At 42.0% G+C, this 288358-nt stretch overlaps 1 protein-coding gene and 1 long non-coding RNA gene across 2 annotated transcripts; both read left to right on the top strand.

Moving 5' to 3' along the window:
• The first annotated feature begins 83184 nt into the window (after positions 1-83184).
• On the top strand, positions 83185-223722 carry LOC147575688 (uncharacterized). The gene is made up of 9 exons (XM_086683223.1): positions 83185-91522; positions 102406-102584; positions 103633-103689; positions 149035-149061; positions 152730-152760; positions 154281-155438; positions 184041-184237; positions 184776-184911; positions 222771-223722. The coding sequence occupies exons 2-6, from the start codon at positions 102503-102505 to the stop codon at positions 154396-154398; spliced, it is 315 nt and encodes a 104-aa protein (XP_086539349.1). The 5' UTR covers positions 83185-91522; positions 102406-102502; the 3' UTR covers positions 154399-155438; positions 184041-184237; positions 184776-184911; positions 222771-223722.
• On the top strand, positions 104902-116204 carry LOC147575689 (uncharacterized). Its single transcript, XR_015242649.1, has 2 exons — positions 104902-113950; positions 115237-116204. It is a non-coding gene; the product is annotated as an uncharacterized LOC147575689 (long non-coding RNA).
• Positions 223723-288358: the final 64636 nt, after the last annotated feature.

Below are 288358 nucleotides of genomic sequence, written 5' to 3'. Positions count from 1 at the left end.
GGACTCTGTGCTGACAGTGGCCTGTGAGGCCCCTGCAAAGGACAGGGGAGTCCCCACGGCAGTGATTTCTGCCCGCCGCCCATTGGCCTATCCCATATGAGTTCTCCTTGTGGTGAAATAAATGCACATTTTGCCATTTTAACCATTTTTAGGGCAGAACTCAGCGTTAACTACATTCACATGCGGTATAGCCTGCACATCTCCCCAAACCTCTGATTTCACCCCAAACAGAAACTAACCATGAGGCAGCGACCCTCTTCCCCCTCCGTCTGCCCCTGGCCACCTCCAATCATCCTCTGTTCCTATGAATTTCCCAATTCTAGATTTTTGTGGAATCCTACATGATGTGACCTTTTGTGTCTGGCTTTTTGACTTAGCACACTGTTTAAAGTTCATCCATTTTGTATCAGTACCTCGCTTCTTGTGACTGAACACTCTGTTGTATGATAGACTACGTTTGTTTTTTTTTTTTATCCGTTCACACATCTGGGACCCTTGGATTGTTTCCACCGTTTGGCTGCTGAGAACAATTCTGTAACTACCACTGGCCGACAGGTTATTTGTTGGGTACCTGTTGGCAGTTCTCTTGGGTGCATCCCTGGGAAGGGGGTTGCTGGGTCACACGGTAACTCTGTGGTTAGTGCTTCGAGGTGCCTGCTCTAACCTCCACCCGGTCCTGGAACCTACGGAGAAGGGGGTAGGTAGGGAACGTAGTGGTCCCAGCGGTGGGTTGGCAGCTCAGGGTCTCCCTAACAGCATAGTCTGGCCTATGCCTGGTCCATAGTTTCCGAAGGAGGGCTCTACAGGATAGACTGATGAGACCTTTAACCAGTTCAGAGTATTGCAGACAGCTGGAGATTACAGAGGTACCAGAGGGGGTACAGTCACAAAGGGAAATGGAGCATGGATGCCGGGAGAGCTCTGTGTGTCCTGAACTGGATCCCATTTCTTCTGGGACCTCCTCATCTGCCTGTGGAGGATTGCTGGTGGGGCCTAATTTCCCTACGTATTTCTCCAGTATATTCTCTGCCTCTTGTCCCTGCAGACTCAGGGACCCTACTTCAAACATATCCCTGACTCACACATGCGCGTATGCCTGAGCTTGCCCCTTGCCAGGGTGGTCATTAGCAAGCCTGGCCACGGGATTTCTGCCCAACACCTCACCCGTGACTCACATGATCTCTTGGCTACTTCTCTTTGCTCCCATAAATTACTTATATACCAGTTTCATTTTCAGGTTGTAGGCTTACACAAATCCAAACTGAATGAGGAAGCATAAAAATCATGCTATAAATTTAAGGCTGTAGAGAATGCCAAACTGGTTAATAAAAACAAAGCTAACAAAAATCTTTCCAGGGGTTGAATTAGTAAATCTGGACAGTTGCCTTCACTTATTTCTGGACCATATGTCAATAGAATATGAATAATGGATTTTGGCTATTTGTTCAAAATAACTGGTAACCAAATATTTCTTTGTTCCCAAATGCTTTTGAAAACTGTATCTTCCCACTGCCTTTTAAATTTATGGCCAAGGGATTGAGGGCAGGTATTAAATCATGCGGCAAAGACTTGACTGGGAGGGATTTGGTGCCCAGTGCTACATGTCCCGGGCCGCACAGGGTCCTGCCTACGCTATTCTGGAGCCATTCTGAGACTCACAGGCTCAGGTCAGAGGCCTAGGCCTCCTGTGTCCTGAGGGCTATTGTTTTGTTAACTGGATTCATTGAAATCGTGTTCCTCCATCCTGTAAGCCAGAGTGAGAACCACCCTCTAATTCCACCCAGGAGGAGGAGGGTGCCACCCCACCCTGGCCTCTGGGGTAGGTTTTCCATCATTTGCCAGCTGTGCCTCCAGAATCAATACAGAATCATTCTCTCTCAGCCTGTTTGCGGGTAATAATACTCTTTGCATGGAGCCGATGGCCAAGAAAGAATTCTTGAAGACAGCTTTGGTGCATAAAATGTGATTTTATTAAAGCACAGGGACAGGACCCGTGGGCAGAAAGTGCTGCACTGGGGTTCTGAAGAGTGACTGGTTATACACTGTGCAGTTGGGAGAGGTAAAGTCAAGAGGAAGTTTCTTAATGGGATTTCCATATGCCAGAGAAGACTCACAGATTACTGGAGGCCTAGCTATTGTCAAGCTAAGGTTGTTTTACCCTCTAGGAAAGCATGATCGTGCTTATCAGTGGGAAGTTCTTAGAGATTAGGCTATTGATAAAATTTCCTTTTTGTAATTTACTAAGATATTTGTAAACTGATGGAGACTCAATCAGTTCAGTCATTTGGTTTCTGTCCTTTCCTTTGTCCTTGGACAGCCAGGAGCGCCTGAGGACTATCACACATGTCCCACCTGGTGGGGGGGAGGGGGTGTTGTTACCTTGTGCTTTGCCCTCCGCTGGCCTTATGCTCCCTCATCAGGGGCCATTAGTGCTATTTTCATTAAGAGTTTCTGTACCGTACCTAAAATGAGGGCAGAGGGGCTTCATGGGCCCATCAGAAGTGACAGTTTGCCTTTCATGCAGCTTAGCCTGGGTCAGGGCACTCTGCAGGGTGCCCTTGAAAGGCCCAGCCTTCAGCTTTCAACATACTCTTAAAATAATCTCTCAAAGTGTAGGACACATTGCTCTTGTGTTTTTCTTTCAGGAAATGCTATTGCGATCTCTTTGAGAGATTCTCCAGAGTTCTTTCTATTATTAGATCCAGACGCAGCCTCCCACTTGGCCATTAGATTTGGCACTGACAATGTCAGTGAGTCCCATGCTGCCGGACCCCTCTGTTTCAGAGCACTTACTTGCCCAGCCAACCTGGGAAAAGAAAAGGCTTTTGCACTGGGGAGTAGGTGGTACCCAGTTAAAAGGTGGCTCTATTTCAGCTAGCCTTTTAGCTCATTGTTTTGATCAAACTAATTTTATAAATAGCTGGCCCTCCCCAATCAAGATACAAGCCAAATGCCTCTTTCACACAGATTGATTCATGGACATTTTCTTCTATTTTTGACCAGGGTGGGCAGGTAATGAAACTCAGTCCCCATGTGTGCAATAAACAGCATAATAAACTCTCCAGTATGAAGTCTATCTTTTCCTGTGAAAACGCATTTGAATTTACAACAGCTGCTAGTACTCTATCCGGCTGGTCAGCTAACTCAAATTCCACCTCTAACTGGGCAATGAAAGAATTTGAATCACGGGGCGCCTGGGTGGTGCAGTCGGTTAAGCGTCCGACTTCAGCCGGGTCACGATCTCGCGGTCCGTGAGTTCGAGCCCCGCGTCAGGCTCTGGGCTGATGGCTCAGAGCCTGGAGCCTGTTTCCGATTCTGTGTCTCCCTCTCTCTCTGCCCCTCCCCCGTTCATGCTCTGTCTCTCTCTGTCCCCAAAATAAATAAACGTTGAAAAAAAAAAAAAGAATTTGAATCAGGTGCGTAGTTCATTATATTACGTATAAGTATGAAGGCACTTTGGAAGAATATAAGGAGGCCATAAAAATGAATTAAAATTCAAAAGGTTTAGAGGCCTTTTCTGTTTATTCAAATGCAGTAAATGATAGATTGAAGTCATAGTTTATTTGAACCAAACATTTCCTCTCATATGAGTGCCTTCCTTTCATATATTTGCATTTAGTGAGTCACGGGGCATTAATAAAATATTTAAGGAACCAAAGAAACAGTGAATGTAAACCCAGATAAATTGCTTCTCTTTTGGCCTTTTGCACAGTTCCTACAGAATGTGTGTGTGCACGTGTGTGCAGGTGCACACACACATTTCAAATACACTTACTCTTCTGCATGATTGGGCAAAGGATATCTGTGGAAAATTGTTCCTTGAAGGAAAAGGCAAAATATATAGGAAGGCAGTTCTTCAATTTAGGATTTACAACCTTTAATCTTGTTTCTGTCTCTTTTGGTAGACCTAGGAAAGGGAAGATGGTGGGAGGGACATACCCTCTTGTCTGCATAGATGTGGGACCATTCTGTGTTTCTTTGTTGAAATGATGTTTTTTTTTTTTAAGTTTATTTATTTATTTTGAGAGAGAGAGTAGGCCTGCATGAGCAGGGGAGGGTCAGAGAAGAGGGAGAGAGAGAATCCCAAGCAGATTCCATGCTGTCAGCACGGAGCCAAAAATGGGGCTTGCACTCATGAACCCATGAGATCAGGACCTGAGCCAAAATCAAGAGTTGGATGCTTATCCCATCGAGCCACCCAGGTGCCCTGAAGCTACATGCATTTGACAAAACTCAAGCTTTCTAAAGGCAGGAGCTATGCCTTAAAATAGTGTTAGGGGAGTTTAATAGATATTTTCACTTCATGTTGCAGGAAGTTACCTTTCTCCTGTGTTCTCTGGGTTTGGTCCATCGTTGTAATGATCACTGTCTTTCAGTGGAGTTGGTGTCCCAGGCACTCATAAGGTCAAGTGCAATGGGTAAACAGTATTTAAAAAAATAAAACATGGTACATTATTAGACATGGCTTTAGGTTAAAACGGGCCCTTAAGGAGTGTGCCTTGTCCACTCCACGGTGAGCAGCAGGAAGTGACTTCTGCACTCTGAAGGGCTCAAGTCTTCTCTAAACACAAAGTTGTACTGTTAACTGAACTTGCCCATTTAATATGTATGGAGCGCTGAGTCTACAAAGGTCAGAATTAATTCTGTTGTTGACCGATTATTCAGTTAATCCTTATATGGTGGAAAAGAAGTGGAAACTTCCCCCCGTGTTTCAAATTGGATAGACATGAAGCTGGGAAGGAGGTACAAGTCTCAGGGAGGTTTCACAGGAATCCCATGAGGGAGCTTTTAGGTTTCTCAACTTCCCACTTCAGCCACCTATCAGGCAACATCATCTTCAAAGAGGAGAAGAGAATTATATAAAACATGACTCATTTCAGTTATTTAACAGAAATTTAAAATTTTTTGAGGCAGTGGATAAATGAGTTCTCAAATATTGAGTCTAATTAAAAATAAAGGCCAAAAATTACCCAGGAGGATTGTTTGCAAATTTAGAAAGACAGTCATTTTCTGATGCTAAGACATTGCTGCTGTTAAAATGTGAATTTTACTTAGTTTTTATTAGATTCCTTGCAATGGAAAAGAGGTCAGCCCGATCCCTGTTGAAGTTTTAAGATGGTGCCATAAACGATGGCAAATAAATTGTAGAAGTTTTCAAATTAAAAAAAAAAAACAAACCACAAACAACAACCAAACATTCTCTGAAGACAAATTATAGGACCTGCTATTATAGACTGTCCTTGGGAATGATTACTGACAACTTCTTTGTGCATATAAAACTTAAGATCAATTAATGCCTTAGATTATCAAAAACCAATGTGTATCCTGAGAAAAATGTTTTTAGCTCAATTAATATTAAAATTTGTAAATGTTAACACTCATCTGTAATAAAGTATTCCTGTGGTTGGAGCCCAACGGGATGTGGACATATAATGCTGAATCCTAATCATGGTTTATTAAAGGAGAACCAAGTGTATATAGGAGACCAGACGATGTTACCCCCAATAGGCCTTTTGGGTTTAAGGATTATTTTGAACTGATTATTTTGAGAACAGACACTGGAGGAGCTCTGAGCACAGAGTAGAAATTACCCCTTTGTAAGGGAAATTTACATTTATAAAGGAAATCTCTCCATTTGTAAGGGTCTCTCTCCAGTGTGTACCAGGAAGAGAAAGATGTCTCTAATCACAAAAGGCCAGTTAGTGGAGAAGGCAAAGACTTAAATCGGCATGACAAACTTTACCCTTGTTTACCATACTTTTCCTCACCTTCCCACAACTCACCACTCCCACACCCTCCATCCTTTGATTTAGCTAGGGGTGGTACTATAGCCCTAGTTCTGGCCACCTCTTGCAGTTACTTCTCTCATGTTTATGGGAGATACATGATGTGGAGAACAAAGGCAAAAGAAATATAGAAAAAAAAATTAAACTTCCTTACAACTATAGCCCTTTGAAAAGTCCTTGAGGCAGGCAGAGTGACCTTCCTCCAAGAATTCAACCACTCGATGTTAATGCTTTGCTAGAGGCAAAATACAACCTTAGCTTGACATTAGCCTGACCTCCAGGATCCTGTAAGTCTTCTTCTTTTTTTTTAATGTTTTATTGTTTACTTTTGAGAGAGAGAGAGACAGAGACCGAGTGTTAATGGGGGAGGGGCAGAGAGAGAGGGAGACACAGAATCAGAAACAGGCTCCAGGCTCTGAGCTGTCAGCACAGAGCGGGACGCAGGGCTTGAACTCACAGACCATGAGATCATGACCTGAGTTGAAGTCAGACACTTAACTGATTGAGCCACCCAGGCGCCCCTGTAAGTCTTCTTTAACATGTGAAAATCCCTTTGGAAACTTCCCTTATCTCTACCCCCATGCTTAAGATACAGGTTAGCAATCATCCTCCAGGCATATAGCCCACTGATAGACATCTGAAGGTCTCAAGACAAAGGTTTGACTCGACAGTAGTACATGACCTTGTCCTAAAACAGCTAGCCCCTCAAGGTCCCGGCTTAGAGACTTACATTATCCCTAACTCCTCCCAACTCAGAAGTATATAATCAGCCACTCTTCACAACCCCAGTGAAGCTCTTTCTGCCCACTGGTCCTGTTTCTCTGCTTTAATAAAACCATCCTTTTTGCACCGAAGACATCTCAAGAATTCTTTTTTTTTTTTTTTTAACGATTCAAGTTTTATTTAAATTCTAGTTACTTAAAGTATAGTGTAATAATACTGGTTTCAGGAGTAGAATTTAGTGAGTCATCACTTACATACAACACCCAGGACTCATCACAACAAGTGCCCCCCTTAATGCCCATCACCCGTTTAGCCCATCCCCTGTCCAGCTCCCTCCAGCAACCCCCAGTTTGTTCTCTATTGTGAAGAGTCTATTTTATGTTTTGTGCCCTCTCTCTTCTTTTTCTTTCCCCAAGTTCATCTGTTTTGTTTCTTAAATTCCACATATGAGTGAAATCAGATGGCTTGTCTTTCTCTGACCGACTTGCTTCACTTAGCGGAAGACACAATAACTGTCCTCTCTTGATCATGCTCCTGGACCCCAACATTCCACATCAGTACACAGCTTAATAAACTTCAGTTCGAGTTTTTTCTCATTTGTCTCTTGTAACAGGGATCCCCGCTGAGAACCTAGAAGGATAGAAGGAAAAGATTTTCTTTCTCCCCTAAAGGAAATGCCTATCATAGATAGCTGTGAGAAGTGAAGGAGATGATTCATTTTCAGAAATACCAAATAAAAACTGTGCTGTCTAGTTAACAGCAGGTTTACAACCTATTGGAAATATGTACAAACACACCCACCCCCCAAGGGAGTCCCAAACCTTTAGATACTTCACTTCCTGGTTCTTCTTCCCCTCTCTGTTTCACGGGCTTATTTTTGTGGGATTTGCAATGAGCATGTGCCAAATAACAAAGGGCGGAGGGACTGCAAGTCTCTGTGTCACCTCGGGGATCATACATTTGTTCCAGACTACTTTTTGCCTTACATAGGCGATGTCTGGGTAAGTCTGTAACATCTTTAGTACTCAGCCAATGAGGAACCAAGGAAGGGATTTGCAGGCTGGGAAATAAGTTGTCCGCTCTAACTGCCCCGGGTGTGCCTGTCCATCAGACACCTGCTCTTGCAAGAATGTGGATTCAAGCCTCGCTTCACTGTGCTCTGAGTCTCTGGGTCCCTCCTTTGATTGGGTTGGTGGGCTTAGTTCTCACAATAGCCACACGTTCTTATCTGCTGTCCCCTTTCCTTCAGAATCTTGTGAAAATTAGACATCGGAAACCTCCCTGAGATGCAGTTGGGAGGTTTTGGTAGGCAGTGGCAGAACTAACAGGAAGAGCCGGACTTAGGGATTTGAACTCGCACATGGATACTACTCCACTGCTCCTGCAGAAGGAGGGCGCTTTCCTCCTCCTCTCCCTTCCCCCGGCAACACCTCCACTGGTGTTCAGAATTTCCTCCAATGGACCTTTAGTTCGTAGCAACTCTTCCAACTTACCCCTTTCCTACTTACAAAAGCATGCCTCTCCTTTGTCCTCCCCACCCAGCCCCCCGACTGCCTAGGGTTTCGCAGCAACTTGTTTGTCCCGGATTGCAATTCTCTTTTATTCCTGAATAAACCCATCCTTTGCTGGTGAAATTACCTGCAGTGTCTATTTTTAAGGTTAACAATCTTAAGATGCATCTTCTGTACTTTTAAACTGTAATCAGGATTGTTTTTCTTTTAAGCACTTAAGTAATTACATAAGTAATGTTCTTTGCAGAAGATTCAGACAAATCAACAAAATTCAGTCATAATGTCACTCACCTATCAGAGAAAACAGTGATTAAATTTCTGGACATTTTGGACTTTATAGTTCTTTCTCCAACTATCAATTCAGAAACAAAGCAGGATCATATTATAAAGACTTTTCTGTGTCCTCCTCTCAATTAATATATCATAAACATTTCAATATCAACAAATATACATATTTGTTATTATAAATGGAAATTTTGTTATGACTTAGGTTGTCTATAATTTACTCAACTAATTGCCAGGTGTATATAATTTTTTCTTTTTATAAACAGCAAATACACATCTTCTGTTCAAGTTTATTGTTTATTATGCAGTAATTTGCTTAAGATGAATTTCTATATGTGAAATTTTGGGTTCCAAAGGTTGTACATTATGAAAGCCTTTGCCGAACTGCTCTCAAAAATATCTGGCAATTTGTATTCTGTATGTATATTCTGTTTATTTCTTTTGCCATTTGCCAATTTGGTGGATAATTATTGCATTTTGTTGGTTTTGGTTTGTACTGTTTATCCTGTGAAGAACATATTTTCATATACTCACTGGAAATTCTATAATTAGTCTATTCATGTTCTTTACCCATGTTTTCATCAGGTGGTCATCTACAGTGTTATTTATTTCTCAGAGTTTTAAAACATATGTTAAGCATATTGACTATTTGTATAGCATATCTTCTGTAGGCTTTTTCCAATTTGCCTTCTGGTATTCAGCTGTGTGGACTTGGTGCACAGGGGCCATCCTTGTATGTGTTGAGTATGGTTTAGCAATTCAGACTGTCTGTCTTCTTCTCTACAGGTTCTATGTTTTTATCAGAATTTAGAAGTAGTTCCCCGCAAAGGTATGGGAATATTCCTCTACATTCCTTTCTACTAATTATAGGATTTTAATACTTAGGATGAAAAATTTAACTGACCTGAGGAAAAAAAAGAATCAAAGTTGACCCAGAGTTGACCCTATTTATTGAAAGTTCTGTCCATGCTTCCTTTACTGAGTCAGCCATCCAAGCAGCGTGTGGTGTCTGCTCTAATGCAAAAGAAAGCTGTGTCTTCCTTCAAGGACACTGCAGATCCTTTTTTTGATTTGGGAGCAAATGGCTCCAAGTGGGCCCTTTGTCCCCTTGTTTCAGGCCTCAGGATCTCAGCCTCCTGATTTGAAGCTACTTCCTAGTGTAATTGGGGTAACCCCAGTTTGGATGCTCCTACATTCTTTCCTCTTTTCTTCTCTGCCTCATCACTGGGCTGCTCAAGAGTGGGTTTTGGTGCACCTCCCCTTCCTGGCTGCCCTTTTATGTGAGTTAAACTGCTTACCACTATGGGGAAACAGCCAAGAACTTCTACAGACAGTAGACAAAGAGAAGCTATGAGGTCCTCAAAGCAGTGGACCCTGACCCTAGTTTCTAGTTTCCCACTGAGACCCACACTCTTGTTTGTACCTCTACTATCCACCATGCCCTAAACTATTCTGATTCCACTTTTAGGGCACACCAAGACAGAAGTGTCATGTTTCTTTGGCTGGGAAGGCAAGTGGCACCTTGGATTGGGTGACAGTGCACTTGACCTTCCTGACAAGGAGCTCTGCTGGGCATTTTCTCAAATTCTACCCCTTATAGGAACTCAGTCCCATTTATCCATTCAACAAATAATTATTGATCCACTTCAGTGTGTCTGGAACTGATATAAGTGTTGGAAATAGAAAATAAGCCAAAGTTCCTGAATTTGTGGAGCTTGCATACTGTCGAGTATTTCCTTCGCTCTTCTCTGTATTGCAGATAATGACTTTCACACCTGTCCTCCTGCTATTCCACCCACCTCATCACTGGATTATACTTTTCCTGAGGTCAGACATCCAGGTCTTACTGATCTCTGGTTTCCCCATTGCACCTGGCACACATCAGAGATTCAATGGTTCCACTGTATATAAATCGTAGAATAATGCTGACTTTCCTATGGATGCTGTTTCTGTTCTCATCCCAGCTGTAGGGATTAGAAGAATCCCAAGGGGCATCTTGGGAGAGAGGGATGCAGAACAATAACTTGTCACTTTTATTCTACAGAAACACTGTAGAGTGGTGCTTTCAATTTTGGTACTGTGGACACCTTGGGCCAGATTATTCTTACTGTTGCAGAACTGTCCTCTGCGTGGTAGGGTGTTTAATAACATTCTCAGCCTCTGTCCACTAGATGCCAGTAGCACCCACCTCCCAGTTTGTGATAACCAGAATGTCTCCAGACATCACTAACTGGCCTCTAGGGTATACATTTGCTTTCATTGAGAACCACTGCCTTAAAGATTTGTGGCAGATTAAATATGGCCACAAATCTTTGACTCTCTACTTTTTGAGACATTAGAGGGTCTGTGTTCCCTCAAACCTGGGTGGGTTCTGTGATCACTTTAACCAAAATTATACTGCAGACGTGATGCCAGGCCGGCTTCTGAGCCAAGGCCTGAGGGAACAGTTTGATCTTGGAGTTCTTGGTCACCATGTAAGAAATCTGTTTGCCCGGAGGCTGCCATGCTATGAGAGCCCAAGGCATGTGGAGAGGCTCTGGGAGGTGTGTGTGTGTGTGTGTGTGTGTGTGTGTGTGTGTGTGTGTGTATGTATGTGTGAGAGTGAGAAAGAGAGGGAGAGGGAGATGGAGAGAGAGAGACATACACATACTGAGAACGCTCAGGTGCTGTCTCGGAAAAGGATCTTCCAGTCCCAGCTGCCCCAGACCCAGTGGGTCAGAGATGAACTGCTAAATGAGCCCTTCCTGAATTCCCCACCCACAAAATGATGAGCAAAATAAAATGATTGTTTTAAGTCCCTAAGTTAAGTCCCTATCCATCACACAGTGATGGATAACTGGAATGATTTTTTTTTTGAGGAGAAAGCAGTTCAATAATTGATTATTTACCATACATAAATCACTGCTTTAGGTCATCAGCATAGTTCTACAAGCCAAGTGCAGAGGAACATTAAGGGTCTGTGGTGACACCACCATTACTTCTGTTTCTGCCAGGCAATCCTCATGATATTCTGTCCCTTATCTTCCTCCTATCGGGTTGACAGTATGAAATGAAGAATTGTTAATGTGCCTTCTTCTCCCCATTAATATTATTTAGTTTTGAAATTCAAAAGTACTTTATCATTAGCTAATTCATTTAATAGCCTTCTAAAATATGCAAATTGATCTATCTCAATTAGCATTTGATAATAATAGAATAAATTAGAAGAGAACTTTTATGTTATTCTATCCTCATTACATACAGATATTGTTAGCGAAAAAGGACTATTTGCTAAGGGAATTATTTTGCTCTAAGTCACTAAGTGAATTTAATTAGGGAAAAATGAAATGTACCAAATGACGGTAAGCATGAAATTGTTTTTCAAATGCAACTTTTTAAGAAAACATTTTCCTCCTAACTTAAGTAATTATGTTGTGAAACCACATCACACTACACTTTAGGCACCTGTGATGACCTAACAAAATAACTGATATGTTCATCAAGATACAAGTCCCTTTAGGGCTGCCTTGGAAGTGGTATTGAGTAAAGGAAAATTTCCTGGCTGTGGGAGTTCAGACACCTCTGAATCTCAGTTCTTTTTCCTGGAGAGCAGTGTACTCAGTCCCTGATGCATATAACTGTAAACTTTTAGGTTGAGATATTCCCAATTTTCAGTACATATAATCTACATTGAAATTGGCTCTGATTATAGTGACAATAAATAGAGGAGAAAGAGTTTCTTACTAGGAAAAAAACTTCTGGGCACCTGCGTGACTCAGTCCGTTGAGCAACAGAGTCTTGATTTTGGCTCAGGTCATGATCTCATGGTTCTTGCATTCGAGCCCTGCAGAGCCAACAGAACAGATGCAGCCTGCTTGGCATTCTCTCTCTCCCTCTCTCTCTGCCCCTCCCCTATTCATGCTCTCTCTCTCTCAAAATAAATAAATAAACCTAAAATATTCTCTCACGATTGGCTTATTTAATATATGGCAGTAGTCTATCCACATTCTTCCATTTAATCCTTACCATCCGATGCTGTTGTTTTCATCGTTTCTATTTTATAAGTGGAGAAACACACTCTGAGAAGTGAGGTAAAGGGATGTCCCAAGGTCTACAGTCCAAGTGGAAATCCACACTTTGGATACTGGTTCTCTGGGCTCTGGACTCTGGACTTGTCTTGCAAGGGCCCTGCAGGATGATTGTTCTTTGATGAGCAAATGTCACGCAGGATGGAAGTGCTGTGCACGAGGCTCACCGGGTTGGGGCACAGCACAATCAGGAGTAGAGCTGTTGGAATCATGTATAAGCAGGTTGGTTAAGAAGGGCAAAATTCGTTGCTTTGGATATTCCTACTGGTAAAGACATCATAGTTGCTGGACTAAATGCAAACTCCTTAAATACAGACTGGTTAACTTGTTTGGAGTCCTGGCCCTCATGGTGCCCCGAGCTGAGAATCTTGCCCACAGTCGGTGGGTTGAGCTAACAGTAAGTCCAGCGTGTGATTTCCTGGCTACATTAAAATCTCCTGGGAACTTTGAGAAATCTGGGAATCCTGAACCTTTCTGATTCAACTGCTCTGTGTTGGTGGACCAGACATTGGTGATTTAAAAATACTTGTTTTCAAAAGGAAAACCATTGCTTCGGCTGAGGAATTTTCTTTCCTTCTTCTTCCAGTGGATATACTCTGCGTAATAACTGTGTTTATTGCCAGCTGTCTCCTCCCTCCTATGCCAGATTTGTGTAATAAATAGTTCGCAACAATTGTTTGTCCTACAATTACTTGTCATGTGATAACATGATGTTTTGGTGACTTTCCATCCTTCTTTTTAAATTAAAAAAAAAATTTTAATGTTTATTTATTTTTGAGAGAGAGGGAGAGACACAGCATGAGCAGGGGAGGGGCAGAGAGAGAGGGAGACACAGAATCCGAAGCAGGCTCCAGGCTCCGAGCTGTCAGCACAGAGCCCGACACGGGGCTCGAACTCACAGACCGCGAGATCATGACCTGAGCTGAAGTCGGACGCTCAGCCGACTGAGCCACCCAGGCACCCCTAAGTTTTTTTTTTAATGTTCATTTATTTTATTTTTGAGAGAGAAAGAGAGATAAAGAGTGAGCAGGGAAGGGGCAGAGAAAGAGGGAGAATGCGAATCCCAAGCAGACTCTGTGCTGTCAGCACAGAGCTTGACGTGGGTCTTGAACTCATGAACTGCGAGATCATGACCTGAGCCCAAACCAAGAGTTGGACACTTAACCGACTGAGCCATCCGGACGCCCCCATCCTGTTTTCAGTCGTCTTCACGACAATTTCATCTTCAGTGATAAAGTCGCTGTGAGGTTTACCGCTGTCAGGGCCGTAGGAGAACTTGAATCTAACTCTGCTGTTGCCCTGCCAACTGCAGAAGGAAGTCTGTCAGCGAGTGGCCCCAAGCTGTCTCACATGTTTCCTGGTGTGAATGCTGTGATCGTGCATTTCCAGCATTTGCTCTCAGATGACCCTTGAGTGTCTTACTGTTCTTTTTAACTTGGAATGAGTCCTAGAAAAAATGCCATCTAACAAGGCTCCTCCTGTCCCTTCCACATTCTGCACATTTTCTTTAATATGCAGGATGGGGTAGCCCGTAGCTGATGGTGCCCCAGCTCTGGACCTTGAGACCCACAGGGCGCTCTTGGCAATGAGGGTGGAGGGAGCTGTGTGGCCTCTGAGCTCTTTCCTGATGGTTTGCCCTTCCCTCACCTCACAGGGCTCTTCCAGATCTTTAGGGCCCCACTGTCCCTGTGGTCTAGTCACATGCTGGTCTCATGTTTCCATGGGCCGCTTTTGATATAACCTTAGACTCTTAAGAAAACAGTGCATCTGATCAACCTGGCCTGCCTGGTCAGCCTCTCAAAGGCAAACTAAACAGGGGTTGCTCACCTTTTCTGTCCCTGGATCTTTGGCCATCTGGAGAAGTCCACGGACCCATTCTTAGATCAGGGTTTCTAAATGCATAACATGCTAAATTTATAAAGGAAACAAATTGTCTAAAAATGCAGTTATCGACTTTGAAAGCATAAATTTGCGATATGCTAACATAGGTGCTTTATTAATGAATGAAATGACGTCTGAGGTGCATCAATGACTAAGATAATTTAGAAGCGGTGCTGAATGACATCTGCAATAATTGTATGTGAAATGAAACAGTGCTAGAGACCCGAGGCCCAGGCCCTGTTCACCTGGGTGGGCTGCCTCCACTAATAATCGAAGGCAATGCTACAGTTTCTGTAGCGGTGAGTGCAATAAAGACGTGATTTTTTCCCTTCTGAAGGCCCCGATATGTTGTCTCTTCAGCCTCTTTACATACTTACGAAATGGAGTTTGGTAGAGTGTTAACAGGCATTAGGATTTAAAACAGCTCTGTGGTTAGAGACACTTGGAACATGGTCCGTCGAACAAAGTGAAACAAGTTCCTTTATTGCAGAGCTTTTAAGATCCTTCAGATCCATGCAAAATCTCCGGGGGGCTGTTTTCAAACCATTGCACCGAGTAACTCTTCAGAGGAGGACATCCTGAGGCCGGAATGCGCTTGAGGAAGTCCTCTTGTAAGCAAGGGAGCAGATCGGGTTCCCGATGCAGTGCGCCCCAGCCCCCGCCAAGGACACGCAGGAATGGCTTCCTCCTATGGGAGGGGAGGTTGTCCGGAACACCGGCAATCGTGCCTTTCCAAGGATGCGGTGCCCTGCCCGCATCTGGTGACCTCGCAGCCTGGATCTGTCAAGTGTGCCCCTCGGGAGTGACTTTAGATGCTTGAGGAGAGAGGGGCCAAGCTGCCTATGGACACCCTGCCTGTGTCCAGTCTGCATTTCAGGCCCTGTTTCCTCCTCATGGCCTCGAACACTTCCCTCAGAGACTTCAGGGAAATGAAGGACACATCCTTCTCCTAAGGGGCGTGCGTGTTCTTTCTCTCTCTTCTTTCTCAAACACGGATACGTTGTTTTCACTTACGGGACACGCGGTTAAATAAGAAATGCGACTCACTGAGCATGCGTTTCGTGCCAGTCGCTGTGCTAAGAGGTTCGTTCCTGCCCGGTACCCTGGAGATTATGATACAGTTTCTGAATAACAGTCTCCATTGAGGAGAAAGCAGGTGGTGGCTGACTTCTGCAGTCTGGGCCTGATTGGCTGCTACAGGCTACGTGGCTCTGAGATTGGTGGCCGCCGTAGGAATCCAGAGGGTTTAGGTGACAGCTTTCACTGTTTCTTGTCTCCCATAGGTGGGGAGGGATGGGATGGAGCGAGGAGACCGGGTTGGGCGTTTCGAAGAATGTGGAGTGTGGGGACATCAATGTTCAGACTCTCAGCCTGCCTCCTTGAGAGGCCCAGCTGCTATCTTTTTCTAGAACCCGCCATCTTTCTTTTGGATGACCAAAGAAATCATTCAAGAGTGAAATGAAGCAGTCCTTATCTCCCTTCAGGATCTGAGCTCAATATTTTGAAATTGGAGGGTGATAATTGACCAACTACACATCAAATGAATAAATCAGACCTTCATTGATCACCAGCAATTTCATGCCATAATTGATAATAAATCGCTGCTCTTGAAAATACTCCTACAATAACATCAGTGCTGGACATTATATTTTTATTTCAGAAAATGCAATCTCTTTTCAACCACCTCAAGCTCACCCTGCCAACTTAGTGCTTTTACATACTCCCAGAGTTTCAATCTCCACTTACCAGCTTTTGCTTGTTTGAAGTTTGAAAAATTTGAAGCTTGAGGCAACATGTCCACTACTCAAAAAAATGTTTTCTTATCATTGGTATGTGCCATGTACATAAGCTAGGTAAGTTGGCATATGTTTTATATCTAAATGTTTGCTATTATAGATGTAGTTTCTTACATATACATCAGATAAGTGATTTGAAGCTCTTTTATTATATGGTTTTGGTTGAGAGAGACTTTTATTTTCTCCAGAAAAACACAAGTCCTTTAAAATTGTTTATTACAAACATTCGTTTATTGAACGTGTACTCCAAGCCAGGCACTGTTTTAGGGATTTGGATACAGAGAGATGTTTAATGCAGTCTTGCTTTTGAGAACAGAACAATGGAATAATTTCTGTGTTATCTAAGAAATGGTTTGATCCAGATGTCTAGGAAGAAAAGAAGACTAAAAGACAAGATTAAATAATCTAGTTATTCTGAAGAGATTATCTGGGGAAAGAGACATTAAATTCTTAGAAATTATTGCATAATCTTATTCTGACGAAGAGGGCTAAACGTAAAAGTAAAGCAGAGTTTATTGCCCATACTTGAACCTGTGCCCATTATATAACATGTTTAAGAATATTAAGTGTGCACGTAAATACAGTAGAATCAAGGCCAAATATCTTCATTAATACCCTGGCTAAGAATTTGGACATGCCTGTGGACTTCTCTGTGTGTGTTTGTGTGTGTGTGTGTGTGTGTGTGTGTGTGTGTTTATTTATTGGGATAGCTATACATAAGCTTCAATAAGTCTGAATTTAAGGTGTAGGCTTTTATCCAGGAAATATATTACAAAGACTCTGGAGAAAAAGCAAGTTGATAATTTAATGAAAAATTTGGAAGATCCAATGAAACTAAGCCTAAGCTCTATGCTGGCAGAGGTTTTTCTAAACTCTTCAGACCTTTTTTTAGCTTCAGGTATTTAAGAGTCAACGCTGTTTTGATTTAAAGGTTTAAACAGCTTACCGTTTTCTAGCAGAGATTTAAAGAATTTGAGGAAGGGCAGGCCAGTTAATCCTAGATGTGAATTTGTCTGAAATACTGATTCAGGGTTTAAAAAATCATAATAGTTGGCAGAAATTGGGAAGCATTTTAGTCACATGATCTACCTTTGATGTTTAAATTAATCTTCAAATGCTTTTTGGAGATCAAAGACAAAGGTGCAGGACTCATCCACCTTGGCACTCTGCTGACTACAATCAAAATATGCACACAGCCTTTGTGATCCCATCCCCAGCCCCCAATTTACATAGCCGCTGGATTGTTGCTTCCCAGGTGAGTCAGTGTAGGGCGGTGACATCCCAGACAGGCTCTGTTTCCATCTCAGGGAGGGGAGACAAAGCTCTGGTGAATGGAATAACATGCGGCGAGAAATTGTGAATATGGACAGTGAGTAAGAAATGCTCAAAGCCAACACTGAAATAACTCTCGGTTTCTTGTACAGTTAGGATGGAGTCTGAAATAGTCACTCTCGCAGTTTAGAATTTAAACTCCAGATAAGAAAGGGAGAGCATCCTGGAGGCTCCTGAAGTGCAGTGGGAAGCACTTTGGACAGAGACGTCTGGAAAGCTGGCCCATCCTAGTGAAGACCTTCATAGGACAGTTATAAGTGACAGGAGGTCGGAAAGGATAGGGGACTCTTGGAGATCGTGGCTTTAGCTTCCCTCTTGCCCTTCCAACAGCCCCCATGGGGACACTGGCTGTGGCTTCACCACTGCTGATGGGAGTGTTCTTGAAAAGTCACTGCCCTTTTCAGCCTCAGAACCCTCTGCTCTACAATGGAAATAACCCTATGTGCTTCGTGCAATACAATGTTGCTGTAGCATCATGTTAAACCCAGTAGAGTAAGTAGCACACTATTAATGGCCATGAAACACATTTTAGGAGTGTGTGTGTGTGTGTGAAAGATTTTCCAGTCCCCTGTATTTGCTTACTTTTAACCTTGATTCTCTGCTATGTTTACTGTACCTCCTCCTTTTTATTTCATTTTATTTCTTATTTGTTTATTACTTTTATGTGAAATTTATTGTCAAATTGGTTTCCATACAACACCCAGTGCTCATCCCAACAGGTGCCCTCCTCAATGCCCATCACCCACTTTCCCCTTCCCCCCTAATCCCCATCAATCCTCAGTTTATTCTCAGTATTTAAGAGTCTCTTATGGTTTGCCTCCTTCCCTCTCTGTAACTTTTGGGTTCCCCCTCTTCTCCTTCCCCCTGGTCTTCTGTTGAGTTTCTCAGGATCCACATATGAGTGAAAACAGATGGTATCTATCTTTCCCTGCCTGACTTATTTCACTTAGCATAACACTCTCCAGTTCCATCCATGTTGCTACAAATGGCCAAATTTCATTCTTTCTCATTGCCAAGTAGTATTCCATCATATATATAAACCACGTCTTCTTTATCCATTCGTCAGTTGATGGATATTTGGGCTCTTTCCATAATTTGGCTATTGTTGAGAGTGCTGCTATAAACATTGGGGTACAAGTGCCCCTATGCATGAGCACTCCTGTATCCCTTGGGTGAATTCCTAGCAGTGCTATTGCTGGGTCATAGGGTAAAAAAAAATTAAATATAGATCATTTTATTTTTTAAATAAAGATTGCATATATTTTTTTAAATTTTTTTTTAATTTTTTTAACGTTTTTATTTATTTTTGGGACAGAGAGAGACAGAGCATGAACGGGGGAGGGGCAGAGAGAGAGGGAGACACAGAATCGGAAACAGGCTCCAGGCTCTGAGCCATCAGCCCAGAGCCTGACGCGGGGCTCGAACTCACAGACCGCGAGATCGTGACCTGGCTGAAGTTGGACGCTTAACCGACTGCGCCACCCAGGCGCCCCAAGATTGCATATATTTAAGGTGTACAACGGGATGATTTGATATACATATGCATAATGAAAAGGTTACTACTGACAAGCTACTTAACATATCTTTTCACATAGCTACTATTTTGTGTGTGTATGTGTGTAGTGAGAACAGCTGAAATGTACTCTTCTAGCAAATTTCCAGGATTCAATATTAACTATTATTATTATTATTATTATTATTATTATTCGTAACTATATTATTAACATAACTATAATTATCATGCTGTACATTAGCTCTCTAGACTTATTAATCCTACATAACTGTAACTTTTTACACTTGGGCCAATATCTTCCCATTTTCCCAACTTCCCACTCTTCCCACTCTTGGCCATTGCTCTTTTACTCTCTCCATCTGTGTATTTACCTTTTTAAGATTCTGCATATAAGTAAGATCACACAGGGTTTTTTTCTTTCTTTCTGTGCCTGGCTTATTTCACTCAGCAAAAGACCTCCAAGTTCATCCATGTTGTTGCAAATGGCAGAATCTTCTTTTTTAAGACTGAAAAATATTCCATTGTATGTATCTACCACGTTTTCTTCATCTGTTCATTCATTGACAGATACGTAGGTTGTTTACATATCTTGGCTACTGTGAATAGTGCTGAAGTGAACATGACAGCACGGATTATCTCTTCCAGGTACTAATATCATATGGTTATATACCCAAAAGAGAGATTTCTGGGCCATATGGTATTTTTATTTTTAATTTTTTGAGGAACTTTCATACTGTCTTCTACCATGGCTATGCCAATTGATATTCCCCTCAACATAGTACAACAGTTTCCACACCTTTGCCAACATTGATGTTTCATTTATTTGATAGCAGACGACCTAACTGATGTGAGGTGATATTTCATTGTGGTTTGGATTTGCATTTCCCTGTTGAGCACTCTTTCATATACCTGTTGGCCATTTGTATGTCTTCTTTGGAAAAATGTCTGTTAAAGTTCTTTGCCCTCTTATTAATCTTTTTTCTATTGTTATCTGGTTGTATGACTTTATTATATATCTTGGATATTAACCCCTTATCGGATGTATGATCTACAAGTATTTTCTCCCAATCCATAGATTGTCCTTTCAATTTGTTACTTTGACTTTGTGGAAGCTTTTTAGTTTGATGAGTCCCACTTGCTTATTTTGTTTAATGTTTATTTATTTATTTTGAGAGAGAGAGCAAGGGTGAGTGCATGTGCATTGGAGAGAAAGAGAGACAGACAGAGACAGAAACAGAGACAGAAACAGACAGAGAGAATCCCAAGCGGGGCTCAATCTCGTGACTATCAGATCATGACCCGAGCCGAGATCAAGAATTAGAGGCTTAACTGCCTGAGTCACCTAGGCACCCCAACCCTTGCTTATTTTTGCTTTTGTTGGCTGAGTTTTGGGTGCCATATACAAAAAATCATTGCCAAGGCCAAATTCGAAAAGATTTTTCCCTATGTTTTCTTCTAGAAGTTATGGTTTTTAGTCTTTAATCTATTTTGAGTTTATTTTTGTGTATGGTGTAAGATAAAAGTCCAATTTCATTCTTTTCCATATGAATATCCAGTTTTTCCAACACCATCTATGGAAGAGATTATCTTTCCTCCATTGAGTATTTTTGGATCTCTTGTCAAATATCTGTTGACTGTGTATGCAGGGGTTTATTTGGGGGCTCTCCGTTATGTTCCATTGGTCTGTGTGCCTGTTTTTATGCCCCTACCACACTGTTGTGATTGCTATAGCTTTGCAAAGTAATTTTAAATGAGGTCTGTGATGCTTTCAACTCTGTTCTTCTTTTTCCAGGTTGTTGTGACTGTTTGGGGTCTTTTGTAGTTCCATAGGAATTTTGTAATTATTTTTTCTATTTCTGTGAAAAATGCTATTGGCGTTTTTATAAGCATTGCACTGAATCTGTGTGTTGTTTTGGGTAGTATGAACAATTTTAACAACATTAATTCTTTCAATCTGTGAACACAGAATCTTTCCATTTTTTAATATCTTCAATTTCTTTCAGCAGTGTCTTATAGTTTTGAGTGTATAGATAATTCACCTCCTTGGTTAAACTTATTCCTAAGTATTTTATTCTTTTTGATGTGATTTGAAATGGGATGATTTTCTTGATTTCATTTTCAGACATGTTATTTGTATGAAAAATGTGCAGCGAATTCTTATATGTTGATTTTGTATCCTGCAACTTTACTGAATTTGTTTATTCTAATATGTGTGTGTGTGTGCGCGCGCATGTACATCATCCTTCTTATGATGCTAAATGTGTAACTAGGAGGAAAGTAAGGGAGACTATAGACTAATTATAACTAAGTTGGCCAAATAAAATTTCCTTTTTTTCTCAGTTGTTTACTTCAAGCCAAAACATTTTTTGAACCGAAATATTTAAAACAACCGCGCCACGGGGCGCCTGGGTGGCGCAGTCGGTTAAGCGTCCGACTTCAGCCAGGTCACGATCTCGCGGTCCGTGAGTTCGAGCCCCGCGTCAGGCTCTGGGCTGATGGCTCGGAGCCTGGAGCCTGTTTCCGATGCTGTGTCTCCCTCTCTCTCTGCCCCTCCCACGTTCATGCTCTGTTTCTCTCTGTCCCAAAAATAAATAAAAAACGTTGAAAAAAAAATTAAAAAAAAAAAAAAATAAAACAACCACGCCTTCACTTTCCTGTTGCAGACCAAATAAAAAAGGCAGCAGTACTTGATGAGACAGAGCACTCAAGAGTAGTTTCTTCTTGTTTGCCAGGTGCCTTGGGAATGCTACTCACCCTGTGCAATATCCAGGCCTTTCTGCGTTACAATGAGCAAAGTTAACCTATTTCACATGATTTTCGTGAGAAAATGAAAAACAGCTCCATTGCTCAGTTAAAGTGAGGAGCCTTTGTAAATGCCTGGTGATGATGACAATTTTGATAATAATTATATTGGAGACACCTTAGTGGGAAGTGGTTTTGCCGATACCTTCATTCTCATTTCCTCTCTTAACTTGGGCAGGTCCGTAGGGAAGGATGCACGCCAGTCTCTGCTTAACGGCGTGTTGGGTTTGTGTCGTGCAGTAATAAGAGCTGGGATCCTGCTGCCATAGCAATCAGCAATGTTGACCTGTACGAAGGCCACACCCCTAGGAAGCTGACTTGGACTGAAATCAATGTTGGCTGGGTCATCAACTGTACTCTCCCAGGATTTCTGGACAGAGTTGTATACAGGTGCATGGATTTTGGAGGCTGACAGGAGGGAGTTATGTTAAATATTTAACAACTATTAAGGCACGGGCATGGGCACAGCCAGTCAGAAGGTAGAGACGGAGCAGGGGCCAAGTCATCGGCTTTGGGTTGTGGGAAGGTGGGAGGGTCCTGTAGAGGTGCCCAGGTAGCTAGAGCAGTGGGAACATAGGACTGGGGAGAGCTGGGAAGTGGCCATTTACCAACCAGTACAACACTGTTTCAGTATTTCACTAACCGTTGCAGCTCTATCAGTATGGGCTGTCTGCCTCGTGGAAAGACCTGCTTTTGATCTTGGCTGAAGTGTTGGCCTTGGACAAATTGTTTTACCTCTCTAATTTCCAGTTCTTTCATGTGGAAAGTAGGGATGTTAGTGATACATTTTTTATAAAGTTGCCCTGAAGGTTAAATGAGATAATGAGTGAAGAATGCTAGCTTAGTGCCTGGCTAGCAGAGAGTGTTCAATAAATGGCAGCTGTTATATTGTTATGGCTATGTGCTTTCTGCCTGTTGTGACTGGTATTTTAAAGGATTTTAAACGGAAACAGCTTGGTATGTATTGAGCCCTTCTCTGGAAGAGATTAGACATTGCTGTTTAGATTTTATTTGTGCATAGATTTCTGCTTAAATTTTATGATAATCTTAAAAACACTGATAGGAGAAAATGCAAAAATGATGCTTTAATTCGCTGTGTTATTACTACCATAACTAAATAATAACTGGCTCACAGATTAAGAGTTTCTGAGACGTAGAAAAAGTCTTCACTGTGTGCTTAAAAACAGTTTCTTCATTTTTTTTTCAAGTTACTGGGGCTCCTCATGTGAAACACAGCTATGTTTAGAGGCTTTTTTGTTATCCTGATATTGGACAAGGGAAAGGATAAAGGAAATGAACTCAGATGGGAATGACTTTTATTTAAGGTTTCCTTAATCTTAACAAAACGCCTTGGAACATTCAAGACATGCGTATCAGTCACAAAATGTTATGAAATAATATGCAAATAAATTATTTTGAATGTACAAAGGAGCCTACAAACTAAAATAATATTTTGAAGCAAATCAATTTTTCAAATTTTTTTTATTTTATAAAATTTCCCTTTCACGTATATACTTAAATTACCATAGGCATGTGTGTGTGTGAGTGCGTGTGTATGTTGAAGTATGTATTCTTTTTTAATAAACAGATTTTTAGAGCTGTAATTCACATGCCTTACAGTTCATCCATTTAAAGTATACAATTTGGTGGTTTTCAGTATAATCACAGAGTGATGCAATAATTACATAATCAGCATGTAAATAGAGTATTTGATTTCCATGTATTTGTGAATTTCCCCCAAATCTTTTATCCATTCGTAATGACTTTCCATTATGGTCAGAGGATACCATTTATATCTTTTCAACCCTCTAAATTTTGGGAGGATTGTTTTATGGCCTCATATGTGGTCTATCCTGGAAAAAGTTCCAGGTACACTTGAGGAGAAAGTGCATCTGTGGATGCTGCGTGCAGTGCTGTATAGACGTGTTATGTCTTATGGCTTATGGTGTTGTTCAAATCTTTGGTTTCTTTGTCATCTGCTTAGTTATTCTATCCACTGTCCTTTACTCTGTCTAATATTGAGGTGTTAAAGTCTCCAGTGGGTATTGTGAATTGTCTATTTCTTCCCTCAGTTGTGTCTGTTTCATTTCATGTATTTCGGGCTCCCTGTCAGATATCCTGGGTCCCAGACTGGGAGCTGGGGAGAGGGAGCCGTGTGGTCTTGGCAGCTCTCCTCAAGAGAAGGGTTTCCATCTGTGGAGCGGATGTGGAATTTCTCACCCACTTGGTGATAGAGACCCTCTCACCCAGATAATTCTGATAATTGATTATATGTATATTAACTTTTTGGCTGGGGGGTGACATTAGAATAAATATTTCTCCTTTCTGTAGTGACACTGTTTCAAATGCATTTTACTCTGTGTTAACTTCTCATCTACCAAAATGGCATCCTTAGCATTATTATCTAATTACTCAGACGCATTTGTATATAAACTATATTGGTAAGAATATATGGTTCTGGAGAACATTTTATACAAACTTGGTTTTATAATCCTGATCCAATCTTTTAAGTTTTAAGCACGAAGTTCATCTCCCCTGGGCACCGACCCCAACCGTTGCTCGGGTGATCTGTTCATTGCTGTTACCTGTGATGATACTCAGACTTTTTTTGGGTCTTACTTTCTGTCAATTATTTGCTGTTTTGAGAATGCTTCCTAAATAAATCTTGTCTGCCGTCCCTCTCCCCGCCAGTTTTTGTGTCTAAGTCAAGTCTTTTGTGGATGTATAATAATGACTCTATCGCTAGTTAACAACAGAAGGATCTCTGAAAATTATGGTTTCTGTCAATGCACACTGTTACCTCAGTTTACCCTCTGAATAATTAGCCCTTGGCTTTACATAATGCAAGTAATTGTAAGTATCCTTTCCCTGGCCTGTGCATTATTGTCTGTGTTCAGGTAGGAGCTTGCTCTGTTTTTGTTTTGTTTTGCAAACAGATTATAACGGGGCATTAAAATGTAAGTTGCTTTTGCAGGGCCCGGGTGGCTCCGATGGTTGAGTGTCTGACTTTGGCTCGGGTCATGATCTCATGGTTGGTGAGTTCAAGCCCTATATTGGAAGCCCGCTTCAGATCCTGTGTCCCCCGCCCCGTCTCTTCTCTTCTCCCACTCATGCTTTCTATCTCATAAATAGACTTTAAAAAAATAAATAAAATAAAATGTAAGTTGCTATAAACATTTCTTAAATAGGACTACTCTTACACTTTTTAATTTTTTAAGTTTACTTATTTATTTTGGGAGAGACAGAGATAGTGTAAATAGGGGAGGGGCCAAGAGAGAGGGAGAGAGAGTTACATTTTCTGACCTAAAGTATACACACATTCTCAAGGAATCTTTCTTCTTATGATAGATTTTTATTTTACACAAAATGAACGTGTGCAACTTGTAATACTTTAACACCATGCAATATTTGGCCCTTCATATCTTATTTCTTTTTTTTAAAGTTTATTTATTTTGAGAGAGAGAGAGAGAGTGAACAAGAGAGAGAGCATGTGCATGTGAGTGGGAGAGGCACAGAGAGATTGGGAGGGGGAGAATCCCAAGCAGGCTCCATGCTGTCAGTGCAGAGCTTAATGCAGGGCTCAAATCATGAACCATGAGATCTTGACCTGAAGCAAAATCAAGAGCCGGACACTTAACCAACTGAGCCACCCAGGCACCCCCTTCATATCTTATTTCTGTTTGTGGAGAGATATTATTTAGGAATTAAATTTCTCATTTATTGACTCACCTACACCTATTTAAATACGTAATTTCTCCTGTTGATTATAGAGACTTGGTGCTAAGAATGAGAGAGCTATTTTGAAAGTATCTTAAAATTTATAAATTTCTTTATAGTTACTTAAGAATAAAACGCCCTTGATTTCTTTGCTTTGTATCTATACCCTCCCTCCACACTTAGAGGCAAATGAAATAAACTCTTCACCAGCATTAATGAATCAATCAGCCTCACACATCTTCAGCTTGAGTCCAGAGATAAGAGAATGGGCCAAAATACTGAGATGAGCGGGCCTTATTTGTGAAGGAGCCACAGAAGCCGGGGGCATGCATGAGACTTGTTTTTTTTTTTTTTTTTTTGGCTCAAATTGATGTAACCTGGAGTTTGTTTGATCTTGGGAGTTAAGTGGGTCAGTCTATCAAAAAGCCATTGTAACAGAGTGCCTTGAGGAAGTTGGTGCCGGAAAGAAGACATTTTTAAAACATGCACACGGAGTGAAGATATCTGGGAAACAGAAACCTTTTAATATTTTTATTCATAGATACAGTAATTCACTATCCTGCGTCAAACGCCTGGAAGTGCTGGCATGGAGTGAGGACAGGACATCTGCTCCCTGGGGCTGGGCACAGGCCATCAGCCTGAAAGGAGGCCCACCGAGAATGGGTGAGTACTTGGGGGTGAAAGGAAGTCTCCCCATCCCAGCAGACACATCGGGAGCACCCAAGAAACTGAGCACATACTGTCTCCAACCTCAGGCAGAGACTCAGAAAGAGCCAAAGTTGTTGGCTTTGCTGGAATTTATGGCCCATTGAGCATGTTGGAAGAAGGCATGGGTATGTAGGGTGCAGACACTTTCATCCTGTGGGACCCCAGGGAAACAATGGCAAAACTAGAACACAGAAGACATGGTTTAATTAACGTAGCAAGTTGTGGGCAGTGTTCTGCCTGAGCTGAGAAAGGAATTCAAAAGCCTTCTTGCCGCAACTTTCTCAGAGACAGAATTTCTGAAGTTCTTGTAAATAAATAGACAGCTAACACGTAATGAGCACTTACTGTGTGTGCAAGGCACTATTCTAAAGAGTTTTATGTGCAAATAATTAATTTTCATTACAGTAACTCAATATGCTGTAACATAGTATAGAGCATACTGTTCTTTCCCATGGTTTATTGATGAGACAATGGATTCTATAATTGAAGTCAATACGGCACACTGCCTCTGTGGTTTCCAGAGGTGGCTAGGTACTTGGTGAGCATGGTCAATAATATTGATCAGGAGGTAATAAAGCATTACGTGTCAACACTGAAGGTGGAAGAGGAATTGGAGGAACCTGGAAGAGTGTGTTGCTAAAAACTCATCAATTTAGTATATGATGACCTACTTGGAAGTGATCTTTTCCTTAGCACAGAGCTTCTGGGATGTGAAAGGCACCCACCTCCTTGCTCAGAAATGTCTGAGGGCCAACTTTAAAGGTTTGTTGGAAACCCCATTGCACATTTTTGATTGATAAAGCCATTGAAGGGGAAATTTAACTCCTTCTTCCTTTGTAAAAGAACCTCCAAGGAGGCAGCGACCGGACTCCCAAGAGGGTTGATCGTGTGGTCAGTTAACAGATAACAGCAGACTTAGAATTTGAGGCTTCTCTCCAATACTCATCAATTTCACCCTAAATTCATTGAAATACTAGCATGTGTTGGTTTACTTTTTGTAAGTCTGGTGTCTTCTTTCCCTTTTCTTCCCTCCCCCCTTTTCTTTCCTTCCCCCACCTCCCTTTCCTCTTTCTTTTCTGTTTTCCCTTGCTCTTTTATTGAAGGAATATTCACTGAGCACGTACTATATTGCAGGCAATGTTAGGTGCTGGGTATTCACTGATGAACAGCAATAGATATGGTCTCTGAACCCCATGAAGTTTATCATTTAATGGGTGAGGCCACCAAATAGCCACATAGATACATAAGTAAAATCACAACGGTGAGAAGAGCCCCAGAGAGAGCACGTGATTTTGTGAGACCATGGCAGGGCTCTTCGGCCTAGTCAGGGAGAGCAGGGCAGGGTTGTCTGATGAGACAGTGATTAAGCTAAGGAACAGAGGGTGGATTGGAACTGGACAGACAGGTGCATGAAGAAGAAGCCCAGGAGAGCAACTCATGTGGCAGCCTGGCCACCGAATCGTGACAGCATCAGACCGAGAGAGCTCTGTTTGGGGAGGTGCAGAGAGCAAACGGAACTGGTAGGAGGTGAGTCTGAAAGGTAGGGGGCAAAGACAAAGAATGGAGGGCCTAGGGGGCCACATTCAAGGTGTGTCTTTGTCTGACGAGTCATAGGTCAGAGGCATGGGGTGGTACAGCCAGATTTGCATCTTGAAGAGAGCACTCCACCTCCAGGAAAGGCAGACTTAGATGGAGAGCAGGGCTGGATTTGCATGGACCCTTTTCAGGTTATCGTGCACAGCATTTTGGGCCTGATGTTCCTCTGCGATATTCTTTGAAGCATAGGTCAACTATAGGTGCATTGGGGCTTCAAGTTCTCCTGTTATCATACATTGTCTTTTTATGAAAAGTACCAAAAAATAGGGAAGTCAGACAAGTCTAGGTGTTATTGCTTAATAAGACTATTAACAGAAATCTCACAAAGTCTGGTTGTTGGTTTAACAAATATAATCTGAGAAAAAAAGACCTTTGATTCATGCTTGTAGAAACTTTAGTATCAAGGATACAGGCATTGTTTTCAACTTATTGTTCAGGTAGTTTTATCTGATTTTTTGGACTTGTGTTTATGGTAAAGTGAAGGTCTAAGTGAAGCCTATAATGACTACAACTCTCTCCACTTAGGCCACTTAATAAAAATAAAATCACTAGATATGTATTCTCTTCTCTCTCATCTCAATTCTTAGCTCCTCTGGTTGTTCCCATCTGCAGCCTCTGCAGCGGAATTCAGCATCTCCAATGTGTCCTTTGGTTTTCTCTGTTTAATACCTGTGGGTTGACAAATCCCAGAGGGCTTACTAGGCTCTGAAGATGGCTTTGAGGATGAAGAGGCAAATAGCAGATGGTCTAGGGATTTGTGATGTGTGTATCACAGAGTCTCTTAGCAACACTATCTGCACTTAAAAGAGGGCTAAAAGTTTAAATAAATCCCTGGATGAATGAGATACTATCGTACAGTTGATCCTTGAGCAACACAAGTTTGAACTGTGTGGGCCCACTTATATGGGGATTGTTTTCTGTAAATATGGTATAGTGTCATGTTATTTTCTTAACATTTCATTTCTTTAGCTTACTTTATTGTCAGAATACAGCATGTAATACATATAACATACAAAATAGGTGTTAATGGACTGTATATGTTATTGATAAGGCTTCCGGTAAGCTGTTAGTAGTTAAGTGTTTGGGGAGTCAATAGTTACGTGAAAATTTGTGTACATCATGGAGGACCTTGCTGAACCCCATGTAACCTAGTAGTGTATTTGAGGTAACAAATACCCTGCAACTGAGGACAATAATTTATGTCACAATAAATCTGAAATGCAATGTTTTTTTTTTTTAATTAAAAAAACTTTAGGTACACAAAACATCAAAAGTCAATGCTTCCTCAAAGATCCATTAGTTTTCAGAGCTTTCTTGGCTTTGCTTAAGGTACATAATATTTCCAAGACCATTGTGAGAACACTCGGAGGGGCCATGGTGATATGAAGGAACAAATTTGGGACAGGAACTTTTATAGCAATAGCATATGCTATAGGTACAGAAACCATCCAACTACCACAGCACAACTGTTTATAGTAGATAAACAACTGCTTTATCTACTGTAGTCACCCCCCCCACCCCCGCAAAATCCCACTTCAACTCTAACTTGAAGCCAAATTCATTACCATTTTCTGTCTGTGGACTATATACAGGATATGAAAAGTAAGGAAATTGTGATTATTTTAGGAGGGAAGATATTCTAGGTAGACAGAGAGGTTCATTCCTTCAATAAATGTAAATACACATTAGCCAGGTATAATGGAAAGCACTCATAAGAGAGCAGTGAACAAGGTATAAGTCTTATTTTCAAGGAGTTTACAGTCTAGTGGGGAAGGTTGACCATTAAAAGAGCAATGGCATACTATATATAATAAATGCTACACTATATTCAAATGAAGAACACATAAGAGGGGGCACCTGCCAAGATAGACTTTCTGGAGGAAGTGGCTTCTACACTGATAAGAGTCAGTCAGGGACAGTAGGGAGGAGACTGAGGAAGGGGGTTTTTCATACAGAGGCAACAGTATGTACAAACACCTGTAGTATGGTGCTAGCTGGGAAGTGAGGAATGCTTACCACACCATATGGAATAAAGGACTTAGGGAAGAACCCCAGTGGCACCGGACTGTGAATATTGCCAGGCTTAGCCATGGCTGGCTCCTGCTCTTGAGATAGATGAGATGAAGCAGGCAAGGCCTTGGGGTTTTAGCAGATTAGGGTCTGGGGGTGATAACAGTGTCTGACACCTCCCAGGGCAGCCACATGGGTTTCCTAAGGCTCTTGTCCCTCCCACACATTGCATTCCGTTATTTCCTTACACAAAGGCTTGATGTTAAAAAGGGCTATGATGAGTAAAAAGAGAGCACCCTTTGTCCTAGAGACCTTATTTTAATGGAGGAAAAGTACTTCGATATATTTTTTCCTCCTGAATTTTTTGTCTGTTGCTTTCAGCTGTGATTCCTTCAATTTCCTATACTTTCTGTAATTTATCAGAATTTTCTGGGCATTCATTTGGGGGCATTCATTGGGTGATCCCCTTTGTTGTTTAAAGGAAAGAGAGTAGGAACCTCACACAGAGACCCATGGCATGGCCCTAGACAGGGGCAGAATCCTGGCATCAACTCTTGGGCCAGAGATCAGCCCCCCAACTTGCCAACTGAGGGCTCTTTGCGGATGAGGCCTAGGTCCTTCATTGTGGACCAGTACTTGCTCCTGGGAGGCCTCAGAAAGAATTCTCCTGCTTTGCTGGTTGGTGGTCAGGCTAAGGCAGCAGGTTGAAAGGAGGGCTCAGTTGGAGCTGTCCGTGTTACTTACCCCATTGAGTGCCTTGTCACCTTTTTCCGGGGCTTTGTTGCTCAACCTAGCTGCAAGCCATTCTGCCTTCATTCTTGATCAGGACCCTTATCATATTGGTCAAGCCACTGATATTTTTGGTTGGATTTTAATCTTGACCTCATCAGCTCCTTACTCAACTGACCACACTTTCTCCACTCTGCCTGAATCTATTGCCACATTGTTCTGCTCTGGTTTCTGCTGAATGCCCTTGGATTTCTTTTCTAGTCAAAAAATAACTCTGTTTTATTGAGAGCAATGAACATGCTCTCAGGTTTTGTTTTGTTGTTGTTTTTTTTTTTAAATTTAAATGAACATCTGAAAAAAGCTTTCTGGCTATTTAATTTCTATGGGATGAAAGGCAGCTCTCATCAAAATAATGGAAACTGAGACAGGTCACTTTTATAAGCTGTTGTCTTCTAGAGCTGAATATTTGATTAAAAGTCATAAAATATCATTTGCAGCCAGTATATCTAGGGTTGTATTCCATAGATGTGAAGGGAAAATATCAGCTCAAATCTTAAAAAAATGTGAGGAATCCTGAATTGATTAATTTTGCAATTATTCTTGATGACAAATGACTTGTCTTTCAATTCCAGATGAAAATCAAAGGGTGTTCATCAGTTCCAGGTAAATGTTGACTCTTCTGTCTCATAAAAAAGCACTTAGACTTGATGGATGGAATTAAAGGGTGAAATGGGGTCTCTTAGCAAAAACAAACATTCTGACAAGATTGCTGATTTTTCTTTCTTCTTGCAAATTAGTTAACTTAGAAGTATTTTGATAGCAATTATTAGCCAAGTTTTAGCCTATCAGCATATTAAATGACCTGGTGGGTCTAAATTAAAAACCACCTATAATGTAAAAAGCACTGAATAAAACATGCCACAGATTTGAGGCTTGACATATATATGAAATAGCTATGCCATATTTCAGATATTCAAGATGGCTTACTGGAGCCTAAACATATGTGACAATGCAAAGTCTACAGAGTTTTTTTTTTTTTTTTAATTATGTATTTTTAAACACTTCTTCCCCAATTGCTCTGGATAAATCATAAAGATTTTAATATTTTTGCTCTCCTTTTTTGATATATTACCTATAGTTAAGCCATGTATGTACTACCTTTCTGAAACCTTTTGTGCTTTTGCTCTAATTCCCTGCCTCTCAGTACGTACACCATGAGGATTCTGGGGAGATGGAAGTTTGAATGTATCCCAGTGCTCCCCTTTATTAACTGTTCACTATTCCCCACCTTTCCCAAGCCAAATAGCAGTAGGATTTATCAGAAAGAGTGGCCAAAATGTTGGACAAGAGTGAGGCTCAGGCTCTGCCACAGCCTGGACAGTCCCCGTATGGGGTCTGGGGATTCAAAAGCAGAGATCACTGGAGTTGGAATTTGGTGGGATTATGAGGAAGTCTGAGCTCTTAAGGATCTGTGAATTTCTCAGAAGATGGCTAGAACTTACCCATGTGCAAGAATCCCTAAGGAGATCTGCTACACTTCTAGAAAGAAAAATTCCTGAGTATATGGGCCGAGTCTATCCCATTTACCTTTCTCTAGGCTGGAGACTAAGAAGACCAGAGAAGGGAGATGCTTCCTCCTGGTACCATGGACAGGGACTACTGCTTACCTGCTGGAACACCACCCCCTGACTGGGGAGGGCCTGGATTTCTGTGCACACACGCATGCATGTGAATGCACATACATTCACATGCATAAACACACACACATACATACATGCACACACATGCACACGAATGCATACACACATGCATGCACATGCACACACTCACATGCACATGCACACACACACTCTCTGTTATAGGAGGGATTGCTCTCACTTGAAGCCTCTCAACAGCTTTATCTGAGCCCCAGTGAGTGGATAAAAACAGACAAAATGACAAACAAGAAGAGAAAGGAAGGACAGAATGACATGTGAAATTACAAAAATAATTAGAATGTATAAGATTTATTACATATAGCACACAAGACTTTCAGAACTGAAAATGTGACATTTTTTCTTTAACTGGTGAGGATGAAATTAGTGCTGGGAAGACTAAGGAAGGACTGTCTCAAAACATAGGATAAAAATATAAAGAGGGATGAAAGGGACACATCCCAGCAATGTAACACACAGAAAACATCAGCCGTGAAAAAAACTTCTGAAAGTTTCATAATTAAGCAAATAATGGAATAATATTTCTCTGAGTTGAAGTAGGACTTAAGTCTGTAGAGTTAAATGTGTCCCTGAAGTTCGTCGAAGACTGATATAAAGGACACACACGGACATATTCTGGCTAACTTTCTGTTGCTGAGAATAAAGAGAAAAACCTTGACATTCTTAGAAAGAATGAATAGGTTACTTATGAGGGACAGACAGAAGATTAGAAATGGCTCATTTGCAGCTTTGGAAGCTTATCAGATAATATGCATAGATTTCCAAGAAGAACTCTTATTCCAGGATCCCTATGTGCAGCAAAGATATCATCACCTGCCAGGGTGAGTGATATTTACACATATTCAGGATTCAGAGGTGGTATCATCCATAAACCCCAACTGTAGACAATACACAGAAATAGACTCTAAACAATAAATGTACCACCACAGACACTTTATGTGGGAGAGGATTAAAAGCAGGAGGAAGCAGAAGTTAGCAAGAATAATCCTGCAGTAGTTACTAAAAATCTACAAGCAAAGGAAATAAAAAGAGAGAGAGACAAACCAAGAAACAGATTCTCAGCTATAGAGAAAATGCTGAGGGTTGCCAGAGGAGGGGCAGATGGGTTAAATAGTGATGGGGACTGGGGAGTGCAGTTGTGACGAGCACCAGGTGATGTATGGAAGTGCTGAATCACCACATTGTACACCTGAAACTAATATAACACCGCATGTTAGCTGGAATTTAAAATAAAATAGAATTAAAAATAAATAATTACATTCAAGTTTAAAAAAAATCTAATCGTCCAGAAGCAAAAGCATTAAAAGTGTTAAATTACATCATTAGAACCTAGGAGTCAGTGTTGTGAGTGATGGTACAGAAAGGGAAAGAATAAGTGAAATTTCTCATTTAGGGGAAGAGAAAGCAAAAATATCCCAAAGATTTCCCATGATACAGCCACAGGGGAAGGGGCAGAAGAAGAAGAAGGGAGAATATAATGTTAGGAATCCCCGATGGCTGACAAAACAAATAAATATGTGTTTGATAATGAGTCTGAGGAGAGGTCACTACTAGGAAAGTGTCATAGGACAGGAGGACCTTCTATATAAACAATAATCTATAGGGATATGAGTGTTGCGGTGCCTGGTTGGCTCAGTTGGTTGGGCATCTGACTTTGCTCAGGTCATGATCTCACAATTTGTGGGTTCGAGCCCCGTGTCGGGCTCTGTGCTGACAGCTTGGAGACTGGAGTCTGCTTCGGATTCTGTGTCTCCCTCTCTCTCTGCCCCTCACCTGCTCACACTCTGTCTCTCTCTGTCTCTCAAAAATAAAAGATAAACATTAAAAAGAAATTAAAAAAAGATAGGGACATGAGTGTTTACTTGACCAAACCCGTGACAGAAGAAAAAGGGAAAACCAGAAAGTGAAATACAAGATGGAATGGAAAAAGCCAAAATTAGAAATAAAATGGTGGGAAAATAGTTCTTGGAAAACAATGGAAACAGAAGGAGAGCAAGGATGACAACAGTATTAGGCAAGATGAAACCTAAGGATAAAAATTAAAAATACTCAGTGTAACAGAGTGACATCTTACAATCACAAGATACCCACTCATTAAAAAGAAATATCATGAGGGGCACCTGGATGGCTTAGTTGGTTAAGTGTTCCACGCTTGGTTTCAGCTCAGGTCATGAGCTCATGATTTTTTAATTTAAGCCCCACATCTGGCTCTGCACTGACAATGCGGAGCCTGGTTGGGACTCTCTCCCTTTCTATCTGCCCTCCCCTGCTCATTCTCTCTCTGTCTCTCTCAAACTAAGTAAGTAAAACTAAAAACATTTAGAAATGAAATAAGAATCTGATTAAAATAGTAGTAAATTTTGGGGTGCCTGGGTGGCTCAGTTGGTTGAGCATCTGACTTTTGATTTTGGCTCAGGTCATGATCCCAGGGTCATGGGTTTGAGACCCATATTGGGCTCAGGGTGGAGCCTGCTTGGGATTCTCTCTCTCCCTCTGCCCCTCTCCCCCACTCTTGGTCTCTCTCTCTCTCTCTCTAAAAAAAAAAAAAAATAGAAAATTCTAATGTACTTCTTTCGAAATCAGGTTCAGTAGGTCAAAAATCAGTAAAGGCAGAAAGAAATTGAATAATGTAATAAATTTAAATATATAATTTATATCTTTGGATTAAGAATATAGTTATTTTTCTCTTCTTTATGTTTAGGGAAATAATAAAAACTGGTCATGTACTGGCCACAAGGGAAACCTTAGCAAAATAACCAAGATACTTCACAGGACATACTCTCTGGTAATAATAAGTGAAATTATAAATTGACAACAAGAATATGAAACATAGTTTTAAATAATATGAGAACAATGGAGAAATCTAAGAAAGAATGAAAAGGATTACATGACACAAAAATATATGGGATAAATGACAGTTGGTCCTTGCTGCCTTGATTAATAAGAGTATAGGCCAAGAATATAGCAGTTTATACTCATTTGAGAAATTATAATAGAACAAAGTTAAGAAAAGAAAGTAGGAAAACAGAATTAGCAAAAATAGAAGTTGAAATATATGTGAAAATGTGTACTAAAGATAAGTGAAAAATATCTTATTTTTTGAAAAGCCCTATAAATACATAAGCCCTCTAAGGAAAAAGATAAAAATTAAACAAGACTTAGAAACAGGAAGGAGAAACAGAAGAAATGAAAATAATTCTAAGAGATTACTATGTGCACTCGTTGGCGTCAAATTTGGAAACCTAGAGGACATTGATGATTTTACAGTAAACAATAAATTGTCAATTTGGAATGAAATAGGAAATTCAAATAGATGTTAGAAGATACTAGAAATAGGATGAAAACCTATTATTAAAAAAACACTAATAGTTGATAGTTTCATATATAAGTTCTATATAATGCTTAAAGAAAATTCCCAAGTCATTTACATTAACCCAGATTATATATCAAGATGGGAAGATCCCAACTCACTTTCTGAAGCGTGTAAAAATTAAATACCGAACATATACAGATGGTACAAAAAGAATAATGTAGATCAATGTCACTTATGAATAGGGGTATAAACATTTTAGATACAGTTGTTAACAAATAGAATAAAAAGAAATACTACACTGACCAAGTCGCGTTAATTCAAGGAGAGAAAGGAAGGTTCAATATTAAGAAATATATCAACATAATACATCAAAAAGTGGAGGAGAAAACCAATATGGTATTGTCAGGGGTCATCAGAAATATTTGATATTAATAATTAACAGTAAAAATATTTGTTCATTTTTGTTGTATTGATAAAGTAAAAACACTAAGATACAAATAAATGGAAACTACTTAAATATATTGAATTTTTTTCCTTTCTTTTTAAATTTTATTTTAACTCTGGTATAGTTAACATGCAGTGTTATATTAGTTTCAGGTGTGCAATATCACTAGTGATTCAACACTTCCATGCATCACCTGGTGCTCATCACAAGTGCACTCCTAAATCCCCATCATCTATTGAAATTTCTTCTCAAAAATTGTCAATGATTAAAATGTAAAACCACAGACTGATTTCTAAACACAGAAAAAATTATTCACTTTTTAATGAATAGGTGAAATTAATGAATCAGTGAAAACAAAATCACTCAAATTGTTTTGCAGATTCTACTAAATTTCACGGGAGAAAAAAATGAAATAATTGCTGTGCAGTTTGGAAAATAAAGCATCCTCGCAGAAGGATCCTTTCTGGGCTACCTCCTGTCAGGGAGGAGGTCAGGGTGAATTCTACAATGTCACAGGGTACTGGTTAAGGAATAGGTTTTACTGATAAAAGGGAAAACTCAAAGACCAGAGTTTATAAGAGAACAGCGGGATGTGTGGAGACCCAGTTTGTCATCCTGGAAAGCCTAGATGGGCCTGGGCCTCTCTGAACATGGCCCGTGTTCCATCCCCCAAGGATGCTGCTATTCTCGTCAATCTCTCTTCCTGCAGGATGAACGCAAGGAAGGAGCTTCTTCTGTGGAAGGTCACAAAGACTTAAACCAAGCAGTCTGGGTGTGCAATGATAGGTATTTCCAGTAGTTTCTGGGAGAGCCAGTTGCCCTGCACCTGCAGATCTTGGTGAAAGCATGGACCTTGATGGCCATGAGGCATCACAATGACCTTCGGCCAGAGGAAGAAGGTCTCAGCTGAGTTTGAGTACAGCTTGCCTTGCTGGCAAAATGGGACACCCTAGAATGAGTATCAGTGTCACTTCTGCTTCTTGAATAATGGAGAGAAAAAGCAAACTATTTCCTTTGCCTGGCAATATGATTTTATAAAAAGAAACCCAGAAGGCTTGACTTTAAAAGATAAGTATAAAAATAACAGAAAAATCAGTAGCTTCTTAATTGTTATCAATTACCAGCTGAACACAGAAATGTGAAAAATGTAATTCACAATAACCACAAAAGCTATGAACTATTCAGGAATGACTTTAATAGGTGATCTATATTAAGAATTATTATAGAAGTTTTGGGGGGGATAAAAAAAGTTTTTTTTCAACTAGCATGAAGATATACCTGACCATGGATGGAAATGTTTAATTACTGAAAATCATTAATACATTTTTCTAAAATTTATACATTATAGACAATTAAATCCTAATTAGAATGACAATTTAGATAAAAGCTCACTATAGAAGATAAATATCTGAGAATGAGCAAGAAAATAATGTCAGATATCAAAAGGTAATACATAGTCTTACCTTTATAAAAGGTAAATAAATTAATAAAGCTTAATAAAAGCTATTTATAAAATAAAAGAGAATCATAGATCTCAGATATATGGGAATTTAATATGTGACAAACTTAGTATTTCAATTCAATTGTTATACATATTATATATATATATATATATATATATATATATATATATATATATATATATATATATATATATAAATGTTGCTAGCACAAATGGAAATTTATCTAGAAGAAAATAAAATTGGACCCTTACCTCATACACACAAAAAACACAAAATTTCATATGAATTCAAAAAGTAAATAAAAAAAAAAACACTTAAATCTTAAAAAGATGATTGAGATGACTAGGAATTGAGGATACCTTTCTAAGGAAGATAAGAAATCCAGAAGCTATAAAATAAGGATCCCACATAAGCAACATAAACAGACGGTGGCTTAGAAAAACAACGTGCAAAGCATGTTCTATCTTTTCTTCAAGATATAAACGCCTGAATGTGGTGGGAAGGAATAATATAAATACTATCATCATATATGATATAATTGCATTTGTGTGCATGTGTGTGTGTGTGTGTGTGTGTTTATAGAAAGATGTGTGAAATATGTTCACCAAGTATCCATGCTGGTTCTTTTGGGAGAGTGGTAATTTACACTTTTATGTATTTGCTAAAAAAATGTTATCATGATCCTGTTTAATTTATATATCCAGCAAGAAGCTTTTTTCTTAAAACAAACAAACAAACAAACAAACAAACAAACAAACAAACAAACAAAACAGAACAGAAAGAATCCACATCCTTCTGGGCATGGTTGTGGGCATTTAAGCCCTGAGACCTCTGGTATTCTGAGATTTGCACGAGACTGGCGCTGGTTAAAAAAAAATTAACCTGTCGCTTCTGCAAATGCTCTCCTGTTTGAACACTGTCATCAATATTGGATTCATTTTTAGACAGAAACCCTTGGTCAGGCAGCATAATGAATCTGGTATTGCCCTGTTTCTTAGGATTTTGACATTCATATTTGTATCTTTTATTCTCTCCTTGCTGATGGCAGCAGCCTCTACTCCCCAGTCAGGGCCTTGTGGGTTTCCTGGGGCTCCTATCTTGTGAATACATGCATCACAGGACAAAGGGACAAATCGCCGGAATGCCATCAAAGGTACTCTGTCATTTATTTTGTGGGCGTTGAAAGGCACCAGCTGCCCTTCAGAAAACCAATAACCCTCAGGAAGAAAATGGTATATCATACGCTTTCTCTGCTTTAAAAATATGACAGCAATTGTGTAATGTTCCACAATTTTAGATTATTAGTATGGGGAGTGACTTTTGGTCAGATACTTCCTGACCTGGGTATAAGTGGTTGCTCTCCAGGTTTTGAAGGGAGGCTTGCAGAGACCCTGAAGGGGACATAAACATTTGGTGAAGGACCTGGACAAGGAACCCTCCACAGCTGTAAGACTGATGGAGCTTGAAAGGAATTTAGGGGACCCTCAGTTTCTACTTCCTGACTTTAAACAGGGATGTGCCCACAGCCTGAATTTTTCAAATCAAATCTTTTTAACCACATGCTAATTTAGATTTTTCTTGTTTCCCACATGTATGGTGGGACCTTCAGGGACAAAAAAATGTCTTTACATTGAAATTTAAGAGGGTGCTATTTATTAGGACTTTTTTTTTTTTTTTTTTTTTTTTTTTTTACTAATGTTAATCTGTGTTTTTGGAGTTCATAAAAATGGTTAAACAGAGACTGAAGGAGATTCTTTCACTTGGGATATCATAAAGATGATGGAGGTGGACCAAACTGTACTGTAGAGTCAGAGACATCCAGATATTACTTGGTTAACCCAGGCATAAGTAGCTAAGTGCACATGTATGAGTGTGTGTGTATGTACATATCTAAGGACGGGTGGCCTCATCTTTTACAAAAATCACCTCATCTCTTACTGAAAACACCGGTGTGTAATAAGTAGTCTGAAGAGGCTTGAACTGTGATGCTAATTTTCTGTTTCTTCCAGCTCTGAAAGTAGGGAAAACCATCCATTTTCGTTCAATGCTGGTTGACTTTTCTTCATCATCTTGGCTCTTTGTTCTCTATTAATCTTCCCTTTGTTCACAGCAATTATACTCCTGAATAATTACTTACTTGCATCAGGGCGTTGAATACCAGTTGGTCTATGATTGTTTATTCCACAAGAATGACTCTCCATCTGTACAGGAGGGTGTCTGTCCCTGAGCTGAGGGTCCTTCCTCAGCCTTGGGGTGCAGGAGCTCAGGCGTCTACTCTGGCTTTTGCCAAAAGCTGGTGTGACACCGGGAAGGGTTTTCTATTACAGAAACAGAAGTTACCAAAGCTCTTTCTTTTTAAGTTTATTTATATATTTTGAGAGAGAGAGAGCAAGTGGAGAAGGAGCAGAGAGAGGGAGAGACAGAATCCCAAGCAGGCTCCACACTGCCAGCACAGAGCCCAACAGGGGGCTCAAACCCACAAACCATGAGATTATGACCTGAGCTGAGATCACGAGTTGGATGCTTAATGGACTGAGCCACCCCAGGCACCCCTCTTGATACTTTGGGCACCAGTATTAAATACCACTTTTGGCCATTGGCAACTGGGATTTGTGCCTAAGCATTTTAAGTCAATTAGGCTAGAGAGTCATAGCATTAAAAAATGAAATGAATTTCCATTATATAATAGTCATCACATTTTCATTATACCTGATTGTCATCGTCGTCGTTGTCGTCGTCGTCGTCGTCTTCTTCTTCTTCTTCTTCTTCTTCTTCTTCTCCTCCTCCTCCACCTCCTCCTCCTCCCCTCCTCCTCCTCCTCCTCCCCTCCTCCTCCTCCTCCTCCCCCCCCCAACCTTCCCCACCTTCCCCTCCTCCTCCTGCTCTTTTCCTGCTTGAGTGTAAGTAAGACTGTAAAATCCTGTGTTGTTCTGTCTCAGTGCAGTCTTGGTCCATGTTGCAATGCAGTACATTTTAGTTTCTGGGTGTCTCTTGCTGGTGGATTTTGCCATCATTTACTTGAATGAAATAAATCACTTTAGCAAGCTTACTTATATTCCCTTTTCATTAATTAAAACAGCATATTCTGAGTGTTGAGATCAAAGACTGTTTGTCATTAAGAAAATTTGGATTTCTGTATCGGTGACTGAGTCCCAGATTAAAGATAGTTTTGAAAAATGTATGTGGTTTTAAGAACAGAGTGAGTAGATGGAAAACACTTTGAAAACTGAAAACTGCTGCTCTATACATTTGTAATATCATTATTTTGGAAAGAACTTGGAAGATTATGTATAATTTTTTTTATCATCATCAAACCTGTGCAGCAAACATGGCGGCAGGTAAAACGCAAAGGCATAGGAATGTTTTCTTGTTTTCTGATTCCTAACTCAGTTATGAAAATTGGTGATAAACAGGAAGGTCATCACTTATTCTTCTGGATTCTTTATAGCACAATACCACTTATGGAGTCTGAGTACCAGAAAGGAAAGAAAACACCTAGTAGCCTTTACACCACTGTCTTGCTTTATGAAGTAGACCTGTTTTCCTTATATTCATGGGAAAACAACTGGATTGTACCTGTTTTCTTTTCTTTTCTTTTCTTTTCTTTTCTTTTCTTTTCTTTTCTTTTCTTTTCTTTCTTCCTCTTTCTTTCTTTCTTTCTCTTTTTTCTTTCTCCCTTTCTTTCTCTTTCTTTTTTCTCTTTCTTTTTCTTTCTCCCTTTCTTTCTTTCTTTCTTTCTCTTCTTTCTTTTTCTTTTCTTTTCTTTTCTTTTCTTTTCTTTTCTTTTCTTTTCTTTTCTTTTCTTTTCTTCCACCAAATGGTGGAATAAAGAGTAGGGAGATGATTAGATGAGCCTGTCATTTTTTTATTGCCATGACATCCCTTGTACTCAAAGTATATAATTGTTTCTGTGAGCAGTAAATCCACATCTATTGATCCTGTTTCAAGACAGCATTCTGAAAAAAGATGGAGAAAACAACACATTTACTGAAAATAATAATAATAATAATAATAATAATAATAATAATAATAAAAGAATGCTCAGGTTTCTATAAAACTGCCTTATTATAAATGTTTCTTTGGCACATGAGCCCTTTAAACACAGAAATTTACTGTATGTATAGTTGCCTTTCCAGGAAGTGGTTAGTCTTGAACTGAAAGCTTCGGGAACTTGTTCCCACACTGGATGGTAATAACTAGCGATCCTCTTGGGTCAGGACATGGCGACCTCACAAAGTCCTGGCTGCTGTGTGCCCAGATGCGTCCTGGGATGGGATATCCACAGCTGAGCATGCCCCTGGCCCTGCTGCCCACAGGGCCAATTCCTGCTTGGGCTTTGTGACTCTGCCTGCTGTTTCTCCTTCAGACATTTGACTGGATGCCTGCTCGGCTCCTGAGATGCCCAAGGGAGTGTCTGGAGAGGGTTTTGAGGTGAGAGCCTATGTTTCTCTTTATTTCTCACTCTGTCCTGGGATTCAGACTTGATTCACAATGTTGGCTCTTTTGTCCAATATTCATGTCTCCATTTGACCCTGTCTCAGCTTTCTCTTTGTTTTTGTGCCTTAGTTCCTTCTCTCTGAGAGACGTGGTTTTGGAGACACAGAGCAACGTCAGTGTTTTTGTTAGAAAATGTGCTGGGCGATATTAAGTGGCTTAGGTCATCGTCAGTAGGAAGAGTTTATGCAAGCTCACGGGGCTCTTCCAAGTGCCTGTGCAGCAGACAGAACAGCAGAGCATTTATTCTATGCTGAGCCGTGAGAAATGTAGCAGGAAAGTGCTGAAAATGCAGAAAGAAAGTGCTCCCTTCTCCCTTCCCCTGCTAGACAGAAATCAGACGAGAGGCTCATTGAAAGGCCACTGGACTTTTTTTTTTTTTTAATTCTCAACTTGCTTTATTTTTCCAACACTAAATCGCAAGATCTGTGCTCTATCATCTACTAAACATACTTTATCTCTTCTCAGCCCTCAGTGTTCTTACATATTTATGGTGGTATAGTCTTTTTTTCCTTTGCTCATAAATAATTTCCTTTGGGACTTCAGATATTTGAGGAAGTGTAGGGGAAAAAAGGCTTGAGAAATTTCCTGAAGGATATTTATAGTGGGCTTTTACTGAAAAATTGCTCTGAAGATGTTAAATAAAAGAAAGGAATGCATGGAAAAGTTGTGTCCCACCTGCGTGAGCACTGGTGGGATTCAGTCATCACTTCCTGAAATTCTTGGCCCTGGTTCTCCATAGGAAGTAGAGCTGGGTGGGCATATAGGTGACATCCTGTGGGAAGTGGTTCCTGGGAGCAGAAGCAGGGATCTAGAAGTCGAATGGGGCAGGTAGGGAAGCCAACCCAAGTGTCTTTTCCCAGGTTGGACACTGCTATGAACAACTAGAGCTAGACTCATTCCAGGAGCCATGTAGGATGTGTCTCAGAATGAATCTGCCTGAAATCTGGACACAGGTTCGTGTATTTGCCGGCCTCCCTTTGCCATTGGTCAAGAGCGGGTTCCCAGCAAACCTTACACTTTCAGAAAGTGCGATATGTGCAGGGGCAGCTGCAGGGAGGTGCTCGCACTGTACAGAAGCCGTGGCTGCAAGGGTGGGCTGTGTGCCTGTGAGGTGGGACACAGGAGCTGTCCAGTACGATGGACTTGTAGTCATTGGTTCTCAGAATACTGTTGACTTAGGAAAAACACATGGCAGCCAATGAAATTAGTAAAAGTTTAGGAAAAGGAAAATGATTGGGAAAATGAAAAGTTGAAGTTAATTGCTTAAAAAAACTGTCGAGGGTAAATTACTCTTTAGGTATAATGCCAATCATAATTATAAATTCCAACTAATTTTTGGAAGTCGCTCAAATGATTTTATAGGGTATGATTTTTTAAGAATTTTGTTTTATTTTATTTTATTTTATTTTATTTTATTTTATTTTATTTTATTTTATTTTATTTTATTTTATTTTATTTTATTTTATTATTTTATTTTTAAAGTTTATTTATTTTGAGAGACAGAGAGAGAGACAGAGACAGGGAGAGGGAGAGAATCCTAAGCAGGCCGCACTTCTGTCAGTGCAGAGCCTGACTCGGGGCTCAATCTCACACTGTGACATCATGACATGAGCTGAAATCAAGACGCTACACCGACTGAGCCACCCAGGTGCCCCTATTGAATATGATTTTAAAGAATAGGTGTTTATTTTTTTTTTATTTTTTTTTTTAATTTTTTTTTCAACGTTTATTTATTTTTGGGACAGAGAGAGACAGAGCATGAACGGGGGAGGGGCAGAGAGAGAGGGAGACACAGAATCGGAAACAGGCTCCAGGCTCTGAGCCATCAGCCCAGAGCCTGACGCGGGGCTCGAACTCACGGACCGTGAGATCGTGACCTGGCTGAAGTCGGACGCTTAACCGACTGCGCCACCCAGGCGCCCCTTAAAGAATAGGTGTTTAAAGTGACCCTGTAATAAGTTAAATTTTGAGGCTGATAGGGAGTGGGTCCAGGAGCTGGATTTGGAACCATTCATAGACGTCCAGTCACTTACTCTGAGAATGAGTTAGGACCTGTTACATGATGAGCTTTGTGTGGAGCACTCGGTACATTAGGATTCATCTTCTGTTTCCCTCTGAAGTGGTTTATGGGCATAAGAACATGGTAAAGAATTATAGTGTGATGTCACAAGCACTTAGCAGAACAAGTACTGAAGCAGTGGGGGGAGCGGGCGATGTCGGGAAGGGCTTCAGAGAGCAAGAGATAATGATGTCCGGGTGACATCCTGTTGTCCATCTCCATTCTTGAAGCTCTGAGAGGTTTTAAGGACCTTTCTTATGGCAATGACAGCTGTTTTGGTTTACCCTGGCCCTCCCAGATTTATCTGCGGAGTTGAAGAGCGAATGAATGAATCAACCATCCCCTAACTCTGCGTATTTTGCGGGGAGGATCTGGGTCCAGCTGGTTGCTGGCCCAGCTGCTGAGATGGCTTGCTCATAGCTCGAGGTGGTTCTGGTCCCTACTCCCTGAGGAGGCTGTGGTTGATGTGACCTTGACAGAGGACTAAAATAAGAAAGGAACACAAAGTTACCTAAATTCACTGCACCCATTCACCCTGTTCAAAGTCCAGCTTCCTTCTAACAGTGATACTGTTGGGGGTGTTCTGGCTTCACTGTTATAGGGGTGCTATCCAAGTACTATGACTGAGGGCACTGTTTTCCACTTCAAAACCAAAACGACAGTGTGCATTATGGGAAGCCAAAGATACTCTGTCTGGTTGGAGAATCTTCCTCTTGTCTGTGTGTTGAGAAAGGGGAGTCTGCAAATGGGGATGGGATTCTGCTCTTACGCACAGGGATGGCTGCTGTGTGGGTAACTGGTGGTCATCCAGTCCATAAATAATGGAGAAGAGGGGCTTGCTTTTCCCTGTTACCACCCACCAAGGAACTTGCGGTCTCATGTACTCATCAGTGCGTCAGCATTGCATGTGGGGCTTCAGCAAGAGAGTTCTGAGAGGTCAGAGATCAAACTGTTGCTTGCATGTAGCAGGATTTTAGACAGGCCCCAGAAACAGGGAGTCCCTGTTTGGTTTCCAGTGTTTACTAGAACCAGGAAGAGAAGCCTGGGGCTGTTTAGTAAACATGGAAGTGGCTTTAGTCAAAAGTGTGAGGAGATAAATTTGTTGCTATTCTGGACTATTTTCTATTTTCTTCCCTTGTCAAAACTTGCTCCCAGGTATCTTCTAGAATATTCTTTCCTGTTAAAATGGTGAATGGCTGCTAATGGCAACAACAGTGGAAGTACCCCCCCCAAAAGGCAACTAATTAAAGTGTGTGTTCTAAGCACTGTATTAGGTCCCTGTACCCCAGTGTTGATAAAAGTGCTTTCAACAATAGCCAAATTATGGAAAGAGCCTAAATGTCCATCAACTGATGAATGGATAAAGAAGAGGTGGTTTATATACACAATGGAATACTACTTGGCAATGAGAAAGAGTGAAATCCCGCCATTTGCAGCAATGTGGATAGAACTGGAGGGTATTACACTAAGTGAAATAGGTCAGTCAGAGAAAGACAGCATATGTTTTCACTCAAATGTGGAGCTTGAGAAACTTAACAGAAGACCAGGGGGGAGGGGAAGGGGACAAAAATAGTTACAAACAGAGAGGTAGGGAGGCAAACCGTAAGAGACTCAAATACAGAGAACAAACAGGGTTAATGTTGGGGGGGAGAGGGGAAAATGGGTGATGGGCAGTGAGGAGGGCACCTGTTGGGATGAGAACTGGGTGCTGTATGTAGGTGATGAACCACGGGAATCTAACCCCAAAACCGATAGCACACTGTATATGCTGTATGTTAGCCAACTTGACAATAAATTAAATTAAAAATAAATAAATAAATAAATAAATAAATAAATAAATAAATAAATAAATACATACATACATAAATAGGGGTGCTTACTGGGTTCTAAGCATTGTACTAGGTGCCTTTTTATTTCATTTCTTCAAATCCTCATTTCATTCTATTTCATTTCTTAAGATGTGCTGGAGAGTGGATCTTGCTATGCCTGTTTTAGGAACAGGCAGTGGGGGCTCCGAGAGATTGGGTAACCTGTCTGGGGTCACACAGCTCTGCTCACTGGCACATCTGGTTGGAATTTTACCTCAGACCGCCCCGCCCCCACCGCCACACACACCCTCCAGCTAGTTTTGTGAACATAGGGACCTACTACGTTTTAGGCAGGTAGCTTCTAGAACACTGCCTATCACACGGTAGGCATTCACTACATATGTGCTAAACAAAATAATGAAAAAGACGTAAAATGTATGTCTTTCCATGAATTGCTTGCTTTCTCTTACCAGACAATAATTTGCACGCAAACAATGTTTCCCTTTTGGTTCTGACCATCTGCCAATTTCAGAATTAAAGTTTATATTCCACTATACAATGATGTCTCTCAATTTGTGATTTCCAGCATAATTTTCTTTCACCTACTTTTTTAACTTGGCTCATTTTGTTGTTGTTGTTCTGTTTTTGCTCCTACTATTTGAATTTTTTACTGCAAACTGCGTGGAATCATTTTTGAACAGGAGGGTCTGGGGTGGGACCAGGATCTTGGGCTCCCGGGGATGGAGAGAGAGCGGGGCCTGTGTTTCCTCAGAAAGCAAGCCAGTAAGAGTCATAGTCTGTCTCTGAAGACCACAATGTAAACCCCACTTTCGTGACATAGAATTTTTTCCAGCCAAATCCATAGATCACATTTAATTTTCCTAACTTTGCAACTTAGTAGACTGGAAGGGTGTGTGGCTGCAGGTGCGCTTTGATGAGCCGTGAGTAGCAGTGTCCTGGGCTCCCCTTCTGGGTGACTTTGCAGCCAGATTTCTACATTCATCCCTATGAATGTAGAGACCCCCTGTCTTCTTCCTATTTTTGTCTTCCGGACCTGATAAAGACGACAACAGCCAACATTTAACGTGTACTTACTCTGTGACACCATCTTTCATACAAGTATTTCTTTCATGTAATGGATACTCAAAAGGTCTGTTAGAAAAACTACATATTGCAGGCTAAGTCCCTCCTGTCCTAGCATGGCTCTGGGCCATCCAGTCTCCCTCCTCCCCGACTGTCCTGCTCATGCAGGCAGAATGCACACATGAAAACCCACTAACCTAATGTGCTCTGGAGACTGTCTCCCGGATGCCGTCATCGGCCCTCCGTGCTGAGGAGCCGCTCACGGATTCTGCGCTTGGCCGTGTTGTGGTAGGAGGAAGGGAAAGGGCTCGAGGACTTGCAAGATGCGAGAAGTCTGAGTGACTTACCGTCAGGAAGATTAGTTAGAACATCTCTGAAAGGTTGAAAGAGAGACGTGTCTCTTGTGGGAGCACTAATTCCCAGTAGAGAGGAAAACAAAGGACAAAAGAACAGTCATTACCGGAGAGAGTTGTAACCTAATGTCTGGTGGCTTTGGGCAAGTCACAGCGGCCAAGACCCAGTGTGTTCTGTGCCTTGAAAAGAAGGGATTGGCTTAGGGTGGGCAGGGCAGGAGCAGGGGCTGTTTTCGTTCTGTGGATGGTGCCTGCCAAGTCATCTTTGCCCTGGCTTGTTATGAAGCCGGCTCTAAAGAGTGCCCCCTTCATTTGTGAGAGGGCCCTCCACCTATAGATGGTTGATGCCGAAAGCATGGGTAGACCCAGATTGCTGAAAGGCCCCAGCAAAGCTCAGGGGCCGAAGGCTGCGGGACCCCCACCTAAGAATCGTGGAGGAGATAACTTGTCTCAGAGTGTCTGTCAGTTCATTCACTATTTTTTTTTATTTCGTTTTTTTTTATTGTGATAAGAATACAACATGAGACCTACTCTTCATAAAGTTCAAAGTGTATGAGCAAGCATTGTTAAGCATCAGGCATCGCGTCCTACAGCCCACCTCTGGAACGTATTCACCTTTGTCTTGTCTCATGAGGCTTTATGCCTCTCAGTTAGCAACCTCTGGTTTCCGTCCCCCAGTCCCTGATGACCACCAGTGCACTCTGTAATGCTCAGTGTCTGACTGTCTTCTGGCCTCACATGAGTGGACATGTGCAGTACTTGTCCTTCTGTGCTTATGTCCCTGAGCAAAATGTCCTCTAAGGTCACCCATGCCATGGATGTAGCAGGATCCCCTTCTTCGTTAAGGCTGAATGATATTTCTGTATGTATTTACCTTATACTTTAAGGAAGTTGAACAGTATTTTAACAGTATTTAAGAAAAAGTTAAACAGTATTTTTTAAAAATTTTATTTTAGAGACACAGAGAGTGTGTGCACATGAGCAGGGTAGGAGCAGAGAGAGAGGGAAAGAGAGAGAGAGATTGAGAGAGAGAATCCCAAGCGGGTTCACACTGTCAGCACAGAGCCCAATGCAGGGCTTGGACTCATGAACTGTGAGATCATGACCTGAGCCAAAGTCAAGAGTTGGACACTTAACCGAATGAGCCACCCAGGTGCCCCTAAACAGCATTTTAACACTAGGCCCGTCAGTTAGCCAAGTTTCACAAAGTAATGATGCCAGAGGCTGATGGGCCCGGGTTCCAGGCCCCCTGGGCTCTCCCAGTGCCCAACCCTGTGGCTGTGGCTTGTCTCCGTGTCTGCCAGTGCCCACGGGGAGGGAGGCCCCGTAGCTCCTGTTCCAGAAGGCTCTGCTGGTGGTAGGGGGTGGTGATCACAATTTTAGTCCTTTTATCACAATTATACTCATCTCCACCCCCCAAAGGACAAGATTTAAACACAATACTTCTCAGAGAATCTGCTCTGTGAAGTCAAAACGTGGAAGGCCATCCGTGGGAGTGCTGCGTGGTGGGCGGAGAAAGCCCCTTGGGCGTGTCCCTCGTGTCCCTGAACGCCATCATCTTCCTCCCCACAAAATGGTTCTATGGGCCTGAAATGCAACAAATTTGTCTCTTGGACTGATGTCAGATAAGTTAATCAGAATCGACCCCTTTCCCCTGACCTGCGGTTGGACATCATCTACTCCATCACCCATCTTACTGAACCTACACCTACTTGCTATTCATTCCAGAGACCCCACCTCATCCGCTTCTCTTTTTGTTTGTTCTCCTGCGTGTTTGCAAAGCTGGAGATGAACTTCACTGAGATGGTCTGATCAGGTGTCCTTCTGTCCAGTCTCCGGTGTCTTCAGCCATGGAACAAATGGCATTGAGGGACCAAGAATCGGAGGAGTAAGAAATCCTCCCCCTGATTGTGTTCGGTGAGGTATGCTGTGTTCACTGTAGCCTCCTCCTCTAAAAACCCTGTGCGCTGAGGGGCTTTCATGCTGGTGTGACAAATTGAGGCCCATGGAGCTTGAGGGGTGTTATTCTTCAGAAAGTTGTGGAGGGTAGGGGCACCTGGGTGGCTCAGTCGGTTGAGCATCTGACTTCGGCTCAGGTCATGATCTCCTTGTTTGTGAGTTCGAGCCCCGCGTCGGGCTCTGTGCTGACAGCTCGGAGCCTGCAGCCTGCTTCGGATTCTGTGTCTCCCTCTCTCTCTGCCCCTCTCCCGCTTGCACTGTGTCTCACTATCTCTCTCAAAAATAAACATTTGTAAAAAAAAAGTTGTGGAGGGAAATTCTGGTGTGCAGGTGTCGACTGTTGTATCCGCAGTTTCGAAGAAATCACCGTAAATCTTTACCCCTACCTCCTAAATACAGTAGAAACTTGGAATGTCTGCAAGTAAGCATTGAGTTTCTCTTCTTTTATCCTGGTTTAAAATTATAGGATTCTTTTCTATTGTTTCTTTGTTCTAACAGTGCCTATAATGTGTTCTGTCTCTCCACCCCAGCATTAAACATTGACTTTTAGGTGAACAGCAATGTGGGGGGTGGTGGGAGAGGGGCCCCTGGGAGGCTTTCTCTGTCGTCATTCAGCTGCCGCTCTGTTCTTGGGATGTGAATGGGGGCGACTTCATGCAAACCCACCTCCCCTGTTACGAAACCGACCCAGTGTGTGTCTCTTGGGTGTCACCTGGCATATAAGGGACAGCTCATGAACAAGATGCAGGTCTTGGAAGGCAGGTTTTCTAGAGCCCTGGAAGCCAGCCACCTGTCCGATGTAAACCTTCTCCACTGGCCGGTCCTCAGGACAGGGGCTGACCACGACAGACCCTGAGACACAGGGCTGGTCAGAATCACAGTGTGTTCTGGAAAAAATGGACCCCGAGAGTAGGCATTCAAACCCTTCTCCTAGAAAAGACGGAAAGGGCTAAAGGAAAAGCAAAACAGGCAAAGAACACATTGAGGCTTGAACCATGACCCTTGGTGCCCTGTCGCTAAGACGCACCAAGCCTAACACACAGATGCCCTTCAGAGAAGGTGGGGTGGGCCAGGCGACTGTAATGCTGATCCTGGCACATCCCCAGCAACGCAGCCACTCGCAAGGGCAGGCTGGGGCCTGTTCCCGCTCTACAGGAGCTCTTGCTTTATTGTCTGCTTTGTTTTCTCTTTCTTCTTTTTTTTTTTTTGCCACTGTACGGGCCGTGGGGTGGCGGGTGGGAGGAGCGAGACCAGACCTGGTAGAACGTCATGCGGGCAGAGGGTTTTCTCTGATCAATTCCCTACTGATTTGGGCTCACCCCAACATGGAGGCATTCTTTCCTGACGAGGAGAACTGCCTGAATTCACACGGAAGGTTTGCACATGAGGACAGATCAGAGAGGCAGACAGCACTGCATCTGGGGCTCCCTCGGCCTGGGGCGTGGAGCTGTGTGTACAAGCAGGCGTCCCAGATGGGCCCCTGTAAATGGGCATTCTTTATTTGCTCAGTAAGGGACAGCTATCTACTTTCCTGTGAGCACATTTGTGTTTCTCTTTTCATAGTTAAAAGAAGAGATTCCTTTATGTAGCAGAATATAAAGTTTTAATCTCATTAAAATTACCCTTAATTTATATATTTCCTGTCACTTATCACTGCATCATGCTGGTCTTTCACATGTATTAAAACTAGAGGCACCTTAGGTAGATGCAGTGACCAAGCGAAGCAGGCCTTGTGTCTGGAGAAAAACTGACCAATGCAACTGTCGTGGGTTTTTTTCTTCACCTTTTTTTTTTTTTTTTCAACGTTTATTTATTTTTGGGACAGAGAGAGACAGAGCATGAACGGGCGAGGGGCAGAGAGAGAGGGAGACACAGAATCGGAAACAGGCTCCAGGCTCTGAGCCATCAGCCCAGAGCCCGACGCGGGGCTCGAACTCACGGACCGCGAGATCGTGACCTGGCTGAAGTCGGACGCTTAACCGACTGCGCCACCCAGGCGCCCCATATCTTCACCTTTTTTAAGGCAAAGGGATATAGTTGATATACAAAAAAGTGTGCATATTTAGCATATGCTGTTTGATGCGTTTGTACATGTGCACGAACCATGAGACCATTGCCACAATCAAGGTAACAGACATGTCCTTCACCTCCAAAAGTTTCCTTACGTCCCTTTCTTTTTTGTGTGAAGACTCTGTTTTCTTATTAAGTTTTTTATTTTAATTCCAGTATAGTTAACAGAGTGTTACATTAGTTTCAGGTGTATACTATAGGGATTCAACAATTCCGTATGTCACCCGGTGCTCATCACCACAAGTGCCCCCTTAATCCCCTTTACCTACCTCCCCCCTGCCCCCACCCACCTCCCCTCTGGTGACCATCAGTTTGTTCTCTATAGTCAGGAGTCTGTTTCTTGGTTTGTCTCTCTTTTTTTCCTCTTTGCTCATTCGTTTCGTTTCTTAAATTCCAAGTATGAATGATATCATATGGTATTTGTCTTTCTCTGACTCACGTGTTTTGCTTAGCATAGTACACTCTAGCTCCACCCAGGTTGTTGCAAATGGCAAGATTTCATTCTTTTTTATGGCTGAGTGATATTCCATTGTATATATACACCATACCTTCTTTATCCATTCATCTATCCATGGACACCTGAGCTGTTGCCGTAATTTGGTGATTGTAAATAATGCTGCAGTGTGCTAAGAACTCTTGATATGAGATTTACTCTGTTAAATTATTTTTAAATTTTTATTTTTTTAAAGTTTACTTATTTATTTTGAGAGAGACAGAGAGAGTGTAAGCAAGGGAGGGGCAGAGAGAAGGAGAGAGAGAAAATTCCAAGCAAGCTCCGCACTGTCCGCACAGAGCCCGATGTGGGGCTTGAACTCACGAAATCGCAAGATCATGGCCTGAGCTGAAATTGAGTCAGATGCTCAGCCAGCCGAGCCCCCAGGTGCCCCTACTCTATTAAAAGTTTAAGTTCACAGTGCAGTATTGTTAACAGTAGGTGCTGTCTTGTGCACCACATCTCAAGAGGTTATTCATCTTCTGTAACTGAAGCTTTATAGTCTCCCTTCTAGCTTGTGTCTGATCTCAACTCCAGCAAAGTCAACTTTCTGTTTCCCTGCTTTCACCCCACGCTTTGTGTGAGCTGCCCCTGCAGCTGCTTCTCTCTCCCTTCTTCCATGGCAGGAAGTCCTCTCCTCATCTGAAACATCATCTGACCGCAGCAGAGTCAGATTTCATTTATCCCTCCCTGTCATCCTAAATACAGTGGCTGTTCCTCTCATCAGAGCTCTCTTTCCTCCTGCCTGTTCTTTCATCTTTCAGTCTAGAATGGTGTCAAGGGCAAAGCTTATGTCTTGTTCATCATCACACTCCTCAGAGAGCATAACACTGAGCCTTACAACTGGGAGCTGTTCCGTAAATCTGGGCTCTTATTACTGGGAGTACCAATGACATGGCTTACGATGTTTTTGTAGTGACTTACAATGTGAATGAGCAGAGCAAACACTTATGACCTCACTTATGGCTCTTTGCTACCAAAACTCAAAATTTCCATATTTTCTATAGATGGCAACATACTTAACAGAGTGGTTTTAATTAGTTGCAATCAATGCAATAGATGATGGTTCACTTGAATATATTAGCATCTCTCTACTGAAACTCTACACTTTTCTCCGATTGCATTTTTACTATGGAAGCATTTACCCCCATGGACTTTTGTAACCCGCAAGCTACAATCATCATCATATCATCACCCACCATTTCAAGGATCAGACACCATACTACAGTCATTTATAAGCATCTAGTTATTTTGTATTTTACCGTATCTTCCCATACTTCGCAAGGGAATGATGCACAAAAACAGAACAAAACAAAACACCAGACTCTGGATTGAAATGCAAAATTAAGTGCAGTCTTACCTGTGGGTTTGAAAGGAGGAGAGAATGAAGACAACCTTAAGCAATTTATAATCCGTGGCCAATGATGAACATGTAAAGCAATGTGGACACTGTGGTCCTACACATAATTCCATGCAGTGAAAACAGCTGGTTTTATAGAATATGTTCTGAGATATGTTGGCTTCATTTTAAATATGTGGGAGAAGCTTGAAGGAGAATAATGTTATAATTATATATAAAGTTTGACCCCAGAATTTCCTTTCAAAAGAAGTGTGCACATTACAATTTCAGCAAACAATTGGCAAACCTTTAGTTGCTGTTTTTTTCGGGATCAGAGGTAGGGCCGACCTTCAGGGACTGAGGCTGGAATGTTTCCAGGGCTCCAAGTCCCATCTCTCTTGACATTAGTACAGCGGCCTGAGCTGTGAGCGACTTAAAGGCTATGGAGCCTCCGCAGTACATGTTCTTTTCAACCTGGGCAGAGCACGTGGGAGATGTGTCCTAGGGGACGAATGTGCAGGTGGAGACTCAGGGCTGCAGCACGCAGGTTCCTAAATGGCTGTGGCCCCAGATCTTTCACTTAACTAACCACAGTTTGTCTTTCTGTGGAACTCCGTAGACGGGTTTATTCACCTCCTCTGATAGCGGTAGCCAGCAACGGTAAGTGTGTACGAAAGTAGCAGGGACTTCCAAGTGCCCTCAGCGTGGCAGAAGCTGGGAAATGGTGGACCCTCAGGGAATTCTGCCCTGGTCTGAAAAACATTATGCAGAGTAAATAGCTGATGTCTTAATCAGTCAGGACGGGCCCCAGGCAAGGGCAGCACTCCCGATGGCTGCAGCCTTTTCTGGTACTGCTATAGCTCACAATTCCCAACCCCGTGGGTCTCAGCACTTGGCAGAGTTTCCGCTGAGAAGAAGGGCCCCTTGCAATTCGTGGTCTCCATGTCCGGCTTCCAGCAACGTGACCTGGGAGGGAATGTATCCATCACCAACTCCCTACTTGCTAGAGGGCTGTCTGCAAGGCCCTTGAGTGACCTCAACGCTACCCCAGTTTCCAAAGGCTTTGGGGACTGGCGTTCCAAGTTGCACATGACATTGACTGTCCTCCGTACCTGGATTTGCAGGAGGAAAGCGGCAGGACACTCTGATAACAGGAGAAAAGTCCGTGTTCCCCGGTTCTATAGAGTTCCTGGAATTAGAGGGCTACCTTAAGGCTTATTTAAAGAGCGAAGGAAAAACAGCAATTCACATTTGTGGCGTGACTTTGCACATGGTAAGTCACCTTGTCAAGGAGCCATTGCAGTCTTTGGGGTCAGTTTGTGTCAGTTTGTGTATTGTTGTTCCCGCTCGCAGATGGTAAAGTTGTAGCCCCAGGAGATTATGACTTGCCAAAGGCAAGTGTCCCCCCAAGCCTGGTTGGTAACAGGGCAATCAGAAAAGAAAACAGATCTCTGAGCTCTAAGGGTTAACTGTGCCCAACCCGGCTGGGCCCTGACTGGGCAGCAGGCTCCGCTGGAGGGGTGGGATGCCCAGGTCACAAGCAGAGCAAGAGAGGGGCAGGCGAGGCGAGCTGGGGGAGTGGGGTAGCAGCAGACAGAGTCCTGGGGGGAGTTTGCCAGTGGCCTGGAAGCCCAAGGCCCACCAGAGCTGGGGGGGAGTGTCCTCTGCCCCCAGGGATGATGCTGCTACGCTGTGTCCCACCTCTCAACCTGCTGCCTGACTCACACTGCTTCTCGTGACATACTTATAAATCCATGAAATGATCGTGTGTCATCGTCATGAACAATGAGTATTCTTCCCCTTGGGGGTTACTTATTTAGATTTTTAAATTCGAAATGTACAGATCCTATAACTTTGAATGACCTGAAGATAGTTCTGAAGTTCTCTTAAGTGGCTTTTCATACGTAAAAAATGAATTTCAGAACTCAGATGATAATCTTGCTGCTCTAATCAAAAATGGCATTTGAATTTGGCAGGAGAAGAATACTGTTACCGCCTTATTTCTAAGGAAGATCCTCCAGAGATATGCTCACTTAAAAAATTCTCTATCAAAAAAAAATGTTTCTCTATTTTCTTCAGATAGATAATTCTAAAGGAAGTCACACATACATTTGCAAATGTGACAAAACTTTTTTTCCCCAGGCAGGCACTCTAGCGAAGAAAAATCACTAGCCATATTCTTGGTGTGCCTGAGAGCAGGGTTTCCCAGGGGTAAGGGGATGCGCCTTTCAGCAGGTGCTGAATTCAAGGAGGGGGCGGCTCAGAAGAGCAGGGTAGTGGAAGTCAAGTAGACTGCAGTGCTATTCAGTTTAACTGCTTTCTTTCATAGCCAAGAGAGTAAAACTCCATGCACGACTTTCCCCAGGCTACACGGCTGACTTAGTCAGAACTGGGTTGGAATCCGGTGTCTTCCAGCCCAGTGCTTTCCCCCATATGATCCAGTGCCCCCATAGATCCTGCCCTTTGGTCAGTATCTTAGAAGAAGACATTTCTCAAGCTCTGGTCACTACTCACGAATAGACACTGTGTATTTATTTATTTATTTGATGGCTCATAAGGGATGATGGAGTGAAACAGAACAATTGATTACATCACTATGTCCGTGTTTAGGATATTGGTACTAAATTTTTTTTTTAAGTGTAGATGAAACTATATTTTGTTTTCATGCAAAACACTGTGAACTACTAAGACATTGGTCTACCTGTCGATTCAGCAAGTACTTACTGGATGCCTACCATGTGACCACACACGTATGTCTGGGGACACACAGGTGACTCGGGCATCATCTGAGTCCCTGTAGACCTTCTCACCTACCCGGCACAAGTGTGGCCATGCTAATGTTGTCTGTGATGTTTGCCTGGTTGTCTTTACAGGTAGACTTGTAGGGATTTTGGTTCATCCCTCTCTCTCTCTCTCTTTTTAAAGTTTATTCATTTATTTTGAAAGAGAGAAGAATGCACAAGTGGGGGAGGGACAGAGAGAGAGAGAGGGAGAGAGAGAATCCCAAGCAGAGAATCTGACGTGGGGCTTGAACTCAAGGACTGTGAGCTCATGACCTGAGCCAAAGTTGGACGCTTAACTGACGGAGCCACCCAGGCGCCCCGGGATTTTGGTTCACCTCTTAAATTGTGCACTACTTGCTGCCAGGCACAGCTGGGCTATCAGCAAATATTGTGGGCCTCACTACTAATTCATCGTGTTAAAAGGGAGCAGATGCACAGCAACAGCAGTGCTGAAACAGTGGTGCTAATTTCTTGAACATGCTTTGCGGCCATGCTTGTTCATAGTCCTGGATGTTCACTTGGAGTCTGAGCTACAGCAGCTCCTTTTTGCACAAATGGGGGGATGGTTTTCCTTGGACTCTACACCCTCTCCGGTTCACCTGCCCACTGGCTGCTGCCCTCCTGGTGCGACAGGCCCGGGTGGCATTTCCCGCGATGGGAACCCCTGTGGCCCGTTCTCTAGATGTGCATTGCCTCGGCAGTGCCGGGGGTGGAAGCAGTTAGTTCCAGCAGGGCATCCTCGACCTGCCTGCGTGTGATCAGCGCCTGACAGGGTCAGGGTCATAAAGTGGAAGGATCCGATTTCGTGCTGAGTTGGTGCACCAGCGTGTCAAGCATCTTGCTTGAGGGACGGGAGTCTGATGATTTTATTTCAGGGACGAGTGGCATTTGAGCTGGTGAGCACCGCAGAGCCTTCTGGGGTGACACGGACATTTCGGCAGTTCCCCTGGAGGCCCCCTGCCCCACTTTTAATTGTAAGCTATCTTTGTGTTCAGACTCGGTTCAATGTCAGTACACTGTCGGATGACATCTGGGCTCCTGGATGACGGTCCCGGTTCTGGGAACGAGCTATCTGGGCTCTTGGTGATGGGGGGACCCTCACCCCGACCACACCCCGGCCACAGGGAAAACTAGGCCCCTCTGGGCACTTTGGAGGGTGTGAGGGCCTGCCTGGCCACCCCAGATGGCCTCAACCTGTGCGTGGTAATTCTCATTCACTCTCGGTGTGTAATGTCAGCAGGTGCCATGTCTGAGCCGATTTGCACCCAGTGAGGAGCAACCACAAAGCCCACACGTTTATTTCGACTCTGAACCCAGGTCACTCAGCACAAAATGAAGATTTTACTTGTGTGTACTGGGGAGGGAGTAGAGAAGAACATTCTTTTCCCCTCTTTGCAAAGTATTTAATATAAGCTTACGTCCACTCTCTTCTTACGCAAAATAATTAAATTTCTCTACTTCTGCATCTACAGCTACACCAGGAAATGACAATAAAAGCATTATGAAGGTGAGAGCCCAAAATGATCTTTTAAATATGAATAAAAATAGGTGACAGAGGGATAACATTAAGATTCATAATTTCCAGGAAGGTTTTGTAAGAGATGTGAATGGTAACCAGGGATCTGGATTTCTCCAGATCGTCTGAATTTCATATAACATATAGTACAACTGTAGCGATGGATGACTCTGTGTATCTCATTGTTTTAGTCCAGAGACCTTTACGTGAAGGCAAATCACATGGCAGAAATGTGACTCCCCCATGGGGAAGACCATGTTAACACCTCGCCATGACTGTGGCTGGTCCTTCTCTGAGGTCACACACATAGGGGCCAGGAGGAGCCGTGGACTGGGGTTCAGCCTTCCAGAGCCATGCTGGGGAATGGTGATCCCACTGCCACATGGTCAGGTTGCTCCGGAAAAGGGGAGTGGGCTGAATGGGTAGGCATGGTGCTTGTCACAAGAGTGTATTGACAGTTGGCCTCAAGGGCCACCCCGGCTTCTCAGTGGGTCTTTCTGCAAGGCCCCGTCCCCTTCCTCCTGCTGCCACATGGCCCATGTGGGTGTGGAGTCCCCTGACCCTGCTGCCTGTCAGTGTGCCCTTCCTTTAGGCTCTGTTTCCATTTCTTAACCATTCTCTAGACTTTAATACATGTCCAATTGCCAATTCAATTCCTTTATTTCTTCATTAAGCATGGGGGGGTCCAATTGCCCTTTAAACTGACATGATATCTACTACTGACTTTTAAATACTCCTCTAACAAGAGACCTTACTTACATACTATTTAATATTTATATAGGACATTTTAAGAGAAAAGACACCTTGCCCAAGAGGAAACAGTTTTGCACACTGTTCTTGCTCATTTCCTTCAGGAAAAGCGGGTTAGAGCTAGTTCTTTCATTTTTATTTATTTATTTATTTATTAAAAAAAATTTTTTTTCAACGTTTATTTATTTTTGGGACAGAGAGAGACAGAGCATGAACGGGGGAGGGGCAGCGAGAGAGGGAGACACAGAATCGGAAACAGGCTCCAGGCTCTGAGCCATCAGCCCAGAGCCTGACGCGGGGCTCGAACTCACGGACCGCAAGATCGTGACCTGGCTGAAGTCGGCCGCTTAACCAACTGCGCCACCCAGGCGCCCCTTATTTATTTATTTTTAAGTGTTTGTTTATTTTTAAGAGGCAGAGAGAGTGCAAGCAGGAGTGGGGCAGAGAAATAGGGAGAGAGAGAATCCCAAGCAGGATCTTTGCTGTCAATGCACAGCCTGACACGGGGCTTGAACTCATGAACTGTGAGATCATGACCTTAGCTGAAGTTGGATCCTTAATTGACCGAGCCACCCAGACGCCCCTCATTTTTATCAGTAGTAGGGAAATGGAGGCAAGGGGAGTCGGTGACTCTGCTTTCTGTCTTGGCACCTGTTTGTTGAGTCACTGTCGACCCTCAGCTCAGCCTGGGCCTCTGTCTCATGCTCATGCCTCTGTCCCACCTTCAAAGTCTATGTGGCTGGACACCGTGTTCGGGCTACATGTAACTCGTCCTAGGAGCCAAAAGCATCTTTGCCTTTCAGGGTAATGCCTTTATTCAGGAAAAAAAACAAAACAAAACAAAACAAAAAAAACCTTCAGGAGAGTTTTTCTCCCAGTTAAATTCATAACAACAGATGAACTTTCCTGTGTTTGTATTCTTTTTTTTTTTTTTTAAATTTTTTTTTTCAACGTTTATTTATTTTTGGGACAGAGAGAGACAGAGCATGAATGGGGGAGGGGCAGAGAGAGAGGGAGACACAGAATCGGAAACAGGCTCCAGGCTCTGAGCCATCAGCCCAGAGCCTGACGCGGGGCTCGAACTCACGGACCGCAAGATCGTGACCTGGCTGAAGTAGGACGCTTAACCGACTGCGCCACCCAGGCGCCCCCTGTGTTTGTATTCTTTTTTTTTTTTTTTTTTTAATTTTTTTTAACGTTTATTTATTTTTGAGACAGAGAGAGACAGAGCATGAATGGGGGAGGGGCAGAGAGAGAGGGAGACACAGAATCGTAAGCAGGCTCCAGGCTCTGTGCCATCAGCCCAGAGCCCGACGCGGGGCTCGAACTCGCGGACCGCGAGATCATGACCTGAGCTGAAGTCGGACGCTTAACCGACTGAGCCACCCAGGTGCCCCTGTGTTTGTATTCTTAAGATACGTTCTGATCTAACATTTGATGTTGTCTTTTATTTGCTCACACAATCACATGGCCTGGAAAATACCGTGGAAAGCCACAAGAAATGTGAGTCTCTGCAGTGTCCCCATTTCCGCTGGTGGCAGAGCGGGAGAGAGTTGGAACTACATGGGGGCCTCCTCAGATGTTCTGAGAACTGGGGCAGAAGTTTGAGAGAGGAAACTGGAAACAGTTCATGGCAGCAACCCTCCACTGTCCAGCTATTTGATTTGGGTCTGGGGTATGGAGGGTCTGCTCAGTGCATTCATTTGGTGGAACTACTCCAGTAACTCTACCCCTGGAAGGGTCTATGAGTCAGCATATGGTGGGAGCTTGGGGCAGTTCCATCCCTGTAGGGCTCAGTCCCTCTCAGCGGGTGACCCTGTCAACGGTGGACGTCCACCAGCCACCATCAGGCCTCAGTCAGCTTGGCCGGAGGCCTTTCACCAGTTCCTGGCTGCTGGCTGGCCATCACAGATTTCTCCCCATTGATGATGACCTTAAAGAATCCTTGAGCCCTGCTAATGGCAGGCTTTTGAGCAGCTAGCGTGACACCTTTCTTTTGTTTTCTGGTGACAGGTGTGTTTTCCCTTGTATACCTCCCATGAACTTATATAGGTCAAAACTGTTTGCCAGGAAACAGGATAATTACCAGAAAGAGAGGCCCCGGAGAGGAAGCGGCATGTGTGATACACACACTTGTAATATATCACGGTGCTTTCACTTTCTGTTAATTGATTAATCAATCAGTCGATAGATCACATAGTACTGGAAAGGACTGCTTATGTACATTGTAAAATAAATTTAGAATATTATTTCAGAAACAGGTAGCATTAGAGATAATCATCACCACTGCAAAGTCCTATTAAAAACGGTGTATTTTGCCTAGGGAAGAACGGTCCTCAGAGTTTAAATGCTGTTAATTTCGTGTACTCCATTTAACACTGGTCTCAGATGATCTGAGACAAAAGGTTTCTGTGGTAAATTATATCTGGGAAGCATGCCAACTAGATTAGCTCCCAAAGACTCTGGTATATCTTAGTAATTAATAGGCTCTGAGAAAACTTACAGAGAGAAACCCATTTAACGCTATATAAGTATATTCTAGTATTTTTCCTATTTTTGATCACAAGTACTTTTATTTATTAATACAACAGACACCTATTTGAGGGCCTGTCAATCCTTCTGGACCTAGGGGTACAGCTGTGATAAGGTCTTTGCTTTCATACGCTTATGCTGTGGAACCTTTATTTTTAACCAAAATTTTCCTCCAAGTGATAGCAGTTCATAGGACGCATGCTCTATGCCACATATTTTGGGAAATTTTTTGGGAAACACAACTTTATGTTGATGAGCTCCCAAGAAAAGTGTGCATTTTCCAATTAGAATGCTTCCAGCCATAGTCTGAGATGCACAAAATTAGAATAGGAATCTTCTAGATAGTGAATGATGTGAGAATGGCTGGAAAAGTATAAAACATGATACCTGCCTCTCACTTTGTCAGCTCCTTTTTTTTTAATTTAATATAATTTAATGTCAAGTTGGCTAACATACAGTGTATACAGTATGCTCTTGGTTTCAGGAGTAGATTCCTGTGATTCATCGCTTACATACAACACCCAGGGCTCCTCCCAACAAGTGCCCTCCTCAGTGCCCATCACTCATTTTCCCCACCACTGCCCCCACATCAACCCTGTTTGTTCTCTGTATTTAAGAGTCTCTTATGGGTTTGCCTCCCTCTCCATTTGAAACTATTTTTTCTCCTTCCCTTTCCCCATGGTCTTCTGTTAAGTTTCCCAAGTTCTACATATGAGTGAAAACATATGCTGTCTTTCTCTGACTGACTTATTTCACTTCGCATAATACCCTCCAGTTCCAACCACGTTGTTGCAAATGGCAGAATTTCATTCTTTCTCATTGCCAAGTAGTATTCCATTTTATATATAAACCACATCTTCTGATGAATGGATAAATAAGATGTGGTTTATCAGCTCCTTTTCTTTAAAATATAAAATTTATTGTCAAATTGGTTTCCATACAACACCCAGGGCTCATCCCAACAGGTGCCCTTCTCAATGCCCATCACCCAATTTCCCCTCCCTCCAACCCCCCATCAACTCTCAGTTTATTCTCAATTTTTAAGAGTCTTTTATTGTTTGGCTCCCTCCCTCTCTAACTGTTTTTTCTTTCCTTCCCCTCCCCCACTTTCTCAGGATCCACTTAAGAGTGAAAACATATGGTATCTGTCTTTCTCTGCCTGACTTATTTCACTTAGCATAACACTCTCCAGTTCCATCCACATTGCTACAAAAGGCCATATTTCATTCTTTCTCATTGCCACATAGTATTCCATGGTGTATTTAAACCACAATTTCTTTATCCATTCATCAGTTGCTGGACATTTAGGCCCTTTCCATAATTTGGCTATTGTTGAAAGTGCTGCTATAAACATTGGGGTATAAGTGCCCCTATGCATGAGCACTCCTGTATCCCTTGGGTCAATTCCTAGCAGTGCTATTGCTGGGTCATAGGGTAGATCTATTTTTAATTTTTTGAGGAACCACCACACTGTTTTCCAGAGCAGCTGCACCAATTTGCATTCCCACCAACAGTGCAAGAGGGTTCCTGTTTCTCCACATTCTCTCCAACATCTATAGTCTCCTGATTTGTTCATGTTAGCCACTCTGACTGGTGTGAGGTGATATTTCAGTGTGGTTTTGATTTGTATCTCCCTGATGAGGAGCAACGTTGAGCATCTTTTCATGTGCCTGTTGGCCATCTGGATGTCTTCTTTAGAGAAGTGTCTATTCATGTTTTCTGCCCATTTCTTCACTGGCTTATTTGTTTTTCAGGTGTGGAGTTTGGTGAGTTCTTTATAGATTTTGGATACTAGCCCTTTGTCCGATATGTCATTTGCAAATATCTTTTCCCATTCCGTCAGCTGCCTTTTAGTTTTGTTGATTGTTTCCTTTACAGTGCAGATATCAGCTCCTTTTTGTGCCACAGGGACATCAGCTTGTGAGGGCCTCACACTTGGCCCCAGGGCAACTTCAGGTCATGGTCCCGGTTGGTCTTCTAGGATCCTTAGGCAGATTTCCATTAGTCCAACTCCCACATTGGACCTCCACCGACAGCTAGGTGGTGAGTAGGCCTCAGTGTTCTGAAATGGTCCCTTTTGTCCCCTTACTTCTGTGGGTCTGGTTTGGCTTCACTGAACTTCACTGTCCGCTGAGCTCCTGGTAATTAGAGAATTTCCTTTCTGTTCATAGGATGCAAGCTCTGTATTTATTTCCTGTTACCACTTCACTAGACACAAATCCACATCTTCATTCGAGTACGTGACCACATCCAAACCAGGTTTTAGAAATAAGTTTCCTGTCACCGTTCAGTGGAATATCTTGGTTTATTATTTTTCTGTTTTCAAATTAGTTTTGCTTCTAGCTCATTCCTTTATCCCAATCATGTTAGTTTGCACAAAAAGCCACATTATGGCTGGGAGTTGTTAAGACAGGCTTGGACCACCCCACAGCACCACCCCCCCCGCCTTCTGAGAAAGGCAAATGAGTGCTCATTGCTGTAGACAAACTTCAAATGTCCTAGCTCCTGCAAACCCCTCAAGTTAACCCAATACAAATATCACTTCCACAGAAATTAGTATGCTAGAGCTCCAGATGACCAGCGTTATGAAAAGCATTTATGCATTCTATGGACTGTGACTACATGTTTAATATCCAATTAAAGAATAGGGACTTTTGCTGGTGATGATAAGAGACAAAGAAAGTAGTAATTACACAGAGAGATATGGGTGATGCGTGATTACAAAGTACAAAATTAGACACTGACTGGAATTTTCATACCTCCACTAAATTGTTCCCAGAGTCAGACTTTGATTTTGGGATTCTATAATTACATAATCACAATTTACACTTGTCCATAAAAAGTGTACCTATAATATATGCAATGTTTCCAAGGCATATATATTTTTTTCAGGAACCACTTGGACATTCTGGTGGAAGAGTTGATTTAGTGTGTAATTAGGAATGAAGTTTCCAAATTAGACTGAGACCAGATTCTGCATCTGGGAAATAGAAATTAGGAATGGTGCCAGATCTTCCCCAGTGTCTTTGATTACCCTTCAAAATCCTGAAAGTTTCAGAATTAGCATCAGTAGACCTAAGAACAATGTCTGTTAAAGCGACAGATTGAATAATTGGCTGCCTTTTCCTCCAGGACACAGATTGTTCACACAACAGTGATCAATTTCCAGTTTCCCCCAGCACCCTTCAGGGCCCTGACTACCCCATATGGTGGGGTACCCTGGGGTAGGTGGAGATCAGGATGCATTTCATAGTCTTGGGGATGATTTCTAACCTCGTGATGCACTATAGCATGGAAGGAAGAGCTACTATGTCTGTGTTCCGCTCAGCAGGTCGAATGTTTTTGACATTTATAGAGATGGGTATACTTTTCCATATCACAACTTTATTTATTTATTTATTTATTTATTTATTTATTTATTTATTTATTTATTTTTAATGTTTATTTGAGAAAGAGAGAGAGAGAGAGAGAGAGAGAGAGAGAGAGAGAGAGAGAGAGACAGTGCATGAGTTGGGGAGGGGCAGAGAGAGAGAGGGAAACACAGAATCTGAAGCAGGCTCCAGGCTCTGAGCTGTCGGCACAAAGCCTAACATGGGGCTCAAACTCATGGACCGTTACATCATGACCTGAGCTGAAGTCCAACACTTAACTGACTGAGCCACCCAGGCCCCCATATCTTTTAAAGACTCCTTTTAATTGTATCCACCCCTGCCCTGCACTATGCCAGCATACATTCCATAAAGGGGGTCCTTTTCGTGGTTTCCTTCAAGGTCCCCTCTGAAGCTTTCACTCTCTTCCTTTGTGCTCTTGGCATTTTGTGAAACACACATTCAGTGAACTCTGTAGAGGTGTCTAGATTGTCATGGGCATCCCTGATACCTTAGCATCAAGCGTAGCACTCAAACATGCATATGTGTTCTCAGAATCTAGTATTCACAGGGCAGGTGAGGTGAATAAGAAAGTTCTGCCTATACAGCAGACAGCAGAAGGATAAAGGATTCTAACTCCCATGTGGTGAAGCTGTCTGAAGCCCAGTGGAGAGGCAGAACACAGAAGTTCTTAAATTTTTTTTTTTTTCAACGTTTATTTATTTTTGGGACAGAGAGAGACAGAGTATGAACGGGGGAGGGGCAGAGAGAGAGGGAGACACAGAATCGGAAACAGGCTCCAGGCTCCGAGCCATCAGCCCAGAGCCCGACGCGGGGCTCGAACTCACGGACCGCGAGATCGTGACCTGGCTGAAGTCGGACGCTTAACCGACTGCGCCACCCAGGCGCCCCCAGAACACAGAAGTTCTTATCTCCGAGTTTAAAAAGAACCAAAGTTAGAGAAGATGATAACTATCCTAAAGTTTCCATCCTATAGCTGTAGGGGTGGAGTCCTGAAGGAGCAGGTTAGGGGTTTGCTAATTTTGATGCCTTCTATATGTGTCCGGGTAGAGATCAGTTAGGTTCCTTAACACTTAAAAAAAAAGTGCTTTGCATTTATTTCGGAGGTGTCAAGGAAGCAGGTGTGGGGGGTGGGGAGCTGAGGAGCATCTTGAAATGAAAGTGGTCCCTACTCTGTAGACTGAAAAGCTAAATTTTGACAATCAGAAAGTCAGGGAGCAAAACCCCTGGGCCTGTAAGAGAAATAGAAAAAATATAAGAGAGAACTTACTTTATGCTAGACGTTATGGTAGATGCTTTGCAAACATTTTGCTATTTAATCCTTAAAACTGTATCATTGGCCCAATTTATAGATGAGGAAATGGAAGATGTTTGGGATGAAGCACCTTTGCTCCATGCCACACAGGTCATGCAGAGAAGAGCTGGGGATTTGCTCCGGCTCCTCCGGCTGCACCAGGGTAATTTTCTGTACCAAAGCAGCTAAGCATAAGGATTCAATATTTGAATATACTGTGAAATGATCGTCACAATAATTCTAGTTGCTGTCTGTCACCACACAGGGTTACCAAAATTTTTTTCTTACAGTGAGAACTTTCAAGAACCACTCTTCCAGCAACTTTCAAATATGCAATAGAACACTGTTGGCTGTAGTCACATACGCTATGTTATATCCCAGCACTTACTTATTTTATAACGGAAGGTTTGTTCTTTTTGACCATCTTCACCCATTTCACCTCCCCACTTCTATCTATCCTTGCCTCTGAGACCACCCATCTGTTTTCTGCTTATGAACTTTTTGAGGATAGAGATGGAATCTTTTGCTTCTTCGGGTCACCTCTCATTTGCTCCGTAGTGCTTTGCACATAGAAAGTACAATCAGTAGTTCCTGCTTTTATTTGGAAACCACACCCATAAGTCCAAAGATTGTACTTCCGCTTGGTCTTATAATAGCAAGACTGACTTTTTAGTGAAGAACGCTTTCTTTGATTCCAGCCCTTAGCACATGGAGATTAATTCGCTGAGCCTTTCTCCTTGATCTAGGACATGCCGACTGAGTCTCATGTTCCCATGGTTCTCATCAAGGAACCCTGAATAGTTTTCAGGTCGGACACAAAAACAAAACCAGCACGCCCACATTTGACTGTTGATGTTCACTTAATGTAACCAGTTTTGGTCTCTTGAAACAACACACAATTGCTTGTCACTTATTTGAGGCACACTGTCTGTGACCTCGTCCTTTATGGAAACACCATGACATGGGTTTACAGTCAGAGTTGGGCATATGGTGGATGTATTTCAGGAACCCTAAGAAGGGCACAATATTTCCCTACTCATTGTAGTCAATGAGTACCTATCTTTGACATGTTGCAAGTTTATTTATGGAGTCCAAATTATGAGAGTTAATCCTGTTTTGTCAAAGCCTTGTATGACATCCCTCTGATTAGGACTGTGCATGGTGATTTATTTTCAGCAACGGAACATGGCATGATGTGCCATCATTATTCAACATCTCATTTGAGCCCTGGCAGATCACTTGGAGCTATTCTGCATAGGCGAGTACTTAGCATAGTTAATGTGCTTCGCCAACAGTTGACATTCTGATCAAAGATTTTGAACACAAAAACATTTCTAACTTTTTCTTTCCCTTTTCCTTTGGTATTTGTTTGGTCTCCTGGGGTCAGTTTTATTCAGTGACAGAAAGAATATATATTTTCCTTTAGTGTTAGAAGTTTTACTTAATATATATTTTCCTTTAGTGTTAGAAGTTTTACTCAAGTGTGTCTTTAAAAATGGGGAAGATATAGGGAAAGCATTTTATCTCCCTGGTGTTGTTTTCCTTTTGTTTCAGGCTGGTTTCCATGCACTGTTGGCAGGCGACACGATGCACTATCAGCTCCAGGGAATGAGGGCTCACCACGTGAAACTGCCGTGTGCACACCTGTGACCTTGGGTCAGTCACTCAGCCTCTGTGGGTGTCCCAATTTGTGAAGTCAGGACAATGATACAATACCATTATTCTAATATTATCCAATAGATGGTTATATATGTAATGTTACCCACCAGAGATAGCTCACCATTAAAAAACATTTTTTTTGAAGTTTTTAAATTTATTTTGAGAGACAGAGAGAGCAAGCGGGAGTGGGGCAGAGAGAGGGAGAGAGAGAATCTCAAGTAAGCTCCACACTGATGGCTTTAACTCACGAACAGTGAGATCATGATGGGAGCCAAAACCAGAGTCAGATGCTTCACCGACTGAGCCATCCAGGTGTCCTGAATTGGGCATCATTTTGAAATCGGAAAAGAACAATGCAAACATAAAAGTATTTGTTCCCATTTGCTTTACTTTCCATGTTCTGTGCCTTTTGAATGCTTTTGGGACTGAGTTTTAGCTTACTTCCTTTGGTCTTTGGGAAATCCCTGTGCTGGCCTCTTAAGACCATCTTGATGTGTCCGTAGCTTTGATCTACTGCAAATTCCTGCCTCTAAACCTTTGCTCTTGGGATCTCTGAATTCACATTTGCCCCTTTTCCTTCTCTAGCATCTCTTCGTCTTCCTGTTGCTTTTTCCCCACCACAGACCATTGTCTGTTTCTTCTGTATCCCAACATTTTCTTCTTTCATCCACCTGTTTTTCCTTCTCTCAGCCTCTGTTTTGCAAGTACCAAAAATAGCTAAAATTCTAAGAGTAATTCATCCTCCTCCGTGGATGCATTTCATGCGTTTCCTGCTGCAGCTTTAGTGGCCCCAGTGGCCAAGCTCATCTGCTCACACAGCTTGACTTGTCCCTACTGGACTTCTAGCTACTGCCCAGGGTTATTTCCGAAGCTCCCGACCGGACTACCCACCAACTTCCTGCACATCTCTGGGGACCACTTGCACCCAAGCTGAGCTGTGTTTCTTCTTTTCCAAACCCTGCTCCCAAAGACCAAAACCTGAGGGGACCCCTCTCCTTCCCCATCTCCTAGAGGTATTTCATCAGCCACTCCTGGAGTATTTGTTCTTAGGTCTGTTGGTGGCCCTCCAGACACCCTGCCAGGACTCTGTTCAGACCTTCCCCATCTGATTCAGCATGAACGTGTTTGTTGTGCATGCACTAGATGGCAAACACCTTGAGATGGAATATGTTACAAGTCTGCATTCTCAGTGACTTGCCTGTAGTGCCCAGCATGTGTTTTCAGAGCAAGAGGTTGGATATCCTGAGGCTGAGCCTTCCTCATTATTGAAATATACCTTTGGGAGAGGGTCTCTAGAGGTCTGCCCCATGGTGTTCACCTCAGAAGAACCAGTCAGGGTGTGAGCTCCTGGATCACATGGGTGTGGTGGCTGTCAAGGGACCCCTTTGACTAATTTTGTGTCTTATGAAATTTGGTTTGAGTATTCCTTGTGAGGAGACCACCTAGTTGTTGTTGTTGTTTTCAATGTGTATTTATTTTTGAAAGACAGAGACACAGACAGAGTGCGAGCAGGGGAGGGCAGAGAGAGAGAGAGAGGGAGACACAGAATCTGAAGCAGGTTCCAGGCTCCGAGCTGTCAGCACAAAGCCTGATGAGGGGCTCGAACCCACAAACCGTGAGATCATGACCTGAGCTGAAGTTGGACGCTTAACTGACTGAGCCCCCCCAGGAGCCCCAGGAGACTACCTAGTTGTTACCTAGCAGGGAGTACCTTACAGAGGTCTTGTAGACTACAGAATGGTGCTTAATTCACCTAATTAGCTAAATGTGACACCACACACACACACACACACACACACACACACACACACACACACTTTGCAGAAAGGAAAGGTTTAAGTTCCGGAACAGGTGGAGGGGTCATCGTCATGAGTGTCAACGAGTGTTCTCCACACTTCTCCTGGGCTTCGTAGAGTAAGAGTAGCTGCCGAGGGTTGGATTTGTCCTGCGGGTGGCACACCCTGGGGATGGGGAAGCCCTCTGGTGGCCAGGATGTGTGGTTGCATCCTGCCTCTCAGCCACCAGATGCTACTTTCCTTATCTGTTGAAGCTATGCTCTTATGGCTATCTCTGCAGGGTAAGTGTGCCTGTGTGTGTGTGTGTGTGTGTGTGTGTGTGTGTGTGTGTGTATAGCAAGCTGAACAGTATGCTTATGAACAGTTTCATAGCCCTTTGTGACCTGCAGGGCATTTATAGTTAGAATGTTACACGTTGGCCCTATGGGCTGGGAGAATTACCACCCCTTTATACAAAAGAGTGTGGAGTGAGTGAGATTATGATTTGCCCAAGGCCACATAGCTTCTAAGTGGGAAAGCTGGGGCTAGAAGTCATGTCTCCTGTTCTTAACTCTATTATTTTATTTTATTTTTGAGAGAGAGGGAGAGAGAGAGAGAGAGAGAGAGAGAGAGAGAGAGAGAGCGAGAGCAAGCTGGGGAAAAGGGCAGAGGGAGAAAGAGAGAGAGAAAGAATGTTAAGTAGATTCCATGCTTAGCATGGAGCCCAACTCAGGACTTGATCCCACGACCCTGGGATCATGACCTGAATCAAAATCAAGAGTCAGAGGCTCAACCAACTGAGCCACCTAGGTGCCCCTGGCTCTAAATCTAGTGTTGCCTGTCATGAAAGACCTATCAGTTGCACCCAATGAGTTTCTCAAGAATTACCTACCATTCCATGTCACGTAACCAGTGAGAGTCTGGGCTTCAAATGCTTTCCTCTAGTAGAAAAATGATCGTGTTCCAAAGTGGTCACACTGGGTGTTAAGTGGTTAGCTCTCCATTCAGCTACCCAAATGTGCCTCAGTGTTGGATGAGAGGGGTCTGTTAAAAAAAAAAATTAGAAAAGTGAGCAAGTCAAGGACAGTGTGGGACAGTTCATTCTACCTCTGCCAGTGGTGCCACAGTGACATTTCCAGGGAGTCGGGGGTGGAAGTCTGACGTCTCATCCCTTCACGCCCCACCCCGTGCATTCTCCTCTTCCCTACCCTCTTTTTTCACCACTAACCCTTGTCATTTGCCAACCAGTGAATGAGTCAGGGGCATTGTCAAGTGAGCCTGCAGACAGAGGACTGTCCTTTATCCAGTGGAGAGTTACAAAGGGAGTAGAAGCCATGTTCCCTGGGGTGAGCAAGGTTTATGGTCCAGCTTTTCCTAATGTAAAGGGCAGCTTTTAGACTCAGGAGTGGATTTTGACATCAAATAGCACCAAGACTGCCTTTTTTCCTGGGATAATGTGTTTAGCTTCTGTCAGTAAATAGCAGGGATGTTCAAACAATATACTGGCAGCTGCTGAGCTGACCTACTGCATGTAAAGAATCAACTGAATAGAATTCACCAACATCAACCACGTACATAACACGATGGCATTGATGGATCTGATTTAGATGTACTCTCAACTCTATTTCCAACAAAATTGCAGTCCAGTTATGACATGATCTTTCTGTGTCCTTTTCCAGGCAATTAATGAATCCCCAAAAACTTCCTTAAAATATGTGATTGCTATCTGTCTGCTTTCAGTATAACCACAGTTTAGCCACTATCGTGCATTCTGGTTTATCTTTGGTGTTATTAGCAGTTACAGCATGCCCTCTAAGTAAGGCTGCCTTATTCTAATGCTTGGGTGGGTAGCTTCTCTGCATTGCTATCTTTGATAGGAGACCATAGGAAGTTTCATCTATTTATGGGCATTTGCATAGCTGACATGAAGAAGATAGGCTGCAGTGAAAGATCAGATCTGACGGAGGTAGCGATTCTTAAAGGAAATAAGAGGAACATTCTTCCAAGGCTATCTGTAATCACCACTGCACCTGAAAAACCAGACTACATTTTCTGAACAGCATTAAATTCTGACAGCTGTAAAAGTCACACACATTTATTCTTGCTTCACATCAAGATTTAGTGGACAGGTTTACTTCAAGCATCATGTTGAGCTGATAAAGTAAGAGAGGGGGGAAAAGAAAAACATGCTCACTACTTTTACAGCTCTAAAGTTAATGGCTTAAAAAATGTGTGCACTTACTTTTTTTTTTTTTTTTGCATGGTTCGTGGAAAAAACAGTGCCTCAAGTTATACTAATGTTGTCATGGTGATTCTATGAAGGCTCTTTTCATCTTGTGGCTGTAGATTTACCCACAGGCACTGCTGAGGCGTCCTGAGACGATTGTTCCAGCAGCTACGGGCCTTGGGGGACATGCACTTAAGGTATTTGTACACTGGCAGGATCGTCAGTCACCCCACAGTGGGCTCTCCCACCAGGGAATTTAACTCCAGAGTGGATACACTCAGGGCCTTAGCAAAAGGGAGTAGGAACGGAATAGAATACAAGGGTAGGCAGATGTAGATAGAGAAGAAAGAGAAAAGGATCAAATCCAAACAGAAATTCTGAAGAAGCTGAAGGAGAACCTAAAAATTCTACTAAAGGTGTTATTTCCTTGAAGAGTTAGGGTCTCCACCCATTCTACAATGAGTGATTTTGAGTGAAGGACACATGACAACACATTTCCCTGGCCAGAACACTGGTTCTCTGTGACTTTGTGGCCTCCTTTGGTGTCATTGTCTATTAGAAAAAGCATGTGGCTACTGTATGGTCAGGAAAGCCAAGTGCTGCATCCCTGTCTGGTGGGCCACTGAAGGGTTGAAGTGGATCCCTGCGTGTGGCATATGGAAGTACCATAGGAGGCTCCGGGGTCTTCTAGTGCCGGGGCTGTGCAAGGAGCTAAGGACGTCTACTCGTTTTCTGGAATGTTCCTCATGGAAGTTCTTCTACCATCACTAGCATCAAGAGAAGTCAAGGACATTTGATTTTCTTCTTCCAGCAACTGTGACTTTCCACTTAATATTGGGTTAGAACTCACATTAGGAATATTTTGGAATTATAGGAAATTTTAATGGTCATTAAGTATAAATTCCAACAGAAAAATGACAAACTACTTACTTCCAAATAAAGTGAGGACAGTATTTATTTTCTACCAGCATAACCCGAAGGAGTACAAACCCCGTATGATATTCTGAGAAACCTCGTCCCCTCACGCACCCCTGTACCCGTTCATCGTAGCGTTCAAAGCCGCTGTTCACGTTGACAGCAATGGAACTTGAACAGTTCCCAAATCTCACAGTCTTGCAAGCTGAATCCAAATGCTTAAATGCAGATGACCCTCGGCCACAGGACCCAGGTGACGGGGGCAGGAAGGGCTTTTATTTCATAGACTCCTATAAACAAGCTGCTTATAAAAAGGTGGAAAAGAGTTGTGGTCCTGTCAGTGCTTTCGACAAAAGACCTGCGGCAGTTGGGAGAATCTAGTGAAGCCGAATTTAATGTTCCCATTAAAGTGTTTGAAATTTTTATTCATGTAAGAAAAATGCCTTTGCTTAAAGATAGTTCGAGGCAATAAACAACAATATGGAGAAAACTTTGAATGTAAAGCAGGTTTTAAAGAGACTACTTTCCACAGGCAAGTTTTCCAGCATCTTGGAAGAACCCCCAAGAGCTCAATTTAAAATTTACAAAAGTGTACTGGGTTTCAAGTTCCTGAATTCAGCCAGTGGGGAAAGATGATCTTGAGGGAGGAGATGTAAGCATGGAATAATAGCCATCCTGTGGCGTGACTGAAATCTCTCCAGTGACACGGGCACTCAGTCTTGTCTAAAGACCCTAGACGCAATGCAGACATCTGGGAGAGTATGAGGGGCAGCCTGGAAAGTGTGGGTGGGAAGAGGCAATGAAGAACCTAGGGGAAAGCAGAAACCAGACAGTCACAGAGGCGCAGCGGTACCTGGGACTCTAAGACACAGCCCCTGAAATGTAGACTGTGCAGAGAAGCCCAGGAGTAGAACTAGAATGATGGAGTCAAGGCAGGAGAGAAGGCAACAAAAGGAAAAAAAAAATACTTTGTACTGATGTAATAGTGAAGGCTCTCGACTAAAGGATGACCCTTTCCAATATCCTGGGGCACACGAGGAGCTGTCCAGCAAGACCATATGCACTAGGGACTCTCAACAAGTCAATGGTATAAATGTAAGACAGATTTTTGGCAATTCAACTTTACAAAAGTAAGACATTTGTGCTATGCTTTAGCTTACTTCTCAAGAACTAGTTGGAGAAGAGATCAGCCCCGCCAGGAGAACCCAATGGTGATTCCACCTAGTTGGAACAACAACAACAACAACAACAACAACAACAACAAACCTAAGCATTATTCATTACCTTCGAATGCAAGCGGTGACCCTAGGAGATACTGTGCCCTGATTGCAGAAAGGAAAGAAACAACAGTCTTCAAAAGTAATTGAAAAGTTGGGAGTTTTGGAACCAAAATGCCAATTTAAATCATGACACGGGAAGATGTGGTTAGCAACTGTCAGTAGCATTTTATTTAGAGGACAAGATTGCAACTAATATAGGCAATAGTGAGAAAAAAAAGCTCAAGAAGTCATCTGAATGTGATTGATAACCAAGAAGTATTTCAGTGATGGAGAGTAAATGGCATTGTCTGCAATAAAAAGCGAATCAGATATAATCTTGGTGATTAGGAACACTATCTTTGAGTAAATTATCCCAAATCATGACTTACAGAACCCAAGTAGATAATTCTCTATTTCTGATGAGTTTACGAGAAATTGCATGGCTGTTTGGGGACATCTTTGGTAGTAGGTTGCAATAGTGTTAGGAAATAGTGAACAGCTCAGAGACACAAAGGACATTCATAATGATATATTTAAAGGAAGAGAAGTAAAATGTTAAAAACCACTAGCTCCACTACTGTTGAAATTCATTTCTGAGAGGCTGCTCACAAACTTTTAGCTGCTGATTCCAAAGCCCCTTTTCGGTCCACATTCTGCCCAGCTTGAGAAGTGTTGGGAATTACTGCCTATCAAGTGCAGGCATCCGCCAATGTTCTACCACTGATGTCTCCTCATTCTCCTTGGTGATTGATGCCCTGTGAAAACCTTTTCTTTCAACTTTATGTCTCCTTAACTCTCCAGAGAGCTGCACTTGTAGTTCTGACCGCCATGCTAAGATTTGATCACATCTTCAGTCGCTCATTAACATGTACTTGTGGAGGGCCTAAGACTCCAGAGAAAGTACTCAGCACAGAGATGTTGTATCTGGAGTATAGCAAGGAGTTGGTAAAGCAAGGAGGTGTGGGAGGGACAGACATCTGAAGACCTGGAGGCCCCAGACTGGCACGCTGCACATGGAGACGTATGCCTAGAGCACGGGGTGGGGGTGGGAGGGTGCACAGGTCGAGGTAGGTAGGCATGAACTCAGGAAGGGACCTGGTTGCCATTGTAAGGAACTGGGGTTTTGTTATGAAGCTTACCAGGGGTTATTGAGGGATTCTAATGACAGCTATGATGTGTTCAGTTTTGCCTTTTAGAAGCATCGCTTTGGTGGCAGAGAGGAGAATGGCTTGAAAAGGGTCATATTGGAAGCCAGAGGACCAGTTAGACAGCCACGGCAGGCCCCTGGTGAGAGGTGTGGGAAGCCTAAGATAAGGTGCTAGCAGTGTGAGTCCAAGGGCATATTCAGGAGAGTGAACTGGAAGAGACCTATAATCAGTCAGATGTGGGAGGTGGAGCGTCTGGAGTGACCATCAGGATTCTGACTGGGGAATTTGAGAAGATGGTTGACACTTCTCATCAAAAGAAGGAAAATGTAAAGGAGGTGGACTCTGAGGAAAAGATGAGAACCAGAGACCGCTCTCCATCTCTCCCGTTCTCTCTCTGGTGTGACATCTCAGAAGGGATTGTATAACAAATAGTAGAAATTCAGTATATGAAAGATCACCGTTGGAACATAATTCTTACCTTTGAGCCAAAAGAATAGTTATATAAACATAAGTTTCCTCTGTCTTCTCTCTCATGTATGCACAGGTGTGTGAGAATACACACACATGCACACACGCTCTTGCTTAGGAAGAAGAATCAGATTCAGTTATACTTTCAATGACATGCCCTTGAGAAAAGTCGTTTTTTTCATGGATTTTCCATACACCATCTGGGATGCCCACACACTTCCTCGAGTGTGGAGATGCTCTATGTGGCATTGGCACTTTTTTAGGGTGAATAATTTTGTAGGCCTGCTGTTTACATCAGTGGTTTTGCTGTCCTAGTCTCAAAGAACTTTGGGTACAGAATGTCTTTTCAAGTTCCTGTTCTTAAAAGGCTTGACATCAGTCCTTCCTGGAAGGGGAGCCTTCAAAACAGGGAGTTCAGCTGAAATTATTTTAGCTGGCTAAGTTTTTTTTTTTTTTTTTGTATTTTGGTAAACTTCCATGAACACATTTGGATTCCCACAAACTCATACATTTATGTCTTCACAGTTCTATATTTTAACAAGGTCTACAATGACTTACTATCCTCTTCATTGAGTTATTTTTATTGTCAGTCACTTCTTAGACATGTCATGGTTCCAGACATGTCACACTCCTGATGGCTAGCCCTGCCCCAGTTTGTAGGTACCTCTTACTTGCCTCATGTGCTGTGGCTTCCACAACCGGGTGGTGCGCAGGGTGCGGCTGGCCAACTGAGGCCAGACTGGACCCCCTTACATCCTGGCCATGGAGCTCTGATGTAAGTTTGTGTGTTGACTCATCTTGAGCACAAAGATGACTAGAACTGCAGAGTCTTTGCATAGATGTGGCTTTTTAGTCAAATCTTCTGCATCCAGATGAATTTTGATTCCAGGAACTCAACTTTACACTTGTCTGTAGACTTGGTGTATGGATCTAGCCTGTGGTTTATAAAGACAGGGTGAGGTAAAATATGAGGCACAATAATAAATACAACTAAGCTTATAACTTACTAGATTAAATTATACCCAATATTTAGCATATTATGTATTAAACATTATGCATTAAATTGAATATATTAAATACTTATAATAAATATAAAATAATAATAATAGTAAGAGTCAAGACTAAAGTAAGACACATTCCACTACACATATGCATGTGTGTGTATGTGTGTGTGTGTGTGTGTGTGTGTGTGTGTGATATGCATTTGTGTGCATGTGCATATATTTGGCAGTAGGCCAGGGTTTGGTGAGAAGGGGGACTGGGACATTTTGCTCTGGGTAAGGAGAGTGGAAAAGCTACTGAGCTACTGATCTGAGCTACTGACCTTGCTGGGCCATGTGGTGCTGCTTAGAGCTCAACCTTGTGGCCCTGGGTAACTGTGAGCAGTGAGGGAGGTGGAGAATGGAAGGGGCAGGGGGGAAGGAGGAACTTGGAAAGGGTCAGTGAGGTGTAGGGGAGCCCAAAGCAAAGACAAAGGTTTTGCAGAAGGTGCAGCGTCTGGTTCAGACTCAACCCCAGATTCATCCTGGGACGTCCCACAAGTCACTTAACCGCTGACTGCCATGTCCCTCCCTGGTAGAATTGGGACACTAGAGCGTGGCTGCAAGACTGAGAGATGCCCTGTGCAGACTGCCAAACACTCAGCAGGTTCCCACTGCAATATGGCGGCCAAGAGCCGAGAGAGCCAGTACTCTGGAGCTCTGGAGCTCTGGAGTTCAGGGAGTGGTGGGTGTGAGGACCACTTACCAGCTGCATGACTTTGGGAAGCAGTTAACCTCCGTACACCTCATTTGCTCATCTGTAGAATGGAATGACCAGAGTGCTTCCATTGCTGTGTTTTGAGGAGGCTAAAACAGTGAGACAGGGCCTGAAGAGTGCCTTGTCAAATGCCACGTACAACCTCAATGTGGGAAAAATGTTAGCTATTGCTAATAAGTGATGGCCATCCGAGATTTTCTCATGTCCAATAATACTGTTTCTGACCTTTCCCAGGGCCACAGGATGTTTTTAACATGTAGAAAGTTCTTCAACTGTTTGTTTTCAGTTTTCTTTTTTGGTCCACTTGAACACAGACATGCCTGTAGAAGATGTTTAACTTGCAACTTGCACCCAACACATCAGTCCAAAAAGGCAACTTACAGCACAAAGACTCAATCATTCCACTGGCTACATCCCTAAAAATCTTTTCGCAGAAAACCCTGCAAATAAATCCAAGTGTATCGCGAGTCAGAAAATTGAGTTATGTCGGTAGCCTGTGCCACCTTCAGTTGTATTCTGAAGGGGAAGGGGCTTTGTGAGGTGGACCCGGAGTTCTCCCGGAGACACTCATTCACTGGAACCATCTGCGCAGAGGCCCCTTGTGGCTCCCATGGAGATGAAATGCTGTCGAAAGCCATAATTCCCGCCAGCATGAAATAGCGGCCAGTGCCCACTGCAGACCTGAGGGAACCCTCATTGCTCACTCTAGTTATGTGGCTCTACACCAGGGCCACATTGGGGAGGTATTTTCACATGGCATACGATCCTGCTGCTGCGGTCTCAGAGGCTTGAGACTGCTGTGTGTTCAGCTTTTGTGATTTCCTCTTGTTGCAATAGGTTAATTCTGAAGCTCAGCCATGGGTGTTTGGGAACAGGCTTCACATTTTGTGGTCAGTATCTTTGCCAGGTTACCAAAGTGCTCTCAAGCTACGCAATGTCAGAAGCCTGATTGTATTGGAGGTAGCAGGCTGGGGGACTGGGATGGGTTGTTGAATCACAGTGGGAGAGGGATCTGGTTCAAGGCCTGAGACTTCATTGTTCACTCATCCAATACTTGTGCCTTGTCTGTTACACACTGGGTGACAAACTCTATGAGGGATACAGTAATAAATACGAGCTTCTTCCTTCCCTCAAGGTGCTTCCATTCTGGTGAGCCAGAGGGACAGATAATTCAAAAGCGATGGTGGAGTTAAGTTCAGGTGCTGTGGGTCCTTTGCCAGCCTAACGGGGACTGCGTCCTCAGAGGAGATTTGGGGCTGAGGTTACTTGGGTGTGAGAGCCGCTGGGGAGAGGAGAGTGGGGAGGGAGCCCTGACAGAGCAAATGGTGTGTTTGCCAGCCTGGGGCGGGCGGGGGTGGGGAGTGGGGAGGAAGAGAGCATCCTGAATCAGGCTGAATTGTTAGCATTCGGTGTGTTTGTCTGAGCATAGATTTCACATGGTGGGGGTTGGTGAGGTACAGGCCTGGAGAGAGAGGAAGGATCTTATCGCGGCTTTTGAAAGTGAGACAAGAGTGTTATTTTGTAGGGTGATGCGGATACGTTGAAGGGTTTTAATCAGGGATAAAATAATCAGACATTTGCAAGGCCCCCTTCCAGAATTCACTCAAGAGACCAAATTACAGATCTGAAGATTGCTTGATGAGTAGAAAATTAGAGCAAAGGAGAAGATGATGTGAAGAAACGTCCCCAACCAAGGAGGCTGGCTGGAGGGTTTGTGTCTCTGTTGTCAGTCGTGGGATGTTCTGTCCAAAGAACTGATGCAGTCAGGCAAAACCCTCCCAGCTGTTGACAGCAGCCTCCTTTCTGGATAATTCCTGCCTCCAGGGCCTGTGCCATTATTGCATCACTGTGCTCTGTTCCCAAGATTAGTGCTTATCTCACACCTATCTCTTGTTAGATTGGCATTTTCCCAATGAGCTGTCAGGCTCCAGTCATTAGCCATATACCCAGATTTTGTTTTTTTTCCAGCGGGTTATCATAAGAATGATGGCAAGCTCACGTTGTCTCACTTTGGGGACAGATGCTGTTTGTGGCCAGCAGCTCCTAGTGCACCAGAGATTAGTCCCTGTAGATTAGCAATACGAACAAAAACATAATAAACGCATGCACACATGCATGAATGAATGAACGAATGAATGAGACCTGATTGGATGAGAAGCGGCATGGTGGGGGTGAAACACTGGAAAAGTAAAGTAGAGGCATTTAGGTTTGATTTCTCTTCCATTTGCTGTGTGACTTTGGGTGGATGATGAGATTTACTGGGGCTTTAGTTTTCTTGTGTAAAATATAGTTAATGGGGCAGTCCTCATACAGCTGCTGATAAGACTGGATAAGTTAATGTCTTGGAAAATACTTTGTAAAGTGTTACTTTATCATATAAAAATAAAGCCTGTATTAAAGTGCTCACATTTTTACAAAAAAAAAAAAAAAAAATTACCAGCCCTTTTTTATTTTAATCCTCAAAAGAATCCTTTTTTATTCATAAGAAAACTAAGAGGAAGGTGAGCTGCCCTGCTCATGGCCCAGGAGCTGTGCAAATAGACACAGAAGGTCTCCTAGGTCTGTGCTCTCACTGCTACACCCTTCAGCTTCTTAATGCAAACCAAAGGCTCATTTAAGTGGCTTCCACCACTAAATCAAGAACTCTGTGTACTTTTCTCCCTTGGAATTGGAAGTGCAGACACTTAATTATAACTTTTGATTGCTTGAAATTATAGGGCTATAGAGTTACTGGCACATGTTTCTGAGGAAAATCATACTCCAAACCCCGCGATAATCATCTCTGGTTTTTTGTATTCAAGATGGACGCAGGGAATTTGGCACCATTAGTCATAAACTCGCAGTGTCTCCTGGGATGACTTGAAGCCAACTCTTACAGACATAGGCAGGAGTTGTATGTACGTATGTCCACGATTGACTGAAAGCTCCATGAAGGTACACCTGTGATGTCCTGTTCATCGCTGTCTTCCACAACCTAGCACAAAAAATCAATCCTTGATGGATGAATGAATGAATGAATGAATGAGCTACATTACCCTTTGCTATATCCCTTCTATTGAGAATGTGCTTGCCTAGAGATTACCCTTTTATTTTATGACAGACACGCTACACTGTATTAATTTGCTAGTGTTACCATGACGAAGTTCCACAAACCAGTGGCTCAGACAACTGAAATTTATTGTCTCAGTTCTGGAGGTGACAAGTCCAAGATTAAGGCGTCAGTAGGGATGATTCCTTCTAAAGCTGTGAAGAAGAACACGTTCCATGCCTCTCTCCTAACTTCTTTCTGGTGGTTTACTGGCATTCCTTTCTGTTAGAAGCATCACTCGTATCTTCTCTGTCTTCATCTTCATGGGAGATTTCTCCCTCTATGTGTGTCTATGTCCAGATTCCCATTCTTTTTTCCTCTTTTTTTCAGATTCCCCTACTTATGAGGACATCAGTTGTATTGGAGTAGAACCTACCCTGATGATTTCCGTTTAACTTGATTACATCTGCAAAGATCCTGTAGCCAAATAAGGTCACATGATGAGGTACTGGGGGTTAAGATCCAATATACCTTTTTCCAGTGGAGGAGCAATTCAACCTATAACAAGCATCATGTTTTCTTGTTATTTTTATTTTGTTTTCTATAATTTTGTGAGTCCTGGCAATGGATATTAAGTATGTCATTGGTAAATCCCCCCCCCCCAAAAAAAATTGACAAGATAGGGAAAGACTAAAGAAGATTGATAAAAGGTTCAATAACATTATCCTCATCTCTATTCATAGGGTAAACAAAACAGACCTAACTTGGGATATGGGGTGGGGTCTTACCACAGTCTGTGACAGCCTTCTGCTGATGTGGCCTGTTCCTTGGGCTTCTGTTATTCAAATCAGCCTGTAATACTGATCCCAGTCCAGATGACCACCTGGGCTTCACCCCAGTTAGTTACCAGTAGGCATATCTAGAAGATCCATCCCTCTTCCCCACCCCCACCCCGCCCCTTTGGTAGAGATGGTTCTAGAAAGAATGCAGAGCCCCATGCTATTTTTATTTTGAAATAGAAAATAAGATCTTTCGCTATACCTGCTAGGTTTTTCTCTCTCATTAGAGTGAAACAGATCACTGCCTTGTGGAACAAGTGTTCTCTCATAAATGGCAGACAGAAGTTCAATGGTATCAGATCAATACCAATTTCATATTTAGGCCTGGGGATTATTCCCTGACAAGGCAGATGGGGCAGGGCATTCTGTCTGCTGCTAGAATTGTTAGCACATGTCTTACATGGGAGGCCAGAGGGCCGAATGCTTCCCTAGACAGCATCTTTAGGGTGCCGGGCTGATGTCTCTGTCAAAATAGAAAATACTAAGATTGCACCCATGAGAAGGGATTCTTTATGCACGGATTTTTTTCACTTGTAGATTTTCAGTCTGAAACCCTAACCCATGAAGAGGGAGAAGCTAAAATAACTAGAGGCAGCAAGCCAACTTGGGAGAGGTGATTAGACTCTGGGTGTCTTGTCCAATGAGCGTTAGTGGGGCTGTCCCCAAGGCTGCTTTGAGGAAAAGGCTCTGGGTGCAGTGCAAGATGAACTGGGGATTGAGGGAAGAGGAATGTGCAGGAATTAAGGGCTACATTTTTACCAAATCACATTTCCACCTGACATTTCTGCAAAGTTCTGTATAAATGGCTTTGGATTTTTTCAACAGAGGTTTGAGATAACAATACTCAAAATGAATAATTTTTTTGTTTTTAGGCATGTGGATAGAAATTAGCTCTTTCTTTCAGTCTGGCATTGGTGAGCTCTGCTCCTGGCTATGAAATAGTTACCAGGCAGGACTGGGTTTTTGAGAGAGAGTCATACGGGGCCTGGGGTGTGTTGAGAAATAGCAGACTCCTGGGGGATTGTTGGCTGATGGAGGGTCGCCTGCGAAGCCTGTGTCCAGCTCTCAGGGGAGGCTTCCACTGATTTATTACAAGGAATGGCTCGTGTGATTATGGAGGTTGAGAAGTTCCACAATATGTCATCTGCAAGCCAGAGACCCGGGGAAGCTGGTGCTACAAGTCCTAGACTAAGGACAGGAGAAGAACAATGTCCAGCTCAAGGAGTCAGGCAGAGAGAGCAAATTCTTCCTTCCTCTGTTCTTGTTCTATTCAGGCCCTCTGCATATCGGAGGATACCCACCTTCACTGTGGAGGGCAATCTTCTTTACTTGGATTATGAATTCAAATGTCAATCTCATCTGGAAACACCCTCACAGACACATCCAGAAGTCATGTTTAACCAAATATCTGGCACACTATGATCCAGTCAGTTGACCCCAAATTAACATCACACCGTAGTAGAGGGGTGCTCTGCTGATGACAAGTCAACTTTGCTGACCTGTTGTCCACAACTGCCCCTTCCCCTCTGACCCCAATAGCAGTCTTAAGACTATTTAGTTATACAAAGACTCAAAAAATGCACCACACATGCTTGTCACATTTGCTTCCAGTCAGAATTCCCAGTTCCCCCCAAATTCCCATTTATAATTTAGTTGATCTAAAAATAAACCATTACAGCAAGAATTAGTCATACATACTAGGGTGTGAATGGTTATCTTAATTTTCTTGATAATATTTGCTATATATTATGGTCAAGAGAATGGACTCAAGAGGGGTCAGGCTGCCCAGATTTGAATCTTGGGTTTTGCACTTACTACTTGTGAGACATTCGACAAGTTACTTATCTTCTCTCTGTCTCAATTTCCTCATCTGTGGACTTCTCCGATGATATTTGCTTGGGAGATACTTTCGAGAAAGGGTCTTTGTCAATGACATCTCACCCATTCCTATGCCTCATGCCCAAAGCTGCCTTCCTAGAAGAATGTGGGTATTCTATTAACCTTAAGCACACTGAGTGTGTCTACCTTGTGCCAGATTATGTGTCTTCTTCATATCTTACACCTATCGTTTGACATCCCTCCTCTCTAAATGGGAAAATCTCAGCTCACAGAAGGCTAGTCCTTTGCGGAATGTTAGAGCTGGTTTGCAGCAGCCCTGGGGTCCAAATCCTGGCGCTAGAATTCCAGATCCAATATCCTACCCCTTGCTCCACCACCAGTCGTCCACATGTAAGAGATGGCTTAGTGCCGAGACACTGACAAGTGTTGTGATGGCCCAGGACAGAGGGAGGAAGCTGCACGCCGATGGATGCCACCTGGTTCCATGTTTTGGGGTAGCTAGCTCTTCAGTCTTTATGAGCCTCAGTTTCCTCAGATTTGTCAGACATGCTACTAATCTCCTCTAAAAGTATACATTTTAAGAAAGCAGTACCAGCGGAAAGTTTGTACTAAAACTTTGTACTAGCATCAGTGACTTGCCATATAAGTACCTGGGTTGTTACAGACATTCCCCCGCGAGCCTCTTGGAGATTTTTCCCTTTCTTCTTCAGCATCTTTTGGCATCTTCCCTACGCCCACCATGCACTGACATTGTGATGAGCTTTGAGACATTTCGGATGAGGCCTTTGTATATGAAATTAAATGTCAACCTGCTTGAGTTGCCTCCAAATTTCCCCGGGAGACCTCTGCTGGCATTTAATTTCTGATTAATATTATCCTCTCTGAAACTTTTAAAGCCCAATATGCTTTTCTTAAAAGTGGCTTTTTTTTTTTTTTCATTTTAAAAGATACCTGGGAAGTTCATGCTCAAGAACTTACTATACGACCTGGATCCATGCACTCTTGAAGAGCCCCAGGTGCTGCGTGCGAGCATGCTGTGTCCATTTCTGCACTTGGTCTGGTGCACTGATGTCAGCCAATCGAATGTCTGGTAGTGCTCATGACCCTCCCCTTTATGTGCTATTAGAGAACCAGTGTCATTTGCTTGCTTGGAGCTCTGGAAAGCTGGAAGCATTTCCTAAGGTTGAGGCGTGTGACCTCTAATCAACATGCGGGAGAAAGCGGCGTGTTCTAACACACGGTTTCTGGCTGACCATCTGTTCAGAGAGGAGGATGCCTGTGATCTGCAGACTTCGCCTTTCAAAACTTAGTTTCAGAGGGAAGATCTAAGGAGAATTAATGGTAAAAAAAAAAGGCGTGTAAGGGATCATATTAATCAGTTTGCAGTCACTCAAACTTCAAAAAAATTTCCTTTGAAAACAACTAATTTGCACAGCCTCTCGGCCTGTAATGATTCTCTATGAGTTATCGGCACGGATTTCACATCAGAAGCTGTATGCTGCAAAATAGAAGACCTTTAAACCTCTGTTCAGTTGGCTCTCGCGCACAGAGACTAATTTTCCTCTCCCTTTACCTCCATCCTGCCTCTTTGAAGAAATTGTTGCAAGGAGGGATTTTCTGCATGACCTGTTTCAGGGTCACTTTGTGAAGACAACTTTCCCCAAAGCTCTTCCCCAGCACTGTTTCAGGAACACTTCTTTCCCAGCCAGTGTGTTGTCAAGGTCACGTGCCTGACTCTTGTGCAGCTGCAACCCGTTCTCCCAGATTCGCCCAAGGTGGGAGCAAGTCTTTACAGGAACACAGAGCGCAGGGCCAGGGAGGGGACAGCAGGGTACCGCCTGGCCTTGAGCCGGTGTGGCGGGGGCATTGAAGGAGACAGCTCCCAAGACACGGCAACTGGCATTCCGGTTCATGCCCTTGGACCTACTGTCAGGACCGGGTGTGCGGAAGGGGTTTTAGATACACAGACCATTTGTTCTAATTTAATTCCTATTTTAAACATTTCAGTTGACCTAAAGGGACTCTTAAAAGTTTATTTGGTGAAACTTGGCTTGCCCTAAACCGTAGAAGAATCTTAACAGGATCATCATTCCATGGCCTCAAGATGCTGACTCACTGAGATTATGACCAGATTAAAAACAGCAAAAACAAAAACCAAGGAGGACTAAGTCTTTTGTGCCATATTTAATCTTTGCAAAGCGGGGAAAAATGCCTTCAAATCATGATATTCAAAAGCATGGCCTGGTTGACACAGTTTGCATCAGGGGAAAACAACGTGGGTTGTACGAGTCTGGGATGTATTATGGTGAAGGCCTTTCCGAGCAAGGCCCCCCGGACTCCACGAGGGTATGCACTGGTTCCGGGGTTCCGGGCTCCGGAAATGATGAAGAGCAGCTTCTGATTTCACAACTGGATCTTTGCTTCCCCTCCCTTCCCGTGCATATCCTATATTGCAAGTTTATTTATAAAATACCTCACAGTGGAGTAATTCAAAGATTGGTGGATCTCAAGTGGCTAAGCTGGAACTGGTTATCAGAGGAAAAACACATACAGATGTTCACCTGCTGGACTCACCCTGTTTCATCGACCTGTTTGATCTCAGGGGAGCTGCAACGCCATTTATTTCAGCCGGTAGGGGACAGTTCCTAAAGATACTGAAACTGTTTTCTGTTGAGGATAAACTCTGCACCGTGTTATGGATCCTCACCGTTTCTTCTTGATAGTTGAGAAAACGAGGCCCGGAGTTGAGAAGTGATTGTCAAGGGGTTACTCAGCTAGCTAAGAATTTTAGCCAGAACAAAGAGCCCTATCTTATATTCCTCCACTGACCCCTTCTTCCTCCCCTACCGACTTCCTTCTTGAGCCATACTTGCTGATGCTTCCAAAGTAGAAATCCTTGCAACACCATCTCTTCACTGCATTTCCTCGTTGCTCAAGATTTTTACAGATTCAAGATGTTCTTTGAAAAGAGAACTTTCCTGAAGTAAGCAAGAATTCCAGTAATGCCCCAAGGCAGACTTTTTTTTTTTCTTCCTTTTTGGCTTCAGCTTACCCCTGACTCATGTCTCTTGATAACTGAGTTCTTCTATACCAAGAACTTTAATGATTTTTGTCACTGGCTCTTCAGCCGTTCTTTGGCCTGATTTGTTCTGTTTTCTTGGGTGGTTGGCCATGAAACTGGAACCTTGAGAAGGAGGAGGCAAGCTCTGCCGTTCACACTCTTCTCAGCCAGAGCTGATGGTGGCCCACGGATGTTGTAGCTTAAGATGGTTTTCTTGGATAGTACCTTATGTAGAATTTGTAGCAATTTTAGAATTTCTGAGCAAACCGTTGAAAATGATTTCCTCCCTTTGTGGCTTTCAAGAGCTGGTCTCAGCAGTAAGGTGACAGACTCCATTGACAACTCAGTAGCCTTTGGAAACAAATGCTCTGGATGATGACAGGTGCTTCCAAGGGTCTTCTGCACCTGACCTTAAAGGAAACAGTGGGAGGTGAGTGATGGGAGATGAAAATATATGATGTTTTTATGCATGCAGCTGATGCTCGGAGTTTCTCTCACCATGAACATAGAGACTCCCCATGTGTGCCCGTGTAAGGTGACATTCAGGATAGGTAGTGATGAGTGTGACAGAGGCACTGGGCACTCAGAGTGGACCGTTACAGGCGGTGCTCTTGGAGAGGGGGCCTGGAGCTCTCCATACCCTTCCTCACCCAGGAATTGTTTCTTTAGTCTGGGAATCATGGGAAGGTCCAGCAGGTTCTAAAGAGGGTCTGGACCACCCAGGGGTGGGGGCGGTGGCTATTTACTAATGAAAAAGGAAACTTTTTTATTTTAAGTTTATTTATTTATTTTGAGAGAGAGAGAGAGAACAAGCGGGGGAAGGGCAGAGAGAGAGAATCCTAAGCAGGCTCTGTACTGTCGGCACAGATCCTGATGCAGGGCTCGAACTCACCAACCATGAGATCATGACCTGAGCCAAAATCAAGAGTTAGATTACCCACCTGGGCCCCCCCTGAAACAGTGGTATTTGACAATCAATTCCATCATGCCCAGTGGAATACCGGGAGCAGCTTACACCAACTGATTGTTACCTTCTCGGGAATTTTGTGAGCTGGTTTTTAAACATAGCAATTATCACACATTAAATAATGTAAACTTGTATTTAAAACAAGCACAAGTGATAAATACCCCAAACTCTACACTCGTTTATTTAATACCTTTTACTTTTATCTGTGCTTGCTAGGTTATTCACACCTCTTATGTCTGGATTGTGGAAATGCTGAGTAATGGTTTACCACTGCATTCTCTCCCAACTCTGTGCTAAGTGTTGCATTTTCATCCTGAAATTGGCTGGCTATAAACCAAGCTTTCCTCCCAGTCTGTTGACTGTCAAACTGGTTGTTTCTGGCTGGGTATCTGCCCTACTCCTTCTCTGGATTTCTGTTGTGTTGAGCCTTCAGTACTCACCAGGACTTACCAAGGGACCTGGCTGCCAAAGTCACTAAGAAGATAGAAGCCATGAACTAGATCTTACACAGAGGGTGAGCCCTAATCACTAAATACGGGGGCTTTTTCTCCAGAGTCACCACCCCCACACGGTTGGTTACTCTGTCTTTCTAAAGCTGTCTCCTCCACTGACTTGCCACCAGATTTCACCAATTCTTCTAACTCTATGTCAACTCTTTCTCCATCCATAATCTTTGTCCTAAAATGTGGTGTTCTTCAAGTTGCTGCTCTGGTCCCTCTTGCTGGGTCCCAGGTAGCTCTACTCGAGACTCATGCAAATGTCCCTGGTGGACCAAACTACTCAACATCGCCAGCACCAAATCTGTCATATCTCTCTTATCCAAAAATATAGGCTTTGCTTTTGATTTGTCTGTAGTTATTAATGAAAGACCAATTTCCCTAGTCTCTCAGTTTCAAAACCCTTAGTCATGTTTAAATCTTTGTGACATAGTTTTTGTATTTTTGTCTTATTTCTCTTCTAGAGTATAGGCTTTCAGGTGGGGGTCACTGTTGATTGTTCCCATTACACCTTCTACGTAATGCCAGCCTTAAAAAATACCGAGTATATTTTGTCAAAGTGTACAGTTCATTTAGAAAGTGATAATATTTTATTTAAATGTCCTATAATGTGGGGCAAACCAATACCCCTTTATTTCAAGGGAACAAGGTGGAGCCTAAATCCTGATGGTTGTGTGAACAGAAGCCACTGGAAGGTTACTTGAAAGGGGACATCTTATTTATTTGCCTTTGGCTAATGGGGATGAGAAAAGGTATTTGTGTGGTGTCTGTGCCAGAGAAGATAGAGAAGCTGTTTCCCTGGCCGTTCATTGTGATGTCTGTTTCCTCACAAAGGGAGTCTCGGCAGGAGATGGGGAGAGGCTCTCTGCCTTCTGAGTGCCTCAGCCTGTAAATGTGTTTTTTTTTTTTTTTAACTTTTTTTTGGTGTTTATTTATTTTTGAGAGAGACTGAGACAGAGTATGAGTGGGGGAGGGGCACAGAGGGATCCGAAGCAGGCTCCAGGCTCTGAGCTGCCAGCACAGAACCCAACACGGGGCACGAACTCATGAACCGTGAGATCATGACCTGAGCCGAAGTCGGATGTTTAACCGACTGAGCCACCCAGGCTCCCCAGCCTGTAAATGTTTTAACCAGTGGTCCCTCCTAAGGCTCCTGCTCACATCCCAGTTCCTGGGAGGCCAGGGGAGGGGTGGGGTGAGTCCTTTCCGCACATTTCTTAGACTCCTCCATAGCCTCATATGTCCCCAGGGCTGAGTGCTTCTGATGAGGTGCAGACAATCCACGTTATGGTTTCAGAATAAATGGGATTTTCCTTTTATCATTTCCCTTTTCCTTCTAACCTATATTTTAGGTATCCGTGTTTATACAAATTCAATTTTAACATGCAGTGCTTTGAAGATGAGGTTATTTCGATATTCATGAACTTGTGAGATTATTCAAAGAAAGAAGCATATAAATGGTGGCTATTTGAGTGAGTGAACACGAAGGTACATGTGAGGGTCAGAGGGAAAGATAGAGGGAAACTGTGAGATTTGATTAATAAGTGTAGAAATGCAGGGGGAAAAAGCACTTTCTGAAAAGAGGAAAACAAACCCCATCATCAAGGTATTTCAGTCAGGATTCTTATAGGAATTGAGCAGACCACAATGTGGTAGGATTTGGATAAACAAACACATTTTCAAAAAATGTTCATGCATGTGTTTACTGTGACCACACTAGACATTTTATCACATGGCAGGATATTTACAATTTCAATAATATCCACCATTTACCAGTTAGGCGTTGACCACATATTTGCCAGGAACTCTTGTCTATAATTCATATATAATAGATACCATTTCAACTCGGTCCTTCTGAGGACTTTGTAAATTGTCATCCTGACTCACATTTGGGATCCTGGAGACTGAGAATGGGTAGGGCCATCGAGACTTGGCCACGTGATGCAGTCTTGAGCAGAGAGCGGGGGCCCATGTCCAGCTAGTGGGGACGCACCCCAGCTCACTCCCCGTTGTGGTGGGAGGTCTTCTGCAAACACTTTGCCTTAATATGTTAAGTGGGTTCTAAGATGAATATGTGGAGATTTGCTGGGGAAAGAACAAGCAAATATTTTCTATTTGTAGTCTTAGAAACTTACAATCTGATTTTTTAAAAAAAGACATTTTTCATGCATTTCACAAAATAAATTGGAAGTTATGATTCCTATTTAAAACATCCCTGAGAAGTGTCAATGACCATTTTAAAAGAGGTGTTTGGGGTCTGGGCTTTTGTTTGGAGAAGAAGGCATACATTAAGCACCAGTGTATGTATATATTCAACACACTTACATCGAAAGCTATGTTTGTGATCCTCAGAAGCTCCCTCTTCAATCTTACAAGAATATGTAATATTCACCAAATGTCTTCTATGTAACACAACCCATTTGTCAGTCTCATGCCCTTGAAGAAGCTGTAGCTGATTCCTGGTTATCGACTGTCTTCTCTCTCTCTCTCTCTCTCTCTCTCTCTTGTCTGTCTGGGGGAAGAAGAAGCTGTATAGACCCTTGCATGGATGGAGAGCCCCACAGACACCTGGGAGAGCCCAGAGCAGACCAGAGAGAGGCTGACTCCCAGCATTCCTGGCTCTACCCGGTGTTTCCTTTTATTTATTCAGCATTGCTAAGTCGATCAGCATAAGGCTTGGCTCTTTAATGACTCCAGGCATTTCTCTGAGCACCACAATAATCATTGGCCAATTCACGTTTTTCATTCCCACTCAAGCTTCTGCAGGCAGTGACATGTCACTACCTCTGCCCACTGAGAGCTTTCCATGGGGCGTGGCTGACCCCCCGCTGGGATCCTGCCCACATCTCACTTGCCTCCCACACCTGGGGCATACCATCCATGGCCACTGCTGCCTCCAGGGGGGACTTGGCAGAGCCTTCTTTGAAGGCAAAGGACAAATACAAATTAGAAAGAAGAGGCTTAAATCTCCCAGTTGAAAATAAGGGAAAAAACTTCTGTCCCCCTCCTTTTTGTTTTAGATCAGTTACCTGAGAAAACATGCTATTGTAAATTCTTTCCCCTCTCTAAAGTGTACATAAATCCTTTCGCAGAGTAGATGGGTCTCTGGTGAGCTTTAGGACCCAAGGGCCTTTCTCAAGGGCCAGAAAGCCACCTCTGAAACACAATCATCTGGGAAGAAGCACCCTCATCTCCCAGTTCCCGTGGGGGGCTAGAAGTCTGACTCCTGTGGGAGCTTGCTCCAAGTTGCAAAGCTATCTCATGTCCTAAAGGTATGAGAAGTTTGTTTTTCCTCTGAATAGAGCTATGCAGTTCACACAGATGGGCACCCCCAGGACCAGGGGACTCTAGGATGAACTCTACATTGACAAATGGTGCCATCAAGTCCTCTCCTGGAGGACTAGTTATCGCTTCACCTTGATAACGTGTATGTGATGTCTTGTATCTGCTTGGCTATGTTGGGGGTGAGATTTCCTTCTGTCTTTCCAATCTCTTAGCAGACTGACTGCGATGCATGCCACATTCTGGTTTAGAGCTTACTCAGTAATAAAAGTGTTTTCTTTCCTTTCTACCTTTGAGGAGAGGGCTTCTGGGTTGGGAGGAGATTTTGCTTTTATTTACATTTCCCCCAACAAGGGATAGGGGAGCATCTGGGAGAGTCCTTGTCTTACTGGCAGAGAGAAGCCGGACTCCTATGGAGTCTTAAAAGGGGTCTGTGGACACCTCTCTTCCCTGCCCGTATCTGGCACAGGGTCAGTGCACCACGCTTCACCCTCCTGCCTTATCACCCTGAGTCATCGGGGGACAAAGTGCAGTCACCCTCCACTCACCCCCTGAACCTTCTTTCTGGGACCCTCTCTGAGACAGATGGCCCGTGCCTACACCCTACATTTCCTGGGGAGGAATCCTCTCCCTATGCTTTCTTTAGCTATCTCCCCCATTTTCCAGGCTCCAAGGGCCTGTGAGTGAATGGCTATCAAGTGAATTGTCCCCCCTCAAATTCCTACGTTGAAATCCTAACCCCAGGGACCTGAGAATGTGCCTGTTTGGAGAGAGGTCTTTAAAGTGGTAACTGAAGTAAAATGAGGTCGTGCAGGGGAGGAAAAAATCTTCCTTCTACCCTTCTTGGATATGCGGCCGGTCTAAGAACGAAGCTGACCTAAAATTGATAAGCAGGAGGAAAAAAACCAATCAGTTTAATTACATACGTACGCATGGGAATTTCACCAAAGTATGAGACTCAGTGAGGCGGGCAGCCAGATGATTGAGATCTATGCCACCCTGAGCTACAGAAAGGACAGAGGTTGGAGTTTCAGTGGGGAGCGAGTGGGGTGGCGGGAGACAAATTATGGGAAAGGGAGGGAGGAGATTATGGTAGAGTTTACTTTGTTATGCAGATGACAGTCTCTCAGGTAACAAAATTATCTCTGGGAGTAGTCCTCTTTCTGGAACTATACTTTGACTAATAGAACTTCCCTTTACAAAGGGGAGATACGTATTTTAAGCGGTTAGGGGGGAGGTTAAGAACTTTTTCTGTGTCTGCTGGTTTCCCATCACTTTAACTCAAAGTGGCACCTTCTGAACCCCTTCAGCCCTAATCCAACGTGACTGGTGTCCTTGTCAGGGGAGAAGGACACACACCAGGGGAAGGTCCCGTGAAGACACAGAAAGAACATGAACCATCTGTGAGCCCACAAGAGAGGCCTCACAAGAAGACAGATGCCTTGATGCTGGGCTTCCAGTCTCCGGAAGTGTGGCAAAACAAGTGCGTGTGGTTTAAGCTGCTCGGTCTGTGGCATTCTGTTACCGCAGTGCTAGCAAACTGATACTGTGACCCAGGAGCCTTTCCGCATGTGTCCCCTGGTCATCTTACTGTTTTCCCGACATGGACAGGGGGTCACAGGAGGCCTCAGAAACTTCGGCTGTAATCACACAAAAAACATCAATGCGGTCATTTCCTACACGTATTGATCGAAAAAGTCTCCCGACGCCCTCTCTTCTGTTTAATCAAGGCGGGTACACAAACGTTTTAGCAGCCGAGGACAGCTCTCCCTCCATCCTGTCCCGTAGTGGGCCCACGGGTGCCTCTCATGATAATACCAGAGACTACTGAAACAGGTTATTTTCTTAGTGCCCTTTTGCTTGTAGTCTGTGTGCTTTTGAGACAGGAAATCTATTCCGAGTTTGAGTGTGTTTTTGATGCCACGGTTCTTCCGTGTTAGGAACTGAGCTATGGAAGATATTTTACATGTGATTTTACCTGGAATTTACTTTTGGTTCATCCTCAGTGTGTCGGTTTTGGGGCCGATTCCAGACACCTGTTTACAACAGCTCCCCAGGGCGTGCGCCCAGGTGGATGGCAGGGACCCTGCCTCGAGTGGGCAAGAGAGGGACGATCTTGCTGCACCAGATAGAAAATGCAACTGAGTGAAATTTGATTTGTGGCTTGTGGACAAGTTCACTCCAGGCAGGAATAAAGCATTTGATTAAACTGCCATTTACGGAATCATTAGTTTCCTGCTGTGCACGCTTGATTGCTTGTGTGCTTAAAGCCCGCATCTCATTTGTGAGTCACTGTGTCAGGAGTTTTGAGTGGAACGCAGCCTGTTGCTTCTTCCATGCAGCTTGAGTTTCTTGAACTGCCCCATTTTGTTATGCTCGGAGACAATGGTGAACACGTTGGCTGTGGAATCACAGCAGTGGTAGTCATGTCATTAGATTAGAAACCAGGACAGTTGTCCAGTCGTCACGCTTTGTAGAGGTAGCACGAGCCCTGCTGGTTATGGAATACGTAATACTTGGATGGCATTTTATTAATTAACATTTTCCCCTGCTTGCCTGGGATGACGGTTCGTGAGTTCTAAGTGAATGTGAGCACAGACAACAAAGAACTGCCTCAGTGTCCCAGTTACCATGCCAACTATCTTCTATTCACTTTCTGATGACATTCTTGATTGATTCTTTAGGGAACTCTGGGTACCACGCGAGCTTAAGGCTGTCTTTCTTCTTGCTATCTTGACAACAACATTTCTCTTCTCTCCAAGGAAAGTATGAGCGCATCTTCATGGTGGGTATTATTTCCACCTGAGTTTTGTAACTTTTGTTAGGAAATACTCATCAGAATTAAACAAATGATGCCATTCTTACATGGATAAAGATTTCTCTCTGGCCGTGTTGGGGCTTTGCCTCAAGGGAGCAACCAGAGCTGCAATAGCCTGTGTGATCCGCTAGGTGGAGCCGCTGGAGAAAGTATTTGCATTCAGCGTTTGAAATGATGGAAGAAATAAATAATGAGACTCTTGATGGGTCTGTGGATAAAGCGATGACTGTTTGCCTTTTTTGACAACGGTGGTAGAGATCTCTGGAATAAAATATCAGCTTGACAGCTTCTTATCTATCCGGCACAAAATTAATTACGTTTCTAGTTAAGCACATTAAGAGAAAATAGACTTTTGATTCAAATTTAGGCATGCATCTTATTTTATTTCATTTGTTTTACCTCATTTTATTGATTTTTTATTTACAGCAGTTCCTACTTTTCTGAAGGCAAAAAACAGGGGAAAGAAAATGAAAGAATAATCCTCTGTTGTCTTCATTTGTATGTATGAATGCAGCCTTCCCCGTGAGGTCTCTATCCTGTTTGGCTTTAAGCCTTCTCAGGCAAGATATTACCTCCCTAGTAATGGAAGCGATGAACAGCTTGGGCATATGTGAGGCTCAATGCATATTCAATGCACAGCATTGTTCTCCCATTTAACAAACATCTTTATTGAAAGACAACACACGGGCTCTCTGGAGCCACGTAGAACACACACACCCTGAGATTAAACCATGGACCACTCTCCACGTGCCCTGCTCTCATTCCCCACTCTTACCTACAAAAATGTTTCATTTTGTTTGGGATTAGTTCTGCTTAGAGCTTATCCAATCTAAGCTTTGATTCAGGTATTTAGCCAATTGCTATTGGTATTAGAATATGTTTGTGAACTTTGATTTTACATTTTACTGATGCAGACTCTTTTATTAGCTAGAGGAGAGGTGCTCCTTCCCTAGTGAGCTCAACCACTATTATGGGTAGATGTGAATAGTTATGACCTCTCTGAAGAGCAACGCGGAACATACAGTGGCATTTAAAGGGCACGTATCCTTTGACCCAGCCATTCCAGGGCTTGGGATACAACCGACCTGCATGCTTGCACCAAAAGTCAAAGGCACGTGTGAAGATTTTTTTATTGCAGCCTTGTTCGTAAGAACAAAAGTCTGGAAACAACCTAAACATCTACCACTAAGGGATTGATTGAATGAATGAGGGTATGTCCATACAAGGGAATGCAGTGTAGTTATTCAGACAGATTAATTACACTGACTTACTGAAATGTCACCCATATATTGACATCTCTTCAAACAACATCCAGGAACAATTAAGCGAAAAAAATGCAGAATGGCATTTGTGACATGTTACCATTTGTATAAAAAGTAAGGAACCATAGGGACACCTGGGTGGCTCAGTCAGTTAAGCATCCGACTGTGGCCCAGGTCATGATCTCACGGTTTGCGGGTTCGAGCCCTGCATCGGGCTCTGTGCTCACAGCGTGGAGCGGGAGGCTGCTTTGGATTCTGTGTCTCTCTCTCTGCATCTCCCCCACTCGTGCTATATCTCTGCTGTCTCTCAACAATAAATTAGTGTTAAAAAAAATTTAAAAAGTAAGGAGCCATTAATTATGTAGCTACAGGTTTGTGTGGATGCTTAGATGGCATAGAAAAATCTGGAAAAATGAGCAAGAAAGTGACAGCTGTTATCGTCAGGAAAGGGAGCCAAGGGGAAGGGGGGGCATGTTGTTTCTCTATATTGTTCGTCTTCTGTGTGTATCCTGCAAAGTACATTATGTGAAGCAAAGTGGGTTCACTCCCTAAATGAAGCATCAGTGTCTGGGGCATCGTCGGGTGGTTTGGGGGTGTTGGTGACCCCTGCATCCCCGGACCTGGCTGGGGCCTCAGGGTGGACTCTGAGCCGGCTAACACCGAGGAGCAGGGGGAGGCCTTGGCTCTCTGTGCTCTGGGGCTGAGGCCCCGCTTCGCCTCCAGGTTCGGGCTGTGCACCGGCCTTTCCCTCTGCCCCCACTTGGCCTCCGTGCAGGGTGACAGCTGCTAGGTCGCCACAGGACAGAAGCCTAATGGGCCCGGGAAGTAGCTTTCCAGCTCTCTGAGGCTCGCTTCTTGGAACAGGCTGAGAGAGCGACATGATGGATGCCTCGACCGCCACCTCCCCGCGAGGACGCATCGCTAACTTCATTGCTTATTGACTCAAGGCCCTGCTGCAATATGGTGTGAGGGACGCGGGGATTTGCTGACTCTTCCAAGGTTACGGGGATTGTCACTGAAATGCATGTGATGCTCTGAGCCGCCTTCCGACTTTACGCCTCAAGTTTGTGCTCTTCCTTCTTTACATTTAACGCTGAGTTAGACTCTGGAAAGTTATGGCTTTGCAAACCCAGAGCTCTTAATGCCAGGAGGGCACAGCACTGGGCGACACGAATGTTCTAATTAGACCATTAGCTCCATAATGACCGCATTAAGAAAGAAGGGAGGGGGTGGAACCCACACAGCGTTCTAACTCTACAGCAATTGCTGCAAGCATTTTTTCGAATTACTGCTGCCCTCATTTTTTTTCAGACCTGCAGCTTGGATGCGGTGCCTGTCAGAGGTGCTGCTGGCCATGTGAGCAATTTGCAGCGAGCAGGTTCGAGCTGGTGCCGCTCCGGTGGGCCGGGTCGGCTGGTCCGTTGCCTTGACCGGCCCAGGCTGTCGCGGGCTAGCTTCTGGTTGGTGTAGTACAGAATCCTGCCCTTCCCGAGAGGGCTGTTCACCAGATCTGTGGGGGAGTGGGGACCGCGTGTCACTTAACGGCCGGGGCTACAGTGATGCCTTTTTATGGAGTGGACACAACCAAGATCCCAGCCTTGTCAAGGATTGGTCCTTTTAACGAATTACACGTCAAGGCTAATGAGCCCGCTACAACCTTGACTGTATCTTTCCATGTGAGATGCACAGGATCGGCCATTCAGCATACTTTCTCTTGGAGGCACATTTCTTTGTTTTTCCTTCATTAAATAAATAAAGCCAAGCTACCTATCTTTAGGTAATGTATTTTCACTTTCCCCCCACCCTGCTGTGACTCTATTAAGACTAGCTGTTTTAGCCAACCTACACTGGCTGGCACCCGGCTCTCCCAGGGGGTGAGGAAGGGGTACAGGGCCGCAGGGGGGCTGGGCCAGGCCAATCTCCACGGTGTCCTCGATGTTTGACAATATTCGGATTAAATGAGCTGTGGAGAATGTGCCAGAGGGAGACTGTATTGCTTGTAGAGTGTCAGGGCGGGACTAGTTGGAGTTCAGTAACTGCAGGATTCCTTAACAACTCTGGGATTTTATGGTGAGGCGGCTGACTATTTCAAATGTTTGTTTAGCAATTTCCTGAAGTAGAAGTTGGTTGAATAAAACAAACTGAAACATCAGCCTTCACTGGCTTTCACTGGCTTCCCTGGCTGCCTGTCTCCAAATAGCTCTACTGTGTTCCTGATCACAGGGGGAGCGAGGGCTTGGGTGGGGGCCACTGCTTTTCCTCACGTGACTTCTCCTAATGTCACATCAGTTTGTCTCCTTATCCCTGCAGCTCTAGGATTGTAACCTTCAGGTGGAGATTCCCGGGGCTTCCTTGTAAAGCTGTGAGGGAATCAAGAGACCAATCACAATCCTCAAGTTCCCGTTTCTCAGGAGACCAGAGGAAGAGGGGCCTTGATGTTCTCTGCACATTCTTCTGCAAGCTTCCCATTTTGCCTCAGGGGAGGGCATTTTCTCATCCGCTCTGTCGGTCCTGTTCTTTTCTTGAAATGTCATGGGGGTGATCTGATGTCCTTGTTGGACTCAGCTTCCTTTCTCTTTCTCGGCTGATGATGAGTGACCTTAAGTTCTCTTCCACCATTGCTCTGCTTGTCTCCCATAGGGGCACGTGGGCAGAATGTCTGAGTCTAACTTCTTGCAATTAGGTTGTGTTTTACGGAGTTCGAGTATGGAGAATGGAAATCAGAAGTAAACACCTTCCTTGCTGCCTCCATCAGGGGTGACCCTCTTCCCCTGACTAGAAGATCCTCCTGCTAAGAGAGACACGAGGACATTAGGTGACTCCACCGGGTCCCTTCATTTACTGTTCCACAGGATGCACTTCCTTTACCCTGGATATGGGATATTTCCCCTCTTATTGTTTTGTGATACGTGTTACTTTTAGAACTGGCTGAAATACCTAAACTCTGTGCCAACTCTTTTCAGTAGATGTTACTTTTCATTGGGAGAGTCATTCAGTTAGACCCAGTGACCTCTAAGTTGGGTATCGCATTGAAAATTACAGAACACCCAGTTAAATTTGAATTTCAGATAAACAACAAATAGCATGATTTTCCCCTTGAAATTTAAGTTTATCTGGCAATCCTACCTCTACAGCTACTACCCAAACACACTCTGTCTGAGAATTCTTCTCTAAGAATACCTTGATAGTGAGGATTCCCTTTTCTCTCTGCGTCAAGAACATCCCCAAGAAGGCCCATCTCTACTCTTCATTTTGAATTATAGAGGAAGAAACCCTCTACCTTGTTGAAATTCTTGTGATTTGCACACATTCCTACCCAGTTGACGTTGGTGACTGCATTAAATATATTCCTGAAATATGTACACTAAATTATTAGAGCAAACGAGAAGGGTGGGTGCATTTGTGTTTTGAAACCACTATCGAAGTTAAGAGCAACGTTCTCAGGTTGCCCGATTTGGTATAATCACAGGCATCTCTTTGCCTCTGCAGCTCATTTGCAGTGAATGTCTTTTGTGATGAATTAAATGGATTCAGCCCGCTTCAGCATTTAAATAATCACAGCTGTTGTTTATTGCTTCGCATTCTAAAAGCAATAGAAGTGCTTGCTTAAATAGCCCTTTATGCCAAAACACTCAGAAGTGTAGGATGCTTGTAGGTGGCAAAGGGGCATGGTTATTTTCCCGGCAAATGGAACCTTTTCTGGAATAGTGACAGAACATCTGTATTTACCAAAGAACCTCAATCCTCTTATCAGGACTTGGGAAGTAAGATTCCCCCCAACGCCCAAGGTGGCTACTCTTTTGTAGTGGAAACAGGAGGAAACTTGAAGACAAGGGAGGGTGGTGGGTGGGGTCTGAAGCTACCATGGCTTTTATATGAATTGCCAATCATACTCTGAAGGCAGAGGCACTGTGGGCCTGGGACTCTGAACATAAAAATGGAACGTCGGACACCCCAATATTATGCTGCTTATACTCACTTTTCCACTTAATAGGGTGTGGTTTGTGTTTTGTTTTTCTTCCCCTTTGCTCTTGAGTTTCCTTTCTTTTATGTGTAGTGTTTTGCATATAGTAAGTTCTGAGCACTTGCTGGCTTTTTTTTTTTTTTTTTTTTGCATATTCTCAGGTGGTAAAAACACTAATTAAAAGACTCTCTTGAAGACCGGGAGAGGCCAGCTAATTAGCTGTCAAGAATTCTCATCAGTCTTTGACAAATGGTATTGGGAAAACTGGATGTCCCTATGCAAAAGAATGAAATTCTTCTCCCCCTTTTCGTACACTGTTCACAAAACTCAACTCACTATGGATTAAATATTTAAATGTAAGACCTGAATCTATAAAACTCCTAAGGTAAACATAGGGGCAAAGCTTCACGACATTGGTCTAGGCAATGATTAAGGTTCTTGAATCTATCACCAAAACCACAGGCAACAAAAGCAAAACTAGGTTTAAATAGGCCAGTGGGGCTACATCAAACTAAAAAGTTGCTACTTGGAAAAGGGAAGAGCAGAGTAGAAAGCGATCAATAGGGAGATTTTTTTTTTTTTACAAGCCGTATGTATCTGATAATAGGTGAATATCCAACAATTCAATAGTAGAAAGAACCCCCAAATAACCTGATTTAAAAATGGGCAAGGGACTTGAATAGACATTTCTTCAAAGAAGACACAAAAGTGGCCGGCACGTGCATGAAAGGATGGTCCCATATCGGCAGGAATCATCAGAATTGTGAGGAAATGCAAATCAACATCACAAGGAGAGATGGTCTCACACAAATGAGGACGGCTACCTTAAAAAACAACAAAAGATAACAAGTGTTAGAATGTAACGTTTAAACCCTTGTACACTGTTGGGTTTTAAGCAGTGTAAGCTAGTGTTGAAAAATAGTGAAGTCACTAAGGAAAACAATGTGGAGGTTCTCAAAAAATTATGCTAGCACTACCCTACTGTTCAGAGTCCCACATGCAGGTATTAAAAAGAATTGAAATCAGGATCTCAAAGAGATATTAGCGCTCCCCTGTCCATTGCAGCAATGTTCGCTATCGCTAAGACGTGGAAACAGCCTGAATATCCGTGGACAGAGGAGTAGATAGAGAGAATGTGGTACATGCATACAATGGGATATTACTCAGCATTAAACAAGGGAATCCTGCCATCTGCAACAACGTGGCTGAATCTTGAGGACATTATGCCGAGTGACGTAAGCCAGTCGCAGATGGACAGGTACTGCCCAATTCCACTTACGTAAGGTGTCTAAAATAGTCGAACTCCCAGAAACAGAGGGGATGCTGGTGGTTACCAGGGGTGAGGGGACAGGAGACGAGGGAACTGCCATCCAGTGGGTACAGAGTTTCCGTCACACAAGGTGAATGAGCTCTACAGGTCTGTTGTACGATACCACCCAGGGTTAACAGGGCTGGAGAGTGCACTGAATTTGTCAAGAGAGTGGAGCTTACGTTAAGTGTCTCTCTCTCTCTCTCTCTCTCTCTCTCTCTCTCTCACACACACACACACACACACACACACACACACACACAGACTTCTTACCTCGAGTCTTTTTTTTTAAACTCCCAATCTTATTCCTTTTTTAAAAATTTAAATTCAAGTTAGTTAACATCCAGTGTATTCTTGGCTTCAGGAGTAGAACCCAGCGATTCAATTTTATACTGTAAATTACCCCCTCTTGGACCTTACCTCCAGAGTGCAAAAGGAGACTTTTAGCTAATGACAAACTGAGTCGCTATATATGGATGTTATAATTTGAGGTTTTCCTAAGATTTGACAGTCTGTTGATACACATAAAGTCAAATAATGCTGACTAATAATTGTACTGGCCCCTCTCCTCCAGGCTCACTTGAACCAAGGTAACTTGGACCCCTGAAAATTTTTCTCTCCCTGCTCACAGCAAAAGCATTTCAGTCTCCAAAGTCAATCTTATGTGTGGTTATTGGCCCTGGGACTGCTGACTCAGTCTCATAGTACACAAGAGCCTGATGTATCAAATCCTATTGCCCTAATTAATTTATAATGAAGACTGTAATTGCCGTAAGGACAAGAAAATCACATTCTCTCTAGCGCATTCTCCTGCTGAAGCTGAGTCATGTGGAGGCCAGATTATATTCGGACAGTGAGCGTGGTGAGCATGGAACTGAGAGCAAGGAGGGCCTGTCACATGACTCAAGTATTCATGGCACGTGAGGGTCGTCTGCTGCTGCGTCCGGGTCTGCAAATAGATGCCTTCCGCTATGAGAACTGGAGTGCCAGAACTGGTACTGAGAATCGATTACTCACTTTTTTTCTTTGTGGCTTTCTTATTTCTAAGCCTCTATACTTCTAGATCAGACACGGCTTGTGTCTCACATCCTCTCTGTGTATCTTCTACTCCATTCATATTGCTGGGAACCACTTCGCACGATGTGACCTCACGAAATTTCCCATGGTTTTGCGACCTCCTCTTTGTGTTCCAGAGCTTCTCTGAGGCTGAAGTGTGGGGCTCAGGTGTAAAGCTGGCAGTGCGAGGGGTTCACGCCTGGGCTCGGGTGCAGGCCCAACAGGATAAGGGGTTCACACCTATTGGGTCACCAGTGACAAAGGAGCTCTGATGGACAAACCTTCCTCTTTTCTAAACAGTTCTTTATACACTGAGGCGCTTTATACATCATTCCTCAGGGGGGCCCAGCAGAATCGAGCTCATGTCCACAATGGTGAACAGCTGAAAAACATACCTGTGTGTTAGTTTTCTTTCCCTGTTTTGTTCTGCTCAGCCCCCACTTTTGTTTCTGAGATCACGTGGCTCCAAAGAGTACCTGTACTGGGGTATGTCTCTGGCTCTGCTTTCAGGAAAAGACGGGGGGATGGTGTTCTAGAACTGGACCATGTTCTAGACTGAGGGGACCATGTTCTAGGGGGACTGAGTAACCGGGGTGTGAGAGCCCTGGGTGTGTAGATGTGTCCCAGTGATTCACGCTGCACCAGCAGTGATTTGGGATAAGTTTCAGCTAAGAGAGAATTATGGTCATGAGAGCTTTCTTGCTTGTGATTCAGCATCCTTCCAGGGACGTGAGGGCAGGTCCCATGGTGCTGCTGGAGTGCACCCTTGAAGCTGAGACACATAATGCACTACAGAAATGAGCTAGAGATCCCCAAATGCCTTGGCATGGTATCGAGAAGGGATCAGAAGGAAGGCTCAAGGTGGAAGAGATGTGGGGATATATTTATTATGTGAGAGCAGAAAACCTGTCACCAGAATTATGTTCCTGGGAGAGGCTCAGAGGACACACCCTTTAATAAAGCAGTATGGGAACCCTGGTGAGAGGGACAAACACCAGTGCCTTTAAGAATCCTGGAATACCATTGGCACACCTGGGTGGCTCAGTTGGTTAAGTGTCTGACTTTGGCCCAGGGCATGATCTCATGGTTCATGAGCTCGAGTCCTGCATCAGGCTCTGCACTGATGGTGCAGAGTCTGCTTGGGATTCTCTCTCTCTCTCTTTTCTCCCTCTCTGCCCCTCCCCACTTGCCTTCTCTCTCTCTCTCAAAATAAATAAATAAACTTAAAAAAGAAAATGAATCCTGGACTACCACAAGGAGACATTAACGCCCTGCGGTGGGAGATGGGTTCCATACAGAGTCAGTGGCCCAGCCACCTCGATGAGGTTTCAGGTGCCAGTTGTTTGGAGCACACTGTCTTATCCTCTTTCAGATAAATGGCAAGTGATTGCATTCACCTTCCCTACTCGTAAGAAGGAGGCATATTGCTGGGTAAGACTCTCTGGCGTTTGGAAGCAGAGTGTAGTTCAACCCATTTATCAGGTGACTCAAACGCTTTCAGTTTTGAAAGATTCCCAGAACAAAATTGAGCTTTGCAGCAGGTCTAGCTGCAGAGCAAACAGCTCTGTTGATCAGAGTGTATGACTCAGCAAGTCGGATGGGTAGAGGAGTATCCGTGGTGGACAACGGTGCTCATTAGAGGTGTAGTAACCCCCACATATAAGAGTCAGCATAGACCCCTTGAGATCCGGAGCAAGAACATACCTTCTGCAGCAAGGAACTACTACCCGCTTGAAAGGCATGTGTTTCTGGCCTGAAGGCATGGCTGGAGGTGTCTGTGGGGAGCTGGGTCTTATCAGACTCACCCAGCCAGTGGGCCAGGCAGGTGTAGCACCAGATCTTACACTGAAACTGTTTCTTTGGAGATCACTCTCGAGCAGGTCTAGAGGTCCTGTCAGCTACATGAACAGGCCTGTGCACCTGTGCACCTGTGTCACACTAACACCTTGGCTTACAGCTGTGGCCTTGGAGGTTTGCTGTGACCACTAACAGGAGAAGAAAGACCCGGGCCTTGTTCCTGGACAGTGGGCTCCATATCGTGGTGCTAGAAGAGAATGGAGTTCAGCCACTGCGGCCTCACTCAGGGGCAGCCTGGGAGCTCGATCAGCCACTTTGGATGGAGTGGACGCGTTCCAGGTACTGGTATGTTTGCAGACTTCTGGCCTGTGTCAGATGGCTTGGCTGTTGCTCAGGGACTCAAAGGAAGATGACAGGATGCACGTAAATTTAGGAAGAGGGCGTCAGTGGTCTCGTGGCAGTGGGAACATACGTGAGCACCTTGTGGAATGCTAAGTAATGGCACCGGCCACAAAGGTGACTGCTCCGTGGGTGTCAGCCAGCCTCTGTCCTTAGCCCCAGTGCCTTAGGACGGGCCGTGAAGAGAGTTGGTTAAGGTGTTGGGCGTGAAGGCCAAGTACAAGCTGTCGGCATGTCTCCCACGCCATGGCAGATTTAGATAACACCACCATTGCTGCCCAACTTGTCATCAGCGAAGTGACATGGTGGCTTGTGTGGGGGCCAGCCACTTGGGGGCAGGTGCTGCTCAGGGGACCAGCTTTGCCCCAGGTGGGATAATCACGCTTACCCTGCCCGGAGAATGGAAGGGTGTCCTGGAGGCGGGGCAAAGTCCAGTTCTGTGGCAGAGCCTTTAGGACTGCAGCTGGGTCAAGGGGGGCTACGGACAGTAGGCCCATGGGAGCCACTGCTCCGACTGGATCTCTTTGTCCAGCCTCCGCTACAAAGACCTGACAGGCGGTGGTGGTAGCAGATGTGGTGGCAGAAGTGACTCACTTTACTCAGCACCCTGTGTGCCTCCCAACCGTCCGTGGGATCAAGTGCTCCTGTTATGCCCATTTACTGAGGAGGATGTGGAGGCAGAGAGTCATTAGGTAACTTGCCCATGTTTATTGGCACCCCTGGAGAGACTGGATTGGAATCCAGCGTCGGCCTCCCGGCCGGGACTCTCAACTGCCTTCTGGTGTTGGTTCGCTCTGTGAGGTGTGTGTGGTCCCGGAGCCCTGCTGGAGGAACTCTACAGCTCCAGTTCTGGGCTCTGAGTTCTTGCTGTGGATACACCACACTCTGTCCATGCACTGTTTGACTGTTCTAGAACCCAGATTTGGTGAAACTTTTAGATCCTGCGAAATCACTCCGTAGACTGGTTTCCAATCTCTGTTATTGGCAGGTGCAGGCTGGTGTGTGCTTCCAAGGGAACTTTCAAGTAATGAACAGATATTTTTAGGTAAGGTTCTATATTTCAGACCTTTCACTAATTAATATTGGCCTTTCAGTTAACCCAAATCAGCAAGGGTTCGTACGTATTGATTTGCACTTATTTTTGGTTTTCTCCTGTGAGTATTCTCATGTGTTACCTTTTTCATTTGTCTATTGTGTCCCCAAGGACATCTCAAGTTCAGAAAAGCTTAATTTGATGGAAATATTCCTTCTCTATTAGTGATGACTTTCTTGTAAGCGTCAACTATTTCCTGATCTGTTTGGAATCTCTCCTCCCTCTGGGCCCTGTGCCCAGTAAACTACTCCAAGCAAACACTTGATAGGCACCGGTGGCCCACAGTGCCACAGCAGCCACGCTTACCACTGCCTTCAAGAACTTGTTTATTGATCCATGTTTCTCCTATTACTGATCTGAATATTTCCTAACCTGCCTTCTTTTAAAAAGAAGGTATCTTAAGAAAAAGACAGCATGGGGCACCTGGATGGCTCAGTTGGTTGAGCTTCAGACTTTGGCTCGGGTCATGATCTCACAGTTCATGGGTTCAAGCCCTGTGCCAGGCTCTGTGCTGACAGCTCAGAGCCTGGAGCCTGCTTCGGATTCTGTGCCTTCCTCTCTCTCTGTCCCTCTCCCACTTGCACTCTGTCTCTCTCTGCCTCTCAAAAATAAATAAATGTTTTTAAATAAAAAAGCAATTGGCATCTATTTCATGTTGATAAAAGGACTTTACTGTAGCTGCTTTCTCTTCTGTTTTGGAAACAAAGACAGAATGACTTTTATTCTTTTTTAAGTTTATTTATTTATTTTGAGAGAGACAGAGAGAGAGAGAGAGAGAGAGAGAGAGAGAGAGAGAGAGAATCCCAAGCAGGCTCCACTCTGTCAATACAGAGCCCAACATGGGGCTCGAACTCATGGAACCGTGAGATTATGACCTGAGCTGAAACCAAGAGCCAGACTCTTAACTGACTGAGTCACCTAGGAACCCCAGAATGACTTTTTTAAAAAAATTTTTTTTAACGTTTATTTATTTTTGAGACAGAGAGAGACAGAGCATGAACGGGGGAGGGTCAGAGAGAGAGGGAGACACAGAATCGGAAACAGGCTCCAGGCTCTGAGCTGTCAGCACAGAGCCTGACGCGGGGCTCGAACTCACGGACCGTGAGATCATGACCTGAGCCGAAGTCGGCCGCTTAACCGACTGAGCCACCCAGGCGCCCCCAGAATGACTCTTTTTTAATGCCCCACTTCCAGTCTGGCAGACAAAAGTATTGCTTAGGATAAGCTGCTTCAGGGCTGGGGTTGATCCTACTATGTTCATGCCCCTGCAGCATGGTGCCAGGAGAGACAGACAGAGACAGAGGGACAGAGGGGGGCAGAGAGATAGAGACAGACACAGAAAGGGGGGAGACAGAGAGATAAGGGAGGGAGAGATAGAGAAACAGAGAGACAGAGAGAGAGAGACAAGGAGACAGGGAGGGAGAAAGAAGAGAAGAGAAAAGAGGACAAAAGAATAGAAGAGAAGAGAAAGAGAAGGGAAGGGCAGGAAAGGACACCATTGCTGGGAGCAGCATGTAGAAGGTCTGCATGAAACCATCCCTGTTCCTCCTCCTGCCGCATCTGTCCTCGTCCTTGCTGCTCTGGGGCTCAGCTGCCCTTGTCCCCAGAAGCACCATGTCCAAGGCTATAGTGACAGCTGGGTCAGAGACAGGAATTACAGAGGACAGAAGTAAAATAATTGATAAAATGGTGGGTAACAAGTGTGTGCACTAAATTCACCTGATTGACTTAATTTATGAGTTTTGAGAAAAATTTAAAAGCTGTTTATTAGTTTGCTGGGGCTGCCGTGACAAATGATCACAAACTGAGTGGCTTAAGACAACAGAAATGTATTCTCTCACAGCTCTGGGGGCTGCGGACGGAAATTAAAGTGCCAGCCGGTTTGCTTCCTTCTGGAGAACCTGTTTCAGGCCTCTCTTAGCTTCTGGGGTTGCCGGCCACCCTTGGCCTTCCCTGTCTCGTAGACCCTCCACCCAATCTGTCTCTGTCTTCACATGGCCTTCTCTCTCTGTGTCTCTGTGCCGAGCTGCACCCTGAAGGAGGAAACAGTCATTGCATTGGGGCCCACCCTCACCTACTAGGACTGCATTGTAACTTGATCATATCTATGAAGATCCTTTTTCAAACAAAATCACATTCACAGGTTCCCTGGGTTTGAACTTGGACATATCATTTTTGGAGGCAGAATTCAATCCACCATAGATGCTTATGAAGAAAAGTGTCAATTGGAAATAAAATAATAAATTAAAGTAGCAGTTTTTAAATATTTTAAAATGTTTTTTTTTTTTAATTTATATTTTAGAGAGAGGGAGAGAGGGAGAGAGACAGAGTGCCAACAGAGCAGGGGCAGAGAGAGAGGGGAAGACACAGAATCTGAAGAATGATCCAGGCTCTGAACTGTTGGCACAGAGCCCAAAGTGGCTCCTGAACCCACGAACCATGATATCATGACCTGAACCAAAGTCAGACGCCTAACTGAGCCACCCAGGCACCCCAAAATAGCAGTTTTTAAACGTATCCCTTTCCTCCCATGGAAAAAGAAACAAAAGAGGTACCATGAGTCCTACCACAAGAAAGCTCTTGTGTGGAGTCTGTCGGATCCTAGTTTTGCTCTCTGTGTCCTTGATGACCGCTACCCCCAAGGTAAGGCCTGTGATGGGGAAATGAAGTACCTTGCAAGGACAGTGGCAGTCATTCAGTGGGATTCCTGGACCCTCCTGTCGCCTCTTCTCCCAGCACGTGTGTCCCAGGAGGTGAGTTCTGCTTTGGTCCCGGAGGCCTTCCCGCTACCATGGTAGCGTTCTTCCTTCGTGGCCATGCTGTGTGCCCATTTAGTTTGTCCTCTTCTTACCATTGCTGCTGCCTCAGCCATTGGAGAGAAATCTTCCCTCAAGAAGAAGGACCTCAGATACCCCCGATGATGTCAACACTCCACATGGCTCCTCCTCCTCCGGCTCACTCCAGGGAAAAACCCTGTGCCTCCAGCTTGTCCCTGGAAGGGCTTGAACTACACATCTGGCACCATGACTGTTCCAGCTCTTGTCTGACTTCCAACCCGCCAATCTCTGAGGCTGACATGCAGGCAATTGCTTCTCCCCAGGATCTACTGTGAATAAAGGGGCAAGTTTTGAATGGCCCAGCTCTTCCTTCTGGTTCCCCCCAGCTGCTCACTGAGTTAGTTTTCCTGTTCCTACAAAGGAGCCTGGCACCATCGGGTATACGGCATCCCCTGCCCTGACTGGGAGCCTGGGGCGAGTTCCCCAGAGCTGTGTGCAAAGCAGGTGTGTGAGGTGTGCAAGGGGTGTGTGTGTGTGTGAGACAGACTCAGACCCATGCCTTCCTAACGAGGAACTGCCGTCCACAAGTGGGGCTGTGTCTTCTGTCTCGCCCTTCCCCACTGTCTTTGCCAGGCCACCCTCCCCCTCTAGTTCAGAGGCCTAATTCTGGTGCTCAGAACCCTAGTTTTGAATCCAAAGCTCCCTTTACTGTTCTTTGCAGCTTTCTACTAAAAGTGGCATTCATGGAAATCTTTCCTCTAACCCAAGGGGACATTGTAGACCAGACCCCTATCATGACATTTGTCACTCTTCCAATAGCTTCAAAGGTAAAGCAATCTCATTATATACATTATCTGGGATACAGAAAATGCTGAGAACCCTCACTGGAATAGGTCTTGCCCAGATCGGAACAGGGCTGTGAATTTATTGCAGACACATTTCCAGTGGCTTCCCTGCCATGTTTTACCTTCGCCAAGTTTTATTCTTACATTAGTTAGTCAGGAAATGACTGTTTCCAAGAAACTCTGACAACATCCTGAGAAAGAATGACTGAGTCAGAGTTTTGCATAATCAGGAATCCTGAGGAATGTGGAAGCCCATGGACAGGATGCAGCAAAAACACAATTTGCTAAGTGGCTGTGCCTGGGTTTGAGGAAAGTACAACTTTCAAAATGCTTCTCATAATTTGAAAATAGGATGGGAAAGATAGGCTTTTGATTTTGGACTACAAATAGCTTTCTTTCAAGGATCACTGTGGCTAGTGGTCATCGGGACCTCTTCCCTTTGGTGGGGTCCCAACCCCAACTTAGGCACATTTGACCACTAGTGTCCAAGGAACAACAGATAAGTGCCATTCTGGATTAATTTTTGATGCATCTGTCCAAAGTAAAAAATTAACCTGAAGCTGCTTTCCAGTGTTGCCAAATTTGCTGCTTTTAGGAGATTTGAAATAGCTGCTTGAACCAGGAGGGATTCTTAGAAGTGCTTCAACCTTTAGGCAGAATGCTTAGAGTGTTTAATGACAACCTCTAGAAAATTCTGAGGGCCAAAGCTGATGGCAAATGTGGCCTGAGCTGGTTTCTCAAACTCTTCCCTGACTACGTGGGTAGCCATCTGGAACAAGTGTGGGAACACAGAAGAAATCCTTGGCCTTATAGAGCCCACCCTTAGCTTCCCTGCTCCAACATGCCTCCCTGTACAGATGGAGATTATTTCATTAGAGCAAAATGCCAGAATAGTAACATTCTTTTTCTTTCCCATGTTCTGTGATACGCTTTTTATCTCTTTGCTGAATTAAACCTTCAGTTCTGAGTGTGTCTTTGGAAAGCCTGCTCTCCTAGTAGGCTCTCACATGTTCAAAGGCAGGTAAGTAGGTGAGGAAGGAGGAGTTGTACAGGGTGAGGGCCCAGCTGATACGCATAATCTCCCACAGACCTAGAAGACCTCAGGCATGTTAGAAAGTCTAAGGAAACCTTTTTGTTCTCTGGCCAGCATCAATCAAATTATAGTTGGAGTGATTTTCCAGCATCTTGCACAAACTGGGAGCTAATTTTGAAGCATTTGCATCTTTTAATTTCTTCTTGCCCACCTCCTGTCCCAAAGGGGTAAAAATGCTGGCATGGTCAGAGACTAAGAGCAAGCCGAAGGCTAGGGCTGCAGATACGGGGCAGAGACCAAGCAAGGGAAGGGGAAGCTGCAGGAGAAAGCCAGTCAGGAGTGCACAGCCAACAGGGCTGCAGACTGTAGCCATGGGGAGGGACAGAAATCAAGTCCAAGTGGCATCAGAGGAGATTCGGTTTAGTGGAAGGCAGTGAGCAGTGTGGTGGCTGAGCCTGGCAGTAGGGTCAGAGCAACGCTTCTGGGGTAGAGGAAAATCTTCCTGAAGTGTGGAAGTCCCTTCTTACAGTGGGTCCAGTCAGGGCATTCCTTGAATTAAGGGAAAAGAATAAATGGAACTCACAAGATGAGGACGTGGGAATGAGTCCGAAAATCAGACTCCAGCCTACTGACTAGGGTTTCAGAGACACATAAACAGACCATGTGCATGGAGGACAAAGGGGCCCCCAAGTGACTTCCATGTACGACACAGTTCAGAGATGCAGAGCCATTGTTCTCAGCTGTGGTCAGGTCCAAAGTCTGCTGGCTGGTGGGTACAGGGCTTGTGCTGTCCCCTGAGATGCTGTAGGGTTGGGGAGAGACTGTGCAGAGTTGATGGTAAACATGACCTGTAGAGGAGCTGGTGTGGACCCAGGAGCTGAGCTTCACACATCCACTTCTTGCCTTCTAGAAACCTGCCCTAGTAACAGTAGCTGTGCACCCTTTGTGCCGCTCCTCTGCCCGAGGTGGACAGTGCTCATTGGTCACAGCAGTACAGCAGAGTGGTTAAGGGCACGTGTTCTGGAGTTAGGCCTGTGTCTTCAACAGCTTCTCCTCTAACAATGCATGGGTAAGTTACCTCATAAAATGAAGAGTCCTCATCTGCACATATTACCCATCTCAAAAGTTTTTAGGAAGAGGGAATGAAATAATTGTGTAAAATATTTAGCACAGGACCTGGCCCACTATTTGCTCTTAATAAACAGAATCCCTGACAATGAAATATTTATGAAATTATGTGTGAAGTCATTAATAATAAAATCATTACTAACATTCTTCGTATTTCCTACTGCTGAGTGAAGAATTGGCTTTACCCAAAGGGATGTCTGGCCTTTGTCCCTGGCTCCTGGGAGGTAACCTCTAAATCCGTGGAATTATCCCAGGGATCGGCACCTCTTCGTGATTTGTGGTGGGCTGCTTGACCAGATCTGATAGCTCATGCTTAGATGACTCAGGGTGAGGAGCTGGCCAAACCAGAAAGATCAACCATGTGATGTGAGGGGTGGCACTTTGGACAGCCACATGGGACATGGTTCAATCAGTCATGCCTGTGTAATGAAACCCCAAACACAGACTATGGACACCGAGCTCAGGGGCCCCGAGGTGTTAATGCTCTGTCTGCATATTTCCGTAGATAGACACTGAGAAGGTGTCCCGGAGGGCATGGAACCTTCCTATTCCCCGATTCAACCCTATGTGTCTTAGTCCATTTGGGCTGCTGTGACAAAACTACCACAAACTGGGTGGCTCGTAACAACATAAATTCATTTCTCACAGTTCTGGAGGCTGGGAAATCCAAGATCATGACACTGGCAGATATGGTATGTAGGGAGAGCTTCCGGACCATGGATGTTCTACACGTCCTTACATGGTGGAAAGGGTGAGGGAACTCTCTGGGGCCTTTTTATAAGAGCACTAATCCCATTCATGAGAGTGCCACCCTCATGATCTTATCACCTCCCCAAAGCCCTCCTCCTAATATCGTCTCACTAGGGGTTAAGTGTTATACGAATTTGGGAGACACAGACATTCAGTCTGTAGTAGTGTCTCTTCCTTTAGCAGGCACTGATTGTTATCCCTTTGCTATAGAAAGCCCCTGTGATTGTAGCATGGTGTTTTTCCTGAGTTCTGTGAGTCATTCTAGCAAATTTTCAAATCTGAGAGAGTCCATGGGCATCCGTGAATTTGTAGCTAGGTGATCTGAAGGGAGGGTGTCCATGGACATCTGAGTACCGGTGGCTGGTGTCAGAAGTCTTGGACAGACCTGGCAGCCTGGAGCACAATGCTCTTAACCTGGACTTTCATTCCAGGTACGTGCTGGTCTCACAGCCTCAGAGTCCTGCTTAACACAAGGCTCTGGGCATCCATTACATCATTTGAATTGCATTTGAGAAGTCTGCTTGCAGTCCTTGTCCTCTTCTAGCATTCCTGTGCTTAAAGTCCTTCTAGAAATGCCCACCTCCTATTAAATTACCCGCTGCAATTATTCACATATTCTAAAACCACATCATCACACTTGTGTGCAGTTGCAAACTTCCAGTTCCTTCGTGTACTTTCTGGAAACCCCATATTCCTTGTACAATCCTATGAAGCATATACTACCTTGTACAAATAGGGCGTGCAATGACATTGAATTGACTGCATAACTATTGACTCAACTTTTGTGAAGTGCAAGGCATTGCTAAATGGTCATATGGCCAAGCCATAAACATACAAGGGACAACAGTTCATTCTATGTCTCCGAGAACCGAGTTATCTCACCCCTGCCCAGAGAGAACTTGCTTTCATTGTGTCACTCTTGGCTCTCAGTTAAGCCCATCGCTTTCTACAGAGTGAGTGCAGGGTATCCTCCATGGAAGAGAGGGGCACCTTTTATTCAGAGCACCTCCTATATTTACTTCCAGCCTCCCCATACTCTCTTGGTATGTGCTTCGTTCTAGATGGTGGGCAGTGAAGTCTTTAATTACTGGCATGCAGCCTTCAAGCTCTCTCCTGTCATGCAGTTAAGGGGTCCATGTGCTAGAGGTGGCATAGTTCCCAGATGGTGAAGCCACTGGTGTCCTGTGTCCCTGAGTATTTGTGGAGCAGTGACCCCACCCACGCTTTTTGGACATGTAATGTTAATGAGAAATTCATCTTTGTTTTCCTCTTTAGTTTTGGTTTATTTGTTTTGTTTCCACAGAATGACCTAATGTTATCTTGATCAATGGACAGACTCACAGTTCATGGTAGTGTGTCCAACCACACTGCAGCTACTAGCTGTGACTTGAAAGTAAAAGAAAACAGAGATTAGCATTTGTCCTGAGTGGTGGTAAAACCAATAATAAAGGAAAGAAGAGGCAAAATTCATATATTTTTGTTATGCTTCTGTTATTTCATCTTTAAATTGGAGAAAAAGCTGTTTAAAATACTAGTTTTGCAATATATACTTGGGAAGCTAGATGTGGTATAAAGCCAGGTTTCTCAAACCTGGCTTTATTGATATTTGGGATGGGTAATTCTATGTTATAGAGACTGTTGTTATACACCGTCAGTGTTTAACAGCATCCCTGGTCTCTACCCACCAGATGACGATAGCATCACTCACTACCCCCTCCGAGTTGACAATCACAGATGTCTTCAGACATTGCCAGTGGCCCCTGCTATGCAATGTCATCCTCTGGTTGAGAACCACTGGCACAGAAGAAAGAAACTCTGGCTTAGAATGGGAGGGCTTCTTAAGTTTTTATTTCTGCCACTCACTAGCTCCCTGATCCTGGGTAACCGAGGCCATGGAGGCTCCAGTTTTCTCATCTATAAAACTGAAATAATAACCACTATTCAGAGCATTCAGAAATTCATGTACACAACACGTTCACTTTTTAAGCTGTAAGGCACTGTGCATATGGAAGTTAAACTCCTCAGGTTGCCATTTATTTTCTATGTTGTGCACAAAAAATGCTTTTAACATAAGAATGTGTACTTCGTGATTTTCTTATCCTCATGATTGAGGGATGCTTCATAGATCATCTTGGGCTGTCAGGTTCGTGTGGGATACCTTCCTGCTTGACTTTCATCCCCTCCCTTTTGATGCCTGTGCCTGTCTTCATATTTCTCCCACCTGCTGGATCTTGTCTTTGGTACCCAGAATACCTTGAAGGTTTTCTACGCTTCACTCATCTGAACCTTTCTTGCTCAATCTAAAGGAACATGTTTCCCCTCCTGCAAAAGCATCAAACCTCATTCCCTTCAGGTTTGGCTCCCGGCCACTGAAAGTGCTAGATAGTAATGTGATGAACAGGTTGAAAGCTAAGACGGCGAGGCTGATTGGCTTCTACATCTCTCGAGCATCATCTCTCCACAGTTCCATTCCATTTACCCTTACCAACGTTACAATTGCTTTGTGTCCTTGTCAGTACTTGGTGTTACCATTCTCTTCAGTTTCAGCAATTCCGGTAGGTCTGTGTTGGTATTTCATTTTGGTTTTAAGAAGGCATTCTCAGAGGTGTGTTCCCTGACCTAAAGAAAAGAGTAATCCCTCGTTACAGGATATGTTGAGAGACTATAGCATCGTGGACTTTCAGGAGACAGGAGGACACATTTTTTGTGAACTTGCTACGTGTTAAACACAACATGAGACATTCCACCCAAATGATTACATTTACTGCTTCCAACTGTTCTATACATGAAGCTTCACTTTTCCCCCTTTATGGATTAAAAAAACAGACTTTGGAAATATTTAATAATTTACCCCAAATCTCATATTTATGAAGTTTTGGCTCACGGCATATCATGCAGATGACTGCAGGTTCCTTCTCACATTGGCACTGATATGGGGAATTGCCTCTTTCTATCGCAGAGAGAGAATAAAATGCTGCCTGTGGAGAGAGGAGAAGTTCAGGGCATTTCGAAGCCATGTTGGGCTTTGTGTGGGAAAGGCAAGAATTGGACCTGGCTGTCAATATGCTCGGGGCACTTCTGGGCACACCTGTCCACATTCCTTTGCAAAAACGCACACTCTGACCGGGTAGGCAGTCATGCTTTCTGGCTTGCTCTTTAAATGCTTTAATATCCCTTACCTCCTGGTCCCCAAAGCCCCGAGAAGAGATATGGCAGATCCTATCTTCATGTTTGGATTGAGCAGCTGGTACTGGGAATATTTTAGTGATTGTTCAAGGTCACAGAGTAGACAGAGACAGAGCAAGAATCAAGTTCAGGACCCTGTCTGTGTAAAAAATGTCATGATGTAATCCCACATGACCTGTTTTCTCAAGGGTCCTCTGTGGCATGCTTAGGTCCGATCGTCTCATAGTTGTCCTATTTTGTTGATCTGACGTTGGATTCAGGAGGGACACAGTAAGTGCAGCAGCACCCATGGTAACAGTTCCTACAGCCAACATTCTCTGACTGCTTCCTCTGTGAGGGACTTTGGCCACACACATGCTCATGGTAGCACCTCGGGTCTGTCTCCAGATGAGAAGACAGAGCCATGCAGAGGGTCAGACATCTTGCCCAAGGACTGAGCTGGAAACCCAGGCATGTGAGGCACATGAAACACCACGTGTGTTACGCAGCCTTCTGTGAGTATGAAATGTGGTTTTACAGACGGGTCTTCAGGGATCATGAGCGTGGGGCTGGATGGTGTGATTTCAGAACCTGGGCTCAGGGAGACTCCGTGATGAAGCCTTGCCTGCCAGCTTTCACGCGCTTTCCTTGTAACTTCTTTTTTTTTTTATTTTTTTTTTCAACGTTTATTTATTTTTGTGACAGAGAGAGACAGAGCATGAACGGGGGAGGGGCAGAGAGAGAGGGAGACACAGAATCGGAAACAGGCTCCAGGCTCTGAGCCATCAGCCCAGAGCCTGACGTGGGGCTCGAACTCCCGGACCGCGAGATCATGACCTGGCTGAAGTCGGACGCTTAACCGACTGTGCCACCCAGGCGCCCCTTTCCTTGTAACTTCTAACTGAACCAGATAAAGCAGCCACATTCTCTACTTCCTCTCCTCTCTGCTCTTCCCACTTCCTTGTCTTCTTAGTTTTTGGATGGAAACGGCATTATGGTTCATGCACCTTTCTGTAGTGCAGATAAATCAGCTGGCCCTACCCAGAAAGCACTGCTCCACTGTGAGCCCGACTATTCCTTTTGTTACAAATGAAACATTTTGAACATACTCTGGGTTATTGATGCCCATGTACCCAGTGCTGAGATTTTTAACACATGTGAATATCTGCAGTATTTGCCCTACAACTTTTAAATTAAGAAATGAGATGTTTCAGGTTAGGTTGAGAGTATACCATCCACCCCAGATCAACTTCACAAAACAAAACTTCTGATTTCCCACCAAATATGTTCATGCCTCAGACTCCTCCCTGTCAGTAAAAGGTGTTCACATTCCCCCACCTGCTTAGCATGAAGGATCTTTCCCTGACTCCCGTCTTTCCTTCATGCCGCACCCCTGCAGTACATCAAATTGATTTCTCCCAAATACACAGTCTCCCTGTATCATCATCTCCCTCCCAGGCTTTGGTGATCATCTCCCAGATGGTCCCCCTGTTTCCCCCCATCTTCTACAGTCAGTCTGTCACACCACAACCCAGTGATTCCTAAAGAGCAAGTTATATCCAGTCACTGCCAGCTGTGGACTGAACATTTGTGTCCCTAAAATTCCTGTTAAAACCTAATCCCCAGAGCGAGGTAGTAGGAGGCGGGGCCTTTGGGAAAGGCCTGGGCAGAGCCCAGGCACGAGGCCAGGCTCGAGGCCAGGCTTTGAGCCCAGGCTCGAAGGCACGAGGGCAGAGCCTTCACGAATGGGATTAGGGCCCTAATGAGAGAACCCACGGAGCTCCCTAGCTCCTTCCCCCAGGTGAGGACACATCGAGAAGATGGCCATCTGGAAAGTGGGTTCTCACCAGACCCTGAATCTGCTTGCACCTTGATCTTGGACTTCCGGCCTCCAGAACTGTGAGAAATAAATGTCTGTTGTTTATAAGACGCCGAGTCTGTGGTATTCTATAATAGTAGCCTGAACGGACTGAGACACTCCTCATATCGTATTCAGAAATGATCCACATTTGTCATGGTGGCTACCAGGGGCCAACACCATCTGGGCTATTGGTCTGTCTGGCCTCTTGCCTCCCTCCAGCTCTGGCCTGTTTGCTGCTCCTTGAGCACGTCAAGCTCATTCCTGCTCTGGGCTCTTCTTTCCAGAGAGCTTGTTCCCCAGATCTTCACTGGCTCCTTCCCTTCCTTCCCTCAGATCCCCACTCAAGGGCATGTCCTCTGGGAGATATTCCCACACAGATTCCCTGCATCAGTACACTGCATTCTCTCCTTCTGCTCCATTTTTCCCATTGTGTTTATAAACAACTGAGATCATTACATATTCATTGGTTTGTCTCTCTCACATCCCTGGACTCGGAATATAAACTTCGTAAATTTGTCTTGTTCTTCACAGCATCCCTCATACCTATGTGTCTGGCACAGAGTAAATCCTTAATACGCACTTATTGAATGGGTGACCAGATCTCATTAGCTTGCTTTCCTCCAAAAGTGGCTACTATTTTTAAGTTGATTGGTTTTAAGCCTACTTCCACATTGCTATATTTATCACATATTTATGTACCCATGTAGATTTCGTGTAAACCTGAGTGCAAAATTTTCACACAAATGACATCATATTGTACATATTGCTTTGCAACTTGACTTTTCTTTTCTGATCCCAAAATGTCTTTAGGATTAATCCATGTTGACCCTTGTAGGTTTAGTTATACAACATAACTGTTGTATAGTGTTCCACTGAATGAATAAATGGTTTATTTATCCATCCCCCTACTGAGTTATAGTTAAGTTGTGTTTATTTTGGAGGGAGGGGTCTCTCATGCGCATGGGTGAGAGTTCCTCTAGATAAGACCCATAGAAGTAGAACCATTGGACCAGAGGTTAAGGGCAACTGCAACGTTGCTGGATCTATCAAGTGGCCAAAACTGTTGGTATCATTTTATAAAGTATAATTCCATTTCCCACATCCTAATCAACATTTCTAGTTATCATATTTAAAAATTTTACATATTTGACAGGTGTCTTATGTATCTCATTTTCATCTTGCATTTCCCCCATTATTACACTTGTGTCTTTCTCCTCCCCATATGCTTATTGGTCATTCAAGTTTCTTCCCTTCTAGGTTCCTTGTTCATATTTGTGCCTGTTTTGCTCTTGGGTTGTTTGTCCCTTATTGGTTTGAAGGGGCTGTTTATGAATGCTCTATAAAAATACTTGGTGGTTTATTCGCATTGCAAATATCATCTCACAATCTGTGGGTTTCTTTTCAATTTATTTATAGTGTCTTTTTTTCTGTATGTGTCTCAAATTTAATGCAGTATTGTCCTTCATGTTTGACTTGTCTCTATATATTTTAAAGAAATCCTTCCTAGCTCTTATATTATAAAAATGTTCTCCTATATTTTCTTCTAAACTCTGAAGTTTGCTTTCTTTTCTTATCTTTTCAGTATGGTATGTGATAGGGATCTAATTTATTTTTGTTTTTATTATTTTTTTAAATGTTTTAAAAAAATGTTTATTTTTGAGAGAGAGAGAGAGAGCAGGGAAGGGGCAGAGAGAGAGGGAGACACAGAATCCAAAGCAGGGTCCAGGCTCTGAGCTGTTAGCACAGAGCCTGACGCAGGGCTTGAACTCACGAACCATGAGATCATGACCTGAGCCAAAGTCAGATGCTTAACCGGCTGAGCCACCCAGGTGCCCCATAATTTCTTTTGATTTTTAACACATGTAGCCATGTGAGCCAGCACCATTTAAATAATTTAACTTAGTTTTCTGAATAGGTAACACATTCTTTTGGTTCGAAGACCAGAATAATGTTACAAAATACATACTGAGTGATTTTGTTCCTAGCTTTACCCCACGCACCCTCTCCTCCTCATCCTGCATTGTTCTGGGTTTCTCCATGCAAATAAATAGGAAAAGATATTCTTATTTTCCCTTTCTTAAATAAGAATGACATGTTTCCATATCAGGCTTAAACCTCGCTTTTCTCAGTTAGCCATTTTTCCTAGAGCCCCTTTCGTGTGAGTGAGCAGGGAGGGTTTTATCTCTCTTCCATCTGAGTAGGGTTCTGTTGTGTGGAGCTCTCAGAGTGTGCTTCACCAGTGACCTATGGATGGACATTGGGACGTCCTAGGCCTTTTCTAGTTATTGCTGACTGAGCAGCAGTGAATGACATTATACACACATCCTTTCGCATGTGGCAAATTCCCTGAAGTGGGATGTCTGGGTGAAAGGGTGCCCGCATGTGCATCTGTAATTGTGATAGACGTCGCCAATCAGCCTTCATAGCCACTGGGTTCCTCTATCTGTTGGCAGAATACGTGACAGCATGTCTTTCCTCACAGCTCGTCAACAGGAGGTCATCAGACTTGTAAACTGTTGACAGACAAGAAAGGGAATCAAGGAGATTCTTGACATTTTCCTCCTTTCATTGTCCATTTTAGATTTTTTAAACTTCGAGTTATAATGAACATTAAGTACACAAATCTAAACTCTACAGTTATATGACATTTTACATTTTACTCATGCACCCTCCACTCAGGTAAAATACAGATATTTTCCACTTCTCTAGAAGGTTCTTTTACTCTGTCCCAGTCATTGCACCCCACCGATAGCAATCACTATTCAGATTGTTATTGTCACATTAATTTCCCCTTATTTTGAATTTTATGTCATTGGAATCATAGAATATATTCTCTTCTGTGTAAGATTTCTTTTCCTCATCTTATGTTTGTGAGATACATCCTTATTATTTTTTTTAAAGTTTATTTTGAGAGAGAGAGAGAGAGACAGCGAGCGAGCAGGGGAGGTGCAGAGAAAGGGGGAGAGGGAGAGAATCCCAAGCAGGCTCCGCACTGCCAGTGTGGAGCCCGACATGGGGCTCGATGCAGGGTTTGAACTCATGAACCGTGAGATCATGACCTGAGCCGATGTTTGATGCTTAACTGACCGAGCCACCCAGCTGCCCCTAGATACATCCATATTCTTATAGGTATCAGTAGTTTATTTATTTTCCTTGTTGTGTGGTATTTCATTGTATGAATATACCACAGCTTATTTATTCTATGTTGGTGGATATTTTGATTGTTTACAGTTTGGAATATTTAGAATATAGCTGCCATCAACATTTTTGTGTATGTCTTTTGGTGCATAGTAGTGTTTATGTTGATGAGTATAAACTCTCTATCTTTATCTCTATCTCTATGTCTTTATATATAATCTATATCTATATCTACATATATCTATATATTTATCTATGTGTAATGTTATCTATATCTATATCTATATCTATATCTATATCTATATCTATATCTATATCTATCTGTATTTGTATCTAAAGATTTGGTTGGTTAGAGGTACTGCAAATTTTACATAACTGTTGTCAAGAACCCTGAGGTCTGAGGTTTTATCCTTGTTGGAAGCCAACACATTGGCCTGCCAAGTTTCATCCACAGAACTACTGGATCAGCAATGAAGGCAATTTATTAGAGTGAGCATGTCTGATGAAGGGCTGTTACCCAAAGTATAGAAAGGACTCTTAAAACTCAACAATGAGAAAACAAACAATCTGATTAAAAAACCCACCAGAGACCTTAGCAAACACCTCACCAAAGAAGATACACAAATGGTGAATAAACATATGAAAAGATGCTTCACAACAATTGTCAGGGAAATGAAAATTACAACAACAATGAGCTATCACAACACACCAATCAGAATGCGCCAAATCCAGAGCAGTGGCAACACTACATTCTGCTGAGGTTGTGGAGAAGCAGGAACTCTCATTTATTGCCAATGGGAATGCAAAATGGAAGACAGTTTGATGATTATTATAAAACTAAGCCTACTCTTGCCATACCATCCAGCAATGGCACCCCTTGGTATTTCTCCAAAGGAGTTAAAGAGAGTTATGTCCAGATAAAAGCCTGCATATGGATGTTTACAGCAGCTTTATTTATAATTGCCAAAACTTGGAAGCAGCTGAGATATCCTTCAGTAGGTGACTGGACAAATAAACTGTACCTACAGATATTGGAATATTATTTAGCACTAAAAAGAAATGAACTATCAACCCAGGAAAAGTCATGGAGGAAACTTAAGTGCATGTCACTTAGTGAAGGATGCCAACCTGAGACGGCTGCGTACGGTATGGTCCAACTGTGGGACATTATGGGAAAAGCCAAACTATGGAGACAATAAAAAAATGAAGGTTGCTAGGATGAATAGGTGGAGCATGGGGGGATTTCTAGTAATGTGAAACTGCTCTGTCTTGACACCATCATGATGGGAACACGTCATTGTACGTTTGTCCAGACCTGTAGAATGTACACCATCAAGAGTGAACCCTACGGTAGACTATAGACCATAAGGTTTGGGTGATTGTGATGTATCAGCGCAAGTTCACCAGCTGCGAGAAGTGTACCCCTCCAGTGGGGGCTGTTGATCACGTGGGAGCGGAGGGTATATGGGAAAATCTCTGTACCTTTGATGGATCTTAGTGTTTTCTATTATGTCATCTCTGGTCCTGGGTTGCAAATGCTACAGGTGAGGAGTACATGTACTATCCTCCATAGTGCATTGCTCTTCATGGTTAATGATGGCAAAATTGGAATACATTTCGGATGAGGCATCAGCCTTGCCTAAATATAGTTTTAACAATTAAGAAAGTGATTTGATTGTCTGTAAGTTTTTCAATGTAAAATCTTTAGAAAGTTCTGTTAAATATAACGGTCTATCAAAAAATTGTGATATTTAAGAAATGGATTGTTAAAATTTTCTCATGTCTGAAATCAAATGTTCTATAAAGTTCTATAAACATGACCAGACTGAGAAAGAGCCAGAACGATTGGTGCCCTGGCAAAAAATATGGGTGTATTTATTTTGAGAAATTCCTCTGTTTTTGGCCTAGGGTCATTTCTTCTAAGTAAGGTCCAGCACCAGGAGCCCACCTAAAACACTCAGAGGGGACATGGAGGGAAAATGATTTCTGTGAAATAGATTGGAAATAATCATGAGGTGGGGGTGTTTTTTTTTTTTTTAATTTAAATGGCTTGACCTTAAACATCATCAAAATAAATTATGGGGTTTTAACTACTTTTAATTTTATCCTTACACACTTCACTACTGATCTTCAGCTTTCTCTGTGTTAGGAGTGGAAATAATCTGTAATTCTTTATTCCCTGTAATGAGAACCGTAACACTTTCCTGACACTTTAAGCGATCTGAGGTCTAAGGTGAGGTAAGTTTACTCTCCATCCCTTGCTTACTGTGAATAAATAATGAACAATAAAAACCATCCAGTGTTACAACAGGAAATGCTGGCCCATATTTCTCTTATTTGTACTTGTAATGAGAATTGCTGTCCTCATTTTCACTAGACATATGCCAATTTACCAGTCAGAGTGCAAGTTTAATGGCATTTTTGTGGCCCATTTTGTATGAAGTTTGTTTAAATCTTTAGATTTATTATCTCTCTACGAAGGTTTATTAGGTTTTTTTTTTTTTTGTACTGTCTTTGCACAGACTTTCCCACAAATTTTATTACAAATTAGATCCTTCCAATTAGGAGATAGTTTTGATTATTACTTGGGGTGTTTACTGGCACAGGAGAAGTGAAATGAATAGCAAAAGGAAACTTCATTTTATTTAAAATTTAAATAGGCATCAAGAGTCTTTGTTGAAGAAAGTCAGTTCATATGGCAAAGGGACCAAAATAGGCACAAAAAACACACTTTTTCTCTTAAATAGTTTATGTCTGCAGTAACTCACAGTTACTCGCAGTAACTGCTAGGCCGATTGTTTTCTGTGCTCCTTCTATGTCCAAATTACTTTCTTTGCAAAACGTGAAATGCTAAAAAAAATACATAATGTAATCTTTTGGAAAAATTTACATTCCTAAAATTTACAAATATCAAAAACTTACTCTTTTTGCTACTATTCTGATGTTCATAATGCATTTGAGAAATAATGACAAGAAATGTGAGCTTTAACATTAACACACAAATTATAGTATTTATAAAATATTTTTTGTAGAATGTTTTCTTTTTACCATCTGCCATTCTGAACCTATATTCACAAATAAAATAGAGTTTACATAATCTTCTGAGAATAATCTACTGTTTCATATATTACAAAACCATAGGAATTCCAAATCTGAATATTATTTAGTTGTTATATAATTTGAAATTTAAAAACACACCTTTATCTTAAAGCCTATAAAATATAGACGTGAATGTATGAATGACATAAAATGTTATTCTCTTGAGATCACTTATCAGACAGAATTGGGCATAGTTAAACCAGTCTTTAAATATCATATACCTGGGGCACTTGGGTGGCTCAGTCATTTGAGCATCTGACTTTGGCTCAGGTCACGATCTCATGGTTTGTGAGTCTGAGCCCGCATTGGGCTCTCTGCTGTCAGCCTGTCAATGCAGAGTCCACTTCGGATCCTCTGCCCCCTCGCTGTGTCCCCCTGCCCCCACTGCTGGCACTCTCCCCAAAATCAACAAATGTTAAAAAAAAAAAGTAAATATCATATATTTGTATTAATCTTTTAAAGTAGAAATGCTGGGTGCTACTATCCTCATCGTCCTTCTCAAACTACTAGGCATGTCTTGAGCACCTGCTGTAAGGCCTGTCTTAGATGCGAGGACACAGAAAGGCGCAAGGTAATAATAGTAATCTAACATTTCCTTTTTAAAAAAATTTTTTAATTTTTATTTATTTTTGAGAGAGAGAGAGAGAGAGAGAGACAGAGCACAAGCAGGGGAGGGGCAGAGAGAGAGGGAGACACAGAAACCGAAGCAGGCTCCAGGCTCTGAGCTATCAACACAGAGCCCGAAGCGGGGCTCGAACTCACGAGCTGTGACATCATGATCTGAGCCGAAGTCAGACGCTTAACCGACTGAGCCACCCAGGCACCCCATTAATCTAACATTTCTAAGCACCATGGCTGGCGTTAGAGGGAAGGCAGGAGGTAGTTGCCTCAGGTGCAAAGCTTGAGGGGGTGCCCAAATTTCAGCAACCAAGATAAAGAATATTCACTTGCCTCACCCTAGTTTCCACCCCGTTCAGCACTTACTACATGCAGGGTCCTGTGCTAAGAACTTTATTTGCAATTTTCCTATAACTTCTTAGGAAGGTCCCGACCTGATTTTAATGGTGGAGTCACTTATGGCCAAGTTGACACAGTAATTGGTAAAAGTAAAATTGGGACCCAGGTTTTATATTGTGAATAGACTTTTTTTTTTTTCCTTTTAGAAGTTGAATGTCTATATAGCACAGGCAGGGATGGAGGTCAACAAAGGTGAACAAAGACAAGTCTGGATGGATGGATGAATGGATAGCACAAGGGAATATTATTCAGCCTTTAAAAAGGAAATCCTGCCATGTGTGACAACATGGATGAGCCTGAAGGACATTGTGCTGATTGACATAAGCCAGGCATGGAAAGACGAATACCGCATAAGGTCACTTATATGTGGAATTGGAAAATGTCAAACGCACAGAAGCAGAGGGTGGAATGGTGGAATGCCAGACACTGGGGGTGGGGGTGGGGGTGGGGACGGGGACGATGTGGAGACGTCAGTCAAAGGGTACAAGGTTTCAGTTTTGCAGGATAAGTAAGTTCTGGAGATAGACTATATTGCATGATGACGATAGTTGAGAACACTTGAAATCTGCTGAGGGTAATAAGTGTTTTCACCACACACACACACACACACACACACACACACACACACACACACACACAAAACACAGAAGCGAAAAGGAAGGAGAATGGGGACTGCGAGGCAATGGGTTTGTTCATTAGCTCGCGAGCGCAGTAATCATTTCACCGTGTAGGTATTTCAAAACATCAAGTTGTATACCTTAAATATATATAATTCCTACTGGTGATTTACACTAAATAAAACTGAACACAAGTACTTTTGCTTAACTTCTCTAAGAAGACTTGGCACTCACTTTAAGGCTGTAGTCTCATATATTTTCATGTTAACCATGTACATCTGACCACTCTGACTCGAGGACCTTTGACAAATTTTCTCTTGGTGTTTTCTGTTCTGTTAAAAAAATCACCCCCTTCTCTTTTCCATATGTCTCTAATAAAATTTCTGCATCCTTAAACCTTTGAATGCGTTTAAATGCTCTGTCTTCTATTTCCATGTTCGAGCCACAGCCTTAAAATAAAGGTGTGAAGAGATTTGAAAACAGGGTTCTAGCTGATTACTTCTTTCCATCAATCTTGAGGATGCTTGTCAAAGTGAAGCTTTGAAAGAAAGGTTGTTTTTCAGAAGAAAAGCTGAATACTTAAATGAACAAGGAGCAAAAGAACTTTTGTATTTTACTTCTGTGCAATTGCTACACTTGAACATTATTATTGACTTTTATTTTTTCCTTTGAGGGAACATTGTGAAGAATTGAGTGATTAAAGAAAACCTTTTCAGTTTGTGCTGTTTGCTCCCAATAACGTGAATCAAAATTACACTCTGTAATCATAAGGCTTAAAGGAATGGATTCTGCCTTGGCAATTTTTAGACTTCTTCCTTGTTTTTTTTTGTTTTTTCCTAAGGAAAAACCCACCTAAGGACTCTGAAATAATAAGACAAAAGACAGAGGAAAACAATAGAGATAATGTGTGGCTCCTCCTTCACCCTCCTGCTGGCAGGTGTTATCATCCCTACTTTGTTGATGAAAAAATTAGTCTCAAAGGCACAAATGAGCCTCATACATCAGTTTTCCTTTAAGTGATTTCTCTTTCTTCTCAAGTATAACAAAATCATAGAGAAAAATACTTGAAATTACCCCTATCCTCCAAATGCTAGATTTATTCAACAAACATGTGTTGAAATCCTCTGTTCTGAGTGGAGACAACTTGTATACCACCTCAGAGGGATCGTGGTGCAAGAGGGCGAGGCGACGCCCCAGGGGGCATCAGGCCAGCTTACCGTGTGCCAGGCAGCCCTGCCCGTCGTATGGCTGAGCATCACAAATGATCAGGATCGATGATCCTCTCTGCTACTGTGTTCAGTGCGTTCAGACACTTCCAAATATGGCTAAGCAAGGGTCTCTTTCCTACACACTGCACCCATGAACTATAACTGTATACGGCACTATCAAATTTGGGCAGTGTGATGAAAGGCATGATTTGGCCCCATTTCTTGATGAGCCTTCATAGGCAATTTTGAAAACCTAATTGCATCTCAATACTCTCAACTGTAAAACCGAATGCTGATCATGATGATGCCTGACTTCTCCATGGGTTCTGGATGGAAAGGATGAAAGAAAATAAATGTATATGAAAGCGTGATCCGAATCTGGGTTCCCTTCTTGGTGACCGTCAAGCCAAAAGACACAACCAAAGATCAGAAAAGGAAGAATTCGACTTGGAACAAGTAAGGAGAACACCAGGGATATTTCCCAAAGCGGTGTCTCCCAGAACGACAAAATTGGGGTGCGTGCATATTCACGAAGGGGCTGCAAAGGAGAGTTCGTTATAGAATTGGGGAAAATTCATCCTACTTGACAGAGTAGGTCAAGGATGACTGAAATCAGGAGGGCCAGCAAGGGGCAGCATCATTAATTCTCTGGCTTCAGTTAGGCCGGCGTTTGAGTGCTCAAAGGGGTTTAAATCCTGCAAAAATGACTCAAGAATGTGTGTTGGGTCAACTTTTAGTTCTTAAACAGTACTGGGAGTTTTACCACTGATTTATTGTCTCTGATATGGCTAGGTTATTTCCTGGCCTGGTAGAGACTGCTGGTTTTGGCATTCCTTTGGTCCCTTAAAATTCTTAACTCCTGAGGTTTTGGTCTTCCTTTGTAATTCCAACACCTCCTAGGAAGTTCTGCAGGAAGTGCTTTTGGCAAATAGAGCCAGTTGCTATAGATTGTGAAAATAGCTGTGGGCCTAAAACAACTTCTGTTAAGTCAACAAAGCTGTATCTCATCTCTTTTTTTTTTTTTTTTTTTTTTTTTTTAGGGAACCCCTAACTCTTTCTGCTTACAGAAGTACTTGTCAAGTCTACATTTTTAATGTTTCCATTATCATTGTTTTTAGTTTATTATAGAATCCTGTTCTAAAATTAACCTCATTAAAAACATTCACTAAAGGGGTGGAAAGATTAAAGATCTACATTTTTTTTCCCAGTTGGTGTTGCTTCTAATAGAAATGATTAGCATTTGTCATTTTATAAATTTAAAGACCACTTTGGGTACCTATATTATTCTATTTCAATCTTACGAAAAGCCTGAAACAGATAAGTACTAAATTACTAAATTTTTAGCCCTTTTTCATGTGATGAAAAAATGGGCTCCCAAAGTGCAGTGTGCATGACATCAGTTTACCAATAACGAGTGAATGTCCCATATCCCGGTTTTAAACATGAAAATGCCAAGGGTAGGGGCGCCTGAGTGGCTCAGTCGGATAAGCGTTCAACTTCAGCTCAGGTCATGATCTCGTGGTTTGTGAGTTCAAGCCCTGCATCAGGCTATGTGCTGACAGCTCAGTGCCTGGAGCCTGCTTTGGATTCTGTGTCTCCTTCTCTCTCTGCCCCTCCCCCCCTCGCATTCTCTATCTCTTAAAAATAAATAGTAAACATTAAAAGAAAAAAGAAAATGCAAGGCTATCTTTAGGGCACAGTATTCCTTGGCTAGTCTCTGCCTGTGATCTGTGATTCAGGAGGCTCAATGGAATAGCACCTTCAGTTATGTTCTGCTCCCAGGGGGGTCCCAACCGCTTTGAGGATGAACGGGATCTGGTTTTTAGGTAATAGTGGTGGGGTTTGAGCACATTTATAGGGTATATGCCTAAGGAATTTGCATGTATGCTTAAATGAGGAAAAATATTGACTTTTATTTACTAATAAGATTAAGTACCTAAAATGTCATATTTTTGAAGTGCAAGCAATTCTGTCATTAATCCTTTAAAAAGACAACTCTATCTGTTGAGTAAATTAAAACCCAAGGCTTATGATGAGGATTTTCAATATAGCCTCCACTAGTGCAACCTTAATGTCATTATTGTGATACTATATATATATATATATATATATATATATATATATATATATACACATACACACACATATGTATACACGCATATATGTGTACACATATATATGTGTATATATACGCATATATACACATATATATGTACATATACACACGTATACATATATATACACACATCTATATGTATATACATATATACACACATATATGTATATATATACATACATACATATACATATTATATATATACATACATACATATACATATGTATATATATACATACATATATTTATGTATATATATATATATAATATACACTGTTTTTATAGCACCAGGAGTATAAATTTAGGCATTAATAATTTGCCATTTTTAATTTTTTCTTATTATTACATATTTTAAAAAATTCAGCCCAATTTAACATAGGGCGTAATAATAATTTCAGGAATAGAATTTAGTGATTCATCACTTACATATAACACCCAGTGCTCATCCCAAGTGTCGTCCTTAATGCCCATCACCCCTTTAGCCCTTCCCCCACCTACCACCCCACCGGCAACCCTCAGTTTGTTCTCTGTATTTAAGAGTCTCTTATGGCTTGTCTCCCTCCCTGTTTTTATATTATTTTTGCTTCCCTTCCCTTATGTTCATCTGTTTTGTATCTTAAATGCCACATATCAGTGAAATCATATTTGTCTTTCTCTGAATGACTTATTTCACTTAGCATAATACACTCTAGTTTCATCCACATTATTGCAAATTGAATTTGCCATGTCTTAAATGGCTGTTTTCAAATCATTGTCATTATATGGTACATCCATGATCAAGATGAAAATAAGGAGCTGTTCACTCTGAAAGCTTATATACAGTCCTATGAATTTTCTGTTGTTTCTGGTGGAACTTTCTATTCATCATCAGGGTGAAAAAGGCATCTTCATTTCAATACGAGAATGAATCTGTGTGGTGTTACATCTGTAACAAATGTGTTTTATTGAAGTCATGAGGTGGTACCAAGTAGTAGTGAAAGGAAGGTAGAACCATGCTGTACTTGCAGCCTAGGGTCCAAGGACAGTCCATCCCCAAGATGGGCCATTTTGGTATGAAGATTATTTTGAGTTAAAGGCAATCAAAATTCAGCACATTCAGGAAAAGTTCTTTACCTACCCCTCAACTGCCAGTAGGACCTGGAATAGAGTTATTAACAGAGATTCCTCCTGACCTAAGAAACTTATCTGCATAACAAGGCAACCTTAGTTTTCCAAACATCTCTCACTTTCCTCCTAGTGGTCTTCCTCCCCTTTGTATCCCTTAACCCTCTCCTGAGGTCAGGATGTCATACAAGCCTTATGTTGCCTTTGGAATTCCCTACTGGAATTCCCAGTAGGGAGAACATTAAATTTGATTTTCTCCTGCTAATCTGTGTCATGTCAATTTGATTCTTAGCCTAGCTAGAAGGATGTTAAAAGGCAGAGGAAATTTTTTCCCCCAACAACAGCATGGCAAAGATACAGAGTGAGGCACTCCACCAAGCCAAGTCACACACTCATATTTGTAGAGGAGGAAAAATAAGTTTTTCTCTACTTTTCTAGTTTTCTTGGCTGAGACCCTCCCTCCCCTGTAATAAAAGATAGATTAAAAAGAGAAAAACAGGCAGAAGTTTAATAACATGCATGCCTCCTGTATACATGGGAGAGCCCCAGGAAAACTGAGTAACTTCCCCAATGCTCCAAGCCACCAATTTAAAGACCATCTCCAGCTGAAGACAAAGGAAAGATGTGGAGGGATGCAGGGAGGTGGTGGTGGGGGGGGGGCAGCCAGTGATGGAAGAAAAACACAGTAAAGGAGGGTAAGGTGTTATGCAGATTCAAGTCCTTGCCTTCCCTCTGATAAAAGTTTCTAGAGATTTAGTCATCCTCCTCTTCTTGGTACAAAGAGGAGACCCCCTTACAAATAGAGATTTCCCTTATAAATGTAAGTTTTCCTCACAAACAGGCAACTTCTATTGTGTCTGTAGCCTTTCAAAAATAATCAGCCTAAAATAACCACTATGCCAGAGATATATTTTAGGGAAGTTTGTTTTTCTTCCTTTCAAAGGTTTGTACATTTCTACAGACATGAATCTTTTAAGTTTGAGAAAAGCCTTATATACTACTTACAAACTATACACTTACACTAATATTTATAAAAGTATACATACAAATGGGGTACCTGGGTGGCTCAGTCGGTTGAGCGACCGACTTCAGCTCATGTCATGATCTCATGGTTTGTGAGTTCGAGCCCCGTGTTGGGCTCTGTGCTGACAGCTCAGAACCTGGAGCCTGCTTTGGATTCTGTTTCCCTCTCTCTCTGCCCCTCCCCTGCTCATGCTCTGTGTCTCTCTGTCTCAAAAATAAATCAAAACATTAAAAAATTTAAAAAAAGTATACACACAAACACATATATATGTATATATAATATATACACTTTTATTAGTGTGTGTAATATTGTGACTTATAAGATATATATTTGGACATTCAGATGACCAAAATAAGCCAAAAGACCAAGAGCAATGGGAACATCTTTTGACACAGTATTTGGTCTCTTGTCCTCAGTTCCAGAAATTTCTCCAGAATCATAAAGGTGAATGAGTGTCTTGTTATTTATAACAAGCTCCTCTCCTCCACAACTGGGTTTATGTTAATGAGGTGAGTTCTGGAAAGCACCTAAGGATGGGGGCTGGTTACCAAGGGAACCAACCATGAATGGAGGGTTGGAAATTTCAATTCTACTCCTTGATCTCCAAGGAGGGGAGAGGGACTGCAAGTTGAGTTGATCACCAAAGGCCAATTATTTAATTAATCATGCCCATTTAATGAAGCCTCCAAGAATGCGGTTTGGAGAGATCCTGGCTTGGTGAGCACATGAAGGTGCTGGAAGAGAGGTGCACCCGAAGAGGGCATGAAAGCTCCCATGTCCTCCATCTGGTTGTCACTGAGTTGTATCTTTTTATAGTAAACTGGTAATTTAGTAAGTAAAATATTTCTCTGAGTTCCATGAGCCACTCTAGCAAATTAATCAAACCAGAGGAGGGGACCATGGGAACCTCTAATTTCATAACTAGTTTTATAGCTGAACTTACAACTGGCATCTGAATCGGGTTGGGAGGGCAGTTTTGTAGGTCTGAGACCTTAACCTGTGGGATTGGATGCTATCTTGGGGTAGATAGTGTCAGAATTGAGTTAAATGTAGGACATCCAGCTGGTGTCACAAAGAATTATCGGTGTGGAGGACCCCCCTCCCTACATTAGAAATTGGTGATCAGACACCTTTTAATAAGTATACAGTATAAGTATATATATGTATACCATAAACATATTTGCATATCATTATATGTAATATATAATACTATAATATATACTCATATATATGAATATATAATATACCATATATAATGCATACTCATATATATTATATTCATACACATCTATGTATTTACACTATACATGATACTACTTACAGCATAATTAAATGAAAGGATTTTGAATCAATTAACCAATCTTTAGTCTAAAACTTTATATAACAAGGTCTTCTCATAGCAACTTCATTAAAACCATTTTCCTCCATAGATCTTGAAGACCTAACCCAAAGCACTTCCAAAATTTAATTATATCCAATTATTATTGGATATATCCAATAATATCACTTCTCCTCTCCCTTTATAGTATTTGCCCTTCAGAGACTTTGGAAAATGTCACAAGAGGATCTTCCCTACTCCATTTCCTGCCTTTCGTTTCATTGATTCTCTCTTCTAAAGTCAGATAAGTACACAACGATATCAGAAGGATGCAGTTTTTTCAGCTTTTACAGCGAAAATAATGGTATTTTCTAGCAGATGCTCAAATACTGCTCATGGATTGTTTGCAAGTTTCATAGACATATAATTTCAAGCTGAAAGAAAAGAGCTCCCATGCTGAACACTGACAAGAGGCTTCTATAACCTACTGGATGGTGACAGCTTGGAGTCCTGATGTTGTCTTGTGCCAGAGGACAATGGCATAAGTAAGGCACTCCTTTTCACGTTTTGTTGTTCTTGTTCTTGTCATTATTATTGTTATTCTGTAAAATGAAAGTATATTCGGGGAGGGAGATCAAAGTAAAGTAAGCAAGGACTAGAATCCAGGAGGCTGAATGGCACTCTGGAGTAGGTGACCTGGGTTTGTGTCCCAGTTCTGCCACCGATTCGCTGTGTGGGTGCACACAACTCATGTGACAGCCTCAGCTTCTGCTATCTGGTCTCTAAGCTGGTGTTAATAATGGTACCAACCATCCAGGGAGTTAGTGAGTATGCATGCTAGAATGTTTATAGCGCCCAGAGCAGTGCCTGGCACATAGGAACATTATATAAATACTAGTTATTGCTATTGCTTTTCTACTATACCTAAGAGAGCTATGATGAATAACTAAAGAAAAATTAAAGGCATTATAAATAAAAACTCAGTTGTCATTCTAACCACTGCTAAGTGGGACAGCACATCCTGAGCGCAGTGTGGAGAGAAGTTTCCTTCTTTCTGTGGTCTTGCAGACAGAGAACCTCATTAAAAACAGGCATGTCACAGCTGATTGTCAACAGCATCCTCCAAGGAAGGACATAATGCTAGCTTGATATTGTCTTGACCCTCTGGTTGAGACCTAATAAGCATCCAGATATGTTTCAATTCAATTCTTAGGCTGTGGATCCTAACCACTGGTCTGGAAAACAAAACCTACCTTATGAAGAACCGGGTATGTGTGCGTTTATTGAAGGAAGAAGCAATGAAGGGCAACAGAGATCCCATCTATAAGCTACAAATCCGCTAAGATTACGTAAACGAGTTGCTCCTAACAGAGATGTTCAAGGGGATATGCGGGGAATGTGACCTTTCAAGAAATGCAGTTAAGTGAAAGGTTCTTTTGAACCAAGGGAAATATGTACTTTTCACATTATTAGAGAAATAAAATCGTTTCCATCCCTAAAGAAAAGCCCATGACAGAGATTCAAGTGTTTGGAGTCTGTGAGGGAAGGGAGTTCCCTTGCAGGGACTGAGGAGGTCTGCTTAGTGAGCATGGGGATAAAATGTGCTCCATCTGGAAGGACCATGAATGAACCCCACACGGTTATACAGTCATATAATTTATTGCCTACTTAGGGTCATTTTTGAGCATGAAGGACACTAATCATACTTGTTCTGGGACAGGTGTTATAAACTGGGACAGTGCAGGCAAACCAGAGGGGCTCTATATGTTAAAAAAGAAATCTAGGGGCACTTGGGTGGTTTAGTTGGTTAAGTGTCTGACTTCATCTCTGGTCATGATCTCACAGTTTTGAGTTTGAGCCCCACGTCCGGCTCTGTGCTGACAGCTCAGAGCCTGGAGCCTGCTTTGGATTCTGTGTCTCCCTCTCTCTCTGTCCCTCCCCTGCTCACACTCCATCTCTCTCAAAAATAACTAAACACTAAAAAAAAAATTTAAAGAAAGAAAAAAAAGAAACCCAGTGTGGTTAATACTGGGCAAAATGCCATTAACTCTTAAATACCTGGATTCTGTCCAGATGAGTCCCAGATACCAGAGCCTTCCAGAACCAGGGATGGGCATAGGGATACTCTTTGGTCTACTGTACAACTAACCGAAGGAGAAGCAATTACATAAATAGGATGCAATATTTCTGGTTCCCTCTCTGGTGATTTCTCTTTCTGTAGATGACTCACTTGAGTGTGGGTGTCTGTGAAACAGTATTGAGTAGTAATAAACGAGTATAAAGTTTATATAGCTTACTGGATTCTCGTAAAAACCAGCAGTACAGTTGTAAAGAGCATATAGAGAGAGTTTTTAATTTCTTAATTCCCTTCATTTATTGAACAGCCTTGGGCATTGATCAAGTACTTCCCCAAGTTTATCAGAATTGTTTCCGTGTTCCTCCTCCTCAGAATTGTGGGAAATAGCAGTAAAATTGTTTTGTACTCAGAAGGGAAAGACAAAAATATATAACTCACAGGAGAAGACTTTCACCCAGATCTTCATATATGAACGGAAGAGCATTGAGGGGGGACAAAGGGCATTAAAAATCTTCGTGAAGCCGAATTTTCATGTAATGCATCATGGTGGCCTCCGAACCAGAATGGGACAGTGTTGAATGCATTCTGCTGGTGTCCATTTTTGCTCGAAGGCACACTCAGGCTCATTATTTTACTTACTATGACATTAAAAGGTACAGTTCTTTCTACGCTCTGAAGGAGTCAAAGCTTTCATTTCCTTTAGGATGGAGCTAATTATTTTGGAAGTTTTCCATTCCAATTATTATTATTATTATTATTTTTTAATTTTTTTTTTCAACGTTTATTTATTTTTTTGGGACAGAGAGAGACAGAGCATGAATGGGGGAGGGGCAGAGAGAGAGGGAGACACAGAATCGGAAACAGGCTCCAGGCTCTGAGCCATCAGCCCAGAGCCTGATGCGGGGCTCGAACTCACGGACCGTGAGATCGTGACCTGGCTGAAGTCGGACGCTTAACCGACTGCGCCACCCAGGCGCCCCCATTCCAATTATTTTTAAAAGGTTGATGCTTTAGTGCTTGCAAGGTGTGGTTTAAGGAATAAAAAGCAAAATGAGAAGTGAGCTCCAGTCCAAGCCAAAAGAAGAGTTTTGCCTTGCTAGCCAAGTGTCTGACATGTCACAAGCACTTGATAAATAATACTATTATTGTTATTATTACCAGAATTATTTTTTTCCATTGTTTGAACTATCTCAGTAAGTCCTATGGCTGTCTGTATGTGAATCACTCCAAATTTATTTCTCGGGTCCCGATTTCTCAGGACCTTGTACAGCAAGCTGTTCACCTGACATCTCATGTACCTCTTTGAGAAAATACCTCATGCTCGATGGACTCACAACAGACAGGAGTTTCACCTCCTAACTGTCCCTTCTCAGGTCTTTATCCCTTTATTTATTGCTTTCCTGAAATGTTTACTGAACGTCTACTATGTGGCAAGCACTGATATGGACATTGTTGATGAAGCCGTGGTCTAGATAGACAAAACATTGGCTTTAATGGCGTTTGCTTACTGATGCAGGAAATGATCAAGGAAATGAATAAAGATCTGCTGTAATTCCAAAGAGTGATAATTATTCTGAAGAAAGATAAAACTATATGAAGGTCCTTAGAACAGCATCCATGTGAGCATTTGATATTGTAATAAGGAAATCTCTCTTTTTCAAATTCTCCAATAACCCAGAGCAAAAATGACCCAAAGTCTTTATGGTTTTACAACCTTTGGTCTCTAGTTTTATCTCATTTTATGATTCCCTGTGCTCAGTGTGTTCAAGCCACACCTTCTTCACCCCGTTCCCTGACTTTTCCAAACCTTTTCACACTTGCCCTTTCCTCCTGGCTGCTCTGTTCACAGTCATGCTCTGCATGATTTCCCACGGTTGTTTCCTTTAGTTCTGGTCTTGGCTCCAATGCTGCCCACAGAGAGAGGCATTCCTGGTATCCTCGCTGAATCCTCCCATCCCCATCAATGGTACACGCTGTCATGTACTGTTTCGGAACACTTGTCTTATTGTTTACATGTTTATGGTATGCTTCTCCCCCCCAGGATTTAGGTTCAATAACCCACAAACCTCTGTTTCTTCAGAGCTGTATCATCGCTGCTTAGAGCAGGTGATCGGTAAATATGCGTTCGATGAATGAAATATACTGTTCCTTTGAAGATTTGGGGTGCAATTTGAAAAAGTAAAAACTCAAGTCCCTCCTAAGACCCAACCCAGTGGAATATTATTGTTCATTTGTTGGAAAACACTGACTAGTTTACGCCATATGGCAGTGAGCGTATCATCAAAAAAGCACGGTGAGGTTGAAATCAGGGAAGGCATCCGAGGCGTCTTTCGAGAATGCCAGTAGGTTAAGGCTCCAGTAGGTTAAGGCACAGCCACTGCTGTGTCATGTTGCAGGCATGGTGCCAGGAGACCAACGCTGTGAAATGATGAGTCGGAGCAAGTCTGATTTGCTGGCTGTGTCGCATGGTCAAAAGCAGACAGTGCGTATGCACACATCTTTAATATACTGCAGTGTTTTGTTTGTTTTGTTTTGTTTTGTTTTGTTTCAGATGAAAACATGAAAAGACAGGTTGGACATCAAAACTTATGAGAAAGGAAAGGGGAAAAATGTTTCTTGGAAAGTTTTTTTGATAAAGATCTTTATGTAGAAAAACGTGTGCCGTTGTCAGATGAATGTCACTGGTTGTCCCCACAAGTGCGTTTTCTGTATTAACTTGAATTTTTGAAGATGCTAGAAATGTCTGTGGCCCGGATTCTGTTTTATCCACAGTTCCAACAAAATAGAGGAGGTCTGTGGTATCTAAATCACACAGGTCGAAGGTCCTTCAGAGTTTTAGGCCCTTAAAAGCCATGGGAACAATGTTTAGGTGTTTGTGAGACAATTCACTTAGTGAGTCCCTTTTCTAAGTGAGCCCCAAGTGTGCCCTTCAGAGGCTGCATTTCCCCTGCCCGGCAGATTGTAAATGGTGGTATGATCCTTACAGGCTAAGCAGATCTCGGGGTTTCTCCACCTGCCAACATGAAGTGTGTCCTGAGTTCCTGAGGTTGGCGGGTCTTTGGCTGCCCCGCCACCAATGTGTACAGGTGCACCATGTGAACTGCACTGCAGGGAAGCCTCACTCTGTGTCTGGGCTCCAAGCATCTCTCCGGAACATTCTATGCCAGGAAATGAAACAGGGAGAGCCAGCATGAGCGCTAATACCTTCTGACATAGGTGAGGAGTCATTTGTTCTTCTAAACTCTGTTTAGCATCCTTTCCCAAGAGGCTTCCTTGACTTATTGATTGCAGAATAAGTAAAGACTCAACCTTATTTAAACCCCTGTGCCTCACTGGCTCACAGTTCAAGCTTGGTTGTTTGGGATGCTTTCCAAGACAGCAGTCCTCAGAGGAAAGCTTTGGCACCATGGATCACTTCTAACAATAAGTCTTGACCTTTCAGGTAAATGGGACACCTTTCCCTTTACCCTGTTGACAAATTTCCTGTGTATATAGTTTGGTTGTGTCTTTCTTTTCTTCTCTTTTCTTCTTACCCCTACTTTGTGAGAGCTGCTACCAAGGTCTTCCTGCCCCACGCTAGCCTGGTTCTGAGGTCAACTAGACCCTGTGGGTGGAGATGCCTCCCCCAGCCAGCAGCAACATGACCCTGTGAAGTCCCTGGACCCCAGAGAAGACGCTTTATCAACCCTCTCTGCCCCTTTCCGGGATAAGTGACCCCTGATTTCATGTGGGCACGTGTTCTGATTAAATCACGTCTTCCTGGGTCTTGAGCCTAACTTGCACTTGGATTGTTGGGCAGGAATTTGGTCACTCACTGTGCTTTACCTTTAGATCTTGTGACACCTCATCTCTGGAGGGCTGGCTTTTCACTGCTGCCGGATCACGTGTCCCCCTTTTATTTAAGAGCTGATTGGTTTTAACTAGAAAAGGCTTAAAAGCACTGCTGAGTCTCTGGCACCTAAAAGATGCATGGTATTGTTCCGGAAGTGCTTGTTACTGGCCAGGTTGATTGTGGCCTCCCTTCCCTTGCACGTGGCTCGGCCTGTTCAGCACTCCAGGCTCTGGTTTTTACTAATCTCTGCCCAACACCCCTCATACCGGTGTTTCTTCTCTTCCCCATCCCCGGGCCTGTCTTACTTTTCTGACTCTGGCTTCAGTGGCTGCAATCTACTGCCACCGTCTTCTGGGTGCTCACAGCCGAATTAGATTTTGTTGACGTTAATTAGTTAATTTGATGTAAACCAGAGTGCTCAGCCAGAATCCAGCTGGACGTTCAGTCTTGCTGTTGGGGACCCAACCTTCCCTTTTGGGATTAAAATACATATGGGAGGCAGACATTTTTCACTCTCAGGTGAAAAGAGAAGCAAAGTCTGCCTACTTTAAATAATTATAATATAAAATGGTATAATTTCAGGAGTGTTACAATCTTATTAATAAGTGTTTAATATTCTCTTATAATTCACATTCTCTGTAGATGAACATTGGTTGAATTGGTGACTTTAAACAGAGGCAAAGAAAATAGAACAGTTATAAGTCTAAACATCCAAAATGGGCAAAACAATGAAGACAATTCTAAATTGGTTAATGTATTTTTTTGTTATAATTCCTAAAATACCTAATGCCTCATTTCTATTAAAGAAGATTTTGCTTAATATGAACATTAAGCTTCATTATACATTTCTAAATAATAATCTACTTCTACCGGTTTTTAAATTTAAGTCCTGGAATTAAATCTTAGAATCCTTAAAAGTATAATTTTTGCTAAGTAAGATTTATAGACTTAGAAATTGCATTAGAGTTTTGAAGGTGTAAATGGTGAAAAATGGATTACAATGGCATAAATGAAACATTCCTCAGGATCTATGATTTGTTGAAGAGATGTTTTATAACTAGATGGGGCCACAGTTTCCTGTATCTGTAGGGGTTTGGTAAGGACATAAATTGGAACCTAAATTCTTGGCCATAAACATTCCCTATTGGGCCACAGGGCCCAGTGAGGACAGCCACAGACTACCAAATGCATAATTTGCCTAAGAGCATGCAAATTAAATTAATTTAAAAACAACCACCTGAGGTTCTGGCTAAACAAACACGTACGAAAAACAGAGAAAGACCAACAGGTCACCAGTCTGCAAAAACTTGGCAAAAATTGTGATAATGTGATTATATTTTTGAATCCACAAATAGCATACATTTAGAATGTGAATATATAAGACAAACTTTGTCTACATAAGTACTTCAAATACTGAAGTTGACATGATCAAATGATCATTGCATATCACTTTTCCCTTAATAAAGAGCAAAGAGTAGAGACCTGGTCACGTGCAGGATCATGAAACTCAGTTTAAGTTTTTATTGTTATTTCTTTTAGAGAGAGAGAATGTGAATGGGGGAAAGGGGCAGAGGGACAGAGAGAGAGAACTTCAAGCAGTCTCCGCACTCAGCGTGGAGACTGACGTGGGACTCAATCCTACCACCCTGGGATCATGGCCTGAGCCAAAATCAAGAGTCAGGCGCTCAACCGACTGAGCCACCCAAGCACCCCAAAACTCAGTTTAATTGTTCAGGCTGTGTCAGATGCCCAGTTTCTGGAGCTAGGCTCAGTACAGGCATCCTCAGTTTGTGCACAGGTCCTGGCACACAGAGCTTGGTAAGGGGCATCTTCACTCTGTGTGCCTCCCACTGCATCAAGGGGGTGTGTATATTCTTAGGGACAGACACATTCTGATCTCTCCTGTGCCCCTTTCTCCCTGCCCTCCCTAAAGAGTAGGATTCTGGGGAAAGAGCTTAACTCTGATTTTATGCACATTAGCATATTACCAATATTTGTAGGAATGGTGAGGATGTTTTACCTTACTTGTGCAGCAAACAAAAATAATCATGTTAGGGGCACCTGGGTGGCTTAGTCAGTTGAGTGTCTGACTTCAGCTCAGGTCATGATCTCGTGGTTCATGAGTTCGAGCCTCACATCAGGCTCTGTGCTGACAGCTCAGAGCCTGGAGACTGCTTGGGATTCTGTGTCCCCCTCTCTCTCTGCCCCTCCCCAGCTCACACTCTGTCTCTCTCAAGAATACATAAACATTAAAAAAATTGAAAAAATAGTCATGTTACTTCTGCACAGCTGAAGAGTAGCTTGAAAATGTATGTGCACGTGTGTGTGTGTGTGTGTGTGTGTGTGTAGAGAAAGAGAGGGGGAGAGGTTGATTTGAACTTACTGTTAATATTTGCCTAGGATACAAAAAAAAAATTCCAGAAAAACTTTAGTGGGAAGCAATAATGGTGTAAAAAAGTATTACAAAACAGTGTGTAAATAAATAATTTGTTATTAACACCAGGTTTTGTATAATCAGAATTTTCTCCAGCATCTCTCAAAGCATAATAGCTCTTTAAGTATTGGGTGAATAATCGATTATGAATACACCTTGGAATGTTACAAAGTAAACAAGCATCTATTTATTGCCTCCATTTTCCAGAATTAGTTACAAGGAAAGTTGGCTAAACAGCAGAGCAAAGTTCAAGTTGTTAAAGGGTAATATGGAATAAATATGTGGGTTTCAGGACTATCTCCTATAGGCAGACGGGAGAGAGAGAGGGATTAGAAGCATGTGTTGGTGCGAACAGTTTCAAAATTCACAGCGGAGTCTGTGCTGCTTTGTGGAGAGAGGACATGGATGAGGGAGTATCTCTCCGGGACCTTTGTGGGGCAGGGACCCCTCCCATCCTACAATTGCCATCTGTGGGAACAGACCACCCTGCTGCAGGGCCCAGGTCCCAGCTGCTCACTAAGTGTAGTTCTGTCTGTTTCCAGATCTTCTGTCCGTGGTGAGGTCCCAGGGAAAAACTGATAGTAAAGTCATTTCATGTATATCTAAACTCCAGAGCCAGACTTCCTGGATGCAAATCTGAGCCCAAGTGGGTGCTTCTGAGTAGTAGGCTGGCCTCTCCAAGGTTCTGTTTCCTAGTCTGCAAAAGGGGAAAAATAAGAAGTTGGTTTTTCTGAGGATTCACTGTCACTTGCGAAAGATTTACCCATCTTACTGCACTCTGGGCATGTGTACTGTCTTGTCTTCATCTACTGGAAGGGCCGCTGATTAGCAGACAGCAGGCACGCCCCCAGAAAGAGATGAAAACAACTATATACTCACAAAACAAGCAAGGCACGGTCATATATCTTCCAATGCTTTGGCCAGTTCAAGGACTGAACTACTTTATGTTTATGGCTCTAATAATGTGTTTATCTAACCTACTATCCACAAATCCTGCTGGTTTGGGATAGCATGGGTCTGGCTGGATAGATGTCAGTGAGCAGCTCTCACGTCCTCTGGAGCGTGTCTGGGGTTCCTTTCCCTCTCTGCTATCGCCATTGAATTTTTCCTGCACATCTAATTTCTTCTTGGAAGCAAAGGCAATGCCAGGGGACAAGGCTCTGAGCTGTTTTGCCTTTCCTGTGGAAATGACGGGGTGACCTTTAACACGCTACAAAGGTAACCTCAGTGGGAAGGTTGTGCTGCGCTTGCTTAACAGTGCTGAGTGAGAGGGTTGTGCTGCGCTTGCTTGACGGTGCTCAGTGGGAGGGTTGTGCTGCGCTTGCTTGACGGTGCTCAGTGGGAGGGTTGTGCTGCGCTTGCTTAACGGTGCTCAGGAGAACATGCGGTGATGTGAGCCACCTGGCTCCACTCCACGAAGGCAAGATTGGCTTCAGAATGTCATCCCTTCAGTGACCTAAAAGGAAGCTTCACTAAAATGGCAAACCATAGCTGTGGTCATAATAGGGGAAGGGTGTTCGGACCTGGTGGTTGAAACTGAGGGTAAGAAGCTCCTGGATCTGGTAGCATTTCCTGAAGGAAAAATGAAGGCTCTTCCTTTTACCTGAGTAGTGTGTGGGGGAAGGAGAAATGTTTGGCAGGTGTTCACAATGGGGTGCATTTTCCTTGTTGAATGAGGGGATTCAGCTCTTGCATCATTAGCATTTCAGGTAGAGATATAGAAGAGGCGATTGGCAAAGTGCTCATTTCATCTTTTCTACATCGTCTAGAATCCGAGACCTTGAGGCAATTTACTTGAAGTGAATTCCCAAATTCTTAGGTCTGCCTTTGTAGCCGGCAAGTCCCCACTGCTGTCAGGGAGGTGAAGATACTCCTTCCTAACGCCTTCCTCCTTCTTCACCACCACCCCTCCATTTCATTAATCAGGGAATACAGAAGGTAGTCTAGTTCTATAATGAGTTGAACTTTATTGAAAGGCATATGTATAACTTGGGAAAATAGTATTTTAGATGGGCCGACCATTTTTGAGTCCAGGAAGGAGGTACATAGAATTGGCAGCTGAGAGTGTCAATTGAAAATGTGTCTAGGACAAATGTAGGTGAAATTAGTTTATTGCTAACTCAGTAACTGTGTCGAGAAGATGGGGCCAGGTAAGGTTTAAGAAAGCCCACCAATATCACAGCAGCTAGGAAGGTTAGTCCTATTGACCAAGTCCAGTGGATATATGAGAACTTTATGTATCTGCCTGAATGAGATCTCCTATTTTGACCATTTTTGTGACTGTGGTATAAACGCATGTTTATAGAATGTTTAATTGATACAAAATTATAGATTGTAATATTGGCATGGACTTATCAATGTTCTAGACTATTATAGGTAGGTGCTTATCAAAAGTATTTAACCAAAAGGTCTGGTTATAAAATGGTCCTGGTAAATCATGCTATAGAAACTGAGAACCCGGTAAGAAAGTAAGGGAAAAAAAGGAATGTTAATGGTAATACTGACCTTGAGATAACAGAATTTCCAGAATTTTCTATCAGAGTTGGGCTTTATCTGAGTTCAGTCAGTTTAGCCAAGTATTCTGGCCTTCCTCTGCCTACTTTTCACCCTAAGCTCTCTTGTGAGCAGAGTCCTGACATCCACTGTTTGTGCCAGGTGGCTTTCTATACCAGCTGGGTCTCCTGGCAGTGACCTTTTGGTTTTGGTCCTCATCAGTGAATACAAGGGCTCCTAACAGCTGTCCTAAAAGCAGTAGGAAGAAGGTCCTTGATCAGCAGGAGGATTTCAGAATCCTTCGGTCCAAAATAAATGTCTATACACAGACATCAAGAGCGACAGTTCATCAAAGCTTTGAGGTCACCCTGCTTATTTGCATTTTTATAAGACATACATCATGCAGACTGTCTCTTTGTAAGATTATCATTCACCCCTTGCATGGCCCAGAGCACTAGAGTTAATGTAACTCAAAGGTATACATTAGACCAGAAGGTGAAAAAGACCAGACATTGTCATGACATATGTAAGCAGCCAGGCTCCGCCTCCTACTCTCCATCCTGTCTTCTTCTTCTCCCCCTGACTTGTGTCAGAACATTTCCTTCCATTTTTCAGACCTCTGCCCTAGAAACATAAGCAGATGTGTGCATCTAAAATTTGGGTTTTAAAAAATCCTAGATCTTTACCTACTTCTAAGACGGTGTCTACGAAAAAGTTCCCAGTTTTCCATAACTAAAAGAATTGGATCTAAGCAAAGGGAAACGTGCTGATTTTCACCATGCAGACTCTACCTGACCTGGCTGGGCACTACAGACTCAATTGCTTCTGAAGCCACATTTTTGTCTATCCGAAGAAACCCATCACCACAGCACTGCTGTTTGTGAGAACAGCCCCATGGTGTTAGGGGCACCTGGAATATGGCTAGCCTGAACTGAGATGTGCTTCAGGCATAAAGTAGACATTGGATTTCTAAGACTTATGGTGAAAAAAAAGAGTGTAAAATATCTTACTGATAATTTTTAATTGTTTGCATGTTGAATGAGAATACTTTGAATACATGAGGGTAAAGAAAATGTGTTACGGAAATTAATTTTATTTGTTTATTTTTTACTTTTATACTGTAGCTACTAGAAAAGTTACTATTACATATCTGGCTTGCATCACATGTGTATGGACTATATATGTGTACTGACTATACATTAAATGTCTTTTTTTTTTTTTTTATCATACAGGACATTTATTTGGCAACTTCTATTTTTAAGAGTATGTTGTGAATGTCTTTCCATGCCATTAGATACCTTTCTGTGACAGTTTGTTTTTACTGCCCATTTAGGTTGTTTTTTTTGGTTTTGTTTTGTGTTTGCAAAAATACATTAAATGTCTTTAGGGGAATGACAAAATGTTCTTAAATGATTATCTTATAGAAGCAAGAACTAAAAAGAAATTACCCTGAAAAAAAATGACTTTCAAAGGGATTCAGTATTGACTATCTGTTTCTGATTAGGTGACAGTGAGGTCACATGCCAGGGAGAAAGTTGCCTGAGAGTTTACGGGGGCACAGACAGAAAAGCAGGAGACCATCTGTTACATTCTAGGTAACAGACAATGATGGCTGGATTTACATGATGACTTAATTTGGATGGTAAAGAAACAATCATAAAGGTATGGATTCTTCCAAATATCTAGAGCCACACAGCCAATAAGGGAGGATTATGTAGCTGACAATGCAAATAGGTTTTTAGTGAATTATTTTCAGATTTTATTGCTTAGATAGTCAAACAAAGCTAATACTGGGAAAATTGTAGCCACTACCAGTATCAAAGGAATCATGAGTTATATGGAGTGGAAAGTTATACAAAAATGAAGGCTGCAATCAGAAAAGTAAAGAAGTATAAATTACTTCAAAGAAGTAATAAAGGGTCTTCCTAGTACCTACCAGGATTAATTTGTGAAGAGGAGAATGGGGTTATCTGTCTGGCCCATTGAGATTTTTAGTTAAGATTGAAATTTTCCATGTATTTTTACTATTCCAAGGAGATATGGGGTGATCATATCCCCCACAACAAATGGCCACATAGGGGTCAAATTAACAATTAAGAGCACAGATTTTCAGATACTGAAAGAGAATTTAAAATGAGGATTATTGATTCTTCATCAACGTGGGGTTCTTATTTGTTATAGAGTTTTTCTCTTCAACTTCCACAAAATAAAATGTTTTCATTTTTAAGTGTACAACTGGATGAGGTTTGAGAATATGGGCAGTCATGTACCACCACCCCAGTCAGGACGTAGAACAACTCTGGCACTCCAAAGAGTTCTTTGGGATCCTTTACAAGAATCCTTTAACCCCCTCTCCAGGCCATTGGTGATATAATTCATAACACTGGAGATCAGTTTTGCCTCTTCTAGAACTTCCTATAAATGAAATCATGTACTTCTTTGGTATCCAGTTTCTTTACTCAAGATAAATGCTTAGTATATATCAGTACTTAATGCCTTTTTGTTGTTGCGTAGCATTTGATTGTATGGATAAACACATTTTGTGTATCCTTTAATCTCCTGGTGGACATTTGGGTTGTTTCCAGTTTTTGATTATTATGAATTAAGCTGCTATAAATATTCACAGGCAGGTTTTGTGTGGACACAGGTTTTCAAATCAGTTGGGTGAGTATCTAGGAGTGAGACTGTTGATTGTATGGTAAGAGTATGTGTAGTTTTGTAAGAAACTGACAAACTGCTTTCCAAAGTGGCTGCACCATTTTGAACTTCCAACAGCATGGATGAGAGTCCCTCTGTACACTTGCCAGTGTGAAGTGTCTGTTCAGATCTTTTGCCCACTTTTTAATTTGGCTGTTGTTTTCTTATTGTTGAATTCTAAAGAATTTTTGTGTATTTTGGATACAAATCCTTTATTATATATGTGTTTTGAGAACATTGTATCCAAAACTATGGCTTAGCTTATGTTTTAACAGGAGGAGGAGTTTTAAATTTTAATAAATTCCAACTTACCAATATATTTTTTTTGGATTGGGCTTTTGATGTCATGTCTAAAAACTCATCACTTGCTATTGTTTGAATCTATCTCCCCCCACCCCCAAATTCATATGTTGAGTTCCTAGCCCCCCAAATTATGGTATTAGGGGGTGAGGGCTTTGGTAGGTGCTTAGTAAGTCATAAGCGTGGAGCCCTCATGAAGGGGATTAGTGCCCTTATTAGAGAAGTTCCAACTTACACCTTGGAAGAGGAACTTCTCCTGGCCATGCAGGCACCCTGATCCAAAAACTTCCAGCCTCCAGAACTATAAGCAATAAATTTTTGTTTACAAACTACCCAGTCTGTGATATTTTGTCATAGCAACCAAAATAGACTAAGATACCACCAAACCCATGCTCACCCATATTTTCCTTTATGATTTTAGAGGTATTCAGATTTTCTATGTCTTCTTGAGTAAGTTTCAGTAGTTTGTGCTTTTTTGGGGAATTAATACATTTTACCTAAATTATATAAATAGGTCATTATACAGTCATTCATAGACTTTCTTTATAATTCTTTTTTGAGTTGACAGTCATAGTCCCACCTTCATTTAATTTTAGTAAATTAAGTTTTCTCTATTTTTCCTGGTTAGTCTAGTGAAAGATGTCAATTTTGTCGATGCTTTTGGAGAACCAACTTTTGGTTTTGTCGATCTCAATTGTTTTTCTATTCTCTTTCACTGATTTCACTCTAATCCCATTTTCCCCCCTTTCCTTTTTCTTATTTTGGATTTGATTTGCTCGTTTTTTTCCCCGTGTCTCAAGGTGGAATGTTAGGTTGTAGACTTGAGATCTTTTTTGACATTTAGTATATTTTTTACTGCTATAAATTGCCCTCTAGGCAATGCTTTAGCTACATCCTCTACATTTTAGTATGCTGTGTCTTAATTTTAATTCATGTCAAAGTATTTAAAAAATTTTTAATGTTTATTTATTCTTGAGAGAGAGAGAGAGAGAGAGAGAGAGAGAGAGAGAACGAGCAGGGGAGGGGCAGAGAGAGAGGGAGACAGAATCCAAAGCAGGCTCCAGGCTTCAAGCTGTCAGCACAGAGCCTGATGCGGGGCTCAAATCCACAAACCATGAGATTGTGACCTGAGCCAAAGTCGGATGCTTAACTGACTGAACCACCCAGGCACTCCTCAAAGTATTTTTTAAATTTCCCATATGATTTCTTCTTGATCCATTGGTTACTTAGTGATATGTTGCTTAATTTCCACATATTTATAAATTTTCTATTTTTTCTGTTGTTAATTCCTAATTTTACACAAGTGTAATCAGAGAATATACTTTGTCCAATTTCAATTCTTTTAAATTTATTGAGGATTAGTTTATGGCCTAAATTACAATTTACCCTGGAGAACATTCCATGCACTCTTTAAAAGAATGTGTGTTCTTCTCTTGTAAGTTGGAATGTTAACAGATGTCTGTTGGGTCCAGTTTGTACATAGTGTTGTTTAAGTCTTTTGTGTCCTTGCTGATTACCTCCTGGCTCATTCTATACATTATTGAAAATAGAGTATTGAAGTCCTCAACTGTTATTGTAAAATTGTTTTTTGCTACCTTCAATTCTATTAGCTTTTGCTTCATGAATTTTGGGACACTATTATTAGATGCACTTATGTTTATATTCTTAGAACTTTTGATGGATTGCCCCCCTATCATTATATAATTTATCTCTTTATCTCTAGTAACATTTTTATTTAAAGTCTATTTTGTTTGATATTAGTATAGCCATTCCAGATTACTTAAAGCTGCTGTTCACATGGTATATCTCTTTTCCATCCTTTTACTTCAGCCTATTTGTATCTTTGAATCTACTGTGTGTCTTCTGTGAATTTATTATCTTACAGCTTCTGTTGAGGCTCTGGAAAAGAATCAGAGTTCATTCATGTTGTTGGTTAAATTCAGTTTCTTGCATATGTAGGACTGGGGTCCCAATTCCTCAATTGACTGTCATCCAGGGGCTGGTGTTTGCTTCTAGGTGCTACCCACATTCCTACTCATGCTTTCCATATAGCCCCTCCAGCAAAAGGGGGCTCAGTCCTTCACACTTCAAGCCTCTCTGACTTCCCCTTCTACAGTATACCTCTGACTCCAGGGCCTGTGTGATTAGAGTAGGTCCACCTGGATAATCCAGGATAATCTTCTTATTTTCATGACTGTAATTACATCTGCAAAGTCCCTTTTGCCATGGGGCAAAATGTACTCACAGGTCTCTAGAATTAGAATCTGGACATTTTTGGAGGGTCATTCTGGCTACAATAATCCACCATCTGGAACATAAAGACTCATTTCATGAGACATGTAGAAAACAAAAAGTAAAATGGCATACATAAACCCAACTATATATTTTTTAAAAAATTGTTTTAATGTTTATTTATTATTGAGAGACAGAGAGACACAGCGTGAGCAGGGGAGGGGTGGAGAGAAGGCGAGACACAGAATCTGAAGCAGGCTCCAGGCTCCAAGCTGTCAGCACAGAGCCCGACGCAGGGCTCGAACCCACAAATAGTGAGATCATGACCTGAGCTGAAGTCAGTTGCCTAACCAACTGAGCCACCCAGGTGCCCCCATAAACCCAACAATATTAATAATAACATTAAATATGAATGAACTAAACAGTCCGATCACACTGGGTAAATAAAACAAAACAAGATCCAACTGTATGCTGTTTGTAGAAGGTCTCAGCCTTGTGAGACCTTTGGGCACAGGACCCAGCCAAGTCTATGCAAACTTCTGACCTACAGAAGTTGCAAGATAATAAATTCACATTGTTTTAGGTTGTGTGCTAATTCGTTACAGCTGCATTAGAAGCCAGTATGCATATAATGAGGTGTTTGTTGTTATGTCAGGTGGATTAAGTACATTAGAAGAGACTTAAAGCCAGTCAAGGATGGATGTTTGAGGTGGACTCCACAAAGAGAAACAGGAGCCATTTAGGGAAAGATGGGTCACATATGTAGAACTAAAAGTAGGCAATATGGAGAAGAGAATTTGCTGATCAACGTTGATGTTAAAAATTGTTGAAAGTGAAATATTATGTGTAGAATGTTACGCATGGGTGCCTGTGCCTTTTGCTCAGAGGGGAAGAATCTTAGAATGTCCTTTATTAATGAATGGTCTTTACCCCTTTTAAACATGAGGTTTATACTTTTGTTTAAGACACTGAGATCTTACTTATTGAATTGGAAAGGAGAGGGGATCAGCATATCAACAGAGATAGGATTTTTCTCATCCAATCCTGAATAGTGTAATAATTCAAATAGAAAATACAAATAGCATATGGGCTGGGTTAAACATTCTCTAGTAATAGGGCAATTTTTGCATTCATTAATTCTTGTTATTAAAGGATGGGAATAGAGTATGGGAAAACTGATGTCTCAAAAATTCTGACATGGATTGGAATTTCAATCCTTCACATTTCCCTGTTCCCCTAGTGTTGTTTGGGTCACAGTGACGTTTTACAGCAGCAACTTATCAAAAATATTGCATCAATCTTCAATCATCTTTTTCTTTCTAGTGACTTATTCCACATACTCTTAAATCAAGTGAAAATGTGAATCTTGACGTCCTTCTGATACAATTCTCCCAAGTAATAAAAAAGGTGAGAGATGGGGGGGCTCAGCTAGGGGATGAGAACTGCCAGTATAAATCCAGCCAGCTGGGGTGGGGCACTGTGATTAACTGCACAGCACCCAGGTGGGTCTCTCGGGATTGCCACCGTATGCAAGGCGAAGTGATTTCTCACCACTTCCCAACGTTTCTCCCCATAGATCATTGCGTTGATCTATCAATCTCACGAAGGTTAAAAGGGACAACACTCAAAACCTGGCCTGGAGAGGTGGAATTTCAATAGGCTGTTATGTCATTGAGTTTGAGGCTTTTTAAAGGGAAAGGTTATAGTTATTTTAAGGTTGAAACCAAATGCCATTTAACCTTCTCTCCTCAATCTCCCCACAAGGCATTATAATTATGGCAGCTAATTCATCTGCTGGCTCCTCTTTTTCATTTCCCAGTTTCTACAAATGAATCTATAATTGGTCAACATAAATATAAGCCTTTGTTGTTGTTGTTGTTGTTGTTCAGTGGTTCGCCTAGAATTAAATCCCTATCTGAAATGGAAATAACGTGTCTTCATCTGCTTAAATGCCTTTTGGTTATTTCTGACCACATTAACATCACAAAAATGTCTGCACATAATCTATAGCAGATGTTTCTCATGCCAGGAATCAATTACAATGGCTACTGGGGGAAAAATTGTTTTCTGTTTTCTGTGCTTTTTTCAGACGAAAGGTTCTTCATTGGGAATAGCAGACCCTTATGGGCCCGAGTTATTTGTTGGCTTTTAGCCTTTAATTAGAGGAAACTGTATTATGCTCTACAGTTGAAATAAACAATGGCTTCATTAATAAATATTACCTATATCCTCAAGATGGAGCATGTGTCTATACACCGTGTTTTGAGGTTTTCTGAGAGTCTGTCTTGCAAAATCGTTCTCGCTCTCCTGGCTTCTGGAAGTGCCGCCATCACCTCCTTCTTTGATTGAGGCTTTTTCCCCGGTTGGATGTGAACACTCGCAACTATGTTAATGCACGTAACTCTACTGCCACCTAGTCTTACTGCGCATGGGTTGAGGTGACCGAATTCGTCATATCATCTCTTAAAGCACTTTGTATGGGGGCGAGGCGGAAAAGCACAGGGCATTGACCAGTGGGTCAGGGAGCTTCTCTCTGGAAAGACTAAGCAGGGGAGATAGGGCTGAAGACAAACCTCATGTATTTGATTATTTTTCTCGAGATTCGTCTTGCTTTGAAAATAAATGTTTTGCTTTCCTCTGTAATTTGCCCTTTCTTTTAAAACTAAATGTATGGAATGTTATGAATGAATGAATAAAACGTCTTCACAGATACCAATTAGTGAAGCTAAAGATGACCCTGAGAACATTTCTTCTTTTTTTTCTTGGCATGAAAGAAAGCTTTTCTTACAGTGAACCCCTCCCTCAACCAGTCATAACAAGTCAAGAAAGACAGAGATGAGATGTTATGGGAAACGTTCCCAAAACTCAAGTTTGGGCTGAACCTTCTTTTCTCTCCCTCTATTTTTTATAGTCTGGTTTTATTTTCACTGATGGCAATACCTATGGCAGTAACCTATTATAAATAGCAGACTCTTCTTTTTTTGTTAGGTTTTTATTTTTGTTAGTTTAATATTTATTCTTTTATTTTTTAGCACTTGACTGTGAACATTACAATGAAGGTATGTAACATTTATTTTACTTTATTTATTTATTTATTTATTGGTACTTGCTATTCTCTCTCTTTTTTTAGAAAATATAACTTATTGTCAAATCGGTTTCCATACAACACCCAGTGCCCATCCCAACAAGTGCGCTCCTCAATGCCCATCACTCACTTTCTCCTCTCCCCCACCCCTCATCAACCCTCAGTTTGTTCTCAGTACTTAAGAGTCTCTTATGGTTTGCCTCCCTCCCTCTCTGTAACTTTTTTTCCCCTTCCCCTCCCCCATGATCTTCTGTTAAATTTCTCAGGATCCACATATGAGTGAAACATACAATGTCTGTCATTCTTTGACTGACTTATATCACTTAGCATAATACCCTCCGGTTCCATCCAGACTCTTCTTCTTACTGTAAGCTGTATTTTTGGCTTCTTTTGCTTACTTGTGGCTCTTATAGACGTCTTAATTTCCTTTTTTACAATACTGGGTGTATGAGCCACGCAAGGCAAAAGTGCTATACTACAGCAGAGCATCTAGCTTTATTTCTGGAGTATCGCTTGTAACTGGAACTAAATGGAGGCCCAATTTTCCTCAATTGGAATACAGAGGTAGGGCTTTCAACATCTATATATCTAATTATAAAGAACCAAAAACATGCCCTATTAGGATTTTTCAGTTAACTTTTTCTTTTTCTTTTGAAAGTTAGAGCTTTTTCCCCCTCCCTTAAGTTATATCCAGAGGATTGCCTGTTAATGATAAATATTTAAAATTTATAGCACTTACAAGGATTTAGATAAAGATTTGGAACTATAAGCTTCTAAAATCTTTAAAAGCTATAAAAGTGAGATAAAGGTATAGAAATATAGAACTTAGACATGGCTATGGATGATTATGAAGCCTTTAAGAGATATCACAGATACAAACTACCTTCTGAATCATTCAAAGAAAAGTAACTCACTAATCTAAAAATAATATTGTGGATTTTTTTTTTTTTTTTTGGAAATTGACATGTATGGGAAATTGGCTAGAATGATAATTATCATGTACTGGGGACAATTTCTTTTTCTTTCTCCCCTATTTTACCTTGAACCATAAAAAGGAGCTTTTTATGCTTCTCTGGGAAGCACTGAGGAGAAATCTTCAGTGTTTCATGTCTTCATCCCATCCCTGTCTTTTCCCCATGAGACAAGGACTGACTTAACTGCCTGACCTGGTTCACTATGGCAGCCCACCCACCCACGGCAAGTGTTGTCCTGTCTTCCAGCGGCCTCTTGCAAGGAGGACCCACCACGCAGCACAGAGACACCTCCTGTGCCTCAGATGGGGAGCTTCCCTCCAGGGCCATACCCATAGCTGTTTTGGTCTTAGAGCTTCATCCTTCAATCCATCAATGCCACAAATAAGGCTGCCATTTTGTTCCCCAACTCTTGTACCAGTCTAATTGTTCCTGAACTTCAGAAAAGGTTGTAACAGTCCAAATCCCAAGAAAAACTTTGGAATGATCTGACTAGTCTCTGTGGAAAGAGAGAGATTGGTGCACAGCCCAGTGTTACATTGCCAGTGCAGATTCAAGGAAACCCGGGTGCTGAGTTCAGTGTCACCAGGCAAAGGGGATGGCCATTTCTCAGGGGCTGACTCATAATGATAACACGTACACAGAATAATGGCTAAAATGGGAGATGCCAGTTTACTTATTCTTGATGATAAACATTCCCGTAGAGACAACTGGCAGTCTTTCGGGTGGACTTACGCATCTTCTCTCCTTGGACAGACCTCTATCAGAGGCCACGTTAGAATCCACAGGCTTCCTGGTGAGGACAGAGGGAGAGTCTGCAGATCCCATTGGCGCCAGTCATCAAGTGATGCTCAGGAACTTTTCAATGAGTCAGGGGGAGCCCCGAGGTCCATCTTTCTGACTCTCCTGTTTCCATTACTTCATACCGATAATTCTCTCTGATGGACACATCCTTGGTGTAGGTGTCAGAATCTCCCACTAGGCCAGTCAGGGCTTGGGGAAGAGGCTTGCTGTCTTTTTCCAGACACCATGTAAATCTGCTCTGACCCACTTGTCAAGGGGCAGCCAACTCAACAAGGGCTCCCGTTTACACCCTGGCACCAGATGTCTTTTGCACCTTGGTGAACATCAGCTTCTGCCATACTTGAGCTGCTAACAGATATCACTTGTGTCTCTTTGAAGGAGGACTGCCACATGTGTAGAACTCAAGATCTGCAGGATGGCAGGCAGGCTGGGGACCCAGGGAAGATTTGATGGCACAACTTGAGTCTGAAAGCCATTTGCTGGCAGAATTCCATCTTCCTTGGGGGAGATCAGTCCTTTCCTTTTAAGGTCTTCCACTGATGGGATGAGGCCCACCCACATTATGGAGAAAGACTTGTTGTATTCAAAATCCACTGAATTAAATGTTGATCTCTTCCGAGAAATAGTTTCACAGCAGCAGCATCTGGACTGGTATTTGACCACATATCTGGTGCAGTGACTTAGCCGAGGTGACACCTACCATTGACTATCACACCGCTCCTTACTGGGAAATCAGAATCTTTGTGCGATTGGCAGGCAGTATCCGGGCCAGTTAGCCAGGTCTGGATGAGTGCTCAGGGGGCCCAGGGGACCTACAGGATGTGTGGATGTGGAACACTCACCTCAGCCTCCTCTCAGCAGTGCTGCTGCCATGGCAGCTGGCCCAGGTTCATCTTCAACACTGACATCCCATGAGCCTAGGTAGAAATTTGTGTATTAAGACTGATTTAAAAACTAACTATCAAGGGGCGCCTGGGTGGCTCAGTCCATTAAGCGCCCGACTTTGGCCCAGGTCATGATCTCATGGTTTGTGAGTTCAAGCCCCGCGTCGAGCTCTTGGCTGACAGCTCAGAGCCTGGAGCCTGCTTACGATTCTGTGTCTCCTTCTCTCTCTCTTTCTCCCCCTCCCCAACTCATGCTCTCTCTCTCTCTCTCTCTCTCTCTCTCTCTCTCTCTCTCAAAAACAAATAAACAAAAAAAACTTTTAAAAAAGAGCAACTATCAAGACCAAGTTTGAGTTCTTTTTGACTTATGCATTGAGAGGCATTAGAAATTTTGTTTAATTTGATACTCACTTCATCCACTTGCCATTAATTCTACAAGATTAAAAAAAAGTATCTTCAGGAGAGAAGATTATTACACAAGAGAAAACTGGCTCAAGACTGGTTTATGGGTCACACATTGGTATGATTAGTTAGTAGATACAGTTTAATATCTTTGAGGTCAGTAATGTAATTCTAAGGTCAAAATATTGCATATTATAGGAACAACTGCAGATAGGCTGAGCCAGAAAACATTGTGGATTATTTAACTTTGTTTATTTTTATTATGACATCTCCATTCCCATCTATTGTATTTTGCTCCTGTGTCAAACTTCCACCCTTCCCTCTTCCTCCATCGCTTTCCTCCTCTTTCCGCGTGTGCCTGGCCATCTCACCCGTCTTTTGACTCTTCTCGCCCCTTTCTCACATCCCCATTTCCTGTGCTCTGACCAGTGCTTCTCAGAAGTGCTCTCCAGACCATCCACACTAAAATCTTTTTGGGAGCTTGTTAAAAATGCAGATATCTGTCTTTGAACATCTTGGTGTCGCCAGCTCACATTTACCCACCTGTGTACCGTTTATTCATGGAAATATTTTATTTGCAGGTGACCGTAGCTCACCGCATTGTTTCTGCAGGTTGGTAACCCAGGGGGGTAGCTATGGTGTCAAGTTTTGAGAGGTGGGTGTTGGGGAGCATGAGGGGCCTCTTATGCCACCTGGAGGGGAAGCTGATCCTGCCCGTGTGTGGGATCAAGTCAACATGTCCCCATCTAGAGAATTGCAGTTTTCCTGATTTCTTGTTCAAGTTCTCCAGTGGTAGTTGCAGGTAGAAGGGAAAGAAAATAAAAGCTACAGTTGACCGTCAAACTGCATGGGTTGAACTGTATGGCCCACTTATATGTGGATGTTTTTCAGTAAATACAGTACAGCACTGTAAATGTATTCCCTCTTCCTTACAATTTTCTTAATGAAATATTTTTTCTCTGGCTTACTTTATTGTAAGAATATAGTATATAATACACATAACATACAAAATCGATGTTAACTGACTATTTATTGGTAAGGCTTCTGGTCAGCAGTAGGCTATTAGTGAAGTTTTGGGAAGTAAAAAAAATTATACATGGATTTTTGACGGCTTGGGGAAGTTGGTGTCACAACCCCCATGTTGTTCAAGGATCAACCGTATATATTGAAGGGATAAGCTTGGTAGAAACTTTTAGGATATAGGTCAAAATACACATTGAAATTATCATTTTGAAATATAATTGGCTATTTTATGCCTCCTTGACATAACTGTTATTCCTTTATCTCATGACGTAGCTTTTCACATCTTAGTAAGTTCGTGGGCACATTGGAAAGGTAACAATACTAATGAAACCATACCCGTGATATACTATTTATTACCTTTACATCATTCCAATTAAAGCCTGTTTTCCCTAATAACAAAGGAAAACCTTAAGAATAATTGCAGTGATCACAGTATTTTAATTTGTATGAAAACAAGTAAAAAGTAGCAAATGCTTCTCAGTTAAAATCTTTCTTGTGTTTGGAGTTGCACAGATTTCTGGCTGAAAGGAGAAAAGTTAGAAAACTTTAGGGGCGCCTGGGTGGCGCAGTCGGTTAAGCGTCCGACTTCAACCAGGTCACGATCTCGCGGTCCCTGAGTTCGAGCCCCGCGTCAGGCTCTGGGCTGATGGCTCAGAGCCTGGAGCCTGTTTCCGATTCTGTGTCTCCCTCTCTCTCTGCCCCTACCCCGTTCATGCTCTCTCTCTGTCCCAAAAATAAATAAACGTTAAAAAAAAAAAAAAAAAAAGAAAACTTTATGTTTCCTATGAAATGCTAAAATATGAATTATTTTGTCAAGATTCTTGCAGCAAAGCTTAAAAAGCTCCATTTCACTTGCTGCAATGAATTTTCCTCTCTCTCCTTTCCTTTCTCTCTCAACATAAATTATGTTTGATTTTTTTCCTGACCAGATAGCACAGCATTGCTGTTACAGGACTTAGAGGTACATGGGCCATTCAAGATTTAAAAAATATGTCTCCCCTAAGAAATGTGCATTATAATCGGAAATATAAATCTCTGATTACGTCTCAGATTTTCAAATTAAACACATGATTAAAAACTATTTGTTGTTAATCTAAAAATCTCAACAGGTGCCTGTCAACTCTGGACATTATCATCCACTTGGTTCCATGCTACCCCATGCCATGTTATGAGAGCTTTTGCCTGGATTCAGCAGAAATCATGATTCTCAGACATCATAAGATATAAAGAGTAGTGTATCTGATGTGACACCAGTAGAAGTATGAAAATATTGTTACAGAAATGGGTTATTTTAAATTGACATTCTAGTAAATTCAGGTCCCAAATTATTCACACAGGTTTAGTGGTCAGTAGGAAATGATATTTCCTGGATGCTCATTATGGAAAAATCCACTAGAAAAATATCATATTCTCTTTTTTATTCTGACGGTAACAAGCTTCCCTAAGAGACCAAGTGTCAAGAATTTTTCCTGTAGCTCCAATTAGCAAAGTGATTCATAGCCCAACGTTGGACCTGCTTTGATGTAATCAATATTTACATCAAGAATGCCACGTATTTGCTGCTTTAGGAGAAGAAAGAAATAGTAGAATATGATTAATAATGAGTTTTATGCTGGCTTAAAAAGGCAAAACTAAATAAAAATTCCATTGCCTTCGCTTTCAATATGGGACAGTAGAGATATCTCTCTCCTCTTTCTTTCTTAACAATCATCCCAAAATACAAGAAGAAAAGAACCCCAGAAAACACAAAGTCCATCATCAGTGAAAATGAAAAGGAATTGAGCAGGTGGAGGGGTGATATGAAAAGCAAGAGTAAGACAAAGCTGGTTTGCCACACAACTTTGGAAAGACAAGAATGGCAAGTGTTGGACATGATGGCACCAGGATTGTGGGGGGGGGGGCAGAGTTTCAGACACAGGTGTCAGGCACAGAGAAGGGCAGGTGACAGGAGCTGAATGGCATGAGGTTGTTAAGTATGGTCTGCAGTTTGGATGAAAGCCCTTCCACTTCCTCTCTCCCTCAGTGTCAGATTATAGCCAGGATGATGCCCCTCCAGATAAGGGACAGGAAGATCTTTCTCTGGAGAAACCGAAACACCCCACAGAAAAGACCTACAGATACTGACAACTGGGGATCCCCAACAAAAATTGGTCCAACTTGTCCATTGTCCTTCCCCAGTCTACAGCTCTGCCTGCCCTGAGAACTTCCAATCAGCATTTGGGTGCTTCACCCTCCAATAGAGAGAGACACACAAGGATCATCAGAAGGTAAGGAGTGCTAGAAGGAAAAGGCTAAATCAAGAGCAAATAGCAAATAAGGGGTGCCTGGCTAAGCGTAGACTCTTGATTTCAGCTCAGGTCATGGTGTCTGGGTTGTGGGATTGAGCCCTGCTTCAGGCTCTGTGCTGAGTGTGGATCCTGCTTGAGATTCTCTCTCTCTCTCCCTCCCTGCCCCTCTCCCCTTCCCCCACTCACACTCTCTCTCACCCTCTCTCTTTAAAAAAAAAGAAAGAACAAATAAGTAGAAAAGGGGGTGCAAAGGAAACAGGGAGCGGGGAACTATTTCAGAGAGGCCATAGTTAAATTCTCAAGAAGTTGAAAGATAATCTCTTCATGAATAGAGAAGTGGATGTTCTTTAAATAATCAAATAGCAAAGAAGAGCTCTTCTAAATACAAAATATATAAAAGCCTAAATATGATATTTAAGAAAGCCTTAAGGTTTGGGTACAAAAAGACATGGAAATGAACACTGGAGAGGAAGGAAGGAGAATCAGAAGATTGATGTAGGTGGTCTGGCATCTGACCGGAGGAGCCCCAAGAAGAGTAAGCAGGAAACTGTATGGATAAGCCACAGAACAGCACAGGGGGCATTCCTAGAGCCGATGAAGACCTGTTCCAGAGGGAGATAGTCCACTGAATGCCAAGCACAATGAATAAAATAAAAGACCTGTCCCAGGTTATGTCTCATAAATTTCAGAACAATAATAAGGAAAAATTCTGAGAAAACCCCAAAGGAGGACGATCAAAGAATCTGGAAAACATGGAAGACATCAGGCTTCTCGGTGATGACACTGGAATCTGGAAGATGAAGGAAAAGCTCTTCTGAAATTCGTATTTTCAACCTAAACTTCTGTATTTATGTATTTATTTTGAGAGAGACAGAGAGTGTGTGCACATGAGCCTGTGCAGGGGAGGGGCAGGGAGAGGGGGAGGGAGAGAGAGAATCCCAAGTAGGCTCCACGCTGTCAGCGTAGAGCCCAATGCGGGGCTCCAACCCACAACCGTGAGCTCATGACCTGAGCCGAAATCAAGTCGGACGCTTAACTGAGCCACCCAGGTGCCACTCAACTTCTATATTTAAACAGATTGCCTTTCCAGAGTTGAGGGCAGAATACAAAAATGTGGCTATGTGAAAAGTGTTAGGGATTAACTTATTCTGCATGTTTTCTCAGGAAAGACGTTATTTCCACAAAATGAAAGGGATTGGGGGATGAGAAAGAGAAAGACGGACTGGTGGGGGGACAGAAACTATAACACAGGATAGGGGGGTAAGTTCAGCAGCGACAGCAGAGCCTGGTTCAGGCCAGTAGCCGGTCAGCAAGCCGAGAGGTGACCAGTCCAGAGAGTTGCAAATAGAGACAGGGGGAGAAGTAGATGGAACTGATGTATTTCCTGATGTGTCTGCATGTTTGGGAAAATAATGTTGAGCGGGTTTTGCACAACTGTCAAAGGGTGTAAAAAGACTGAGTAAACATTCCCAGAAAATGAGCGAAAATGATGAAAGGACACACAGCGACTGTAGTTTAAATCCAAGGTGGCATAAAAATGAAAACAGAATCACAACATATATATTGATTAGAAATAAACGGCTATGTGTGTACAACTATATAGATACTCCTTTGGGGTTAATTAAAAATAAAATTATATTGAAAGGTTGAAGACGGAAAAAGAGCATACCAGTGTGCTAAAATTCTCAGTTCTGAGAATTTTGGATTGCTATTGCGTAACACTGAGTCATCGGAAAAGCATTTTTGCATTGCTATATATATCTTTTGGAAATATCAGGGAGGGGGGAGATAGCTGCAAAGTTGAACGTGCTTTCCTCTGGGGAGAAGAATGAGGTAGAAGATGAGGAGACAAAGAATGTAGTTTTGGTTTTGTGATAACACTTCTTGGAACTCCTTAATGTTCAACACTATTTGCAAATAAAATTACTTTAACTCAACTTGAAATAAAACAAACATTAATAAAAAAATAAAGTTAAAAAAATACAGCCCAGCATTTCTAAGACCTCAAGACACAACAGAACCAGCCTCATGAGCAATTACTTGGTCAGAACCTGGAAGTCACATCCCGCTGTGGAATCTGAAATCAGTCGGAGAGATCTGCTTGCACTGGACCCTATTGAACAGCAAAATGTTCAATAAAAATGCAAACAAACAAATCCTGAAAGATTATCTCCTGTCACTGCTACACATCAGGAATACTTTATTGTGACTCGCTTATCGGTTGGGTTTCAGCCACTGGGTGGGCCTGAAGGGGAAATCACTTTTGTTGTGAGGCACAAGGTGAGTGTGCAGCCCGAGGAAATGTTCACGAGGATTATCAGCCCCTCAACCTGTCACCCAGGGCCCGGCGTGAACACTGTGCTTCGGGCTTCAGTGAAATGCAGAGATTAGGGAAAATGGCACGTGTAAATAATGGAAAGGCTCCTGGATTCAGATTTCAAATGACTGCTGAATTATATGAAAGAATCCATAGTTTACAGCAAATTATCCTCAATATTTTTTTAATGTTTATTTATTTTTGAGAGAGAGAGAGAGAGAGAGAGAGAGAAAGAGAAAGAGACAGAGAAACAGAGTGCGAGCAGGGGAGGGGCAGAGAGAAAGGGAGACACAGAATCCGAAGCAGGCTCCAGGCTCCGAGCTGTCAGCACAGAGCCCGACGTGGGGCTCGAACTCAAAACAGTGAGATCGTGACCTGAGTCTAAGTCGGACGCTCAACTGACTGAGCCACCCAGCTGCCCCTATACTTTTTAATTAAAGAATAATCTAAGTACAATCTGTATACCTATTTCTGTGGCACAGCTGTTACTGCTCATTAAACTAATTTTTTTTAAAGCAAGAATACACTTCTCTTTTATCCCTTGTTGAATTTAGGCCTTTCAGAAAGGGTTGGATCTTTACCACTTCAAATTAGAATCTTTAATTTCCCCTATAAAACATGTGCAGAACATACATGGCTAAGTATTTTTTCTCTTCCCCATCAAGTGATCACTGGAAGGCGATAGCTCTAAACAGGAGGGGACCGACAGACAGCCTATATTTATCCCCTCTACCTGGCAGTCTTGTCATGCGAATATCTACTGGATACCAGACACAAGAACAATCATGCCATCTGTTCATGCACAGGTCACCAGCCAGCAGATGGTACACTTGGGCAAGGTGGTTGTTCTATTTCGAGATTTACTGAGAACAGGGGAGTTCATTCTGTCTCTGTCTCTATCTCTGTCTCTAATACTGGAAAAGCCGTCTTCATTTTTGGAGAGTGTCAAAGTTCTAAAATAAAAACCCACTTCTTTTATAATTGAAATAAAAAGTCTTCTAAGGCCCATCCTGCTGCTATGTGAGGGCTGTTAAGTGTTTGTCAGGGGTCTAGGTTTGCAGGGAAGGAGCGGGTTATATGCCAGTGATTGTAGATGTCTGTGGAAGGTCACAGACAGAAAGCTTGGGGTCAGGGCAGCCGCTGGTACACACACATTTGGATTTCTGTGACAAAAGTTCAAGCCGCCCTGCTGTCTTTGTTGAGCTCTAGGAGACTATTGGCAGTCCTATCAAAGACCAAATTTAAATGGTACCCCTTCCCTATTCTGTTTAGCCTGAAGTTCTCAGTTCACCGGCTGGGAACACCAGGATTCAAAAGTTGATGTCCTGAGACCCAACCCGTCCTCAGCCTGAAGGTGAGAAGTCCTGTCTTGGTATGGCTCTGAGCATCCCCACAGGTGCTTATTTGTGTCTAAAAGAAACCCGTCCTCAGCTCTAGATGCCATCCCCCCGGTCACCCCTTGTCACCTGCAGGTTCATTGTTCTTGTGAAGCAGAAGATTTCTGTTTGCATTATGATCATCTGAGTGGGTAGAGGGGGGTTTGGCTTGAGCCCCAGGTATTGAGCATTCATGATGTAGCTCTCTCACATTGTTCTGTTGGTGGCTAGCCAAGTTCAAGTGTGTAACATCCCACAGTCCTATTTTGGTCAAGCTACCCGTATCGATGGTTTGGGTTGTTGCAGGTGGTTCTGATATCAGTGATGCCATGGGAGCCTATGGCTTCGCAGGAACACAGGGCGCTTGGGGTCCAGGCTACCCAATGGGTCAAGTGCATGCTGCTGCTTTGGTTTAACCAAGCATTTCAGCTGCCCTCCCTGCCCCTGCTGCCACCTCAGCTGTGCCTGCCTTGATGTAGCCTCTCCACTGATCCTCCCAAGCTGTGCTACTTCCCTGATGGGAGAAGAGTTCTTCTTTCTGTATCACACTTAAGCAAGGCATGTCCCATAGCGACATCTCTTAGATCCATACAGTCACCTTCCTCCTGCGAGCCTAGAAATGCTTGCTGGAATGAATGGCTTTGGGCAAGTTTGGTCTCACTGTGCCCAGGATAAACTCTTACTCTATGTACTTGAGTCCTTTCAGCACGCAGTAAATCCTGTGTCGAGGGGCCCAAATATGCCTCCACAATCCGGCTTCTCTGATTTCCATGTTCTGATGTCTGACAGTCACGCCTCTAACCCCAAGACCCAGTGATAGACAGGCTCCCACAACCTGAGTGTTCAGCTCAAAGTCAGAGAGACCTATATGCTAAGGGTCACGACTCAACTCCACTGCTGGAAACATCTGAATCCTGCAGCAGATGGTTTGCAGAGAAAGGTATGGTGTTTAACCACTTTCAAGGAATAGGAGGAGGGTAATTCTGGTTCCATCTTGTCAGGAAGCGGGAGTTCCAAAAGTAATTCTGGTGCCAACTCTTAACAGAATAAAATTATCACCTTGAAACGTCAACATGTATATAACAGTTGATAGTTTACAAAGCTGTGGAGAAAGTAGCCGTTTCTTCCTAAATTCGGACTTTAAAAATTTCTCTAAAAGTCTAATGGGTTGTTTCTGCTGCTTTACAAAAAGTCCCTTTTACTTAACTACTTCTCTGCTCTTCAACATGAATTACATCTTATTTTGGTATTACTGTTTTGTTAAGTCTAATGTGGAACAGTCTCAGGGTAGGGCATGCACTGATCAATAATCAAGATACTCATTTCCTGCATATGTACAAAGAGTCTTCCAATATTATTGCTAAATTCAGGTAGTCAGGCATTGATGCCCAAGGCATTCTCTCACTGGGTCCTCCAAAAATATTGTAACGGATTAATGGGTTACTTCTGTGAATAAAACTGATTATCTCTGTTTTAACATGTTTGGTGTTGCTATATGATTTAAAAACATGCACAAGGAATAAAAGCCCTACTCCATCAAAATGTAACTGATAGCTTCAATTTTTCCCCTCTCCCATTTAAATATGTATGTAGAATTGCTGGCTTTTAAAGATCAACTTTAGCATGTAAATGCATTTGTAATGAATATAATTTCTTGCACTGGACGTTAACTTCCCCAGGATCTGAGGGCAGCATTTACTGAAGGTTAACACAGGAGATAGTGTTCCATATAGTGGATGTTGTAAGATACAGTCCAGGGTGAAAAAAAATTGCTTTGCTTTATAGAATTTAAATGAATTTCAATCTTTGTGCTTCCTGACTGAAAAGGAAGAAAATTGTTTCCAGGAGAGTTTAGAAACATGTTATGTTTGTCATTGTGAACCCGTGGCTCAAGCCTATCCTGGGATTTTAAGGACATTGTGTCGGGCCAGTTCCTGGGGAACTGGGGAAACAGATGTCTGAACATGATGCTCCGGGCGTGTAGCAGTTGCCGAAGAAACACGGTAAAATATAATGAACCTTGTGTTACAACCCTTGGTCCAAAGGGAGTTCCGTCCCGGGGCGGATGTCCAGGGAGAGAGCATGGGGCCTGAGGGCCCATTTTGTGTCTGCGTCTCAGTTTTCACTAGTTGTGTGATCTTAGGGAAGTCGTTTAACTTATTGGAATTCAATTTCACCATCTGTGAATAGTTCACCTTTTGCCTATTTGTGATTTTTTTCGAGAGACAGAAGTTCTTAATTTTTATGTGGCAAAGTGGGTCACGTTTCTCCTTTACACTCAGTGTTGTTCTGGGAAGTGTCTAAGAAATCTTTCCCAAGGTAGAGGTCATGACAAGATCTGCATGTATTATCTTCTAAAAGTTCAATGTTTTGCTTTTCGTATAACATCTACGCTCAGTCTGGAGTTAATTTCTGGGCAAATTGTAAGATTTGCCTTCTGACCACTACCCATTTCTCCTCCTGTAGGCAAACTCTATCCTAATTCCATGTACTAGCTTTCCCTGATGGTTTTTAAAAACTCTGTTACATTCCACTGGCCTTTAGTTCTACTCTTCCATTAATAGTACACTGTCTTAGTTACTATTTCATTATAATCATTGGGTAGCCAGTAAGGTAAACTTTCTAACTTTGTACTTTTTTTTAATAGACTTTATTTTTTAGAGCAGTTTTAGATTCATAGCAAAAATGAGTACAAGGTACAGGGATTCCCGGTACACACTCTGTCCCAGCATGCATAACCTCTCCCATTATCAGCTTCACTCACCAGATTAGTAATTTGATACAGTTGATCAACCTGTATTCATGCATTATAATCACTCAATGTCCAAAGTTTACCTCAAGGTTCACTCTTTCTATTGCACATTCTATGGGTTTGGACAAATGGATGTCATATATCTATCATTATGTTATCATACAGAGTATTTTCACTGCTCTGTGCTCTGCCTGTTCAGTGCACCCCATCCCCACCTCCAGGTGACTCCTGATCTTTGTACTGTCTCTAACCTTTTGACTTTTCCAGGATGTCACAGAGTCGGAATCAGAGAGCATGTAGCCTTTTCAGATAGGCTACTTTCACTTAGAAATATGCATTTTAGGTTTGTACTTCTTTTTAAATATTGTTTTGGGTATTATGACACTGCATTTCCAGATAAATTTCAGAACTAGTTTATCAGTTTATACACACACACACACACACACACACACACACATGCACACACACACAGGCACACATGCATGCACAAATACCCATTGGAATTTTTATGGGGATAGTATTAAACGTATAGATCAATTTGGGGAAAATTGTTATGTTAGATTTAGAATATTGAGTCTTTAATTTTGTCCATTAATTTATTTACATCTTCATTAATTTCTTTCCATAATGTCTTACACTTTTCTTTGTAGGGATGTTGCACATTTTACAACTATTTTGGCTTTATTTTTTTTTAATATGAAATTTATTGTCAAATTGGTTTCCATACAACACCCAGTGCTACTCCCAACAGGTGCCCTCCTTGATGCCCATCACCCACCCTCCCCTCCCTCCCACCCGATCTTGTCTTTCTAATTGGCTTTCATAAATTGTATTTTACTAGAAGTTGGCCAATTTCCCTACATTTAAATATTCATTGGCATAAATGTGCTCAAAATATCCTTTTAAAATATTTTCAATACGTTCAGTTTCTATTAGGATGTTCCTCTTTTCATTTACAATACTGATCATTTGGACCCTCTGTTGTTTTACCTCTTGATCATTACCATGAGAAGTTCATAAGTTTTTTTAAATGTTCATTTATTTTTGAGAAAGAGAGGGAGATAGAGTATGAGTGGGGGAGGGGCAGAGAGAGAGGGAGACACAGAATCCAAAGCAGGCTTCGAACTTTGAGCTGTCAGCACAGAACCTGATGTGGGGCTCCAACTCATGAACTGCAAGATCGTGACCTGAGCCAAAGGCAGACACTTAACTGACTGAGCCACCCAGGTGCCTCAAAAGTCCATTAGTTTTTTTCAAGGAGGCCAAGTTTGATTGTGTTGTTCCTTTGTCTTGTATATTTGTTTATAATTTATATATTTTTTCTTCTTCTATTATTTTCTTTCTTCTACTTTCTTTGAATGTACTTTTCTGTCCTTTATGTGACTTCCTTGCATGCCTTCTCATTAGCTCATTGATTTTCAGCTTGTCTACCCTGGCCTGCTGGGCTGAAGTTTCTGTTTTTATATACATGAATTTAGGTTTACTTTTCCTTCATTCTTCCTTATAGTCTCATTAGCTATAGAACAGTAGATGACATATTTCCTAATGTCACATGCTCATGCACACACACACATGCACACATGTATATATTAGTAGTGACTTACTGAAGTGTGATCTCAGGTTTTTTGGAAAGGATTTGTGCAAAAAACTGAGTTTCTCAAATGAAACTTGGACTGTGACCTTGACCTCACCACCATGGGCAGATGATTTTTATACCCAGCACATTTACACAGCAGATAAGCCTGTTGAGAACTTTGAAGAAGAATCACATTTGCTTTTACTCTTCCTCCATAAAATTCTCACTCTCTTCCTCCTTCTGTTCTTCCTCATCTCCTTTTCTTTTTGTGGTCATTCTCAGCTCATTTTTTTCCAGATTATGAGAAGATTGATTTTGTGCCTGGAGAGTTCCTTGGATCGTAACTAAACACTTCTTTAGTTAGTTTTTCATATTGTTAGTACCCTTCCAAGGGCCCATCAGCCAGTTCCCATATATATTTGGAATGATTTATTGGCCAGATCAAACTTCAGCACTAGGTATGCAGTTTTCCTCAAAAACAAGTTCACAAAAAATGGTATGGTATATAAAAATAGTTTTGGGATATGACTGCCAAAGCTAGTAATAGGAGCCAACCCAGCAACACAGCAGCAGCTGGGACCGGAAGCGGAATGAATTGCTGTGTAGGAACATTTCCTAACTTAGCACTGCAGGATTGGCTTGGTTGCCAGGAGCAAGCAGAGCAACCCGAAGGCTCTGAATCAAATGGCACAGGATGTGAAGCCAGACAGCAAGGAGCTGAGAGGTGAGATGTGCATTATCACCCTCACCGCCCCTATACCTCTCAATCATGTCAATTATAGAAGTTGTTTCTTTCCTCTTTCCAATATGGGAAAACAACGTTTCTCCCTAGTTGGTTCTTCCGACATCTTTTTTAAGTTCCTCTTTAACCATCAATCTAGTTTTTCTTTACTTCAAATCAGAAGAAAAGTATTGGTAATTTAAGAGCAATGAAAAATTTCCTAGATAAGGTGGCTCAAGAAAGTGATAAAGGGATTTCACAACTCTGTACTATCTGACTGATTAGTCTGTGAAAAAAGAAAGCTTTGATGAGGCTCTATTCTTCCCTTTGGAATGTATTCTTTGTTGGTTTGCTTTTATTCACAATTCTTGTTTGCAGTACAACAATGTAACATTATGTTAGATAAAAATTTTAAACTATAATTTTATGCCTACTACTATATCTTAGACATTGGTCTCCAAAAGAATTAAGTCTTACCATGTGGTTGGGAATCTACTCTCCATGGTATTGTGAGATAAACCCATTAAGGGATATAGTATAAGCTATGTTGACTAACTTAAAAACAATTCCAGAAATTCCACCCAATGTCACTCGGTATTTCAACTTATTTACCTTTATATATTTAGGAAAATGAATTCTGTATCTCCCACAATTGCATCTCAAATTAAGCAATGCCCCTTCAACAGCAATCCAGGAGCCTACACTTTCCTCTGGAGATGTTTGAGTTCAGAATGTGACATGTAGATCTTCTGGGATGATCCTCAGAAGGATTAGCACATTCCTTCCAGTATTCATAGAGACAGTAAGAGTTACCATCAGAGGGTGAATTTCAGATCTGGCCAGATTCCATAAAATAAAGCCAATATACCAATAAAACCAACTGTACTGATTAAGCCAAACAGCATACTTTCTGATTAGTAAAACTGGGCAAGTAAAAATAATAAAATTCATGTTTTCATTATGTTGTTTGTGCATTGTGCCACAAATCAATTCTTCTAAGTGAATTTTTACATCTATTTGGGACACTAGCAGCCTCATTTGAAAAACTGTTTAGCTTTCACATGAGCATTCTAAAAGATAATACCTTTCCAGACACATACTGCACTTAGAAAAAAATATTTCACGTGGTATCATACTATGTGCTGGCAGAGTGAAACAAGACTGGCAGAATTGAGAAAGGCTGTATGTGATTCACTTGAAAGCCCTTCTGTCTTTGGTTATTTTCATGTTGGTTGCAGTTTTCATTGAACTCTGTCGAGTCCCTTTGCAAGCACCTTGGACTGTCTTTTCTAACCTTTTGAGTGCCTTTTGGATGTGCAAGAAATAAAAGCTCTCAGGATGAGAAGAAACATTAAAAATAACTTCCAAAACTCCTTTGGAAATGTGATTGTCTTTAATAAAATAAGTGGGGGCACGGCAGGGATGCCCACACAATTTGAGCTCAAATCAAATGCAGGTCATTATCAAGTGATCTCTGGCTCTGAGGACACTACAGCTCATTAAAATGTCACAGTTTCTATGTTATAGTGTCAGGGGATAGGGGTACTGCAGGGTCTCTGGCATTAGTAGGTGAAGACTCAGCAAATTTTGTCGTAATTTTTTTCGACTAAACATAGCACAGAAATTTATGAACAGACTCCATTGTGAAAATGCTCTTTTCAGAAAAAAAAAAACACAAAAAACTAAAAACCTCAGTCCTGTACACTTTCAGGAGAATTGAAAAGTTTATACTGTGTAGTGATTAAATGCAGATAAAGCAATTCATTTTCCCAGTGTTGTTTGGAATACAGTTTGCTGTAAAAGATAATCCCACAATTTATAATCTGGACATTTTATTATTAGGCTTTAGAAGGCTTTTATAAAATGGACTGGACATTTGGTAATTATATTCTCCTCCTTTTAAGCTCTTTCCTGCTTCCCAACCCTTACCCCAGAGTGACCTTTGCAGGGAATTTGGCTTGGTGCCACCGAGTGGGCATTAGAGTCAGAACATAGAGGAATAGAACTGGGAGGAGTGTGTGTCCTACAGGCTCACCCAAAACAGAATCTCTTCGATGTGTTTCCCTCAGTTGCTTTTGGGGCCCAATTCCAAATTAATACTCTGTGCTTTAAGCAGATGGAAAGACAAAAAGACAAAGAGTATTTCTTACTTTCCAGATGTGCTTTTGAAATGTGAGATTTGTAATGGATACTGATATAAATAAACTGTGCATGTACATGAACAGACATTTCCCTACAGGTTAGTTATGGAAGAAAAACCCTCACATCACATGAGGGACTTTTGTCGTGTCCTACATCACACATGCTTAGGGACATAAACTATGAATAGAACTCATGCTCGTCATTATGTTAGTATAGACTTAGAGATTACTAGTAAGCTATTGATTCATGTAAATTATTTCTGTTGGTTTCTTACTTCACAGGGAAAAATAAGGATCTGAATAAAAGGTTTTCAGACCCACACACTTAATTAGTATACTTTGTGAACCCCCAAGGTTTTTACAAAGTAGAAGTGTATATTTTTGGAGAAGCTATTAGTTCTCAACAAATAAGTCTTTTATTTTTTGCCATGCTAAATATAGCATATTGTAAATGGGTTTGCTACTCCTTCTAAACTTCAATACCTGGAGAGGAATTTAGATTCAGAATGTGGGCTGCCAATTGTTCAGAAAGAACACATATCTGTTTAAGGAATTGCCCCAAGAATCAAATAAAAATTATTTCATTAATTTATAAGTTTTCCACAGTGCAGAGAGTAATCGGAGAACAGAAGCCTGTCTGGTGCTGGGCCTAGAGAGTCAAGCAAATTTTCCTTCCTAGGGTGAGTTGGTACAAGACAACAAACTAGCTGAGCTGGAAGGTCTGGGGGGAAACAGTTGCCTCAATCTTGGAAATCAGGGCAGAGAGGAAAGGAAGTGTGTTCCAGATTTGAGCAAAGATTTTCTTTCCCACGGCTTTCCCACAGGGTTCTTAATTTGCCCTGTCTTGAAAAGCGAATGTCTATCTGTTTAGTCCTTTTGCTGCCCTGGGTAATGGGGATACAGTGGTGCAAGAGATTTGGGCCTCTGTTTTCACGACCTTACAGGGGCCCGTGTGCATGTATGGGGGGATGTTTTAGATGATAGGATGCAGTGTAAACAGTCCCCCTGGGGGTGGGGAGTCTAGTTCAAAGATTGGGGGCCTAGTTCTGAGAGCAGAGATCCCCACCAAGCCTATATTTATGTAGGAGACCACAGGCCAATTTCAGCTTCTTGGAGGAAGTTATCAAACTGAGACCTTGGAGGCGCACTCTGGTGCAGCAGAGCCACTGAGGAAGAGAATCCGAAACAGAAGGAACAGCAAGCCTAGAAACCTGAAGACAGGGCAGAATACGTTTTTGAGGAACTGAGTGAATTTCAGAATTGCTGGAGCCTGGAATATGGCAGTGTGGGGGGCCATGGCAGAGGGATGGAAAGCAGGAAGAAGACAGAATGTGGAGGCCAATGAAGGGCTTTTATAGGATGAAGAAAGAAACGTACACTGAATGAAAGTCGGTAACTCTTGAGGGATTTGAAGGAGAGTAACCCAATTAGAACTGAATTTTAACAGCTCATTCTTTTACCCTCTCTCTGCAATCCTTCTAATATTTGGAGACCTGCTCCATCCCTGTTTCTTTCATTCTTCATGTGGGATGGTCATGATCCCTTCATGATCTCTTCATGATCACCTTCTTCTGAGCAAATTTCTCTATGTTCCTCTTACAAGAGGGAATCCCAAGCAGAAAAAAACCTGTATAGAGCATAGTAGGATTTTGTTTCATCTTTTGCTTGGATATTATTCTTTTATTAGAGAAAAGTAAAATTTTTATGGCATACTGTTTATCCGTTTTGAGCGTTTAGTAAACTAAAACAAAATCGACACCTTTTTCTAAGTGACACTGATGTTTAGTTGTCTCTCCTGTCTTGTCTGAGTATGATTTCACATACCCCTGTTAAATGTCATGCTAATGGTGTCAGTCCATCATTCATGTCTATCAGGATTGTTTTGAATCTTGGCTGTGTCGTTTGAGGCATTGGCCATCCGTCTTAGCCTGTGTCAGCTGCAAATTTAATAAAGATGATTCCTACATCTTTATCCAACTAACAGCTGCTCTCTGGAGCTTCCTCTTCTGGTTGATAAGAATCGTATTTTCTACCTCAATTTATTCAGCCAGATATAAACCCACTCAAGTATTTTCAAACCACATCTCCTTATAAGATTCTAAAATATTATAAAGAACTTGGCCAAATGTCTTGCTGAAATCAATTCACACGATTTCTTTTATATTCTCTGCATCTTGTAGCAGAGTAAGCCCTTTGAAAATGGTTTTACTGAAGAACCCATTCTGGTTCCTAGTAAGCATCTTTTTACCTTTATAACCATCTGCTAAAAGTACTTCTGAAACTTTGCCAGGTATCTGCATCAATCTCCCTTTACTTAGTTTTGGGGTTGGATTATTTCTTCCTATCTGGAATGACCCATCTGTCATCTCCATGATTTCCTCTATGATTTCTTTTGTCCTCTGTGATTTCTTGAGAATTACAAGTGGTGTGGTCCCCTGATGGCACTTCTCACACTGGATTGTAATGGATAGCTAACTTCTATTCACACCCACCCTCTCCTGTGACTGACCTTAAGCTCATGAACCTATCCATATTTATGCACAGCGTAGCTTCAAGGGACATATTTGGATAGGTATCACTTCCATCCACAGAAAATACCACAAACTAAATACTAAAATACCACAAATTAAAAACTTCCTTTTTTGGTAAAGTCAATCCTGGTAACTCACCAACCAAGTCAGACATCCTACTGGTTTGTCAGTTTCAAGTTAGTTATGAGATGGAAAACATATGTTTTGCTGGAATGACCATGGTCAGAATCTATTTTCCATTTTAATTCATTTATTACCATTGAATTGCCTGGTTGTTAAACTTTCAGAAAATATATCCACTTAATAGATAGAAGTTTTATGTTAAACCATATATAAAATACATAATAAATATGCCTTCTTAAAATAAATTTTATTAAGCCAAAATTATATTGTCACATTTTCCCTTTGGTAGTTTCTGCCAGAGTTGTTCCACGTAATAATTCTTTGCCTTCTGTTCCAACAGAAAGGATACCCCCATACAAAAGACATGATCAGAAGGCACAAAAGGGTGGGTATGAAGTTTGGTTACAGAGTAAGGCTGTTTTAATCAGCAAGGAGCTTTGGCCATTCACGCTATAATAGATACAGGTGCATCACGTTGCGGTGGGGACAAAGTCTAAACCATTCTAAGAACGCTTCATTTCCCCCATCTCCAACACCATTGTTCTGGTTCTGACTTAACTTAATTTTAGGGATTATTGGGAAGAATTAAATATGTTGTGTATAAAAGGCAGGCACATAGTCGTAGCTAATATCTGGTAGCTATTATGGCTTACTGCTGCTAAGTCCTCTCTCTGAATAGTACAGCCAGAGAGAAAGAGCTAAATAGACTAAACCAAAAAGCACAAAAGAGAGAAAGCAGACACCAACAGGTCAGGTGCTAGGTGGTTATAAGAGATTAGAAAACTGGAAAGAGCCCATATTCATTCCTGCCTCTTCTGTCTAGGAGTTGAGTCTAAGTGTGGGAATGGACAAATCAGAGAGAGCCTTTACGGAAATTTGAGGAAAATGAAGTTAGCGTTGCTATCAACGTTTCTGCCTGGGTGTCCTGTCCAGGTGTTGTCTGTGGGCGACTACTGCTAAATGCTGACTTTTCCTGAGTGAGCTTTCTTGGGTTCCATCGTGGCTCCGCAGAGCAGGCCAATTCCCAGCATGTGGAGCCAATGCCATCCCAGGCTGGGCTTCCTCGCCTGCCATGCTTTATCTGGGCTGGGACAAGCGAAGTGGTCTTGAGGTGACCCTAAAGCTGTCTGTGCAGGTGTCTGGAGGGGTCTGTTAGTAGCATTCAGGTAGCTTTCCCATTTACCTCTTGTTTCTTGACTGTTTTCCAGCTCCCCACTGTTGCCCGGGAGTGTTGTCACACCCTGATGGGATGCAGAATTCTTCCTGCCAGAGACTGATTAGTTTTTGTTTAGAAGTCAACAATCTGGGATTGAAGCCACTTCAGAAAGAGGAATTAGGTTGGGAAGAAACAAGTGTTTGTGTGTATATGCCTTGTCCTGTTTAGAAAAAAAAGAACAAACAAAAAAAGACAAATCAGCCCTCAAACTTTCCTTTAGCATCAAGAAGAATTCCTGGTGTAGTGAAGCCGAGCATCAAGTCTCTGAAAAAAAAACTGCTGATAACCAGGAGAGAGTATTCTTACCGACTCTGTAAGCACAGCATGCAGCTTACCTCTGTTTGCACATCCAAAATTCATTCCCCTTCCTTCCTTGCAAACAGAATTACCTGCGTCTGGTAACTCACCTTCCTCTACAATGTAAGACATGTGTAATGTTTAATATTTAAAAGGAAAAAGGAAAGAAAATAAGATAATACCTTTATCCTCTGGATGAAGGAGAAAAACAGAGAGAGAGAGAGACAGAGAGACAGAGAGACAGAGAAATTCTCCTTGAGTTGATATGAGGGCATTGAATGCTGTCATTGGCAAAATAATGCCACCAACAGATGCCCACGTCCTAATCCTTGGGACCCATGACTGCATTAGTTGACGTGGAAAGGGGAATGAGGGGTGCTCATCAGCTGACCTTAAGCGAGGGAAGTTCTCCCGGATTCCCAGGGTCATGTGACCACGGTGCTCTCCTAAGTGGAAGAGAGGCAAAGAGTGAGCAACAGGACACGAGAAAGACAACCCCATTTGCTGGTTGTCAATATGGAAGAAGGGGCCACAAGCCAAGGGGTGCAGGTGACCCCCAGAAGCTGGGAAAGGCAGGGAAACCAGTGCTTTCCCTTTGCCCCAGAAAGGAGAACAGCCCTGCTGATGCCTTGGTTTTAGCCCGGGAAGACCTGAATGAGAGCAGTTTTAACCGAACTGAGAGTGATAAGTGTGTGTTGATTCACACCACTCAGTGGTAGCTTTTATGGAGATGTCCCCTGACACATTCAGTGTATTCCACACATGGCTTCTTTCCCTCCTCAAGTGCTCCGCGCTGGCTCCATCCCAAAGTGCTGGCCTGCTCTGGCTCCTCTGCCTGGAAAGCTCTTCCCCCCCTCCACCCACCTCGCCCCTTCCTTGTCCTTCATGGCTCTGCCTCAAGGTCACCAGCACCAGCGGCCTCCAACCACCTGACGTACAACATGTTCTTTCTCCCGCCCGTTACTTTGGTCTCCTCTATCCTGTTCTTTCCTTCACAGCATGCATTAAAAATTCTAAGTTATATATTATTATTCCCTTGTTTGCTATCTATCTATCTTTGCCACTAGACAGAGAGACTCACGAAGTTGGGAACCGCATCTCTTGTTTTCTGATGTGTACCCAGAGCTGACACGGCACCTGCTCCATAGGTGCGCACAAGTATTTGATGGTTTCAAAAGAAACAAAAGCAATTTAAATTAACTTCACAGTAATTTTCTTTCTGAGCTACTGATTTTATGATATTTACCTATCTGTGACTCTGGGCATAACTCTTGTAATGTTAAAAATATTTAATATAAGGTAGGAAACTACCCCCTCATCTAATTTCTAAAATTTGCCTTGCTATTCTTAACGTGCAGGCTTTTTTCTTATCAGCTTGATAATCATTCTATTATGTTCTCTAAAAATCATATTGAGATTTTGATTGGTAGTAAAGTCAATATGTGAATTAATTTGGGGAGGAATCCTTATTCTTCCACGGTGCTGCCTTCTCATTACAAGTCACAGTATGCTTCTCTTTTTATTCAAGTATTTTTAAATAAAGGTTTTGAATCCTAATTTCTTTACTAGGCTTACTCAGTGGTATTTTCTTTTAAATGTTGCTGCTGTAAACTGATTTTGTTGTTGTTGTTATTACATTTTCTTTTTCTTTTACGTTGATTTATTTGTTTTGAGAGAGAGAGAGAGAGAGAGAGAGAGAGAGAGAGAACAAGTGGGGGAGGGGCAGGGAGAGAGAGAATCTCAAGCAGGCTGCACACTGAGGTTGCAGCCCCACACAGGGCTCTGTCTCACGACCACGAGATCGTGACCTAAGCGGAAATCAAGAGTAGGACGCTTAACTAACCGAGCCACCCAGGTGCCCTGCTATTATGTTTTCTACTAGTTGATTGCCAATATATAGGAAGAGATTTTGGTCTTTCTTCTTTGGTTCAGCTGCATAGCTGAACATTTTTATCAATTCGAAGAGATTATTTTTAATATACTCTGTGGGATTTGGGGAAGGTTGAAGAACACTGGTATATATGAAATGGTTATCATATTGTTTTACAAATAATAAGTCTTCAGTAAGCATTTATTTTTCTTCTTCTCCCTGTCCTCCCTCTCTTCGTCCTTGTCATGACACGAATCTGTTTGAAATGGTGTGGAGGCATTTTTTTCCCCTGCTTTTGGTAGTTACGGCTCTTATTTTGTTTCACATGTTGCTAATTTGCTAGAACTTCAAAAAGAGTTTTAAATAGCAGGGGCTATTAATAATAGTCTGTTTAAAGAAGCATCTTACAATTCCTGGTTTCCCAAAAGAATTTTTTTCCAGGAGTATATTTTTAATTTTATCATATTTTTTTCTAAGTGTCTTTCTGGATCTTTTGATATGATTCATTATATGTATGTATTTTGGAATAATCTATTGTCCTTAAATTTTTACTTGGTCACAGGGTAATGTATTTTTAATGTTATATTGATTTGGGTTTGTAAGTATTTTGTTTAGAGTGTTGGCCTCTCTCATATAAGTAAAAGGGCCTAGGTCTTTCTATCTGTTTTAGGTTTTCATGTTAGAGTGATGTTAACTTCAAAAGGTGAACGGAGAGACTTTGTGACCGCCTCTGGTGTCCTGAGGTCTCTCTGTCTCCTGCACTTCAGTCAATGACACGATCATATACCCAGTTATTCAAGCAACTTAGGAGTTACCTTGGTCCATCAAATATAAAATACCATGACTCTTAAACTAGATCATTAGTCTGTGTGCCAGTCAGAAAGGAGGAAAATGAAGCCTGTCGAACTGTGACCCAAAGGCATCTTGTCACTTAGCATTTTTCTTGCATAGTGATTAAAAACTTGTTTAGATCTCTTAGAAACACAGGTTGAAAGAATCCGATGTTAGTGTATGTAACAAATAAGAATGTATGTAAAATAAATGTAAGGATTTCCTCATTTCTTTCACATCCTGGAGCCACAGTCTCCTGGGTCTCCAGACCCCATGTGGTTGTGGTCCACACAACACCATCATCCAATCAACGGTGCGCAGGTGAGTCATAGCCCACCATTGTCTCCGGGCGTTTCCCCAGCTCCTGGAGGCCTTCTGCGAGTAGGCTGTGCAGCCCCAGCAACAGCAGCCGCTCTGTACCTGTGCCAGACACAGTCATTTCAGATGCACGGTGACTCCAGAGGTGGTAAAATTGGAGAAAGATCATGTCTTAGTATGAACGAACCATGCTGTCTGATTTCTCTCTTCCTCACCCTCCACATCCAAACTGTTAGTGAGCAAGTGCTTTCAATTCTGTCTCAAGTAATTTATAGTGTGTAGTTCTCATATCTGCTTATTTCTGTCCATCCCCACTGTTGCACCCTTGGTGTGGTTGACCGTGAATGTCATCTGGGTGATGCCAACCCTCTAAGTGGCTCCCTGTCTCCGCCGCCCCCCAACGGCCCTAAAGTCTCAACTTCACAGGGCACCACAAGTTTCCTTAAACTCCTTCCCATGGCCCTCGGGCCACTCCATGTCTGGTCCCTTCGTAAATGCCATATTTTAGTTTCTCAGATATGCCAACCTTCATCCAACTTTCACATATGCCTTTTTCTCAGCCTGAAATGCTTTCCCTCACATTCCTCCCATTTCCTGGGTGTCAGCCTGAATGTCGTTTCTCCAGAGACATCTTCCTGATGTGCCTACTGAACTTTTGTGCACTTGCTTTTGATAGGGTCTATTCCCCAAAGCATCTCAGGAATAGTTTGTGGGTAGTATTTTCTCAACATGTGCATCCTTGAGAATGTCTTTTGATCATCTCCTGTCATGAATGACAGCGAGGCAGAGGGCATGGCATGGGCCAGAGTTTCTCTCCAACCTCATCATCTACGTGGTGTGGCTCAGCTTGACAAGGGAAGTATAATCCCAACCCTGTGGTCTGGAGCTGCCAAGCTGTGAAACACACAGTCCAGTCCACCGGCTGGTCAGTGACTAATTAAGTCGTCTTTGTGAGTAACTTGAAGTAAGAGATGTAAAGAAGATGGTTATTCTGTGGTTGAGGTTTGATCTGCAAAGCCACATGGAGTTAGCACCAGGCAAGAAAGCACCAACAGGTGGTGGAAGCCAGAGGAGGGGTGGGAGAGAGAAGCAGACCAGCCGGAGGAGCAGGTTGACAGCACGTGTCTTTGAAAAGGAGGCGGGGCGGGACGGAGGCCAAGAAACCCAGAGGCACCACTGCATCATGGACTTTAATTCTCTTTTTCATCAGAAACAGCAACTTGTTTGAGTTCTACCCCGGATACACACGGTATATGCGTGTACGTGTGTCCAGGCACCTGTCCGCCCGCATAGTCTCCTCTTGTCTGTCTCCTGAACTTCACACGTTTGATATTCAAATATCCTGCAATACATTCTTTAGGAGCTTGGCCAGGGGGGTTTCTCAGGGCCCGTACGTACCCAGCATGCATGTGGTTGGGTCATGCTCTCTCTAGCCTGTTTGATAGTCCTCAGCTAGGAGCCCTGCTAGGTCCTGTGAAAACCAGCTCAGGAGACGAAATCATCCTGCCCCTCCTAACTCTCTCTTCTTCACAACTATCACTTTCGAGTGATGCCCACACCGCCACTCCTACTCCTGCCCCTGCCCTCCTGTGTCTTTGTGAGAGACCACACTACCAGAATGCAGGGCCCCTGTGTCCTGCCTTGTCCCAGCCTTTTCCAGGAAGACGCGTGGCCTCTGATCTGAGTTGGAGTCAAAAGGCAGTGATGGCCATGAGCACAATGCTGGAGAGGACTTAGCAGCAGGACCTCCGGAACGAAGGCCTTCCTGGCCTCGGGGTGCTGTGGACTCTGCTTTGGAGCTGGAGGCCGACGCCAAGGGCGGACACCGTCTTCCTCTGTCCTCGGCAGGCAAAGCCAGCGTTGCCAGCCGAAAAGCCAGTGTTTTCCACTGACTTTATTCTTTTCTTCATCTATGTTGATTCCCTTTGGAGTTAGTGGCCATTCCTCCGATACTGAGAACAGATTCACTCAGGTTAACTGCTGGTCCTGTTGGTTGTTTTGCGAATGTTCTTTTAGTTTTCATCCTTCTACGCATTTTCACGGGTACTTTGGCGGTGACTGCAAGAGCTGTGTCCGGGGCTGCCGCGGGGTTATCAGTTAAGCCCCAGGCCCCAGACTGTCCAAAGTGCACCTGATTCCTCGCAGAACCTGGCAGATCTATGCCCTTCGGAATCCAAGTTTAGCCAAGGAATCTGCTCACAATCCTGTGTATTCATTTCACAAGCTGGGAGCCATCCTGAAAGTATGTAGACATTTTAAAATAGTTCTCTCTTATTTAGAAAAAAAAAGTCTGCTTTCATTTAAAGAGTCTCCCTTTTCTTCTTGTTTCATATAAACCAACACAATTGGTTTTGTAATGCAAATGTTTCTTTGTTCTTCCAAGAAATTGTAGAGGATACGATATCTCAACTTCTAAAATCTTGCATAGCATCAATGCAAAAATTGCACTGGCCACAGTTCGACATGGAAGGAAGACTTCGTTCAAGGCTCCTGCAACAGAAAGGGGGGCCAGGACTCGTTCTGAGCTGAACTCCCCTGAAACAAAGGCTGGACAGATTTAAGAGCTAGGGTGGGGGTTCCTTGGCCACACGTGTTCATCAGCTGGGCTTTCCCCAAGGAAAAATGAACGTGCTCAAATCAGAAGGTAGTTTTACAGCTCAGTCAGGTGCCTCTGACTTTGGCTCTTGTCTTCCCACAGAGCCTGGGGGATGGGGGAGCTATGTTCCTTGATGATGACATTTCAAAGGGACCCAAGTCCCTGAGAAAGGCAGCCCCAGGTTGTAAAACAGACATGAGCCTTTTAAAAAGATTATGTCTCAAAGGAGCATTTGCAATTATAAGTTTTTTTTTAAAACATAAATGCTGAACGGGTACCTGGGTGGCTCAGTCAGTTGAGCTTCTGACTCTTGATTTTGGCTCAAGTCATGAGCGTGGAGCCTGCTTGGGATTCTCTCTCTTTCAGGGTGCCTGGGTGGCTCAGTTGGTTAAGCATCTGACTCTTTTCTTTTTTTTACATTTATTTATTTTTGAGAGACAGAGACAGAGCATGAGCAGGGGAGGAACAGAGAGAGAGGGAGACACAGAATCTGAAGCAGGCTCTAGGCTCTGAGCTGTCAGCACAGAGCCCGACACAGGGCTTGGACTCAGGAACCATTAAGATCATGACCTGAGGCAAAATCAGGTGCTTAACCGATCCACCCAGGCACCCCTAAAAACCTTATTTTTATTTTGTCTTTAACAGGGCATATAATATAATGATTAAAGTAGTTATTACTTGATGTAGAACATGATTATTTTTTAAAAATTCTTTTTAATGTTTATTTTTGAAAGAGAGAGAGAGAGGTGGGGGAAGGGTCAGAGAGAGAGGGAGACACAGAATCTGAAGCAGGTCCCAGGCTCTGAGCTATCAGCACAGAGCCCAACATGGGGCTTGAACTCACGAACCACAAGATCCCTGAGCCGAGGTCCCCCGCTTAACCAATTGAGCCACCCAGGCACCCGAGCATCCAAGTCTTGATATTGGCTCAGGTCATGACCTCACCATCATGATATTGAGCCCCAGGTTGGACTCTGCATTGACAGTGAGGAGCCTGCTTGGGATTGTCTCTTTCCCTCTCTCCCTCTGCCTTCCTCCATTCTCACAGTTCTCTCTCTGTCTGTCAAAATAAATATAAATAAACTTAAAAAAAAAGATTCTATCTCTCTTCCCTCTACCCTTCTCCCCTGCTTGTGTTCTCTCCCTGTCTCTAAAAAATAAATAAGTAAAGATAATACTCAAGAGGGAAGAGGAGGGCAGGGCAGGGCCTAGAGCTTGGAAGGAGCCTGTGTGAAGGCTGGTCAAGCTGAGGGGAACAGCAAGGCCACCTTGGTCAACAGGGAATCAACAAATGAAAGGGCTGAGAGATGATGGCGAATTCCCCACTTTGGGGTATGTGTGTGCATGTGCGTGAGTGAATGTGTGTTTTCCCCGCGAGCCACAACAGCCACCCGGCTTGTAGATCTGTGGGACGCTTCTCTCTGTGGCACTGCCTCTGGGCACTTTGTGCTCCGGGTGTCAGGTAACAAAGCCTCGGGTGGCCCTTTGGGCTGAAGACAGGAGAGCTGGGACACGAGGAGACGCTTCAGAGCCCAAACCTAGTGTTGGCTCAGTGGCTGTCCATCAGGGCTATTCCTGGGGCCACTGAGGGGTGAGCGGCCTCATGGGGAAGGCGCTGCCAGCTCGCCCTGTGCTGTGCCTTCTGTGCTGTGTGTGTCACCTGCTCAGAGCTCCAGCTCCACGGCTCTTCCAGAAGCCCTGACCTCTGGGTTTCCTCCCAGATGCACATCGGGCGAGCTGGGGCATGCAGATTTCCCCAGGTAGCTTCTGCAGGTGCAGGGGGGACCGTGGTGCCCAGGCTGTTAGAAGAAAGGCGACCTGGAAGGGAGGTGACAGGAAATCCATGGAGCTTAGTAGGTCAATTGTAATTAAGAAGGAGCTTCCCCCTTATCTGTTTTTTCCAGACCATCTCAAACATCTTCCTGAGACTAAACAGACCTTATCTGTAATACAATCTGACAGGCTGTTAATACACAGAGAGTGTGATGTGATATCAGTCGGGAAGGAGGTTTGCAGTTGACAAGAGTCTCTTTTTTCCCAAAGCCACTTTCTGTTGTGCGACCCAGGATCCCTCCAGTCACACAAAGGCAGCTGCTCCTTAAGGGGAAGTGAGCCAGCTCTGCTGTGCCCTCATCTGGAGGGTCTGTGCAGTTAGGCTGGTGTGGTGGCCTGGGGACAGAGGACCTGGGCAGCCATGAGGGAACCCCCTGATTGCACGGAGCCTGTTCCTGTTCCGAGGAAGGCAGACTCCCGAAGACCGAGAAGAGGCTCCAATGTCTGTTGGGATTTCCTTGGGCCGGAGGCCCGGTTGGTGGGAGCACAGCCCTGGTCTGTGTGTGAATCACACCCCCCCCCCCAGGGTGGCCCTGGCCCCCCTCTCCTCCTTACAGCAGAGTGTCCCCCCCCACTTCCTGCAGCCTGGAAGCCTGGGTGTGGGACTCACCTTCCACATGGGACAATTGTGGTTTCCCAGGGCTCCCTGCTCACTTCTGTTGTCCCCCGAGTATTACAAGTAGATGTCCTGGGTGCACCCCTTTCTTGTGGTATTGAGAACCCCAGATGCCCTTGTATCACTACCTGAAGAGTCACCTTTAGAGCCCAAGAAGGGGGTCCTTGCTGGTGCTTCAAGAAAGAAAAGTTTTCTGATGCCTTGTGCAAGATGGTGATTTCTGTGGCTCTTCTAAAGCCAGCTGGAATCTTACCTCCTGATGGAGATGGTATTGCCGTGGTCCTACCCGTCAGATCTAGATCCCCTGGGAGGCTTTCATTTATATGTTGGCACTAACCATGTGTCTTCTCTTAGGGGGGGTGTGTGCCTCTAAATCCTGAACCCACAGAAGTTGGGGACTGTGTCTTAATTTTCTTCATATGCTTTAACATAGTGAATGTTTAATAAGCAAGCATTGAATTATTGTTCAACAGAGTTTACAGTCTTCCTGGCTCTGAAGAGAAAAATCACGCTAGCTATATTCCTTGTGGAACCTTCTTCCGAGAGTAACACTTCCTCCTAGGCCATTGCTCCAGGGTGTCGCTGGTGAAGCTTGTGCGTAGGAGTAGGTAAGACCCCGGAGGGATTCTTCTTGTTTACTTTAGCGAGAGTATTAATTCCCAACATGACCTACAAACCTATTGTAAGAGTTAATATTGAAAAGATACAAGGGTGTTGTCAAAAGTCGATTTTAGGGGAGCGGCTCTGTGGACGGTGATGCTGGTGGAGAGGGGGCTGCTGTGATCCAGGTCACAGATGTTGGTGGCCTGAACCTGGGTGGTAGCAGCCGGGAGGAGAGGTTGTTAGGGAGCAACCAGCTCGGTTTGTTCCTGGAGGAGAGGAAGTGAGTTTTCCCTCCTACCACAAGTGCTTCTGCAACCCGGGTTGATGGTGGGACCACCTGCTAAGCCACGAAACGTGGGAGGAGAAAACTTGGGGGGGGGGAAATATTTGAGTTTTTGACTCTTGATTTAAAGATACCGTGAGACATCCCGGTGGAAAAGTACTTCTCTTCTTGGACGGGTGTCTGGAAGCTTCAGGACAAAGCCTGGCTGACAACAGACGTGTGTGTGAGTCACCAGCATCTATATGCAAAGAGCCCTTGATGAGGGAGGTCTGGTTCTATGTCAAAGGTTTCATTCACTGGTCAACTGAAAAATAAGAAACATGAACATAACTTATTAACATTTAATAAAGCTAATTTAAAAGAATGTGCTTTATTCTACGATCAGGACCTTCCCTAATACTTGTTATTAAAATGTCTTGGAAAAACTAAAACCTGGTATTCATATTTTGGCTCCCTAGGGATTATAGTTTGATTTTCTGTTTCATCCTATGGGAAATTAGTAGGCATGTATGGAGGGTTTAAAGCAGGGAGTGGCAGAGAGCCTGGGTGGTTCAGTTGGGTTGAGCAAGTGTCTGACTTCAGCTCAGGTCATGATTTCAGGGTTCGTGGGTTCGAGCCCCATGTCGGGCTCTGTGCTGACAGATCAGAGCCTGGACCCTGCTTCGGATTCTGTGTCTCCCTCTTTCTCTGCCCCTCCCTTGCTCATGCTGTCTCTTTCTCTCTCTTTCTCCCTCTCAAAAATAAACATTAAATTTTTTTTAAAAAAAATAAGGCAAGGAGTGACATGACATATAAAGCATATGAGAGTGGAGATTCTATCCACTACCCCCCACTTGAACCCAGCAGATTACCAGGTTAATTCGTACGGCAGAGAGATTAATTTTAGGTTGTCCTTGCAGACATGGTCCTTCACCTGGCCCCAAGCTGCTCAGTCCGCACCTGTTACCACTATGGCGGGCTTGAAGCAGATAGCAGCGCTTAGGTCATTTTTGGTTGTAACAAACGTAGGTGCCAGAGCCAATCTTCTGCTGAGTTAGATCTGACACACCTTAGAGGAAAATCTATTTGGAAACGTAAAACACGGTTTTAATTCGATTAATTACATTGTATTAGACGCGATTATCTTCTCCTTTGACTAACAGTGTTCCAACATCTGCACCAATGTGGGATCGCTAACTCTGGAAACGGCAGACATTGTTTCTATCGTTTCCAAAATGTATGGCACTAAATGTAGCTTGGAAGTTTCCAGAATTTTCTTCTGCGGTTCATTCATTCCCAATGCATGGGTACGCCCCTAAAATGAGCGGGGGCGGTCTTTCCGTGCTTTGCCCCTGAAGTCTGGCGGGTCTGCTACCAGGTTCCTCTGGACCCTTGGTCACCTCGGGAAGTGATGTGCTGTTTGTGAAGGCGTTTTCTGGAGAAAGTGCACTTATCACCATAAATTCGTTTTACATGACTCCTATAGCAGGAAATTTAAATAGCTGCTTTCTCCTCATGATCCTTTCTGTTTTCCTGCTGATGCTTTGCACAGTCTGTTGATTACAAGGAGCTTGTTCCTAAAATAAGATGCTAAACCACTGAATGGCAAAGGAACACATTGAACAAAAGTCCTTGTAAATCCTGTATGAGTTTAGCGAATGCCTGCTCCACTTTAACATGGAGACAGACAGAATGACAAATTAGATGCCAAGAAGGCAGAGACATATTCTGATACCAAATGCTCCAAGTGCTGACGACATTTTCCTAGTGTTTCTGTAATCCTTAATGTTAGGAGGATTCTATCAATTTTTGCTGCAAATTAAAGGGCAACAGGGCACCGATCAGTGTTTCCCTGGTGGAAAAATTGGGTCACAGGTTGTGCTTCCAGTAATCCACCAAAGGTGACATGGGCCAGCCCAGAATGTCAGCCACATTTCAGCATATATGGGAATACTCCATTCAAATGACTTTGATGACATCTAGCCTACTCCACACTAGATACTATGGGGATTGTTGAGCTTATGTTGGTGAATGGGAAACCATTCTTACCTTGAAGAAAGAGAATGTTTGCTACTGGAAATAAGCAAGATAGAATTGGGCGTAGCATATTGTGAAATGTCCCAAACTTGCTGAATATAAGCAAATATGAAGAAGGGGCTATTTTCTTTTTCTGGGGCCAAAACATCTGACTTGAGCTTCTAAGTTTGTATAGAGGGAGCCAGGACATAAGAGTCATGGCAGGCAAAGGAAACAGCAGCCTGAGTTTTCTGGTCCACATAAAAAGATTCGGAAAATGTCTCACACTGTAACATATCATTTGAAGAAAGGATTCCACTGCTAATAAAACCACTGATTTAGGGGAACTCGGTACTTTCCAGACTTGGATGGAGTGAATAAAAAGGACTTTGTCTATGATCTGGTTATCATTTCTTCCAATATTGAAGAGAGAGGGAAAGACTAAATAAGAATCTGTCCTGACACATGGACTAAGAATTCTATAACTCAGGGTTTAGAGCAGCAGTTTGAATTCTCTGCAACTGTCACAATCTCAGAAAGTGCAATCAAGCTAAATTTGGTCTTGAGACTCTCTGCTAGTCTTATATTTCAGGCAGAAAAAATGCGGTGCAGATAAAGACAGAAGTAGTAAAAACGTATTTTGGAATTTACGTAGAGGCATATTTAGTTTTCTGGCAAGTAGTGTTGGGTTTAACTGCTCTGTTTATCACTAAATATTTAAATCAATGTTGTATGTCTCTGAGCAGATGTGACAAATCTGTGGTGAGTACAAGAGAATGTCTTTTATTTCATTGTAACAAATCCAAGGGGTGATGGTCCAGGTACGCCGGCTCTGGCTTGGGGTAAAGTGTGAGGACGGTGTGATACAGTGAGAGTGTGACACAATACAGGGGAGAGACACAGCACAGGAGCCAGAGTCAGACAGCCCTGGTTGGGGCTTCTGACCCAGCCACTTACCAAAAACACATCTAACCAGCGAGCACGACTCAGAGATCACCTTGTAAGTGGATGCCTTGTCAAGATGCCGTAAGCATTAAGTGAGATTGTAGGAGAAATGAGTTTGTCTCTTTGCCTTGGCGGGAAGCAGTCTGAAATGAAGTGTATAACATATTTCTGGTTGATTAGCAAACAAGAAGATATAAAGAATAAATAGGGGCACCTGGGTGGCTCAGTTGGTTGGGCGTCCGACTTCGGCTCAGGTCATGATCTCACAGTTTGTGGGTTCAGGCACCGCATCAAGCTCTGTGCTGACAGCTCAGAGCCTGGAGCCTGCTTTGGATTCTGTGTCTCCCTCTCTCTCTCTGCCCCTCCCCTGCTCACGCTCTGTTTCTCTCTCTCAAAAATAAATAATAAACATTAAAAAAAATTTTTTAATAATGAATAATTAAATAAACCCTTTAGGAGCAAATTGTGTTTGATTATATTATTTTCTGAAGGTGCTCAGTTCTCTTCCCTCAAGGCGGAGGACTATGCTTCTCTGCCACAGGGGTGTTGGCCTGGTCATGGAACTTGTTCTGGAACACGCATGACTATGAAAAATGATGGATGGAGCAGAGGCTTTAAATGTACTTGTGTGGTTCAGTGTGTTGTTTTTTTCCTCCTGTTTTCTGCATGCAAAGATCATGTCCTAGGTATCTTCCTATCCCTCACCCTGGATTGTGGAATGGGGCAGACAGAAAACAGGCCTGAACTCTGCTCGTACCCTGGAGCGTGGCCTCCAGTCGAACCACAAAGCCACAAGTGAGAAATAAATGTTTATTGTTGTAAACCACGGAGATTTGGGAGATATTTGTTACTGCATCAAAAGCTGGCTAATACACCTAACATATCTTTTATGTTGTCACATGGAAAGAAATGCTTTTAGGGTAGAGAAGCATAAGAAAAAGATTATAAACCGTGAACCCCTGAAATTTAACTTATTACAATTCTAGTCATCCCCCAGTGGGAGAAAATCCATGGGTCTGCTGGCATAAAGACTTTAATAAGCTCATTTTAAAGTAGGCATTTCCATTGGATCTGGGCAAATATTTATAAAAAGTTGCAAGTTTGTGAAACCAGAAGTTCCTGGGGCTGGAAGCACAACACCTTTATCAATGCACTCACTTGGGATACTGTAGAATGATTTGGATATTAAAATGTCTATTCCTGAAATATGAGATTGATTTCCATACCTTGTCATATGGTTACAAAACATAGCATCATTTTAAAAGTCTTGGTCCTTAAAAGTCAAAAGATCAGATTTTTATTCCTATAACATGTCAGCTCTGTGTGGGCTGGTGTATTTGTACTTTGTTTTCTGTTTTCATATATATTTCTTCTTATCTTACATAAAAAATTCAGTACAGTTGTAGTATGATTTGCTATGCACTTGTTGACTATGGAATTATATTACCTTTAAATTTGTTACAGCATGAGTAGAACATTCTGTCTGTCCCATCTAAGAGCAAGGATGATACCAAGAGATGTATTAAGAGGTGTTACCCTTCATTTCCTTTTCCTCCTCACTAGAGATGGGAGGTAATTAAAAAACAAAGAAGTTTTCCTCCCTATCTTATATATCACATTCCCATTTCTCTTTCTGTGTAGAGATCATGGCACATTTCATACTCTGTAAGAATGTGTCCGAAGACAAGGCTGGCTATAGCTTTCAAGAAGTCATGTGACAATTTTGTGGCAGGTCCTGCGATGCGCCTACGGCAGAGGCAGTAAGCATCCTCATCCACCCATATGCTTCTTGAGTACCCACTCTGCCCGTGGAATTATACCGGAGTACTTGAATGCTGGTAAATGAAGTGAAAGGGATGCTTTCTCACCTTCTGTGATAGATGCGCTGATGAAAGGTTTAGCATAATTATGAGTTAGTCTACAGAACTGAGGCCCAATTGTGAGATCCCTTTTAAATGCAAAGGACGAACACCTCCAATGTGAAGTCAGGTTACATTTCTCACTCTGGTACTAACTAATGATTCTGTTTCAGTTTTATTTTATGCTTTAAAAATTTTTAATACCATTTATTATTTTTGAGAGGAAGAGACAGAACATGAGCAGGGGAGGAACAGAAAGAGAGAGAGAGAGAGAGAGAGAGAGAGAGAGAATTCAAAACAGGCTCCAGCCTCTGAGCTGTCCACATGGAGCCCTATGTGGGGCCCGAACTCATGGACTGTGAGATCATGACCTGAGCCGAAGTCAGATGCTCACCCGACGGAGCCACCCAGGCGTCCCTGTCTCAGTTTTATAATATCAAGAATTTGGGTTCTTTTGGCAATTATCTTATATATGTGATTTCTTTTTTTTCCTTTTTTTCTTTTTTCTTTTACTTAGGTGAATTTTTAAATCTAGACGAATAAACACCAACACAGTATGGAAAGAGAAGTAGGATTATTGGGATCTAATTTGGGAAGCAAGCACGTAAAAGAATCATTCATAAGATGCTGGGTGAAGTGCAGCTCCCACGCAGGTAAGAGGCAATATACCGAAGCAGAGAACCGCGCTCCTAGCAGGTGGCTTGTGGAGACAGGAATCAGTGAGCATTCTGGGCCTGGGTGCCACTGATAGTTCTGAGGCTCCAGCGCAGGCCAGTGAGAAAGTGCTGGTGTGACAGCATTCTGATTCAGTTCATCTCTGAGAACGGAGAGTTGGGAGAACTTGAACCACAGAAAGCCATTTTACACGTCTTTCGTTCCAACTGTCTTTGTAAACTCATATGTAAATCAAATCACCGCGAAGAAATGGACCCCCTTTTGTAGCGGCGTATGTTTGAGACATTTTGGTGTTCTGGTCCACTGGCATGTCCTCTCCTGACAGGTCACAATAATGCTTTTCAAAATAATACCTGGCAGGTACGTGTCAGTTTGTGATAGTCAGGGTGTACTCAAATCCATTCACTCCTTTGGTCTTTGCGGCTAGCATGCCTTATTTTAACATTCATTCAGCAAACATAGGCTGTGCGTTTGTCATGTGGCAGGTGAGTTACTTGATGGGATAAATGACATAAATATAAAAAAGAGACATAGTCTCAGCCTCCACCAAATGTTCAGCTTCATGGTCAAAATTCACAACACTAGTATACGACAGACACAAATCTTAGAAATCAAAAACGTTTAACAGAGACACTAAATAAAATCTTGCAGACTTAAGCAGGCAGTGAATATTATAACTTAGGTTAAAACATTGACTCTTGATTGAGTACTTAGATAGCCTAGTGTTAATACCATGTTTTTTAAAAATATAAAATGTATGTTTTGAAGAATATACTTTTGACAAAGAATAAATTTGTTTTCAATGCCACTTAGTTATTTTAGGGGGGGGGGAGTAAAAAACAAAAACAAAAACAAAACCCTTTTGTCAATGAACCTTCATTAGCCAAGGCAAAAACAAAGATGTAACAGTGAAAAGCTGTCTTTGCCTCTGGTCAGAACGAAGGAGACTGAGTACTGACCAGAGACCTTTAATGGGGAGCAACATGACTGCAGCATTAACCAGGGGGTTAGTGTGCAGTTCGGGACCACAGTGACCCCTCTGTGTGTCTTGCCCTTCATGTGATAGTTAGAACTCACATTCTGGACTTGAAAGCTGGGGTCAGTTCTTAGAGTCTGGGATCTTAGGAAAGTGTCTTAAGCGTCGTAAGCTTGTTTTATTGATTGCCCTTTGATGTCGTGCCAGATCCCAGTAAGGAACAGAAAGTAAACCAAGTCAGTGATTCAATGTTGCCATGATTGAGGGTATAATAATAAGGCATCTAGAAAGTAGCACAACTTGGCGGCATTTTGGAAACTCTTGTAAGAACAATTGATTAGGGGAACAACATCAAATACCCAGTTATCCAAGGATACAGGTGCCCGTGGGCCTATGATACTGCAATTCATTTTGATTGCCTTGAATAGTGAGGCTAGCTTAATATATTGACATTAATTAAAAAACCAAAAACAAAAAAATATAGACCGGGTATACAGCCAAACATGTTTAAGAGTTACAATTCCAAGATTAAAAATTTTTATTAGAAATATCCATGCTAGGGGCACCTGGGTGGCTCAGTCGGTTAAGCGTCTGACTTCGGCTCAGGTCACGATCTCACAGTTTGTGGGTTCGAACCCTGCACTGGGTTCTGTGCTGACAGCTCAGGGCCTGGAGCCTGCTTGGGAGTCTGGGTCTCCCCTTCTCTCTGCCCCTTCTATGCTCATGCTCTGTGTCTTTCTGTTTCTCAGTAATAAATAAATGTTAAAAAAAAAGAAATATCCATGGTAAATTCTGTCTAATTTGTGCTACTTAAGCAGCATGTTACTAAATCATTCACAGGTAGACCAAAAACTGAGTTTCACCTGGTAACAGAAAAGTACATTGAGCTCAGGCTGCAGTCAGAGTGGCTTTTTGTTGACGTCAGATCTGCTAGAGGAAAAAGGAAATCTCTGAAAATACAAGAATCTTGGTTGCTTCTTGGTCCTGGAGATTTTCGAGGTCTGATCCAACCTCAGTCTTCCCTACACCGACCACTAAGGTCTTCACCCTGCTTTCAAGCAGCCGAGACAACTCGGCAAAATGGTCCTGCAGCGAATAAATCCATTGTCATTGTTGCATTTGTGGTGTCTTTCCACTCAGCACGAGGCGGCGGCCATGCTGACCTTGAGCACCATGGTTTCAGCAGCACGGAATCTAATGCTTGGCACAGGAAGCAGTTATAACTGTCACTGAACATTATCCATGCCACTTTCCCTATTGTCTTTATTCCCAACAATGCTGGTTTGCGTGAATTCTCCTTTTCTTAATTTCCGGCAGACAACTCTTAGCATCTGTTACACCGTCCGGGTCAGGCCATCACACTGGTGATACATCCGTTGGCCGCTTGTGACCTCAGTTTCTTTGCCTTCTTTCCTCTTAGAGGCCTCCCCTCCTCTTTAGAGCTAACCCGTTGTCGGAGCAAATGCAGACTTTTAACTAAGAGGCTAATACTCTGCTGAAAATATGAGGAGAGATTTACTGCTTCCCGTTTTTAGAGCTTTTACCGTAGAAAACTCGTAAGCAGTTTTCCTGTCTCTTTACAATGTATGGAGATCTTTTTAAAAAAATGGGTGGTTGGGGCGCCTGGGTGGCGCAGTCGGTTAAGCGTCCGACTTCAGCCAGGTCACGATCTCGCGGTCCGGGAGTTCGAGCCCCGCGTCGGGCTCTGGGCTGATGGCTCAGAGCCTGGAGCCTGTTTCCGATTCTGTGTCTCCCTCTCTCTCTGCCCCTCCCCCGTTCATGCTCTGTCTCTCTCTGTCCCAAAAAAATAAATAAACGTTGAAAAAAAAATGGGTGGTTTAAGGGGCGCCTGGGTGGCTCAGTCAGTTGAGCGGCCGACTTTGGCTCAGGTCATGATCTCGCGGTCCGTGGGTTCAAGCCCCGCGTCGGACTCTGTGCTGACAGCTCAGAGCCTGGAGCCTGTTTCAGATTCTGTGTCTCCCTCTCTCTGACCCTCCCCCATTCATGCTCTGTCTCTCCCTGTCTCAAAAATAAATAAACATTAAAAAAAATTAAAAAAAAATTAAAATAAAAAAAAAGGGTGGTTTAGTCGGTTAAGTGTGTGACTCTTGGTTTCAGCTCAAGACATGATCTCATGGTTTGTGAGTTTGAGCCCTGCATCGGTCTCTGTGCTGCTGGTGTGGAACCTGCTTGGGATTCTCTCTGCCCCTCCCCTGCTCTCTCTCTCTTTCAAAATAAATAAATACACTTAAAAAAAAAAAAAAACCAACCATAGGAGATAAATGGTATTATGGAAACAAACAAACAAACAACAAACAACTAAGTAAGACTCCAGCCAGCTTCACGACCCAGGACTGTCTTTCTCAAAGACCCAGAAATCACCCTTCCGAAATGCAGCCATCTCCCGGTGTCTGTGGGAGGGTAGGAGCCTAACTTTGGTGGGCTTCTTGCTCCAAGTTGCCAAACCACCTCCTGTTATGAAGATAGGAAGACAGAAGTTTATTTTTCCTCTGCACAAAGCCAGTTAGCCAACGCGGACAATCACCCCCATTACCAGGTGAATCTAGGATGAGTTGTTTGTGACCATGGTGTGTCGCATCCTCTTCCTGGAGGACTAGTCAGTGTTTGTCTCGAGAACATATATGCAATGGGCTGTATCTGCTTGGATATACAAAGGTGGGATTTCTTTCGTCTTTGCAATTTCCAGGGAGATATCTGTGATGCATATAATGTTCTGCCTTAATATTCACTCAATAATAAAATTGTTTTCTTTCTCTTCTACCTTTGTGGAGAGGTTCCGAGCTTGTTGAAAGGTTTTATTCTTAATTATATTTCCCCAACATGTATGCCATTGAGCCTATCAGCAACCTCCTAGCAGGCATCTACTTTATGCCCGATAAATGCTACTTATATTAATACCTGACTTAATTTTTACAATTTATTGAAGCAGGTTTTCATAAACCACCACTTTACAGTTGAAGAAACTGGGACATTAAAAAAAATACATTAAGTAGTTTGTCTAAAGCCCGTTAGCTTTAACTGGCAAAAACCACAGTTTGAAATCCCTGCTGACCACAAACCTGTGCTTTTCAGCACTACATTCTATTTCTGCAGTTCTCTCTCTTGAGACTTTGGTGCCTGCTTTTCAAAGACTGAGGTGTAGACTTACCTACAGAACCTGAGAGAGACTGGAGCTCTTCAGAGTCACAGAGACTACCAGCCTGGGATGTGGGAGGCACATGACTGGGGCCTGAGGTCCTTGTTGGAACTTCCTAAGCAGGTGGGAGCGGAGGGTGGGTGTGTGTGATTAGACGTGAGATGCTGTGGTCAGCAATTTCTATCATTAGTTCTCACAGAAGAGTGATGAGAAGGAAGCTGCTATTATCCTCATTTTGAATATGTAGGCGTTAGGCTTGTTACAGAACTCGCAGCAGGTTGACCAGCTGGTATGGAGCAAGCTAACCCACATGTCCTTAAGACTATTAAGGCAACAGCAACAGCAATAGCATTTCCTACCTGGTCATAAGAATTGTATCAGTACTTCTTAAAAATACTGAACGATCAGGACATTTCACCGGAGAGCCCTGTTTAGTACTTTTGCCAAATGCCCCTTGTGGGTCTCTAGTAAGTAAGTAGAGACGTCAGCCACAGAGGGTTCTGAGAGATGAGAGGTTGACGGAGTGGGGGTGCACACGGGGTTGTTGGAGCAGGTGGTGTTGACTTCCAATAGAGTGGTCTTTAGAGTGACAGTGGTAGAACCGTCACGAAAAGTAAGGAATCCTTTGGGTTCCTTTCTTAGGTGATGAATTTGGGAGCTTGGAGAGAACTTGTATTGGAAAGAGATGTGAGTGAGGGGTGGCCGCGTGGGAAAGATGTTAGACGTGAGATGTCTGCTGACTCTGCAGACCCAACTAGACCCCAAATTCCAAGGTCTCAACCAAAGCAGCTTTCTCCTCTATAATTAACGAGAAGCCCAATGAATTAGCAAGCAACACAGGGTTAGATCCTAGGGCAAAGAAGTGTGTGGTTAAAACAAGGGAAAGCAAAGCAGTTTAGCATAGCCATTGAAGGTGTGTTCCAGAAGATCCATGAGAGGTGAATGAAAACATGTAATTCATGAGCATTAGCAAGAGTCTTCCTGATACAGGAGTGCTGATGCATAGGGGCACTTGTACCCCAATGTTTCTAGCAGCACTCTCAACAATAGCCAAATTATGGAAAGAGCCTAAATGTCCATCAACTGATGAATGGATAAAGAAATTGTGGTTTATATACACAATGGAGTACTACATGGCAATGAGAAAGAATGAAATATGGCCCTTTGTAACAACGTGGATGGAACTGGAGAGTGTGATGCTAAGTAAAATAAGCCATACAGAGAAAGACAGATAACCATATATTTTCACTCTTATGTGGATCCTGAGAAACTTAACAGAAACCCATGGGGGAGGGGAAGGAAAAAAAAAAAGAGGTTAGATTGGGAGAGAGCCAAAACATAAGAGACTCTTAAAAACTGAGAACAAACTGAGGGTTGATGGGGGGTGGGAGGGAGGGGAGGGTGGGTGATGGGTATTAAAGAGGGCATCTTTTGGGATGAGCACTGGGTGTTGTATGGAAACCAATTTGACAATAAATTTCATATATTAAAAAAAAAAGAGTCTTCCTGGATTTGGAAACAAATGAATTGATAGTGAGTCATGGGATGTTAACACTGAAGTGAACCCTAACAACAAACATCAATTCCAGGTCCCTCGTGTTATAATGAAGCCAAGACCCAGGGTTGGATGCAAGCTTAACTCCCCTAGTTCTGTGTTTGCCTGGACAACACACTCAGCCAGCGTCCTACAGGCTCTGGGCCCTGCCCAGGCACTTCCCGGGGCTCGGTGCACAAAAGGGTGAAACAGACTGTGGGCTGGTCTTGTCTTACTCATTTATAATAATAACTTTTCAGGTTAATCAAAGACACTAACAACTCAACGTTATTTCTCTGTGCATTTATGCCCTACAAATTCAGAGAGCCATGCTTAATGTGGCTTTAGATCCACAGCAACCTCTGCCTTTGTTCTACCTTTACTTCCCAGTGTAAAGTAATTCTGTGTTCCTTTGATGAATAACAAGGTAAAGCATTTCACCTTCGAGTGAAAAACCGACATGTAAACAACTTCTCTCTGATTCTTGCTTGGTTTTCTCCCCCTCTGCCTTTGGTTATATTCCTCAATGAGAGTTCAATAATATCCCCACATTCCCTCTGCCTTCAGCAATTTTGCTAGCAGTTGTTAGTGGTCACGAATTTATTCCTGCTGCCTGAAACATTTCTTTGCTATTTGCTATTTGAAGATACTGGGGAAAAGATTTTAAAATCATGAAACAGAGCCTACACTAGAAGATAAGACGCAATAGAAAGTTCAACTGTGTAGTGAGCTCAAGTTCAGTATTTGTAATCAGTGAATGGGGAACCCTTTAAGTTGACTAAAATGTAGCCTTGGGCAGCATCACTTAAAATTACTTACTCTAGTGTGAGGAACAGTAATGAAAAGATTGGGCTGCCCTGAATGCACGAGGGGGTGCTGGACCCACACTTTCCTTAAAGAAGAATGCCAAGTAACAGTAGGTTTCCTTGAGGATAATGGCTGAAAATGTACGGAAATTGCTAATAGTTGAGAATAAAGAGGCATCACTACCCCCCTGGAATGGAAATGCAAACTTTGGAGTTAGCCTGGATTTTAAACTCTGTTATTTTGGGCTGGGCATACATGATCTAGCCATTTAACCCCTTTTGTAGCATTCTTAAAAATCCATTGGAGTTCTCAAGTTAGGGAAGCACAGAAGTATACAATAACTAACGCTCTGGGAAGGGTTAGCTGGCCGAGGAATCAAAGCCAGTTACTGAACTGAGGATTTTCTCCTGTTGACTCTCCCTCTCTTCTTCCTGGTGTCGATTCTTTGGCATTTATTCTCCACTTGCAAGATGGCGTGGAGAGGGTAGCAGCAGGCTTGAAATGTAAGTGAATTCAGTTTGCAACCTGCTCATGTTTTTGGAAAGCACTTTGCTTATAATTTTGTTCTTACTTGTCATATGATAGGGACTTTGGAAGTGAAAACACCTAGGTAATAAATGTACTTGTATAAATGGCTATAAGATGGCTCCTACTAGGTTATCAGCACCTTGGGGCCAGGGAACATCTCTTGCTGTTATATTTTGTGGCCATTAGAAGACTTCTTTTATGGAACCGGGGCTTGGTCAATCTTTCACAAATTATGGTCCTTTTTTTTAGAAAATTTCCAGGGGACCAAATTATACTTCTTTTGGTTTCCAGATTCCCGAAAACACCTAGCTGTCGCGTAATTATCAGAATTTTGTGGTAGGATCCAATGACCTAATACTGCTTCCCACTACCTCTGTTAAATTTGGTAAAGAGGTTTTTATAGGGTAGGCTTAGTGTCATAATAAACTATCTCCAAATCTCAGTAGTAGTAGTTTATTTCTTGCTCGTGTAACAGGACAATGTGGACATTCAACAAGCAGTCTTCCATGTAGTATATCAGGGACCCGGTCACTTCTGCTTTGTGGCTTCAGGAGCCCCAGTGCCCTGAATCTCTGCATTGGCTGGCAGGTGAGAAAAAGAGGGAGAGTGCGGGATTGTTGTGGGAGGGCCTCATGGGTCAATCTTCAAAGGAGGAACCATCACTTCTGCCCACATTCTCTGCCCAGAGCTATCACAAGACTATTCCTGTCTGTAAGACAGACAGGGGCATGCCGGCCAGTTGTGTGCTCAGCCGAAGGAAAGTGGTTTCGTGAACACATTGAAGTATCTGCCAGGTAAGGGATAGAGAAACAGGAATGGGAAACGGTCACTAGGATTTTCTCAAACCCAAAGAAAAGTAGGAGAGAAAGTCTGTGTGTCTCCTTCATCTTGACTGTCCCTGCTGATGGCTGAGTCCTTCACTAGAGTTGAAGACAGAGGGGAAAGGAAAGTCTGCTAAAGGGGCAGAGAAACAAGGAGGGTTGCTTCTTCTCGAAAGTTGATTCCGCAAACCAGACATTAATGCCACTTCAGTTTGTTCCTCTCCGGCAGGGCTGTGGGTGAGTCATCTCAGTTCATTATTCTTTAAAAATAACTCAGGAGAGGTGGAACAATGGGAGGAAAGTCACCTCTGGCATTTAAGAAACCCATTGGCGTCTGGCTCCCACGGGCTGAGGCGTGGACCCTGGCACTCCAGGAGTGGTGTGCCATCTTCAAATAGAGACCCAGCTGCATGGGAGGGAGGCTTCTGCCCACATTGACAAAAACCTTTGGCAGATTTTCACAATCCAGCTCTGCGATGCACTTTGCCAAATCTTTTCAAGAAAGGAATAGTTTCTTAATTTTCCTGGAGATACAATGCAAAATTATCAGCATCTTTTAGGTTCCATTTCCTGAATAAATCAGCTGCTTGTCAATTTATTTCTGGCAGAGGGGTAAATGAAAGGGAAGAATCACTTATTCTGCCCTTGAAGAATTAATTTATATACATGGGATCATTCCTAGTCTTGTAAATCTCATCAATGTAGAATTGATTCTTTGTCTTCCTCCCTCCCCCTTTCCCTCCCTCCCTCCCTCCCTCCTTCCTTCCTTCCTTCCTTCCTTCCTTCCTTCCTTCCTCCCATCCTTCCTCATTTCCTCCCTCCCTTCCTTCCTTCCTTCCTTCCTTCCTTCCTTCCTTCCTTCCTTCCTTCCTTCCTCCTTCCTCCTTTCCTCCTTTCCTCTCTTACTCCCTTCCTCCCTTTCTTTCATTTGTTAAATATCCAGGGACTTTTCTCAGTGCAGGGTAAAAATTGGTGAAGGAAAAAAAATATTCCTAAAGAGGTACTAGTCGAGTGGGGGTGTTCAATAGAAGCATATTATGAGACACCTAAGTACACTTAAATTCTGCAGTAGCCACATTAAAAAAGAACTTAAACAAAAGAGGTAAAATAAATTAAATTGTATATTTTATTAAACCATATACATCCTAAAGTGTTATCACTGACATAGTCTTTTTATTTGGCATTAAACCCTCAAAATCTGGTGTATATATACCAGATTTTTTTTCTAAGTCTTACTAATTTTATTTCTGTCTTAAGTTTTTCTTCTAATCTTTGTTCTTATTGCAGGCCACTTTGAATGAAGAATTCTGAACCTACCCCCAGGTTATATATTGAGATATAAGTGACAGATAACATTGTAGCAGTTTAAAGTATACAACACAATGATTTGATACACTTATGTGTTGCAAAATGATTACCAAATAGGGTTGATTAACTTCCATCACCTCACATAATTATCTGTGTGTGTGTGTGTGTGTGTGTATGAAAATTTAACATCAACTATCTCAGCAAATTTCAAGTATATACTACAGTATTTTTAACTATAGTCACCATACTGTAAATTCGATCCTCAGAGATTATTCATCCTCTAACTGAAGGTTTCCCCACCTCCCAAACCCTAGTAACCACTACTCTACTCTCTGTTTCTCTGAGTTTGGCTTTTTCAGATTTCACATATAAGTGAAATCTTACAGTGTTTGTCTTTGTCTGACTTATTCCACTTAGAATAATGCCATCCACGTTCTCAAAAATGACAGGATTTTCTTCTTTCTCATGGCTGAATAATATATAATAAATTCCATTATACACACACACACACACACACACACACACACACACACACACACACACACTTAGATTGTTTCCATATCTTCACTATGGTGAATAAAGCTGTGACAAACACAGAGTGTAAATATCAGATTTTTTTTTTTTGAGATTGTTTCACTTCATTTGGACCTATAACCAGAAATGGGATTGCTGCATCGTGTAGTTGTTTTATTTTTATTTTTTTCAGGAAACTCCATATCGTTTTCCATAATGGCCATTCTAATTTACATTCCCACCAATAGTGCACAAAGATTCCTTTTTCTCCTTATCTTCCCTAACACTTGTTATTTCTTGTCCTTTTGCTAATAGCTATTCTACCAGGTGTAAGGTGACGTCTCGTTGTGGATTTGGTTTGCATTTCCTTGATATTAGTCATGTTGAGCATCTTTTCATAAGCCTGTTGGTCATTTATGTCTTCTTTGGAAAAATGTCTGTTCAGGTCCTCTGCCATTTTAAAATCAGATTATTTGTTATTTTGCTACTGAGTTGAATGAGGTCCTTATATATTTTGGATATTAACCTCTTATCATGTAGATGATTTGCCAATATTTTGTTCCATGGAAAGGCTGCCTTTCCATTTTAGATGGTTTCTTGTTTGTGCGTAAGCTTTTTAGTTTGCTCTTTTACCAGTTGGCAATGGCATTTGTTTTTCTTTTGTTGCTTGTACTTTTGTGTCATATCCAAAAAATGTCAAGGAATATTTGCATTTGTTTTCTTCTAGTAGCTGTGTGGTTTCAGGTCTTATGTTTATCTCTAACCCATTTCAAACTGATTTTTGGGAGTGGTATAAGATTGGAGTTCAGTTTCATTATTCCACCTGTGATTTCAGTTTTCCCATTTATCAGTTTTCTTCACTTAATGAGTAAGCTCCCTTATCAAATATTAGTTGATTATATATATGGGTTTAGTTCTAGGCCTTCAATTCTGTTTCATGGTCTATGCCAGCACCATACTATTTTGATTACTATAACTTTGTAATATAATTGGAAACCATGAGTAGATGTCTCCAACTCTTTTCTTTCTCAGGATTGCTTTGGCTATTTGGGGTCTTTTGTGGCTCTACACAAAGTTTGAGATTATTTTTTTTCTATTTCTGTGAAAAATGCCACTGGAATTTTGGTACAAAGTGATTTGAGTCTATAGATGGCTTTAGGTAGTATTGACATTTTAAGAATATTAATTTTTCTGATCTATGCTCAGAATGGATTAGACAATTATAAGACAACAAATTGGACAACCTAGAAAAAAGTGAGTAAAGTCCAAGAAACATACAACCTACCAAAACTAAATCATGAAAAAATAGAAAAACTAAACGAACCAATAAGTAAGGAGATTTATTTGTATTTCCATTTATTTGTGTTTTTTCAATTTCTTCTATCAAAGCCTTAGAGTTTTCAGTGTACAGATCTTTCACATCCTTGGTTAAATTTATTCCTAAATATTTCATTGTTTTTGGTGCTATTATAAGTGGGGTTGTTTTCTTTATTTCTTTTTCAGATATTTTATTGTTAGTGTATAGAAATAACTAATTTCCATATGTTGATTTTCTATCCTGAAATTTTGATTAATTCATTGATAAGTTCTTTTTGTAAACTTTATACAAAATTTTTTAGGTTTATTTTTGAGAGAAAGAGAGAGATACAGACAGACAGAGTGTGAGCACGGGAGAAGCAGAGGGAGACACAGAATCCGAAGCAGTCTCTAGGATCTGAGCTGTCAGCACAGACCTGAACATGGGGCTCAAACCCATGAACTGCAAGACCATGACCTAAGCAAAGTTGGACACTTAACCTACTTAGCCACCCAGGAGCCCCAGTGAATTCATTAATAAGTTCTAACAGGTGTGTGTGTGTGTGTGTGTGTGTGTGTGTGTGTGTGTGTGTGTAGTACTTACTATATTCTAAATGTAAAATCATATACAGAGACATTTTTATTTTTTTCTTTTCTGATTTGGATGCTTTTTATTTTTCTTGCCTAATTGAGCTGGCTAGGACTTCTAATATTGTGTTGAATATAAATGGACAGTGGGCATCCATGTTTTGTTCCTGATCTTAGAAGAAAAAATTTCAAACTTTCACTATTGAGTCTGAAGTTAGCTGTGGTCTTTTCATATATGGTCTTTATTATGTTGAGGTATGTTCTTCTCTACCTAATTTATTGAGAGTGTTTATCTTGAAGTGGTGTTGAATTTATCAAATGCTTTTTATTCATTTATTCAGCTGGTTATATTATTTTTATTTTTTTTAATGTGGTATATCACATTTATTGATTTGCGTATGTTGAAACATCCTTACATCCCCAGGATAATCCCATCTGGTCATGGTGTATGATCCTTTTAATGTATTATTTATTTTGTTAATATTTTGTTATATTTTTATATCTATATTCATATGGGATTTTAGCCTGTAGTTTTCTTCTAATGTAGTGTTCTTGTCAGGCTTTGATATTAGGGTATAGCTTGCCCCATAAAATGATTTTGGAAGTGTTGCCTCCTATTACATTTTTTTGGAGTAGTTTGAGAATAATTGTGATGAATTCTTCTTTAAATGTTTGATAGAATTTACCCATGAAGCTGTCTTGTCCTGGGATTTTATTGTTGTTTTTGGAAAGTTTTTGATTACTGATTAAATCTCCTTACTTCTTATTGGTTTGTTTCGACTTTCTATTTTTTTTTTTTTTTCATGATTTAGTTTTGGTAGGTTGTATGTTTCTCGGCCTTCATTATTTTTTTCCCTAGGTTGTCCTATTTGTTGTCTTATAATTGTCAATAATAGTCCCTTATTAACTTTTATATTTCTGTGGTATAAGTTGTAATGTTTCCTCTTTCATTTCTGATTTTATTTAAGTCTTAACCTTTTTTTTTAGTCTAGCTAAAGTTTTGTTTCACCTTTTTTTAAAAAAAACAGCTCTTAATTTTGTTGATTTTTAAAATTGTTTTTCTGGTCTCTATTTTATTTATTTTTGTGCTGATCTTTGTTATTTCCTTCCTTTTGGTAACTTTAGTCTGAGTTTGTTTTTATTTTTCTAACTCCTTGAAATATAATGTTAAGTTGTTTGTTTGAGATCTTTATTTTTTTCTTAATGTAGGTGTTTACTGCTATAAACGTCCTTCTTAGAACTGCTTTTGCTACATACCATTAGTTTTGGTATGTTTTCATTTTCATTTGTTTCAAGATATTTTTTTTTGATTTACATTTTGATTTCCTCTTGGATCCATTAAGTGTTAATAGATCATCAATATGTTGTTTAATTTGCACATATTTGTTACTTTCCCAGTTTTCTTCCTATTACTGATTTTAGTTTCATAGCACTGTTTTTTGAAAAAAATACTTGGTGCAATTCCAATCTTCTTGTTTTGTGACCTAATATGTATGATATATCCTTGAGAATGTTCCTTGTGCGTTTGAGAAGAATGTGTATTCTCTTGCTGTTGGATGGAGTGTTCTGTAGTTGTCTGTTAGGTCCATTTGGTCTAAAGTGTAGTTCAGGTCCAATGTTTCCTCATTGATTTTCTGTCTGGATGATCTATCAGTCATTGAAAGTGGGTATTGAAGTCCCGTATGATTATTGTATCATTGACTATTTTCCCCTTCAGATCTGTTAGTATTTGCTTAATATATTTAGGTGCTCTGATGTTGATTATATATGCATTTATTATTTTTATATCCTCTTCATGAACTGACCCTTTCATCATCATATAATGACCATTTTGGTCTCTTGTTACAGCTTTTGAATTAGTCTATTTTGTCTGATATAAATAGGTAACTTTTGGCTTCCACTTGTGTGGTATATCTTTTTCTGTCTCTTCACTTTGAGTGTCTATGTATCCCTACAGTGAAGTGAATTTCATGTAGGCAACATATAGTTGGGCCTTATGTTTTTGTTCATCCAGCTACTCTATTCTTTTATATTGGAGAATATAATCCATTATATTTAGAGTAATTATTAATAGATACAGACTTACTAATACCATCTTCTTAATTGTTTTTTGGCTTTTCTCCCAGCTACTCACTCCTGCCCTCCCTGAATTGTGCAGCTCATGACTCAGTACTCTGGATGGGGAAGAAAGAGAAACGTGCTCTTTGTCAGTGTCTCTCACAGCTGGGAAAGCCGGTCACTAACTTACATGCTTATTTTCCTCCATGGGAGAAATCATGGACCGATAATGGCTCTCTTGGCACTGAGCTCCACCTCTTTGGAAGAGGGGTGACATGGGAAAGTCAAACTATTCATCTTCTCTCTGCAATGCATCCAAACTCAGAAGTTTTTTTGCTATAAACTTGTGCTAGAACTTTTCCACTGCGGTGGATTTACAAAAAGACTCTCTTGTCTGTGGGTGATTGTCAAAGTCATTGTTCTCCAGGGGCTTTTGGACCACATCTGAGAGGGTCTGAGGCAAGTTCACAGACCACTGCAGAGTGCACAGCTGGGAACAAGATTACCAGAAACATGGTGGGCAAGGCTTTACCCGGGTCCCTTGGCCTCCGGTACTGGCTCCCACAATTTTTACAAAGGCAATTTTGCCTGTGGGTGGATGCCGGATTGCTGTTGTTGACAAGGGGATATGATGAGGGGTATCTTAGTCAGCCATCTTGCTGATGTCACCTGGTGTATATTTTACACTGCCATCTTGATTTGGATTAGCCATATGTCAAGTGTCCAGTAGTCACCTGTGAGTAGTGGCTGCCTCTTTGGGGAGTGAAGGTCTAGTGGAAGATATTGATGAATAAGTAGGCACTAAGGTAATAAGAGAGCGCCTGGGTGACTTGTCAGTTAAGCATCTGACTCTTGGTTTCAGCTCATGTCATGATTTCACAGTTTGTCAGTTCAAGCCCTGCATTGGGTTCTGTGCTGACAGCGTGGAGACTGTGATTTTTCTTTCTCCCTCCCTCTCTGACCCTCCTCTGTTCTCTCTTTTGCTATAAATAAATAAATAAATAAACTCTAATAAGGACCATAGTCTAAGTTTCAGTGAGGCACAAAAGAGTCATTTGACATAGGTTTAGGGGTCAGAGATGGCTTCCCAGAGGAAGCTGTCAGCTGGGACATTAATGAGAGTTATCAAATGAGTTGGTAGAGAGTGCAAGTGGGCAAAGAAGGATGTTCCAGGAAGAAGGCATAGTCTACAGTGGTGAGAGAGTATATCTTCTGTCAAAGAATCAAAAGGTCTGAGTGATTTAGAGAGCAAGGGCATGAGTTTGGGGTAGAATGGTGAAATTGAAATTGGAGAGATGAACAGTGGCTCTTAAAGCCACATTAGGGACTGGCAGATTCATATCACCCCTTCCTCATTTTAAGTCCATTTCCAGATATTGTTCCAGACTGTTGGAACAAGGACAGACTAGGGGCAGGGAGATAATCAGCAGGCCCTCGCAATAGTCAAGGCACAAGTTGAAGAAGGGTAACTTATTTAGGACTGTAGAGGTTGTAAAGAAATATTTAGGGGCACCTGGGTGGCTCAGTCGGTTAAGCATCCGACTTCGGCTCAGGTCACGATCTCACGGTCTGTGAGTTTGAGCCCCGCGTCGGGCTCTGGGCTGATGGCTCAGAGCCTGGAGCCTGCTTCAGATTCTGTGTCTCCTTCTCTCTCTGCCCCTCCCCCATTCATGCTCGGTCTCTCTCTGTCTCAAAAATAAATAAAAACGTTAAAAAAAAAAAAAGAAAGAAATATTTAGCAGGTGGAAAAAAGAAAATGGTAGCACCACAAAATCAGTTTCTATTTAGTGAGATAATATTAAAAGTGGTTTCTGCATCAGCAGTTCCCTTCCCTTCAAAATGAATCATCGAGTTAGCATGTGACCTAGCAGTTGCTTTTTGGGGACATTTATCAGGGGGAAATGGAGACTTATTTTCATGCAGGAAACTGTACACAAATGTTTTTATCAGCTTTATTCATAATGGTCAACACCCTAAATGTCCAATGGGTAAATGGTTATGCAAACCATGGAATACTACTCAGTAATGAAAAGGAATTAACAGTTGATTGGTGCTCTGATGAAATGCAAGGAAATTGTGCTGAATGGAGAAAGTCAGTATCAAAAGGATACATGCCGCATGATTTCACTGATGTAACACTCATGACATAATTTTAGACATAAAGAACAAATTGGCGGTTTCCAGGGGTCAGGGATGGTGGGGGGGAGGGTATGGGTGCGCCTGTACAGGGGTAATGAGAAGATGTCTTCTGGTGACAAGAGAAAGTACCTCGATTGTGGTAGTAGTTATACAGGGTGATACATGTCATAAAAATGCATGGACTTATACACACACATACAAACAGGGGTGCATGTGTACATGATAAAACCTGAATAAACTCTATGGATTGTACCAATGCCAAGTTCTTGACTTAAGTATTGCACTTTAGATATGCAAGGTGTTCTCAGTGGGGAGGCTGGAGGAAGGACCTCCGTGAACTTTTTTTTTGTTTTGCAATCCCCTGTGATTCCATAAGAAACAAATCTCAATAAAATGTTAAAACATGGCTTCTAAAAATGAATGGCTTTGCCTTTGCATTGGTTCCTTTAAGGGAGTCCTAGAAAATGTTTCAGTACTTCTTACATGAGTGCAATCAAAGAGCTTTCTGCTACTTTAACTGTTTTATCATCAGGATTTGGTCATCAAGGACCTTTATTAAGTACAGTGGGTGCTGTATGCAGACATAAAACCTGGAGGCCACTTGCACACTCTGGTGCGTGACTGGCTTATGATCAAGCTTGGCTCTACTCCCCTTTAGTCCAAATCTTTGAAATGTACAGCCTGACAATAACTAGTTTTTTCTTTGTTCACCCTGTCCCTTTTAAGAGTCTGAGCTTCGTCTAGCATCACCCTGTATAACCACTACCACAATCGAGCTCTGGGTTTTGTGTGGGATTCAGATGACTCCTGCTTATGTAGAGACACTGGCCCACAGTGATCCCTGCTAGTACTTGGACTGCCGGTGAATGTTGTCTCTGAACTCTCTTCTCAGGGTGGATTGAAGGGGTGAGGTGGGGATAGAGTGTATAAAGGATCCTGGTGCTGAGAGTTTTTCAGTGCACACAGTGTGTAAAAGTACTTAGATAGCTTTCATCTTTCCCTACTCAAACCACAGGGTCCATGCTGACAAACCACATTTTCTTTTACTCAGTCTCCACAGCATTGGACGCAGATCACTCTTCCTTCATTCTTGGGACCTTTTCTTTGCTCAGCTCCCAAGGCGCTGCCTTGATTTATTTCTTCCTCTCGAATGGATATTCCTCACTTCTCATGCTTCTTGGATGGTCCCGTTCCTCTTCCCACTCTCCAAATAGCTGAATCTTCAAAGGCAGCAGTGCCCAGGCCTCTTCTCCAGCTACATTCACTATCTGAATGACCTCATGTGGTCCCATGGCTTGAGACATGATCCATTACCCCAGGGATCACAAATTTATATCTCTGGCCCATCCGCTTCCCACCCCTCCACCCACCTCCAGACTTTGGACAGCTGCCTTAGCATCTCAAAGTCGACATGGCCAGATCAGAACATGAGATTTATTCTTCATCAATCCCTGCTCCACGACCTGATCCTTCTCCACATTTCTCTGCTTTAGAAAGCTGCACTGCCATTAACAGCATTTCCACAGCCCCTATCTTGAAGCCATCTGCTCCCGTCACACAATGTATCCAAGAACCAGCAAAGGCTGTTGGGATTACCTTCACATATGTTCTAAATGAGGCTTCACCACCTCCATGGCAACACTTTAGTTCAAGGCATGATCATCTCTCATTAGAACTCTGTGGATACCCTACTATAGGCTGATTTGTGTCCCCTCAGAATGTCTACGTGCAAGTCCTAACCCCCAGACCCTCAGGATGTGACTGTATTTGAGGAAAAGACCTTTAAAAAAGTAATTAAGGTAAAATGAGGTCATTAGGGTGGGCTTTAATCCAATGTAATTGTCTTATAAGGGGAGAAGATTAGGGCACAGACATCCAGTAAGGATTGATCTTTTTGAAACCTACATTGAATCTTACTCCCTTGCTCAGAAGCCTGCAATGGCTTTTCATCGCACTTGGAAAAAATTCTGAATTCCTTGCTAGAACTTGTAAGGCCCTACATGGGCATGTGGGCCCAGCCCTCAGTCTCCATCTCAGACCACTGTCATCTTCACCTGCCTGATCAGCCCCACCGGACCTTTGGGTTCTCCTGGAGCACACAGCCCAGCCCATGCTCTTTGTCAGAGCCTTTGCTCTGTGGATCCTCTGCTCTCAGTGCTCCCACAGATGCTCATAGGTCTTGCTGGATCCCCATATCCAGATCTCAGCTCAGAGGCAAACTTCTCCAAATGGACTTCACCAGGCACCCACCTGCTTCCTGGTCCATCTACTTCCTGCTCTGGTTTTTGCTGACTTCATCATAGCTATCACTATCTGTCATTCTATTTGGTAATGATTTGATCTTTTTTCTGTTCTCTCTCTTCCTTTTACTAATGGTTGAACACATAATCCATGAAGGGTCTTCTCGGTCTTCTCTATCTTGTTCACTGCAGTGTCCTTGTGCTTAAAAAAATAATAGGCAAATGCATGAATTCAAAACTGTATGGCTGGATTCCAACCCCTTATTTGACTTTGAAGCAGGTGTTCAATTTTTGGCCACTTTGGGAGGAAAGCTTTATCTTGTATAAATTTGGCTGGTGTCAATATGTTCATCAACATCTTGACAGTTTTATGAATAGGCTGGTTTTTACTCCTATTTGAATTTGTTCTATTATCTCACAGGAGCATTTGCTCACTATTAGGACCTAGTATATTAAATCCTCAAAGTGGATACAGAGATGCATTCCCTGTGACCATGAGCTTGGGAGTCATTTATACAGATTGGAAGGTAGTTAGGGATTCCAGCAACCTGCTTGGCTGTTTGCAGGGGTGAGCATGTTCTTCAGCTACTGAGACGATGGCTTAGAGCATGAGGTATGGGACAGAAATCAGAGCTTGGGTGCAGGAAGTGCAGGCCACAATCTAATTGATACTGGTATCACAAAATGGCAGATTCAATATGAATTTTCTTAAATTATAGGTGTAACTATGAAGAAAGTAAATGTATAGGAGTAAATGAAAGCCTCTCTCTCTCTCTCTCTCTCTTTTTCCTTTATGAAGTAATCTTATCACCCCATTATTTATAGACCACTTTATTGCTTTCTTACGGGCTGACTATGGAAATGGTTCTCTAAGGATGAAGGTAGAAACCTCCGGAATTATAGCCTGTCTACACAATTAGCGTTATGTAATCCTCCAACGGCCTCCCTCTGCCTCCGAGCTCTGAAATAGCAGCACGCAGGAGTGGGTGGTAAAACTGTCTAATAGTTAGCTGTTAGAAGACTGATTTGCATTCATTCTGTTCGCCAAATTATTTTGGGAAAGGAGTCTTAATTGACAGCATCAGCACAAGAAGCCTAAATTTTAGCTCAGTGTACTGGCCACTCCTGCACCAACCACATCTTGGGCTTTATGGGCCAGGTGGGTCCCCCCCCCCCAGGGGCGGGGATGCACATGCCCCCAAGGGACCTGCCCTTTGTAGACCTCCCTCTGGCTGAACCCTACTGAAGCCTTTGCTATGACACCTCCTGTCCATGTGGCTTTATCCTTTAATCATCTGCTTGTCCCATATGTTCCCAGGAAACATGGGGAGTCATATTAAATAGGTAAGTGTATCTCATTGTTGGTTTGTTTATAGTCGCCAACTACTTACAAAAGAGCTCACCCTGGAACAGGAAAGGAGAATCTTTGTGTGTAAACAAAGTATTGAAACACACACACACACACACACACACACACACACACACACACACTCACCACCCTAGGCATGGGTCACAGGTCTCTATCTTACCCTAGATGTCTGTCTGCTGTAAGTTTGAAGGGTAAACCTTTCCTTCAGGAGGGTTTCCCATAATGCTAAAAAAAATCAGTTTCAAATAAGCAAAGGAATTCCTACTTTATATAGCTCAATAATTAGCAATAACAAAAAACTTTAGCTAAAGAAAGTGACAAAAATAAAATTTGGTACATATAAAACCATATGATTTCTTGGTGTTGTTATCTCTAAAAATACAGTGATGTTTAGAATGAGCTTTGGAAAAAATAACAATTACACAAATAAAATAGGCTTTAGTATTAATCAAATTGATGTGTTTAACTCATGTATTCCCAAAATAAAGCTAATTTTTATAGGGTTAGAGAAGATTTAACTGAATTTTTTTGGGTTGATGTCTTCCTTCCATAATTGATCTCTTCTTTACATTGTTAAAACTCTGGCCACTAAAATATGTTTTTCCTAGAATTGTTTTCTGCTACTCCTCAGATAAGCTTTAGGCCGAATTTGCCTCACACCTGCTTGGGACCACTGAATATTTTGCCTCCTACAGAAACAAAAAGCAAGGGTCCTGAGTGGCTCAGTCAGTTAAGCCTCCAACTCTTGATTTCGGCTCAGCTCATGATCTCCCGGTTCATGAGTTTGAGCCCCACGTCGGGCTCTGTGCTGACAGGGCAGAATCCCTGCTTGGGATTCTCTCTCTCACTCTTTCTCTGTCCCTACCCCACTAGCATTTGTGCTCTCTCTCTCTCTCTCAAAACAAATAAATATTTTAAAAAAGAGAAATAAATGGCAAAGGACATGGCTGCCTCTTAAAACCCTTCTTTCTTTTTTTTTTTTAATTTTTTTTTAAACGTTTATTTAATTTTTGAGACAGAGAGACAGAGCATGAACGGGGGAGGGTCAGAGAGAGAGGGAGACACAGAATCGGAAGCAGGCTCCAGGCTCTGAGCTGTCAGCACAGAGCCCGACGCGGGGCTCGAACTCACAGACCGCGAGATCATGACCTGAGCCAAAGTCGGGCGCTCAACCGACTGAGCCACCCAGGTGCCCCTAAAACCCTTATTTCTTAGAGAGTTTTCCCTATGGAAATTTATGTCAATTGTTTTGGTTTTCCCTTGTTCTAAAGCTTGAGTCTCTAAATTTCTAGCAGATACTTAAATTCATTCCTTGAACCTGTTTTTAATTTTCTAGAAGTTGACTCTTGAAACTGAACTTATAAATGGTTCTCTGTGCCCAGAATGTAACACTTACAACCCATTTAAATAGAACTTATAAAGATTTTTAAAATGGTTTTCAAAAGTGAATTCGTTCAACCAACATTTATGAGTGCACAGTCCTTACAATTTCTTTAATTTTCAGAATAGCATTTTTAGATTCTGAACAATTTTGCCACCTAAATTGCATTTGCTTTCATGTTACTGCTTCAGAGAATAGTACCTGTTTTACTTTTATTCTAAACGACTTTCTCTACTTTGTCATCACCCATAATCTCTAGAGTGTATCCGGCCATTATACGAAGAGTGCCAGAAGAAATGTAAAAGGAGACTGAAAGGCAACGGAAAGTTATTTGATCATTGTACTTCTTTTTATTCTAGCACCTGAATAGAAAAGATGAAGAAATCGAAGCACTGCATTTATTTTTCTAGGAAAAACTTAGAAAAGTAATTGTCCTCTACACGAAATCTTTTGTTACTTTTATCCTTCTCTTATTACCAGGAGATATTTTTGGGTGTGATTATCAAAAGTGGTAAAGTATAGGGACAATGAGAGGAAATTCATCTCATAATTATCCTTTGGTAAAAGAGCTTTTTTGCCCACTTGAACTGGAAGAATGAGCAGATAGCGTAGACTGTGAATTCTTTGATGCCATAAAATCGCTCTTCTGGTATAGTTTCCTTTCGCAGTTTCTCGATAGTGTCTTAGCAGGAAGCTTACTACTGTATTTGCAGCTGTCCAAACATAACCTTATTTTGTTTCAGTTGAAACAATATGGAATTGAAACAAAAGAAGGAACCCAGAATGTGCTTACTAATATGTATAGAAAATTTTAATTTCGATGAAAAATACTATGTTCTAACTGCAGTGAGAGATCACCTCACAGCTATTAGAATGGATATTATAAAAAAGACAAGAGATAACAAGTGTTCTTGAGGATGTGGAGAGAAGGGAACCCTGTCCACTGTTAAGGAGAATGTAAATTGACACAGCTATTATGGAAAACTCTATGAAAGTTCCTCAAACAATTAAAATAGAACCACCAGGGGATGCAGAAATCCTACTGCTGGTTATATATCCAAAGGAAATGAAATCAGGATCTCAAGAGGTATCTGCACTCCCATGTTTACTAAGCACTGCTCACCATAGCCAAACTATGGAAATAGGCTGTGTCTGGTGATGGATGAATATATAAAGAAAATGAAGGGGCGCCTGGTGGCTCAGTCAGTTAAGCCTCCGACTTTGGCTCAGGTCATGATCTAACAGTTCCTGAGTTCGAGCCCCATGTCGGGCTCTGTGCTGACAGCTCAGAGCCTGGAGCCTGCTTTAAATTCTGTGTCTCCTTCTCTCTGCCCCTCGCCTGATCATTCTCTCTCTCTCTCAAAATAAATAAACATTAAAAAAGAAAGAAAATGTGATATATATATACACACATACACATACACACAATGAAATATTATATATTATTCAGGAATAAAAAGCAAAGGAAATTCTGATATTTGTGACAACATGGATGAATCTGGAGGACATTATACTAAGTGACACAAGAAAGATGAATACCACATGATTTCACTTATGTGTGGAATCTATAAAAGTTGAACTCATAGAACCAGAGAGGAAAATATTGTTTGCCAGAGGCTGGGGGTGGGGGAAATGGGGAGATGTTGGTCAAAGGGTACAAACTTTTAGTTATAAGTTGAATAAGTTCTGGGGATCTAATGTATAGCATGGTAACTATGGTTAACAATACTGTATGGTATGTTTGAAATTTGCTAGACAGTAAATCATAAATGGTCTCACCACACAAAAAAGGTAATTATGTGAGGTGATGGGTATGTAATTAGCTTGAAGGCAACAATCATTTCCCAATGTATATGTATGGACTTTAAGAAAACAAAACAAAAACATCATGTACCTAAGTGTGTACAATTTTATTTGGCAATCATACTTAAAAAAAAACTAGGAAAAAAGCAATAAAGAAAGAAAACATACAGTTTTGTGACCTGAAACTGTTAAAACAAATTAAGCTGAGAATATTTCTCCAAGAGTACAAATGGGAATTTTTGTATTTAGTTTAAAAATATTGTCCCTAATTTTTATTCATGAAACAGATTTTTAACATTGAAAATGTACATTGTCCCAGGCATGTTTCTACAGGCTGGTGATACAACAGTAAAGAAACAAAGTCTTTACATCCATCTAGTGTTAAATCGGATGGAGGAATAGAGCATTGAGAGAGACAGAGGGCCGGCAATACACCCTGTGATGGAAGGATACTTCAGAAATCAATGATGGCCAGATGAGGTTCACAGGCAGGTGAGGTGTTTGGGGAGCATATAGGTAAATATGCACTGAGGAGGCCCATAGACAGCACAGGCTTTCTTAAGAAATGAAAAGCAGTTGTTGAGGTAAAGGACAAGAAGGGAGTTCGTGAAGGACACAATGAGCGAAGCCTAGACCCTTCCTGTGACTAGTGGACCATGTGTTTACACTGGAATGTACAATGGGTTGTAGTGGGTGAGGCTAAAAAGGCAGCCATCTTGGACATGAGGGTTGGACATGAGGGGAGCCATGGATGTGTTTTTACACAAAGGATTTTGTTCACTCTGGAGGCTATGGAGAGGGGCAAAGAGGTAAGGTAATGGGAAATAGTGGAGAATAGAAATGATGAGGATTTTTACTAAGATGTGGTAGTGGGCATGAGAGAGAAATTTGGAAAATGCAGAGAAGGTCAATTGACATGACCCTATGATTGAGGAAAAGAGAGTCAAAACCCTTGTTTCTTACCTATTTATCTATTAGTGAGTTTTAATGGAATATTGAAGAAATTTGAGAAAGCACTATTTTTGCAACATAAAACAATACTTCTGTATTAAGATTACTAGCAATGTTAGGGCGCTCAGTTCTAGTATGTGGGAAGTATATTGGATTGAAGAGATATTTGGGATTTGGTCTCTGGTCTGCCACTTAATATTTGTGTGATTCTCTTAATTTTATTTATTTACTTTGAGAGAGAGACACACACACAGGAAGAGAGAGGGAGAGGGAGAATCCCCAGCAGGCTCTACACTGTCAGAGCAGTCTGACACAGGGCTTGAACTCAAGTTCGAACCATGAGAGCATGACCTGAGCCAAAATCAAGAGTCGGATGCTCAACCGACTGAGCCACCCAGGCGCCCCTGTGTGATTCTTTATTTTTTTATTTATTTTTTAAAGAAAATATTTTATGTTTATTTATTTTTGAGAGAGTGAGAGAGACAGAGAGTGAGCAGGGGAGGGGCAGAGAGAGGGGGAGACACAGAATCTGAAGCAGGCTCCAGGCTCTGAGCTGTTAGCACAGAGCCTGACGCGGAGTTCGAACTCACAGACCATGAGATCATGACCTGAGCTGAATTCGGTTGCTCAATCAACTGAGCCACCCAGGCGCTCTCCACTGTGTGATTCTTTACTGGCCATTGGGTGCCCATCCATTTTTTTTTTAAATCAAAATAAAGATATCGAGAGGTAGAAATTTGAGAGGACCTGTCAGTTTTAATGTTTTCTAACTTTGTGATTATGTTTTTCCCTCACATGTTTTTTATTCAGAGTAAAGGGCAAAGTGCTGTTTGCTGAGAGAGTTTAATCAGGGGAGGTATGTCTTGTGAATCAATACAATCCAGAGCACTGATACAAAGAAGCACGTCTACTGTCATCTGTTGCCTTCATGCACGCTGACGGATGGGCAGTCCATCGACCTCTATGTGGGATGGATTGATGCTTTGAGACACCCCAGTTCTTGTTCAGACCAGTCCCTATGACACGTATCTGGTCAAATCACACTTTTAATATCATGAATGCTCTTTAATCTCTGACAGTAAATGGAAGAGATCTTTTTAAAGCCTAAGCAGTAATACAGAAAAATGAGCACAAAATGAAATGGTTGGAACAATAAATGCAAAAACATCCATTTCCCTGCCCCCGCCCCGGAGTTCTAACTGGTCCCAGATGTTCAGTTTGCTCCCCTAGATAGCTACGTCTGCAGCCCCACAAGTTTCCTAGTGTATGAAGAGGTAGCAAAAGACAATTTGACCCTTTCCAATACGTGAGTAGATGGACCTAAATTCCTTCTTAAGAGTGATTCTTGATGACCAGTTGCCCTGAGCTAGTGTTGAATTATGGCTCATGTGTGTGTTTCCCAGGGACTGTGCCTGAGATATTCCACTTTGAACATCAAATGCATCTCTTGGAGGACAGCTAGCTCCACATACTCTTCAGAACCAAATGAAAGGGACTGATGAAATCAAGAGTTCCATTCCTGGGCCACTCAGTCAAAGCTGGCTTGCAAAGGAGTATCTTCAAACTGTCTGGGTTGCATTGGGTACCAAGCACTGACCGACGCAATGGAGTGGGCTCCTGCCATCCTTCCTGCCAATGTTCAGCCCACACCTATGTCTTTTCCTTGGGCAGCTTGTGTCCACTTTTTAAGACTTCCATTTACAAATGGCCCCGTCATCCCTGACCTTTCTGAGAGATTCCTTCCAAAGCGTTACAGGAAGAAGTCTGATTCCCTCTGGATAATCCCTGTAATAGACTGCATGCTTGTGTCCTCCTAAAATTTGTATTTTGAAATCCTACCACAGTGTGGGCATTAGAAGGTGGGGCCTTTGGGAAGTGATTAAGGTTAGACGAGGTCATGAGGGTGAGGCCCCCTTGGTGGGATTGGTGTCCGTATGAGAAGGAAAGAGAGCTGAGCATCCTGTCTCTGCCAGGAGAGGGCACTTGCCAGCCTGGCACTGACGAAACCCTGATCTCAGACTCACAGCCTCCAGAACCATGAGAAACAAATGTCTATTGCATAAACACCTAGTGTATGGTATTTTGTTACAGCAGCTGGAGCTGATTAAGACAATATCCACGCTTAGGGATGTAAGAGCCTTTACAGCAGGTCTAAATTCTAGTTCGTAGGTCCCTGCAAAGGAGTATATATAAAACACCGAAGAGAGCCTGGGGTAGCATTTCCCCTCTGCTTTCAGAAATACAAGCTTTCTGAATTCTGATACTCTTCTTATCAATTCCATAAGCTCACATAATATTATACTCCTTAGCCAGTGGCTGCAACTATACTTTTTCAAAGTAGGCTTTTTACGGACATGATAGGGGCCCCTCTCAATTCTCAGTCATATTTTTCTCTATGATAAAAACCCTCACTGGCAGAGAAATCCTTGACTACAAAAAATGATATCTGTCTATGCCCTGCTGCACAACAATGAGACTGGATTTTTCCTCCGTGGCCTATGCAGTCCACTCTCATTACTTTATAGGTCTAATACATTGATAGCGTAGACACCCTGTCTAAGTCTTCCTTTATTTGGAAGGTAAATTAATGTAACCCAGGTGGAGTGAATTCGGGCAGAAATGATAATGGTTTGAGTATAGGTTGATGAATATTCTAGCTCAGCCCTTGGAGTATGGCATGCCAGATGTGACCAGGATGAAAGTAGCAGATTTTATTAAGACTCATCATACTTGGATGAAAAAGGCACCATTTTCCATGTTGTGTTTTCATTGGGTAGGGGACAATGTGCAGACAGTAAGGGTCCTCCCCACGGCTGCACGGAAAATCACTGGCAAAGCTGCCTCAATGCCATGCACATGGCCTGAGACCCATGCAGGTCTGCACAGCCTCCTCCCATGCTAGGGGCCCATGCTTGGTTTAATGTTCTGCAGCCATTTTCTTGAAATGCTTAATAATTTCTGAACAGAGAGCCACACACTTCCATTCTTCATAAGTTTTGAGTATTTTGCACACATCATTTGGACTTCATAGTCTGGAATTACAAATTATACCTTACAGCTGAATATTATTAAGAACCTAGTACAATGAGGGGAGAAATGACTTAACATTTTCCAGTTGACAGGTCAAGCCCTGAAAGCAGTGGCTCCAGGGACTTGTAAGAAGGTGGGTGAATTCGTACACATAGTTCCTAAAAAGGAAGGAGACGAGGCGTACCATAAAAAGTTGCTGTAGTGTATGCAAAGGCTTTCTCAACCCTGGCAGTAGTAACCTGAGATTTTTGCCCAAAGTTAGAAACTTTGGAATTCATTTAAAATCATGAACCAGAAGCAGAATTTGCAATGTTTGGGTTTCTGTACTATAAAGTACTATAAATAAATTGGCTGTGCATTTAGGTCTTTGAAACTTTAAGTGCATTTAAATCATAAAGTGTGGGTAGGACTGTTTGAACTGTGCTAATCCAACTTTTATTATGAATCCAAAGTGAATGAGTTTTAGTTCGTTTTTCTTGAAACCTATGGATTCTTGGTGATCGCAAAGGTGTCATCAAGTTACCGTACATTTAACTCCATTCTTTACTTAACTCCAACATGGCCCAACGTAACCCATTGCTTGACTGATCCGCCTATATGGTGTCATTCTTTTTGCCAATCTTATACTTTGCTTTGATAGAGTTATTTTAAAAAGCAGAGTATCAATGTGATAACGTCCTATTGCTTAGCGACCATTTGCCTTTTACCTATTTAGTGTCATTTTTTTTTTCAGATCGTGGTGCAAGAAAATACCCTCCTTTTATACCTTGTCTTTCTCTACTGCAGTGGTTTTCAATTAGGGGTGAATTCATTCCCCAGGGGGTCTTTGACAATGTCTGGAGGCATTTTTGATTGTCAGAATTGGGGATGCTACCGGCATTTAGTGGATAGAGGACAGGGCTGCTGCTCAACATCTTCTAGTGCCCTGAAAAACTTCCCCAACAAAGAACTCTCTGGCCCCACATTTCAATAGTGCCAAGGTGGAGAATCCCCATTCTGTAGCTTAGATTCCACCTGCAGTGTTAGTTTCTGCTGTCCTAAATAAGGTGAAAATGGGAATGCTCGTAGGTAGCTCAGCTACTTGATTACTGACAAGGCAAGTTTCAGCTAGACTGACAGTTATTTTTTTTTTTTAATTTTTTTTCAACGTTTTTTATTTTATTTTTGGGACAGAGAGAGACAGAGCATGAACGGGGGAGGGGCAGAGAGAGAGGGAGACACAGAATCGGAAACAGGCTCCAGGCTCCGAGCCATCAGCCCAGAGCCTGACGCGGGGCTCGAACTCACGGACCGCGAGATCGTGACCTGGCTGAAGTCGGACGCTTAACCGACTGCGCCACCCAGGCGCCCCATAGACTGACAGTTATTTTTTAAGGTAAAGAGCCAGGAGTGTTCCCTGCAAAAGGTACCGAGGTGTAGGCACTAGAGTTGTTTTGTACAAGGCAAACTTTGCCTAGATTAGTCTAAAGAGTGAGGCTTTCTTTGGGTCTCAGTCTGTGTTAATACTCTGGCATTCTCTGTAGAAGCATGGTTTGGGAATTTGTTGAGCGAGAGTAGCAGTTTGAAATTGGGTTTGTCTATGTGACCATTGAATTCTGTAAATGTTTGTGGAGCATCACATAGGCCATGGGCATTAGGGTGAGTATTTAAGGAATATAAATATCAGGTGTTGTCCCTACCATCAACAAGGGCAATGGCTGGCCCTCCAGGAGGCAGAGAGAAGCATGGAGGGGAAATATTTTCACCTCCCAAGCAGTTGTGACTTTGGGGGTTTATATTCATTCCCATTTCAGTAATGGTTCAATGGTCCGATTTACAGTAGTAAAGCCAAGTCGCTGGGCTTTGGAGGGACCTGGTTAGAAGCGTAAGAACTTCTTTTACATTCAGTAAGCTGGAAGTCATGTCGACATAGTCATGGTGTGAATGAGTGTAGCTCTGAGAGATTATACAGCTGGGATGTCATTAGGTCTTTTACCAATCAGGGACTGCTGATTTTCTCAGTTCTCCTCTGCTGCCGGGGCACAAGTGGGTAACTTCTCACCATCAACCAGTCATCTAGGTACTGTCACCTTTTCCATAAGATCATGAAATCCGGTGTGAGGGAAGACTGAGCCAAATTTTACAACCCAAGTAAGTGTCGCTTCTGCTGGGCAGTACATAGCTGACATGCTTGATGCAGATGAGTCCCCCACCAGATGCCAATGGAAAATAAGGGTGGCAATGTATCCGAGGTGACTTAAAGAAGGTCTTTGATCAAGTGAGTGTCAGGTGACCTCTGAGCTCTCCCACAGTCCTTGGGTTCCCAAACGGTGCCCTTCTCAGGGCTTTGCTAGGTCTGCTCACTCAAGTCCAGGGCAGCCGGCCCTCCCCGTTCTTGGGCAACCTTCCCAGAATTGATTTCCGTACTCTTCTGACAAGTTCCCTCCTTCTTTCATTTCAAACTTCAGTTTCTTATTTAGATTCAAGGAAAACCTTCATTCTTCAAAAATTGTCTCTTTTCTTCTCCTTTCCTGTCAAATCTCATCTCCCTTCAACCTGAGCCTGAAACCCAATTTTGTAGATCAGCACTATCCTGTAGCAATTCAGTGCAAACCACATATACATATTTAAAATATTCCGGCGAACACAGTACATAAATTTAAAAGAAACAAGTGCAGTAAATTTTAGAAATAAACTCTATTTAACTCAATTTATAAAAAATAATACCACTTGAACAATTGTGTGTTGGGTTGTTGTAAATAATAAATATTTAATATTAAGAACACTTATTAAGTGCTGTTATTGCTGATAACATGGTGACAGCTATTGTTTATATTTCCTTTGAGCAAAGTTCCAGGCTTCTCTCTGATCCTTGTATATTTATCCCTGGTCTGGGCAAGGGCCTGCTGGAATTTTGCCATTATGGAGTACATTTCAGAGAGCAGAGAGAATGTGGGATTGAATATGTATAAATAGAAAGATGCATATGTAAAATATCCATGACTTCTTGAGGCTCTGGCATTTCTAGAAATCTTAACATGAAAGTCATACAATTAATATTTTGGATTACAGATAATAATATTTCACATTAGCCAATTTACACACATTCCTTGAAAATAAAATCTAAGCATTATACTAGTTTTGACATTAAATAATTTTACAATAAAAAGAGATTATTTGTAGACATTCTGTCTCACTGATTCGAGTAATACTTTAACCTTGACCAATCGCCATTTCTGAGTACAGAGAGTCTAGAACACTGTATCACGAGTTTCACTAACATTTTATCTTGATTGAGCTTTTATCAAAACAGGCCTATTAGCTAGATAGTGCTTTAGTAACACCACAAACATCGTGGCTCAAACAACAGAAATTTATTTTCTCCGAGTTCCGGGGGTTGGAAGCCCAGAAAAGGTTGGTTTCTTTTGAGGCCTTTCCACATAGGTTGAAGATTTCTGACGTCTTGCTGTGTCCTCATGTGGTCTTTCTTCCGTGCAAATGTATGTCTACATCTTAATTTCTCTTCTGATGAGGACACCAGTCATATTGGACTTGGGCCCACCATAATGCCCTCCTTTTATCTTGATTAAAAGCCCTGTCTCCAAATGCAATCACAGTGTGAGGAATTGGGGGTTAGCACTTCAACATCTGAATTTTGAGGCCGTGCAGTTTAGCTCATGATGTCATTTAAGAGAGAATATCTTCTGTCTTTACCCATCCACCTTCATTAGCCATTTAGCTGTGAAACCATCGACACAAGTCTCCTATCCTTTTCTATTGACCACGTTAGGATTCTGAGGGGTTTGTTCTCTTTCCCCAGACATCTCTCTCTTTGATTAATGTCTACCTTGCAAACACATTTTCCTACCAATCTGACTATGGCTCAGAGAAGAAATTCTCTAAAAAAAAAATTTTTTTTTTTGCTTGGGATATTTTAAAATGTATAACGACACTTTCTACATTTAATTTCATGGACTGGAAAGATGATTTGGTTTTGATTTTTTTGCATTAATTTTAAGATTGAGTATCTCAGAAATCACTTGGACTCTGCTTTTAATTCTCAAACTTGCTTCAAATACGAAAATTGTTTTTCTATGGCCATATAATCAAACTAGTTTTAGACCAAATGACTCTTATTTAAATAATACTCTTGCAGGTATCTTGTGTTCTCAAATCCATACAGCTGATAAAAGACTGAAGAGTTAATATTTGACCTTTCCCCCTTACAGTTGCCATGGTCTTCTTTACGTCCTGGGTCAAATCTCTTGTCCTCTGTTTGCTCTTGTGTCTTTTAGGAAAGTTCACATTACACCCAAACTTTCTCTGGCTATGTGTGTATTCACACTATGTTAAAGGAGGTTCAATGCACGGTGTATAATCCTTATAAGTCTCAGGAAAACTAATTGATTAGCAGTTATTATGTAGAGTTCCTGTTCCTCAGTCTCTGTCTACATAATGTCAAAATGAAATGCTGGGTTGAAATGAGAAAATTTTGTCTATCAGTGATATGGTCTGACTGCATGATACTCCAAGAAAACACTCAATTAAATTTTCTTATGGTGAAGCTAGTATTATTTATAGACTTTTGGGGGGTGGGGAGCGGGAATCTATTCTTAGGTGTTTTTCTGTTACTGGCAAATTTCTATTTTTTCTAATCTGTCCTAAGACTTATGCATGGCTTCTTTGAGTCAGGGGTTGATTTTTTGTTGTTTGCTCATTTGTGGATGAGCTCTTAAGTAGCTGGCCATTATAGAGTTCGATTTTGGCCCTATAGTGATGTTCTTCTAAACAAGTTCAGTGATATTAACAGTTAGAAACAAGATACACAGGGTTCTTTTTTATTAGATGTTTGGACTTACCTACTTCAAGTGCCGTGTGGGCAGTTATTGGCCCCCAATTCACACAAGGCTTTGTCTGTGAGAGAGTGATTCCTTACCACTGCCCATTGGGTGATGGCTCCTGCAGCTTCTATTTGGAGGCATCATATGAAGTTGTTCTTCCCAGTCTCATTCCTTGATTCCATGTCCTTCTTGGCTTTTCCACTGGCTCTTTGTTTTGCACGAGACAGTTTGGAGCCATGGTGACTCATCGTTTGAGTAGAACCATCTTTCAAGTGCCACGAGATGACCACTTTTCTGCTAATGTGGTCCGTGCATTTCACAAACCCAACCTGAGTGTGTTTGTTTGGCCGGTCAACATTAAGTACGGCTTAGGCAATGGTGAGGTATCGTTTGAAAACATAAATGTTTTATTTTAGAAGGTTCAGGCTGCAAGATAAATAGAAGTTTGATATGAGGAGCACTGCATATGTTTTCAGCTTGCTCTGCATCTGTGCCACAGTGTTGCTGCCCATTTTTTGCCAAGCTTCTAGAAGGACATGTCTGGATCTGGTAGGATGGTGCTTGTCAATTTGATTATATCGAGGAGACCACTGCCTCTCTTGCTTATTGTATGAGAGATTCTTTATTGTTATCTTGTTTTCTGTAATAGTGGTTCACATTTGTTCACAGATGCACTCATTCATCTACACACACATGAGTACGCACGTTTGGCACATGTACATCTGCCTGCTGTGGGGCACTGCGTGGGCACCGGTGATCACAAGGCAAGTAACAGAGACCATTCTCAGTGGGCTCACAGTGTACTGGGAGAGAAGCACTTTCAGCCTGCTATATGGGATGATGTGCAATCAGTCCAGCCTGTACCGGTGCCCTAATGAGAACATGTCTCCATGGTGGAGTGGGAGTTAGCCAAATAAAATACGGAGAAAAGGTCTTCTAGGCCATAAAAGCATAAGTGAAGGCAGATGACGAGAGACAATCTTGTGCCTTGGAGAATTATGAGCAGTCGGTACTACTAGAGCTTCATCATGAAATAGCAAGAGGGGCTGGTTGTTGATAAGAGACGGATCTGGAGAAATAGACGGCTGGCCGGGTCACCTGGGTGGCTCAGTTGGTTGAGTGTCCGACTTCGGCTCAGGTCATGGTCTTGCAGTTCATGGGTTTGAGCCCCGCTTTGGGCTCTGTGCTAACAAACAGCTCAGAGCCTGGAGCCTGCTTCGGATGCTGTGTGTGTGTCTCTCTCTCCCCCTCCCCTGCCCATGCTCTGTCTCTCAAAAATAAATGAATGTTAAAAAAAAAAAAAAAAGAAATAGGTGGCTGGTCGTGGAGGGCACTGATTGCCTTCAAAAAGTGGCTCGGGTTTCCTCCAGTAAGACAAAGGGTCTCATCCCTACCAGGCACAGTCTCTGTGAATTACAATGGATGTTTACAAACACCCCTATTTACTGTGTTGAAATCTGCAGATCCTATAAACTATCTGCAACCTTAATTTAAAAAATCAATATAATGCTTTTACCATGATGTGAAAAAAATACAAGAAAATTAACTTGTAATAAAGTAATACTTATTTAAGGATGTAAGTCTTTGAATATAACATCATTAAGAAACACGATGAAACTGAGTGGTTTAAATGAAACATGGGATAATAGGACGTGTGACAGCTCCAAACGCAGACTGGTACAGGTGTATCATACCAATGACTCAAATGCCACGAGAACATTGCAGTGATGTGATTTCTTAAAATGTTAAATAACATTTGCTATCTTTCAGAATAAAGCAAAGTGCAAAGTAGATGCATTGCTGGGAAATATCAGCATATACTAAAACAGTACAAGTACTTTGTGTTTATGGGCAAGATATATCACATGTCACAAAACATCTGGAACCTCTGGCTTCTGTCCCCATCATTGTGATAGCCAAACATTCACACACACGTTTCCAGACAAGCAAGTGCTGTCTCTATTGAGAAATGGTGTTAGGAGACCATTCTGATTAGATCTGGGTGTAGACGGATAATTCTAGAGTGTTTTGACTTGAGTTTGAGGAACACAAGATAGCAGGCAAGAGGGCCTGTCACTGGGCGACCACAGTGATCCAGGTGAGATATTATGTGGACGGAAGATATTATGTGGAAAGAGGACAGTAGCAGGACAGCAGGAAGGGAAGAAGAGAGGGATTTGGAGAAACTTGATCTTGATGAAATAAATTTATAAGGCTCAGCCACAGACTAGTTGGAAGGGGAAGGAGTTCCCCAGTGTGAGTCCCAGAGTTCTGTCCTAAGAGATGGATCAGCTGGTCTTGGAAACTGAGAAAACACTAGAAGGGGGGCACCTGGGTGGCTCAGTCGGTTAAGTGTTCAATTCTTGTTTTCGGCTCAGGTCATGATCTCATGGTTTGTGAGTTCGAGCCCCGCGTCAGGCTCTGTGCTGACAGCACAAAGCCTGCTTGGGATTCTCTCTCCCCCTCTCCCCCTCTCTCTCTGTTCCTCCCTTGTTTCTATTTCAAAATAAATAAACTTAAAAAAAAGGAAAACTCTAGAAGAATGGATACAGAGGAAAGATAATAAAATAGTTCTGGCTGACTTTGAGTGCCCACAGATAGCCAGGAGAAGATGTTTTGCAGGTGTGTGTGTGTGTGTGTGTGTGTGTGTGTGTATGAATATGTCCAAGATTCAGTGGACAGATCAAGTTTGGAGATACAGATTTAAGAGTCACTGGCATACAGTTGATAACAAAAACTATGAGAGCATTTTCCAGAAAGAGTGTGTGGCATTGGGTTAACAGAAAACCAAGGGTGAAACATATTTTAATGTGTTTTAATCTTTACCAGATTAAAAATCATTTTAAATCTTGATCTCTCCAGAAATAAGATCTTTACTAATTTTGAATCATTCCAGTCATTTGGATAACCAAAGGAGCGGGGAATCCTATTTCTTTCACATTCACACCATTCCAAGAAACTATTTTTTCTAAGCTGTGCAGTTCGATACTTAGTCAAACAGGCGTCTAGTTTTAAGGGCTCAAAGTTAGCTTAGAGAAATTTGTTCACGAGTCGCTGGCTGCAGTTGTAAGCATGACAAGGAGAAATATCACCATCCCCATTTTACAGACAGAGATCTGGATGGTCATTCTGGAGAATGAAGCAATTTGCACATTGCCCAGAAAGTCACCCTTGGTGAGCTCTGACAGTGCTTAATTGAGCCTAGCTTGCATCAGATTGTAACAGTGTTTTATGCAGAAGATAGACAAGATGCCACTTCCCAGATCACCAAATGGCTTCATTGCCAAGAGGTCCTCCTGCTACGGAGACATGTCATGTTTGCAGAAATCAGTTTGGAAATGCAGTGTCAAATTTCATTAACACAAAGACTCCCCTTACCTTTCGGTTAATTCTCCACAATCAGTATTAGCTAGAATGGAGTTTCAGGTTTTCCCTGCAGTGAAAGAGATTCACCTTGTCAAACTCAGTAATTGGAAAAACACTGAAGACAATGGCGTGACCAGTACATTTGAATTCGACACCCTGAGCAGATCACTTTCTTTCTTTTTTTTTTTTTTTAATTTTTTTTTTTAACGTTTATTTATTTTTGAGACAGGGAGAGACAGAGCATGAACGGAGGAGGGTCAGTGAGAGAGGGAGATACAGAATCTGAAACAGGCTCCAGGCTCTGAGCTGTCAGCACAGAGCCCGACGCGGGGCTCGAACTCATGGATGGCGAGATCATGACCTGAGCCGAAGTCGGATGCCCAACCGACTGAGCCACCCAGGCGCCCCTGAGCAGATCACTTTCTAACAGGTGCCTCTCTACACAGCAGGTTAGATAACTACCACATCATACCACTGAGGAAACATTTCATTTTCTAGGTTCATTCTTCAGTTTTATTTTTTAATTTTTATTTATTTTTTGAGAGAGAATGGGAGACAGAGTGTGAGTGGGGCAGGGGCAAAGAGAGAGAGGGAGCCACAGAATCCGAAGTAGGCTCCAGGCTCCCGGCTGTCAGCAGAGAGCCCGATGCGGGGCTTGAACTCACAAGCCATGAACTCATAACCTGAGCCAAAGTCGTACGCTTAGCCAACCGAGCCACCCAGGCATCCCTTGGTTCATTCTTTAGTTTTAGGACAAATATTAACAATTATAAAGGAAGACACACGATCCATCGTAAAGTCATTCAAATCCAGTAATGTCTTCTATAAATGTTTTCTGCTTGTACCAACATTTGCTCTTACTAAACAAAAATATTATCCCTCACACTTGAAACTGCTTCACAGTATTAAAATTTAAACCCAAATAAAGAGAAAATTCCAAATGGTCACAGAGAATGACAAAAATGAAGTAACTCGATTCATTTTCTTAGTCTTTACCATCACTGTGTTGTCTTTCCATATATATCGTTTCAATGCAGCTTCTGCAGAACAGAGAAAGCATGAACTGAGTCTGAAGCAACTACACAGTTCAGAGTTGTAGCTCCAACGGCACCAATGTCATGGGAAAACTGTATAATTGGGAATCCCCCAAACGTGACTTCCATGTAGACCATGATTGTCTGTTAAAGAAGTGTGATAAAAATGGGTTAATTTGTAGCTCACATATTTATTATTAAAATTCAGTAGTAACCACAGCAACCATTTGGCACTTGGGACAACAAAGTATTTCCTTCCCCTGGGGAGGTATATTTTATCAGTGCCCTTGTTTAGAATGTTTAGTTCATGGTGATGATAAAAAGCAGACAGATTCTAGTCAGTGGTTATTCATCCTACATTTATACATTCAATACTCTCTCCCCCTCTTAGTATCCTAATGTCAGCTGTAATTATATCCAGTAATCCCAGACTTCAAAAATCTATGTCAACCAATTTACCGTTGGACACCATCTTGTATGATTGTCGTGAACTGAACGCGTGTGTACACAGCCAGTTCATATGTTGAGATGCTGGCGCCTCCCCACCCCCACCCCCCGCCCCCGGGATGGGATTAGGAGGTGTTAGAGGTACTTAGGACTGGTCATCAGAGAGCTTGCTTCCTCCCTCTGTGCCAGGTGGACACGAGGAGAACGTGGCGGTCTGCAACCTGGAAGGGTTTTTGCCTTGAGCCCTGACCTTGGATTTGCCGCTCCAGGACTTGAGGAAATAAATTTCTGTGGCTTATAAGCCACGCAGTCCATGGTAGTTTGCTATGGTGGCCTGAACTAGGACAGTGTTTTGCTTTGTGTTTTAAATAGAAGCCACGCCTCAACCTTAACGATGGTGGTGTGAATGGGCCAGTATAACGGTGATACGTGCCTTCTAACAACAGGCGTTTAAAATAAGTGTTAATGTGGCCTGAGGAACTAGATTTGGCCTTCTATCTCAGACAATAATAAAGGGTCTAAAGTAATGAAGCTTATGAAGGCTGATGGAGAAAAATAGATGCCACTGGGAATTTGAAACTACAGCCGGCAGTGAGGAAATCGTAATTCGGTCTTTCTCATAAAGTGCTCGATGTGCTAACGTCTAGCATTTTGCCAAAGGCCTTAATCATGGCTAAATGAAATCGAGGATACTCCCTCACCACCTCATCAAAAAGAAATCTGGGCATTTGGATAAGGAAGGTTAAAAACTCAGGCATCATTGTACTCCACAACCATACATGCCAGCCTCTCTTGATTGACCACGTCCTTATCGGGGCACTGACTGAATAATGGCCCTCTGGTGCGCTGAGGGGTTGGCATCACAACGGTTTCCTCACAGAAGACTCTTAGCCATTATGCAAACACCACCAGGCATCTGGAAATGGCAGCAATGTACCGAAGCAGACCTGTCCCCGTTGGCAGATAAGAAAGACAAGTGGAGGGCTCCAGAATGACCACAGAGCCGTGTCAACCATCTCTTGTCTATTAAACAAATGGCATTATAGAGACGCTAACGTGTTGACCTTGCCCGAATGTTTGTCTGGTTTCAAGCTACTTTTCCTAAAGGTTTGTTCTTTAATTTTCTAAACATTTATGTCTGAAGAACATTCTAAATGTGCAGATATTTACCTGCTATGTATGCAAACACGTTATTTGCCTCTGTCAGGGTGTTAGTTTAACCTATCTTGGTTTGGATGAAACAAACAAACAAAAACAAAACAAACAAAAAAAAAAAACTGGAATAAAAACTTTCATGGTAGTCTCCTGGAATATCCCAGAACCAGACAGTGAGGTGAGGTGGGACCTCATGTAACTTGCCCCCAACACAGTCAAACCGTTGCTTGTCGAAATACGGGTCTTCTGTCACTCTGAAGGCTGCACTTGACCTTAAGAATTTCACAGAATTTGTGTGTCTCATGTAGTGAGAAATCTCCCCCTGCGTTCCTCCCTGATTCCTCTTTGTTTCCAGTGTTTCTTCCGCTCTGATGAAATAAAAATTAAGAAGTTTGAGACCATGACTTACAGCAGCTGTTCAGCCAGAAACACAGAGATAAAGGGCCCTCAGAATGGTTGCTTTAAATGAATCTCTACCTTAGAGAAAAAGTATTGACTCTATTTCTGTTTTTCCAGATGGAGAACTAATCAGCTGCTGTGGGAATCAAATCTGACATTTCTACCTCTCAGGAAATTGCAGAAGAATTAGTAGGTGGGATTAGGGTGAAGACATTTGCTACAGACGTTGTCCTCAGCTCATCACACATATACGCTGGCCCGAATTGGGACCGGGTACCTGAAGTGAAGACATGTCACCAGAGCTGGCAGTTATGCCTGGTTGCATCTGTCATTATTACTAGACTCTGCCTTTCCATCACCCCGAAAGCATTTATAAGTGATGTTCTGTGCAGGCAAAATAAACCCTATTTTACTGTTGGAAGATCGGGCTCAGATAAGTGGAATGATCACTCAAGACACAGACAGAAAGGAGGGCACGAGCTCTAGAGTCAGTTTGGTTCAGTTTTAACTCCACCACACACCACGTGTGAGACCCAAGGCAAACTATGCAACCACTCTGTGCTTCAGTCCTTCTTTGTGAAAGAACGTCCATGAGAAGACTGAATGGGATAATGTATGCACCGAGTTAACCATAGTGCCTGACACACAGTAGGCTTTCAGTCTTAACTACTATCATGACTGTTCCCAGGACTAAATGAGAGATTGAAGTACTAAGAGCAACTGATACTATGAAGCTACTATTTTTTGACAGGTAATTTGAGGTAAGTGACTCTGTCACTTGGATGGAAGGCCCTTTTGAATTTAAATGCGATAAATTATTTCGGCTTTTTAGTTTTATGTGATTTTATTGTGGTAAGAATACTTAATATGAGATCTATCCTCTTCACAAATTTTTAACAATTAAAATTTAATTAACTATGGCATTAACTATAGCAGATGTCTAGAACTTACCTTGCAGAACAGAAAAACTCCATTTTGCCCTCCCCAAGACCCTGGTAACCACCATTCCATTCTGTTTCTATGACTTTGACTATTTTATTTATTTATTTAAAAAATTTTTTTAATGTTTTTATTTATTTTGGACACAGAGAGAGACAGAACATGAACAGGGGAGGGGCAGAGGCGGGGGAGACAGAGAATCCAAAACAGGCTCTAGGCTCTGAGCTGTCAGCACAGAGCCCAACGTGGGGCTCGAACTCATGGACTGTGAGATCATGACCTGAGCCGAAGTCGGACGCTCAACCGACTGAGCCACCCAGGCGCCCCTGACTTTGACTATTTTAGATACATCATGTACCAAGGAATGTGGGAACGGGCTCAGCCGTGCCTGATCCCTGACACCAAGTACACTCCTAGGATTGGGGTTGGGATGGGTCAAAATGGATGAAGATCAGAAGTACAGGGTGAGGGATGCGAGTAGTGCATGTATTAATGTTTTATTCTATATTTTGATGGTCAAAATGCAGTATCTACTCCTAGTCCATCTCCTCAAACAAGTTTCCAAGTCCTTCTAAAGGTAAAATCCCATATTTACCTGAACTATCTCAAAGTTTGTACTTGAATTGGCGGTGGAGAACTGCCTCAAGGGGGCAGATATTCCATGCAGCTGAGAATTGACCCAGGTCCTTATTTTCCTCCAACATCCTATTCCAATGTTCTGTTATTTAAAAAAAGTCTACAGTCTAAAAATCAGGCACAAATGTAGTGAACACCCTTGCTGACAATTACTACTTCCTTAAGACAGGCATACTTCTTTATGTCTAAATCCTTACTTTTATCTCTGCAATGCTTTCTTCCCTGAATTTATCTGTTGAAATCTTTCTGTCTTTCTTCTAGATTCATCTTGAATGGGTCTAGAATTCTATTGATCCTTGACTAAAGGGAAAAATTTAAAATTAAAGAGCTTAGAGTAAATCTTGCAAGCCGACCTACAAAATGTGTTCCATTAAACACTAGTAAGTCTCCTTGAAAAAATGGCTTTGGTGGTCAAATAAAGTTTAGGAACCACTGAGCCTCATTTCTTCCTTCTAGAAAACTGCTGGTGCTCATCATCACATTAAAGCTCCTAAGGTCTGTAACCAAGAGGACTAGTTGGTCAGGACAGTCTTCTAGAATGAATGACCATAGAGCCCAACCCCTCCCTCATTGTTCATTAAATATCCCTTAGCTTGGTTTTGCATACACAAGACTGTTTTGGGAAGCTCTTGCTCAGGGCAAGGGAGGAATCAACAGTATTAAGTGAAGGTATAACCTCGATATTGTTTACACTGAGATTACAGTAGGTCAGGTGGGGGAGCTTCAACTCCATCTTCAGTTGTTAAGAAGCTGAACAGAGAAAAGATGACAGGTACACAGAAGAGGGCGGTGTCAGTGGGCACAGATGGAGGAGAAAAAACAAAAAACAAGATGGCAGAAGTGGAATATCCTCAGGTTGGGAACTGAGTGGATGGATTACAGAGGACTTTAGAGTTTCAGGAGTAGCGGGGTGGGAAGAAGGTGGTGCCATTTCTTGACTGAGGAGTGTCCTGCTGATTTCAATTTTGGCCTGCTGAATTGTAGGTTTAAAAAATATATAAATTAAGGAGTTGGGGGGGTGGTAATTGGAAGAACACTGGCAGTAACTGGAAATTCAGGAGAGAGGCCTAACTTGGGAAAACAGAGGCTGGGAAGTTGTTTCATAAAATAAAAATGAAAATCAGATAACTGACTCTGCCCATTGTGTTTGGGTTCGGAGAAGCACAAATTTTATTTTTAAAAAAATTCAAGTTGTTTGTGGATAACCATATATATGTTCGTTGAAATTTATATAATTTTTAGAATGTTTTTCTTTTATCACCCTTTTACCACAGAAGTTCTTCTTTTTCAAAAAATGGTCATTTTAATCCTTATTTTTTTTTTTTTTTTCTATCCAGGTTCTTTTTTTTTTCAGGCTGTCAGAAGCACAAGCTGCAATGGTAATGATAGGAAGATGATGGGTGGGATGCCAGCCTTAATTAGAGACTTGATTTCTCTGTAATAAAAAGCTTATATTTGATTGGATGGTTCTGGGTTGTCAGGTAGAATGAATCAAACGTGTCTGCACGTTCATTTCAAAATGTGAAAAATGTGAACGTGCATTATTTATATTGTATTTCATGGGTATAATTAATTATGTGTCTGTGGAAATGATGTCCCCAAAGACAGTTGATTTTATGTTCAATCTGCATGTGCATTTGTAAAACTAATTTGTTCTCATTAAAAATTTTAAGGGTTTATTTGAGCTACACTCAGGAGGCCTTTCTGGGTATAAAACTCAGAAAATACAAAGCAAAGTCTAATTTCAGTTTTTACTAGTGAGTGAACTAGTCAATGCCTGAAGCGTTGTACTAAATATTATTGTAGTGAATATGGTTGGACCATAAAAATAAAGAGAAGACATACTTCCCTCCCAGAAAGTGCTTTTAAGCTTGTTTGGAAGACGAGGGTATAAAACAAATGCAGATAATGCAACGTGACCTTCTATTGCTTAGCAAAAGAATATTATGTTTAGCCAATGAAATATTAAGCCAAATGATGGAGTTGTCTGCTTGTTATTATTCACCTATAGAGATTTTGAAGTTATTTTGCTTTTTTTTGAAGTTGCCTGCCATTCCTTCCAGGTTGTATTTTCTAAAATTTCCCAATGCACTAACTACTGATATTAAAGATATTATTTCAAGTGGTATAAATAAAACATTTTTCCTTGTCATTGTCAATGGTAAGTTGACTTACCTTCAAGCAGATCCACAGTTGAATTGCAATGTTGCAAACGATTTATTTCAAGTTCATATTAATTAAACCTATTCATTGCAGTAGGATATATAATTGCAGTCTTAAAGCGACATTTACTAAAAAACATTTTTTTTCCTCATTTTCACTGCTATGATCAACAGTTCAATGGGACATGATAGGTAGTTCATAGATCTATTGGAGTTAACGTCATTTAAAATATTATTAATATTAATGTAAGTACAAAGAATATTTGTGTCTGAGGTAAACAGGTTGGCTTCCATAGATTATGAGTGTTTCATTCTTTGTCAGTATTCTTCTGTTAATTTTCCACATGATGATGATAGTAAAACAAGCTGATTCCTCTGTTTTATTTGATCCAATTTCAGAGATCAGTACCCTCAACAAGATGAAGCAATTATTTCCCTCTTTATTTGGTGTTTTCAGAGACCATTAAGCTTATTTTGTCCACATCGGGAAACAAAGTAATTTTCTATTCAAGGTATTTCTGATTCTCAACAGCTCATTTTTTCATTACTGTCAATCCCATTCTTAGAGAAGTCAGACTTCTTGGCAGGCCCAGCTCCGGCTAGAACATGGTCAGGAGCTTGGAAGTAAGAAAAATAAAGGATCTCTGATCAGTGATGGTCACAAAGCTTTGACAAATAATCCTACGGTGGTATTGGATTGCTTTCCTGTTTAAGCATAGAGATGGGTAAACGATTAGAAGCAGAGAGGGATTGCACACTGAACTAACAGTAGCTGGGGGAGGCAGAGCCGGTCACATTACAGGCCTACACCAGCAAACAGACCGAGCTCATGAGATTAACATCAGGGCGACCTTGGAGTCTGGTGATTGGGCAGGGCAATGGGACAAGGGCAGGACACCTGGAAACACCTCCAACAAAGGAGCAAGAAGCCTCAAAGAACCTATGAAGGGGACCAAGAAGTAGACACTGGGTAGGAGGAGGGCGGGACTCAAGGAAGTAAGAACATTTCAGAAAGACAGCAAATCAAATACAGCAGAGGGGCATTGCAAGATGAAAATGGGCCTTGAATCGTGTAGGATGAATATGAGCATTAACTGCTCGCAGAGTTGTCACAGCGATGCCTTAAGGGTGAAAGCTAGATTCCAGTAAGGGAAAAGTGAGGATCAGAGACAGCAAGTAAGGTCAGATCTTTCATGGGAGTTGGTTCAGTTGTGTTTCTGGTCTCGGCATATACTTGGTGCTAAATAACTGGAAATGATTAAAGTCGTTATCATCAGGAGCACTGGCTCTATGTGCAACAAGAATTAGATTCTGGGTTTTCTCATGCCTCCTAGAGATACACTGCATCGAAGGCCATAAAAATTCTCGATTCTCTTTTCTCTCTCTGCGGTTTATTTTGGGCACGTGAAGATTCTAGAACTTCACAAAATGGCTCTCCTTGAGGACTGTTATCTTGAGAATTCTGTTATCTCATCAGGCTTTACTGTATAAAAGTTTTTTTTCTTATTCTTTTTTCTTATTCTACTTTTTCTTATTCCGTCAACTTCCACACAGCCAATTAGTTGAAGAACTTCTGTTCATAAAGCAACCGATTTGCAATTCAGTCAGGACTACTTGGAATTTCAACCTGTACCATAAGCTAAATTGATCTGGGACCTTAACTACATTCATAAAATCTCTTCAGAGCAGCATTCCCGTGGATAATTAAGTCAGCAATCAGTGGTGTGTGCAGGGGTTCAGGGGGTCTTAGAATTCTACCTACCACAGGTCTTCAGTGTTCATGCCTCTGTCAAAAAAAATTTAAGTGGTTATTTATAATCAATTTTCTTAAAATTCAGTCCCCACGTCAGGTCAGGAAAGATTGTAAATCATAGTGATCTGGCATAGAGGAATCATGGAATGATGATAGAGACCAGAGGCTATTAGTTTCAGGAAGAGAACATAGAGATTATTTTTGAAGAAAAAATAGTTTCACCTATTAAAAATTGGCATTTCTAAATGTTTCTGGAGAAAAGATGTAGAAACCGACACAGTTGCTAAAGTTCAATAGAACTAAACACGCGTGCGCACACACACACGCACACGCACACACACACAAGTACAAGTAAAATGAGAAAGCTGAATAAGATGAGTAAATTTTCTCAATGTAAGTATCTTGGTTATGATGTTATACTTTAGTTTTTTACATGTGTTGACATTGGGGGAGACTGAGTAAAATGTACAAAGAACCTCTTTTGTGTGGTTTCTTAGAAACTGCATGTAAATTTATGATTATCTCAATAAATTTTCAATTAAAAAAAAAGTTAATTTCCTTCTAATCGCTGGAACATGTAATGAGGTCATCTTGGTTTTCCATCAAAGTTGGAGCATTATCACCATACACGTTAGCGCTCACAGTGGAAGCCGCTGCCTTCCTTTGCTCCCTCCGAGTTCAGAAAATGGTCTTTCCACTTATAAGGAGCTATTGAGTAGGGCTGATTCTCTCTGCTATTATGAAATCCAGAGATTTTAACAGTGTTTATCATTGTAAAAAACTGCATGCTTTTTTTTTATTCCGGACTTAAACCAGCATAGTGTTACTGTTCTCTCTGGAGGTTGTGTTTGAAACCATCTCCAACTTAAATCACTATAGCAGTCATTGTGCAAAACAGCTGAATTTGGCTTGGCAAACCATTATTTTTCTCAGGATAATGCTGAGTATGCCTGCCATCTCTCCTGTGAGAAGTTGGCAATTGGCACCCGGATTTTATTACTCTTTGTAATGCCCTTGCAAACCCTACCTGTCTGTAATTTAGCACGGCTATAATTTCTTGATATGCCTATGTTTTAAACTTTAGCTTTTGTTTTCATTGTGTTGACGGTTTTTTGACCACGGTAAAAGTCAGAGGTAATGATTTTCAATTTTTCTCTTCCACCTACTTTGGCTACAACCTTGCCCGGGTAAAACCTTATGTTTCCTACGTATCTTTTTACATTTCAGTGGGCACTCAGGTAACTTGTATAATTTAAGTCGTGGTAAACTTTGTCAGGTAGGTACTTTGATCCCTCACATACAGGTATGGAAACAGAAATTCTGGATAATTTTCTGAGCTAGGAGGCAAGACATCATGACTTGAATTTGAGGTATCCTCATTTTTAAATTGAATGTCCTTCCCACGATAATCACAATGGCTGGAGTATAACAAAGACCGCCAGGCCGACTGACTCATTTGACCTTCATGAGTAGGTGAGAGCAGGTGCTCAGAGCCTCCCATGGTGACCTCCATTGTATTCCACAGAAGCCCTTCATTATACAGAGCATAATCCAGGACAGTTAAAATACTGTGCTGGAAAGCACACGTTTTTCTTAAGCTTTACTTCCTTTTTTGGCATATGGATTTTCAAAAACATTTACTGAAAATAATATTTTAAGATTGTACTTCCGGAGTTGTTGACAAATAGGGTAACTGGTTCTCAAAATGCTCTTGCTCTGTCATGAGACAAGAATGTCTTGCAAGCCCAAGCAAATGATGACTAAATCCGTCTCCACGGAAGAAATGAACACATGAATGAATACATGAGGACTGTCACTCTGTGATGGAGAACGGGGCAGTAAGTACCTTGAAAGCAAATTCGCTTAAAGGTAACATGAAGAAAAACAAATTATGCTAACTGCTTTGAATATTGAGTATCGAAAGATGATTTTCTTCATTTGTTCAGTCTCTTAACGTTTTACATCTTTGTTGCAGGAACTTGTGTTTTCTTCCCGGGCAAATGACACATCTGTGCTGAGAGTGTCACTCTAGAGAAGGAGGTCCAATTGTATTCCCCTCTGTGGATGAACTGAATCAGCCCATCGATGTGTGTTTTTAAAAACTCAGGTACTGGAAATTTCTTTCTGTTTCCCCTGGCTTACTAGTACCTTAGAGCATCGTGAAAAGTCTGAAGAAGCACAGTACTGAGGGTTTTCACGGCTGTGTTTTATTTTTTTTAATTTTATTTAAATCCAAGTTAGTTAACATATTGTGTAATAATGGTTTTAGGAGTAGAATTTAGTCATTCATCGCGTACATATAACACCCAGTGGTCATCCCATCAAGTGCCCTCCTTAATGCCCATCACCCATTTAGTCCATCACCCCATCCAGCACCCCTCCAGCAACCCTCAGTTTATTCTCTGTATTTAAGAGTCTCTTAAAGCTTGCCTCCCTCTCTGTTTTCATCTTGTTTTTCCTTCCCTTCCCCTATGTTCATCTGTTGTGTTTCTTAAATTCCACATATGAGTGAAGTCATATTTATCTTTCTCTGACTGACTTATTTTGCTTAGCACAACACACTCTAGTTCTATCCGCATTGTTGCAAATGACAAGATTTCATTCTTTTTGATTGCTGAATAATATTCATACACACACACACACACACACACACCCCACATATTTATCCATTTGTCAGTTGATGGACATTTGGTATCTTGCCATAATTTGGTTATTGTTGATAGTGCTGCTATAACATTGGGGTGCATGTGCCCCTTTAAATCAGTATTTTTGTATCCTTTGGATAAACACTCAGTAGTACAATTGCCAGGTCATACGGTAGCTCTATTTTTAATTTTTTGAGGAATCTCCATACTGTTTCCCGAGTGACTGTACCAGTTTGCATTCCCACCAACAGTGCAAAAGGGTACCTCTTTCTCTGCATCCTCGCCAATATCTGTTGTTGCCTGAGTTGTTAATTGTAGTCATTCTGACAGGTGTAAGGTGGTATCTCATTGTGGTTTTGATTTGCAATTCCCTGATGATGAGTGATGTTCAACATCTTTTCATGTGTCCGTGAGCCACATGGATGTCTTCTTTCAAAAAGTGTCTGTTCATGATTTTGCCCATTTCTTCACTGGATTACTTGTTTTTTCTGGTGTTGAGTTTTATAATTTCTTTATATATTTTGGATACTAACTCTTTACCATATGTCATTTGTAAATACCTTCTCCCATTCTGTCAGCTGCCTTTTAGTTTTGTTGATTGTTTCCTTTGCTGTGCAGAAGATTTTTATCTCGATGAAATCCAAATAGTTCATTTTTGCTTTTGTTTCTCTTGCCTCCAGAGACATGTCTAGTAAGAAGTTGCTGTGGCCGACATCAAAGAGGTTGTTGCCAGTTTCTTCCTCCAGGATTTTTATGGTTTCTTGTCTTACACTAAGGTCTTTCATCCATTCTGAGTTTATTTTTGTGTATGGTCTAAAAAAGTGGTCCAGGTTCATTTTTCTGCATGTCGCTGTCCAGTTTTCCCAGCACCATTTGCTAAAAAGACTATCTTTTTTCCACTGGATACTTTTTCCTGCTTTGTCCAAGATTAGTTGGCCATACATTTGTGGGTCCATTTCCGGTTCTCTAATCTGTTCCATTGATATATGTGTCTGTTTTTATGCCAGTACTATATTGTCATACTGTTAATACCGCTTGAAGTCTGGAATTGTGATGCCTCCAGCTTTGGTTTTCTTTTTCAACATTACTTTTGCTATTTGGCATCTTTTCTGGTTCCATACAAATTGTAGAATTGTTTGTTCTAGCTCTGTGAAGAATGCTGGTGTTTTTTTGATGCGGATTGCATTGAATGTATAGATTGCTTTGGGTAATATTGACATTTTAACAATATTTGTTCTTCCAATTCATGAACATGGAATATTTTTCCATTTCTTTGTGCCTTCTTCAATGTTTTTTCATAAGCTTTCTATAGTTTTTAGCATACAAATATTTTACTTCTTTGGTTAGGTTTATTCCCAGGTATTTTATGGTTTTCTGTGCAATTAAAAATGGGATTGATTCCTTGATTTCTCTTTCTGCTACTTCATTATTGGTGTATAGAAATGCAATCACTTTCTGTATGTTGATTTGATACCCTGCAACTTTGCTGAATTTATGTATCAGTTCTCGCAGTTTTCAAATACAAGGTGAACTGTGTATTTTGTCCATTCCCATCCTGAGGGCTCCTCTTGAGTACCAGCCTGCAAGCTAAGGTATGGATATGAGGCTTCTTGTCCCAGCCCTGGTCACTGGGGACACAGCTGGAGAATCTGGAAAAATGGGAATAGTAGCAGTGGTCCATAGGGCTTTGTTACCTGGATTAAATAAAATAGGAGATATAAATGCTTGTGGTCCAGAATTTGATTTATAGTATGTACCCATTTAGTAGTTAAGTGGCACAAATCTCTTTTGTTTTAGCTCGGCTCCATTCACTTTTCCTTTATCCATGCCACTAACTTCTTTTTCTTTAATTTTTTTTTTTTATAGTATGTACCCATTTAAAGCTATGGCTTTTTCAGGTATCCATTTACAATTGAAAAACTAGGTTATATATAAGACAATAAAAATAATTATATAACTAGCATCCAGATATCTACCCCCTAATTAAGAAAAATAACCATGTTTTCCCGTATTCTTAATATATGGGGTCCATCTCCTTCCCTCTTACCTAAAGTAACAATTTTCCTGAATGTGGTTTTTATCAAGACGTCTCTTTTTTATGTCTCTATATATGTAGTGAGACTATACATTTGTATTTTTATTTGTATTGAATTGTATATAAATGGAGTTATATTTCATGTATGCTACAGTTTGAGTTTTTGCTCACAGTTACATGTTAAAAGATGAATGACGCAAGGGGAAAGAATAGAAACACTGCAGAGAGAGGGAAGGGGTGTCGAGAACATCAGCACTGAAGGGTGGGGTGCCCCGGATCATCCGTGGGGTGGTCAGGGTGGCTCTTGTTGAGAATTACAATAAGGCCATGCCTGGCTTCCATGCTGTGGCTACCTCTGGGAAGTCATAAATTCCCTTTTTTTTGGAGTTCTTATATTCCTTTTTTCTTGACAGAAAGTTAAGGGTTTTTAACTGATTTTCTGTTTGATCCAAACAGTTTTAGTTGTTTTTAGCCAGAGGATGGACAAAGTATCAGGACATCTGTACCACCGGAAATAAAGGCTTCTTTCTTTCTTCATTATAAGATTTATTAAATGCTTAGGACATTTTAGGACATGCTCCTCTAATTTCTATTTTCTCAATTCTTTGTTTTTTTTCTGGATAATACTTTAGCAATTTCTAACTCTGTCTCAATACGTTGAGTGCTTACATCCTTGTGTTCTTGATGTGTTGACAGCAAGGCCATTAACTACAAAAATATTTATTGTGGGTTTTTCTTTTTCCGTGGCATGCACTGTGGTAGATGTTGGGGGATATAAGGAGCAAGAGGGGCATAAAGTCTGGAGTGACCTTGGAAGGAAAGGTGGTGACCTTGAGCGCAAGCTAGCCTACTGAGGAGATTGCCGGCCAAGGTGGGGATGCTCCAGACAGATTTCCTGCCTCCAGAAGGAAATGATTTCAAGTGGAGTGTTTGAATATAGCCTTGTTAGCCTGGTCACATGCAACCTAGTCAATCAGATTAAATCTTTTTCTTTCGAACCATTTCATCATTCATATTTGAGAGTAAATCTCTAAGTGCCTTTTTGTTTCTCATCAGCTCAACCTGACGCCACAAGTCCGATCTGAAACAATTTTAGGTACATGGACATTTAAAAAAAATGTTCCTGTTGACATTTGATTTTACTGTACATAACTGGGTTACTGGCAGACATGAAGGAGGCGGGCGCGGTGGACGGAAACTGGCAAGGAGCCCCGGGTGGGCAGATCTCGGCTTCCATGCTCTCTCTCTGAGCAGCTGAACCTCCAAGGACAGCACCGGACCTCTCTGAGCTTTGGCGTCCTCACGTATGGAATAAAAGCAGGGATGCATCTCTTCTTGCAGTTCTGATGCAAATACAGATCATGAAAATGTGATGCTAAAATGATGCTTTCAAGTTTTGAATGAATTCATTTCCTGCTTAACTCTTCAACGTCTTGTCATCTTACTTGCAATAAAATCCCTTGCCTTTCTGAGCGACCTGCAGAATCTGGTGCCCTTCCCGCCCCTCCCCCTGTAATTTCTGGCCCCGTCCCTTCCTCCACCAGTGCATCCTTACAGAGACCTGTCAGTGCATCCAGTCTTTGTGTTTGCTCTTCATTCTGCCCAGATGCTTTCCTCCTGGCTTCTCATCCTTCAGGCCTCGGTGCAGACACAGCCTCTGAAGGGGTTTCTCCCTCCCCAGGGCACTGACTCATGGCCTTCTGGGCACGGACCGCACACATGTTCCTCAGGTGGCTGTCTTCTGGCTGACCCTCTAGGAGCTAAGCCCTTGCTGGCGAGGATTTTGTCCCCTCTTGGCCGGTGCTGCTGAGTTTCCAAGCTGTAAGGCGTCTAATAAATGTGTCTCAAATAATGAACCAGCAGTGACAATGAATGCATATTTAAAACTACAGCATTATTCAGATGCATGGCATTTTTGACTCGATTTTTTGTAGTTTACTTTTTTACCTAACCTGACGTTGTCAGAAAAGTCAGATTACATTGTCATTCAGATTCAGGGCCTGATGTTCCAAGCCGCAGAGCCTCTGCTGTGTGGCCGTAGGTCAGCAGCAGGGTCAACCACAGCCTGGGCTGCCGCTCTCCGCGTGGTGCTCCGAGCCAGCCCTGTGCTTGGCCAGATGGATGTTTCCAGCCGCCATCTTCAGCACATTTTCTAAAAAGGACAGTTTACCCACCGGTGGCCTCAGTGTTCTTCTGGAACTCCAAATTCAAAAGTGCACACTGGGAACTGGTACCGAGGCAATGGCTGTGTGATAGAAAATACATCAGACTCTAAACCCAGCAGGCACCGGGCCAGCAACTTCTCAGGAACCTCTTCTTTGTGCAGTAACGTCAGCAGGAGACGCTTTAATAATACATTGACGCTTTTCATGGACATTAGCAATTCCCTTTAGTACAGCCCGTTGTATCTCAAGTCGTAATTACACTCAGGCCTATTTCCGACTTCTACGATGAGCGTCCTATTACCATGTGGCACTTGGCCATTCACAGACGTCTGAAATGTATTGCCTCCTTGTGTTCCTGCAGCAGTGGGCGAGTACGTAACGTAACTGCTGCCCAAAGGTGTCAGGCCACAGGGCAATCCAGGTGGGACAAAAATGGTTTAATGTGTTCGGATGCTCTTTTCAAGCATGCCAAGCCCCAGTGGAACACGCTCCATCTCTCTGTTGACCAGATCGTTGTACTACTGAACTCATCAAGTGCCTTAGAACCCTGCCCTGGTTGTCCTGACAAAAATCCTATTGTTCAACATCGATCTGTGGCTAACATGCTGATTATTGTTCCATTACAGCTGCTGGTACTTCCTAACGCACTTCATCAGGAAGAGCCCTGTGTTTTTAAACTGTACCTTAAGGGCCTCTTTTAAGGCTTTTGATATGATGATGATGATTTATTTATTTATGTCCTTACTTATTTTGAGAGAGAGATAAAGTGTGTGAGCACGGGAGAGGCAGAGAGAGAGGGAGAGAGAATCCCAAGCAGGCTCCATGCTGACAGCATGGAGTCTCACACGGCCGCCATCTCATGAGCCAAACTCAAGAGTCGAGCGCTTCACCAACTGAGCCACCCAGGCACCCGTAGAGGCTTGACTCTTGATCACCAATTGATCTTCTTTACCTGGGAATGTTGTCTTCTGTGACCGCACATTTATTTAGAGGAAGAGACAGGGGCTGGTGAGGGGAGGGGACACCTACCTGTACCAGTGGACCAGTCAAATCTACTTGAGCGCTTATAGAACAATGGGCATAGAAACCAGGTTACACTTAAAGCCACATAAACCCGTTGAAGTCCAGTCCTGCTGTACCCTCATCATTGGCAAAATTCCATTCTCCACCGATATCCCCATCTGGGTTTGTCATGAACCCAAAGAACATTATGTTCGAATGGTATTTTAGATGATCCTTCAGTTAGTTGTTCTTACAAGGTGAAAAATGTGTCTGCCGTCTCCATCAGTTGGATTTTCTGGTCTTTGTGTGAACACACCCAGGGATGGAGAGTTTATGTCAGTCGTTTTCAGGAATGTTCTTTCTGCTCTTCAATTATATGTTCTTGTACCTTTGTTGTATCTTTACGATGTCCAGGGCAGATGGCACAGCAGTGGGCCACCTGTACTCTAGATCCAAGATAACCTGGATTTGAACCGTCACCTGGCCTCCTACTAGCTCCTGAGCTTGGCCAACTTCCTCAACCTCTCTGTAACTCAGTTTTTGCATCTATAAAGGGGGTCAAATCACAATAACAATATATACTTCAGAGGTACTGATAAGCCTGATGAGCTTAGAACATCGCCTACATATAGAAATAAGTGTCACTATTATTTTCCATCCTGGTCATCTCTAGAGCCCCATGGGATTTAGTATATTGACGTCAAACTTAAAAAGCACAAAAATATCGATCCCTATAACTTAACACTGTGGGATTTTAGAAGCAAAGCTGTAGCATATGTATTAAGTGATATACCTCCTGAATTACATATATTCAACTTTTCCCTAGGCCTTATGCTCACCCCAGCTCCGTGACGGGCTGCCACATTGCGGGTGTGGTAAACCATCAGAGTTCAGGAGGCTTTGACAATGCGTGGGTGTTCAGCAGGTGCCTGGGGCCTCAGGAGAGGCTCTGATGGAGACTTGCACAGTGGACGGGCTTCACGCCAGGGCCGAGGCGGGGGGTACCGGCCTCAGCCCATTGGCTTGGGAATGGCGTAACCAACACCGACTCTGTTCCACAGCCCGCCGCGTGCACCGAGCTGTGCTCTGGTCTCTGTGGTCAGCGTCAAAGGGGCTGCGGTGGATCAGTTAGGGACTGAACCCATAATACCCACATTACTATCTCACATTGTCTAGGTCCTGAAATCGGCTGGTCTCAGAGTCGGGGCAGCAGCTGTGCCATGCTAAGGGCTCAAGTGGCTTTTGCAGGGGGACAGGGAGCTTCTGTTTCTGCTACCTTAATGCCACCAGTCTCTGCTAGTTACAAGAGGGACGCAGAATGCCAGGTGTCGCATGCAGACGGGACAACACCATGAGAAAGGGAGGGTGTTTTTTTCAATTTGATGCCGTGAATAAGGAAGGATTTCCCCTCCAGCCACCTTAAAACCTTTCAAGTAGGACTGGGCCACGCACACACACGCTGTTATTAGAAAAGAGGCTGGAAGGAAGGCCATCTGGCATATTTGGTCTCTGAGGTTGGAGACAGGCACCAGAGGAGAGGCGGAGGGGCAGGAGGGACGAAGGGGGTCTGTCCTGTGAGTGTCGGGCCCTGTGTTTCTTTCTGGAAATGTATTTGAGAACAGAATGTAATATGCAGCCAAAGAGCTTATGGGCTGGGGGAAGAGACGCATCAGTAAGCAAGAAACTGCATTCAGGTGATAAATGAGACCATCAGTAGAGACCCGGGGAGCCGCAAAAACACTTAGGAAGGGCACTTGGCCCGGTTCCGGCAGCACGCTGAGCACAGGTGGCTTTCCCAGGAAGGTAACCCCTAAGCGTAAAGTCAAGGAGATGGAGTTCTCGGCCACATGAACAAAGAGTGATAGCTTTAACAGGGGACAGCCTCCACCTAGAAAGAGGCCACGAGTCCTGGGTAAAAGCCCACCACCACCACGAGGAGTTGTAACCGAGGCTGGCGAGAGATGGGTGGCAGGCCGCGTGGGGGAGGGGGCGACAGGAGTCCGCGAGAGGGCGGGGTCTGCCACGCGCCCTCCAAACACCTGTCTGGAGAGTCTGCAGCCCAATCGCGCAAGTCAAAATAGTGCACGAGCAGCATCTGTAACAGTTAACAGTGACAACGGATCGTTTACTCGTATCTTTCTCAGTCTTTTGTTTAATAAACCTTCACCAACGTCTATCACATGCAAACAAGAGAAAAAAGGGGTAGAGGTAAAAGGGATCATACATGTGGACTCTTGCTTTGAGGTCAGTTTACCGTGAAAACCAGCTGCGAAGCGCATGGAACACAGCACAAAAAATATAAAAGGTGTGGCAATCGCTGTATCAGTGTGAAACCTATGACTCATGTCTCATATTTAGCAAATAGTAGTACATAGGTACTTGTCAATTAAAATGCAAGCACTTGGCTTTAGAAAGTTCCATACGCCATATATTATAGGTAGAAAATTCCATATCTTAGCAAACTTGATGAACGAGGAATTTAAACCATTTTTTGTTTGTTTTCAAATTTGTATTTAAATATAGTTAAGTAACATATACTGTAGTCTTATTTTCAGGAGTCGAATTTAGTGATTCATCACTTACGTATAACACCCAGTGCTCATCCCAACAAGTGCCCTCCTTGGTGCCCATTATCATCTAGCCCATCCCCCACCCACTTCCCTCCATCAACCCTCAGTTTGTTCTCTACCTTGAGTCTCTTGTGGTTTTCCCCCTTCTCTGTTTTTTTCCCCTTCCCCTACGTTCATCTGTTTTGCCTCTTAAATTCCATATATGAGTGAAATCATATGGTGTTTGTCTTTCACTGATTGACTTATTAAACAGTTTAAAATTTTTTTTTTGATGTTTACTTATTTTTGAGACAGAGGCAGAGCATGAGCAGGGGAGGGACACAGAGAGAAGGAGACACAGAATCCAAAGCAGGCTCCAGGCTCTGAGCTGTCAGTACAGAGCCCAACGCAAGGCTCAAACTCATGAACCGCGAGATCATGACCTGAGCTGAAGTCACACAATTAACTGACTGAGCCACCGAGGCGCCCCTTATTAAACTGTTTTTAAATTGTTCTTTATTTAGAGAATAACTTTAGTCTCTAAATTTATCAACCTTGATTCATGTTACCCCCAATTTCTCAGAATCTTCTTTGATAATCCTTTTTTAAATGTTTTTATTTATTTTTGAGAGAGCGAGAAAGCACACAAGCAGGGAGAGGGCAGAGGGAGAGGGAGACACAGAACTGGAGGCAGGCTCCAGGCTTTGAGCTATCAGCACAGAGCCCAGCGCGGGGGCTCGAACTCTGAACTGCGAGATCGTGACCTGACCTGAAGTTGGATGCTTAACTGACTGAGCCACTCAGTCACCCCGTCTTTGATAATCCTTTACCTTTGAGTTTCTAAGTGTAAAACTTTCTTCCCAGCTGTTTCCAACATCCACACACATTTGGCCACTTTATGTTCAACTCTCAAACTTTATTAATACATATGGATAGCGATCGGTTCCATCACGTCTTATTAAGAACTAATGAAGCTCTTCTAGATTGAATTTTAGGACTCAGTGGCCATCTAGATTTCCTTGTATCAGCATTCACTTATGTTATCACGTGCCGTGGTAATCTCTCCTTCTCACAACCCCCGATTTTGTGACAAACGACTGCCTGGAGCCTTCCTCCCTCGGTGGGACTAAGCTCTGGACACTGCAGAAACTCTCTTCTGCACCCTGCCAGGCATTGTCTCCCCATCCCAGAGGCCTCAGGGTCAGAAGGCACAGCACGAAAATTTCATCTTTTCCCAGTCGGGAGTAGAAACAAGGCTATGAATGCGCGCTGTTGCCAAATGCATTTTCTCTGGTACCCTGTGTGTGTGTGTGTGTGTGTGTGTGTGCTCACAATTGCAGTTTTAGGAGCACGCTGTATCTCCTTGGGGGAATGAATTCAATACGATAAAAATAATTAAGCACATTTTCAGAGTTTTAGGGTTTTAAATTCTGTGTCATAACATTGATTTGCTGTCTAATAAAAAGAAGTAATGATGATGCTAATAATGACGCAGGACCGCTAATAACAAAGAATGCTCACACCATCACTGACTGCAAAGTGCTCGGGGAAAAATTACGAGCCTTTTTAATAGAGAGTTAGTGGATTTCAGGTACTAACCAACTTTTTATCTTCCTTTTCTCTTCATATAAACACTAACTCTTAAGAACAACGTATCGTAACACGTATTTATGAAAGCAATGCCCTTCTCTCTTTAGGAAAAAGGAGAGAGAACATTTCTGCAGAATATCCTAATTCCAACAAACCATTCTCTAACCTCCTTTTCCTCCTAACCTGGCAATTTCAAATTTCAGTGGACATTTGCAGTTAACTGGCCTGTATTTCAAATTCTACTTCATAGGAGCACGTAATTCAGAGGTTTTTACACGTTTTGTAAAAATGAACTGCAAGCTGGGGATGCCTGCATGACCCAGTCAGTTAAGCATCCAGCTCTGGTTTTGGCTCAGGTCACGATCTCGTGGTTTCGTGGGTTCGAGCCCCCAAATCCGCTGTTTAGCCTCTGTCTCCTTTCTCCTGCCCCTCCTCCACTCGCACTGTCTCTTTTTCAAAATAAATAAATGAACTTAAAAGAAAATGAAGTGCAAGTCAATGAAGATATTTAAAAGAGGAAAAAGGAAGTCTTCTTTGGCAATTTTTCCAAGGTGAGCCACAGGCTTATTCACCTGCAATACTTTCCCCCGTGAAAGAATCAACATCTTTTCTGCATGTTCCTTCGTGTCGCACAGTTCGTAAGCCAAGTGCTAAAAATCGATTCGACTACATGTGGATCATTGGTACGTTCAAAAAGATCCTGTGGAATAACCCATCCTGTTAATTTTTCCATGACACTGATTCCATAAATCCGCTTGCAACCTTGCTCTTACCTGTGTGTATTTGTTATTATTAAACGAATACCCTTGAGAAATTCCATTTTACCTCAATAGATGGAGAGATTTCTAAAAAGTATTCTGACGTCTTGGTTCACAAAACTCCAAGGGCTCAATATAAGCACTTAGTGGGAACCTTAATTAAGTACTGCAAAACGAATGCTCCTCTCCCACAGCAGTCTATTAACCATAGTCACAAGGAGGGAAAGGAGGTTAGCTTAGATTTTTCTAGCCTGTGCACTATCACTCTTGAACTAGAACGAGTGGGTTTGTTATTAAATCTTTCGAAAAGCACTGTGCTTGTGTGTAATGACAAGTCATTAAGATGTAGAGGAAAACATTCAATTTTCCAGATGTTCCTGCATATTCATGATAGATTCAGTGAAATCTGTTTTGAGTTCCCTGAACAGATCCAAGTGTCCTTCCTGTCTCATGGATTCCAGCAGGAGCTGGGAAGATTCCTAGGCGATTGGCACAAACCAACTCAATTTGTGGAATGTCCTGAGAAGATGAGGGCTGCATCTAGAAACAGGGATGCATTTGGGGAGCAAAGGAGCCATGGAGAGTCTGAGGGGTACGTGCCAAACATCTTAGCTGCTGGGTGCCCAAGGATGACTAAAGTGAGGCTTCTGGAATCTATCCTATAAAAACGATTCGTATTCTGTATATAACTTAATGATTTCTGTATAATATTTCTGTATAATGATTTCTGTATTATAATATTCTGTATACGTGTGTAATATTAAAAAAAAACATATGTAGCAGTCAAACGTGCTTGAAAAGACTTTGCTTTTATAAAGCTGGTATTTCGGAAATGTCTGAGAAGAGTGATTTGAGAGAGGGTGGAGTCAGAAGCCCCAGCCCTCAGGTGCTACCAGGCAACTATCAGGGGCAGGCAGTGATCTAGAAGTTTCCACATGCTCCCAGGAGGGACGGTGAACATCAGCTGGGCTGAGTCCGTGGGCCCACAGTAGGGTCACTTTGGCAGCCGGGGATTGAACCTGCCCACAGAAGAGGCTGCCCTCGGATGTGTCTGCCAGGAACCAGAGAAGCCGTGTCTGACCCCACTCATTTGTTCCAGTAGACGCGTCTCCTTCATGGTCCTCCCACTACACTTTCCTGTTCTTGCCTTCTAAATGAGTGCCTTCTGGAGTAAAATCACCCCAGGTGGAGGCATGCATTGAATAAAAAGTAAAGAATAACGAATTGGATATACACTTATAAAAAATCACCAAGAAAGTTACATGTCTCAAATCAACATTAAAAATCTCAATATTGACTTCTAGTTTCTGATCTAACCAATAAGGATCACGTAGCTGCCATTAGGCAGACCTGTGGCTTTAATTAGACCTAGGAAACAGACCACGACGGTGGTCAGCCGAGGACTCCGGAGATGGATACGCGTCCACAGGGGACCCGAGAGGCAGGTGTGCGCCTGTCCTGCTCTCACACAGTGTGACTTCGCCTGCTCCACACCAAGAGGTGGGGTCTGATCCCTCTGCCCGAGAGCCCCAGCCAGAGGAAGTGATGCTTGTACCAGTGGGACATAGCAGAGGTGACACTCTGTGAACTCCCCAGCTGGGTCGCGAAAGATTCTGCAGTTTCCACTGGGTTCTTCTGGGACACAAGACCCTGCAGTCCCTGGTTCTGGGTCCAGCTGCCACAGGAGGCCACAGGGGGCCGTCTGCTGGAGAGTCCCAGCTGAGTCCTGCCCTCGCCTTGCCCAGCTGGGGAAGCAGACAGGAGACAGAAACTTCCCTGGTGAGGCCAAACAATAGTCAGTCGACTTTTGCCTGAGTAATCTTGAAATCACGAGCCTCGGGAAGCCTCAGACACTGTGGGGTAAAGACACACTTCTCCAAGCTTCTGGCCCACAGATACCAGGGGCATAATACAATAACTGTTTTATAACACTAAGTTTAAGGTGGTTTGCGACACAAACAGATAACCAGAGCGAGGGACAGGGTGTACAGGTGGGTGTGCAGGTGAGGAAAGGCCCAGAGTGCAGTACAAGACTCCCCCGCAGACTACTTCCTCTGCCCCACTTCGCCAAGAGCATGTAAACTTGGCCTTGCAAGGAGGTACTGCTGTTGGGGCCAGGCCGGCAGAGAAGGATGGGAGCTTATTTGAGAAGAGAAACAGCCCTGGTGATGAATCTTGAACATTGAACTTGACTATCATTTCAGAAATGACTGTAATGTGTGCAAGACATTGAAACCGGAAGATACTAGAATAACCTTAACATTTGAATCCACCCCGCAGCCAGTGATGGGGTCCTCTGGGTAAGACAAGAATCCGTTCGCAAAAGAGAGAGCGCAACGCTTCCCGCACCAGTCAGCTTGTAGAGTCAGGTTGACGCTGAGAACCTGTTCCGTGACGGAGAGTCCACTAATTTCTAGAGACTGGATTTGGGAGGAGTAAAGCTGGACCGAAGTGTGAACGCCATTGGCATTTTTCATTAACACTGGACATTTTTATTCACGGAGTCGTATTGACAATTAGTGATTTATGAGAAACGTGTTAAAGCTCTACTGCTTTCGGTATTACTGTGATGTGGTTTGTTTCCTTGGTGTTTGAGTATCCCACGCAAGTGTCACACTATTAATTTATCAGATTTATGTACACCTTCTGAGGTCCATTTGCACTGACTAAATCCCTGCCAGAGAGGCACTGGCCTCTCCTAGCCTGTCTGCACTAACGTCCTTCCATCTGTAAAATGAACACAATGTGAGCAAAGGGAGACTCCATCGAGCACAAAGGAGCAAAGGAAATCTGACTTATCCGAGAACGCAGTAACTTGACATCTGGCCCATGGGGGCGAGAGACGGGAAAATAAGTCATGAGAAAAATGAACAAGGCTGTTACAAATGTTAGGTGGTTATCTAACAGAAATAGGAAGCTTTGGTTGTATTTTTTCCATCTTTGAATTTGATTCATGGTGCAAGACTTCCACAAATATGTATGTAATTTTATCGAACGTTTCCCTAGTACATGCCTCATTGAGACCAGATGTAGAATTATTCAAAACTTAGCAGTGATCCTAACAGACATGAATGATCAAATGTTGCTGCTAAGAGATGATACACGAGCTCTCTGCGGAAGGCCCAGTGACGGGGAAAGTATTCAGGTTTCTCTCTCTGTGTTACAGGAGGACGGCGCCGAATGAAGCAGAGACATCTCATCATGTGTGGTTTCGTGGTTGTTTTTGAGCCAGTAAGATTGCTCATGTCAATAAGAACTGACATAGTTGATACTTCACTAAGTTTTACCTTAAATCAGCCGGGTAAAATTAGTAAGGGATATTCACAAAGACACAAAGCAATTTTTGTAGACAATGAGGTAGACCGAGAGAAGTACATCAGAGCGTCCTGATGCTCCGGACATTAAACATCGCTGTGCTGGGGACATCGGCTTGTGTCAAGTGACCAGCCAAGATGCCTTTGTATGTCAGTAATGCTACTTTCTAGTTTTTAACACACTGATTTTTAAATGTTCGGGAAAACACCCTATTCTGTGCGTTGCAGCATCAGTGCGGTTTAACAAGATAAGGAAGAGACCCTCTTCTTTTTTGTAAATTGTCCTGTTTTCTTTCATAGCAACGATAATGAAAATAATGATGCCGCCTCAAAATTACATTGTGAGTAATGTTTTACACGTATGTTTTCTCAATTTATTTGCGTCAAACCTCGTGAGATAAGATAATCCTGAGCCAGTGCAATATCAGAAGGAAAGCTACGGGCCTTTCTGACTGCTGCTTATGGAGAAAACTCACATGGGGATATGAACTGGCCACAAGGAAGTTTGAGTCCTGTATCTAATGCCATTTTGTGACGACCTTGGTCAGTCATAAAATCGTGTTTGTTCCTTTGTTTCCTCATGCAGAGAGGTTCAATGATAAACCACTATTGATCTTGTGTGACAGTCTATTCAATAAGGAGTTAGCATACAAATATATGTAACACAACTTAGTAATTATAAAATGATTTGAACAAATATCTTTGACACACAAGTGGGTTAACGATGTATTTTCTTATATCGGTAGATTGTTCTTGCTGATGTTTAAAATGGATGAACAGATTTTGGACCCACACTGACTGGTTTTAAACCTCAGATCAGCTGGTAACCTTTACAAAAGTTACTCAGCATTTTTAGGCCTAATTCCCTTTCTCTGGGGATAATGAGATATATGCTATCATGTTGTGTAAATGAGGACAATCTTGAGGGTGAAATGAGTTGATATTATGTAATTAGAAGAGGGTTGTCACATGGTAATCACAATAGACAGGTTAGTTCTTATTAAATTCTGGGAAACATTTTCGTATCAACTGACCTGTCTTGAATTTCCACGCATAACTTATTCACTTTTACCAAACACTAGGGTTTCATTTTACTTTGCCTTATCATATTTTTCTTTCATATAATAAACTTACTTGAGTCATACTAGTACTTTTCGTCACTGTTTAGGGGGGATATTTTGAGAGCAATTTGTTTGTTGGTAATAAGGAATTGTCCAGCTTTCTGTGGTAATATACTAATATTCCATTTGTAATTTTGATCCTGCGTATAAACTCATTATTCTGATATGTGTGGTTTTAGTTTGGGGCTGGATCATTGATGGTGTAAAGCTTCCAAAGTGAGACCAATAGATGTGATTTCTGGAGAGTCATTTTTTGGGAAAGAATCTCAGAAAATGACCACACAGAATGAGCCAAATCCTGTGATATCTCTTAAACTCTCTTGAAACATTTTTAAGTTTTTTAAATGTTTTATTTGTTTTTGAGACAGAGAAAGAGATACAGAGCACAAGTGGGGGAGGGACAGAGAGAGAAGAGACACAGAATTGAAAGCAGGCTCCAGGCTCTGAGCCAGCAGCACAGAGCCTGATGCGGCACTTGAACTCATGAACCATTAGATCATGAGCTGAGCTGAAGTCAGATGCTTAACCAACTGAGCCACCCAGGTGCCCCACTTGAAACATTTCTAAAGGCAGTTGAGAGTTAGTGGTTTAAGTTTGTGACAAACTTGAAATGCTTTCCTTAAAATCTGACCCACTGATGAGTCAACTCCCTAATATTTGCTAGATTATTTCTGAATGCTAGGAAGTGTGAACAAATTTTGCATTCTATTCCATAACGTCTTGGCATTAGTATAAATAATGCATTAATTTATCTAACATGGAAGAATGCAGCACTGTATATCTCAAGATTACAGAAATCCCAGTTTGAGAAGCAGAGACAAATATATTTTGATGTTCCTAATATCTTAAACATCAATTAGAATGTGTGTGCATGCGCATTCATGCATTTATCTGTTCTTATATCCATATCTGTGTGTATAACTGACTGAAAGCAATTTGATTATCGATTTTGGCAACCATGCATAGAACCAAATATTTTAACAGATTCTATTTTTTTTTGGTTTAACTTTCTTTAATTAAAGAAGAGAATTTTACCATGGTTTCGTTCTGTAATATCTCTTTTTATTGTAATGAAATCTTAAGGCACTCTTTTGGAGCCAAATCAGTTGAAGCCATATGGTCTGTGAAGTTTTTTTGTGAGTTCATTATTTGCTAACATAGTCTGCCATACTTTAATGAAATCGAGTACAGGGGTTTGGAAAGAGGCCAACTAACAATAAATTTCTCACGTTCCTGTTGACTCACCTAGTTTACGGGTTTCAAAACATTGTGAGTTGCCAAGGAAATAATGTTTGGTCTAAATGTTGAACACGTAACAGAAAGTAAATAAGAGTTAGATAATTTGCAACTAATAAAGCATAAGAAAATAAGAAAAGTTGAGACCTCATAGATGCCACAAAAGACTTCAAATAACTTAAGATATTTCGCTAACATTTAAAGCTGGTCTGGGGGCACCTGGGTGGCTCAGTAGGTTAAGCGTTTGACTCTTAATTTTGGCTCAGGTCATGATCTCACAACTTGTGGGATCCAGCCTCGTGTTGGGCTATGCACTGACAGCGTGGAACTTGCTTGGGGTTCTCTCTCTCCCTCTCTCTCTCTCTCTCTCTCTGACCCTTCTTTCTTGTGCTCTCTCTCTCTCTCAAAATAAGTAAACATTAAAAAATAAAGCTTGTCTTATCTGTGACTTGTTGACAACTTCTGTCTTTGCCTGTGGTTAATGAATAATAACATGTAGCATGATACATAGTATACAGATTGGCTTATTCTATTAAATGGAAGAGTATTTATTTTCAGATTACTTTAAGTTAATTAAAAATAATTTGAAATTTGTACCTTCCATAGGAAAAATTGAGTTTTAGAGGTCTCAGTGAACTAGACCCCTTGTCCAAATGACATATTCAGTTTTATACTGTAGGTTGTGGCCAATGAAGCTTTTTAGTTTAAAGCATATGCTTTCAACTGTTTTATGAGAATTACTGCTGAAAGCAATGATATGAGACACTTGATCCATAATCTTCTATCCTTTTTTCATCCCTGGAAATCTTTTCAACTGATGATGCCCTATGTATGTTCCTCAAATTATTCTAAGAGCAAGCATTATACAATTATGGCTGCTTTATTCACCTTCACTATCACTGCTAAACTATCTATACTATTATAGTTTGTTTTCCTCTCTAGGGATACATAAGAAAAGAAGAATTTTATGGTGAAAACTACCAAGTTAATGAAATGGATAATGTAATTGGCACATTTTCCAGTGTAGTGTTTCTAAGATATGCAGCAAAGGTGCATTTTTTTACCTCGTTATTATACAACTTTTCTTTTAACTTTTTCCAAAAGTTTGTTGTGTTCTTTAAATATTAAAAAAGTGATCTTAATTTCAAAATGAAGATATTTAGTTTGTGTTAGGAGAAATATTTTTGATTTATGATTAAAAAACTCAGGAAACCAATCAATATCTGTGTTCATTTAACATTTATTCAACAAATGTATATTGGGAACCTGCTATATTTTTGGCACTTTGCCAAAATTGTAGCATAAGTTTTTGAGCAAAAGAAATATATACTCTCTTTCCTTGAAGGTTATAGTTAATTGGATGATCATGCCCCCCCATCTGCATTTTTAATTTCATGTAATTAGAATTTAGAGACTAGTAGAGATTAGGATTAGTAGACTAGTGGCTACTGTACTGGACAACATTGGGTTGGAGGTTGTCAGGCCAACATGCTGAGACACTACCGAGGAAGCTGGATCAACGAGCCAGCCACAGGCGGTGAAGACATGGTTTTAATCAATGGCATGGGAATGAAAGGGATTTTCAGGGAGAGGAAGAGATCTGGGTGACCACAACTTTCTGGGTGAGCAGCCAGGTCCACTGCAGTATCATTCAGGGACAAAGGGAGGAGAGCATGTGTGAATCAATGATGACTCATTATCTTTGAGATAAAGAAGAGAAGAAAGACCACGATGGAGATGTGGGACTGATATTGGAAAGGCAAATGCAGAAAACCAATAACCCATGAAAGAGATTGTTAAGTAGATGATGTAGAAGGAAACTCAGAAACTGGCATGTCACTACCTCTATGGCATTTCAAGGAAGGGTGAAGGTTTAAAAGTCAAAAGTCATAGGGCTCCTGGGTGGCTCATTTGGTTAAGCATCCAGCTCTTGATTTTGGCTCAGGTGGTGATCTCATCATTTATGAGTTCAAGCCCTGCAGCCTGGGGTTTCTCTCTCTCCTTCTCTACCAGCCACTCTCCTGCTCTAATTCTCTCTCAAATAAATAAAACTTAAAAAGATAAAATTCAAAAGTCATGGCTGAGTAAAATAAAGACTAAGGAATATCCAGTGGATTGGGAATTTGTATCTGGTAAGGGCAGGTAAATGTAAGCTATGTCTTCTTAAATTAATTAAAATAATTAAATAACTGACATGACTCAATCACTCTTTTATACAAGCATCTCTCAAACAAACTTCTGTATTAACTTATTTTCAGAAAATATACCAAATCTTCATCAGAAGCATGAGAGAATCTCAAGGAAATAACTCAGAAATAACAAGGAAGACTTGTTCATATGTATCCAAAGGGGAAATGTAATCATGACTGCTCTTTTTTCTTCAAATGGTAATTGGTATTTTGGACAAACACATTGTCTTTCATCTGCGTATGTGTAAGCCTTTTGAAAGCATTTCTTGTCCTCGGGACCATAAAGAATAATTGTCCTGGTGGGGCTAAAGTCTCACTCAGCTCAGAAGGATTTAGATACAATTGACAAAATCTAGCTAAAGAAGCAGCAAGTCAAACCATTTTAGGTGGTTTTAAAATTTGTGACGGATCTGATTCATCATTCTGTGAAGCAACTTGGCCAAAGTCTCCTCGATATCTGTGGAAGCATCTTCCCAGGGTGGGGCTCATCAGAGGGCCTTCTGGAGCTTACTGATATCTGTGGGGTAGCCTATTTTTTTTAAGTTTATTTATTTTGAGAGAGAGAGAGAGTGGGGGAGGAACAAAGAGAGGGCATTGGAGAGAGAATCCCAAGCAGACTCTGAGCTACCAGCCCAGAGCCCAACATGGGGCTCGATCCCATGAACCGGGAGATCAGGACCTGAGCTGAAATCAGGAGTTGGACACTTAACTGACTGAGCTACCCAGGCAGCCTTAAAGCAGCCTATTATTTTATAAACAGGTGAATGAGGGGCATGGGTAGAATACTAATAACTAGATATGATATAACTGCTAAGCTTTATCCCAGAGACACAGAATGGCAGAAGGGGATAGCCCTACACTGAGAGCACAGCTGGGGAAGTTCATTCTAGAAGTGATCTTACTGCTCTGGTGATATTTTCCTTGGACCTTCTCAGCAGGCTCTGTCTGACTGTGTCACCGGTTCTCAAAGGCAAGAAAATGTCTGTGTAATTTTGGAAGGGCTCTCATACTGTCATAATCAAGGTTGAAAATCAAATAGTGGTTAAAATATTTAGAATGGTATCAACTAAGCTGGGACAATGGCCAAAGCTTTATTAACTCCTACTGCTCAGATTGTAGTCTCTATCATTTTCCACTTAAAGGGAGAAGTTGTCCAAGAAATGACCAATTCCAGGACCAGTGTACAAAATGAGCTCGTTCAGCCAAAAATCAAGGTAACTAGGAGAGACTCCCAGGGTAAAGACTACCAAGGTTGTGTCAGTTGGACTTGATCATCGGTGAGGATTATGACTGTAGTGGATTGAAGAACATTGAATAAGTTTTTTTTCTGTGAATTGCATCTCAGGGCAAGCAACTAGTTGATTGATGAGCAAGGGTTTCTCTTTATGGAATTTTTCCACATAATAAAAGAAGAGGGAATGACAGAAGTAGATCACTTTTTTTTTTTGCAACCCTTAATGAAAGAATGAGTCCACATGAAGATCGTCAGTGGCTGGAAACCTCAGGAAAAGAACAACAAGCAAACACCTCATTATCCTGGTGACTGTACGTCAGGCTATCTATGGAGCATCGTTGCCAAAAAGTCAAACCTGATCTGACCAATTGTCTGTTCTAATCTATCAATTTACTGGTTAAATAAAACTGCAGTGATACAAAGAGCAGAGTCCAGGCTGGAGGAAATTCTGTAGAGCAAATAAACTGGCCCCTTCAACAAATAAGTTGTGAGCAAAAGCCAAACAAAACAAAACAAAACAAAACAACACAAAGAACTACAGATTGCAAGGAAGCATATCAAACAATGAACCTTAACTCAAACAAACTATGTAAAATTAATTTTTTGCATAAATTTTTAAGCATAGTATGGCGTTAGTCAATACTAACTTTAGGAGAATAATAATATTTCAGTTATTTTTACATTTTTACCTTTTGGAGATAAAATTGTAATATTTAATAAGTTTGAAATAATATGATGGCTGAAATTATGTTCATAGTAATCTAAGGGACAGGCAGAGTAGGTGAGAGGGACGGTATATTTTGTTAGATAGCTCAGTTCTACATAAACCTACTCCCATTCAACCACAGCTTTTAAAGGTCACACTTACAGCAACCACGTGGATGGAGGGGCTGGGTTAATATGAAGTGGAGGAAAGCTGTGTCTACACTTCCATTCGGATCTATAAATCTTCCTTTCCAATCCTATCTATCTATCTATCCATAAGAGCCCTTTCTTATCTTGAATTTGGTCCCATGTGGTATTAAGAACTACTGTTTTCTTTTGTTCCTGAACTTTCTGGCAACCTGAGTACTGACATTTGTTTTCATTTGAGTTATTTTGTAAGTAGTGCAAAAATGATTTAACTTTGAACCTGTTTTAATTTGTCAGATGTTCTGGGTTTTTTCGGCCAACTTTGTCAAATTCCAAAATTCCTTCTTAGACACTGGGTGATGAACTTTTGCTAACTTCTATATTCCTTGGTAATCAAAATCCTTCACATAGGGAACATTGGGTTTATATTTTCACAGCCTGGCAGATTGGTACCTCTACAATTCAGTCACTAAAGTCAACTGATTCCCTCAACATTGCCTGACTTTTTGCCCATCTTCCTCTGACTGCTTGCTCTCTAGCTCTCTGAAACAGTTATGTCAACCATTGTAAGTTCTATTCCAACCTCCAACCCTCCCTAAGTCTCAGCAGTGGACTGCTTGAATTTACCCCCAAATAATTAGAGAGGAACTTCATCCATGTTCCTGCACCCATAAGTAAATATAAATACGTGGTATCCGTTTTCTACCTCAGCCCTCCCTCTCCCACTGGCAAGTAACAGAAGCCAGGACCTCCCCTGGGAACTACTCCATTCATGCTTTTTAAATAAACCTGTTGATTATCTTTGCCCCATGTTTTCAGCTTTTCTCTATCTACTTGGTCTGCCTCCAAGTATTGAACAAGTATTGAACAAATAGGATTCAGTCTGTCCTGTTTTGAAAAGAAGATGAAGTGAAAATAACTCTGCCTGAGATCCCATTGTCCCCATCTAGTTGTGGCTGGTCTCTGAGGGAAAGAGCCTGTGCACCTGCTCACCCCATCGCTCCCCCATCCCTTCCGGCTTTGCCCCCTACTCAATGGAGTCTGGCATTTCCAGGGGACCCAGCAATACCAGGGTTCGTGAAGCCAGGGGTGATTTTCACCGGTTGCTGACTCAGCTTTTCAGTAACATTCAACACAGCTGAAGCTCCTGCCTTGTTGGGCACTCTCCTCCCTGAGCTTTTCTTTATTTTTTATTTTTTTAATGTTTATTTATTTTTGAGAGAATGAGAGAGAAAGAGAGGACAAGATACAGAATCCGAAGCAGGCTCCAGGCTCTGAGCTGTCAGCACAGAGCCCAATGAGGGGCTTGAGCCCATGAGCCATAAGATTATGACCTGAACCGAAGTCAGACATTTAGCCTACTGAAACACCCAGGCACCCCTCTCCCTGAGCTTTACTGACTCCCTCCTGTCTCCTCTTCTGTAACCAGTCTCCCTCATCCTCCAATACCAGCCTGTTTTCTGCTTGTTCTTTAAGCACTGGTGTTTCTCCAGATTCCGTTCTAGACTACCTTTTCTTCTTATTTTACTCTCTTCCAAGGCAATCTCATATATACCTTGTATGTAGCCCCAATTATGATATTCCAGAATATTCCATACTTTATTCTCCTGCTGTGATTTCTATTCTGAGTGCTAAGGGTTTATATTCAATACATGTCTGGTATTCTCCACGAATGTCTTAGAAGTATCTCTGTCTTGGTACCCTAAAATTGAACTCATGATTTTTCCCAAACATACGTTAGACACTCCAAAGACATCCCTCTATACATCATCCATCAAATTGTCTTAATTAGTTAAAAATAGTTTGCCTCAGATTCATTCAGATGTAGCAATTATTGCTTTCATATGAAAGTCCCAGAAGACAGCTCTTAAAGTGGAAATGGAATTCTTTTTCTGATAAAACAGAGCAAAAAATCTTTCCTTCAAATCTGGCTATCCTTATGTTTTACTGGAGTGCTAGATGATAGGAATTTCATTTTAGTCCAGTCAAATGTGATTTGTGTTATTCACAAATGACACATTGTACCTAGCTAATATTAATCATAAAAGACTGTGCTCTTATCTTTGGAATTAATCAATAGGGTAAACCTTATTTTTGGAATTGATTTCTTCCATTAGCCACCTGATATAGCCAACAGTTACATTATTTTCACCTCTACCTCTGAGGAGGATGCCAAAAAAGAGGGAGGAGGGGAAGGTAGCAGTTTGAGGCTTTTATACTTGGCATCTTAGAACGTTCCTGAAGGTCAAATTCCATTCCTTTGCCTCCAGATAATTGGGGCTAGATAAAAGAAAACTCTTGCCTTTTAAGCAGTCAGAAAATTGGGATGTTCAGCAACTTACATTGATAGACTTCTATTTTTTTAAAAAAATTTTAATGTTTATTTCTGGGTGAGAGAGAAAGAGTGTGAGAGAGGGAGGGGCAGAGAGAGAGAGGGAGACACAGAATCCGAAGCAGGCTCCAGGCTCTGAGCTGTCAGCACAAAACCCAATGTGGGACTCAAACTCATGAGCCGTGAGATCATGACCTGAGCCGAAGTTGGACGCTTAACCAACTGAACCATCCGGGAACCCCAAGACTTCTAAAATGGTTGTGGGTGGAAGGGGGGGTTAAGAAAAAAAATGGAAATTTATTACACAAGTTATTTCCACTTGACTAAGTGTGAATTGACTAAGATGTAATGAAAATAAACTTGCATTGAAGGAATCAAAATATCTGAATTTGAATCCCAGCTCTGTCGCAAAACCAAAGCTCTGCTGTCTCACGTAACAACACCTTGCCTCAGTTTCTCCAACTCAAAGATGATCAAATTCCCATTGACGGTTAATACCTGTGGAAGTGGTCTGAAATTACAGTGCTATAAAATTATAAACTCTTACTCTTTTCAAAAGTCCGTAGAGTACTAGGCCATCAAACAAGCAGATTTAGCTTCACTCAAGCTTAACGTTTTTAAAGCTTCTTGATATGAGAAACCTCCCATTTGGATATCCCGGGGGAATCCAGAGAATGATCAAAAGCTCTCCTGAATTCCGGTTCTGCTGACATTGTCAACCAAGGCAAACCCAACAAGTAGCAAACAAAGCAGGCCTGGGACTTTTGTAATCGTCCTGTGGGACCATAGACCAGAATTTTATTCCAAGGCACATATTTATTTTCATTTGTCATTTTACATTTACATCTTGGTTCTTGTAATTTCACTTAACGCAAGGATGTCAAACACAAACGTCTGCTATGAGATGCTTAGAAGAGACTGTGTTTCTTTTTCCCCAGTTGAATATTTTCCAGCTGCATAAAAAATTCTACAGGACAAAGTTACTACTAATTAAATAAACCTTAAAGAAACAATCGCGGCTTTATTTCATCCTTATTTTCGTTGAGACAATGCATACAGTCTCTTCTATTCTTTCTACGTATCTGGTTTCATTCCAGTTGGGCAGGCCCCAGTCCCCTCGCTGGTGAGGGGTCTGAAGCTCACTTCCCAGTAGCTGATGGTGTGAGACCTTCCTCAGCCAGCCCCTGCCACTCTCTGGGAGATTTGCTCGTGGTGGGGACATGTCAGTCATTCGGTCCTGTGTGCTGCTCCCTTATTACACTTTCTGTTGCATAGCTGATAGGAGACTTCTTTGATCTCAATCTACTTTCAATCACTTGGATAAGAATTGGTTAAAAACTGAAAGCAGGTGCCGAGAATAATTAAGTTTCTCCAAATGCCCGGCGGAAACCCTTAGAAATATTACTAGGCTTTAATGATCCAATTTTTCAGCAGCACTCGGAGATGGGTTTCTGTTGGTAGGTCAGTATTCCACTGGCTTTCAATTTATCAATCCATCCACCAGGAAGACTAATTGTATTTTGCTTATCTGCTCGTATATTCCTTAAACTGCTCAGCATTTGTAGGGAATGTCTGTGATTTTGTTACCAAAATGAAATATTTATTTTTGCATCATTTTGTTGCCTAATAAAAATGTAGCCTCTTCATTCTATCACTCGTTGGTGGGAAATAGATCCTCGGGATGTTACAGATATTTCAGCTACTGTCAGAGGACAGTCACCAAATACATATCCTACAGGTTCTTTTAAACACAATGGCTAATACGCATGTACAGTTGTCCCAGCTTACCTTTGAGAAAGAAAAACTAAATGCAAGAGATACAACTCACCCATAACATGGAGAAGATTAATCAGAATTCTAACAATAACGTCAACAAGGAATCTTTTATACCTTCTGGTAGCATTAAGTTTGAACAAACTTTCTGGAAGCAATTTGCTAATATTTATCAAAAGCCTCTACCCTTTGACTCAGCAATTCCACTTTTAGGAAATGATCCCCAAAAAGGGATTGAAGATGGTCAGACAATGAAGCAACCGTAAGGAAAGCATGGCAGTCTTTTTAGGAGAGACAAAAATGGGAATGATCTAAGCGTTCAAATGGTAGATGGATAGTCACAGAGATCATGGCACAGTTGGATAATGTGCCCATTAAAATGTAGGAACAGAAATAAATTTTCTCACTTGGCAATATATGGGAAATTTGCTGTTCGATAAAAAACTAAGTGATTACACAGAATGGAGAGGTTTTTTTTTTTTTTTTTTTTTTTTAATTTTCGCCTATAGAAAGTAGTTTTCTGTGGGTGGGTGAATGATGGGTGACTTTCTCTTCCTTCCCTGCTTTTATTCCCTTTGCACAGCTGTATTTTATTCTTTTTTAAACAACAAATACATGATAGTTTTTAAGTAAAGTGTTAGTTAAGTAAATGTTTTTAAACAACATCTTTATATGGAAAACCTCATCCATCTCTTTGACCCTGTCCTCCATTTCCCTCCTAATGACAGTCACCAGCAAATTAATGGAGCAAATTCATGACACTGTGGTGTGTCTATCGCTCTTGTGTTAAAAGAACACAACTCATTGACCACTTCATTAGTAACATATGAGAAAGGAAAAGGAGAGATGAGAATAGAAGATGATATTCAAATTAGGGAGAATCAGTAATTCCTTTAATTATATGATATTTTTCATTACATTCACTGAGGAAAGTATTACTATGCCAGATACCTTCTGAAGTGGGGTTTGTGTCAACGATGCAAATAAATCAGTCACCAAGTATTTTAATAGGAAACTCCTATTATCCAAGCAAGGTCACTGTGGACTTTCTCCCCCCTCCTCGCTCAGTAGTTCAAAATGTGGAAATAGGAATTTGAGTAACAACGCTTTACGCTTTCATTGTATTTAAATTTCATTAAATTATGTAAAGCCATTTACAGTCTTGGCATCAAAGTTGCTGAATCATTTTTTGGCTTGTTTTGGGCAGTGTGTGGGATTTTTCTTCGACCAGCCTGTTTTAGTAATGTTGTGAGAAGATTTCTTTCAAATAGTTTACTTAGTTTGTGCTTTATCTAGGTTCCGTTCTCCCAAATAAATAACGTTAGTACAAATTACATTTATTTTCACCCTTCTTCTCTTCTGAGATCCAACAAACCATATTGTCCTGCTTGGATCCACGGGGCATTTCCAGAATGTTGGGAGAAAACCACATTCTCTTAATTAGCCATTATGTCCTTTGAATTCGTTTCTAACGAGGCCGTGTGATTCTTTAAGCCTTTTCAGAACATTTCAACAAAGTTAACTTTTCTAAATTTAGGAAACATTTATTTGCTCAAAGCAAATTGCAAATAGAAAGAGTGACTATTGTCGCAAAAAAAAAAAAAAAAGGTAGAATCAGCCTATGTCTTCTTCAGCGTATTGCTTTTGAAAATGTCAGAGTCCGCGGCAGAGATCACTTTCAATGAGTGTATATAATGAATCTATACATTTAGCTGAGCACATATTTTCTCTTGTTTTCATGGTTTACATTATTACGAATCTGAAAACCATGTATTTGCTAACTAATCTAGTTATGCCTAAATGGAAGTAACAGTAAGTTAACTTCTCAGTAGCCTTAGCTGAATTCTCTCCCTTTCTGATACTGCTTATCAAGACTCCCGTGCCCAGAAAGAACAATAAGCAAAACCATGATCCAGGATCCTGCTGACAGATCCGTTGTGAAGCCAAGCACTTTAAGCTTCTGTAACATGCTGTGCCATAATTATGATGCCGCTTTAATCAATTCTACCCATAATTTATTGATTTGTTCAGTTCACCTCCTTGACGAGATAGAGCCAATCCATTTGAGCCTGCAGCACACAAATGCACACAAACATCACTTTCCTTTCTTTGCAACTATGCGCTTTATCAGCACCCATGGCCTAGATGGCTCTCCCTGCTGCCCATTTACATGGCGGATCATGCATTTTAATAAGCCAGGTTGACGGTGCCATTTGTTTCCTTGGGGGCAATAGTCTCGCTACGGTTTTCTTCTTGTGAAAAGGGGTCTGGCCTTACAGAAAGAAGACCCAGAAGATCTCTATAACATATATAAAAATGTGGCATTGAAAAGGCCTGGGGATCTTTTCCAAGGGGAGAAGCGGCAGCAAACCAGGGAAAAAGGGATTTATTGCTTCAAATAAGACCAAAAGTGTAAGATCTGACATTTTGTGTTCGTGGTTTAATCTTTTTACTAGTATCAAGAATCCGGGGCGCCTGGGGGGCTCAGTTGGTTGAGCATTGGCTTCGGCTCAGGTCATGATCTCACGGTTCGTGGGTTCGAGCACCGTGTCGGGCTCTGTGCCGAGGCTGGGAGCCTGGGGCCTCCTTCAGATTCGGTGTCTCCCTCTCTGTCTGCCCCTCCCCCGCTCGTGCCCTGTCTCTGTCTCTCAAAAATAAATCAACATTAAAATAAACAAATAACGGCATAATCATTAAAAAAAAAAAAAAAAAGAATCCCATCGGTGGTCCTGAAACACACCTGGTGCACATAGATAAAAATGATGCAGATCACAGAAGAGCAGCAGAATCTGGAAGATGAGAAGTTTTAACTAGTTGGTTGAAACCATAAAGTGAAATTATAATCCACTTCATGATGTCACAATTTTACAAACAACGAAAATGTATCTGAATCTATGCCATGTGGCTTTAAGTCCAGTCCCTTTCTCCGCTCCACAATCACCAGAGTTAAACCACCCTCATGAGTTTCTTGCTGCATTTGCTCTACCATGTCTTTGTGGATAATTAATCCGGAAGGGCTGGGGGTACGGTGGATGGATAAGTGTCTTGAGCAGTGTCTGAGGCTTGCTTCTCGGCTTTATGGGCCACATGGCAGTGGTACAAGGCAAGGCAACAATTCGAAGCTGCCCTGCGTCGAGCCCGATGCTCAGACGTGTTCCATCCGGAGCCGGTATCTATCTAGCCCCACGCACAGTAGGTGCACGCTTCTTGGCTGACAGCTCCAAAATGTTCAACGGGCCTGTGGAGCCCCAGCATTTACATTCCCCCTCGGATTGGAATTGGGGTCTCCTATGGGCATGGTTTTCACCTACTACATCAGGTATTCCTGAATTTCTTCAATGGGAATCTCCTGTTCTAGACATGGTTTTTTCAAAAGCGACATTCTCAGCTGCATATCTGCTGGGCCATCCAGTAGAAAACTATAAGAGCCTAGTAGGTATTATAGGTAGCAATTATTGATTTGGAACTTGGTTTGAAAGTTCTTGTCTTCCCATAGAATGGACCCAAAATAAGAAGGGACTACAAATGGCCCATAAATGTGTGAAAAGGTGTTCAACTTCTGTGAAGTCAAATAAATTCACGCATAAGCATAATAAGCCAGCGCCTATTAATAGATTGGCAAGATTAAAAAGCTTGATAGGGGCGCCTGGGTGGCGCAGTCGGTTAAGCGTCCGACTTCAGCCAGGTCACGATCTCGCGGTCCATGAGTTCGAGCCCCGCGTCGGGCTCTGGGCTGATGGCTCAGAGCCTGGAGCCTGTTTCCGATTCTGTGTCTCCCTCTCTCTCTGCCCCTCGCCCGTTCATGCTCTGTCTCTCTCTGTCCCAAAAATAAATAAACGTTGAAAAAAAAAATAAAAAGCTTGATAAATCCTAGTATTTAATGAGTTTGTGGGGAAACAGAAACTTCAAGCACATTAATGATTATATAAGTTGGAGCAAACTTGCTGGAAGGTAGTTTTCAAATAGACAGTAGGATTTCAAATACAGATGTGGAAATAGTGAAAAGCAAATGAGAGCAGACCAAACCACTTGCTCAAGTCGACCGTGGCAGTGGCATCAGGCACCATCACCTGTGTCAGGGCAGAGACCTGCAAGAGAGGGGAGGCTGTCTAGTAGAGGAAGGGAAGGCCCTGGGGTGCCCTGAGTGGAGGCTGTGGGGGGTGCAGAAACACCAGGTAGGCTGGGTGGACATGGGCATTGTCTCAGGCTCTCTGGTTGTTCCTAAATTGGAAGCAGGGACAAAAATTAGGGAAGTGGTAAGCTATTAATAAATTCCTGGCTGTTGTAGGCTGACCATTACAGGAATTATTGTCTGGCTTCCTGGCCCATTTCTAAAGCGGTCTTACTTCCTACAAGTCTGACTTGACACCTGTAGTCTGGCTTCCCCGGATAGTTGTAGCGGCTAATGGGTTGTTTCTCTGAGACGGTTGCTTCGGACTGTGGGTCAGATTCCATTTTTATTTTTTTATTTTTATTTTATTTTATTTTATTTTTTTTGGAGAAGGGGAAGAGCAGAGGGAGAGAAAGATAGAGAATCTTTATTTTATTTTATTTTATTTTATTTTATTTCATTTAGAGAGAGAATGTGTGGGAGTGAACAAGGGGGAGGGCAGAAGGAGAGAGAGAGAATTCCCAGGCAGGCTCCTTGCTCAAAAGAGAACCTGACACAGGGCTCGATCCCACAACCTTGGGATCATGACCTGGGCTGAAATCAAGAGTTGGAAGCTCAACTGACTAAGCCACCCAGGTGCCCCAAGATTCCATTTTTATACCTGGTCTGGCCACTGTCTGTTTGTATATTCAGTCTTTTGTAGGAATCCACAGGAGGAGGTAATCAAAAAACAGTTTTATTAAAGACAGTATTTGTTAGCACAGAGAACCACCAGTGAGAATTTTTATTTCCAGTCTGGCGTTATTCTAGATTGTTGCACAAAGCTCAAGCCATGGTTTGGATTCACACAAAGACGTGTGTCTCTCAAGAAGGGAAATAACAAAGGGAGACATCCCATTGGTAAACACATTCTTTATAAACTGTCACGTGAAGTTTTAGAATCCACGCTAAAAAAATCCCAGTGCCCACAGAGCACTAGGAACACAAACCGAAGAAACCAAAAGAAAACCAAAGAAAATGAGGTATGTCACCTTACTGCAGGGGGTGGGGGAAGAGGCACGCCGTGGACAATCGTGAGGTGTTTCTGTAAGAGTGTTGGGTGGGCTTGTCATACAGTTTGGGCTTTGGATATGGGGGGAGAATGTAAGGAAATAAATTTAACTTTGGATTGGATGCTGGCAGGAAGCAGGGGTGGTTGGATGACTGAGCATCTTAACACTTGTTATGGCAGAACAGCAAGGCACTGGGGCTTGAGGTGTGATCAGTAGTGCTCACACGGGCCAGGATAAGAGATGGTCAGTCACTTTGGTGGGAGCATGGTGTCGTTGTTTTAGTTTTGTTCCAACATGGCCGTGGAATGATGGCATCTGATATCGTTATTCTATGAAACTGTTAGCATGTGGTAGGAAACCTCATGACCTAGCTTCATGGCTCCCAGACAGTGTGCAGAGGTATCCCGAGGCATCACGACACACTTTGAAGGGCACGCTGGCATAGTTTAAACTTCTGAGGGAAGCCCAAGAACATCTACTGAGTATCCCATGAGCACTACCATATCGTTTGTACCCAAGAACGCAATGTATGCAACTGTTTGGTAGTTCTCTTGGCTTAAGGGCACTATAGGGAAAAAAACCCAACTGGGACACTAGGGACGCTATGAACTGAGCAAGTTTGAGACCTTCTGGTTTCCAGATACTGGGTTCCAGGTGTCAGGGCTTCGATGTTCTTCCTCATCCCTTTCTCTTCTTATCCCTCAGCAATAAAAGTTTGAAACCGTGAAAACCGCTGGTCCAGACCTCTGTTGCAAACACAGTAGCCATCTACCATAATGTCTAAAGTTAAATTTATGAACTTAAATAAAATTTAAATAATAGGTTCCTTAATGACACTTGCCATATTTTAAGGGCTCAAGAGCCGCATCTGATGCATGGTGACACCATTAGTCAGCACAGACAGAGAGCATTTGCACCCCCTCGGCATGTCTCACTGTAGAGACGGGTCAGAGGTGCTCATCCCTTAGACCGTATCATCTATGTCCACAAACCGGTCTAAGTCCTGTGGGTCCAGTCATTCCACCATAAGAAGATGCCGTTTATAAGCTTTTACTTTTCCCGTTAAAGTTTTCACATCCACTAGCCAAGACCTGCATTCCTAAGCACGGGTGTTGCCAGATTTCCTCCCCACGCTCACAGCTGGGAGACAGGCAATGAACCCCTTCTCCATACATTACAAACAACGCCTCAGGCTGCAATATTTGCCTTTGTATCATTTCAACACCGTCTTGAACATCACTCCCCAAACTAAAAGATGTGTACAACCCGAGCAATTCTTATTTCCCCAGTTAAGGCAACAATGGCAACAAATGGGAAACAAACATTGAAAACATTTTTAAAAAGTAATAAACATACTTTCTCAGCTACCAGTAATTAGAAGATCAAGACTCGAAAGTTCAGTATCGGAGCATCTTTTGAAAAGATAGGAACCAAATCACCGCGTTGTTGGCTAGTAAACACCTGGACCCCCTGAGACTCCATGTTGACCTTGCGTGACACTGAGTTTCTCCATTTCCTCGGGTGATGCTCTCAGCTTTCCCCAGGGTTAAGTTGCAGAGTAGGTAATGAGCTTAGATTAGGAGTCAGCCTGCCTCTCCGTGATTCCCAGATCCTTTGCTTTCTAAATCCGAGAACATAACAAACCCCTTAGCTCTCTGGTTACTCATCACTCATCTATGAATTTGCAAATTTATAGAGAGTAAAAAGGGATAACACCTAACCCAAGCTCATAGATTGTTCTGAGGATTAAATGACTCAATGCATGTCAAATTATGCCAGGCATATAGTGCTCATTTCATAAATGTCAGTTATGAATATCATCACATGTCAGATGCTATGAGGTGATTTCACATGATATGTGATTTCTGTCTCAAAAGGACACTGTAAGGTTACTCTCACTTATTGATTAGGAAATTAAACGTCAGAAATTGTAAATAATTCACCCCAAATCATGTGAGTTAGGTCACAAAAGTGAGATTCTTGGAGCCCTTAAATAAGGTTACGTCTGACCATAATATTCTCCCGTGGTACCCACAACATTTTCGATTACACACTCCATACACCTGCAATGGTTTGTGAAGTGTGGCTCTTCCCCAGTAGACTGTGCATATCGCGAGAACAAGTTGGTGCCTGCCTCATTCAGTATTCTACCTTAATTTCCTAGAGCACGGGGCCAGAAGCAGAGTGGGCTCTTGATAAAGTTGTATTGAGTGAATTCACAGATGACTGAGTCCGTCGAACCCCACGTCCATGTCTTTTGTCAGCGAAACACATTTTGGCTTTGTTATGGCAAGCAAACGACACGCAGCTGACATATTGTGGTAGCACCATGCCTATCCATCGTCTTCTCTGATCGTTAGATTTTCGACAGAAGTTGCAGTGTTTAAAATGCTACTCTAGACATATTCTACATTTCTTCTAAAATAGTCCCTAGCAAATTTCTGTCATCTCACATAATAAAACGTTCGCTCTTCATTACAGGCTCCCATAGGGTTTTGTTTTGTTTTGTTTTCTTCCTCAAACCATCAAAACCTATCATCTCCTTCCAAGTACAGCTGGGTAGGGTTCAGTATTTTGAAAAGCATATTTCTCACACAACTCAGCCTGGTCCATGTGTCACAGTGAAAAAGTCCCATGTTCTGGAAGCACAGGAATGCCAAACATTTTGAGCTGCCTCCTGGGGAGGCAGTGCCCCAGAGGACACCTAAAAGGAAGGGATGATATAACTCACGGTTAGCATATGGAAAATATACATAAATGTCCACTCGCTTCCCTGTCCTCTCCCGTCAGCAGAGGGATCGTGGGACAGGTAGAACCGGCTTATGTGCCTTGGCTTTGCAGGAGAGAGAGTGCAGAGGAACACGGCTAAGTATCAGCAAAGCCAGCACCCTCCGAACTCAACATTTATCGCTATTGTGCTCCAAATCTCCTTTGTTCAAATAAATCTGTGCATTGTATTCAATATATTCCTTTACAGTGAGATTTTTTTAAGTGTTTTTCTATCGTATACTATGGTTGGTACACTCACTTTTCCAAGCTTCGATCTCTTCTTTGTTCAGAGGTCAGTTTAACTTCTTACAGGTTGATTTTTTTCCCCCAATTTTGCAAAGAAAATTCAAAACTCTTCTGGGAGTTTTAGTAAAAAAAAAAAAACTAAATGATTTTTTTCCACACTCTATTTCTCTGGTTTCCCAGTGCTATTCTATCTGGGGTGAAAAGGAGGTAACAGAAGAAAAATTTAAATTTTTATTAAAGTTCTTGCTCATTTTTTTTTTTTTTTTTTTTTTTTTTTACAAAAATGACATTGGTGTGAACAAAATCTAAGTAGGTTTAGATAAGATTTGTCACGGAAATGGGTCATTGGTTTTAAAGTCGAGTGACATGTTCAATTGCAAAACTAAAGAGGCAGGACTTCGCAGTGATAAAAACCACGGAAGTGAGGGAGTGTGATGTGATCCGGGGTTAGGATGGCTAATGTCTGGACCGGGGATGTGCCTGCAGGGACAAAGAATCCATCATGATCTTTGATCTGTAATAGAAAAAAAATAGAGAGGGATTGTATGTATAGAGAAAATTCCAGTCACCTTGAGAATGCCACTTTCCATAGAATACTAAATTCCATTTAAACTCTGAAATCTCAACTCCGTGTAAAGGAAGTTGTTGCTAGGTTATATAGTCTGCAATTAACTGGCCTTTACCTTCTTTTGTTAGAAATTATAGATTCTTGCTTAATAGCCAATATGCCAACATTCAAAATCCATCACTTGTACAGAATAAGTGCAATTTAAGCATTTAAGGGGAACAATATCCGCCAAGTGCTGATAACAGATTAAAGCATTTACCCATAAGTAACGTCAGCAGAAATGAAACGTCTTGACTGAGGGGACGAAACCCTGCAGTGAAACGAGAATTACCTAAGACACTCACCTTCAACAACCGTGTGAACTCAAAGGCAAACGTGCCGTGCACTCCTCACAGGGGTGAAAGCCTTCTTCTCTCATTTATCTACAAATTCTTCTCCCTGTGATTGTCTAAAGATTAAGAAACTTTCTATTTTGGGGAAATACAAGGCATAATTTCAGCACGGTCTAGAATTATAAATGTCTTAAGAGTGAACAATCCTGAGATAAATCCTACTTGCGTTGATCTTTTATTGTAATTCTGGAATTAATTTGCAAATATTTAATCGGATGATTTTTGCTTCTGAGTTTCTAAGTTAGCTTGTAATGAATTGGGAAAATTGGCTCTTTCTTTAAACATGTTATGGACTGAATGTTTGTGTCTCCCTAGAATTCATATGTTGGAGCCCTAATGCCCCAGTGAGGCTGCATTTGGAGGTGGGTCCCTTATGGAAGTAATGAAGGGTCACAGAGGTCATAAAGGTGGTGCCTTCATCCAATAGGATTAGTGTCCTGCCTCTGTTTCTCTCTCTCCCTGTGTGTGTGTGTGTGTGTGTGTGTGTGTGTGTGTGTGCGTGTGCTTTCACAAGCATTTAGTTTCGAAAGGCCACGTGAGAACATAATGAGAAGCCAGGAAGAACAACTTTACCAGAAACCAAATCAGCTGGCAGGCACCTTGACCTCCAACTTCCCAGCCTCCATAACTCTGAGAAAATAACCTTCTGTTGTTTCAACCACCCAGTCCATGGTATTTGTCACGGCAGCCTGAGCAGAGCAAATTACTAATGATATTGAATATTTAGGTAACATAGGAATTATTTTTTTCCTGAAAGATTTGGCAGACCTGCAAGGAAAAGAAAAAGGCTTTGTCATGTTTTTAAGGGAAATTTGTAAAAATTAAAAATTATGTTTTAAATTTATTTTATGAAAATTGGTCTAATCGAGTTTTCCAACTTAAAGCAATTTTTGTAATGTATACTCTTCTAGAAAACCATCAACCTTCTTTGGAATTTTTTAATGAAAGGGTTTTTTTTTTTTTTCTTTAAGAAACTCCTCTGCATTTTCAGTTCTGGTTTCTTTTCATCCTTCTTATTTTTGTTCTTACCTTCCTCTAATCAGAATTAACAAATCTTGGCTTCAAAGCCATAATGGCTTCAAAGACCAGTTTTCAATAAACAGTGATGTTTCCAAAATTGCCATTATTTTATATCATAATCTTTCCTAATTCCACCCTTCTTTATAACTGATTATTTTTGGTTCTTTTAATAAAAGAAATCCAGGAATAAATGCCTGATACTATTACTTTCAATGTTTCTTGTTTTCAGATAAAATCGAACTCAAAGTTATAAATCTTCTAAATCCTGCTCTGAATGCAGAACGTAAATTTTGTCATCATTGTCATTTATTTCTAAATAGATGGATATTTCCATTTTGATTTTAATTCAAGAATTATTTCAAAAGGTGTTTTAAAATTTCATCTCTATTCCACATAGCAATCACAGAATATGAACTATGAGTATGATTGATTTAATTTCTACTATTTGGAATTTAATAATTTTTTCATGCCGTGAATATTTGAAATTTCATGAATATTTGAAAACCATGGGTGCTTTCAGTTTAGTGTGGATAGTTTTGTGAATGTATTTACTAAAGCAAGGTAGTTTATTCAAGCCTTTATGTTTTTCCCTATTTTTTCTAGTTGCAATTTTCTAGTTGAGGGTGTTTGCTACAATTTTGCACTGTTAAGTATGAATTATATTTATATAGCTATATATATATAACTATACATAACTATATAGGTATATATATATATATAACTATATATAACTATATGTAACTAAATATATAACTATAACTATATATATAACTATATATATACTTCTAACTTCTCTCTCTATATAAGCATATATATAATTTCTTCTAACATTTTGTGCTACATTTTCCTTATTAGGAAAATTAGTCTGCATCCAGACTAATACATCTCCTTTAACTAAAAAAGCATTTATTTGCGGTACATAAAAAGCCCAGTGGAAATCTAGCTTTTGGGGTGAGCACGTTGCCACCCCAGAATCAAATCTGCGTGTCTGAGGAAGAAGGAAAATGAATATTAGCAGTCTCTGCCACGCTTTTGTGTCTGTGGGTGTGTGCGCTTGTGTGTATTTATCACCTTGACAGTTTTCTTCTTTTATTTAAATTAATTATATTATTTAAATATTAATTAAGTATATTATGCACAATTAACATACTTATTATAAGTAACAAAGATTTTATTTTACACTGTGTTTTATACTTTCTATTGCTATGCATTTCTTGCTCCTTTCTCTCCACCCCCTTCTCTCTAATTTTATTAAATCATGTTGGGTTTCTTCTTTTGTTCCCCTGTTACCAACCATCAGCTCCCCTCCCCTTAGCTTTAACATAAAGCTTCATTAGACTCCTACATACTTGGGTGACAGTTTGGCTGAGAGCTAAAACTGTGGGCTTTAAAATTTTTTGTTGCTCATGGCGATTGTAATTCCCTTATTATGGAAAAACGCTCTATTTATGGGATTACGCTTCTCATACTTGGTGAGCTTTTACTCTGTTCCCATTCACTGTATACATAAGTTAGGGGTGCTTTTGTCTTCAAGTAAGAGAGAACTTAACTAGAGTATTTTAATCAAACATGAGCTTATTTCTTACTGAAGTTAATCTCCTGGTAGTGGTTAAATAATAGGTCAATGATGCCAGACTGAACATCTCTGTGATTGTGTTGGTCTTTCCTTATGACTGCAATATGGCTGCTGCATATCTACCATCACATTTTCATTCCAGTAGGAAGAAAGGGCCAACCGCATAGGTATAGCGTTTGTTCAGAAGACAAGAATTCTTTCACAAGTACCTTGAAAGGTACATTTGCTTACATATCCATGCTTACCCTCAGCAGCGTGAGGGAATGGGAAAGCAAGTATCCTGCCCAGGGGAAATCATATAGCTTCACAAACAAATCAGGGATATATTATTAGACAAAAATCGGCAGTGGATCTTAGGTTTGTATTTTGCCATAAGCATCATACTTGATATCTTCAGGAATTAAATCCTATGCTGCAAGATTTCCAGTGCTATTATATATTTATTTGAATTTTTATATTTTTTGCCATTGTGTCAGGATTAGGGAGGGCAGACTGTTTCCATTTGGCTTAAAAATCTGTGTGTTTTTTAAATTTCTTAGAGTCCATCTTTTTCCCACTCCGGTTCCGTTTTCTTAATTGCTCTTGAATTGCTTTTCTTTCTTTTTGAATTTCGGATAAACTCAGTTCTATTTATTATCCTTTTCTTTGAGTGGAGCTGACACTCAATGCTACGTTAGTTTCAGGTGCACAGCATAGTGATTCGACGTCTCCGTCTGTTACACTGTGCTCACTACAGTGCAACTCCTGTCCGCCACCATAAATCGCTGTGACAGTATTATCTACGGCATTCCCTATGCTGTGCCCTTTATCCTTGTGACCTGGCCATCCCGTGATTGGAAGCCTGTGCCTCCCGCTTCCCATCACTCATTTTGCTCCTTTCCCCACCCCCTTTCCCACTGGCCACCATCAATTTGTTCTCTGTATTTATAGGTCCGATTCTACTTTTTACTTGTTTGTTTGGAACCTGTTTTCTCAATAAGAAATTTGAGGCAGTTAAGTCTCTTTGGCCTCTTCATCTGCCCTTGTCTCTGTTGCTTTCTAGGCTGGGATCCCGCTTCTCTCAGAGGGCCGTGCTTATCTCCACTCTCGCCCTTTCCCGATATCAGGTTCCTGAATAGAACACACCTCTTGTCACCTCCCTGGAAAACCTCCTATTCATTGTTCAAGAACCAACTCAAGGTCCTTTTCCCATGAACCTTAAGTTCTTCAGATGTCCTGGGTCACTGCTTCTTGGGCGGTTACATTCCCCCCACCCCCAGTTATCCTCAATGGGGCTCATCTCTCTGCTCCCCAGTTGGCACTGATGGATCAGAATAGTTTGTGCGTATTTTCATCCCTGGAACTTAGCAAAGTGTATATAACTGGTAAGAACTCAAATGTACTAAATGAATAAACAAGTGAGCAAAGAAAAGCTCATCAAGGAAAGTACTTTTTCTAGATTACTAAAGAATGATTTTTTTTTTTTTGAAAACACGAAATATATCTTTTTAAATAAGACAATAATATTCCGGAAAAATCATGCCAGCACTACCTACTTTAAGAACTAATCTGTAAGCAGAGTTTTGGGATCATTTGTGAAAGTCCATCTAATCTCTATCTCTGAGTCCATCTCTGTCTCTCTCTCTGTCTCTGTCTCTGTCTCTCTCTCTCTCTCTCTCACACACACACACACACACTCACACACACACATCACATACACACAGACAAACTCAGGCAAAACCATGCCTGAACTATCTTGTACCTATGTATGTTGATTCTAAGTTTCTATTTTTCTAATAATTTATTTAAAATTATTTATTAGTCTTGGGGCGCCTGGGTGGCGCAGTCGGTTAAGCGTCCGACTTCAGCCAGGTCACGATCTCGCAGTCCGTGAGTTCGAGCCCCGCGTCAGGCTCTGGGCTGATGGCTCAGAGCCTGGAGCCTGTTTCCGATTCTGTGTCTCCCTCTCTCTCTGCCCCTCCCCCGTTCATGCTCTGTCTCTCTCTGTCCCAAAAATAAATAAATGTTGAAAAAAAAAAAAAATTAAAAAAAAAAATAAATAAAATAAAATAAAATTATTTATTAGTCTTAAAGTGTTATTTTATTTATCTCTGATACAGAATTCAAGAAATAAAAAAAACCCTTTAGTTGCTACTTTTGAAAGATGTGGGTTCTTAAATATGTTTTTAAGATAAAAATGCAAAGAAATGTGGGCAGTGACATGTCAGTGGGTGTAAACTGTGGTGTGCCAGAGAGTTTAAAGGCTTATTAAAAATGTGAAGAAAAGCTTGATTCCAAAATTCAGTTTTTATTTTCTCTGCTGTTTTATTTTGTATTTATTTTTGACTTGAAGATATTTCCTATTTAAAATGACAGGAGCCTCCTGATCCAAAATTTCCAATCTGAGAAGAAATTCCATGAAATGTTGACAGATTCCCCTTTGAATTCCCCTCACTCATGGTAACAGAATGGCCCTAACAAACCTGACCGAATAATTTGACTGTCAGAGAACTGGGTTTTATTTTGGGCAACACATCTGCCTGAAATGTGAGCCTTTACCTGATTCTCAGACTTCCTTTAAGGTGGAGGGAGAAAATAGATGTGACTGTATTAATAATAGCTAAATGTTAATACGCCACTGAGATTAGAGCATAACAGCATGTACTCTATAGCTGTCACTGAACAACAGCTCTCCCATAGGTGCATAATAAGGGAAAAAACTCGGTCAGATAATCTAGTCCATGATGGAAAGAAAAGAAAGATAAGGCGAGAAATTGCATTTCTTACATCAAAAACTTTAGTCTAAATACGACCAACTGTCTTTATTCACAGTGTGTCACTTCTTGCTTTTTAGCTGTTTTCATGGTGGAGCAGACATTAGACAGAGTTAAAGCCTTTAATTGGCCCTCCACACCCCCACTTGTTTCTTCTTCCTTCCTTGTGTCTTCAGATCAGTTGAAGTCTTTGGAATTCCATTGCTAACAACCTGTCAGATCAGAAGGCAGATGAGCTTAGAGAATTATTCCAAGAGGTAACACTGTCTATGTTCAGCATGGATTACAGGATGTAACGATCAACTGTGTCTATAATTCATGGCATCAGAAGAGTCTTAGTCAAATTAACTGTCCTACTCCTTTCTGGGCCCCATACCTCACTGGTTGTGAATATGCATGCTCTGTTTCTGTTTCTGCAATCACACCATGCCAACTGATGGTGGATTAACAATACCTCCCCCATGAAACATAAAACAAAAATGATCTAGCTTCCTGTAATTCCTGTAAACAAGAAGAAATGAATGATGCATGTTATTTTATTTTACTCCAACATTCTCACTATGGTCACTTATCTTCAGCCAGTTCCCCTGGTATTCCAGAAGATCAAGGAATAATCAGGGCTAATGAATAATGAAGGACTTCTAGTCTATGAGAGACATTGGCTCCTGCCCCTGTACACTCCCCATCCTTCCTTTTACATATGTCAGCTTCCTTCCAGCTTTGACTCATGAGAGCTACCTAGTCTCTCCTCTTATTTGATTGGAACCAAACTTCGTATATGACCTAAAATATTTGTCTGGTTCTTGCTTTTCATCTTTCCTTCTCCCTCCTCTCTTTCTCTTCTTATTTTCCTTCTTCTCTTCTACTCCTAAAATATTCCTGGGCACTGTGTACCAGGAACAGTGTGCTGGGATGTGAGCAAAACACATGCAATCCTGATAGTCCAATAGGAGAGACAAACATGTAATCACACAGATGGGAGATAATAAGAGAAAGAATAAAGGAAGGATCTCGTTGAAATAATCCATGTTATAAAGGACAACTGTTGAGGAGGAAAACTTGAGCTGAGAGCTGCAGCTTACACAGGAGTGAGCCAGGCAAGCAGAGAGAAGAGCCTCTCTGGCAGAAGGGTCAGGTGTATAAAGGTTCTGAGGTGGCAAATGTAAGCGTACAGACCCATGTGGACAAACAATAGTGGGGATGGTGGCTATTTCTGTGAGATGACGCTGGGAAGGTGGTGTTGGCAGAGATGCAGGACGATGCAGGGTGAGTAACTGATTTGGGATTTTATACTTACTGGAAAGCCAAGTATGTTTGTTTCCCATCTAGCAGAGGAGCAACATGGTTTGATTAGAACGAGACAAGTCAGGAAGGCCATTCAGAAAGGTTTTCATGAAACTGTAGCTTCCTGAGAATTGCAGGAGGAGTAGGGTGATAGCTGTAGAAATGGACGAAATGGATGGGTAATGATACGTTTTGAAATTCAGATAGATAATATCTGAATTGACTGGGAAGGGAAGGAGATAAGGAAGTCAAGGGTAACTATGAGCTTTTTAACATTTACCAACAGGATGGAATTAAAATGGACAGAGATACAGAAGATGGGGAGAGAATCAGTTGTGAGAAAAATATCAAGGGTGCACGTATTATTTGAGACCCTTGTGAGCACTCCCAAGGGAGATGTCACTAGGTCATTGGATAAGTGGGTCTAGAGTTCCAGGGAGAAACACATTTGGGGTCATCAGCATTTGGGTGGAATAGAAAGCTGCTGCAGCACATGGAATCTTGCGGGGACAAGAGTGGATTTAAAAAGCTTCCAGTACCACATTCTAAGGAACTTTGACATTTTGGCGGTTGTGCATGGAGTAGCACATTGAGGAGGAGTGGACAGTGAGATAAGAGAGCACGGTTTCATGGAAAAAAGATGAATTTCAAAAAAGAAGGAGCAGTTAGCAATGTTGAATGCTACTGGTAAGAAAGGGATCGAAACATATCCATTGGATAGAGCAAAGTGGGCATCTCTGATACCTTCCTTTGAGCAGTCTGGTTTCACATTTTATTCTCTAACATGAGGTGACCTCCCAGGACTTCTCAGTTACCTCATATCAAATGGATTTGCCTTTTTCAGCTGCTCCCAGAGTCACTTTCTGTACATTTATTCCTTCTACTAGTCTCCTGCTTCCAACCACTTCCCTCCCCCGTGACTGTTCTCAATGCCCTCTTCTCAGAAGACAGAAAAGAACAGCGTAAACTCCCTCCCCTCCCCTCCTCTCTCTCTGCGAGCTTCTGGATTCCTGTATGATGTACATTTATGTATTCCTCATGCATTCCCTTGTTCTCATCTTGCCCATTCTTCTCTGGGACATCACTTCAGCAATCACTGCCCTTTCTTTTATGCATGCAGGTTCCTGTCCTTTACTTACTTCTCTGTCTGGAACTATGCTGAGCTACTCCACCCCCAAGGTTCTTCTTGAATCTCCTGATTCTTAGGAGGCCACCCTCACTTTCCTTTCAGTGACTGACAAAATTCTAAGGGAATAAGTATCATACGCCACTGGGATTGGAGTGCAACAGCATGTACTGTATAGCTGTCACTGAACAACAGCTCTCCCATAGGTGCATAATAAGGAAAAAAAAATATGGCGGAATTCAGTCCAAGATGGAAAGAAAAGAAGGATGAAGTGAGAAATTGCATGCTTTATCCTATATTAAAAACTTTACGGGGCTCCTGTGTGGCTCAGCCGGTTAAGCATCCAACTTCGGTTCAGGTCATCATCTCATGGTTTATGAGTTTGAGCCCCGCATCAGGCTCTGTACTGACAGCTCAGAGCCTGGAGCCTATTTGGAATCTGTGTCTCCCTCTTTCTCTGCCCCTCCCCTGATCACACCCTGTCTCTCTTTCTCTCTCTCAATATTAACATAAACATTAAAAACACAAAAATTTTAGATTAAATATATATATCATATATTTCTTACATAAATATATATTTATATATATTTCTTAAATCTCCCATATAAACAGCTCTCTTCTCTGAGTTCTGTGACACTTGGATTCTATCACAGCTGTGGTATTACTCACTCAGTGTCTGTTATGCGGCTAAATTCTGTTCCCTGAGGGCAAGTGGCCACATCTTATTCATCTCTGCATGCCATTCACCAGGCCGTGCATGACATAGGGAAGTCACTCAATAATTACACGCTGAATGAATAAGTGATGCCTTAGAACGTTATTATAACTGGAAAATACTATTTTTTTAAACAAATTTTAAATGTTTTATTTATTCTTGAGAGAGAGAAAGAGCATGAGTGGGGGAGAGACACAGAGTCTGAAGCAGGCTCCAGGCTTCTGAGCTGTCAGCACAGAGCTCGATGCGGGGCTGGAACTCACAACTGCAAGATCATGACCTGAGCCAAAGTCAGACACTCAACCGACTGAGCCACCCAGGCGCCCCAGGAAAATATTATTATTAATATAAAATACTGACTTTAATAACATCCTGAAGATTATATGCCTCCACTATATCCCCATTTCCATTGGTGGACTTAATTGAACATAGACTCTACATGCTAAACCTACGACAAAATCCCTTAGAGAAAGTGCATACATACCCTTGCTCCCATGTTAAGCCAGTGTGTTCAAAATACCAGAAGACCTTGGCTGATCCCACAGTGAGAGCCGACCTACCAATATATACACTGTTAACTTTGTAGACCCTGTCTTTGAGGAGCTGTTGCAAATTCAGGTTTTGCCAAGTAGACAGCATTCTGCGTGTCTCATCCCCTGGGATTTTTTAAAACCAGCCGTTTCAACGACAGTTTAAATGAAGCTGAGTGTATTTGAAGTTGTTGTATTTACATAATTCTTCATGCATGAGGGCTTATTCGGTGTTTGTTTTTCAAAACTCATGTCACATCTCTCTTGCACACCGTATTTCTGATGACACCTTTTTCTAAATCTTAAATCTAAATATTTAGGCGCATTCAGTGTTGTTCCCTGCTCACTTGCTCAGAAGATCAATAGAATTCTGTAGAAAAGGAGGACCCTCTATCTGCGTCCAGAGGTGACACCTTGTGGCTTAGTTAAAAGGAAGACTCTTGTGGGAAAGGAGACGACCTGGCCATAAATCTGCTCTTTCCCGGTGCCCCTGGGTTGAGTGCTAAGTGTCAGAGTTAGCAGAGGGTGGTAGAATAAGAGTAATCAATCTGGTTGCTGCGTTTCTACAGGAAATGGGGAGATGTTACCGGGTTTCGATGTTTGCTCATATAGTCAGCTATTTTGCAACACCTTGTGGCGGAAACAGATTGATATGTTATGCTGAAAAAAAAAAAGGAAGTGTTTTCTCTGGTTTAAAATGAGATTTTTTAAAAACGGTGATCAGCTCTGAAACTGGAAGTTATATAAGGCTAAATAAAAAGAAAGTCACAACGTTCCTTTTTTTATGTTATTTGATTACCAGACATTATACTGATTTTTTCCATGGATCTATCTAAAGAAAATATCAAACGCCATTTTGAACATATACATATCTTATTTATATATATATGCACAAAATGTATGCAAAGGAGGGAAACTGTGTTTCTTTCCCCTACATCAAAACAGAGGTTTACAAAAGTACCATATGATTTACATTGGGTTTGTTGTTAGCATTAAAACATCACACATGTTTTTTCCTAAATAATAACAATTTTCTAACAGAACTTGGAAGGCACACCCACCAGAGCTGATTAAGTCATTTGGAATAAAACATAACTTCCCCCACTTACGAGAAAGTTCTTCTGTTACATGTGGGCCCAGATCACCTCATTCTGTGTCTTGGGGAGGGTACTGAACAAGGGTGGGGATTTGTACTGGTGTATTAGTAACATTTCTGCCACTAAATGGTTTTGGAAAATTACTTCTCCTTTTTCAGTCTCATTTTCTTCAGCTCTAACACAAAGACGTTGACTAAAAAACACCATCCTCTTCCTTTGGTAAAGAAATACTAATCAACGAGTGTAGAGTTTCCGACACACAAGAGGAGAAAGCTTGGGAGTTGTGCAGGGCAACGCCATGTCCACGGTCAACGGTCAACAATACCGTGTTGCACACGGAAACATTTAGTAAGAGGGCAGGTCTCATGTCATGGTCTTTCCACAAGAGAATACGAGTTTTAAAAAGAGAACTTGAGAGGTACATGGGGCAAGAACGCCCTGAGTGAATTTCACCTTGATTTTTGCACGTGCCCCTTTCCACGGTCAGTTGGAGCTGCCTACCACCTGGCGTTTCTTCCCTACGAACCCACCGGCTTCACTCTGTGCCTTGGCCATTCACGCCCTGGCCCCTGACCATCTGCACTGTGGGGGCCCAGCCAAACCCAAAGCAACAACCACCTATACGGTGATACCCTGTTTACAGAAAGGACCCTTGAGCCAACCTAGGTACTCACTTGCTTCTTATACCAAAGAGTGTGCTGAGGTTCAGCGGTGACTTGAATCAAGTCGCCAATAAGGTCGTTTCAGGGAAAGAACCACAACTTGTATGTATCATTCAGGAAGTGACGGCGTAACGTGTGTCTTTTGTGAACACAAACAGAGCACATCCTGGGAGCGGTCGGGGTGGCGGCTGTGCATCAAGATACCCGAGGTCCTGTCACGTGTTTGCAACCGCTTCTCAGGCTCTGGGCAAATGCCTGCCTCCGTCGTGTAATAAATAAGCGTGTTGATAATATCTGCACACTGCACATGCTTCTCCCATATGCTTGAACCCTCTGAGGTTAAGACAACAAAACACTGACAAGAACTCAGTGGGCACGATTATTCAGGAAGAGTTGGAGGAATTTTCGTCTACTTGTGGATACATCTCACAGAGAAAAAAACTTTAAAAGCACCCTTGTGGTGGCATGAATCATTGAAGTATTGGAATGATACCCAGGGACTTTCTTTTATTATTATTATCTTTTATTTTTAAGTTGATTGATTGATAGAGTGAGACAGTGAGCAGGGGCGTGGCAGAGAGAGAGAGAGGGAGAGAGAGAATCCCAAGCAGGCTCCACACCGTCAGCGCGGAGCCCCATGTGGGGCTCCAACTCAGCAACCTGTGAGCTCATGACCTGAGCAGAAATCAAGAGTCACAAGCTCAAGGGACTGAGCCCCCCAGGTGGCCCTACCTGGGGACTTTCTGATCCACATCCCTGGCAGGGACAGCAGTGAAAGCTGTGATGTGCCCAGCAGGTGCCCGACTGAGGTGGTAATAAAGAGGGAAGGCAGCGGGGGCTGCAGAGAAAATCGCAGAGAAACTGTTAAGGAAACAGGAGACCGAACCACGAACACGTTTTAGTTCCCAAATGCCTCACCGTCGGAGCAGCACAGCTAGTTTGGGATCTGCGGGCGAAGGAAGACGCGAAACGACAGCGGGTCAGGGTGAGGTCTGGGTATTGCCCCAAGTGGAGATGTGAACACTAGAATCGGAGAGGTTAATGCTGTGCACCTGCTACAAAGACTGCAGCGGTGGTTTGCAGCGTGGTTTCGGGCCGATAAGTGTAGGCGTGCGTCTCGGGGACACGGAAGGGCAGCGAGAAAGAGCATCCTGGGGAGATTTATAGGGGAGGGCGCTCCGGAGCCCCCGCTTGCCGCAGCCCAGCTCAACATCTGGCCTAGGCGGTGGGGACGCAGCAGGGGCACCCGACGTGCGTCACAGCTCAGCTTTCCTGGTGGAGCAAGAGCTGGGCCACTCATTTAGCGAAACCTAAGCTACCCAGACCGGTGGTGTTCCTGGCTGGGGCAAACGGACGCAGAGTAATTGGAGTGAAGAGGAGAATAGTCAACTACTCTCGGGCCCACAACAATGGTTTCCTTTAGAGTAGCAACTTGAGTTTTACACGTATTTTTAGTTATTTACTGGAAGGTGTTGCTAAGCGCCTGACAGTCAATGCACTTGAGTCTTGCACACAAAGAATCACTGGTCGCAGAGATGAAGCGATGAGGTGTTGTCCGCTGGGAGGGCACCGTAGCTGCTGACTCGATGGGTCATTAGGTCCCACTGAATTGTGTGTGTGCGTGTGTGTCTGTGTGTGAGATTCCCTTCATTCTCCAGTTATTGGTCCACAGAGGAGTTACTAACCGTAATGCGACTTTAATTAAAGATGTATTTCCTTCTCATTCCTGTGGGGCCCCTTGTGGTACCAGCACCCTGACTTCTGTCTCCACCGGCTTGTGTATAGTGAGCTGATGGTAATGGGCGTTATTTATGATATAACGATGTTTCACCACATTTTTTTTTGACCCAGAATGATACAAACCACTTTTAGCATCATCACATAATATTGGCCTCTGAAATAGCAGTTCTCTTTTCGAACTAATGTTAATGCAATTTGTGAATCAGATACCTCTACGACTCATCAAGAGGCTTTCCTTAACCATAAATAAAATATGCTTAACAAGAGACAACTATTTTAGCAGACAAATTCCATTGCTAAAAACAAGACACACAGATCTGACACGCAAGCATCAGTTAGCTATTAGCCAAATAAACTGAACTGTCTAAAAATGCATGAATTCAAACACGATTTTTTTTTCTTTTAAAAAAAGAGAAATCAATGTGACAAGTAGGTGGTTTAAATTCTAATACTCATTGGTAGCAGCCTCCTTTTTAGACTCCAGACAAATGACTTGATATCAGAGATTCTCTTTTCTTTTTCAGTGAACAGTGACAAAACCCTTTGGCAACAGAGTTGGTAAAGACGACAGGGTCCTTCTCCCCATTTGGGCCGGGTGCCTATTGTGTGCGACAATTATTGTAGGAAGATCAGCACTGGACTTTACACTGTGAACGCCACGGTAACCCTGGGAAGATCGTGTATGGAATTCCTGCCAGGGAACAGGTGAGCCCAGAAACGTGCACACAAGACTTGTGGTGATGTAGACATAGATGTGATCTCGATATAAAATTTGTGCTAGCATATTAGAGGATGTAAAATTGGTTCAGTCAAAAAATTTGCAATTTTTGCCACGACACAATAAAGCTTCATTGTTCTGGGCACTGAGAAATTGAAGAACTTTGTCTTCCTAGCACATAGTTATCACCTGTTACAATAATGTTTATGGTCAGACCATGTGTTTTCATTATCTTCAATCCATGCAAGTTTTCAGGGCAAAGCTTCTTAATGCAATAATAATACTGCAACATGGTAATATACAAAGAATAATTTTAAAAATAGTACAGTGTTAGAGAAACTCAAGAAATGAAGAATTTATAAGGCTTACTACTTATTTATATGTTTGTAAGTCAGGAGACAGATAGTTAAACATGAAAACTATAAGAATATTCATTATGCAGTGTTCCGTAATTAGCACAAGGCATGTTGGGGAATAATACTCAAGCTTTCTGACTTCAAGTCAAATGAGCTTGAGAATAGATCTATAATCGACCTGTAGTATCCAAAATTATTTCAAAAAATATCACAAATAATTGATCCTTTTATGCATATGTAAAATTTTATGTGCATGTAATATTTCTGTAGGGCTTTATGTATGTGTGTATTTGAGAATATTTTTATAAACATAACCTCATTTTATCTTCACAAAAATTTTGTGGCTTGGGTGCCATTGTTATTCTCACATAAACATAAGCAAACCAAGGCCCAGTGACTTGCCAAACTCATGCAACCTTTTAGAAGCCCAGATGCAGAAAAATAATTATACAATGCAGGTGAGAGGCATAGACATTAATCTTCATGAGACGTACAGACATTAACCTATCGTAACAGCCACATTTTTATAATTCTGTATTGTTTAAATTGTCTGTGCAACTGATCCTAAATTTAGTTTTTCTAATTAGACTGATGGCCATAAATATATTTTTATTTTAATTAAAAAAAATTTTTTTAATGTTTATTTTTCACAGAGAGAGAGAGAGAGAGAGAGACAGAGCATGAGCGGGGGAGGGGAAGAGACAGAGGGAGACACAGAATCCTAAGCAGGCTCCAGGCTCTCAGCTGTCAGCACAGAGCCCGACGCAGGGCTCGAACCCACGAACCGCAAGATCATGACCTGAGCTGAAGTCGGGTCATAAATATATTTTTAATTTGTAAGTTACTTTCCAACTTCAACTTGAAAACCTATGGTTTCACATCACAGCCCAAAGCTATTTCCATTTTGGCTGAGGCAGGGGGCCAATGGGCTAGAAATCTTAGGTACCTCAGTAATGTCTCTCAATGAACTTTTTGAAAATAAGTATTGTCTTTAAAAGCTATACGTGGGGTTTAAGTATTTTCTGATGCACATGAAAAGGAAGCAATTATTTTCAAAACCTCTTCCAATGGAAAGCAGCCAAGGCCGAACATGATCTTGGATTGTTTTATATGCTCAATGATGGCTCTCTATCATTTGAAAATGGCCCCTTACCTACCCATGGGATATCTTTAACCAATATTTGTAAATAGACCACAGAGCGGTTGGAATCTCCGGAAAGGTCAGCTGCTTGTGTTCATGATGATTCTTCTTTGGGTGGTTTCTCACATTACAGTCACCCTGGTTAGACCCCAGTCAGGACACCTTTCTTCACCTTGCTTGAAATGTACTTTATTCCACTTTTAGGACTTCCGGTACAAAAAATGGCAATAGAAACATATCTAGTGTTTTACAAACAAACATGCTGTGCAGGGACCACGCAGTAGTTTTTTCAAGGAAAAACCTTCTCAGGGTGGGATCTTCTGATGATTTGCACTAGAATTTTCTTTTTTTTATTTTTATTTTATTTTATTTTATTTTTTTAATTTTTTTTTCAACGTTTATTTATTTTTGGGACAGAGAGAGACAGAGCATGAATGGGGGAGGGGCAGAGAGAGAGGGAGACACAGAATTGGAAACAGGCTCCAGGCTCTGAGCCATCAGCCCAGAGCCCGACGCGGGGCTCGAACTCACGGACCGCAAGATCGTGACCTGGCTGAAGTCGGACGCTTAACCGACTGCACCACCCAGGCACCCCTGCACTAGAATTTTCTAAGAGTAGGTCAGGAACGTTGAGTTTCAGCACTCCCCTTTGTCACACAAAAATGTGACAGTCATTGGTACAGGACAGCGCCTCTAGACATTATATGTTCCTTTTGATGTTTAGCAACGATTTGCACGTAGGGCTATAAAGATATGTTTTTTAACATATTTTTTTTTAATTTTTTTTTCAACGTTTATTTATTTTTGGGACAGAGAGAGACAGAGCATGAATGGGGGAGGGGCAGAGAGAGAGGGAGACACAGAATCAGAAACAGGCTCCAGGCTCCGAGCCATCAGCCCAGAGCCTGACGCGGGGCTCGAACTCACGGACCGCGAGATCGTGACCTGGCTGAAGTCGGACGCTTAACCGACTGCGCCACCCAGGCGCCCCTATAAAGATATGTTTTAAAAAAGCACTTGCAAGCATTTAACATTAAGGTTCACACAATTTTGTTAACATTGCTGAAACAATTGTAGAGGTTTGTCTTTATGGTCCATGCGCTGATTGCGTGGCTCATGCAATCATAAAGTGAGGATACCTCATGGCATAATATACACACAGGGCTCTATCACTGCTAATCATCTTGCATGTAAACCCATGTTTCTAGAGGGATAATCATTTTTTGATGGGTTTGTATCAGGTCATAGATTGTCCCTTAGTTTAATCTTGCCGTGGAGCTGATGAAGGTTCTCGTGAAACGTGGTGCATCAGGCTTTGCCTTTTTTGTGCTATATCATCTCTAATAATCAGTTGCCCAATGCCTAACTTTTTGGAGTGGATGCCAGACGAGTGAAAAAATTGTGTGTTTTTCTGTGAAGCCTCAGCTTTGCCCTGGCTTTCCCATTTAGCCTTTTCTTCCGTGGCTTCTTTTCAAGAATCTTCCATAACTAAACATTGCTTTGTAGGGATCGGTTCAGTTACAATCAGGTCACACAACCTCTTCAACCTTCCTAAGTGATTGTACCTAAAACTGTAAACTTTAAGAAAAGCCAATGGTCAGCCCCTCTCCCCCACCCGTCCTGGGTGCTCACGTTCTTCCCTTGGGACAACTTGCATCCTGAGTGTAGGAGCCCAGCCCGGGCTTCAACCAGGTGAATGTGCCGGTGCCCACCTGTGCATCATGCAGTAGCAAAGCCCAATGTATGTCTCCTCTTTCAAACGACACCATACCAGTAGAGGCTCCCCATTTCCCTCCTGTCCCTCCGTGGGTCACTCTGGGCTCTCCCTGAACTCCTATACATAACCTCTACACTGTGGAGACCACCATGCTTTGGAGACAGGAAAACTGTATCAGTCAAACCAATTTTTAATTTAGGTATGTCTCAAATGTTGTACATACTTTACATTAAGTAGGCAAAAGCTATTTTCAAAAGAACAGGACAGATGCTTTCTTAGAGCTGCAGACAATCCCACAACTGCTGGCTGCTCCAATCGCTGTCATCTAGTTGCTCAAACAATGAGCAGATCCTGGAATATAATATCCCCATAAGAATAGCATAGTAAGTTATATTTAAGTTTCCCTCTGGTGACAAAGACACAAAAAATAGTAAGAAAGAGTGTCTTAATGGTTAAGGTGAAATAAATAACCATCTGACCGCCTTTATGGTATTTAGTGTGTATATGTTGATAACACAGCAGGGAAAGAGATATGCTTCCTTTGTAAAAGATATTTTATAAAGTACGAACCAATCTTTTGGGTAGATAAGCTGTTTTAAAATTGTGCAATACAGACGCGTGCCTCTCTGCACTCAAATGGGATGTTTAAATAGGTAACACATTTATCAACTGGTGATACATCTAAATCCTGGTATAAAATATATTCCCATCTCCGTGCATGGCAATTTTCATGCTAATTAGTTTTTTTTGCCTTTCCACAATAGGCATAAATTAGCATGAATATCTGACTATATGTCTAGGCTGGATATGAAAATGCTTTGAAAGCAAAGAATAACTTGCAGAGTTTAGGGTGAGGTAAGAAAGACTGTTTAATATTTGTAAATATATCATTTCCATAATAAAACTTTATTATATAAATAATGCGTGTTCAATAAACTTTGGACTGCAGTTATTTGCAAATTATTAATGGTGCTTATTAACAATGCCGAGAAACCGATCGCAAAATAAAACTGGAAAATCTCCACAATTTTGGCTCTTGTGTGAAATCATACGCTGAGCATGCTTCTAGAATTCTGGTCCCATGTAAGACAACCTAACAAACCCAGACCTTCCCATTTGCTTTTCTATGCAAAATTTCTAGATTTGAAAATGAGTGCAAGATGTTTGACATACTCGCTGACACCCTGTCTGGGCATACAGAGAGTGGGCTGTCAAGGAAAGCAGCTTTGCATTATTCCGACTTGAGGGGCACCTGCTTCCTGAGGGCTTGGTGTTTGCTCTGAAGAGCTCATCTTCAACACAGGGGCTCGTGTATTTTTCATAAGGAGATACCTAAGGAATCCTTGAGATGCGGCAGGAAGTAACTGTAAGAACACAAATCAGCAGCGTTGATCTATCAGGTGGTCTAGAACCTTCTGCTTGTTCTGTGGGACTTTTGTACCTCTCTCCCTTTCGTCTTGTGTTGCTCAAAGGGAAGATGAGATCAGTTTGCCCAATTCCCACGGTGGCTTGACCAGTTCTGGGAACACCAAACTGTAGCTATCCCAGCTGACGCTCCTGAGCTATTGTTAACCTAAAAAGGTTTTATTATTATAACATTTTTATGTTTCCTGTGGCACTGCTACAAATGTGCAATCTATATTACGCCATGGATTTTTATGTTTATACGTTTGTTTTTCACGTATGCACATTTTATATACTTTTATGTTATGTTACATATTCATTTTATAAATTTTACATATTTTTCACCTTCTTACTTCATCTTTGAAGGGTGTACTTATAATGGAGTGCACAGAGAGGGCTTCCGTATTCAGCACTGCCAATGAACAGCTGGGCCAGGAAAGGCGACTACTGTTTGCCGTGGGGGTGATACAATGCCAGCACATTCTATAGACCGCATCGTCAGATCTCATTTTAACTCTTGGAAGTAGGTATATTTATCTTCATTTTTGCAGACAAGGGGGCAGAGATATTAAGTTGCAAACCTAGAAGAAGCAAACTCTCAGAGCCAGCAAATGGTAATGCTGGAGTTGAAGCTAGACTAACCTCAAAGCCTGAGACTTTTCATTACACCAGCTTATTCCCTTTAACATAACTGCTTTGAAAGTATTTGATTCATTTTAAAGATAATTTTACCACAACCCGGATGGTTTCTTTTTTTCTAAGCTTATTGCTTGTAGCTATACAGTTCTGATACCTGAGTTCCTAAGTTTCGAGTCTGAACTAAGGGATGCTGCTTACACATTAGGAGGATGAGTCACTGGTAAATTCCAGGTTATTGCTGTTGCTGCTGCTGCTGCTGGTGGTGCTGTGTGTGTGTGTGTGTGTGTGTGTGTAATTATTGGTTTGGTCAAGTTTCATTTAAGATCACAAACAGTCTTCTGGATGTTTGAAACATTTTACAAACACTTTCGCACTGATATTGTGAAATATATCATAGTAGTTATCTACATCGATGGGACAGACTACTCCAAAACCTGACTTAAAACCACCATCATTTTGTCAATCGTGACCCTGAGAGGACAAACGTGGTCTGGGGTCAGCGGGGTGTGTTTTCTGCTCCCTGTGGTGTTGAGCAGACCCATGCATGCATTTGCAGTCGGTTAGGGTATAACGCTCGTCTCAGAGGATGTTACGGGGGCCTAACGTCGTTGACATGTGGGGTGGTCGGGGCTGCTGGACCTCTCTCCTGGAAGGTCTTTCTCTCCACTTGGTGGGTCATCCTCACTGAGACCAGCCCAGACTTGCCACAGGGGGGCAGGCAGGATTACAAGAGGGTGAGAACATGAACTGAGGCCAATGCCTGAACTCACACAACATCACAGGTGCCACATTCTCTTCCTCAAAGCATGTCACGGGGCCAGCCCCCATCCAAGGGGTAGAGGAAGAGACAGACCTCACTTCTTCGCAGGAGGAGATGAAAAGAATTTGTTGTCATTTTTAATCCACCACGAACATAGCAATTTAGAACGCAGTTCTCTTCAGGAAGCTTTCAATCCCAAACAACCCCAAGGAATCAAAATATTCTCTGTTTGAAATAAAAATGAGCCCTGCATTTTCCCCTTCCAGATACAATATGTACATCTTTACTAGTTCTAGCACTTATTTATTTGTTCAGATAACCTCTTCTAATATAAACATTCAGTGATATGACTTATCTGATATTGAGAGTTCAGCTGGAGGCAGAACAGATCAAGTTCTGACATTGACTGTTGAAAGCAGTCTACTTGATTTCCTCTCCACGTGTGAATAAAGAGATTGATGTGTCAGCTGGAGTCCTGGAGTCCTGGCACCTTTTCAGCCTAGCCTGCTACCTGATAAATAAGAAGGGGCTCACTGAGAAGAAATATTATTTATTCACACGAATCCAGAATGCATGAATCCTAGCAAGGGTTATTTTCACTTAAATCAGATACAGAATGATGTCTGATTCTAGGTACAATTCTACCATGAACCTCAGATACTTCCAAGCAGATTATGACGATACAGTTAGCACCTAATGCAACACGTGAAGCCTGCAGTTGAAGAACTAGAAAAAAAATGACATCGAGAAATCAATATTCTTTGTGCAACACAGACTGTCCAGAGCAGAGTACTGAATTAGGTTATAAGTGCTTCATAGGCTTTTCCTATATGTTTATTTTTAAAAAAAGTTACCCTTGTCACTTGATAAGCCTCTTCAAATTTTAATATTTTGTTAATAATTGGCTTCTAGATCAGAAATTTGCTATGGTGAAGCTGCTAATTATCTTACCAGTAAGTAACTGAGAGACCTACCAGTGAGACTCTGACCATGTGATACAGAAGGTGATGTCGTATTCGGATGGAAAGAATCCATTAGCTGGACATCCCATTCTTCAGCGCTGCTAGGTTCACGAAGATGTTACCAAACCAAAAGCGTTTTATAAACACGAACATGAAGTAGATGACTTTCAAAATTGTTTAGAGAGGCTCGGATGGGGCCGTAGACAAAAGAACGCCAGGTTGGAAAAAGACGGTAAATTTGAAAATATCACTGTAACTGACACCGATTCAATTTGATAATCACATCACTGTCCATTCAGTAATGAAGCAATAGCTCCTATAAGCAAAATCGGTCCTTTACTGCAATTATTATATTGGCAGCAACGCTTCTATCAGCAATTTCTCAAACAATCCAATCTCCAGGTCTTTCCACCGCTGTTCGTTTTTTAGAGGATTGACCCCGGAGGTGACATTTTAACCTTTATTTGCTTTGGCCACAGTTTTAGATCACTTACCTTATTACACTGATTGTATTGGTTTCAGAGTTTCGCTAAGGATCATAACATTTTAAACACGATCTGGACTCTTAGAACTTTTAACGTTTTTCCTATTTTAATTAACGGAAGGTGTAAGAGTAGAGCAGTTTGAGTTGATCGAAAATGTGCAGCACACCAATGCTGTCAGTTCAAGAAGCCCCTTCACATAGTACACACTTGTTATTCTCTTGTTCACTTGTTCACTTGTTATTCTCTTTTCAGTGCCACAAAGCTGTGTGAGTATCATCATTTATTTTGAAAAATTCTCATATATATTCCCAGCTGTAGTTTTATAACTTTTCCCCTTTATTGGACTGCTAAATTAATTTTTTAAATTTTTAAAATGTTTACTTATTTTTGAGATAGAGAGAGAGAGAGAGAGATTGAGTATGAGTGCGGGAGGGGCCACAGGGATGGAGAGGGAGACACAGAATCTGAAACAGGCTCCAGGCCTATCAGCACAGAGCCCGACGTGGGGCTCGAACTCACGGACCTCGAGATCATGACCCAAGCTGAGGTCAGATGCTTAACCTACTGAGCCACCCAGGTGCCCCTGAATTAATTTTAATTGGAATTCTGAAAGGGATACACAGTTTCTGAGATTGAAAATGTTACCTTTTATCTCTTACTCTCATTAAACTTTTATGTTTGATTTAACATGTTAGTAAAAAGCCCTATATTCAGCATCAACATATTGCCCTTTATACCCCCGACATAGGATTATTGATTTTACCAACCTATATAATCTATACATTGCATTTGACCAAAGGGATAGAACAAAGAGAAATAATACTCCATAAGGTAATTGAAAGCCAAATTTCATCCAAATTTGTTTACTTTGTGTTTGCTTCCTGACTGTAACTTCATATAAAAGAGAAGTAGAGTACACATATCTATAAAAAGAATAAAGACAAATGTGCAAATCATCATTTTTGTATCAGTCTACGTAGATACTTAGTACAGAGAATTTTTTTCTACATCCTTCCCCTGCTATTTAACTTCTCATATTTGGTGTTGTAATACAGATTTCATTTACATTTAATAATAGATTTTGCAATCCAAGAAAGACAATGTACAACTCATTCAAAGTGGCTGAAGAAAATGCTTCCAAATTATTTACACCTAATTATTTATAGTAATCTCTCTGTGTCTTAAAACAATATTAATCGTTGTAATTACTATACCAACTATGAAATAGGGATATTTGAATTTCAACTAGAAAAGTATTAAGGTAAAAAAAAAAAAAGAACACTTTCTCTTCTCAAGGATACTGGTGATAATAGCTCATCACATTTAGTCAGTTAACACACATTTATCAAGTAACCAGTGAATGCTGGTATGTTGAAATCCTAGACCCCAGGACTCAGACTGGGATCTTATTTAGAAATAGAGATGACGTAGGTATAGTTAGCCAAGATGAGGCCACATTGAAAGAGTGTGGCCCCTTATATTCGATTAGGATTGGGGCAGGCCCCTCATCAGACATGATTGGTGCTCTCGTAAGAAGACGGCCCTGGGAAGACAGGGGGCCCACGGAGACAAGACTGTGTGACCACAGAATCAAACACTGGAGTGGTCCACCCACAAGTCAAGAAACGCCTGGAATTGCCAGGACCCAGGAGAAACCGGAAGAGGCAAGGAAGGAGGCTCCCCTAGAGCATTTGGAGAGAGAGCTCGGCCCTGCCATACCTCGATTTGGACTTCTAACCTCCAAAACTGTGAGACAATAGATTTCTGTTGTTTTTCGGTCACGTATTTGGTGGCACTTTATTACAACAGTTCCAGGAAACCAATATCCTGAGCAATAACCAGGGAAGTGCATCAGCCACTGAGCTAAGGGCACGGGCTGGCCTCCGCTGCCTTGAATACCCTTTAAGTGGTGAGGCCACTGTAGTCCTCACCTGAGCTTTGATTCTTGTCATTAAGGTCACTCCTGTGGCCGGTTGAAGCCTGAAGGTCTGTGCATCAGAGAGGGGAGGAGATGGGGGTCTAACGAATGCGTCGAGTGCTGCACAAACTGGGGCAACATCTTTGTTCTCCATCGTGGCGTCACCTTTCTGTTCAGTACCTGGGCCAGTGCCCGAAATACACGGAGAGCTCGATACATGTCTTTCTTCGAATGAGAACTCCAGGAGGACCCCCAAGGTACGGTTCCAGGACTGCCAAGGAAAAGCGCATCCCCTGTCTCCATGCCTTACAAGATCACACATCCCAGCAGTCATGGTCCTCAAGGGCAACTTAGACTTGCTGAAAATTCAGCAGAGCTCTGAGCCCAGATTTACTTCTCTTTCTTCATAACTCAGTTGACGGTCCAGGGAGCATGCAGAGTTCTCTTTCCAGGACCCCCTCTGTCATCACACTCCCTTCCTTCTGTGTGTTTCTTTAAAACCCATCCCCCCTCAGCATGGCTCCTCAACTCTAAACCAGAGTTTTTCCACCTTCAGCAGGATGCTTAGTGGGAATTCTTTGAACATCTATTTCCTCATCTATAAAATAAATACATTGACACCAACCACACAGCGGTGCTGTGAGAAACAAATGTTCATGTATATTAAATGAATTCAGAGGTAACTGGTTACTCAAAAAAAAAATAGTGCAGATATGGCTATTTTTTTTGAATTTTCAGAACCTATTCATGTATCACTTATTTTGTGTTTCCTGTTTCCTCCTCTTCTGTATACTTAATGTTCTGTCTATATAGCTTTTACTTTTCTTATCCCATTGTTTTTTCGTTGTTTATTGTCTGCCTTTCTTCTTGTGTCAGGGGCTGCAGCAAAAACAATTCCCCACAGGAAACAGGTCTCAAGGTTGGAATTTCGAATGGGTTTAAGGTTGAGAATCTTGTTGACGATCCAAAGGCAACAGAGAGATCCAGATATTTGTGTGAGTGAAAAAGGTATGAATTTCTGGAGGGTCAGTGCTGAAAAGGATGGGATTCTGAAAACAGTAAAGAAATCAAAACCAAAATTGGCTGTCTTGATTTTGCCTGGGGCCAGCCCTCCTATTAAACACTTCTGTCGTCAGCCAAAATTTATACGATGATTCCTCGGTTTTCTGTAGATTTTAGATATTCTGAACGCTTCAGCTTGCCATCTGGTTTTAGCACAGGAAAAGAAGAAATTGCAATCTAACATTCCTTTAACTAGAATATGAGCATTTTAAGTCATTCTGCTTAGTCATTGCTTTCCTCTCCTTCCTTCAGGCGATTAAACATGTTGCGCGTCATGCTACAAAAGCATTTTCCAGATCAAAAGGGCTTTTTGATGTTCAGAGTGAGCCTCATGTCTCTCTTGGGGTGATTCCATAATGGTTGATACATGGGGTAGGGCTCTGGGTGGCTGGAGGAAAGAGAACAAAGGTCCGGACACACCTGTTGCTGGTTCTGCAGAAGACATAATTTAGACACTTCCCAGTCTTTTATAGAGGATGCAAATCTTCAGGGTACCACAGAAGAGAACAAAAATGTCTTATGAGAAATGAAGTGTAATTCCCCCACTTCCAATAAAATTGAGAAATGATCGATTTCAAGGGTTTAACTCTGGGTATCTGGATGGCTTAGGTAATGTT

Source organism: Puma concolor, chromosome D3 (genome assembly GCF_028749965.1).
Source record: "Puma concolor isolate L17-30 chromosome D3, mPumCon1.1.hap2, whole genome shotgun sequence".
NCBI classification, from domain to species: Eukaryota; Metazoa; Chordata; class Mammalia; order Carnivora; family Felidae; genus Puma; species Puma concolor.
This window is presented reverse-complemented; position numbering and strand designations above follow the sequence as displayed.

Excerpts from the sequence above, each read along its gene's own strand:
- LOC147575688 (XM_086683223.1), top strand. The coding sequence starts at position 102,503 with ATGGAGTTCAGCCACTGCGGCCTCACTCAGGGGCAGCCTGGGAGCTCG. Across the intron at positions 102,585-103,632 it reads ATGGAGTGGACGCGTTCCAG|GTGCAGGCTGGTGTGTGCTT; the intron begins GTACTGGTATGT and ends TGTTATTGGCAG. Across the intron at positions 149,062-152,729 it reads CTGTGAACATTACAATGAAG|GTGACCGTAGCTCACCGCAT; the intron begins GTATGTAACATT and ends TTTTATTTGCAG.